Below are 221,917 nucleotides of genomic sequence, written 5' to 3'. Positions count from 1 at the left end.
TATCCTGAAACTCGCCTGAAGTTTGCTTCCGTCTCCCCACCCCCGTTACATTACCAATTTTAGGATCTCGAAAACGCTCATACCAATGATTTAGGATTTGAAAAATGAGACTTTTAATGTTAGATTAGATTTTCATAGATTTATTATAATTAAATAAAACATAATCATATTGAGTTTTTGTTTGTTTCTTATGACAATTATTGAAATTTTATTATATTACTGTTCAATTTAGTTGATAATTTAAATTTTATAAGTTTATTGGAATAAAGTTTCAAAAACTTTCTTGATGTAAATATAAAGAAACGCTTTGCCAAAGAAAGATTTAGAATACTCTTATAAATAATAGTCTTAATAATTATGTAGATAAAATATTATTGTAGAATAATAATAATACGTTCTAAATACCTATAATATATTATAAACAAATTTTCAAAACTGTCACTCTAAGTCCAATTGTATTATAGACACTGAAAAATAAATTATCATTCCATTAGAGTTGATCAGTATTACGGAGTCTGAAAAACAGAAATTAACATTTAGAAAACAACTATGAGTTCCCATACTTTTCGATTTAACGGAATCAATTTACTTTAAATTACTTATATCGACCTCAGCCATTGATAAGTTTAAATATGAGGACTCCTTTAAAATTATTAGGTACATATTGCAGTTTGTAAGAAATTACAGTTGTAATTATTAAGATCGGAAATAGATTATAAATTACTAACTATAAAGAAAAGATATAAAAGAACAAAAAATAGCTCAGTCCACAATGTCCACATCCACATGTATAAAATTTAAAATCGACTAAAGTTAATGAAGAATTACAATTGTAATTATTATTAAGAGTTAAATATAGATTATAAACTACAAATTTAATAATTACTTAATAATTAATTACGCTAGAAATCTGTATCACGCACAAAGATTGGGAAATTTTTATTCATAATTCGTCTCGTTTTACATTGAAACTCAAGTGCAATGTTGAATGTAATAATGAAAAAGTAATTACAATAATTTAATTATTTTTTCATTATCACAGGGCATTACAATCAAGAAATAAAGTTTCAAAAATTAAAATTTTTGAGGTTAAAACGTCATTACTTATTAATTATTGTTTAATATTTATTTATTTTTTCATTAGAGATATTAATACTTTTTTATTATTTTATTTTTTATTCAATATTGCATTAGAGATGAGCCGCCAAAAATGTGCATATCAAAAACTCGCATATCTTATTAGTATTCGAAATAATAATAAAAAAAATGTATAAAACAGACATACATTTACATACGTAAGTATACGTCTCAATGATTCTGTCCCATTATCAACAATAAAACAAATTGTGTAAAACTATTTTTTTTTTATTATCCCTACCTGTACTATCTAATTTTACATAGGTTACTCACGATGTATACATTCAGTGTGTTAGTGACATCTTAACGAAAACTTTCTAGGGATGATTCAGCTTATTATTCTGTGTTAATATCAAGTGGAATTTTCCATCGCAAAAGTATAGAATTGAAAATAAGTAATCTGAAAAAACAATAAACAAAAAAATCATGAGTACGCCTTAAAATACCACTTGATATTAACTCAGAATCATGGTGTGTATTATCCCCTTCAGTATTCGTTACGATTTCACTAACACCCTGTATTTACCGCTGTAAATATCTCAGGGTAAGCAAGAGCTTGAGATGGTCAGAAGACATATGGCGATTTTGCTCCATACGCAATATGTATAGTCCAAATACAAGAATTAGATGCTGCTTCCAGTATACACCACCTAATTTTATTTTATTTTTTACTCACAGCACACACGGTACAGCACTTGCACAGAGCATCGTTGTCATCGACACGTCACTTTAATTCGCACTTTAGGTGACACTTACTACACAAAACACTGCACTGAACACTGCTCTTAACACTGTTACTTCACTTCCACTAAGTACCTATTTCATTTTCTTATCCGCCGGGTTAGTTGCCTCGTGCTACCCTGGCACTTTGACAACGGTAAATTGGTCCTGTTTTGGTAGTCGATTTGGGTCCGCTGTCGTATTATAAAGACGGATTATGATTATAAACGAAATTACTATACTAACACAATTCTTATGTAGGTAGGTACTTACAAAATAATGAAAAATATTACACCTAATGATGCTGTATTTAGAAGGCTGGCAGTCACGCTTAATTAAAACACAAGCATTTTTTATCTGTCCAATTTCATATTGTATAAGTAGTCAGTTATTAAGCATTGAAAACTAATTTTCCGAAATGACGCAAATTGTTACATACAATCTTCCAACCATTGTCATACACTAGCGTTTGATCGAAATATATTTTCACTAACCATTGCTGCTTTACAACAAAGTTTAGTAATCTAATATCATAAAAAACGAGCAGTGTATAGTAAATAAACGGTAAAGTCAGATTAGAAACGTCAAAACTTGGAATCATAGTACGTTCAATGATTTGAAATTGGAATCTCTCAGTCGCGCGCACGCAGCGCTCACCGAACGACGTTCGAAGTCCGCGTTTTCGCGCCAAAACGCGTCAAACTTTCCGTCTGTCAAGTTTTCTTTTTAAACCCATAGACAAATTATTTACAGCCAGTGTTTAAAAAACTATTTCATTTTACGTTTCAAGTATTTTTTTTTCGAAGTTTAAATGAGAATGTAATCTTTCTGTGAACTGTATGGTGTGCAAATGTTTTTGTTATACGATATGGCGCAATAGCCATAAGTGATAAGTCACATAAGGTAGGTTAATGCTTTACTTTGACTTATTTTGTAAGCAATTTAGATAAAACTTCGCTTTATTCTAACTACGTAGCAACTTGCATTCCTAGGTTTTCTTCTACCGTCATTTTTTACCTTGTGAGCGAGTGGCACAAATCGATAGGTCATAGTGTTCGGTTAGACTTATGATAAGTTATGTAGGTACCTACTTAGGTATACAATTGCGGTTTTTAAATATACGCACCTCGGACACTTCATACAAAACCTCGTGTTACACAGACACTACACATTGACGTTAGGTATTGTACACATTGTATTTTTGTATTGAATAATACATAGTAATAAAATCACTATGAGGCCGCAGGTTCGAATCCAGCACAGGGCTAAACCAATGTTTGTCGAATTTGATTTCGAATTCATGTTTGGATCATAAATGATTATCACGTCCTCAGCGGTGAAGGAAATCGTGAGGAAACCCACATTCCCGAGAAATGCATTTTCGGAGGTATTTGACCTAACCTGTATTGGGCTGGTTTTCCCTTCGCGGGTTGGAAGGTCAGACAGTAGCTTCTGTAAAAAACCGGACCTGTCAAATTTTCAGGTTAGGTAAGCGGACTCTGTGGAAAACGGGAAAATGCTAGGGAGATGATGAGCTCGGTGAACGCGTGACAAACATCGTAATGTCACTAGCTTGGGCTCTATACAACTGAATTCGACTTTATGAGTTTGAATTAATGTTTAGGTCAAAGATTTCAAAAAAAAAAAAATTCAAAAATATTTATTTTTCAAAATTGGCTTACAAAGTTAGCGCTTTTTGAACGTCAAACATAATTAAATTACATAATGGCCCCGATTCCTGCAGACATCTCTTAATTTTACTTTAAGTTATACCTGTCATTTTCTTATCCGCCGAAAAGGAAAGGGACGGATGATTGACAGCTCTTAATTTTAGGAAGAATGAGTAAATAAATGAATAACCCGGGCGAATTTTTAGACGGTTGTTTTAGATTTGTGCTTAAAATTGACGTGTGTTCCATAAATTTTATGCTTGTCGATTACCCGTCCCTTTCCTTTTCGGCGGATAAGAAAATGACAGATATAACTTAAAATAAAATTAGATGGTGTTTACAGGAATTAGCACCATTATGTAACTAGCTGTAAAACTACTACCACATCGGAATCTGTAACGCTGAGGGAAAGACGTGGCCAGAAAACCTCCCAGCACAGGGCCCTAGTCCTACTGTTTCATGTTTTCCTTTGTTTTCTTTTTTTTTTAATCCAGTTTGTATTACATAATTTATATACCATTGTATTGGTATTCCAATTACAGTCGGTGGAAGGAAAGTGAAAAATAAAGAGTTTATGTGACTTTATCACAGAAACAGTGTTTCATGAGCTCCCTGACAGAAGCAGGCCTGTCCACATACGAATAAAATATGATTAGATTATTTTAGATTTGGTTTCCAGGATTTATGGCAATAGGCTCGCTCCTATTACATGGGACTTAAAAATAGCTGGCGAGGAGCGACTATACTATACACTTCTGCCTACCCCTTTGAGGATACACGCGTAATAAATACAAACTCTCATTCAGTTCTCGCATAAGCCTTATTCAGGCTTTTAGATAAGCGTCTTATTCTTTGCAAATAAATATGTAAAAAGTGTTTTGAACAAATACATTTAAAAAAAAAAACTACTTTTTCGCCCAAGTCGTACTGTATTCATATGCCACTAAACACCTCTGCCCACACCTTCGGGGTTACACGCGTGATTATATGTTATGTCCTTACGGTGTTGAAGTAACCAATTGGCTACTTGACAGTTTTCGGATAAAAAAAGGAAAAAATATTATTTTAGAAATTACAATTGCTTATTTTGTACCTCTTAAAATATTTTATTTTCTCGAAAAAACTTTATACTTTTTTTGTGGCATGTGTGACAACTTGTGACGAAAATGTGTGACATGGTAACGAAAACTTTGAGGGATGATGCAGACCATGTTTCTGAGTTGATATCAAGTGGAATTTTCCGTCGCAAAAGTACTTGGAAAGGAACTGACAGTATTTTAAAAAAACACAAAAAAAATCATGAATTTTCGGACACGAATTTCCATTTCCATATGAACTCAGAATCATAGTCTGAATTATCCCCTTCAGTATTCGTTACGATGTCACTAACATCCTGTATAATAGAAAAAAACATATTTTTCTTCAATTATTTTAAATTTCGTGCAGAAACTGTTGGTCACGTGACATTTTGCGCAGTGACGTCACACGAAGCTCAATCATGGCCGTCCGTGTTTCGGGTCTTGTAATAGACACAGATAAAAATCGCATCATCATCATCATCAGCCGTACGACGCCCACTGCTGGGCATAGGCCTCCCCAAGGATCTCCACGACGATCGGTCCTGCGCTGCCCGCATCCAGCGGCTTCCCGCGACCTTCACCAGATCGTCGGTCCACCTTGTAGCGGGCCTACCCACTGAGCGTCGTCCGACACCTCGCAAAAAAAATCGCATATTTTGTAAAAATAAAATATTAAAAAAATATCCTAATAAAAGTAAACTATTGTATAATGAGGAGCTCGGTGGCGCAGCGGTAAACGCGCTCGGTCTGCGATTGTTGAAATAAAGCAATTTTCGCAATGGCCGGTCATAGGATGGGTGACCGCAAAAAAAAGTTTTCATCTCGAGCTCCTCCGAGCTTCGGAGGGCACGTTAAGCCATTGGTCCCGGCTGCATTAGCAGTCTTTAATAACCATCAATCCGCACTGGGCCCGCGTGATGGTTTAAGGCCCGTTCTCCCTATCCATCCGTAGAGAAGGCCCGTGCCCCAGCAGTGGGGACGTTAATGGGCTGATGATGATGATGATAAACAACCATATCTGACATACTCGTAATTCATATTTTATTGTTACAACTGTCAGGTTACCAATTATCACATCACCCCTGCCTCTGTGGCAGCAACACAGGACCACTAATTGGTGAGGTGACAACGAATGATGTTCTATTGTTTGCCAAACACACACACAAACATGTCGCCTTGTATGTTTGTTTGAGAGTATGGTAACGATGGTCAATTGTATCAGTTCTTCTAAGGTATGAGTGGGGTGAATGACCGACCTCATCAACCTTGGTGTCAGGGTAATGGGAGATTTTCTTTTTAAAATTAAAAAAAATTCGCGCAACGCACGGCGTAAGTAGTTGTCGTGCCGCGAGGGCTGCTTTGTTAGTTTTTTTTTTTATAATTATGATGATGCGATCCAGCCGATTTCGGCTACGGCGACTGCTTCAACTCCGACGTTCATGTGCTCGCATGTGGCTTATGTAGCCAATCTTATTGGAAAAGATCCTCGCACATAGTGGGCATGTGAGAACACCATTTTATAATTATAAGTTTGAGGTCGATCGCAAAGAAATGAACGCTTAATGAATTTTAACAAGATTAAAGGTTTGAGATATTAACAAGTGAAGAAATAGGAAATGTTTATATAATAGTTATCGCCGTTTGCGGCAAATCTACAATCATCATCATCAATTTAAGAGCCACGCTCTTGTCGGTGCAGCATTTTCCATGCTACTTTTTAGGGAAAAATAGGGCAGTGGCTTCCCTCTTGCCTTCCACCCCACAGTACTCTGTCTGACGCAAGTGGGATGGCGCCCAGAGTAGTCTATTACAAAGCCATACTAGGATTCCTGTCCTCCGCCTCTGAATAGTACTGACAGTTACTGCGCTCTCTGTCAGATTCCAGGTTACAGTCCCTGTAACTTGCCCCTTCCGTCCTGCATTGCCGTACCGAAGGCTCCCATCTTCGCCTCTGCAACCGTTGAGGTCTTCATCCGTATCCCTGGGCAAGGGTTCTACGTTAATCTACAGTAAGTCACGTCAAAAAAAGCTAAGCTTCTTCTTCTTCTTATCGTGTGGGTTGTGAGGTGGAATACCAGCCTCATCAACCCTGGTGTCAGGGTTACTATTGAGCCGCCAAAGGCCCCTGACATGGCTCATGTAACGATTGCTCACTTACATCAGTAAGTAGTAACCGGGACCAACGGCTTAACGTGCTTTCCGAAGCACGGATCGTCTTACTTTCGGACAATCAGGTGATCAGCCTGTAATGCCCTAACCAAACTAGGCATCACAAAGTGATTTTTGTGATATTTCCCCACCGGGATTCGAACCCGGGGCCTCCGGATCGTGAGTCCAACGCTCAACCACTGGACCACAGAGGCCGTTCGCTAAGAAAGCTAAGCTAATTCAACAGGAACAATCAGTAAGTATGTAAACATAAGGTAAACAACGAATTATCTCTCTGTTATAACTGCATGTGTATTTTACCTGTCGTCTGTCGTCAATTTTCCATTGACCAACTTTCCTCTAAGTATTTTTCTCATCATTATGTTAACAGACTTGTATCGTTGCATGCTGCAGTGTAGTGAGATTGCATACCATCATTATTACTGTTTAAATCAAATCAAATACACTACAATACAATACAAGTTATCTCAGGACGTCCACCACCACCTTATGATCATTCTAATGAACATCCCCCTATGCTTTTTGTAATTGTTTTGTGAAAAAAATTAAGCAATGTTATTGTCTTGTCTTTGTGCGTGGCGTCCTTTTATAGTAAACAATTTCTATTCTTATTCTATTCTATTCAAATTCAAATTCAAATTCAAAAATATCCTTATTCAGTAGGTAACATAGTTACACTTTGAATCGTCAATTTTACATAACGAACGTCTCATCCGCCTAAAACTACTGCAGCTGCTCACAACCTGTATAGCCGGGGAAAAGAAGCTGCAAGAAAAACCTCGGCACAGGCCTAGACGTTCTTTAAAAAAATAAAAATAAACATAAAACATAAAATATTGGTATACAATTGAGTAATTTAGCTGCCTAATATCAGTTCTCAGACAGTTAATCCCATGCATTCATATCTTCTAAATAATCACTAACTTTATAATAACCTTTTTTGTAAAGGTTTTGTTTAACTGCTGTCTTAAAACAGTTGAAAGGCAAATACTTTATTGCACCAAAATGAAAAGAAATAATCAGAAACGACTCTTAACTAGGTACATGGCAAATGGCGACCTTAAAGCGATTTCTTCCAGACAACCATAATGCGAGGAAAAATGTGAAAATTGAAAGATTTTTATTGCACAGAACTCAATTTTCACAATCAGACAACACATGAATACAGTACGACTTGAGCGAAAACGAGTAAAAAGTAGAGTTTTAAGAATTTGTAAATATTAATTTAATGTGTGTATATTTTAATGTTGTAAATGTACATATGTGAGACGTAGATTTTACCTAAATAAACTTTTTTATTATTTTATTTTTTTAAATATATTTTTAACATAGCATTACGCGTGTATCCTCAAAGGGGAAGGCAGAGGTGTGTAGAACATACACCCGATCCGCTCCTCGCCAGCTATGTTTAAGCCCCATGTAATGGGAGGCGACCCTATTACCACTGGGCACAGATCCTGGAAATTTCGTGATATGGGCGATAGGCTGATCCCTTATCACCATAAGGTTTATCATATCCAGCTTACGACATCGTATCAACAGTGGCTGCAAGTTGTCTTTGATTTCTTGTGGCTCTGCCCACCCCATTAGGGATTACGGGCGTGAGTTTATGTATGTATGTACTTCCAGGCTACGTTCATCAAAAACAATATAGATGGCGTTGACCAGCTTTACATACATACATACATACATAAACTCACGCCCGTAATCCCTAATGGGGTGGGCAGAGCCACAAGAAATCAAAGACAACTTGCAGCCACTGTTGATACGATGTCGTAAGCTGGATATGATAAACCTTATGGTGATAAGGGATCAGCCTATCGCCCATAACATTAGTCCATCATGTTAGAGGACACAATCCCTCTGTTGTACAGCTTTAACGTGATAATTAATTAATTTCTCATTATTCGGGCATTTAATTATTCCAAAATACGATGTAATGGCAGACGCAAAAATAATTGTTGCTTGATTTTTGGATAACAAATATATTATAGAATACAATGACTGATTGAACCTCTGAAACACATTTCTCGGGTATATGGTTTTCCTCACGAGCTGAGCATCTGATAATCATCCAAGATCTAAACGTGAATTTGAAAATATTTGGTTTAGGTCCGTACCCATATACTTATAAGAAATATGTTTTGGATGTAAGTGACCTAACCTGTATTAGGCTGGTTTTCCCTTCGCGGGTTGGGAGGTCAGACAGGCAGTTGCTTCTGTAAAAACCGGACCTGTCAAATCTTCAGGTTAGGTTAGGTCAGGTTAGTCCCTGTTATACTAATCCCTGTGAATCCATCGGGATTACGCTATGAAGATGATGATGAGGTAATGGTGACTTATGTAGTTTATTGTATGTACCGTGTTTGTTTTTTCGCGTTAGCTAAACAAATAAACTATTACACATGATTTTATCAACACCGTTAACTATTTATTATTTTTGTCTGCTACAAAACAAACGTAGAGCCATCAGTATGTTTAATAGATAAGTATTTTTTTCCACTGTCGTACTTTTATAGAGTGATACACGCGCTTACCAGGATAGGCAACCTACCTATCATTTCTCAAAAAAAGAATTCCGGATTTTTAGAATTCGAACGAACGAAAAATATAGACAGTCTCATCCGCCTAAAACTATAGCAGCTTCCCGACCCGTATAGCCGAGGAAAAGCACCAGCAAGAGCAACCTCGACACGGGGCCTTAGACGTTCTTGAAAAAATGTGATACAATTAGGTACAGCAATTTCTCTGCTTGTTCCCAGCTTATAAAACACCAGCCCAGCCCAGCTTATGATACAGCGCTGGGTTACACTGTAATGTTGTATGTAGGTACCTATCTTTATAAATAATTTTAAAGTGTATATAAAGTGTATACAGTGATAATCACCTTAAAATTGTCTTAAGATGCCTCTACGTGTGTGGACACGCCTTCCAAAAGTCCAAAATTCAGAGTCCCGAGATATGGAAACGACATCATCATCATCATCATCAGCCCATAAACGTCCCCACTGCTGGGGCACGGGCCTTCCCTATGGATGGATAGGGAGATCGGGCCTTAAACCATCACGCGGGCCCAGTGCGGATTGATGGTTATTAACGACTGCTAATGCAGCCGGGACCAACGGCTTAACGTGTCTTCCGAAGCACGGAGGAGCTCGAGATGAAAACTTTTTTTGTGGTCACCCATCCTAAAACCGGCCTTTGCGAAAGTTGCTTAACTTCAACAATCGCAGATCGAGTGCGTTTACCGCTGCGCTCCTCGCTCGGAAACGACATACCTAATAATAAATAAATAAAGCAAAAGTTCAACTTCTCTTTATTTTTTTCCATGTAAGCTCTTATTGGTCTTCCTCTTTTACCTGAGGCTGTCTCTTCCAGGATGTTAAATGTAAGCACAGTCATGAGCAATAGGTATCATATACCTACCCACTTTAGAACCCTGTCGCACTATCACATTTCACATTTAATGAGACTTACAGTTTAATTTGGCAAAAAAGTTGATGTGACATGGTTCAAAGTATATACATATTAGAACTCGTGACCGTACAATAGCTATAGCTACTAAAATATTTACAAACCAACACACTGGAAGGTTTAAATACAAATCTACAACGATAGGTTGTTTTTGACGTGATGTTTGCAGTGAACTTGTACAAGCGTCTCGCTCGGATGCTATCAATTAGACGTGACCTTGTCGACGCAAAAAGCGGCTTTTTATTCATAAAACGTGATGGGAACAACGTTTGATGATCGGTACTTCGCATTGTTTTGAGGTTAGATTGATTGGCTTTACGTTTAATAAAAAAATAGTAGCTAAATCAGTGTTGCTATTTTTTTGTTAGTATTAAATTATAATAACATTATTCAAATTAGATTCGTGTGTGGCGTGATCATCATTTGCCTAGCCGTGAGTTAGTTTCCCGGGGTCCGCTTACCTAACCTGAAAATTTGACAGGTCCAGTTTTTGGTTGGTGCGTGAGTGGCTAGATGTTGAAAAAGAATAGTTATGTGAGAATACGACCACAGCATATTTAACTTATTGGATGCTTTATGACAGATTCTTTTTTGACGTGACTGTCTGTCGGTAGATATGCCGCAGATGGCATTAACTACTAGGCCGGACAAATGGGGAGCGCTAAGGGATTGAATGAAAGAGGCGAATATTAGGTTCTTAACACATACCTATAGTATGATACTTTTCTAATATGAGAAGGTTTTTGTATGATCCACAAACGATGGCTAAATATTTAGGTACAGTCATTAGCAATATACTTAATGTACCCACTTTAGGACTCTGTCGCACTAACATATTTGACATTTAATGAGACTTACAGTCCAATTTGTCAAAAAAGTTAATGTGACATGGTACCAAAGTGTATACATATTAATGCTCGTGACCGTACCTAAAACATTATTGCGTAAAAAAAAACTCGATTTGTTTAAGTGTGTGTATGATTTTTTTATGACTGAGGTAAATAACACGTCAATCATTTTTTTTTCCCAAAAAGTTGCAAATAACTACAAGACTCGAATTTATAATGAACTAACAAAAATATGTATAATTTGATGAATGTTAATTTTAGTTTTTAATTTTAAAGTCATCATAAACTTAATTAAACCATTGTCAAGGTGAATTGTTACATTGTTATGTTTTAAAACAAAATAATTGTTTAAGTTGGTAATTCTTTTTATAATTTACGACGAATTTAAAAGAGATAATTTTAATTCAATCAAATTTAGTCAAATATATTCCATCAATCAATCAATTTGAATCAATCTCAAAATCAATCAATTTTTTTTTTTTTTTCAATCTTTATGTAGGCAGTTTTTTTACCATGATGGCGTAATGATCTTGACTATTAACACGTTGACTGTCTATGAACCACATATGGGGCAATAAATTTTAAACTCATACGTGCATGTCCCATATGTGGGGCACTAGGGAAAATGGGCAAATCCGACGGGACGCTGAACAGATTGATTTTTTCTTGCCATAGTGTGTCTATGTACATACATTCCAATGTGTTTATCGAAAAATAACATTTCATTTAAGAGATCGATATCTAATTTTCATACACAGGAAACGTGTTAAGATAACACGAGAAGAGACACGAAGAGACCCTTGCCCAGCAGTGGGATTAACATAACAGCGCAACATATCACGCCTGTATCCCCAAAGGGATAGGCAGAGCTGTATAGTTTATACACTCACTATGTTTAAGTCCCATAGGGGCCTTATTATCATTAACCGGGCTCATATTATGGAAACCACGTGATAGATCCAAATATGAGGAGCTCGGTGGCGCAGCGGTAAACGCGCTCGGTCTGCGATTGTTGAAGTTAAGCAACTTTCGCAAAGGCCAGTCATAGGATGGGTGACCACAAAAAAATAGTTTTCATCTCGAGCTCCTCCGTGCTTCGGAAGCACGTTAAGCCGTTGGTCCCGGCTGCATTAGCAGTCATTAATAACCACCAATCCGCACTGGGCCCGCATGGTGGTTTAAGGCCCGATCTCCCTATCCATCCATAGGGAAGGCCCGTCCCCAGCAGTGGGGACGTTAATGGGCTGATGATAATCCAAATATAAAGTAAAACTTATAAAGTCGAATTCAGTGGTTTAGAGCCCCAGCCGGGATTCGAATCTGTAATACTATGTATGTCACGCGTTCTCCGAGGGCTCGCGGATTAAGAAGGAAAGAACGAAAAAATAACTTTTTATAAAAAACATCTTTGTCTTCTTCTTTGCGAGTCGATGGCGATCGATACTAAATTTTTGCTGACCAATAATTGGCCACGCTTACGGCATTGTCAGTGGCTTTGTAAAGGTAACAGTCTGCGGACGGTTTAGTCGGTAACGCAGACTGGCCGATCCTTTCACCACGATGGCGATCCAATGTGATCAGTCCTCATCAGGACCAAAATCTTTGTGACACTGTCCTTTGTTTGGTAAGGACTTTTCAGGCTTGAATCACCTGATTGTCCGAAAAAAGTAAGATGTTTTCGTGCTTCGGAGGGCACGTTAAGCCGTTGGTCCCGGCTATTAGCCGTAAAAATAACACCTCCACCAACCCGCATTGGAGCAGCGTGGTGGAGTATGCTCCATACCCCCTCCGGTTGATTGGGGTGAGGCCTGTGCCCAGCAGGGGGACGTATATAGGCTGTTTATGTTATGTATGTTATATAGAAAAAACGGCGTAGACAGACAGACTATGTCCGTCAAAGACGACAAAGAAGGGATGAAACTTTTTTATTTATTTTGACAATCGTCCTTTTGCGAGATTTGTGTTACATAACATGGTTATTTTTTATTTCATTTTATTGTTTATTGCGTACTTTACAGCTAACATAATTCTTGATTAAAACACACAATAACGGGTTCTTACCGCGTTTAAAGCAGGGATATGAGACTCCCGATATTTCGACACTGTTGCAAGTGCCATGACCAGGGGTACGTTTTCATTCGTTTCGAGCGCATAATTAGCCTAGACTCGATGTGGGCAGGTAGATAAAGTCAGGTCTGCCAGCCCTAATCCTCAGTCAAGGTCGTCAGAACAAGTTATGAAAAACAATAGCCAAGCTATTGTTTACCAGCTAACATCGACGCCATTTTAATGAATGAACGCACATTTTACATAATACATAATATTAATTTCGACTTTTCGGTCTGAGACGAAAGGAAACATTTTTGTATTCGTTATTTGGGTAGGTAACAAAGTTTTTGTGCAAAAAAATGCTTGACTACCGAACCGTTTATTCAAAACGATACTTTAAACAGTTTAGGCAGGGATGGATTTGGGATATGGAGACCCTGAGCACAGAATATAGAACAATACCTACTCTGCATAAACTACGTCTACGTCCCACTGCTGGGCACGGGCCTCCCCTCAATCAACTGGAGGGGGTATGTAACTCCACCACGCTGCTCCAATGCGGGTTGGCGGAGGTGTTATTTTTACGGCTAATAGCCAGGACCAACGGCTTAACGTGCCCTCCGAAGCACGGAATCATCTTCAGTAGTGATCATAAAGTGCTTTTTAGTGATGTTCCCACTGGACTCGAACCCGGAACGGTGAGATTGTGCGCCCAACGCTCAACCACTAGACCACGGAGGCCGCAACTCACTATCTTACTTAGATATCAAATAAACACTGAAAGCATACTACGTATATAGAACGGCAACTCCGCTCCCCACCCGCAGCTGAGCTAGGTTTACCTTCTCCCTCGGTCTTACTTTAGTCTTCAATCGTATGGGCCTCAGAAGTCACACACACAGATGCGCCTGTAACATAACGTCAATGTGTCATCATCATAGGCCACAGCATCTATCGTAGATGATTCTTGCAGCACTTGTGAGTCTACGGGTTCCCGCAGCGCCGCCTTTTTTTTTGACGTGACTTATTGTAGATTTGCCGCAGATGGCATTAACTACTTGGCTGGACAAATGGGGAGCGCTGAAGGCTCTCACCCGGTACAACGTTTAAGACAACAGGCCTGAGGGTGCCCAGTTGGGCGCCAGTCGTCTGAGAGGAAAAATATTTGAAAGAATTAATCGACCCTAGTGGGCCGATAGCGATAAGCGCTGAATGAGGGAAATCGTCGACCACGCCGGCGGGGTCGGTATCGGGGCCCTGAAGTGTTTGGTGTCGCGAGCTGATTGGCTGCTTCTATAGCTACAGTAATCGAGGCGTCGGGATCGTATATTACGTCCTTCGGACGCCGATACTTTTCAGTACCGTCCCTAAGCGGAATGTAATGTAGCAGCGCCGCCGATGGCTATAGAGCCCTATAGCAGCGCGGCATTTCTTGCCATATCGTACGCGCACAAAACGCGACACCTCAGGCGGTGGCAAAGCACGACGAAGGCTAAAAACTGAAGATTGTAGTGTATGTATAAAACGAGGTTTTTTGTTTGAAGTGTCCGGGGTGTGCTGAAAGTGTAGATCCGTCACAGCTGATCAGCGACCTACCAACCTCGGCACTCCGGCGCACCACGGTTGGGCAACAACCACATCGTAACAGCAAAACGAGGAACATGAAATGAATTGAAATTTTCAGCAGCCCGTGAAGTTTGATTGTTGTCGCGAAATCTGAAAGAGGTTGTTTCAAAAATTATGTTATTAGTAGAGCTACTTAAAACGCAATAATATTCAGGGTGTCATTGACACGTGGTCTAGTAACGGCCTGCGCGGTCCAGTGGTTGAGCGGTGGGCTCACGGTCCAGAGGCCCCGGATTCGAATCCCGGTGGGGACATATCACAAAAATAACTTCGTGATCCCTAGTTTGATTAGGACATTACAGGCTGATCACCTGATTGTCCGGAAGTAAGATGATCCGTACTTCGAAAGGCATGGTACTACTCACTGATGTATGTAGTCGTTACATGAGCCATGTCAGAGGCCTTTGGCAGTTCAGTAATAACCCTGACACCAGGGTTGATGATGTTGGTATTCCAGCTCACAACCCACACGATGAGAAGTGACACGTTATGAAAAAAAAACCTATCCTCTTGTCCAACCAAGAAACAAATCAGTTTTATTAATTTATTTCGGGCTAAAAGTTACTACTTGTCAAACTTGTTATCGTGTGGGTTGTGAGGTGGAATACGAGCGTCATCAACCCTGGTGTCAAGGAACCGTGGTGTCATTATGTGTCACTACAAAACATAAGCTTACGACTATGTCCCAATTTGGGTAGTCAGAGGTACACCTTTTGCAAGATGAACAGACCCTCGCCGAGCCGAGCTTTCTGATAGACGAATAAATGGTGAACCGTATCGCCGTCTATAATGGTCGAGCCAACTGTGTTAGTGAAAACTGCACTTAACCCCTTCACGGGCAGAGACCATGGATCATTGATGGTTCGTAATAGATAGTATGACACCTTGGAATCGGAACGTCATTAGATGTTCTGTCCTTGAAAGTGTTAAGCTACATCATCATGAATTTAAGAGCCACGCTCTCGGTGTAGCATTTTCCATACCAGTCTATCAAAGGCCAATTCCTTGACTTCCCTATAAGACACGACGTTAACCTTTTCTTTAATCTGTTCCATGTAAGCTCTTCTTGGTCTTCCCCTTCCTCTCTTTCCTTCTATGATGTTTTTAATAAATTCGTTAGTGTTAAGCTAAATAGGATAAAAATCAAATAGTTTATTAGCCAGTAAAATATTTCGCATGCAAATACAAATACTCGTGCGCACACAACTGCGTATGTAATCTCTTACATAACGAGGGACCTTGACTTTGCCGTGGTTGTGGAAAATTGCTCAGTTCCGCGCACTGTGATTACCGCTTGTCACGTGGACGCTTTTTTATCATTGTAGGTGGATATGAGGGCCTTAGCCATTGAGGCAGCCAATCACCTCGCGACACCAAACACTTCAGCACCCCAATACTGATCCCGCCGGCGTGGTCGACGATTTCCCTCAATCAGCGCTTATCGCTATCGACCACTAAAGTCGATTAATTCTTTCAAATATTTTTCCACTCAGACGACGCCCTGAGCCGAGGTTCACGCCCAACTGGGCACCCTCAGGCCTGTTGTCTTAAACGTTGTACCGGGTGAGAGCCTTCAACGCTCCCCATTAGTCCGGCCAAGTAGTTAATGCCATCTGCGGCAAATCTACAATAAGTCTACAATAAAAAAAAGGTATGACAGCCATGGTAGCCTAGTTGGTAGAACGCTTGGCTCTCGCATAGACGTAGCAGGTTCGAATCCAGCACAGGCCTAAACCAATGATTGTCGAATCTGTTTTCAATTGTTCCCTCACGATGTTTTTTCCTTCACCGCTGAGCACGTGATAATAATTTATGATTTATATCTGTCTGGTAAGGCTTTTTTATATTATACGCTATTATGTACATGCATAATATCTACAGCAGGTGTTTGACGTTTTTCTTTAAAAAACAAAACTACTTCACTTCGCCTTCTTCACAAATTCAAATTCAAAAATATCTTTAAGTATAGTACTCCTACTATGGAGAGCGGACCGTAACAAACCCTACATTTTTAATAATAATAATTTCACAAAAAATGACACATAATTGCCTCCTACACAAAACACTCCAGGATTAGGTGAGGCAACTCTATTTTTTTAGAAAGCTTATTCCAATTCAAAAATATCTTTTTTCAGTAGATAACATAGTTACACTTTGAATCGACAAATTTTACATAGCAAACGTCTCATCCGCCTAAAACTACTGCAGCTTCTCACAACCTGTATAGCCGGGGAAAAGAAGCTGCAAGGAAAACCTCGGCACAGGGCCCTAGACGTTCTTTTTTAAAAAATAAACATAAAATATTTTTATACAATTGAGTAATTTAGCTGCCTAATACTTATCAGTTCTCAAATTAAAAACGATGTCTCTCGTGAATGGAACTCGTAGTGTTGCCAGGGTACTGTTATTGAAAGGCCGGGCTAGACATTAAGTGTTGCTATACACGAAATCATAACAAACCGGGTATACAAGCGGACTGTTATGGGAAACTAACGATGTGTTATTTCGCACAGGAAATCTTGTGTATACGGTTAACTTGAAGTTTTTAACCGACAACAAAAAAGAAGGAGCTTATGTAAATTCGAATTGAAAAATATCTTTATTCAGTGGGTAACATAGTTACACTTTGAATACGTCTCATATCTCATAGTAAACCTGAAATCATATTCTATACCTAAATGCCTGGAAGAAATTACAACCTTAGCTACGAGTATAAGGCCACAATACAATACAAGTACAAATACAATGCAAATTTCATGAAAATCGGCACAGATCAAAATCAGTTTAGAATTTATTGCTGTAGTATTTTTGCCTACCTGTTAGGTACTTTCCCACGTCCCAAATAACAGCTGTACCGATTTGGATGAAAATTAACTAACGTAGATCGATCGTCACCCAGGGACAAACAGTTTAATTTCCAGGAAGAACCTATTTAAAACCAGTAAAATATAAATTGAACATCGCCGGGAGTCGAACCCGCGACCTTTGCAAAGAAGACACGTCCCATAAAACAGAGGCAGTATGTAGTGGTCTCTCCGTACAAGGATGTCATAAAAGTGCAGGAAACCGCGCGCGTGCGCCGCTGTGTCATGCGCCATCGCATACTGCAGGGCTGGCAACATAACACGAGCTCACGACTCGATTAGGGTAGGCAGAGGTACATCCATCGCAATATATACTAAGTACTCATAATTTATAATCTTTTTTTTTACTCAAACCTGTCAGAGCTTTCTGTTAGACCTGTAGGTATCCTCAAAGGGGTAGGCAGTGGTACATTAAACCTCTCCACTCCACTCCTACACGTACTTATAATAGGGGACGAAACTATTGCCAATAATCGGGCACAAATCCGTCAATACTTATCAATTATAACATAACATAACATAACATAACAAATACTTTATTGTACATACAGGAAAAAAAAATCCCAATAAGCCAATAAATTTATAAATCCAAACATGAATTCTTCTTCTATCGTGTGGGTTGTGAGTACTTGTGAGGTGGATTACCCCATCAACCCTGGTGTCAGAGTTACTATTGAGCCGCCAGAGGCCCCTGACATGGCTCATGTAACGACTACTTACTTGCATCAGTAAGTAGTAACCGGGACCAAAAGCTTAACGTGCCTTCCGAAGCACGGATCGTCTTATTTTCGAACAATCAGGTGATCAGCCTGTAATGTCCTAACTAAACTAGGGATCACAAAGTGATTTTATGTGATATGTCCCCGCCGGGATTTGAACCCGGGACCTCCGGATCGTGAGTAGAACGCTCAAACCATTGGACGACGGAGGCCGTCAACATGAATTTAAAATCGTAAAGTCAAGTGGGGGAGTCTCATATCCCCATTTAAACGCGGTAAGAACCCGTTATTATGTGTTTTAATTTCGTAAAGTCAAATTCAGGTATTCATAGATAGTAAGAATAAAAATTGAGAAGCTCGGTGGCGCAGCGGTAAACGCGCTCGGTCTGCGATTGTTGAAGTTAAGCAACTTTCGCAAAGGCCGTTCATAGGATGGATGACCACAAAAAAAAAGTTTTCATCTCGAGCTCCTCCGTGCTTCGGAAGGAACGTTAAGCCGTTGGTCCCGGCTGGTTTAAGGCCCGATCTCCCTATCCATCCATAGGGAAGGCCCGTGCCCCAGCAGTGGGGACGTTAATGGGCTGATGATGATAAAGAATAAAAAATATTACTTTTCAAACTGTTCACCCCTACTGCTTCACACTCCACTTGCGTCCACAAATCGGCGGTTGTCCATCTCTGTCACACTCATAGTAAACATATCTTTCATCTCGCTCGCACCTAGGTAACTGTGGTCGGACAGTTAGTCGACGATCAATGCACTAATCGCTTCATGTTTGCGATTAGATTAAAAACAATAGGTGCGGTAGTTAGTAGGGATAGCTGGCGATAAGGAGGTGGTAGGTTTAAAGCTACGTTATACAATTTGTTTTACAATTTTTTGTGTCTTGCTTGTTTTTGATCACATGTCACCAGATCTGTCAACAGTGGCTGCCACTCATCATCACTAATTTAAGAGCCACGCTCTTGTCGGTGTAGCATTCTCCATGCTACTTCTTTAGGGAAAGCAGGGAAGTGGTTTCCCTATTGCCTTCCGCCCCGCAGTATTCTGTCTGACGCAAGCGTGATGGCGCCCAGAGTACTTAGGCCTCCTGTCCTCCGCCTCTGATTAGTACTGACAGTTCCTGCTGTCAGGTTCCAGGTTACAGTCCCTTCCGTCCTGCATTGTTTCTTATATATCAGTCAGATTCAAGCGGAATTTGTCGAAAAAAATAAAAAGTCGGGAATATCTCGAAAACAGTGACACTTTTACTGAGGTCATTTTTTTTTATCGAGTAGGGCACACCTCAATCTTCCTTACATTTCAGTCTGTCGTGCTCTTTACGGGACACCCTGTATATTTAAAATTATTATTACATATAATTACCATTTCTGTGGTTTTGATTGTGATACTGAATAATACTTTTATTTATATTTAAAGAATAGACTTGTTTTATTAGTAAGTATGTAACTTTAAAAAAATAAGTATTTTGTTAGTATTCTTTTTTGTTGACTATACCTATGAAGTACCTACTTATAATTTGGGACGAAGCAAGACTTCAATAGCGATATGGGACAAACTAAGAATTTTTTGGAATGTGGGACAAAACTTCAGGACGAACGAGGAATAAATCTGCCAATTAGACATTGCCATTTTGATTGATTTTCCTCGCCTTATGTTTGTCTGGAAGAAATCTCTTTAAGCGATTAGGCCGCCATTTACCACGTACTTAGTTAAGAGTTTTTTGTAATTATTTATTTTTATTTTAGTGCAATAAAGTATATTTTTATTAGACTCTATACGACTAGAAAAAAATACCATTTTCTAATTTGCCCTAATTTTAATAAATTAATTTACAACGACAATTGCACGTGGTCCGTGCGTGCCTCGGAAAGTACGTGAAACTAATTTCCAAGTTATTCTCCATTGCGCGTGACCTTGTGTACCCATCACCAACAAAACCTTGCATCGACATTGAACCAAATTATATCGGCTAAGTGTTAAACAGCTACAGTTACCAATGGTTCCGTACATTTATTTTTTAAGTACTTAGAGAATAAGACGGTTTACGGTTTTAGTAAGAGAAGTAAAATGATTCGTACTTTTTTTTTACTTCGGATGGCACGTTAAGCCGTTGGTCCCGGATATTCGCCGCCAAAAATGCTTCCACCAACCCCCAGTGGAGCAACGTGGTGGAGTATGCTCCATAGTTCCTCCGGTTGCTTGAGGGGAGGCCTGTATATGTTATGTATGTTTATAGTCTACATATCTGCTGTTGAAAGTGGAGTTAAAACATAGAATTATTTTCCGGCAAGTCTTAGCGATTGGTTGGTGTAACAGAAAGCTCGGTGAAGCGTGGGTACTTTGTTCATCTTGCAAGTAATGTATCTCTGATTACTAATTGAGATCCACCACGCTGCTCCACTGCGGGTTGTGGAGGTTTTTAGGCTAGTAGCCCGGGACCAACGGCTTAGCGTGCCTTCCGAAGCACGGAATCATCTTACTCTTCGGACAATCCGGTGATTCAAGCCTGCAATGTCTTTACCAAACAAAGGACAGTCTCACGAAGTGATTTCGACAATGTCCCCATCGGAAATCGAACCCGGAACTCCAGATCGTGAGCCCAACGCTCTAACCAATAGACCAGAGGCTGTTAGCTGGGTCGCTGTGAAGTAGACTATAAAACTACATCCTAAATTATATAATTTAGGTGGTCTATACAGGGTGTTAGTGACACCGTAACGAAATTTTTGAGGGATGTATCAGACCGGTCATGATTCTGAGTTGATATCAAGTGGAATTTTCCGTCGCAAAATTATAGAATTGAAAATAATATAATGAAACAAAATAAAAAAAAACATGAATTTTGCGACGGAAAATTCCATTTGATATTAACTCAGAATCATGGTCTGAATCATCCCCCTTAGTATTCGTTACGATGTCACTAACACCCTGTATTATTCTTAGCTATGAAATAAAAATCCCTTTGGCCAGGGAACCCTAAAAATTAGGTACTACAGATCGCCATGCACCTGATAATGATATAATTGCAGGTCACTGCGCAGAACAATCGATTGTCCTCAAATAATAATGATTGTTATTATAGATTCAAAGACACGCCAATCAAGCTTTTTTTTCTCAGTGGCTAACGGATCTATTAGGATTGGAAAACGTTTAACGTTTACAATGCTATAATTATGAACGAAAGAAATCTGACCACGAGCTCAACCTAATTCAGACACCAATAACCTATCTTGTACTTTATTTCTAATGCTAAATGAATTCAATTATGTACTTTTCAAACAATAAATATTTAGATATTATTATATTAGTTATTGGCCTCGATTCCTGCAGACACCTCCTTATTTTATTTTAAGTTATACTCGTCATTTTCTTATCCACCGAAAATATTTTTTTTTATGATTTTATATTTTAGATTTGATATATTTTCTTCAATAAAAGCGGTTAAAAATAAATGATAAAGAAAAATGGGTTGATTATTTAATCATCTTAGACTGGCTTCTATTTCTAGATGAGCATCTCCCTAGCGTGATCCCGTTTTTACATGGTCCGCTTACCTAACCTGAAGATTTGACAGGTCCGGTTTTTTTACAGAAGCGACTGTCTGACTTTCCAACCCGCGAAGGGAAAACCTGCCCAATACAGGTTAGGTCAGACCTTCGAAAATGCATTTCTCGGGAATGTGGGTGTTTATGTTTTCCTTCACCGCTGAGCACGTGCTAATCATATATGATCCAAACATGAATTCGAAAACAAATTCGACAATTCGGCTTAGGCCTGTGCTGGATTCGAACCTTGCACCTCAAAGTGAAAGGCAAGCGTTCTACCAACTAGGCTACTACGGCTGCGCATTTTATAAATTTATCTTTGACCACTTTGACCCAGTCAATCTAATCATACAATTAAAATGTACAACACGTGTTATTTCAATGCTAAGGCTTGTGCAATGTCAAATAGCTTTAGTTGTAAGGTTTTCCCCATGTTTTTCCAACTAAGAGTAATTTTCTTCATAACTTGGCGATTACTCGAACGACTAATCACATATAACCACACTATTTATCTAATTGGTTTATATGTCGTGACCTTAGAATGATCTTAGAATTGATCATTTCATGATGTGCTCGATCATTTCATGAAATGGCCATATTTCATGAAATAGAATATCACACGTTGGCCACATAATTGATGTAGTTTGGCAAATCAATGAACACAAAACGTTTAACGATATGAGCGACTAAATGCATGATTACTTCATGATATGGCCAAACGTTGGCAATCATATCGTAAAATTAGTAACATTATCCACCGGTAGAGGCGCTGGTGTCGATTATATTTAAAACTTATTATAATCGATAAATCCATATAATTGTCTAATTTTCCATATCGAATGTACATAATTTTGAACCTAAGAAATTAATCGACTATTCGCATTTTTATTACACCACATAGCATGGACACCGCCTACATTAACGATATGGCCAAACGTTGATTGAAATATCATTAAACATTGACGTTTCAACGATATGGTTAACTAAAGTTGGCTATTTCATGAAATGGTCGAACACATCATGAAATAATCAATTCTACGATCTAGCCACGACATATATATGGGTGGTAGTGACATCGTAACGAATACTCAGGGGGATGATTCAGACCATGATTCTGAGTTAATATCAAGTGGAATTTTCCGTCAAATAAGAATCATGGTCTGAATCATCCCTCAAAGTTTTGATTACGATATCACTAACACCCTGTATACCTACACTGCCTACCCCTTAGGGAATACAGGTGTGATACTGTGTACTTATCTTTGTTGTTATCATCTTCTGGTACCAAAAGTACAATACCCGCATATTTGCCATAAAGTCAAGGTTAACATCGCAAACTTTCAAGGGCGCGATGACTTCACAGAATAGATAATGAAAATTTAAAGCTAATCTAAACCTTGTTAGTTACTCGAACATGTAGTGTTTTCCGGCTGTTTTTCACTCTTATCTTAATTGAAAATGCGTGATAAATATACATATTTGTGCGAAAAACAATGTCGATACTCTAATGAACGCATACTCGCTTGGCGTCGTTAGGGCGCTTACAGACCGACGATCCGCATAACCCGGCATATGTATATGTGTGTCGTAGATTTTACCTAAATAAACTTTTTTATTATTATTATTTGTATGTCGTTTCCATGTCTCGGGCCTACGGAGTCCCGGACTTTTGGAAGGCGTGCGTGGGGCCGAAGCCAACACGTAGAGGCCCCTTAAGACAGTTTAATCTAAATGTGGTGTGACACCAACCGGCGATTATCCCTGTATGCACTATGGGAGTGCACCCAAAGACAATCCCCGGTTCGTGTAGGACTATTGCAGATTATGGGAACAAAGGGAACTGGGCTATTGGGTTGGGGGTTAGTGGACCGGATACTGGGGCTATGGGGGACTATGGCGCCTGCTCGACCAATGTTGGTAAACATGGATAAAATGAGATTATTATTCTTATTTTTGTACATAATTTTACTAAGTATTTTACTATTTCCCACCGGCGGTGCTTAGCAGTTTAGGAAAACATCGTGCGGAAAAAATAAGATGATCCGTGCTTCAGTAGGCACGTTAAGCCGTTACTACTTACTGATGTAAGTAAGTAGTCGTTACATGAGCCGTGTCAGGGGTCTTTGGTGGCTCAATAGTAACCCTGACACCAGGGTTGATGAGTTTGGTAATTCACCTCACAACCCACACGATAGAAGAAGACGAATTTTAGCTGGAGTGTATGGAGAACTGTCAAAATTTAGGAATACTGAATAATGCTGCCGCCTTCATTTGAACTTCTAGTTTTTATCCCACTCAGTCATCTACGGGGCCGTCCATTAAGCATGTGATGTTTTTTTGGCATTTTTACCCCCCCCCTGGTGATACATGGTGAGGTTCAAGACTCCCTCTCCCCCTGCCCTATCCTATATCGCGTGTATTTTCAGTGCCTACCAAAATAATTGCACGAAACGCCGCTTTTCGGTTCAGTATCGCGCGTTTGCCGAAAAAATAAACACTCGTGATATATTACTACACCCCCCTCTCCCCTTATGATATTTCGTGATTTTTTCATGGACCCCTTCCCCCCCTCTCGAGTCTCGCATGATTAATGGACGGCCCCTACCCTAAAACAGCAGTACCACCATTCCAAAAAGATCTTACTTCCATTTTTAGAAATAAGTTTGTAATTACAATGTTCACTTCTACTGTTATACTAATACTTATATCTAAAATAAATGATTTCTATTCTATTACTATTACAGTTATAATTGTCTATGCTTGTATGAGTGCTTGTACGAAGTTGTATGAACGCACAAACCGCGTGTATGATCGGAGAAAGACCGTCGTTATGCCACGGGGAAACTATGAATTATGGATTTAATCAAGTGGGCTGTTTCTTACTGCGAAAAGTGGGGCTTGTGCTCAACCGTGGAACGGCTGATCAATAATAAATGCTACCCGTGGCAGGAATTGATTGATTAATAGTATTAGGGAAATTGTGTTAAGTAGCTGTTTGGTATTGAAAGAATGATCAGGGGCTCTAAAATGGCCACATTTTTGCAATTCATCTAAAAAAGCAATATTGCTATTGCTTCGATGTGGCTTTTTAACCCCCCAATGGCAAGCGCTGAGAGCGCTCACCCGGTTGATGAACTACAGAACAATATACTAATTATAAAATTAAAAAAGATTTTTTAATTTTAACAGCCTCCGTGGTCTAGTGGTAAGAGCTTTAGGCTCATGATCTGGAGGTCCGGGTACGATTCCCGATGGGGACATTGTCGAAATCACTTTGTGAGACTGTCCTTTGTTTGGTAAGGACTTTTCAGGCTTGAATCACCTGATTATCCGAAAAAGTAAGTTGAAATATAGTAAATTAAAAAAAGTTTATAATTTTTATCTACTTTATAGCATAAAGAAAAGGTTTTACAATTTCCAAGACATTACGTCTATAGCCATAGCCGTGATCCCAACTGTGAGAGGGTTTGTTTGTGTTTCTGTGAAAGAGGGTGTGTTAGTCATATTATGAATGAAGGGTCAATGACCCGTGGGTGGTCGATGTCCATGAAAGTGCGACATAATTCTAGCCACTTTTCAAACAGTCTGTCACTCCCACAGTGACAGTAACATCACAACATGCTATGCTCCAATTCCTTCGCTTTTCTACGAGGTCGCGTGCGGCGGTTCAAGGCAGCAGCTAATAGAATTACTGATAATACACTAAGCCGATTGTAATGACGTTTGTGACAGATTAGCTTAGGTGAGGTTGGTTAGATGGGGGGGGGATCTGGGGTAGGCGATGATATTCAAAGTAAAAAATAAAATGATTATTAATGTTATCGACAGCACTATGGTCCGAACCAGTTGCAAACGAGAACCTACCTATTATTAATTATGTTCATAGGAAACAAACTTATTTATTTTATAAATATTAATAGTTTGTAGGGTATTTGGAAATTTAAAATTATTATTGTACCTTTACTTTTATTATGTATGGACTTGTCATTGTTCCGTGTGAAGGAAATCTAGCTCTGTCTAAAAATTGTATATAAAAATTGTGTGACGAAGTAAAAGACGATTATAGTGAAAAGTGCTCATTTTATTAAAGTACCGATGCGACCACTAGACGTGCGCAAAGATCCCTGTGCCTAAATCACAATTAAGCAGTGATCAGGATATGTAGTGCCATTTGCGAGATTTGTCATAATATGGATTTACCTCCCAAATCTTGAATCTCGAATTTTAACACATTATTCGAATATTTATTTTTATTTTCTGAATTATTTTCATAACTTGTATATTACGTTGACCAAATTGGAGATGTCCTTGGAAAAGGTTTAGTACGATCTACTCTGAACCGGCGTGCGTGTATGAAGCGATTGATGAATGTGGAGGAAGCAAGAGAAGTGTGTCAGGATCGAAGCAAATGGAATTCTATAGTCTCTGCTTACCCCGGTGGGAAATAGACGTGAGTTTATGTATTTATGTATGTATACTATGTATTCGTATTGTGTTTTGTTTATAATGTTTCATCCCGTAATTTTTATTTATTTATATTTCTTTCATCCCAAAATAAAATTGTCATGTCCCTAGCGTTACGAGTTTCCCGTTTTCTAATGGTACTAATGGACCTGACCTAACCTTCGACATACTTATTGTCTTCACATATTAAAAATAATACAATTATGAATATATGCCGAAACGGTTCCACCTCAGCATAATGCCATAGCCTAGACTATGACGCTGATTTTCAGTTGGAACCGGTAAGAAGGTTAGGTAGGTCCCAGGTTCAAATCCCGGTGGGGACATATCACGAAAATCACTTTGTGATCCCTAGTTTGGTAAGGACATTACAGGCTGATCACCTGATTGTCCGAAAGTAAGATGATCCGTGCTTCGGAGGGCACGTTAAGCCGTTGGTCCCGGCTATTAGCCGTAAAAACACTTCCACCAACCCGCATTGAAATTAAATTTACAAGAGCTTAATATATATTTTTCATGCTTTCCAAAAGTTGCAATATACATAATAATATAAAGACTCAAACGTATAAAAGCCGTTTTCATTACCTAGTAACATGACCGGATCTACCTATGGGCTGATTGGGGTGCAGCCCAGGGCCCCGGGGTTACAAGGGGCCCCCAGATCCCGCTTAAAAGTAGACCATAATTTGAAAAAAAAAATGTCTGTTAAAATATTTTTTGCTATTAGTTGAGTATTAATATAGGCCCCCAAGTAGTTTCAGCCCAGGGCCCCACAAATTCACGATCCGGCCATGCCTAGTAAGTTGTCTATGTAGAACTAGCCTGATTATATACAGTGATATGTCGGTGAAATAATATTGGTCTCTCTACAATCATACACTGCGAATCGCGAAGTGTGACCATGTAATATGTTGACGGGGATATTATGCGGTTTTATGCTAAATGTGTGTTATCAACGAGTGCGAGCTACGGTGGCAGTGCTTTTGAAATTGTCAGGATAAAGGCAACGTCAACGCAATATTGTAATTTGACATTTACGCATACAAAAGTAAGTGCGCAATGTCGACAAAATGTCAAATATCAATATAGCTTCTTTAGGTGAACGGCCTCCGTGGTCCAGTGGTTTGAGCGTTGGGCTCACGATCCGGAGGACCCGGGTTCAAATCCCTGTGGGCACATATCAAAAATCCCTTTGTGAGTTAGTTTGGTTAGATCCTTATAGGCTGATGACCTGATTGTCCGAAAGTAAGACGATCCATGCTTGGGAAGGCACGTTAAGCTGTTGGTCCCGGTTATTACTTACTGGTATAAGTACGTAGTCGTTACATGAACCATGTCAGGGGCCTTTGGCGACTCAATAGTAAGACAGTATCCCTGACACCAGGGCTGATGGGGTTGGTAACCCACACGATAGAAGAAATAGAATTGCGTCAATGTGACCTTTTTAGAACCCTTATTTAATTTAAATACGGAAGATGTTTTTTGTACGATTCGGGTTCTAAACCACTGAGTGACTTTAATGGGTTTGAATGAGTGTTTGGAGGATAATATGGTTACCAGGATTTATGCCCGATTAATTGCAATAGCCGTTGATCCCGGCTGCATTAGCAGTCATTAATAACCACCAATCCGCACTGGGCCCGCGTGGCGGTTTCTCTCCCGATCTCCCTATCCATCAATAGGGAAGGCCCGTGCCCCAGCAGTGGGGACGTTAATGGGCTGGTGATGATGAATTGCAATAGGTTAGCTCCCCATCCGCTTCTTTTCCCCGGCTGTACAGGTTGTGAGAAGCTGCAGTGGCTTTAGGCGGATGAAACGTTCGTTATGTAAAAAATGACGATTCAAAGTGTAACTATGTTACCTGCTGAATAAATATACAGGGTGTTAGTGACATCGTAACGAAAACTTTGAGGGGTGATTGAGGCCATGATTCTGAGTTGATATCAAGTGAATTTTTCCGTCGCAAAAGTATGGAACTGAAAATAATCTAAAAAAAAAAAACAAAAAAATTCATGAATATTCAGACCGGAAATTCCACTTGATATCAACTCAGAATCATGGTCTGAACCACCCCCCTCAGTATTCGTTACGGTGTCACTAACACCCATACCTATTTGTATGGCTACTTTATGTACTTGTGCGGGGTGTAAGTGACATCGTAACGAATACTGAAGGGGATGGTTCAGCTGATTATTCTGAGTTAATATCAAGTGGAATTTTCCATCGCAAAAGTATATAACTGAAAATAATAAAAACTTGATATTAACTCGGAATCATGGTCTGAATCATCCCCCTGATTATTTGTTACGATGTCACTAACACCCTGTATTTTTGAATTTGAATTACAGTATGGGACTTAAACATAGCTGGCGTAGATTAGGTGTATATTCTATGTATACACCAATGCGTACCCATTCGGGGATACAACATAGCATGTTATATTAACATTACCCTCAGGCCTGTTGTCTTAAACGTTGTACCGGGTGAGAGCCTTCAGCGCTCCCCGTTTGTCCGGCCAAGTAGTTAATGCCATCTGCGGCAAATCTACAATAAGTCACGTCTAAAAATAATATGTTAACATGGTAAATGGTAACGGTGGATAATTTTTTAAACTATGACCAGTATGGTGACCATAAAACCAACAAAAATACGGACATTAAACTGAGCAATATGATGTACCCACTTTAGGACTCTGTCGCACTAACATATTTGACATTTAGTGAGACTTACAGTTCAATTTGTCAAAAAAGTTAATGTGACATGGTACCAAACTGTATACATATTAATGCTCGTGACCGTACAGTAGATTCACGGTCAAGAGTATTTTATTGCACTTTCCAATAACGAACTAAACTTGTTAGCATAAAAACCACATTACTTTGACTACTTAAGCCCGTGTTTTAGTCTGTGGTTTGTAATTGTATTGTAAAGAACATTTTTAATAACATGAAGAACCGTTTAAATCTACATAAGTATTATGTTATGTACAATGTCACAGTGACTTGACTTTGAGACTTGAGGAGCATGGCATAAAGTATAATAAAGAATAATACTACGTATAGAACGGCAACTCTCCGCTCCCCACCAGCGTCTGAGCTAGGTTCACCTCACCCCCTCGAACATAGTTTAGACTTGAATCGTGAAGGCTGCGCGCGGACCGTTGTTTTTATTTTTAATCAGTTTACTTTATATGTAAGCTCTTCTTGGTCTTCCCCTTCCTCTCTTTTCTTCTTGTTCATGGAACTGATTAAAGAAAAGGTTAACGTCGTGTCTTATAGGGAAGTCAAGGAATTGGCCTTTGATAGACTGGAATGGAAAATGCTACACCGACAAGAGCGTGGCTCTTAAATTGATGATGATGATGTAAACATATAAAAATATGTTCTAATTTTAATTACTTACTGAAAAATATGACAATGGCCAACCTTATCAAGTTCTATACGCATACACACACATCACACCCGAAATCCCTAATGGGGTGGGCTATAGCCATAGAATAAGGAATACTACGAATAGAACGGCAACTCTCCGCTCCCCACCAGCGGCTGAGCTAGATTTACCATACCCCTCACCAGTCTTAAAAAAATAAATAATTGTTGCTTGTATTTGGAACAGATACGTATATAATATGTTGCTACCTATATTGCTTCTATTTAAACAGAATAAAAATAGGTGGAAGATGTGTTATGCCTGAGTGTAATAACAAGGGTTAAAAGATGCATAATGTATGTTATCCATGAAATTAGAAGGTTAAACGAAGGCAAATCTGTACAGCGCCATCTATATATTTTTGGGGAACGTACCCTGAAAATTCCCTCATTATACTACATTGTATCAATAATGCTTCTTTCATCATAATGTACTATAAACAGCGACTTCCAATATTGAAAACCGTATATTACCTACGTATTGAGAAATGTTGTTCCAAGTTTAAATTCACAACAGTCGGCCTCACTGTCGGCGCGTGCGCCGGAATGCTGCTATCTTGAGCGTTATCATTATCATTTACTTTGTTGTTACTAAATAATTGATATTAAGTAAGTAGGTATTTGTTTTATTGATTGTTTTATTGTGTATTTAGCCGTGAGCCGTATTAGCCCAGTGGGTAGCACGCTTGCCACTCACGAGCGTTTTAACTATAAGGCCTCAAACTGGATGACAGCGGCAGCGGCGCGGGGAGCGGCGCGGCGGCCGCTGTTCCGTTCTCGATGCCAGCCGGGCAGATCGCGCGGTGTTGCGGCGGTATAGGGTTGTGTCTCAAATGAACGCGATGTCGAAACGACGACAACACATTTTCGATTGTAGTTCTTTTATTTCGTACGATTTATTATGGGCAAAAGAAGACCTATAATGAACAAAGGATGCAAAAAGGCGAGTTTCAACAAAATTACCACGACCAAAGATAACATCCAGACAAATTCTATGATTATACACGAATGACTGTGGAGACTTTTGATTATATTTTGGAAGCTATAAATTCCGATTTAGAATCTAGTTACAATCAAAAGCTTCTATTATTATTATTGCGTATGGCAGACAAAAATAAAATATCCTGCATGGATCATATACCCAGCTAAAGCTCCCCTAACCAAGCTTCTATAGGTATTCTTTCTATATTCAAATCGTTTTTTATTTCTTCCCATAACTGATTAATGATTCTAATACTTTAGGTACTTAATTACAAAATTAAATTAGGACTAGAAAAAGTTGTTACTTTGTTGTTAAGTTGTTACTTCAATGATTAAAAAGTATCTGTTATAGATAAAACAGTTTTTTTTTATTCGAGGAACAGACGTGAAGAAGATATCTATTTTATCTGCATACAATTCGTAAGTAGTAAACAACGTATGTACTAATAGATATAAGTAAAAATCTTTCAGCAGCCGTAGTGTGGTAGGCGCGACAACATATATATCGCGGGCTATATCCGAGAGAAACGGCGTACGCTGTCTTCTGCCAGTGCGAGTCAATTAGACACTGGAATGCATTTCCATCCCCTTGCTTGAGCAGCGCCCCGCTTTGGTCTTGTGAGCAGTTATGAGCTTCAAACCGATGTACACACTGAACTTAATACAAAGAAAACTTAGGTGATCAACCGCGATTAAAGAATTAGCCAAGCAATAGTAGGTCAAGAGTACTATAGCATACTCGAGCATGTATGTAGATTTGATGCGAGTGGAACAAGCCAATGTGAGTCAGGATTACTCAGGATCGTAGTAAGGAGAATTCTGTGGTATCTATCTACCCCAATAAGAAATCTTTAAATATACTCCGCACACATGTTGGCCGAAGTAAAGATAACCTGTCCAGGTGGGGTTTTATCAACGGATCGGACCTGGGCTGCGTGTGTGGTGTTACGCCACAGACTATGCCTCATCTAACATCTTGCCCCGCGTGCCCTGATACCTGTACGCGAGAGGAGCTGATGAATGCCACCGAAAATGCTGTCCGCATAGCAAAATACTGGGTTGAAAACATCTGAATGCCATCGAAACGACAAGAAGAAGAAGAATAAGAAATAGGCGTAATCTTATGTATGTATGTGTAAACAAGACTACCGCGTGTCCAGTTAATTCGTCCAGTTTATTTTTTATAGATAAACATCATAATGTCTATCAATACACACACACAGGCACACGCACACGCACCCGCACACGCACACGCACACGCACACGCACACGCACACACACACACACACACACACACACACACACACACACACACACGAGCATACCGTACTGGTTAGTTTTTAATTATTATTATTATTATTTTTTATTTATTTTTTTGCTATTCTGTTTTTAGTTCTTATCCTTTATTTTTTTTTAATGTATTATTTCTCTTTTGAGTTGTTATGTAACATGTGTAACATACTACGTGCTATAATGCACTTAATTAATTAGTATAGCACTTTACATAGTTCAGAGGGGGGGAGCCTGGTGAACTGTAATACGGGTTTCGAGCCCAGTACAGACACCAGCTCTCTCAAAGGTATTCTTTTAAAACATTTTGTACCCATTAGTTATTAACTGATCCTTTGTAGAGAGAGGAATAAATAAATAAATAAAAAAATAAATAGTTGAAGGCAGCATTTGTCGCGTCGCGCAGCTATACTACGGCGTAATAAAATATAATAAAACTAATCCCTCCATTTAGGTCAATCACTCCTTATCTACGAGCTACTAATTAAAACCAACAGGTGACTTACGACACTACTCATATCGCGATAACTAGTGATGTTACAACGTGAAAACTCTTTGTCGATTAGTACTTGATCCTCGAATCCTGATTGCGAATAAAAAATATGAATTTGAATTTTAGAATTTGAATAGATTTTTTTTTGTTTTGTATTATATTAATTAGTTACTGAGTTATATTAGTTAGTTATTCTAGTGCATTAACTGTTTAATATTTAAAACCCATGTTTACTGCTCGAGTCTCGTTACATTGAAACATACAATTTAATAGGCCAGATTTTTATCCTATTATAATCTCCTTTTAAGTAGGTAATTGTATAATCTCAACACTTCGCGATCCAAATTTTATAACTCGATAAAATAGTGCCACAGAATATCACTAAAAGATAGCTGAGTAAACAGTGTTGTGTGACATCAGTGTTTAATTAATTATTAGTCACTTCGCAGTGTGACTGAAATTCCGGTTTTGACGTAGCATTTCAGTGTTGTAAGTGACGGTATTCATTGTTAAATTAAAAGTTGTATGGCGTCAAAATGTCACAGTTTAACGTGTATACCTTTTGAATGAGAAAGGTTAGATTAAAGTAGATTAGATTTTTTAGTTTAGGTATCAAATAGTACTTGATCAGGTACTAGACGTGTATATGAACGTTAAGTAATCGGGTCCGCCATTTTGACGCTAATAAGTCAAGGGACAAATTGCGAAAAAAATTTTTTTTTGCAGGAGTGGAGTAACGATAATTTAATACTAACTAATATTAGTGGTAGGATTTTGTCACTTTAGAATATAGTCCTTCAAAAAATATATATTGTGTTTGCTTGTTTCAGATCGCTTGGTGCAAAGTGAATAAAAAAGTAAAAAGTGAAAAAATATGTGTCACAAATGAGTAAAGTGTATATAAACGAAATTTTTGTGTAAAATAAAAATAATTATTGTTGAAATTAGCATCAAAACGGAAAAGCGTTAACAAAATAAAAACCTTTGTGCAATAATTTCCTTAAAACTTACTTAAAACCAAAACCAAACCAAAAAATCAACCTCTAATAAAACTGTAAACGCCAAAGTGAAAAAGTGTCAGTAAAAGTAATCATTAGTGCTACTATATTTAAAACCTCTATAACGATGTCTAAGTGAAAAAAAAATCGTGTTCACCAAAGTTCATCAATCAAAGTGAAATAGATAAAGTTTCGTCAGTTTTCATCGAAGTTCATCAACATTCATCAGTGAGTCATAGTGTCTATGATGAGTTGGGAGTATGGGTGACACGATGCACAAGACTTGCGTCAGGGTCAACTCTGCTGATGACGACGAGGAGAGGGATATCATTGAAGATGATCTGCCCAAGAAGAACCCTTTTATACGGGTAAGTGTTATATATAGATACATCCTTAGATTCTCTGATATAAAAGTTTCTTAAAGGAAGCAGAATATTCTTCCTTTTTTAACCAACAATCTTTATATTTGGGTTTAGTAATAGAAATAACATTTTATTTTTATTAGGTATATTTTTATTTAGGAAGATTAACAGCTAAATAGGACAGTAAATAACGCAAGGATATACTAGCAAAAGGCCCACTTCTCGAAATAACAACTGCGCCGTAACGTTCAAAAAGCTAAGTGATTAAAACGACTATGCAATTTATTTATGTCTACATGAGAATTTGTAGGTAGTTTATTTACATAAAAAAAACTAAAGTTAATTTTGTATATTATTTAAGAATAAGTACTTAGTGTAACTTGTTTTTATTTTAAGAATCCCAATAATTGGCCATTTTGAGAATAAATCGAATCCAAACAATACGACTCAGAGTAGGTGATCATTATTTTGTGTTTGCATAACGATTACGAGCTCTAGGTACCTTTAAAAATACATAACAACTTTGCTTTTCCCTGAGAAAATTTTCCTGCCTTCTAGAAAAGTTTCACTATCCGCTTTAAAGGAAGGCAGTCTGGTCACTAATCACTAACTTTTACTCGCATACCTGCATTCCTGCAACACTAGGTACTTTGACCGACACGGAATGACCGTCTAACAACTATTACGAAGAGAAAATAGTACGTAGGTATAGTATGTACGGTCACGAGCATTAATATGTATACACTTTGGTACCAAGTCACATTATCTTTTTTGACAAATTAAACCGAAAGTCTCATTAAATGTCAAATATGATAGTGCGACAGGGTTCTAAAGTGGGTACATGATATTGCTCATGACTGTACGGTCACGAGCATTAATATGTATACACTTTGGTACCATGTCACATTAACTTTTTTGACAAATTGAACTGTAAGTCTCACTAAATGTCAAAATATATGTTAGTGCGACAGAGTCCTAAAATGGGTACATTATATTGCTCATGACTGTACACACCATCTAATTTTATTTTAAGTTATACCTGTCTTGTTCTTATCCACCAAAAAGAAAAGAAACGGACAGTCGACAAGCATAAAATTTATGGAACACACGTCAATTCTACGCAGAAATTTGAAAACCCCTACCAAAATTTTATATTGGGTAATAACCCGACAGAATTAAGTTAACAGCACACGTCGAACGAGTTACATATTATTATAAAATTAAGCCTCACAAATTAATATAATGATCCAGATTTCTACAGCCAGTTCCTAATTTTATTTTAAGTTATACCCGTCATAAACCTAGCTCAGACACTGTTTAGGAGCGGAGAGTTGCCGTTCTGTACATACGTAGTATTATTCCTTTTTCTATGGCTCTGCCCACCCCATTAGGGCTTACGGGTGTGAGTTTATTACGTATCTCAGTTAAGGAGAAGTAAATATATAACTACTTCTTAACTTTTATAATGACTATACATGAGACTGAGAAATCATTACGCAAAATACACTTAGCTATTCTATTCTAAACAATGTTTTAATTAATTACGTTTAATAATTACTTATAGCAAGTAGTTACATTCATATTAAGATTGTGTTCTGCATCCATACTTCTTCTTTTATCGTGTGAGTTGTAAGGTGCAGTACCAACCTCATCAACCCTGGTGTCAGGGTTATTATTGAGCCTCCAAAGTCCCCTGACATGACTCATGTAACGACTGCGTACTTACATCAGTAAGTAGTAACCGGGACCAACGGCTTAACGTACCTCCCGAAGCACGGATTGTCTTACTTTCGGACAATCAGGTGATCGCCTTGCAATTTCCTAATCAAATTAGGGATCACAAAGTGATTTTTTGTGATATGTCCCCACCGGGATTCGAACCCGGGGCCTCCAGATCCTTTAGCGGACCCTGTGAAAAACCCTTTTGTTTTCGGAGATGATGGTAAGAATGACCAAGAGAATTTATACTCGGTGCATTCAGTACACGTGATAAAAGCGGTTCTAGAAGTGCCTCGAGCGATATCATAATGAGTGTGTCGTCTTGGTATCGTACTAATTGCATTTTAATCTGATACGCAATTAAAGCCGAGATTCTTAACGCGTACAGTCATGAGCAATATAATGTACCCACTTTAGGACACTGGCCCCGATTCCTGCAGACACCGCCTAATTTTATTTTAAGTTATATCCGTCATTTTCATATCCGTCGAAAAGGAAAGGGACGGATGATTCACAGCTCTTAATTTTAGGAAGAATGAGTAAATGAACGTGTCAGGTTATTGACTGATGTAAAATTTTTAGACGGTTGGTTTAGATTTGTGCTTAAAATTGACGTGTGTTCCATAAATTTTATGCTTGTCGATTACCCGTCCCTTTCCTTTTCGGCGGATAAGAAAATGACAGATATAACTTAAAATAAAATTAGATGGTATTTACAGGAATTAGCACCATTGTCACACTAACATATTTGACATTTAGTGAGACTTACAGTTCAATTTGTCAAAAAAGTTAATGTGACATGGTACCAAAGTGTATACATATTAATGCTCGTGACCGGACACATTTCTGACACGCTACGCAAACGTACATACGGATTAGGGAATGCATTCAGAAATCAGAATCATTTATTCAACGCAATTATCATGGATAAACTTGTTGAACGTCAATGTAACATTTTTGAATTTACGTCATTTCGCAAGGTGTTATGGCTGAGGAGAAGAAATGACAAGAAACTGCAACAGCAACACATCTTTTAAATCAATGAGGGGTATACATTACAAGTTTTTTAATAACTAGAAGAACACATTCCATTCCAGACATTTATATCATTTAGGTAGTCATTAATCCCTAATAACATCATAGAATAAGGAATAATACTACGTATAGAACGGCAACTCTCCGCTCCCCGCCAGCGGCTTACCTAGGTTTACCCCACCCCCCCTCGGTCTTACTTTAGTCTTCAATCGTATGGCGTCAGACGTGACATACAGATGCACGTGTACGATAACGTCAATATGTACCTAGTGTCTGTGTAAAATAAGGGTTTTTGTGTGAATAAAAAGGTCTTGGTCTTGTGAGAGAAGGCGCAGGTCGTGTCGTATCGGGAGGTGAAGGTTTTGGCGGGAAGAAGAGAGGAATGGCGATTACTCCGCCGACAAGAGCGCAGCTCTTAAATAGAGAGAGAGAAAAAGGTCTAACCTAAAGCTATTAGGTATAACTAAGACTTTCTTCCTAAGTCGAGTTTCGCAAAACATCAGACAATAATAATAAATATCAGCCGCAAATTCTCAGTGCGGCGCGGGCGCACATTGTGTGCCGTGTCAACAAAAACTAAGAAAGTGGGTCGATACCCGCCATCACAATCTCGGCCGAGATCGGTTAAATAATGAACAACGTGAACTTATATACTTACATGCATAAGACCACGCCTATTTCCTACTGGGGTAAGCAGAGACGACGGAATTTCACTTACTACGACCCTAAATCCACTTTCGTTTCTTCCACTCTCGCCAAAGTCGTCATGCTCGCCCGCCGGTTTAGAGTAATTACAAACAAAATATAATTGGTACAAAACGCAGCCTTATTCCGAAGGAAGCAATTTCTTCAAAGCAACCATCGGGAGACAACTCTATGCCTTATAAAGTGAAAATTAAATTGAAAAAATCGAGATGCGGGTTCACGTCCCGTCCGAGTCAGATTTGCTCTAACCTTCCTTCTATTAAATACTTCTGAACAACATAACATAAGCTCACAACTATATCCCAATTGGGGTAGGCAGAGGTACATCCATCACAAGATGAATTATTAACTACCCACACCTCACCGAGCTTTCTGTTAGACCAACGTTATAGGAGGTGAGCCGTATCGCCGTCTATAATGGTCGAGCCAACTGTGTTAGTGAAAATCTGCAATTAATATAAATTAATAACTCATTGGTTCAAGTCCGGTACCAAATATTTCTAAAACTATATTATATCAAGGCAAGCGTGCTTACTAATCTAAAGCATTAATCAACTTAATTAAATTCTTTCCTTTTCCCATGATTTGGAGTGCGTAGGCGTCACTTTTAAGTGGGAAGTATTACTCATAGGAGTTATGTTGTAATACGACAAAGCGAAGTAAATTGTCCCCTAGGAATAAGGTGAAAATCTACACGACTTGCATCCGTCCGATCATGTCCTATGCAGGGGTAGTTTTCGCTCACGCAAGTCCCTCTCAAATCCACCGTCTAAAAAAAATGTGATACAACTTTAATTTTGTCTCTTTTACTTTTTTACACCTACTCAACAGCTGATCGGATTTTGATTTCATTTCTTTTCAGTCCACCTCTTAACACATCGAAATGACGTAGATTCGAAAATGTTAAATTGACCTTCAATAAGTGTTATGATAATTACGTTAAATAAATGATTCTGATTTCTGATTCTATAAGGAACTTTTCGCAGTTTAAGGTAGGAAGCTAAAAATTGGTAAGTACATTAGGAAAGAACAATTATAACAATTATAAACAATTGTTTGTAAAAACAAGCAGTCTATGTTGCGCGAGCAACTTCGTTGGGTGTCGCAGTTGATTATACTTGTCTTTAGTATAAGATGTACTAGTATAATAAGTGGGATTAATGTCGGGACAAACCCTTTTAGGGTTTTCCGATGTTAACTATAAATAAAATAAAATAAATAAAACGAGTGAAGCCGCGGATAAAAACTAGTAAGGAATAAAAACTTCGTGTAGAACTGCAACTCTCCGCTCTCCACTAGCGACTGAGATAGGTTTACTTCAAACCCCCCCCCCCCCCCCCCACCCCGCCCATCAGTCTTACTTTAGTCTTCAATCGTATGACGCCAGACGTCACACACACAGCTGCGCGTGTACGATAACGTCAATGTGTGGTGTCTGTGTGTTTAATTATAGGCTCACAAGGGTCTTAGTGTTATGAAAAATGACACAATTTAGTGAAAGTGCAACATTTGGGAAGTTAGCGTTATTTGGTGAACCAGCCATTGTTTCTGTATAGTAATTGTAACGAAACTGTATGAGAAACTTTCTATTACAATAGGACTGCGATAGGTATGTAGCCTTCGACTAGTTGGAGTATAAAATATAAAAATAAAATTTAGCTTTGTCAATAATGGAAAAGCAAAGGGAACTATGCCCATGCAGCCATGTCTTTTGTTTTTTTTTCTTGATGTTGATTAATGAAATGATGAAAGATGATGACGATGAATAATGAAACCTAAGCCCCCACCCTCGGAGTAGACTCCTACTCCGAACCCCAAACAAATTAACTCAAAAGTCCGCATAAACTTTCGAGTTAAGAAGCGGCTTGTTGGCACAAAGCGAAAATAGATAAGTACTTTTTGTTTATTGAATATTCCGATATAATAATCACTATCGCGTATGTTTTCCGACTCGATGCGATCATTAACTACGAAACACCACTTCGTATAATTATTTAGATTATTCAATAAAGAAAACAACCGTCCCGTTCCCGCCAAAAAGACAGAATACGCAGTAACAGTTTATTTTCTTTTTTTTTATATTTGCTCCTTAACAGTTTCTTCTTGACAGGTAGTTGTCACTTTGACATAAGGTGTTTTTTAATACACGCTCAGGCAACGTAACGAATACTGAGGGGTATGTTTCAGCTCATGATTCTGAGTTAATATCAAGTGGAATTTTCCGTTGCAAAATTCATGATTTTTTGTCGATGTCACTCACACTCTGTATAGAATCTCTATTTGGTCAAAATATTGTCACCATTGCAAAGAGTATCTCCTGCGATTCATCATTGCGTAACTTCTTACTCATTGTATAATTATAATACTAATTTTATCTAATTGTCCTATTGTATTCTTTGAAATGATAACAGGCAGTAGATTAACAATAGCATGAAAATTAAGACTTTAATGAATTAATATTTCTTTGCTTTATAAATATTCATAGATAATTGAAATCCACATTCCCAAGAAATGCGTTTCGGAGGTATGTGACCTAACCTGTATTGGGCTGGTTTTCCCTTCGCGGTTTGAAAGGTCAGACAGGCAGTCGCTTCTGTAAAAACCGGACCTGTCTAATCTTTAGGTTAAGTAAGGAGATGATGATGAATTGATATTGGTGCTAATTCCTGTAAATACCATCTAATTTTATTTTAGGTTATATCTGTCATTTTCTTATCCGCCGAAAAGGAAAGGGACGGGTAATCGACAAGCATAAAATTTATGGAACACACGTCAATTTTAAGCACAAATCTAAAACAACCGTCTAAAAATTCGCCCGGGTTATTCATTTATTTACTCATTCTTCCTAAAATTAAGAGCTGTCAATCATCCGTCCCTTTCCTTTTCGGCGGATAAGAAAATGACAGGTATAACTTAAAGTAAAATTAAGAGATGTCTGCAGGAATCGGGGCCATCATGTGGTTTCCAAGATTTGTGCCCGGTTAATGGCAATAGATTCGCCCTCTATTACATAGCACTTAAACATAGCTGGCGATAAGTGGGTGTATACGTATATATTTTACACTTCTACCTACCCTTTTGGGGATACAAGCATGATGTTATAGATTATACTGAACTGTGAGTGAATAAAAAACATAGATCGCGTTCACCTGCTTATTTATAAGAGCTTGTCGTCTGTTTCTCTCGTGCGGGTTGTGAGGTCGATAACCAACCTCATCAACCCTGGTGTCAGGGTTATTATTGAGCCGCTAAAGCTCCCTGACATGGCTCATGTAACGACTACGCACTTAGTAAGTATTAACCGGGACCAACGGGTTTAACGTGCCAAACCACGGATTAATTTAATTTCTACCTTTGTTTTTTATGGAAATTGACGCGGGGCGGAAATTATCTATATTCTAATCCTGGATCTTTATCTTTTATCTGTATTCTTTATTCTATGACTAAATCATAAAATACACTGGCCTAAAAGTAACTACTACTGTTTTAAAATTATAATAACTTTGTAAGTACATAAGATAAACTTTCGAAATAAAAAGGCTCATGTAGTTAATGCCACTGCGGCAAATCTACAATAAGTCACGTCAAAAAAAAAACAGAAATAAAAAGGACTCGAAAACGAGTTTTTGTATATATTTTAAAAAGAAAGCTGGTAAAATTATTAAAAAAAAAACATTATAGTGTAGTAAATTAAAAAAGAAAAGTGTAGTAATTATTAATTACTTAGTTTTGCAGGCTAGTGTAAGTTAAGTATATGTAAGTATTTTACAAGTCGACCTAAGCCAGGAAATAAAATCCAGCGCGCTTAAGATTACTAAACATACTTCACCGGAGCAAGTTAATTGCAATGGTGTGGCATGCGACTGGGTCCCGCTTATTTATTCTGTGACCCCAATACGTTGCGCAAGCGTCGCAACGCCGACATAAAACTTGCTTCTAAGCTATCCTACTGCTTCAACTTAACTTTTTAACATTTGAGAGATAGACAAATACTTTATACTTACGACCACGATGTTAGCTAGCGAAATCAAAAATGACCAACTCAGTTTTTTTTTTTTACTTATTTGCCACAGATGACATTAACTACTACACCCGGTACGTGAGAGCCTTCAGCGCTCCCCATTTGTCCGGCCAAATAATATCTACAATAAGTCGCATTAAAAAACAAAATTTTAATATAAAATAAGCCATGTTAGTTACGTGTCTTTAGAAGACATTGACAATCTCTTTGAGGTGTCTTTAGTATTGCCAATATGGTCGGATTGAGCACCATTGTATGCAAAGTTGACCACCCACTGTCATGGAGTATGAAACACGCCTTTGAAGATTAATACTTGATTGAGCTCCCTACTTTGAGAAATTGGAATAAATTACCTTCTTCAATAAATAACATAACATAACCATGTGCACCCGAATGGGCACCAATGTATTTTATTTCATTTTTATTAATAATAATTAATTTAATTTAAATTTAATGTAATAAAGAACTTTTTATTTAATTTTATTTATTAGGACATTGATAATTTTATTTGATTTTATATAATTTTCATTTAATTTTAATTTTAATAATGGAATCTTATCTAATGTACTTATAATTATGGATATTATAATCTAAAATAAATAATTTGAATTGAATTAAATAACAATTTTTGCACGCACAGGAAATACAAATACAAAACAAAAGAGAAATAGAAAAAGTACTAACGTCGTTACTTATTAGCCTTTGAAAGAATTGGCCTTTGATAGATAAGAATGGAGAATGCTACACCTACAAGAGCGTGGCTCTTATATTAGTCTTCTCTTCATTGCGAGTCGATGGCGATCGAAACTAAATTTTTGCTGACCAATAATTGGCCACGCTTACGGCATTGTCAGTGGCTTCGTACAGGTAATAGATGTTATAATAAGAGCTGGCTCTGGTGATTTCGAATTTTTTGGCCCTGAAAAGGGCCTTTGTTTTTTCCCTGCATAGGGTCTTTTGTTTGGTCCTGATGACGACCGATCACATTGGATCGCCACCGTGGTGAAAGGATCGGCCAGTCTGCGTTACCGACTAAACCGTCCGCAGGCTGACTGACTGTCTTATATTAGTGATGTTATGTTTATATTACATCTGGGGGCTTAAAATACACAAAAAAATAAAACAATAGCAATAGTTAAAACTTATTTTCTATTGTATTGATACATTTCATTACATTGTGAGGTTCAATCTGCTTTTTCATTATTTATTAAGTAAAATGCGGTCAACGCCGCTGGTGGTACAATTACCAAGACAAATATTGTAATATTAATTAGTAAACCATATTGTATCACTGTTGGTTGATCCAAATAAATAAAAAAAATGGCCACATAGAAGCAATTCATCTAAGAAAGCAATGTTGCAATTTGACATTTGCGACATTTAAAAGTAAGTGCGCAATGCAAATAAATGTCAAATAGCAATATTGCTTTCTTAGATGAATTGCTTCGATGTGGCCATTTTAACCCCCAGGTGTCGCTACTGTTGAGTGTTCTTAAATTTTGACAGTCATTTGAGTAAAAAAAACATATTGTTTTCGTTATATTGAACAGTGCTAAGTGCACTAAAGCTTCATAAAACAGTCGCCGAGCACGCGACCTCGCCTCGACCTCTCTCAGTGGGAGCCTACCATTTACCAGCTGAATGCTGATACGCACCAGCTATGCGGTGGTTTGGAATCTTTATCTAGGATCTATATTGAAATATATACAGCCTCCTTGGTTTAGTTAGGACATTACAGGCTGATCACCTGATTGTCCGAAAGAAAGATGATCCGTGCTTCGGTAGGCACGTCAAGCCGTTGGTTCCGGTTACTTCTTACTGATGTAAGTTAGCAGTCGTTACATGAGCCATGTCAGGGGCCTTTGGCGGCTCAGTAGTAACTCTGACACCAGGGTTGATGGGGTTGGTAATTCACCTCACAACCCACACGATAGAAGAAGATTGAAATATAGGTGTTGATTCAAGTACACACTATCTAATTTTATTTTAAGTTATACCTGTCATTTTCTTATACGCTGAAAAGGAAAGGGACGGGCACGAAATTGATGGAACACACTTCAATTTTGTGCCCGTCCCTTTCCTTTTCAAAAATTCCCTCTTCGTCCCTTTCAAAAATTATTAAAATCAAAACTTAAAATTAAAATCAAAAATTCATTAATATTGAGTTGAAAATAAATATAATAATAAAATCCATTTAGAAGCCCCTTTCCGGCACTGGCACAGAGTACGTACATGTGACTACCCCAATTGGGATATTAGCTATTAGCTTATGTGTGTATGAGTAATAAATAAGTACATTGCCTCACTCATATTCCTGTGCTCGTACCTACAGCAAGCATTCGGTTTTCGAGAGGTAACTTATGGTATGTGGAAGTCCTTGACTGTATCACGTGCGCCACTGGAAGCGACTAGCGAGTATATAGGCTGTAAATGAAATCGTAACAAATACTGAGGGGGATGATTCGGCTCATGATTCTCAGTTGATATCAAGTGGAATTTTTCATCGCAAAAGTATAAAACTGATCTGAAAAGGCTGAAAAAAAAAATACTCTACATGAATTTTCCGACAGACAATTCCACTTGGTATCAACTCAGAATCATCAACCAGTTTTCATTGCGGTGTCACTAACACTCATACGTGCCCTTACTTGTAGGTCATACATGGTGTAAGTGACATCGTAACGAATACTGAGGGGGATGATTTGACATCAAGTGGAATTTTTCGTTGCATAAGTATGTAACTGAAAATTATAAAAACACTAGAAACATGAATTTTCGGACAGAGATTTTCATCCCCCAGTTTTCGTTGCGGTGTCACTCACACCCATACGTACGGTCACGAGCATTAATATGTATATGTCTTGGCCAGATCATAGAATTGACCATTTCATGAAATGATCGACCATTTCATGAAATGGTCGTATTTCATGAAATGGCCAACTTCAACTGACCATATCGTTTAAACGTCAGCGTTTAATGATATTTCCATCCACGTTTGGCCATATCATTAATGTAGGGTGTCCATGATAAGTGGTGTAATAAAAACGCGAAATAAGGTAGGAAATAATGTATTACTCTAGTACAAAGTACAAAAATGTTTAAAAGTCAAATAAAAATTAAAAAGTCATTTTCGATTAACGGAGTGTTGATGTAGTTGACATATACGCCGTAACTGCATCTCGCTTTGAAGTCGTCGTCATATTTTTTGACACTATTTCATGCCATTGGTCATCATTCAGTATACTTTTCGTGTGTAAGATAAACATACTGACGGCGTAGGGGTGGCCCAAGGGCCACCCCCGCCGCACCCTAACCTACCGTTATGCCTTGTAAAAATTATAAAAAAAGGATTATGATAATTTAAATTATGACAAAAACATTTATGCGTTTTAATAGAATCCCGTTTCAAGTAGTTAATGCCATCTGCGGCAAATCTACAATAAGTCACGTCAAAAAAAGAAACTTTACGGACAGTAGGATCGTCTATATTTTTCTTTTTTAAAATTAATATCTCTTCATTCGCAGTTTTAATTATATCATATTTTGAAATCCAATAATAGTCCATTGATTTACGTAGCGTGGTCACTCGACCTTCATTATTTGCCATATAACCTAAAAATAAAAATAAAGTTGCTGTCTACTGTTAATACGAGTTTTTCTTTTCACCTTAGTGTCAAAACATTGCTTCAATGCACTTTTATCTTGTATTTGCTCATTATTATTCGTATTATTCGCGTTCACACAAGAATAATTATTGTCCGCCGCCATTATGCAAAACATAAACAAAGCGACACCAGCGCCACTACCGGTGGATAATGTTACTATTTTACGATATGATCGCTAACGTTTGGCCATATCATGAAGTAATCATGCATTTAGTTGGTCATATCGTTAAACGTTTTGTGTTCATTGATCTGGCCAAGACACATCATGATGTGGCCAACGAATGTTGTTCTATTTCATGAAATACGACCATTTCATGAAATGGTCGATCATTTCATGAAATGATCAATTCTATGATATGGCCACGATATACACTTTGGTACCATGTCACATTAACTTTTTTGACAAATTGAACTGTAAGTCTCACCAAATGTCAAAAATATGTTAGTGCGACAGAGTCCTAAAGTGGGTACATTATATTGCTCATGACTGTACTCATAAAATCTTGGAGGCTGTTGTAGGAGTGTTAACTCTCCGGCTAATTGAGGGGAGGCTCATGCCTAACAGTGGAACGTAGGCTTTTTATGTGTTATGAGGCGTCGGCTTAGCGACGATACATAGATCGAAATAATTTCGCATGGACAGGAGGAGGACCCGGTGGTGTGATGGTTAACAGGCTCGTCCAGGGTTGACAAGAGCTAAAGGTTCAAGTGCGGCCAAGTCACTTCTTTTTCGATTCGAATTTTCTGTTATAATGATGTTATGTAATAGAGGTCGGGCCAATTGTCTTATTCTATACTTGGTTGGCTACTTTTTTATCCACTCAATCTTGTAAACAACATAATGCGAAAATCGCTGGTCGCTATAACGCCGGTACTGAACCAAACACAACCGCGCGAGTGACGATAGAGGCCAACGACCCGCTGTCAATCGTTGCGCAAACGCAGATTGACATTTATCCACCGATCAATCAACCGCGGAGGCTGTAGATCGCATGCTGTGATAAGTTTTTGGAGGTCTTGAAAAACTGTTGTTTTATGACTGGATTTGTTGTGTCTACCCCGATAATAATATGCCGCAATGTTAGGGAATTCTTCTATCGTGTAGGTTGTTAGGTGGATGACTAACCTCAACAACCCTGGTGTCAGCGTTATTATTGAGCATTCAAATGCCCCTGACATGGCTCATGTAACGATTATGTACATCTTTAAGTAGTAACCAGGACCTACTTACTTATGGACAATCTCATGGCAACCGTGTGACGCCTTTCCGCGTGAGTACGAGCGAGACAGACAATCTGCGCGCGCTCCCTTATTCTTTAGCGGCTTTTTTGACTAAAGTAAGACCCAGAGGGAATGGGGTAAAATCTAGACGCCCGATACGAATTGATGCGTGCGGAGAGTTACCTTTCTTTGCAAAGTTTTATTCTTTATCCTATATTCTATACCCTCGTTCAATAATTAAACAATTATTGTACCTAATTCATCAGATAAGAATGGAACAAAAATACAAGAGCTACCGGCGTTGCCACCGATAACGCCTGGTAAATTATTAATGGCAAATGCACGCTACTACACTTTTGCTTTACTAATTGCTGCAGGCGCTTTGTTATCTTGTTTTGTTAGCTGTGTAAGATCTTATAATCTGAAACCCATAATAACTAATGGGGTAGGCAGAACCATACATAATTTGAATATAACTTGGAGCCACGTTTAGTAATGCGACCATAACACTAGATTAAGTTTATTGAAAAGATTTCAAGTAAGTTTATAATTTGATGTTTCTTTATTACTGTGGCGTTCTATATTCATTCTTTTTCTTTTTTTCTGTATTTACATCTACAACACGTCCGTATGATAACTAGCAAAGAATGTACCAAGTTTTTCCTAACATCCACTCGGCAAACAAAAAACTTACCAGTCTTGAACTTTTTCTCCCTGCTCCACCCTAAACGCAACAAAGCGTGAAGAGGCAACAAGTACAATGGTTCCTACCCACCACCGTTAGCAAGGTGCGCGGTCACTCGCTCCCGGTACTTCCGCGTCGCCTCGGCTTAAGGCGAAGTGCTTTCAACTTAACCTCATCTAACAAACAAACATACATACATAAATCCCGCTAAATATCATTGTGAATATATGTCTGTGGCCTGGAATAGAGGTGGTTGGAGTCGCTTCGAAGGCTTAAATTACCCTGGAGACCATTATCATGAAAGGTGCATATAATTAATGCGTTTTGGAGGTATGTGACCTAACCAGTATTGGGCTGGTTTTTCCTTCGGGATAGGTGGTCAGACTGACCGGACCTGTAAAATCTTCAGGTAAGGTACCCTGTGAAACGGGATAGCGCTAAATTTTTTTTTCCATATAGTCTTAAGTAGGAACATGTATTTATTTAATGACTAATGAGTAACTTAGAAGTTTACTACGATCTACTCTGAACCGGCGTGCGTATATGAAGCGATTAATGAATTTGGAGGAAGCAAGAGAAGTGTGTCAGGATCGAAGCAAATGGAATTCTTTAGTCTCTGCTTACCCCGGTGGGAAACAGGCGTGAGTTTATGTATGTATGTATAACTTAATTTTTACCTAAATTACGCTAAAGAGATTGTGATTATATTTTTTGCCAACGTAAAAATATAATCCTACCAAAATTTTATATTTTACAGTGGCAGATTAGTAGTGATCGATCAATCTAAAAACCAACGATTCTAAATTGGGAAGCTTTTGTAGATTGCCCAGAAGCATAAGCAAAATAAGATGCGCATTGAAGTGAAAAAGAAAATCTACTTTATCAGCATTATGTAAGTATATTTCCATTTAACAACCTATCAACGAGCAAATACGCTTCATTAACCGCGATACCCGCAGGAGATACTTCAAACTTCAAGCATCATTGGAGAAACGCAAAGCTTCCCCTTAAACCGAACAGTATGTATAATTTTCTTCGGCCGCGTGTACCCAACCGGCGCGAACGCATTCTCCCGCGGCCCCTGCGCGAAGCAGACGCGCGTTCCAAACTCGAATTTTTAAATTACGAACGTTCTTTTTAGAAACATTTAAGTGTCAAAAGTGAGGAAAGGTTTGATGTTCTTTTGTGACAGTGTTTTGTGGATTTTTGTTTAAAAATAACTAGTGTATTTTTTTTTAAAGTTAGGTTTGGAATAAGTTTCTATTTGGTGGTATTGTGTTGTGTCAATTCTGATGGATTGGATTTCTTTTTGTTGGTTGCTATAAAAGGGGTCACACCTAGTATATAAATTTGAATAAGAATAGATGTTAGAAGATTTGATTCATGATTGCGTACGATAACACTTAGTCGTCTATGCAATAGATATTGAAAGTACATACGCTCACAACTATATCCCAATTGGGGTAGTCAGAGGTATCCGCCGCAAGATTGACTGTGTGGGTACTGGGATCGGTGAATCTTCACCGATCTTTCTAACGGCTTCCGTAATCTAGTGGTTTGAGCGATAGGCTCACGATCCGGAGGTCCCGTGTTCAAATCCCTTTGGGGACATATTTTATCACAAAAATCACTGTGATCCCTAGTTCCAAAATGTTATATTGGCCAATAACCCGACAGAATTAAGTTGATTGAACACGTCAAACGAATTTCATATGAGCAAGATGCCTATTTTATTCGCCTGAGTTATACTGTAATTTTAAAATTGACAGTTGTCAAATCATCCGTCCCTTTCCTTATCGGCGAATAAGAATATGTCAGGTATAACTTAAAATAAAATTAGGTGTCTGCAGGAATCGGGGCTAATGTTGTAAAAACCTGAGAAGCCTAAAACACTGACCCACAAATTGTTATTAAGCAAGATAACAAAATAAAAATAAAAAGCTCTCGTTATAACCAGGCTTTCATTTTGAGTGCACATTTTGTTTTTATTTGTGTTACCGAGTAATAACATACTTTCCAAATGCGGGTTTGAGTTTGACGCGCAAAATTGCAGACAGGTTATCGTCGTGTTTTGTACATCTTCAATATTCGATCTTTAGTTTCTTGAAACTGCATCTTTTCTTCAACCACATTTCGCGCTTTATAAATAAGTAGGTACCTATAAACAGTGCTTCTAGCTTCCTAAAGTCTCTCGATCATCGCATTTCCGAATACTTAAATGCAAATTTTCATGTTCATCAATTATAGATGACTAACTATGATTAACGGCTTTGCGGCCTCCGTAGTTGAGCGTTGGGCTCACGATCCGGAGGTCCCGGGTTCGAATTGTGGTGGGGACAAATCACAAAAATCACTTAGTAATTCCTAGTTTGGTTAGGACATTACAAGCTGATCACCTGACCCTCCGTCTCTGAATAGTACTGACAGTTACTGCTGCCCTCTGTCAGGTTCCATGTGACTTGCCCCTTCCGTCCTGCATTGCCGTACCGATGGCGCTCCGCCTCGGCAACCGTTGAAGTCTTCACCCGTATCCCTGGGGGGTTCTACGTTATATCCCGTAGGTCTGGGTTCCTATCCGGACTCAGTCGCCATCTCAATCTGACCTACTGAAGTAAGAGGCGCTCACCCCCGCGGCAAGGACGCGGCAAACAAGAATTGCCCCAGTGGCGGGCAGAGAAGATGACTCTGTCCCCCCTGGGGCCGGGTTGATGGTTTTGTATGGAACCAAAACCATAGGCGTTTTTTACATTACAGTAAAATAATCTAAGAAAAGCATAGAAAAGAAATCCATTCTCATCACTTAGTCACGGACGGCTCACCTCCTATCACATTGGTCACAGAAAGCTCGGTGAGGTGTAGGTACTTAGTTCATCTTGTGATGGCTATACCTCTGCCTACCCCAGTTGGGATATAGTCGTGAGCTTGTACTATCATTTAGTGCTACTTAATAGTTTAATCCACATTATATTATTCGTACGGACCGAATAACAGTGTAAATGTGAGTGTAGTGATACTGTCCTGTGTGATGTGACCAGACCAGACAAGGCGCTTGATACATCGACTGGAAATATGATGAAAATGGCTTCTGTTTTAATGGTAAGTTATTAATAATTATACAGGGTGTTAGTGACATGGTAACGACAACTGATGGAGATGATTCAATCCATGATTCTGAGGTAATAAATCATCATCATCATCATCAGTCCATTAACGTCCCCACTGCTGGGGCACGGGCCTTCCCTATGGATGGATAGGGAGATCGGGCCTTAAACCATCACGCGGACCCAGTGCGGATTGATGGTTATTAACGACTGCTAATGCAGCCGGGACCAACGGCTTAACGTGCCTTCCGAAGCACGGAGGAGCTCGACATGAAAACATTTTTTTTTGTGGTCACCCATCCTATGACCGGCCTTTGCGAAAGTTGCTTAACTTCAACAATCGCAGACCGAGCGCGTTTACCGCTGCGCCACCGAGCTCCTCAATAATAAATATCAAGTGGTATTTTCCGTCACAAAATTCATGTATTTTTTTTAATTATTTTTAATTCTATACTTTTGCATTGGAAAATTCGACTTGATATTAACTGAGAATAATGAGCTGAATCATCCCTCTGAGTATTTGTTACGATGTCACTAACACTCATACAAGATCGTACAGGTAGCCATATAAATAGATAAGGTGTTAGTGACATCGTAACAAATACTGAGGGCGATGATTCAGCATTGAAACGTCGTATTTTAAAAATCATGAAAGGAACCCTTCATTGAAAAGCTCCTGACTGCCTCCAACCACCCCGAACACTACCTATAAACTATATCTTTACTACTCTAACACGTTTTGGAGTTTAAACAATACAATGGCTATTACACAATAGAAGAATATTGATGGAACATAAATAAACAGTTTTACGATGGAAAATATAACTCATAGAAGACACCTGCTTTCTCTCCGTTTATATAACTCAAAGGGAAGAGGAAGATTGTTATTAACATGGTAGAAGAAAACCAGGTATGCTCAAAAGCATCTCTAAAATTTGGAAAACAGGACAAGACGCGTGAAAACCCCGGATGTTAGAGTCCGACAGCCGGACATGTCAACAATATCTTTTAACATATTCAATGTGATATAAAACACTTGAAAATGTCATAAATCACATTTTTTTATTCATTCATTATTTTTAAAAAACAGAATCATATAACAATTTGTTTCAAATTGTTTATATAAGTCAGCTTTTTTAATTCTTGAAATAACAAAACAAAACCTTATTAAAATATTAAACAAACACATATACTCGTAAATATAAGTAATTGGTTGTGAATATACTTGGTTCGTCGGTTGATCGTGGTGTGCGTGCGAGCATAGTGCGTGTCTCGCGGGCGGGCCAAATATTTTTATTTATTTATTTTTTAAAACTCGGTTTGCAGATGAAACCTTCCCCGGGCGCTCCCCGGATGCCCTCTAAACTAGGACAAATCCGGGGAAACCCGGACGGATGGCAACCCTATACAGACTACACTTCGGGGATTGTGCCCGCGATCTACACGAGCTCATTCCACCATCCCTTTTATCTTCGGACTTCCAGACGTAGGTACGGCCGGGTTCCATCCCTATTTGGTGGATATCCCAATTATTCGCACTAAGCGCTTCGCATCATTCATTATGCGCATTGCTAGGAAATGGAATTCTTTACCGTCTTCTGTATTTCTGAATGCATACCGCCCTTGTGCTATCAAGGCCTGTATACTTAGATTTGAAAACATCCACCATTATTGACTTCCGATCGAAGATAAACATCTCCGCGGTAAAAAGTCCAAACAGTTAGAACTATGATAGAGAGAATGTAATATTGACTACACTATTTGTAAACAAGTTGCTCTGGACATTCTACTGTGTTTTCTGTTTAGAATTATGCTTACTTCTTCTCTCGCGTGGGTTCTGATGTCAGGGTTATTACTGAGCCAAAGGCCTCTGACGTGACTCATGTAACGACTACGTACATAAGTAAGTAGTAACCGGGACCAATGGCTTAACGTGCCTTCTGAAGCACAGATCAACTAACTTTCGGACAATCAGGTGATCAGCCTGTAATGTCCTAACCAAACTAGGGAACACAAAGTGATTTTTGTGATATGCCCCACCGGGATTCGAACCCGGGACCTCCCGATCGTCAGCACAGCGCTCAACCACTGGACCACGAAGGCCGTTATTATGTTTACTTAAAGTATGACAATTATATACCGTGTAACATCTCGGACAAGAAAATGACAATCGTGCCGTGCGAAACAGACAATCCGCGCGGCGGCATTTTTGGGAAATGTCCCCACGGGGTATCAAACGCGAGACCCGTGGGTCGTGAGCCCAACTCTTAATTACTGAACTACAGCGGCCCTTGGCCTTCCTACTATATGCATCATCATCATCATCACCAACCCATTAACGTCCCCACTGCTGGAGCACGGGCCTTCCCTATGGATGGATAGGGAGATCGGGCCTTAAACCACCACGCGGACCCAGTGCGGATTGGTGGTTATTAACGACTGCTAATGCAGCCGGGACCAACGGCTTAACGTGCCTTCCAAAGCACGGAGGAGCTCGAGATGAAAACTTTTTTGTGGTCACCCATCCTATGACCGGCCTTTGCGAAAGTTGCTTAACTACAACAATCGCAGACCGAGCGCGTTTATCGCTGCGCCACCGAGCTCCTCAACTATATGCATAAAGCCATCAATCAAGCGTCTCAATCAGCAGGTGAAGGTACTTAAAACCACATTTAGATTTACATAAGAACTGCAACATTTATTTATAGAAGCACCCTTCTTGACACTTGTATAAAACATGATCTCCCTGTATCATAAATAAAGTTGATCCGTCCCCGCGGCACGGGTAATGCGTAAAAACAAACATAACAACAACATAAGACGACTATATCCTAATGGTAGTCAGAGGTACGGTCACGGGTACAAATATGTATACTTTGAAACCATGTCACATTAACATTTTCGACAAATTAAACCGCACGCCGGTTCAGAGTACATCGTACCATATCTCTCTACTTAAGAGCTGCGCTCTTGTCGGTGGAGTAATCGCCATTCCTCTCTTCTTCCCGCCAAAACCTTCACCTCCCGATTCGACACGACCTGCACCTTCTCTTTTATTTCGTACCATAGAATAAGGAATAATACTACGTATAGAACGGCAACTCTCCGCTCCCCACCAGCGGCTGAGCTAGGTTTACCTCACCCCACACCCCCTCATCACAGGCTGATCACCTGATTGTCCAAAAAATAATATGACCCGTGCTTCGGAAGGCACGTTAAGCCGTTGGTCCTAGGTAGTCGTTACACGAGCCATGCCAGAGGCCTTTGGCGGCTCAATAATAACCCCAGGACACCAGGGTTGATTAGGTTGGTAATTCACCTCACGGCCCACACGATAGAAGAAGAAGACCTAAAAATTAATCTGTTCCATGTAAGCAGAACAAGCCATAAGCCGCTCTACGTGTCCAAAAAAACCTATAAAAGAAAATAATATATCTACTCAGCCTGTATCCACCCGGGGAAAATAATATCCATAAAATACTCCCTCCATACCTAAGGCTGCATCCGTGTAGCTCAGTGTGTGACAGCGCGTCGCGTGTCGATGCTCACTTGTTTCCTGTCTATAAATATAAACAGCGACTCTTGCGCACGCGGGGAGGAGACGACACGTTACGACGTTTATTGGTGGGTATTTTGCATCAAAGTATAGATCTTTATGGGGCTAAGCGACAATACTTTTCTTATTTAAAGGCTAAGGTAAATTATCGTAGATTTGTTGTAAATGGCATTATAAGTACTTGGCCGGACAAATGGGGAGCGGTGCAGGCTTTTCCCTAGTACAAGATTTTAAACAACAGACTTGGTTCAGACAATGGACTTAGAAGGTGCCCAGTTGGGTGCGAACTTCGGCTCAGGGCGTCATTTGAGCGAATAACATTCGAAAGAATTAATCGACGCTAGATAAGTGCTGAGCAAGGGAAATCGTCGACCATGTCGGTGGGCGGTATCGGGGTTCTGAAGTATTTATTGTCGCGAACTGATTGGCCACCTCTATGGCTAGAGTAATCGGGTCAGAGGACCGGATATCACCCAGGTATGACAGACGTTCTTCTGATTATTTATTTATTTATTTATTTATTATGTAATCGTTAACAATTTTTAGATTAACCATCTCTATGGCTACAGATCACCAGGTGGACAATGATAGAGTACTATATAAATATTACGTTCAGTCTTCTTCCTCTATGGTGTGGGTTGTGAGGTGAATTACCAACCTCAGCAACCCTGGTGCAAGGGTTATTATTGAGCCGCCAAAGACCCCTGATACGGCTCATGTAACGACTACTTACATCAGTAAGTACCTACCTAGTAACCGGGACCAACGGCTTAACGTGCCTTACGAAGCACGCATCATCTTACTTTTGAAGGTGATCAGCCTGTAATGTTCTAACCAAACTAGGGATAACAAAGTTATTTTTGTGGTATGTCCTCACCGGGATTCGAACCCGGGACCTCCGGATCGTGAGCCCAACGCTCAACCACTAGACCACGGAGGCGGCGTTAATACGTTGTGTTCATATGTAATCCTCTGGAGTCTACCGATGACAAGGTACATATTATGACATCAATATATGTATAAACAATAAAAGTTAACTATTGTTGTGAAAGGCGACAAATATGTCGTCATAGCTACAGGAAGACAGAGTTACGTAATATGTTCGACCACTACACGACACTACATAACCACACTAATAGTGTGTGTACAGTCATGAGCAATATCAAGTACCCCCTTTAGAACCCTGTCGCACTATCATATTTGACATTTAATGAGGATTACGGTTTAATTTGTCAAAAAAGTTAATGTGACATGGTTGCAAAGTGTATACATATTAGTACTCGTAACCGTACTTTGTTACATAGAGCGAGGAGTCGGTGTATAAGCATCGATACTGGCCAATAAGAAACACGGAATAACGTCCTCCGTGGTCCAGTGGTTAAGCGTTGGGCTCACGATCCGGAGGCCCCGGGTTCGAATCCCGGTGGGGACATGTCACAAAAATCACTTTGTGATTACTAGTTTGCTTAGGACATTACAGGCTGATCACCTGATTGTCCGATAGTAAGATGATCCGTGCTTCGGAAGGCACGTTAAGCCGTCCCGGTCACTACTTACTGTAAATATGTAGTCGATACATGAGTCATGACAGGGGCCTTTGGCGGCTCAATAATAACCCTGACACTAGGGTTAATGAGGTTCATCATCCACCTCTCAACCCACACGATAAGAAGCAGTTCCCATTTCAAAATTCACATATTTTACTCTCAATAAGTCTACGGTCACGAGCATTAATATGTATACACTTTGGTACCATGTCACATTAACTTTTTTGACAAATTGAACTGTAAGTCTCACTAAATGTCAAATATGTTAGTGCGACAGAGTCCTAAAGTGGGTACATTATATTGCTCATGACTGTACAGAGTGTGTGACATCGAACGACAACTTTGATGGGTGATTCAGACCATGATTCTGAGTTGATATCAAGCGTACGTCGCAAAAGTACGGAACTGAAAATAATTAAAAAGAAAAACACTAAAATTTTCATGGAATTTTCCGTCGCAAAATTTATGTTTTATTTTTTAAATTATTTTAAATTCTATACGTTTGCGATGGAATTCAGAATAATGAGCTGAATCATCCCCCTCAGTATTCGTTACGATGAAAAAAAAACTCAATTTTACACTCAATAATTATGTTACAATTGTCTCTATATATTTCTCTGTCCTATAAAGGTCAGTGCCCTTCAGCAATTGCATAACCCAGAAGCTGTCCTATCGATATATTGTAACTTGTTCCCGTCAATTAATACCTCCATCTGTTATTAGGAAAACTTGCGATTCTGGTCCGAAGGTTTTCTAATTATAACTTAAGCCAGCTTCATGTTTCCGCTTGTTTCATGCTCTGTGGGAAAATAAAGATGGGATTATTTCTTTATTTTTTAACATACTTAAGAATCCTCCGTGGTCTAGTGGTTAGAGCGTTAGGCTCACGATCTGGAGATCCAGGTTCGATTCCCGATGGGGACATTGCAACCAGGAGTTTATGAATGTTGTCGTTATCTTTAATTGTCACCGCCCCTTCGGAAGCTTACTTCCAAAATTACTTTTAAGGTGAAATATAAGGAATATCTTCTTAATATTCAGAAAAACGTTGGTAACTGAACTTTATACTTATTTCATAATTATGTTATACACATCTACTTGTCATATATTGTTAATGAATCTCTCTCGTTATCTGTTTATCTGTGGCTTTTTTTTTACACATCTGTTTATTTGTCGTATCTATTATGTATACTTTAACCCCTTGGCATACTATCTACCTTTGACTAATACTTTCATATTTTTCGTAATCCCTTAATTCATATATTTTCTTCATAATTATATTTGTTTATTTTCTTATTTATTGTAAGTAAATCCCGACACTTTTTGTTGGCACGATAGTTCAAAGTATTTATAAGCGTAACTTAGGTACTGGCAGAATATCAGTGTTGCTAAGAGTGGTATTTCTACTATTCTTCGCAACAACATGCTGAGTCAGTCCCTTTTCCCTGGCAGTGTATTTTTGATTTGTATACTTATCTTTATCTTCTCTACTATTGTACTGCACTGTTTTGGGAATAAAGTTATTCTATTCTATTCTATTGTGGTATCAATTACGTATTTATATGTGCTAATGTGTCATAACATGTACTGTTGATTATCATGTTGATAACCTATAATAAATAAATAAATAAATCCCATTGTGAGACTGTCCTTTGTTTGGTAAGGACTTTACAGGCTTGAATCACCTGGTTGTCTGAAAAAATATGTTTCCATGCTTCGGAGGGCACCTTAAGCCATTTTTCCCGGCAGTAGAGCAGCGTGGTGGAATATGCTCCATAGTTGGTAGAAAGCTTGCCTCTTACTTTGAGGTCGCAGGTTCAATCCCAGCATAGGCAACTAATAATTTTCGAATTCATGCGTGGTCATAAATGATCAACACGTGCTCAGCGATGAAGGAAAACATCGTGACGAAACCCACATTCCCGAGAAATACATTTCGGAGGTAGGTATGTGACCTAACCTGTAAGGGAAAACCCTTCGCGGGTTGGAAAGTCAGACAGGCAGTAGCTTCCGTAAAAACCGAACTTGTCAAATCTTCAGGTTAGGTAAGCGGACCCTGTGAAAAACGGGATGATGCTAGGGCGGAGGTTCCCAAAGTTAATCCCATGCAATCATATCTTCTAAATAATCACTAACCTTATAATAACCTTTTTTGCAAAGTTTCTGTTTAACTACTGTCTTAAAACAGTTGAAAGGCAAATTCTGAATGTCAATGGGAATCTTATTGTAAAAACGTATACATTGCCCCTTAAAAGATTTAGTGATCTTATGTAATCGACTGAGTTTTAAAGCAAGTTTATTTTTATTCCGGGAGAGATGATGATGATTTGATTACAATACAAGGAATAAAAATAAAATTGTTGTTGAAAATTCTAGATTAAGTAAATTTAATTCATCTTTTTTGGGGTTATGTATACGTTTTTACAATAAAATACCAGATAATATTTTAAATTTGTCAGAGAACAAATTTAAAGCTCACGTGAAGCTTACTTAATGTAAAAAAGCCTATTATAAGATTAATGATTACCTAAATGATAAAAATGTCTGGTATTGAATGTGTTCCTCTAGTTATTAAATAACTTGTAATGTACCCTCATTGATTTAAAAGATGTGTTGCTGTTGCAGTTTCTTGTCATTTCTTCTCCTCAGCCATAACACCTTGCGAAATGACGTAAATTCAAAAATGTTACATTGACCTTCAACAAGTTTATCCATGATAATTACGTTGAATAAATGATTCTGATTCTGATTCTGATTTCTGAGTGAATGCAAGTCTGAGCGAAGGATGCCGTGCGGGCGAAGCCTTATAACATTGCGATGCGAGTCACGTCGCCCGCATGATGCGATGTCGACAACCTGTCGATGTCCATCTTTATAGCTCTGTTTGTTTCGTCTGCGGCATTTATTGATGGATGGCCTTTAAGGCCGGTCAGATACATTCGGAATTCCGAATCGGAATTTCGATTCGAAATACTGTTTCACACACACATACGTTTATTTCCGTTCGGAATAACAAGGCTCAGTTACATACATAGGCCATCATACGGAATTCCCAATCAGATTAAATTTCGAACGGAAAAAAACTGTAAGTATGTGGTTGATTCATAGATGTTGTATGGATTTAATGCGTTCGATATTACGAATCGATATTTCGAATCGAAATTCCGAAACGGAATTCCGAATGTATGTGACCGGCCTAAAGGTTTTTGTAGTCGATTTGTAGGTACTTGATAGATTGCTCAGGTTTTTGTTTTGGTATAGTCGACGCAAAAATAACTTTAAAACGATCCCTTATATAAGTAATGTTCCGTCATGATGAGGTAGACGAAATTACTTAGTTAGCTTTTTTAACACTATGGGATGATAAACTAAGAGCAGTAGTAGCCCAGTTGGAAGAACGCTTGACTCTCACTGTTAGGTCGCAGGTTCGATCCCAGCACAGGCCTAAACCAATGATTGTCGAATTTGTTTTCGAATTCATATTGGGATCATAAATGATTATCACGTGCCCAGCGGTGAAGGAAAACATCTCGAGGAAACCCGCATTCCCGAGAAATGCATTTTCGGAGGTATGTGACCTAACCTAACTTAACCTGTATTGGTCTGGTTTTCCCTTCGCGGGTTAAAAGGTCAGACAGTCGCGTGTGTAAAAAACCGGACCTGTAGGTAAGCGGACCCTGTAAAAAACGGGATATTGCTAGGGAGAAGATGATAATTATTATTGTAACGAACCTAACCTACCCAACATTATTATGTTTAATAATTGATTATAATATTATTTTAAATTATGGAATACTTAATAGAAGCCTGGCTCAACCGGTTCTCGCCTAAGCTGAACTGAACACAAACAGAGAGTCAAGTCATTGGTTACTCAATGACCCAGATTAGTACGGTTGAGCTTCCGTTGACTCTGAGTCTGGCTCATGACGGAATTTTACTCGTTTGATTACGACGAGCCTGAAGCGAATGGGTTAAATAAGTTGTTTACATTAACACGGCAAAGGCTATCCACCGTCCAAGTAGTTCGAATCCATAATCAAGAAACCACTTTTTGAACCTTTTTGGCGGGAACAGGACAGTTGCTTTCTTCATTGAATAATCTAAATATTTAATACGAAGTGGTGTTTTGTAGTTAATAATCGCATTAAGTTAGTCGGAAAACATTCGCGATTATTAATAAACAGAACAGTGTACCTATCTATTTTCGCTTCGTGCCAACAAGCAACAAATATTTTTCCTCTCAGACGACGCCCTGAGCCGAGGTTCGCGCCCAACTGGGCACCCTCAGGCCTGTTGTCTTAAACGTTGTACCGGGTGAGAGCCTTCAGCGCTCCCTATTTGTCCGGACAAGTAGTTGATGCCGTCCGCGGCAAATCTACAATAAGTCACGTCAAATAAAAGCGGTCTGATCACCCGGTTCTCTGAAAGTAAGATGATCCATGCTTCAGAAGGCACGTTATGCTTTTAGCCCCGGTTACGTACTACTTACTGATGTAAGTATGTAGTCGTTACATGACCCATGGTAGGGGCTTTGGTGGGTCAATAATAACCCTGACACCAGGGTTGATGAGGTCGGTTATTGAACTCCTCACAACCCATGCGAGAAAAGAAGATCCAAGTAGTCAGTTTTGCTTAAAACTTTATATTTCTCTAGGATAAATGTTCCATTTCATAATCATAAAATCATAAACAGCATATATCAACCGAAGGAGGTACGGAGCATACTCCACCACGCTGCTCCATTGCGGGTTGGTAAAGGTGTTTTTATGGCTAATAGCCGGGACCAACGGCTTAACGTGCCTTCCGAGCCACGGAATCCTTTTCTTTTTCAGACAATCAGGTTATTCAAGCCTGAAAGTCCTTAGCAAAGGACGGTCTCACAAAGTGATTTCGACTATGTCCCCATCGGGAATCGAACCCGGACCTCCAGGTCGTGAGCCTAACGCTCTAACTACTAGACCACAGGCTTCACTTCATGCCATATTTTTTTGTTTGACGTAACTTTTTAGATTTATTGGATAAAAAATTCTCACGACCATTCAAGCTTCGACCTCTAAATACACCATAACATGATCTGAAAGTAATATTACCAGAAAGGCTTACTCAAAACTGGGTTAACACCCGATCTTAATAGAGGTCAAGTTAAAAAAACACCCAATGGGTCAATGACCGCTTGTTAACGACCAAGCGACGGATGTTATATTATTACTATTACACCCAGGGTTTATTATTTATTATTATTACTCACAGAGGATATAATAAATATTATTACACTGACCCAAATCCCACAGGTACCGTAATCAGAGGCTTTCGTTTCCTGACGAGTGCGTTCGGAAACTGTCTCGAGTGTAGGTAATTATTATCGGTTCAATTTTTATTACAAAAATTAATTATTATTTAATATTTTCTTTTTTTAAACAAAAGAAATGAATTTGGAATAGCTATCGGTCTAAAATACAGATTTTCAAACTCAGAAATATTTTTGTATAGGTTTCTATTACTTCAAAAGATAGTACTGTTAGTACGTAGTATTATTCTGTACTACCTGTTACTCGAGACTTCGTCTACGTGAAACCCTACTTTTAAAACTATAGAAGCTTTACTAACTTTGCCACACCTTTTTAGCCCTTAGGGGTTGAAGTTTGTAAAATCCCGTCTTAGCGGCCTCCGTGGTCCAGTGGTTGAGCGTTAGGCTCACGATCCGAAGGTCCCCGGTTGGAACCCGGTGGGGAAATATCACAAAAATTACTTTGTGATCCCTAGTTTGGTGAGAACATTACAGGCTGATCACCTGATTGTCCGAAAGTAAGATGATCCGTGCTTCGGAAGGCACGTTAAGCCGTTGGTCCCGGTTACTACTTACTGATGTAAGTAAGTTGTCGTTACATGAGTCATGTCAGAGGCCTTTATTTTTTTTACCTTGTCTAAATCTTATTGTACTGTTTTCTAGCAAATAAACTATAAATTCAATCTTAAATAGATAATATTAAGTCACAATAACTGTAAGCATAATCGGAACGCACTCCAAACTAGTTTGGCAGTAAAATTATACAGTTACACAAATCAACTCGTGAACGGAATTCATTAAAACTACCTCCGACATACATTATATAATTTCCTATACGTTTGACTATTTTATTTAATGCTTTACGACCTGGATTTGCTTAAATATTAGATTATTCACTTCATTACTTAACTGTTGCTGTTGTCTGTTACTTAACTATATTCAATATCTCCTATAATTAAAGGTTGCCTGGAAGAGATTGCTACTTAGCAATAAGGCCGCCTATTGTACTCATTTTATTTCTCTTTTGTTTTGTATTTTGTTTTTTTCCTGTTAGTGCAATAAAGTATTTGTTGTGTTATGTTGAGTGGATTTCTTACGTGCGTTCGATCTTGGACACCCGACCTGGACCCGACCTCTTAACCAAAAAAAAAAAAACATAACGTAACATATTCTCACGAAAAAAAAGGTTGATAAAAAGGGTAAAGGTTTAGTACAATCTACGAACCAGCGTGCGTGTAAGAAACGATTGATGAATGTGGAGGAAGCAAGCGAAGCGTGTCAGGATCGAAGCAAATGGAATTCCATTGCCTCTGCTTACCCCGGTGGGAAATTGGCGTGTTTATCTCACGACTATATCACAAAAGCGTAGTCGAGAGGTACATCCATCGCAACATGAACTAAGTACCCCACCTCACCGAGCTTTCTGTTAGACCAACGTGATAGATGGGTAGCTAATTAAATGAAAAAAAAGACATAAATATGTCTCTGTCAAATGCCCCCTCCGGTTGATTGAGGGGAGGCCTGTGCCCAGCAGTGGGACGTGTATAGGCAGTTTATTATGTCTCTGTCAGTTGTCATACGCCTTACCTTGTCATCTCTAGCAGCTAGGTATATAGGTAAGAAAAGCTGAAAAAGTCCAATCAGTTTCTTACAAAAGTTTCTTACAAAATTAATTTATTACATTAACATTTTTGACCTCCTGTAAAGCTAACATGCGCGACGCGATAAAATATCGATCAATTAAAAAAAAATTGTCGAAATGGATTTTTTGTTTGTTTTTTCCCCTCACACCACCACGTATTATGTGATTTTGTTCGTATTTTGTCAGAACGACGTAACTTATTTGGGTTCACACATTAGCATCAATCGACAAAACGACATAATTACATCGTCAGAATCGATAAAATGATCGTGACTGCGCAGGTTAGCCCTCCTAGATACATGTCGTTTCTGTAATAGACCAAAAACACCTACAAAAATATAAATTTTATAATTATGACAACTAATGGTCCATAATTTCACGACTGTTTACAAATAATTCGCTGGGCTCAGTGACTGAAATTTTGCTCTTTGATTGTACCTACGATACATCTCTGCCAACCCTTCCGGTTATACAGGCGTGATGGTATGTTATAGAATGCAATATATTGTAGAATGCACTTCAAAGTTACAAGACAGAAACGAAACGCAGATAAATGTTTCGTTCTCGGATGATGTGCGGTTAGCCGCCTGCGCACGCTGTATTGAACACTATAGATCTGAGGTCAGCTTACACAATCAGCTGTTCATTTCCTTGGTTCGCCGCAAACTTGTGTTTTTACATTACTATCTAAACTTAAACATCAAAATAATCAATTGAATTGTAAATTATTTGAATTTGACGATGTAATTTTATAATTGTCTCTGTTTACCCCGGTGGGAAATAGGCGTGAGTTTATATATGTGTATGTACGTAATTTTATTATTCAATGAAAAATAATAATTATTATATTAATTATTATTTTTTTGTAATTTTATTAGTCATCATCTCATCTTCCTAGCGTTATATCACTCTCACAAGAGTTCGCTAACCTAACCTGAAGATTTGACAGGTCCGGTTTTTTATAGATGTGACTGCCTGTCTGACCTTCCAACCAGCGAAGGCCAAATACTTACACAAGTCACATACCTCCAAAACATATTCCTCGGGAATGTGGGTTTCCTCACGATAATTATTTATGATCCAAACATGATTTCGAAAACAAAAATCATTGGTTTAAGCCCGTACTGGGAATCGATTCCACTCATTTAATCATAAAATTAAGAAATCGGTAAGGTAAACTTAACTTACGTTCTTTAAAAGTCACTGCGCAGACGAATAGCTGTATTTGGGCAACTTTTGATCGAAATCTTATAAAATTACTTCATTTAAATAATTATTTGCACATAATTACAGTGTAGCATAAAATGACGCCTTTTCAAAGTCACAGCGCGCGGGAGAGAGACTAACTTTTACCGGCCGCATTCGAACGTTGAGCCAAACAGACCGAAACGGGTTTTGATGTCAAACCGAATACTTACTATGATGTCTATCATGGTCTCAGAACAATAACTAAACATCATAGTATAAGAAAAACAGGGGGTTAAAATGGCCACATCGAAGCAATTCATCTAAGAAAGCAATATTGCGATTTGACATTTGCTCATAAAAAAGTAAGTGAAATACTGACTAATGTATTTAATTACAATTACTTGTCACATATTAAAACTGTAAGAAAATCTTTTATTAAAAGTTCAAAATTTCCTTGCAATGTTAATTAAAAACTAGTAATTTATTTTTTACGAAATGGCAACACAGGGTGGAATGACGTCAGCTGGGGTAACCTTGAAATATTAGCTGTCACTTTGAGCATACGTGGTTTTCTTATACCATGATGTCTTATTATTGTTATTATTTTTCCGATTCCTGCAGACGCCATCTTAAACCTAAAATCTTAGAAAACCTAATCTGCAAAAAGTGTAATTCTGGCATTCTGCAGGCTAGCACGCTAACTGCGTGAGTAGAGCGAGTAAATGACAAAGCGCGAGTTGTCAAATTTGACAGACGAGTTGAGCGTTTAGGTATATAGCATAGGCTTGCTGGTCGGTCGTCTAAAATAAAAACATTATTTTGACCATTTTAGACACGCAGATTTTAGGCAAGCGTTGAATAGAAAGTCTATAAGACTATGGTCAACTGGCTGTCGCCATTTTTTGCCCTAGTGTAGGGACACAAAAGTTTTATGAAAGTGAGTGAATCAATTCGTCATTCGAACAAAAAAAAACCCAAGTTTTTCTTATAATTTCGTACTAAGGAATATAAATGTGTATATCATGCATAATATAATAAGTATATCAGTTTTGTATTCTACTTATAGACGGCGATACGGCTCACCTATCACGTTGGTCTAACAGAAAGCTCAGTGAGGTGTGGGTACTTACTTCATCTTGCGATGGATGTACCTTTGACCTGTCCCAATACGCTAGTTTCCAACTAGTCAAATCAGCTACTTTTTACTAAACTTAAAAACATGAAATTACTACGGAATTTGTATGAAAAAAGCACACTAGTGACTTCATAGAAAAACGTGATAAAATGTCGGACTTATAATTACGTTTTTCTTGATTTAAATTCAACAGTAAGTTAAATAGAAAAAAGAAAATGTTTTTCGTTAGTATTAGATCCGTCTTTATTTAGTTAATAGAATTTCATAATTTATCTTGGACCTAGTACGGTCACGAGTACTAATATGTATACACTTTGGAACCATGTCACATTAACTTTTTTGACAAATTAAACCGTTAGTCTCATTAAATGTCAAAATATAATAATAATAAAATAATTGTTTATTGTCATAGTAAAGATCGACACTGTTGTGTTCAATAAATGAGAAGTCACTTTTAGTAATTTTAAATTGGGTTTATTTGAGACTGACACTGTTACATGGTAAAAAATGAAGATCAAAGAGAATGTGTGTTGCCACAGTAAAATTATGTGTGTATCTAACACAATTGGGGCGGGCATGAACCCTTTACACTATAGATGACTAACTTAGTATTTTAAGCTAACTTAAAAATAGAAAACAACTATCCTTAGAATAGTAAAAATGCAAAATTATCACTTTGTACTATGAATTAATAAACAAGTTATACAAGTAAAATTTATATCAGTTCGTATCACAACCTAAACACTAGTTATATGAAGTAAAATGAGATTGTGCCAACTTGAAATAGGCTACTAATTGTCTAATTGACCTATGAATACTAAAATAGGTATAGGTAAGTTATAAAAGGTAAAGTGACAGCAACAATGTGAGAAAAGTTAATCATATAGTACTAGTTTGAGATAGGTACTAATTATTGACATGTATATGGATACATAACTAACTTTATACAAGCAAAAGATAGGTGTATGAACACTATGTTTCACATTGTATATATACTTTACATAAGTTAAAGAGAAGATGTATGAACACCAGGTGGGTAGTGAAACCACTAAATAAGATAGGTACATAATACTCTTGGCATCGTAGTCAAGCAAGCTTGAAACTACACATCATAAATGAAGTCCTACGAGCAAACTTAAACTAAACTTAAAATTAATTAGCGTACTAGTTTAAGTACATCATGTTAGTTTTCTGTAGGCAGAATAACAATCTTTGACACAGCCCTAGTGTGATATTTATGATCAGCAGTTACAATTTGTACTGTACGTACTTTGTTGTCATCACCAATATAAACCTTAGAAATCCTGCCAAGAGGCCATTGAAGAGGCGGGGTGGATGGGTGTTTTAGCAAAACTACCATGTTTTCTTTAATGTTATTTACCTCATATTGCCATTTGTGCCTCTGATGAAGACTTGACAAGTAGTCATGCGACCAGGCCCGCCAAAAATGCTGTCGAGCTTGCTCACAGGACCGCCAAAACTTAAGTCTGTTGATAGGGATCTCAGTGAGATCTGGACATGGGTACGATGTAAGAGGACAACCTATTATAAAATGGCCTGGTGTTAGGCAGGAAAAATCTGAAGGATCCTGAGACATGGGGGTGATGGGCCGAGAATTGAGAACGGCCTCAATCTCTGTAAATATGGTGGAAAGCTGCTCGTAAGTATAAGTTTTTAATCCAACAATACGCTTCATATGATATTTTGCTGACTTTACCGCAGCTTCCCACAAGCCACCATGGTTGGGACTGTAGTCAGGTATGAAATGGAATTGAATGCCTTTATTGGCAGTGAAGTTACTTACTGAATTTTGAAAATCACTACTATTTGCAAGTTTATAAAGGTCATTAAGCTTATTATGAGCACCTTTGAATGTTTTTGCATTATCTGAATAGATATCTGAAGGTAAGCCTCTGCGAGCTATGAAGCGCTTAAGGGCTGCGAGAAAGGCCTCAGTGGTCATGTCTGACACAACTTCTAAGTGTACAGCCTTTGTTGTGAAACAAACAATCACAAGAACATAGCCTTTAGACACTATGCTTCGCCTTACTGTTGATTGCTTCACTTCAAATGGGCCGCAATAGTCCAGGCCCACCTTCTCAAAGACCCTGGCAGGATTTACTCTGTCCTTGGGCAGAGAGCCCATGAGCTGCTTAGCTCCTTCAGCTTTTAACCTACAACAGATTACACATTTATGTATTACACTTTTAATTTCACGTGTACCATTAATAATATTATATTTTTGATTTAGGCTGTTCAAAGTCAGTTTTAAACCACCGTGCAATAAACTTAAATGCTCATTTACAATAATGAGTTTTGTGTAGTGGCATTTTTTGGGCAAAATGATGGGAAACCTCTTTGCATAGGGTATAGCAGCTTGATGTAGTCTTCCGCCCACTCTCAACAAATTGTTTTCATCAATGAAAGGGTATAATGACTTTAAGTTTGATGCAATAACTTGGTTGTTTTTAATGGCATTAATTTCTTTAGAAAAGTAATGTTTTTGTATACACTTTATAATTGTGAGATGTGCGTTTTGCAATTCCTTTACAGACAGGCTTCCCATTTGTGTGTGCCGCTTTCTACACATATTTATGAACCTTAATACATAGGCCATTACATGTTGCATTTTATGCAAACTTGAAAGTTTTGTAAAAAAGGGTAATAATTCCTTATTATCCTGTATTACCGCTAAATTAATTTCTGTGTCCTCTGATGATCCCGGATGGATGCTCAATGGTGCCTCAATGCTGGACAAGTAGAAGTTGTATTCATTTGTGTTACATAAGTAATCTGGACCGTGCCACCATAATGTATTTTTAGCTAAATCTTGAGGAATGCAGCCACGTGATAAAACATCCGCTGGGTTAAGCAAACTAGGCGTGTAATGCCAGCTCGCTGATTGTGTTAATCTATTTATTTCATGTACTCTATTTCCTATGTAAGCAGGCAGTTTTATGGAGTTGGACTTTAACCAACTCAGTACAATTTGTGAGTCGCAAAATAGATTAAATGTTGTAACATTACTAAATAACAAACCAATTTTAGTAACAAGCTTAGCCAGCATTAATGCACCATTCAACTCCAGCTTAGGGATAGTAAGTTTTGAATTTAAGGGGGCAAGCCTTGATTTTGAAGTCAACAAATGAACATGCACAGTATTATTAATTCTGAGCTTTATATAAATGCAACAACAATAAGCACCCGAAGAGGCATCACAGTAACCAATTATTTGTGTTTCATCAGAGTCAGCTAAGTACAAATTGCGTGGTATTATTATATCAGGCATATTTATGAGACTGGAATAGAAATTTTGCCAAACCTCGACCTGGTCCGCAGGTAGTGGAGTGTCCCACTCCAGGTTGCAACGCCAAATCTGCTGCAGTATTAGCTTGGCACAAACAACAATAGGACCAGTGAAACCCAACGGATCAAACATTCTGCTGATAGAACTTAAGACAGTACGCTTAGTGGGTTTGTCAGATGTAGTTACATTCTTACCACTCATTTTGAATACATCCTCTTTAGCATCATAAGATAATCCTAATGTTTTAACTGTCAAATGGTCCTCATTCAAATCCCTTGGATCAAATCCATACTTACTTTTCGGAATGTCTGATAAAAGATTGATATCATTGGAGCACCATTTGTGCAAGTCAAAACTACCTAGCTGTAATAAACCTACCAGCTCCTTGATCAGTCGAGAAGCCTCCTGAAATGTATCTGCACCACACAAAAAATCATCACAGTATGAACCCTGTAATACAGCTTGACTGGCCGACTTATAAGTGGATTGATGAATGTTTGCAAGCTCTATTAAACACCTAGTGGCAAGGTAGGCGGAACTAGTTAACCCGTAAGTTACTGTTTGTAACTGTAAGCACTGTAGTGGTTCATTTGAATCATCACGCCATATGATGTTCTGTAGAGGCCTGTGATCAGGATGAATCATAATTTGCCTATACATATGACGAATGTCACACATAATAACATATTTGTATGTACGAAATGCAATTAAAATATCATACAATTGTTTTTGGACCACTGGGCCATTGCACAATATATCATTTAAACTGGGACCATTCTTTGTGTGAGCCGTACCATCGAACACAACACGCAATTTGTTGGTTATTTTATCTAATCTCAAAACACCATGATGGGGTATAAAGTTTAATGGCAGATCATTTGGATCGCAACTGCTTGTATCTATGACTTTAGCATGACCTAAAGCCAGATATTCTTGAATAAAGTCGCGGTATAATGCATAATATTCAGGTTCCTTAACAAAACGTTTTTCTAAATTAAGAAAGCGTTGCAATGCAATTGCAAATGAATCTGCTGTATTAATAATGCTTGGATCAGTTTTGAGTGGTAATTTGACTTCAAAACGGTCATTGGATAACGTCATAGACTCTTTAAACAATTGTTCACTATGCTCGTGTTCAGGCTTTGACTCTAGATAAATTTCAGGAACCTTCTCAACTTCCCATAATCTTTGGACTTGTGTATCTAGGTTTGATTCGACCGTTACTGTATGCATAGATACATATGATGTATTGGAAATACTACCGTTGTTGTGTTTTGGAAAATTGCATGAGACGATGTATCCAAAACGAGTGTTGAGTAGTATCGGATCCGATGGGCCCCACTCGATCTTGCCATCCTTCACCGCTCGAAAGAAGACGTTTACATCCAGGAGTAGGGACACCTCACCTGGAACATTGAAATCATTGTCTGCTAGTAAAACATTTTTTGGCAGAATGAAATTATGCAAGTTGAATTTACTCTGTGGTAGTGATGTAGTAATCTTGTTGACCACAGAACATGCAACCTGTAACTGGAAGTTCTCAGTCATGGAATGCAGTGAAATGTTGACTGCTGTATTAACTGAATTAACATTATTATTCAGTGTAATTATGTCCTTTTGCTGTATAAATGTTGGCAAGCCTAGTTTATTAGCAAGACTTGCAGTGCAAAAGGAGGTTTGGCTGCCTGTGTCCAGCATGGCTCTGACTACATGCTTGTTATTGTGGACATCAGATACTAAAACTTTAATTGTTGGTAGCAAAAGGTTAGATTCTGAATTTTTAGAACAATGCATGGCTACCTGAGGCTGAGGCTGTGACTGCTCTTCAACCTGCTTGTTTTGTTGCTCTCCAATGTGTAACAGTGTGTTATGATTGGTAGATTTACATGTGGTACATTTAAAATGATATCTACATTTTTTTGTATGAAAACCCAAACAAATTTTACATAGATTATTCTCATTGACATACTCTATTCGCTTTGCAATTGACATGAGATTAAATTTTGGACACTTAAATAGCCTATGAGACTGGGAGCAAAGTTTACAACTGTTTGTTTCATGCGCAGTGACCGTTGACAGATTTACAATCTTACCAGCCTTGCTAGGTCTCTCTGTTGAGCTTGCTTCAAGGACAGACGCTCGTTTATCTACAAAATCTAATAAGTCTGTAACATTAGGTACAGTAGCATCATTTTTGTCAGCATGAAACAACCTCACGGTGAAGCTATCTAATTTTCTTAAAAGAATGCAGGATAGAATAGCATCCCACGCGTTCACTGGCTGCTTAAGATTCTTTAAAGATGTAATTTGTTGTCTTACTTTAGCGGTGAGTTCCCTTAGCTGTTGAGCTGTTCCTCTCTGCACAGCAGGCAGATCGAGTAAGTTGCAGACATGGTTATGTATCAGCAAAGCTTCATTGTCGTACCGTTTCTTCAACAAACTTACAGCATCAGTGTAGGAGACTCCAACGATCGGTAAACTATCTATCAGTTGTAGAGGCTCGCCCCGTACATATTTCTTGAGGAAACATAATTTCTGGACATCTGACAGCCGGTTATCATGATGTACAACGGCCTCAAACATTTCCATGAATGGTTTATAAAGAGAGATGTCCCTTCCATCAAAAACTGGTATCTCCAATGACGTTAGATGAGCCGCAGAATGGTTAGCCTCAGTAGTTTTCGCCTGGCCACATTTGGTCACAGAGTTGGATAGCAGACGTTGTATGGTAACTTCTAATTTAGTGTAGCGTGATTCCATCTCTTCATCATCTGCATCGACTTCTACATCAAGAAGTTGCATGTCAATGGAAAGCGATTGGTATTTTTCATATGCCGCGCAAATTGATTTTTGCCTGATCTGCAAGTCCTCTGTCGTTATTGATTCTAACGGGGTGTCCGTGAAGAATTTTTCAGCTCTTGTTATGGTGGCCTTGCACTGGCCACGTGCTATATTGAGACGCTTTACCTGTTCCGCCATTCTATCGTCACGTTCTTCTTCGTCGTACCACTCCGTCGAAGTATTTGATTCCGAAGAAATGTTAGACATGCAGTGTTATTGCTGCACTGTACTGTTGCGATACAAGTAATATTATTTAGAGGACTGACCAGGCAAATCCGTCGGGCAATATCAATAAAAAAGAAGCGTTTGTTTTTATTCACTGCATTACGTTGCTATTTTTTTTGAATGAATGAATGAAGAAAAATTTCAATCCTTTTATGTCATTGTCTGTGGTAAGAACTTATTATGCTTTACATCGCCGGTTGTGCACGATTGATCCGATGAGTTTGGTGGGCGTGCGCTGATGTGACCCGACATGCAGTGTACTGCGTTGAAATGTCAGGACTTGGTCACGTGATCGGAATGGCTTCGTGGCTTCTGTAAAATGTCCTCCGCGCGACGAAACTGCTACATGATGTTTTTACACAAGTTCACTACCACTTTGTCGAAATAACACTTTCTTGAGATGTAGACTGTTTTTCGGCACCATTTTGTTGTGTTCAATAAATGAGAAGTCACTTTTAGTAATTTTAAATTGGGTTTATTTGAGACTGACACTGTTACATGGTAAAAAATGAAGATCAAAGAGAATGTGTGTTGCCACAGTAAAATTATGTGTGTATCTAACAACACAACATTGGGTACTACAGCTAGGACACACAAATGCTACAGAAGTATAACCCTGCTACCTGAACTAGGAGACCTGTATCTCAGGAAGCAGTGTTCAGCAATTACATCTTTTATAACATCGGTTTATTCAGACCATTGTTAAACTGAATTTATTTGACAATAAACTGTGCTTAAATAAGAACAAATAAACATGCATTTTGTATGTTAATTGGGTTTGTGTGTATGTGTATATATTAGTGTGTGTGTGTGTTTGTGTGTATCTGTGTGAGTGTTTGCGTTACTCACGTTATATTACTTGCGTTATATGATAGAGCGACAGGGTTCTAAAGTGGGTATAGGTATGATATTGCTCATGACTGTACACGACCCAATTGAAATATAGTCGTGAGCTTATGAACTTATGTATGTTTAATACCTATTTAATTTAGTCGGAATGTTTAAACAATGTATCAGATAATGTGCTCAGCTATAAATATTGTCAAATCACGCACTCTGACGTCATAATAACTACACTACACTCTCTAGAAGTAGAGAGTGAATGATCGTCACTCGATGAACGTTGTGGTCCAGTGGTTGAGCGCTGGGCTCACGATTCAGAAGTCTTGGGTTTGAATCCCAGTGGGGACATATCACAAATATCACTTTTCTGAGCCCTGGTGTGTTTAGGAAATTGCAGGCTGATCACCCGATTGTTCGAAAGTAAGATGATCCCTGCTTCGGAAGGCAAGTTAAACTGTTAGTCCCGGTTGCTACTTACGTAGTCGTTACATGAGTCATGTCAGGGGCCTTTGGCGGCTCAATAGTAACCTTGATACCAGGGTTGATGAGGCTGGTTATCTACCTCATAACCGAGACGGTTACAGCTCGCGTCAGACAGAGTACTGCGGGGCGGAAGGCAAGAGGGAAACCACTGCCCTATTTTTCCCTAAAAAGTAGCATGAAGAATGCCACCGACAAGAGCGTGGCTCTTAAATTAGTGATGATGAACCGAGACGGTAGAAGAAGAATGATTCCTGGATTTCGTTGGAATAACAATTCATAATATGTGACATGTGTCTTTTCAGGCTTGAATCACCTGATTGTCCGAAAAAGTAAGATGATTCCGTGCTTCGGAAGGCACGTTAAGCCGTTGGTCCCGGCTATTAGCCGTAAAAACACCTCCACCAACCCGCAGTGGAGCAGTGTGGTGATTGATTGAGGGGAGGCCTGTGCCCAGCAGTGGGACGTATATAGGTTGTTTATGTTGTGTTATTTTAATATGTGATATCGACCTAATATTTCGACCCTCAAAAGTGTATCGAATCGAATTGCGAAATCAAATCGGCACCAACACGCAAGCCACGACCAATTAATTGGAATAATAACTTCGTACATAGAATTCTTCAATAATAAGCGGTTTCGTAACAGATTTTCGAAGTATGTGGGAGGCGTGTTGACAAAACCTGTTCTTGTTGAAATTTACTGAAAGTGAAACTCCCGTTGGTGTTTTGTAAGTGCGCGTCCGATATGGAATTCATTTTTAATAAGGATGAGAGATATTACTCGTTGCTATAAGCTTTAGTAACGACATAACCACCGAGTCTAACCAAAGACAGAGAGACAAAACGGGTGAACAGAACTATTTACCGGAAGATTTTCATTCATTCATCACCAGCCCATTAACGTCCCCACTGCTGGGGCACGGGCCTTCCCTATGGATGGATAGGGAGATCGGGCCTTAAACCACCACGCGGGCCCAGTGCGGATTGGTGGTTATTAACGACTGCTAATGCAGCCGGGACCAACGGCTTAACGTGCCTTCCGAAGCACGGAGGAGCTCGAGATGAAAACTTTTTTTTTGTGGTCACCCATCCTATGACCGGCCTTTGCGAAAGTTGCTTAACTTCAACAATCGCAGACCGAGCGCGTTTACCGCTGCGCCACCGAGCTCCTCGGCTTACCGGAAGATACCCTGCAGCTACAACAAATAAACATAGCATCGAACCTGTATCCACAAAGGGGTAGGCAGCAGTGTATAGTATATGTTTAAGTTCCATGTATAGGGAGCGAACCAAATGCTATTTACCGCATTTTTTTGCTCGGTTGCTGTTGGCTCTTTTAACAAAATGATTATTACAAATAATCGATTACAAATATCAGAAGCTACTCTTTTGTTCTGCATAATCATACCTCAGTTCTGACGGGCTTATTTATAATTACGGCAATTAGACAAACTAAAAAACACTGATTGAAGCTCAATTAACGAAATTGCTTAATTTATTGGGTAAATCAAAAGAAGTACTTAAGAGAGAGAAGTATGTTACGATCGAAGCAAAGGGAATTACCATGACATTATTCATATTATTGTTTCATACTTACAATGCTCCTAAATGATTATCACGTACTCAGCGGTGAAGGAAAACATCAGGAGGAAACTCACATTCCCGAGAAACGCATTTTCGAATGAGACCTAACCTGTATCGGGCTGGTTTTCCCTTCGCGGGTTGGAAGGTCAGACAGGCAGTCGCTTCTGCAAAAAACCGGACTTGTCAAATCTTCAAGTTAGGTATAATGCTAGGGAGATGAAATCATTGTATATGTAAGACAATTATCTTTATGTCAATAGCTCTGAAGTAGACACATGTTTTTACGCTTATTAAGTTACTACCTACCAGGAAAACAGAATTAAATGGCTCAGTTCTAAATGTTAAAGAGAGTGTGAAATTCGCTAACATTTTGTATATTTTATATGTTTTACATTCATTTTAGTTGTTTTATTTATAAGTAGGTATATTTATATTTTTACTTTTTAGTTCAGTTTTAAAGTTTTTAAATTAAACTTTAAAATAGTTTTTATATTACAAAGTATATCATTCCATAGAGGTTGCTTGAATTATCTATGGAAATTGTTTTGTTGTTAATCTATTTTATGTACTTATTTAAATCTGTTTTAAAACACAACTGTTTGTTTCGAAAATAAACTAAAATAAAATAAAGTATTTAATGCAGATAAATCTATCTATTCAAATCGTTAACATTCTTTCGTTTTCACAGGGTCCGTTTACCTAACCTGAAGATTTGACAGGTCCGCTTTTTTTTACACAAGCGACTGCCTATCTGACCTTCCAACCCGCGAAGGGAAAACCAGCCCAATACAGGTTAGGTCACACACCTCCGAAAATGCATTTCTCGGGAATGTGGGTTTCCTCATGATATTTTCCTTCACCGCAGAGCACGTGATAATCATTTATGATCCAAACATGAAACGAAAACAAATTCGACAATCATTGGTTTAGGCCTGTGCTGGTTTCGAACCTGCAACCTCAAAGTGAAAGGCAAGCGATCTACCGACTGGGCTACCACTGCTTCATATACAATGATTTGAAAACTGTATTTATTATCAATAGTATTTACTATGACATTATGTCACATTATGTTTAGTAATTTGAACATAAACACAACATTTAATTCTCATGTTTTCAATTCCAAGCGACATACGCTTAATTATTCGTCATTAGAAAGTAGTGAAATGACCACACTAGGTTCTATGTACCTATGTGTTTGTGTAATGTATGAGTGTGTGTATAGACCACGCTTTTACTACGCTTATTAAAGGGATTGTGTTCATTTGTGCGAAAGTTTATGGCCAGTTATAGAGGAGAAGTTATGGCATACTCTTTGATCAGGACGGCTTTTTGGCGGGACACGGGAACGGGACAGTTGCTTTCTTCATTGAATAGTCTAAATAATTAATACGAAGTGGTGTTTTGTGGTTAATGATCGCATTAAGTTAGTCAGAAGACATTCGCGAGTGTTATTATATTGGAGTATTCAATGAACAAAGTGTATCTGCCTATTTTCGCTTCGTGCCAAGAAGCCGCTTCATAACTCGAAAGTTTATGCGGACTTTTGAGTTAATTCGTTTGGGGTTCGGAGTAGGAGTCTACTCCGAGGGTGGGGGCTTAGGTTTCATCATCATCACCTTTCATCATTTCATTAATCATCAAGAAAAAAAATTCGTAAGACATGGCTGTATGGGCATAGTCCCTTTGCCTTACCCTTCGGGGAAAACCAAAACAAAAAAAAAACTCTTTGATCATAGTATAATACTCTTTTGTTTTAATTTTGTCATAGGTTAAAGAACTACTAATGAATAAGAATGAACATGGTGTGAAGTGTGAACAACTCAAAATTACCTAAGTATATGAACAGTGCACATAATGTTTTTATTTTAATAGCACAGAGTCTGTTGCTGATAATTGATTTGTTAATAGTTTAAGTTTTTTGTATTATTTTTTAGGGGTCTAGCTGAAAATGGCGTCGTATTGTCCCGCATGTGGGTCGATACGACATTAGCCAAGCTTGTATCATTTTTTTAATTTTAAGTCTTTCATTTCATATATGTTCAAAAAATATATTTTTTTTCTATTATAATCGTTTGTAATACACATACATAGATAAACTCACGCCTATTTCCCACCGGGGTAAACAGAGACTATAGAATTCCATTTGCTTAGATCTTCACTTCTCTTGCTTCCTCCACATTCGTTCGTTTTCATTCGTTTGTAATATTTAAAATACTTATACGAAAACTGTCAAGTAGGCAATACTGAAACTGACGTCTGCCAGTTTTAGTACTTAAGTATATGAAAGAAAGGTAGTAACTATAGGTAGACCGTCTAAATCAGACTTCGCCTGCGCGGTGCAGGGGCGCGGGGGTATGGCGACAGCGGGGACCGTGAGAGGTGCGGAGGCGGGCGCGCTAAGCGTGACACACATCCATACCCCCGCGTCCCTGCACCTCGCAGGCGCAATCTGATTTAGACGGTCTACCTATAGTAAAATTTTCTGCCTAACATTATTAAGTATAGTATTGAGCTCAGAGTAACACCGACCTACCGCCATTGTTCTCATTGCACAAACATTTCGACAACTCCCATTGTTAACTTCGGCAAAAGCGGATAACGCAAACACACAATAGATAAATGAATTAAACCTAATTCTGTTTAGTGTAAAAGGCTATTAAGTACAAAATGGTATAATATGAAACAAAGCACAAACTTGACAAAACGCTATGTAAGTACTTAGTAATTTTTCGTTCTTTTACGACAAGACATAACAACGTAACATAAGCTCACGACTATATCCCAATTGGGGTAGTCAGAGGTATACTCATCGCAAGATGAACTAAGTACCCACATCTCACTGAGCTTTCTGTTAGACCAACGTGATAGGTGAGCCGTGTCGCCGTCTATAATGGTCGAGCCAACTGTGCATTCGTTTGGTACATTTCCTCCTCTTCCTTCTCGGATTCCGTCCGGTACGGTCGTGTGCAGTGTGGCTTCGTGCTTACCGCCGTTTTAAATTTCTAAATTAGATAAAAGTTAATTGAACATCAATAAGTGTGAGCAAGAATACCACTCCGAAGAAAGAAACGGCTGGCTGATTGTGCGACGGTCCCTCAATTGACCGAGACTGAGCTACGTGAGATTGGTGAGACGACTAGCTGCGCCTACTTGGTCAGAGCGAGACCGAGCTACGTTAGAATCCTGAGACAACTAACTGCGCTCGCGCCGGTCATTAACATAGTTACGCATATAGCTCCGCCCACTTCATCGTGAGCGAGACAAACCTATACGGATTATCTGCCTTTGCCGCCGACCCTTATCCAATATTTTTCTTCGTTCAAGAGACCCGCCCATTGTTGTAAGATCATTTGCCGTCGGTGCATTATTTAAATAGGCCTACTTTAAGATGTCACTTCAACGCACGCCTCCTCCTAGGTCGCCACAGGTGGATATAAATAGATCTCCTATTGCTCACTATTCCTCGGATCCTCAGCTAAATAAATCAATAGATTTAGGAGATGGAATTCCAGCGATAAGTGAATTTGTTTCCCATCGTAATAAGCGGCCAAGAAACGAAGTTTCGTCACCATCTGAATTTACCGTATTTAAGGAGGAGATGAGGGAATTAGTCAGCAAGCTCCTCAGTGATCAAACTAAGGAACTTTCATCAATAACTAGCAAATTACACGAATTAACGGAATCGAACGCTAAAATTGACTCAGCTGTTTCGATCTTAACTGCACAAAATGAGGAGTATCGCTCCAAAATCACACTACTTGAACAGCAGGCTAAAATGGACCGTGAGTATATCTGCATTCTGGAGAACAAGGTTGAGGACCTCCAAAGAAACTCACGCAGGACATGCATTGAAATAAAAAACGTCCCTAAAAAAATCCATGAAACAAGAGAGGACTTGATTCAAATGGTTGTGAATATAACCAATACTATTCAATTGCCTACGAGTGACCGTGACATACACGATATATTCCGCCTGAAATCCAAAAGTGATGAGGAGAAGAGGTCCACGATTATTGTGGATTTGAGATCTTCTATTTTGCGATCCGACTTCCTGAAGAAAGTGAAAGATTTTAATATTAAAAATAAATCACGACTGCAGGCGAAACACCTAGGTTTTACCAGTAATGAAGACACGCCTATCTTCATATCCGAACAACTCACCACAAAGGGAGCACGGCTGTTCTTCCTTGCTCGAGATCTAAAAAAGACTCGAAAAGTCAAATACTGCTGGACCTCATTAGGAAAAGTACTGGTCCGTAAAGACGACACCTCACGCATAATCCATATTCAAAGCGAAGCACAAGTGCAACATCTTATGCAGGAATTGTGACTAAATTCCCGCATCTACTGCCGGGTCTCATATTTGTTTAAACAGTGTAACTTTAATTCCTTATCTATAATTTCTAAGAAAATGTTGTTCCATTATTATACTGAACTTATTTGTAAAACACACTCACCACACGCTCACTCATATAATAAACCAATATACATAACTTACATAATCATACACCTAAACTCACATGCCACTATTCAAATAATAAACAAACACACACACTTACACTACCCATATCAACACATATCATTACTCTTACCTGTCATTCACAAACACTTACCTACTGCACCAATAATTACATACTATTCACGATCACCTATTACTAAACCTGACTTATCACTATACCTACAACTGAACTACCTAAATAAAAACCAAAAGTGTTCTAATCAAATATATTATAATGGATAGTTTTGACACGCTACAAGAAATAGATCAGATTAAAACCTCAGTATCATTTAAGTGTAATATACAAGAGTTAAGTACAAAAATGGAAACTTCTTCATTTAACTTAACTATTTCTACCCAAAACATACGAAGTGTATATAAAAACCTTAATGACTTACAACTCACTCTGTCGCAACTAAAGTATGAAACCGATATTTTAATTCTAACTGAGAGTGGGCTAAACTCTAATAAAAACATACCACAAATTTTGAATTACGTATCTTTCCACACAAAACAACATATAAATAAATGTGACGGTGTAGTTGTTTACACTAAAAATAAATACTTGGCAAAATTTAGAGAACTTAACCTATGTAATTCTTCTGGGATTGAGATTCAAATTTTGAACCATGTAATTATAGGCATATACCGTTCCCCATCGTTTTTAAACGCAGGTAATTTCATTGCCTCTCTCAACTCTCACCTAGAAAATATCAATCCTAGTAAGAACATTTTGATTCTGGGTGACATTAACATAGATTTAATCATAGCTCCTGATGAGAAAGCTCATGAGAGGTTAAATAGATTAAATTACCTAAACATGCTGTCAATACATGGACTTTTACCGGCGCATACCTTACCCACGAGAGAGGACGGCTGCCTTGACCACGTCATCATGAGACTAGACAGTAAAAACAACTCAGCTACTGTTGCAGTCTTAAGCACAACGGTTACAGACCATAACCTGGTCATTTTATTTATCGCCCACAGGTATCATCAAACAACACCTCAGAAGTGCAAAACTATAACTAACTACGAGAATGCTTATAAGAGTTTAATCAATATCGACACTTCATGCTTTAATATTTTTAAAGACCCGGATACTTATGCCTATGCACTAATACAAATGGTCAAGACAGCCATCCACACTAACTCACGGAGTGTTACTGCCACGAATAGTAAAAGAGTCATAAAACCATGGATGACTATGGGAGCCCTGCGTTGTATAAGACTCCGGGATAAAATGTATCTGAAATTAAAAATTCACCCTCATAACCTTATCTTAAAAATCACATACAAACGTTTTCGCACCTTTTGTAGTAACCTTATTAATAAAATAAAAAGGCAATATTATAAAAACAAAATCAAAACCTCGATTAAAAACCCCAGAGCTCTATGGTCAAACATAAACGAAGTTACGCAATATAAACCACCCAAAAGCCCTAACGTTGGTCTACTAAGTATTAAATGCTGTCCTGAAACTTCTATAAACTACGTAAATAATTATTTTCTTAGCATTGGCCAAACACTTGCTGAAAAAATCTCAAATAGCTTTGTATCTTCCGGAAATAGTAACTTAGACTACTATAGGCACCCATCTTCATTTGTTTTGCTAGACACCAACCATATGGAAGTAGACATTACACTGTCATCCCTGGATTCAGCGAGCGCACCGGGGTGGGATGAAATTCCTACCTTATTTTTAAAACACTCTAGGGATCTGCTGGTTCCTCTGATTAGTCGCCTTGCCAATCTATGTTTCAGCACCGGGATATTCCCATATGTTCTTAAGCGATCTATTGTTACCCCTGTATATAAGAGTGGAGACAGAAACGATGTTAATAACTATCGACCGATCTCTGTGCTGACCTCCATTTCTAAAGTCATTGAGAAATTAATGAACACTAGAATAGTAAACTACTTGATTAAATACAATATCTTATCATCGTCTCAATATGGTTTTAGAAAGGGATTGTCAACGAATGATGCTGTTACCGAGCTTACAACAGTTATCACTAGGGAAGTTGACCAAGGTAACAAATGTTTAACGGTCTTTCTTGACCTCAGGAAAGCTTTTGATACCGTTTCTGTCGCCATTCTTATACGCAGACTGGAGGCTATTGGTTTTCGTGGCCGGGCCCTCTGCCTACTCAGTAGTTACCTTCAAAACAGAAAACAAGGGGTAAAAATTGGCAACCTGCATAGTGAAGAAGAAAGGGTAACGTTTGGGGTCCCACAGGGCAGTGTTCTCGGTCCGACGCTGTTTTTGATATATATAAATGATCTATGTAACCTTCGAAGCGTCGGAGGGAGGATACTGTCCTATGCAGACGACACGGCTATCATTTTCACTGGTAAATCCTGGGATGCGGTTAGGGTGGCGACGGAGGGAGGACTGGCAAGGGTTAGTTCATGGCTTAACGAGAATCTCCTCACACTTAATACTCTAAAAACTAATTACGTATGCTTTGCCCCGTACGATAACTCACAGCCACCTCCTGGCTTTGAAATTAAAATTCACTCCTGTTCATACCCTAATTCTAACACTATATGTCACTGCCCAACTATACAAAAGGTCGGATGCGTTAAGTACCTCGGAGTTATGGTAGACCAGAGACTAAGCTGGTATCCACACCTAGAAATGACCATCAGTAGGGTAAGAAAGCTCATATGGGTTTTCAAATCACTGAGACACGTTTTGAGTAGGGAATTAATAAACAAAATCTACATTGCTCTGGCCCAATCGGTTATAATATACTGTATCACAGTGTGGGGGGGAGCGACTAAGACAAACCTTTTAGATCTAGAACGTGCACAAAGATCCTTGATTAAAGTCATGTATTTTAGGCCCTACAGGTTTCCTACTAAAATCCTCTACGATACATCCAAATTGCTCTCCGTTAGGAAACTTTATATATTAAACGTTATTCTGAAATATCACAAAACGTTACCTCTTGATCATAACAAACTTCAGAAACGACGCTGTGATCTCGTTGCGCCTTCCTGTCGTACACGATCGGCCTTTGCCAGGCGGCAATATATAGCTCAAGTCCCTTATGTTTACAATAAAATAAATCGTGCATTAAATATATACCCCATGCACACATTCAGATGTAAGGAAACAGTAACTGAGTGGTTAAGTACTCTTACGTACGATGAAGTGGAAGACATCTTTGTGAGACTGACCTAATAGGTGCCCACCCTGTACGTGGTCTTGTACCGAACCCAAGGAAGTAAAAACCGTAGGGCGTACAGGGTTGACGTAAATATAAGTCTGTTAACAACGGGTAGTGATAGACACACACCCACAGACACACACACACACACACACACACACACACGCACACACACACACACACACACACACACACACACACACGCACACACACACACACACACACATATATACACCAACACACACACACACACACACACACACACACAGAGAGAGAGAGAGAGAGAGAGACACACACATGTATTATGTTTAATTTACCTAAGTTTTACTTTAAGACAATATAGTGTAAATCAAATTGTACTACTGGCTGCGTTGGAAGAGCGAGGCATTCCCATCACAAGTGTCATCTGACTACTTTTAGGGAAGCCCCTGTAACTTGTTTGTTATAGATTTACAGAAATAAAACCCTTTTTATTTATTTATTTATTTACATTTCACATAATACTTATTTCTAAATCTCCAATTTTGAAGACAATAGACAGAAATCGTAACTGTTGCAAATCATTTCACTGTATTAGGGTGCATCCACACGATTAAAGGTGGACGTCATTGATTCTATAGATCCGCATTTTTTTTTTTGACGTGACTTATTGTAGATTTGCCGCAGATGGCATTAACTACTTGGCCGGACAAATGGGGAGCGCTGAAGGCTCTCACCCGGTACAACGTTTAAGACAACGTTTAAGGCCTGAGGGTGCCCAGTTGGGCGCGAACCTCGGCTCAGGGCGTCGTCTGAGAGGAAAAATATTTGAAAGAATTAATCGACCCTAGTGGGTCGATTGCGATAGGCGCTTAATGAGGGAAATCGTCGACCACGCCGGTAGGTCGGTATCGGGGTCCTGAAGTGTTTGGTGTCGCGAGCTGATTGGCTGCCTCTATGGCTAGAGTAATCGGGTCGTCGGGATCGTATATTACGTCCTTCGGACGCCGATACTTTTCAGTCCCTAAGCGGAATGTACTCGGAAGTAGATCCGCATTAACAATAACTGACATTACGTGGTTTCCAGGATTTGTGCCTGGTTCATGTCAATATCCGTGTGACGTCACATTTCACAAAATAAACAAAAACTATCTGTCACGTTTCAAGTGATACTGCTTTTTTTTTTATGGCTTCGCTACGCATTTAGCCAAATACAAGGAGTTAAAGTTAGGGAAACGTGGATGTGGTAAGGAAATACGGTAATAAAATGAAGGGAAACAGGATTGGAATTTGGAATATTCTAGCTAGGTATATACAAGTGATACTGTTTGACAGTTTCTTTGTTTGTTGAACTGTGACGTCACTGGGCAAATGGTCACCTGACAAACCTTTTTTTTTTTTTGACGTGACTTATTGTAGATTTGCCGCAGATGGCATTAACTACTTGGCCGGGCGTGACAAACCGTTTGCGCGCTATATTTGAAAAAAAAATGAAGAAATATGTGTTTTTTCTATTAAGTACCTTATAGTACAAGCTTCATCACTAATTTAAGAGCCACGCTCTTGTCGGTGTAGTCCATGCTACTTTTTATTAAAAACTTATTCGAGAGCAATTGTAATTTTTAAAATACTTATCCAAAAACTATCAAGTGACAAGTGGCCAGTTGTGCGTTGTGGTACCACCTTTACAGTCATCAGTTCTAAAGCTGCAATTAGTTACGTTTGGAGCTGCGCTTTGTAATTAAATAAGACATGGCGCGTTAAATTACTCAATGAAACTAATTGTTATAGGCATAGAAACTTAGCTATATAGGCCAATTTTAACGCGTTTTAAGCACTCTAACCCGGCGAACATGCATGAAGTTGCGGCACGCTGGAGGGTGAGGATATGGTATCCCGACGTGCCGGCAGAGTAGGGGAGTGATTGGTGATAACGATGATAAATTAGAAGCAAGCAGGAATGTATACAGTTTATTAAAAACACTTCGGTCACTGCGGTCTTAATACAGGCACAAGTTGTATAAGCCATTGTCAAAATTAACGCTTGTCTCTAATAACTGCTTTCCCACGTGTATAAAAATATTTAATAAATTACCGGATACTTTCAAAGACTGCAAACTCAATAAGTTTCGCGTAGCAGTTAAACTCTGGCTTGCAGATAGATGCTTTTACAGCGTAAAAGAATATTTAGATTACAAATAACAGGTTTTAAGTGTATAATTGAAAGCATGTATTAAGTGTGTAGATTATTTGTAAAATTGATATTATTATTTGTTATTGTTTTTAAATAATCTCTGTGTATGCCTGAAAAGGCAGTATTTGGTGATACTCAATGAAAAATAACAGCTGTTTGTAACCTAAATACAATGCACAGAATAAATTTCATTTCATTTCATTTCTTCACAAACAGGACAGGAATATACATAGTTCACAATATACACACTTCCCAAACAATCAAGAATTAGAGGGCACGGCCCTAAACAGTATTGTATGGGACATACCTAATAGTCTACCATTTATGGTCAGTCACATCTCTAGCGCGAGCAAGCCAACGCGTCTCAATGTTTGGATCTTGTAATTTAATTAATATCCTAAGTAATACAGTTCATTCAATTGTTTGTGTGGGGTTTTATTAAAATTACCAGCGCTCCCTACAAGTATAATACACTTATGTTGTTTTAATGAAGGTCGGGGATGCAGTGAGTCAAAAGAGTGTAAAATGAAAGGAAATGCGGAATGGTATGAGAATTTCGTAATTTTAAATGATGACGGTCAGAACGAAAGGCCAGTATGTGCAGAGTTTGTACTCTGCTACAAAGTCTTCGATGACAGTAGAGGAAGCGAAAGAGGTGTGTCAGGTGCGTAGATAGTGGAATTCCGTGGTCTCTGCCTAACCCAAAGGGAAATAGGCGTGATCTTACGAATGTATGTATGTAAACCCACGTCCATAATCCCTTATGGGGTGGGCAGAGCCACAAGTAATCAACAATAACTTTTAGCCACTGTTGTTGCGAAGTCCTAGATATAATGGACCTTATGGTGAGGGATGAGAGCCCTCAGCGCTCCCCATTTGTCCGGCCAAGTGGTTAATGCTATTTGCGGCAAATCTACAATAAGTCACGTCAAAAAAAAGTTGCAAGGGATCAGCCTATCGCTCATAACAAATTGTCCATTATGTTGAAAACACAATCCTTCTGTCGGATTTTACGACATGCCCGCGAAGACAAGCAGCTGAATGTGTTCTGGTTTTTTCTATTTCCCACCGGAGTAAGCAGAGACTGTTGAATTTGTACAATGCTTTTGATGATTTAAGATAATAATATGTTGGAGGATGTAACATTGCTTTGGCAAACCCATTATCGAAAAAGGCCAAAGCACTTTATAAATTGATCTCAATATAGGTGTAAACTTAAGATAAGTAATGTAATTTGTTTTTAGTACTCATTTTTGTTGCCTTATAGAGCGACATAGTTTCTGTTTGTGACTAAGCTCCTAAATAAACATTAAAATAAAACTGTTGAATTCCATTTGTTCCGATCCTGACAGGTATGTATTTTGCTTCCTCCACTTTCATCAATTGTTACATGCTCGCGCGCCGGTTCAGAGAAGGTTTTTTAACCAGGTTCATAACTGACTATTCTCAAAACCCAAACCAACCTAATCCAAGCGAGGTCGACCAATCGGAAGCGTCACGATCCGATTCGCCGCGATATCGAATCTTGCGCAAGTTGTGACGTAACACCGCCGGTTAACATTGGAACGAATCAGGTGGAAAGACTGTTTACTTCCTTCTCGCTTTGTATTGGGATCATACTCCACTGATGAGAGCCTACAACGCGCCACATAAGTCCGGCCAAGTAGTTGCCATACGAGGCTAATCGACAACGCAACAAAATCAAAATTAAGTATTAATTTATTTTTGATTTACAAACATTAGATTTAAACTTTAGTCGGTTAAAAAAGTCACGATAAAAATAAAAATATAGATAATCGACTACAAACAGTCTATAATATACCCCGCCATGGGTGAAAAGTAATTTCGAGAACGTCCCAATCGGAAATTGAATCTGGACCTCGGGATTGTGAGCCGAATGATTCAACCACTAGACCAATAACCACATCATTAGCGACTAGATTGATGCGTTAAGGATTTAGGAACCCATTCAGGATGTACCCATCGATGCCTAATGATTATACACAGACGATATTTATTACTACAAACACGCGATTTAAGAAATCAAATATATAATTTTCCGTAATTCAAGGATGCCACAGAGTACGGAGCAAAATCTCCCTTGACGCGGCTAGAGGCGGCGCTTTTATCTAATCCCTTTGGTACTTAGAAACCACGTGGATTTACTCTTATACTATATAACATACCCAAGTAAGGTAGCGCCTTTTGTTTTTGTCAATATGTTTCTCCTCTTCCTTTTTGACGCGAACAGCGAAGGATTGGGACTGCCTGCCTTTGTCTGTTTTTCCAACTCGTTATCATCTGGGAGTCTTCAAGGCTAGAGTGAATAGGCATTAGGCTACTTGACAATATAGTCAAATGAGACACTTTTTACGAAACGTCAAAACGATAGTTCTCTATGGAGTATGTGTGGGAACACTGTCCTGTGACGTCATCAATAAAAACGGTGAAACATCATACTCATTGTTACTTAATTCATAAATAAAATTCAAATAAGAAAAATAAGATAAGATTGATTAAAACACATAATAACGGGTTCTTACCGCGTTTAAATGGGGATATGAGACTCCCGATATTTCGACACTGTTGCAAGTGCCATGATCACGGGATGACTGATGAGATTGGAGTGGAGTAGGTAGATCCATAATTTTCTACGGGCAGACATATCTGTCTACCCTCTTTCTTTGCCGCTTGTTTATGTTTTTGATATCGGAATGTTCAGAACCATCTGAACTCGCACCAAACTCACTACGACAAACCGCACTCACTGTGTCCTCACGTTAAAACAATGTAAGATAACATTGATATTTGGTCATCTTAGACAGGCTTCTATTTCTAGTTTAGCATTTTATAATTTATCTTTAACCCAATCAAATACGCAATTGCTAGGTAAGCGTGATCCATCCTAGACCACATTGTCACTTACCATCAGGTGAGATTGTGGTCAAGCGTAAGCCTGAAGTTTAAAAAAAAAAATTATAAATGAGCTGCACGAGCAATAAGGCTTTTTGTAATTATTTCTTTTTATTTTGGTGCAATAAAGTGTATTTGTATTTGTATTGTAAGGCCGACTGTTGTGCATTTATTATATATTTCCTAGTTTTCTGTGCCATGTGCTTTGTGCTCAATATAGTACATTTAACTTATAAGCTCCAATGCAGTAAACGTGAGAGAAGCGAGGTGGTTTGCTGCAAAAGTCAAATACTTAGTTACGTCTAAAATTTTGTGGTTTCATAATTAAGTTACCTTGAAAAAAGTGCTGCATGACCAATTTCTTGTATATTTTTTTCCGATTTTCTGTACCATGTGTCTTTGTGCTCAATAAAGTATAAGTATCTATCTTACCTTGAGAACCAAACCAGAGTTGGATTCCCTGTCGAGTCAATAAATTGTGTGAGATATCGATTATGTTTTACGTGCACCGAACTAACGTTAACAGTTACTACTTTCTGATGTAAGTATGTAGTCGTCACTTGAGCCATGTCAGGGGCCCTTGGCGGATCAATAATAACCCTGACACCAGGGTTGATGAGGTTGTTAATCCGTAGCGGACCCAACTAGTTGGCCACCTAGTTCCGCTCACATGCAACAGATGGCGCCACATTCAATAATGCAGTTTTCAAGCAGTCGTGAAACGCGGTATCGAAGTTTACACAGCAAGACGCATATATACAAGTTCCAACACAACACTGTTGGATCGTCGATACCTAGTCACACTACCAACTTGTGGCTAGCGGGGTACTATGCTCAGTTCGGTACCCCGAAAACATCCTTTGGCGGCAGCACATCCTTGCCGCTAAAAATCCGCCACACAACCCATACCTACGATTGAAGAAGATCAACGAAATGAAATGAAATTTATTCGCTCTAGAGTGGTACAAAAGATCTTAAAGTCCATCACTCAACCATACAGCGTGCGAATATTATATAACGTGTTGAAATATGCTCCATCCTTTTTAAACGCAAAGCCTGTGTGCTAAGCCAGTGATACATTGCCGCCTCTAACAGAGTCCAAGCCTAATCTGATTCTGTAGTCTGCGGATAAAATGCATCAATTGTTGAAATTACTATTGTGTGAATAAATTGCACAGATGAGCCTTGAAGCTGGTTAGTTAACGGGTGATCGCGTTTGAGGATGTTACAACATTAGATTGCGAAACTTTATTGTGTGAGTTTTGGCTGACGTTCTAAGCATCTATATCCAATTTGGAATAAGAGGAAAGGACAAGAAGGTTACCAAGGTCGAGGTGAAAATGATATCCCATCAAAAACATAAATGTTAAAAGAGAGCCAAGTTCAATATTTACGATATACCTATGCCTTGGGTGCTGACTTCAACGACAAAAGAAGTAAGATCTAAATGGGTGCCAAGTTCAATGGCCAGTCCTAAAATGTATTTATAACAATATAAAATATAATTTCTTCTTATACCTTAAGATAATATATTCTCAAATTCAAATTTCAAAAATATCTTTATTCAGTAGGTAACATAGTTACACTTTGAATCATCAATTTTTACATAACGAACGTCTCATCCGCCTAAAACTACTGCAGCTTCTCACAACCTGTATAGCCGGGGAAAAGAAGCTGCAAGAAAAACCTCGGCACAGGGCCCTAGACGTTCTTTAAAAAAAATAAAAAATATTGGTATACAATTGAGTAATTTAGCTGCCTAATATTAATATCATATTGTAACCTAAGGTCAGACTTGGCTAGTTTTTATATACATGGAGCTGGCGAGCATTTCTGCCTGTTATCCCATGTATGTGTTCCGTTATAAAACCCATCTTGCTTCATTAACTCATGTTTTTGGCCATAACATAACACAATACGATCTCATCTCACGATATAGAAACACGCAAACTATACATTATAACATAGAATTATATTGTTAAGTCCAGCCGGAGGCCTTCGAACGGCATTAGAATCTCTGGTAACCAGTAATGTGCAGTCACTCGAATGTTCCCGCCAGGAAAAAGGCACAAAACTTATATATTTAAAGAGCTTTATTATCTATATCTAACTCCTTTAGGCAGATAAGACCAGAGAACTTTATTGTTTCGGTTTTCCCTGAAAGGCAAGGCAAAGGGAACTATGCCCATACAGCCATGTCTTATGTATTTTTCTTTTTCTTGATGATGATTAATGAAAGGCGATGACGATGAATGATATTCTTAATGGTTAAGTACATGAGATCGTTTGGAGAGGTTACACCGACCTTCCGATCACCGGAATCAACGTCCGAACACTTAATTTCTTTTTCAGTAATACACTAGTTTCCAACTAGTCAATTCAGTTACTGTTTAATAATTTAGATTACTAAGGAAATTGTATGAAAAAGCCAAAAAGCACACTGTGACGTCATAGAAAAGTGATAAAATGTCGGACTTATTATTACGTTTTTCTTGATTAAAATTCTTATATAAGTTAAATAGAAAAAAAGAATATGTTTTGCGTTAGTTTCAGATCTGTCTTTATTTAGTGATCAGAATATCATAATTAATTTATCTTGCACCTATTTAGTACACGACCCATTTTTTGCTGTGGGCAAAAATTATAAGTACTTAAGTAGCTAAGCGGGAAAAACTAATGGGGTTAAAAATAAGTAATAAAAATCAATCTGTTAAAGACCCTAATTGTTTAAAACAAGCTGTTTTCTAATAATACATTAAAATAATAGGCTGTTTAAACAACGTGCAATAATGATCAATTGACAGCTGTCTTGTGAAATGTCACTGAAATGTCAAACTGACGTGTGCTTTCCCGCCAAATGACACGGTGCGTTTACGGAGTATGTTATCAAGGCCCATTTGCCAGCCAGTTCCATGGGTTAATGTATGGCATGTGTGTATGACTAGTTGTAGCCGTATGACTGGTATGACACAACTTGTACGTAAGAGCTGTAATTGGAAGATAATTTGCTTTTTTCCTGAGCCTTAAGTCAAGCAACCCTTTCTGACTTTACTACAAATTATTTATAAACTATTTTTAACAAACATGACATAAACAGCCCTATATACAGCCCACTGATGGGCAAAGGTCTCCACTCAATCGTACTCCACCACGCTACTCCACTGGAGGAGTTAAATTGTTTGAGGGAATTTCCAGGCTTCGTTCCCAAAAAATAATAAAGATGGCGCCGTCGAGAATGAACGTGATTACATATTTTTTCATTATTCCGATACATAATGGCAGAAACATATAAAAAATGTTGAATATTATTTGGATCACATTATGTACCTATTAGATTTATGATTCTACCTACAAACTTTGTTAACCTAACTAACTGCAAAAAATGTTATATGTATTCCCTAAAGATCAGAAAAAACAAAACAAAAAAAAAACAAAGAAAGAAATAGACTAAAATAAAAAAAAATAAAGAAAAAACTTAGAAAACTTATTTTCAATCAAAACTGTCTTTTTCCAACTGAAACCTGCTTTTCTTTTTCGTAACTCATCCTTCAGACGGGATACACTCCACGTTGCTCCACATTTTATAGCAATTTATCACGCATTTTAGCTGGACACTATGGGGAACTGTCAAAATGTACGAACACTCAACAGTGCTGCCACCTACATTCAAGCTTCTAATTTTTATCCTCATTCAAGTCGTACAACTTAAAACATTTTGCATGTTCATTATGACTATATGAAATAGTGGATGTGGGTTAACTGTGTGTCAATAGTGTTTATTCATGTGAATAGTTTGCAAATAAATGAGACATTCGCCCGGGTTATTAATTCATTTACTCATTCTTCCTAAAATTAAGAGCTGTCAATCATCCGTCCCTTTCCTTTTCGGCGGATAAGAAAATGACAGATATAACTTAAAATAAAATTAGATGGTATTACAGGAATTAGCACCAGTGTTATACTTTCGCATTCATAATATTTATTAGTCTCTGCATTTTAATTTATAATCCGATTTCAACAGTAGATATTATGAAAGTGATTAAATATTAAAGATTTTACGTAAAATTATAATTATTTACAAGGTAATCTAGTTTTTATTTCAAACTAACCATTCTATAATCAAGGCCCATCCGACATTTAAATATTATTTGCACCAGTTTAAGTCATAAATATAAATTAAATTACGCAATAAATCTTATTCTTAATTCATCATGGCTGACAGACTCGAAATAATAATATAATAACAGTTAATAATAATTTAGTTACTATTTAGTTCAGATAGTTATTCAGAGGCGGAGGACAGGAGTCCTAGTACGGCTTTGAAATAGACTACTCTGGGCGCCATCACACTTGCGTCAGACAGAGTACTGCGGGGCGGAAGGCAAGAGGGAAACCACTGCCCTATTTTTCCCTAAAAAGTAGCATGGAAAATGTTACATCGACAAGAGCGTGGCTCTTAAATTAATGATGATGAATAATAATCTAAGCAAAAAATATTTCGGCTAGTAGCGAATAAAATATGTAGAGAAGTTATGATCTTCTAATAAGCCGCCCGACTCCGACCCCGCCGGCGTGGTCGACGACTTCCACGCTATCGACCCACTAGGGTCGATTAATTCTTTCAAATATAATCCTCTCAGATGGCTCCCTGAGCCGAGGTTCGCGCCCAAGTGGGCACACTTAGGCCTGTTGTCCTGAATTTTGTACCAGATGAGCGCCTCTTAATAATACACGAAGAATTTATTAAAAACATCATAGAAGGGAAGCTACAGGGAAAGAGAGGAAGGGGAAGACCAAGAAGAGTTTACATGGAACAAACTACAAGCGAACGTCGTGTCTTATAAGTGAAAGAATTGGCCTTTGATAGACAAGAATGGAGGATGCTACACCGACAAGAGCGTGACTCTTAAATAAATGATGGTGATGGGCAGTCCTTGGCGTTCTCCAAGGAGTTATTGCTATTTTGCCGCTAATACAATAAGTCACGTAGAAAAAAGCAGAAACCCTGATGAAGCTGTATACCACTACTGCATATTCCACGATTGGCGGAAGTCCAGCCACGGCCCGAGGCGCTGCATCCATCGGAATTCATTACAATATCCATTAGAACCGGGAACTGATCTCGTATACTTTACGTCAGGTTTAATTACTGCGGTTCACTACACCGGCAGGGTTGGCAAAGGTTTAAAAACAGAAATTTAAAAAACAATGTCTAATGACAAATAATAATAATATGTATGTATGTATGTAATATGTTCAGAGGCGGAGGACAGGAGTCCTAGTATGGCTTTGTAATTGACTACTCTGGGCGCCATCCCACTTGCGTCAGACAGAGTACTGCGGGGCGGAAGGCAAGAGGGAAACCACTGCCCTATTTTTCCCTAAAAAAAGTAGCATGGAGAATGCTAAACCGACAAGAGCGTGGCTCTTAAATTGATGATGATGATGTCTAATGAAGGACTTTCCAGGCTATGGTCATCAAAACCAACATGGTGTTGTTCAGTTTAAACGTGATAATTACATATTTTCTCATTACTCGGGTACATAATATTCCAAAATACAATGAAATGGCAGAAGCATAATATAAAAATATTTGGAGCACATTATGTATAGAATTATGTTGCTACCTGTATTGATTCTCTTTATTTTGATCAGAATAATAATGGGTAGAAGATGTAATTGTGCCTGGGCGTTACTAACTTAACTTAGAAATGACTAGTACTAGTCGTAGATGCACTCCTGCGCAGCCCTAATTGCAAATGCGCGGACGCAGCGCCGGGTATCGACCGCTAGGGCAACCTAACGGTGCTGGCTTCCCTACTCACAATGTACCATTCTCTAGGTAGAGTCTGGGATATTGTACTTAAGAGAATTCTAGTAGGATTATTCTTTATCAGCTTAGGGTCATGATCTGGAGGTCGCGGGTTCGGAACCCGGTGGGGTCATATCACAAAAATCCATTGTGATCCATAGTTTGTTTAGAATATTAGAGGCTGATCACCGTGATAATTGTTCGAAAGTAAGATCCGTGCTTCGGAAGGCACGTTAAACCGGTGGTCCCGGTTACCACTTACCGATGTCGGGCCTATGGTGGCTCAATAATAAACCTTGTAAACGACACACGAACATTTTTATATGGATTTTATATTTTTTATAAATTATATACAATCTCCTTAGTTCATAAGAATTTCTAAGTTTTATTCTTCTATATGGTTTGTCTTTTGTCTTTTTTTATCTTAAATTTTCGCTCTAACGGTCGTTGATTTTAAGTTATTTTAATTTTCGTTTTTTATTTATATCCAAAATACAATGAAATGGCAGAAGAATATATATTAATAATTGTTACTTAATATTTGGATCACATTATGTATAGAATTATGTTGTTGTTTTCCTTCATATTAATTTCAGTTTTTCTTTTTTATTTCCGCCCACTCGCTGCCGGCCATTTACAACCCTGACATGAAGGTTGATGAGGTTGATCATCCACCTCACAACCCACACGATAGAAGACCGGCGAATTCAGAAATGGATCCTTAGATTATTCGGACATGTAGAAAGAATGAATGATAGTCATCATCATCAATTTATGAGCCACGCTCTTGTCGGTGTAGCATTTTCCATTCCAGTCTATCAAAGGCCAATTCCTTGACTTCCCTATAAGACACGACGTTAACCTTTTCTTTAATCTGTTCCATGTAAGCTCTTCTTGGTATTCACCTTCCTCTCTTTCCTTCTAGCTTTCCTTCTATGATGTTGAGGCAAAGTGATTGGACACCTAATAAGACACGACGAATTTATTAAAAACATCATAAAGAAGGAATGATAGTAGACCTACAAACAAGATTTTTGTTTTGTAGATTCTAAAATCTATACTTTATATGCCTTGTCAATAAATTCTCCTAACTCTTGCGATGTGGACTAGCTACTAAAGGAGGTGCTCCACCGAACATTCGGTCATAAACACGAGTCACCTATAACTGTCTGTAATCAAAATTCTTCGGATCACTTGCGAAAGGACGCGTGCGTAAAATGCGCGTTGAATTTTGAATGTTTTTTATTAAATTTACAACTGGGTAGTTTCCTAGATCAAAAATAAATTATGAAATTCTGATGACTAAATAAAGACAGATTTAAAGGTGACAAAAAACATTTTGTTTTTTCAATTTAACTTGCAATTCAGCACGGTAATGTGGCTAGTGTTGTGGGCACCTTTGCTCTGGGAACAGTGAGGGGCGGGTTATTTAATGACTAGTTTTTATATTTGTATCCCAAGGGAAACACACCAAAAAGACTTTATTCATTTAAAAAACAAATGATTAAATACGTTTTACTCTCGCTTTTTACTTGACTTTGGTTCGTATCCTCAGGCAACATCGAAGCAATTTATCTAAAAAAGCAATATTGCTATTTGACATTTGTTTGCATTACGCACTTAATTTTATATGCGCAAATGTCAAATTGCAATATTGCTTTTTTAGGTGAATTGCTTCGATGTGGCCATTTTAACCCGTCTGTTGTCTAAAATTATATACCGGGTGAAAGCCCTCAGCGCTCCCCATTTGACCGGCCAAGTAGTTAATGCCATTTGCAGCAAATCTCTCAATAATAAGTCACGTAATAAAGTGGTCAAACGCGAATTTTGTTTCCAATGAAAACATTTAACACAAAAATCAAGTAAAAGTAGAAAAGTTAATTCCAAACACAAAGAGTTTACGTGACCGCTACCTCGTGGTTTTTATTTATTCACAAAACTTTTACTACTTTCCTTCGATTGTGTGTGAACAGAATACTTTTAAATAAGTATAAAATTCTGGGCAACACTAAACTATTGGCTAAACATCATCATTAGTTTAATGCCCACGCTCTTGTCGGTGTAGCATTCTCCATTCTTGTCTATCAAAGGCCAATTCTTTCACATCCTTATAAGACTTAATTACTGCAATGCGTTTTGTAGTTTCCGAGAAATGCATACAAACATATTGGCCCCGATTCCTGCAGACACCGTCTAATTTTATTTTAAGTTATATCTGTCATTTTCATATCCGTCGAAAAGGAAAGGGACGGATGATTCACAGCTCTTAATTTTAGGAAGAATGAGTAAATGAACGTGTCGGGTTATTGACAGATGTAAAATTTTTAGACGGTTGGTTTAGATTTGTGCTTAAAATTGACGTGTGTTCCATAAATTTTATGCTTGTCGATTACCCGTCCCTTTCCTTTTCGGCGGATAAGAAAATGACAGATATAACTTAAAATAAAATTAGATGGTATTTACAGGAATTAGCACCATTACTTACATAAATAAACTTATGAAATTTAGCACACGTATTTAGAAGCCCACATAAACTAATATATATGAATGTTTCCAACAATATTACACACATACGGCTCAAATTGATAACCTCCTCTACCCTCTAGTTACTAGAGTCTAGTATACTATAGTTCTAATATCAAGGAGGTAAACTTGAGCTTAGAATCGTATAATTCCTAATTTACTCGGCAATTAAACAGAAAACGTCTAATGCCTAGGCATAGTTAGTACTTAGGCGTAATGACTAGACCAGTCCTAGGCTATTAGCAACCAACGTGTATTTGGAATGCTAGGGTATTTTCTACTGTTTTCACTTAGAAACGTAAATGTAGGGTGACGTGAGTGCTTGAATGTCAATGTAACTTAACATAATCACGACCATTTCGGACCCACGATATCCCTGACGATACCCCTGGTGGTATCGTGGGTCTTTTAAAATTAAACGATACCCCTGTCAAAATGACCGTAGTGTTGTAGTGTTGCGGTGTGGAATGCGGAAATGCATTTATCTCATGTATGTAAATGACTAATGTACTATCACCATTAGACTATACATACATACATACATAAACTCACGCCTATTTCCCACCGGGGTAAGCAGAGACTATAGAATTCCATTTGCTTCGATCCTGACACACTTCTCTTGCTTCCTCCACATTCATCAATCGCTTCATACACGCACGCCGGTTCAGAGTAGATCGTATTGAACCTTTTCTAAGGACATCTCCAATTTGATCATCGTAAGTCCTTATCGGTCTTCCTCTGCCAGCCCTACCATCAACTTTCGCTTAATATACCGCTTTTGCAATTCTATTATCCACCATTTGACTATATGTGGGACTTTCTAGGCTATTTTCCTCAAAAACAACATAAATGGTGCTGTGAAGATTTTCCTTCATTTAACCTTCTAATTTCATGGATAAACAGACATAATGATTGATGATGATTGATGGATTGTGTCCTCTAACATGATGGACTAATGTTATGGGCGATAGGCTGATCCCTTATCACCATAAGGTTCATCATATCCATCTTTGGACTTCGTATCAACAGTGGCTGCAAGTTGTCTTTGATTACTTGTGGCTCTGCCCACCCCATTAGGGATTACGGGCGTGAGTTTATGTATGTATGTATGTAACAGACATAATGCACCTTTTATCTTTGTTTCTGAGTATAAATGATGATCCTTTTTATTACACCCAGGCACAATTTTCTTTATGTTTCTACCTATAAGGAAGCTGTACGGTCACGAGCATTAATTTGTATACACTTTGGTACCATGTCACATTAACTTTTTTGACAAATTGAACTGTAAGTCTCACTAAATGTCAAATATGTTAGTGCGACAGAGTCCTAAAGTGGGTACCTTATATTGCTCATGACTGTACTTATAGGTAGAAACATAATTCTATACATAATGTGATCCAAATATGAAGCACCAATTATTTTTTTAATAATTAGAAAATAAGTAAATAACACGTTAAATCTGTACAGCGCCATCTGTACTGTTTTTGGGGAACGTTGACTGGAAACTCCCTCATTGGTGCAGACGTTCAGTACCGGGGTTCGAACCGGCACTCTCCGTTTGAGAAGCAAGCCAGTGTACCACAGAACCACAGCGACTACGGTAGTAAATATCTCGTAATATAAGTATCATGTACTCAAAATAAAGAGATCATATTTTACTACACTTTTGAGGAGCTCGGTGGCGCAGCGGTTAACGCGCTCGGTCTGCGATTGTTGAAGTTAAGCAACTTTCGCAAAGGCCGGTCATAGGATGGGTGACCACAGAAAAAAAAATCATCTCGAGCTCCTCCGTGCTTCGGAAGGCACGATAAGCTGTTGGTCCCGGCTGCATTAGCAGTCGTTAATAACCATAAATCCGCACTGGGCCCGCGTGGTGGTTTAAGGCCCGATCTCCCTATCCATCCATAGGGAAGGCGCGTGCTCCAGCAGTGGGGACGTTAATGGGCTGGATGATGATGATGATTTTACTACACACTTACTAAAGAGTAGTATTTCATTCCGAGTATTGCTGTCGACGAGTTAATAGTTCCGAATAAGGTCACTGGTTCGATTTCGACGTCTCTTTAAGTATTGCTTCAGGTTACGAATAATTTCGACTTGGTAATACGAGCAGTCAATAACAGGGTTACCAGTGATCAAAGTGCAGAAATATTTTTTATACTTTCTACCACAGAACAGATAAGGGGGGTTAAAAAGGCCGCATCGAAGCAATTCATCTAAAACAGCAATATTGCAATTTGACATTTGCGCATGTAAAAGTAAGTGCGCAATGCACACAAATATCAAATAGCAATATTGCCTTTTCAGATGAATTGCTTCGATGCGGCCTTTTTAACCCCCGAGGTCGATTTTTCGTCTTTCGACCTAGTCACGATCATTATTTTTTTTGGTGTGATTTATTGTAGATTTGCCGCAGATGGCATTAACTACTGACCGAACAAATGGGAAGCGCTGAGGGCTCTCACCCGGTACAAAATTTAAGACAACCGGCCTGAGGGTGCCCAGTTGAGTGCGAACCTCGGCTCAAGGCGTCGTCTGAGAGGAAGAATAATTGAAGGAACTAATCGACCCCATGAGGAAAATCGTCGACCACTCCGACGGGGTCGGTATCGGATTTCAAGACCATTTAAGACTAAAGCAAGACCCACTTCACAACCTACACGATAGAAGAAGTTACACAGTGAACGTGTTAAAGGAAGAATCGCAGCGGTAACATCAATTTCCTACAAATAGCGGATATTATATCACTAAACAAACTACTAATACCTAAGTATTTACTTCCTAAGCCACTTAAAGGTAGCCTAAAGGAAAACAAGTCCGACTTTTCCCGGACATTTGAAAGTGGAACGCGTCCGGAAACCTTTACGGCAGCCCTACACTGCGCATACGTCGAAACCAGTATTCCGTTAACGGGATTGGTCGCCACGCGCCACTGGCTGGAGCATTTGAAAAAAGAACGCAAGTGCGATCGTTACTTCGTAATTATAGGTTCCGTATGTTGAGGTGTTGATTTATATGTAAGGTGAGATTGCATTTAAATATGAAAGGCGGTAATAATGTCAGTTTTATGTCGTCATAAAAATACCAGAACGTAATAATATCGTCTACTTACTTATAGTGAAAACCCTTTTTTATTGTAATAAAACCTCGCAAAAGACACGTTAGTTTTTTGTCTATTGGCTTTTGAAAGAAATCGAGGTTTTGTTAAAAAAAAACACATTTTGATGTAACTCACATTTAGAGGTCCGGGTTGGATTCCCGATGGGGACATTGTCGAAATCACTTTGTGAGACTGTTCTTTGTTTGACTGACTTTGCAGGCTTGAATCAGCTGCAGAGCAATGTATATTGATATACAACTACCGTGCTTCGGAGGGCACGTTAAGCTGTTGGTCTCGGCTATTAGTCGTAAAAACACCGCCACCAATCCGCAGTGGAGCAGTGTGGTGGAGTATGCTCCATAACCCCTCCGGTTGATTGAGGGGAGGCCTGTGCCCATCAGTGGGATGGATATAGGCTGTTTATGTAAGTTATGCGTTATGCTCCCGTACAACATATTCAAGATGTTATACAGTCAGGATCGCAAGTGGAATTCCGAGGTCTCTGCCTACCCCAACGGGAAATAGGCATGACCTATTGTACGAATGATAAAGGGGGTTTAAAATGCTACATCAAAGCTATTCACCCTAAAAACGCAATTTTGCTATTTGACATAATTTGTTTGCATTGCGCACTTACTTTTATATGAGCAAATGTCAAATTGCAATATTGCTTTTTAGGTGAATTGGTTTTGTTGTGGCCTTTTTAACCCCCCAGGATCCCTAAAAAGCATTAAAAAAATAAATAAACAGCCAGTCATCGTTTATCCCATACGCTTCGGTGATTGTTCATTTTTTTAATTTAGATAACGTTATACCTACTGCTTACTTAAAGAAATAATTATCTTATTAACCTGGCCAGATTTAAGGGCCTTTCTCTTACAAATTAGAGTGCTGCAAACAATTTAGTTGGTTTTAACCTCGTATTTAGTTTTCGTCTTCTAATAGGGTTTTTATACGCTTGCATTCAGCAAAGAACCAAAATAAATTTTAAGTTATACTTACACTGATGTTCACTGGAGGAGCTCGGTGGCGCAGCGGTAAACGCGCTCGGTCTGCGATTGTTGAAGTTAAGCAACTTTCGCAAAGGCCGGTCATAGGATGGGTGACCATAAAAAAGTTTTCATCTCGAGCTCCTCCGTGCTTCGGAAGGCACGTTAAGCCGTTGGTCCCGGCTGCATCAGCAGTCGTTAATAACCATCGATCCGCACTGGGCCCGCGTGATTGTTTAAGGCCCGATCTTCCTATCCATCCATAGGGAAGGCCCGTGCCCCAGCAGTGGGGACGTTAATGGGCTGGTGATGATGATGACACTGATGTTCATTCCAGGGGGGTTAAAAACCACATCGATGCAATTCATCTAAAAAAAGCAATATTGCTATTTGACATTTGTTTGCATTGCGCACTTAGTTTTATATGCGCCAATGTCAAATTGCAATATTCCTTTTTTTAGATGAATTGCGTCGATGTGGCCTTTTTGACCCCCCAGTACAGTCATGAGCAATATAATGTACCCACTTTAGGACTCTGTCGCACTAACATATTTGACTTTTAGTGAGACTTACAGTTCAATTTCTCAAAAAAGTTAATGTGACATGGTACCAAAGTGTATACATGTTAATGCTCGTGACTGTACGTACAGTACAGTACATGTTCGGTTAGCTCAGTAGTGAGGATTGTCAGTGAGTTTTGATTATTAAAAGACAGTTCTGGAGACAATTAATGTTTACTAAAGTAGATTAAATGTTGAATGTTAAAGCTAAAATGTTTCGAATGCACCCGGTCGCGCCGATACCAAAACATGCACTAATTATAAAATATAAATTACCGCGATGCGTCGGCAATGTGCTGATGACCCATAACGTGTTTGCGTTAGATGCGTGTTTGGTGTATTACACCGAACAGTACACACCATAAAAAAATGACGGGTACAACTTAAAATTAGGAGGTGTCTGCAGGAATCGGGGACATTTCTTTAATGTTTGTGTGTGTGAAATAAATAAATTGTTTTAATTAATAACTATTAATTAAAACAATTTATTATATGGTAGCATTTATTATATGGTAGCATAGAGTAAGGAATACGTATAGAACGGCAACTCTGTGCTTCGGAGGGCACGTTAAGCCGTTGGTCCCGGCTATTAGCCGTAAAAACACCTCCACCAACCCGCATTGGAGCAGCGTGGTGGAGTATGCTCCATACCCTCCGGTTGATTGAGGGGAGGCCTGTGCCCAGCAGTGGGACGTATATAGGCAGTTTATGTAATAAAGCAAGAGGCCTATTTTCCTTTGTTGGTTAAACATTCCTTTTGCTACAATTGTCTTTAATTTTCTCCCACCTTTAGTATCATCACAAACCGGACACTTCATACAGCCTCGTTTTACACAGACACCACACATTGACGTTATCGTACACGCGCATCTGTGTGTGACGTCTGACACCATACGATTCAAGACTATTTTTGAGGGGGGTGAGGTAAACCTAGCTCAGCCGCTGGTGGGGAGCGGAGAGTTGCCGTTCTATACGTATTCCTTACTCTATGCTACCATGTAATGACTATAATCTTCACCACATGCTAAAGACCAGCAAAAAGGTATCATTTTGGACCGTAAACCGCAATTAGACACCTAACCGCGTAACTGAGGGTAATATTACAATAAAGGACTTTCCAGGCTACATTAAAAACAGTATAGATGGCGCTGTATAGATTTCACGTTATGACTACCTTACTTGTTTCTCATTGCTGGGGTGCACAATTATTCAAAAATATAGTAGCACATATTGATATTCGGATTGATATACAATTGTGTTGCTACCTATATTGCTTCTCTTTATTTCGATCAGAATAATAATGGGTGGAAATCGTGATTTTTTTTTCGTCAGTGTGTCCTCCGGCATGGGGCCAGGCCAGAGTCTTTCTACGAAAATTTATGAAACATGTGGAAGATAATTATGTTGTGCCTGGGTGACTAGGATCATCATTTATGGCCAAAAACAAAGATGCATATGATAATATAATTGCAAAAGCGGTATATAAAGCGAAAGTTGATAGTAGGGATGGCAGAGGAAGACCGAGAAGGACTTACAATGACCAAATTGGAGATGTTCTTAGAAAAGGTTTAATACGATCTACTCTGAACCGGCGTGCGTGAATGAAGCGATTCATGAATGTGGAAGTAAATGGAATTCTATAGTCTCTGCTTACTCCGGTGGGAAATAGGCGTGAGTTTATGTATGTATGTATGTATGTAAAGTATCATAACCTTGGTCATAACTGAACTACACCGATTTTGCACAATAATGGTGTCGATTCGAGAAACCACAAACTTTTTTTTAACTTGTTCATCCGCTTGGGGAAAGGCAAAGGCAAAACCGTGCAGCCATGCCACAAACTTAATTTGACAGGACTAAAACTAACTCCATCTCTTTCTCGCACATATCGTAAGTGAAGGACAGCATGTGTCCGCCCGAATAGGCACCAATCGGCTTTATATTGAATATTGCACACCACAAGTACCTATTAAAAGATATTTTTAAAACCGAAACGTGTCAATTGCCACAGCAAGTCCTCAAGTTAAATTTTATCACAACATCAACTTAATAACACTTGTGTAATAATGTAAGGGCCCATTTACATTGAGTCAGTAACTAACGCCAGAAAGGCGTTTTTTTTTCGTTTTTTTTTACTTATTGTAGATTTGCCGCAGATGGCATTAACTACTTGGCCGGACAAATGGGGAGTGCTGAAGGCTCTCACCCGGGTTAATGAGTTAGTGCTGGCGCCGCGATCGGTAGATAACTGGCCTAAATGATTAACTGCTAATCTTAAAATATAAGCCAGACTAAAACGATCAATGATCTATGTCATTTTTCATTTTGGCTTATTACCGTAACAATATTAGATCACGACTATATCCCAATTGTGGTAGTCAGGTACATCCATCATAAGATGAACTAAGTACCCACACCTCACTGAGCTTTCTGTTAGACCAACGTGATAGGTGGTGAGCCGTATCGCCGTCTATAATAATAGAGCACGAAAGCCCGTTAAGCCGTTGGTCCCGGTTACTACTTACTGATGTAAGTATGTAGTCGTTACGTGAGCCATGTCAGGGGCCCTTGGCGGCTCAATAATAACCCTGACACCAGGGTTGATGAGGTTGGTAATCCACCTCACAACCCACACGATAGAAGAAGAAGATGATAAAGCGAACTGTGTTAGTGTGTTTTGGCTTATTTACGTATTTCAATTAAGAATTAACAATGAGTACGACGTCGTCATTTTGTGATTTTTACCGACTTCAAAAAAGGAGGAGGTTCTCAATTCGACCGTATATTTTTTTTTTTTTTTTTTTTTTTTTTATGTTTGTTCGGGCATATCTTCGTCGTATATGAACCGATTTTGATAATTCTTTTTTTGTTTGAAAGGAGATATACCCAAGGGGGTCCCATGTCAAGGAAGTCAGGATCTGATGATGGAAGACCAGAGAAATCGAGGGGAATTTTCAAAAATCGTAGGAGCGACTAGTGCGTTTGTAAAGTCATATTGATCGGATCGATCTTTAGGCTTCGGGAAAACTTCCCGACCTTCGAAAACTGGTCAGCATCAGGGAGATACCCTATGGCCTGGCAAAACTATACAACCTGGAGCAATTTTTCTTTCACGAAACGTATTTAAATCTTGATCAAATTCAATCGCCGGTGCAAAAAAACAAAATGGCGGAAAAAAAAGATGGCCGCCATACAAAATTTTGTCGATTTTGGAAGAAGCCCGTTTGGGTAAAAATAATGTATGGGGCGCTTACTCAAAACGTCATGTAGAGTACGGAAATACTTTCTGGTCACCAAAAACTGCTCCGCATCAGAGAGATACTCTACGGCCTGGCAAAACTATCGCACGTGAACCAATATTTCTTTCAGAGCACTTATTTAAATCTTGGTCAAATTCCATAGCGCGTAAAAAAAAACAAAATGGCGGAAAAACAAGATGGCCGCCATACACAATTTTGTTTTTTCAGAAAATGTCTCGGGATATAAAATATATATCGGGGTTGTGATCGGATCGTCATGTTAAGTATGGAAATACTTCCCGATTTTCGAAAACTGCTCCGCATCAGGGTGACACCCTACGGCCTGGCGAAACTATCACACCTGAACCAATTTTTCTTTCACGAAACCTATTTAAATCTTGGTCGAATTTAATGGCCGGTGAAAAAAATACAAAATGGCGAAAAAACAAGATGGCCGCCATACAAAATTTTGTTTTTCCAGAAAATGTCTTGGGGGTAAAAATGATGTATAGGTGTGTGATCGGAACGTCATCTTTGAAAACTGCTCCCAATCAGGGAGACATCCTACGGTCTGGCAAACCTATTGCACCTGGATTTTGTTTGTTTCCACGACACCCATTTAAATCTTGGTCAAATTCTGTCGCCGGTGAAAAAAAACAAAATGGCGGAAAAACAAGATGGCCGCCATACGAAGAGGGACAGTTTCGAATAAACAGGACACGCGAGCTGCTTTAGCAGCGAGCGAACCACGCGAAATCTACTGTATCTATATGTATGCGTGAGTGTGTATGATAGCAGCTTCCACTGACAACCACATGTGTGTATGTACACATACACATGTGTGTGTGTGTGTGTGTGCGTGTGTCTGTGTGTGTGCGTGTATCTGTGTGTGTGCGTGTGTACGTGCGCGTGTGCTCGTGTGCGTTAGCGCGTGTGTGAGTGTGTGTGTGTAAACATGTTCATCAATAATAATTGTGATCACTACTAATAATATATAGGGTGTTAGTGACATCGTAACGAATACTCAGAGGGATGATTCAGACCATGATTCTGAGTTAATATCAAGTGGAATTTTCCGTCGCAAAATTCATGTTATTTTTTTAGTTTTTTTTAATTATTTTCAATTCTATACTTTTGTGATGGAAAATTCCACTTGATATTAACTCAGAATAATCAGCTGAATCATCCCTCTCAGTATTCGTTACGATGTCACTTACACCCCATACAAGTACATACAGTAGCCATACAAGTAGGTATGGGTGTTAGTGACACTGTAACGAATACTGAAGAGGATGATTCAGACCATGATTCTGAGTCGATATCAAGTGGAATTTCCTGTCGGAGAAGTCTTGAAAATTTTAGAGCTTATTTAAATTATTTTCCGTTCCATACTTTTGCGACGGAAAATTCCACTTGATATCAACTCAGAATTATGGCCTGAATCATCCCTCAAAGTTTTCGTTACGATGTCACTAACACCCTGTATTATATTATTATATATGAATATAAATCAGAAAATCTGTCTGTCTGCATCCTTGCTCGGTCTAACCATCACTTAAAATCGTAAAATAAAATAAAATTTTTAACAAAAAAAAAACCGACTTCAAACGCAAAACTAAAAAGCAATAAATAAATTTACTTCGCACAAAGTAATTAGTACGTATTTTCAATTAGTTAATTAATTTATAATTCTGAAGTCGGTGCCAAGTAAATGCTACAACAACCCTACTACAATATCAAATTACTATGTACACACAATATTGTTTAATACCTATATCAAAGCAATTACAAAACAATGTCAAACAAAAAATTACAAAACAATCAGTATTGAAAAATATATGAATCGGTACTTCGTTGTAGCATTTCCTTGGCACCGGCTTCAGAATTATAAATTAATTAACTAATTGAAAATACGTACTAATTACTTTGTGCGAAGTAAATTTATTTATTGCTTTTTAGTTTTGCGTTTGAAGTCGGTTTTTTTTTTGTTAAAAATTTTTATATATTCTTATACAAACGTCGTACAAGTCAGCTGTTTTGACATTTCGCAAAAAGTATCTCATTTAAATAGTTTTTTGACCTGTCAGTCGGTCTACTCATTTACGAGTATACTGTTCACGATCTGGACGCTAACTATGCTCCTCACTGGGGTCCGTCAATCACTAGCCCAATGTAAATGGGCCCTAACAGCTGTTGAACATCCGCCATCTTGGATCGCGAGTAATTTGATAATTTCCCGCGCAAATCGTCGCTGTCAACGCGCCATTGCGCCATTTGTCAAAATTATGACAGCGTTCATAGAGTTTTTTTTTCTTTTGTAAAATTCCCGAGAAGGAGCAGACACAGCCGTACAGCCTGGTTATATGAAATTTTTATTCATGTAATTTCCTGAACGCCTAAGCCATTTCTTATCTTCTTGTCTTTGTTTTCGAAGGCCGAAGCCATTTCTTCTGTTTGTTTCCTTCGTCTTCAGAGTGTGTTGCATTCTGAAGATTGTTTTTTTTTTTAAGTTGCATATTGGAAGCGAAGCTGCGGTACCAGGGCATGTCGCGACAGGTTAGGTTAGGCCGGTAACAACGGTGGTCTAATGATTCCGTGTTTCAAAAGGCTTAAAGCCGTTGGTCCCGGGCCCAATAATAGCCCAAACACCTCCACCAACCCGCAGTGCAGCAACAGATATTGTGTGTTGTTATAATTTTTTTTTTTATCTTGTCACGTCCATCAGATCCCGTGCATCCAATACACAATGCAAGTCGAATTTATTTTTACTATTCCCGGTATTGCCGATCATAGATTCCCACACACTTCAATATTCTGGAAAGTTTCCAGATCTTGAGTCACTGTGGCCCAGTGGTTCACCGGCTTGCTCCTCAAACGGGGAACGCCGGTTCGAACCTCGGTACCGAACTTGCATCATTGCAGTTTTCACTAACACAGTTGGCTCGGCCATTATGGACGGCGTTACGGCTCACCACTAGGGTTTGCTCCCGGAAATTCTCGGTACTGAAAATACCGAGAATTCCCGGGAAATGCAAAAATCTTTAGTACCGGGAAATCTAAACTATGTCCCGGTAATTCCCGGTACTGTACAAACACTTATACTGCCACGAAATTTTAATTTTTAAAACCACGCGTGAGGCGCGCTAACGCACGCAACCAAGATAGAAGTACGTGCACGAGTCGTACGTACTCTAGAGTAATCGGTAATATTCGGCAGTTTTCGGTTAGCTCGCTGGCATCTTCTGGCCGCTCGGCCCGTTCCGCCATGCCAGTGCCGCCCCAATCTTGGTAGAGCAACGATGTAGTGAGTGTTTTGTTTAAAAGTAATAGACTGGTGAGTACTTTAATATACCCTTGTTTATTTATCGTGAACTAGGTAGTTTGTTTATATTGTAGGTTATATTTTGTGCATAATACGAGGGTTGTTCCGGAAATTGTTAGCCACACCTTAAATATAATCTCTTTTTTCCTGAAACTATTTTGAATTAACGGCTAATTTCAACACTAATCTCCTTGCTGAAAATCATTGGCCACTAAGAAGTCGTTATTTTTTTAAACATTTTTTTAAATTGGCTGTCATGCTTCTTTTGTTTACAACAATGGGCGTCTTGCGGGAAGCTTTTCGTGCTATGATTTTGTACGATTATAAACGAGGGTTAACATTTAAGGAATCACAGGAAAATTTACAGGCTGCTTTCGGGGAGTCTGCCCCTGCGTTAGCAACGATTACTTATTGGTATCGTGAATTTAAACGTGGTCAAGAGAGCTTGAACGATGACCCCAGACCCGGCCGACCATCAACTGCAGTAACTCATGAAAACGTTATTCGAGTAGAGTGGCTAATCCAGGAAAATAGAAATATTACACATAGAGAGATTCGGGCTGAACTGAAGATCGGATACCGGGCAGTTTCCACCATCTTGCATGAACACTTGAAAGTCAGGAAGGTTGCTAAGTCAGGAATACCTCATTATCTCACCGATGAGCAAAAGTCCCGACGTGTAGATTGGTGCAAATTTATGCTGGAAAAATTCGAAGGAGGAACTTCGCAAAACGTTTCCTATATTCTTACATCTCACGAATCTTGGATCTAGTGGTACGATCCTCTCACAAAACAGCAATCCACGCAATGGGTGTTTGAAGAGGACGAGTTGCCTACGAAAGTGGTTCGCGGTCGGAGCGTGAATAAAAAAATGATAACGGCTTTTTTTCGAAGCAGTGGGCCAGTTGCTGTTATTCCACTAGAAGATCGTAGAACAGTTACAATTGAATGGTATTGCAACGTTTGTCTGCCACAGGCTTTCGAGGAGTTGAATAATGAACGCCCAAGTACCGGCGTCCGTGGTATTCTATTTCACCAGGACAATGCGCCCGCTCACACAGCTGCAAGAACTGTTGACTATTTGTCAACTTGGGGGGTACAAATGTTACCACATCCTCCGTACAGTCCCGACCTAGTTCCGTGCGATTTTTTTTTATGTCCTACGGTGAAAAAAATGCTTCGTGGGCGAAGATTCGAAACAGCAGACGAAGCCGTGGAAGAATTTTGACAGCAATTTTTCGACCTTCCGCAAGATGCGTTTTTCAAATGTTTTGAAAGCTGGTTTAGCCGAATGCACAAGTGTATAGGGGTTGGAGGGGAATATTTTGAAAAAATATAAATATTTCTTTACCATATCTTGGCAAATTTTTATTTTACTAAAAATTTTCGGAACAACCCTCGTAAATAATCTTATGCTTTGAATCATTCAATAAAATAAACACAGTGTGTTCACGGCTAGTTTCCTTTGGCTTTTGCATTGTTTCTTGTTATTTTTTAATGTAGAAGTAATGTGTGCGTGATCTCAATTACCAAATTTAAAGCTAAGTATATTTAGTATTTACTAGTAAGTATATTTAGTAGTAAGTTAATTAAATATTTTAAAAAGCGTTTTGGTGTTTAATTTCGTCATACTCATAAAATAATTACGAATTTAATTTTTTTCAGTAGGTACCGAAGTTTCGAAACTTCCCGATAATTCCCGGTACTGGATAGGCTCCAGTACCGGGAATTCGAAAATCCAGTTCAGTTCCGGTACTGCAAACCCTACTCACCACCTATCACGTTGGTCTAATAGAAAGCTCGGTGAGATGTGGGTACTTAGTTCATCTTGCGATGGATGTTATACCTCTGGCTAAGACTGAATAACCCGGGCGAATATTATAGTCAGCTTGGTGATATACAACCCGTGTGACGGCCAATATAAAATTGACTTGTGTTCCATAAATTTTATGCTTGTCGATTACCCGTCTCTTTCCTTTTCGGCGTATTAGAAAATGACAGGTATAACTTTAAAATTACTTTTACTGTCAGTACTATTCAAAGTCGGAGGACAGGAGTCCTAGTATGGCTTTGTAATAGACTACTCTCGGCGCCATCTCACTTGCGTCAGACAGAGTACTGCGGGGCGGAAGGGAAGAGGGGAACCACTGCCCTATTTTTCCCTAAAAAGTAGCATGAAGAATGTTACACCGACAAGATGTTGATGATGAACTTTAAAAAACTAAGATCGTATGTATTGGAATCAGCAACATTCTTGAGTAAACTGCGATAATTTCCGATAGACCTGCACAAATAAACTATAAGCGATAATAAGTCATTATATATCAATACATTTACGCTCCATATACCGACAGACAGATAGATACATGAATTATGTATGTATTTCATTAGTATTTTGAAATTCATAGCGCGCCGCGTCATACCTCGCTTGGTTCCGCCGCTTCACTGGTCTTATTTGCATAAAGTATAAGAAATATGTGATAATTTCTATACTGCATTCAAAAGATAATCAATATTTCGTACAAAAAATGGTTAAGAGCTGAATAAGGTCATAGAATAGATACTAGTTAGTACAGAACGGTAACTCTCCGCCCCGATCCCGACGACCCGATTACTCTAGCCATAGAGGCAGCCAATAAGCTCGCGACACCAAACACTTCAGGACCCCGATACCGACCCCGCCGGCGTGGTCGACGACTTCCCTCAATCAGCGCTTATCGCTATCGACCCACTAGGATTAATTCTTTCAAATATTTTTTCCTCTCAGACGACGCTCTGAGCCGAGGTTCGCGCCCAACTGGGCACCCTCAGGCCTGTTGTCTTGAAACGTTGCACCGGGTGAGAGCCTTCAGCACTCCCTATTTGTCCGGCCAAGTAGTTAATGCCACCTGCGGCAAATCTACAATAAGTCACGTCAAAAAAGACATGGTTCGCATTTTACCTGTTTCTACTTCACCTAATGTGAAGTGATGATGGTTCATTGGCTTCCTAAGAACCGAACAATGTTCATTTAGTGGACAATATGAACAATGCACAAATTGTTGCAATTTCCGATCGCCATGTGGGGTAGACGACGAACAATAATATTTACATCGATAAAACCTGAGAGCCTATTGGACGCAGAGGCATAGCAAAAATAATAATACGGGTATAAAACTTTTGATTCTTCTTCTTCTGTCGTGTGGATAGTCAGGTGGATTACCAATCCCATTAACCCTGGTGTCAGGGTTGATGGGGTCTCCTCGTCTGAGAAGAGGAATATTTGAAAGAATTAATCGACCCTAGTGGGTGGATAGCGATAAGCGCTGAAATCGTCGACCACGCCGGCGGGGTCGGCATCGGGGTTCTGAAGTGTTTGGTGTCGCGAGCTGATTGGCCACCTCTATGGCTAGAGTAATCGGGGTCAGAACATGAATGAACGTACATTGTTTGGGGTTTACGCGGTTCTTCTTCTATCGTGTGGGTTGTGAGGTGAATTACCACCCCTGGCATGTTTACTATTGAGCCGCCAAAGGCCCTTGACATGGCTCATGTAACGATTACTCACTTACATCGTAAGTGGTAACCGGAACCATCTTCCATAGTGCATACACAGATAATCGCCGTTTGGTGTCACACCACATTAAGATTAAATTGTCTTAAGTGGCCTCTACATGTTGGCTTCGGCCCCAAGCACGCCTGCCAAAAGTCCGACACTCCATAAACCCGTTTGGACATATCATGAAGTAATCATGCATTTAGTTGCTCATGTCGTTAAACGTTTTGTATTTATCATCCATCTGGCCAAACTACATCATGATATTTTATTCCCTTGCATTTGAAAACGGAATTCAATTTCATGTAAAATAGTTGAACTTAAATCATAAGGAAACAGCTATGCAATCAGAGCACTAATAGGATGCATGGTTGCGCCGGCGCAGCGACGGTGCACTTTGCATATAGCGGTGCAAGTTCGATGCACTAGATGATTTTGTGCTTGCATAATAATCTGAAGTTAAAACCGAGACTCGAAAAGCCGTTGGAAGAAAGCTTTGCTCTCAATGTGAGGTCGCAGGTTCGAATCATGTCACTTATAAATAATAAGTTCACGACTACATCGAAGTATTGCGGGTCGAATCCTGGCTCGAGTTTTAAACCGTTGAATTCGACTTTATGAATTTGAATTCATATTTAGATTATAGATAACTAGCGAGCTAGGCTTCGCTCGGGTGCAATGCTGAGGAAAAAATGAAATAATTTACGACATCACATTAAATACCTCAAAAATAACAGTATTTCTCCACTATTTAATGGTTGTTATTATACATATAAACCTTCCTCTTGAATCACTCTATCCATTAAAAAAAACCGCATCAAAATCTGTTGCGTAGTTTTAAAGATTTAAGCGTACATAGGGATAAGCGACTTTGTTTTATACTGTGTAGTGATTGGTATCACGTACTTTCCAGGACTTATGTCCGGTTAATGGCAGTAGGCTCGCCCCTATTACATGGGACTTAAACATAGCTGGCCAGGAGTGGCTGTATACTATACTGCCTACCCCGTTGAGGATACAGGCGTGATGCTATGTTATGTTTCCAAACAATTTCTCCGAGGAGTGCCTGTATCATATACCTAATACTCGTATAACGGTTGTATCAACAACATTCCAAGACCTAACTAAGGCTTAGCTTTCGACTTTCCTTTCCTTGGGCAATAAATACGATGTTGACATAAGACCCTTTACGGGTTTCTAATAAGTAAATAAGATAACATAAACAGCCTATGTACAGTCATGTACCTACTTTAGAACTATGTCGCACTATCATATTTGACATTTAATGACATGGTTTACTTCGTCAAAAAAGTTAATGTGACAAGGTTTCAAAGTATATACATATTAGTACTCGTGACCGTACGCCCCACTGCTGTGCACAGGCCTCCCCTCAATCAACCGGAGGGGATATGGAGGTAGCTGCCACACCAAGACATTTCTATCTGGACCGCTACATCGATTAACCCTCCGTCATAGAATAAGGAATAATAGAAGTACTACGTATAGAACGGCAACTCTCCGCTCCCCGCCAGCGGCTGAGCTAGGTTTACCTCACCCCCCCTCGAACATAGTTTATACTTGAATCGTATGACGTCAGACGTCACACACACAGATGCGCGTGTACGATAACGTCAATGTGTGGTGTCTGTGTAAAACGAGGTTTTTTGTATGAAGTATCCGGGGTGTGCCTCCGTTCCGTGGAAAGTTTTATAACACGCGTTGCCGCATATGATATGATCGTTTTGTGCATGTTCGCGTAAGGAGCCAATATGGCGATCCCCGATTCGTGACGTCACATGAACTTCGGCAAGCCGATTGAACGAATGATTTCAGTACTTTTGACATTTATTTGACATTTGTTTAGAGTTTTTAAGCCTATGTTTTCGATTTATTTTTTTGTTTGATTTACGGCTGAACTGCAGATTATACAAGAATGGCCGTCATCTCAGATATTAATTTGTCACAGACATGTTAGTGAAAGCCTAACGGCGCACGCGCCGCGCATTCCAGCCGCGCACACACTGTCACTTGCGCGCGCACGTGGTTTGTCATTCTAATGTTTGGATGGCGAATACGTTAATTGAGATAAGCTGTGAAACAAATGTGATGAGGTTTGAATTCTGGATAGGTATAAAGATCAACATAACATAAGCTCACGACTATATCCCAATTGGGGTAGTCAGAGATACATCAGTCATAAGATGAACTAAGTAGCCACACCTCACCGAGCTTTCTGTTAGACCAACGTGATAGGTGGTGAGCCGTATCGCCGTCTATAATGGTCGAGCCAACTGTGTACAAAATTTTCCTGTACCCAAAGGTTGCCTGGAAGAAATTGCTGCATGCGCAATAAGGCAGTCTGTTGTGCCTTTCTGTATCTGTTGTGCTTATCTCTGTATCTCGTGTCCATTGTGTTCTACAAAGTATTTTATCTATAAAGAAAAAAAATATAGAAAATATTTTATTTGTCTTGCCAGTCTTCTTCTTCTTATCCTGTGGGTTGTGTGGTGGAATACCAGCCTCATGAACCCTGGTGTCTGGTGGCTGTGTTAATGATTGTGCCGCCAAAGGCCCCTAGCTATAGGCTATTCCGCCATTTTGAAGAGGTCATAACCATTTATGCAACTTTTTCGGGATGTTAAGCACGTAATAATTTTCGTCAACAAGCAAGTACATGACCTGGATTCGAACCTGCGACCTTCGCATTACAAGGCGACTGAGCTATCACGTCTAAATATAGTAGAGCCCTACATAATTGTTACGTTTAATATTATAATTATATTCCTCGCACGATGTGTTATAAGGACACCTTTTTAATATTATCATTACATAATAACTATACGTGACCAGTGATCAGCCGTTCCCGGGGATTCCCATTTTCCCATTCCCATTTTGGGAACATTTATTGGTACGAAATGTGTTCCTCTAGTTATTAAATAACTTGTAAAGTAATCATTGATTTAAAAGCCATGTCAGGGGCCTTTGGCGGCTCAATAGTAACCCTGACACCAAGGTTGATGAGGTTGGTACTCCACCCCACACGATAGAAAAACAAGATTGATTTAAAACATGTGTTGCTGTTGCAGTTTCTTGTCATTTCTTCTCCTCGGCCATAACACCTTGCGAAATGACGTAAATTCAAAAATGTTACATTGACCTTCAACAAGTTTATCCATGATAATAACGTTGAATAAATGATTACTGATACGTAAGTTTTACGCATTTATACTGCCGGACCCTCAATCAGCCCTTATCGCTATCGACCCACTAGGGTCGATTAATTCTTTCAAATATTTTTCCTCTCAGACGACGCCCTGAGCCGAGGTTCGCGCCCAACTGGGCACGGTCAGGCCTGTTGTCTTAAACGTTGTACCGGGTGAGAACTTTAACACGCTCGTCTCGGCTTGACAAGAACTGGGGAGTTAAAAAGGCCACATCAAAGCAATTCATCTAAAAAAACAATATACCTATTTGACATTTGCGTGCAATGCGCACTTACTTTTACACGCGCAAATTGCTTTGATAGGGCCTTTTTAACCGGCGGCGCGGCGCGGCGCGACACCAAACACTTCAGGACCCCGATACCGACCCCGCCGACGTGGTCGACGATTTCCCTCATTCAGCGCTTATCGCTATCGACCCACTAAGGTCGATTAATTCTTTCAAATATTTTTCCTCTCAGACGACGCCCTGAGCCGAGGTTCGCGCCCAACTGGGCACCCTCAGGCCTGTTGTCTTATACGTTGTACTGGGTGAGAGCCTTCAGCGCTACCCATTTGTCCGGCCAAGTAGTTAATGCCATCCGCGGCAAATCTACAATAAGTCACGTCAAAAAAAAACTGCCGGAAACTTTCCCACTTTGGGAACTTTTCCGGGAACAGCACATAACTGTACGTGGCGCCTTTTATAATTGTTTAGTATTTTAATGAAGTAGCCATGGGAATATGTTTCATTACATTATGTTATAATCCGTGATGGAATTCTATAATCTCTGCTTACCCCGGTGGGAAATAGGCGTGAGTTTATGTATGTGTATAATCCGTGGTAACCCTGTTCGGAGTACGCGTGACTTACATAACAGAATCACGGGTTCCATTCCCGGCTCTTGCCCTGTGACTTGGACTTTATGAGTTTGAATTAACACGTGGATAGACCCCATACAAAATTATTTATTTATTTTGTCATTTATTGCAAACTTTACAGCATAAAACTACAATATTAACAACTTAAGATTACATACTTATACAGCCAATTAAAAAGTTTGACAAATCAAAATACATACACACACTTTAGGACTCTGTCGCACTAACATATTTGACATTTAATGAGACTTAACAGTTCAATTTGTCAAAAAAGTTAATGTGACATAGTACCAAAGTGTATACATATTAATGCTCGTGACCGTACTAATACCTCTGCGTAGCCTTTTGATATAGGATTGATGCTGCTGTTGTGTTATACTGTTGTTAGATTATGTTGTTGTTACATATTATGTTATGTTGTTGATATGCCATGCTGTTGTTATGCTATGCTATTGTTATGTTGGTTAAACTGTAATATTCAAACATTTTTTCCATTGTTGCAGGGCTCGGACCCGCGCGTCGCGACATGCCGTGGGCGTCTGCAGACGCGGCGCTGCCAGCTCAACCAGGAGATCAACAAGGAGCTGCGCCTGCGCGCCGGAGCAGAGAACCTCTTCAAGGTTAGTGGATTTTTTTTGACGTGATTTATTGTAGATTTGTCGCAAATGACATTAACCCTTTAGGAAATAGAAGCACTGCCCCATCCGCTGTGAATCTGTGAGTGTTGTGACGTCAGGATCACCTGCTGGTCTACCCGCAACATAGTACCTCATTAGAATGGTCGCAGTACTACAACTTTCTCCGAAGGTGGCAACTGGTAGCCAGTGGTCAGCCACACACGTAATGCAACTTTCATTATTATTCAAATTATATCAGGCATGTTAGCAAACTCTACAATAAAATGTAAATATTAGTAACATACCCAGTTTTAATCAGTAAATGTTAAGTACCACAAATATCACTCTTATTACGGAAACCAAATATTAAATATTACTACAAATTATAAGTAATAAGAAATATTAATACAAAAGAATACAGCAACTAGTCTTTCAGTTTTTTGCTTCAATCGACAATAATCGTCTTCACTTGTTTTTTTTCTTTGTAGTCCCAGACGGAACACCCGCCAAAAACGTTTTTCTCTTAAAAAGAGACGTGACGTTCCTTTTTTGAAATTGTCAACAGGCACGACAGGTTTACATTTGCTCTTACCGGGTGAGAGCACTCAACGGTCCCTATTTGTCCGGCCAAGTAGTTAATTCCTTGCAAATCTACAATATGTCACGAACAAAAAACCTGATTGACTTAAGCTGATTCCTTTCTTTATAAACGTTCCTACAGCACAAGTAAATACCTTAATGATACTGATGTTACTATTTGAAAAGCTTCCTTCCCTCTTTTAAACTTCTATTTTGTTGTGCCCGAAAGGGTCTATGATGTGAAACTCATTTTGTAACCTGCACACTATCATATAATGACGTCACGGTGTCCTTTTTTCTTACAAATTCCATAGTAATTTCGTTTTGACGTTTAGAAAAAAGTAACTGATTTGACTAGAAAACTTTTTTTGACTGAAATCTAGCACATTTGTAAAAAGTACATAGGTACCAAGTTTGATTAGGATATTACAAATTGATCACCTGACTGTCCAAAAGTAAGATTATCCGTGCTTCGGAAGCCACGTTAAGCCGTTGGTCCCGGTTATTACTTACCGATGTAAGTAAGTAGTTGTTACATGAGTAATGTCAGGGGCCTTTGGCGGCTCAATAATAACCCTGACACCAGGGTTGGGTTGGTAATTCACCTTACAACCCACACGAAAGGAGAAGAGAAACTACATCTACTTAGGTTGTCATCAAAATCGTCATGAGAAGGCTTTGATAGTGTAAATAAAAGATCAAAAAACTTATAAAAAAACATGCAACAGTCAACTTCCCTTTGCCAACACAAAGAAAAGAACAATTTCATGGTACAATTGTTTAGAACAAAGATGTTGAGAATCCGTAAACATTTGTAAAAATGATGGAACAAATCGTTACGTAAACATGTTTTTATTAAAAATATTTTGTTGACGCGTGTTTCGTGTATGCTACTGCACTTTGAACTAAGTAATAACAAGTAAATAGGAGGTTTAAGTTTAATTGTCTAAGTTTTATTTTTGAGGAGCTCGGTGGCGCAGCGGTAAACGCGCTCGGTCTGCGATTGTTGAAGTTAAGCAGCTTTCGCAAAGGCCGGTCATAGGATGGGTGCGACCACAAAAAAAAGTTCATCTCGAGCTCCTCCGTGCTTCGGAAAGCACGTTAAGCCGTTGGTCCCGGCTGCAATAGCAATCGTTAATAACCACCAATCCGCACTGGGCCCGCGTGGTGGTTTAAGGCCCGATCTCCCTATCCATCCATAGGGAAAGGCCCGTGCCCCAGCAGTGGGGACGTTAATGGGCTGGTGATGTGTGTCTAAGTTTTACGAAAATCACGTAAATTTAAGGCAGAAATGTACAGAATTAAGTTGGCAAGACAACACGTGAAACGGGTTGCATTTTTTTATTATTATTTAGTCATTCATCAAGTTAAATGACCTATCACTTAAAATTAAATTAGGAGATGTCTGCAGGAATCAGAGCCAATGATGTGTTGGTGATCTTCTTCTATCGTGTGGGTTGTGAAGTGGATTACAAACCCCATCTACCCTAGTGTCAGGATTACTATTAAGCCGCTAAAGGCCCCTGACATGGCTTATGTAACAACTACTTACTTACATCAGTAAGTAGTAACCGGGACCAACAGCTTAACGTGCCTTCCGAAGCACGGGTCATCTTACTTTCGGACAATCAGGTGATCAGCCTGTAATGTCCTAACCAAACTAGGGATCACAAATTGATTTTTGTGATATGTCCCCACCGGGATTTGAACCTGGGACCTCCGGATCGTGAGTCCAACGCTCAAACCACTGGACCACGCAGGCCTTTAAGCCGTTTTGGCGATGAAAGCGCCATTTTCGGCATTTGTTAAAAATCAGAATTATTTATTCAACGTACTTACTTCCTTAATTATAATAGACTAGCGACCCGCCCCGGCTTCGCTCGGGTGCAATGCTGCGGAAAAAAATCAAATTATTTACGACATCACATTAAAAACCTCAAAAATAACAGTATTTCTCCACTATTTAATGGATATTATCTATACTTATAATAAATCTGTAGAGAGGTCAATTTTGTACATTAAATATTTTTTCAAAATAACTATCAGGGGGTGATAAGTGGTCGATACTGATGCCAAAAATGCAATCAGTAAAATTTTTGTCTGTCTGTCTGTCTGTCTGTCTGTCTGTCTGTCTGTCTGTCTGTCTGTCTGTCTGTCTGTATGTTCCTTATAGAAACAAAAACTACTGGACGGATTTTAATGAAACTTGGTACAATTATTCTTCACACTCCTGGACAGGTTATAGTATACTTTTCATCACGCTACAATCAATAGGAGCAGAGTAGTGAAGGGAAATTCTTTTGTATGAAAAATCTAAACCACTCAAGTTAGACGTTTGAAATTTGGCATGCAGGTACCTTAGATACCGTAGAGGTGCACTAAGAAAGGGATTCCCGAAAATCCTACGGGAACGGGAATTAGCGGGAAAATCCTTTTGGAAGAAAAATCTAAACCACTCAAGTTAGACGTTTGAAATTTGGCATGCAGGTACCTTAGATACCGTAGAGGTGCACTAAGAAAGGAATTCCCGAAATTCCTACGAGAACGGGAATTAGCAAGAAAATCCTTTTGTATGAAAAATCTAAACCACTCAAGTTAGACGTTTGAAATTTGTCATGCAGGTACCTTAGGTACCGTAGAGGTGCATTAAGAAAGGAATTCCCGAAATTCCCACGAGAACGGGAATTAGCGGGAAAATCCTTTTGTATGAAAAATCTAAACCATTCAAGTTAGATGTTTGAAATTTGTCATGCAGGTACCTTAGATACCGTAGAGGTGTACTAAGAAAGGAATTCCCGAAATTCCCACGGGAACGGGAATTAGCGGGAAAATCCTTTTGTATGAAAAATCAAAACCACTCAAGTTAGACGTTTGAAATTTGTCATGCAGGTACCATAGGTACCGTAGAGGTGCACTAAGAAAGGAATTCCCAAAATTCTCACGGGAACGGGAATTAGCGGGAAAATCCTTTTGTATGAAAAATCTAAACCATTCAAGTTAGATGTTTGAAATTTGTCATGCAGGTACCTTAGATACCGTAGAGGTGTACTAAGAAAGGAATTCCCGAAATTCCCACGGGAACGGGAATTAGCGGGAAAATCCTTTTGTATGAAAAATCTAAACCACTCAAGTTAGACGTTTGAAATTTGGCATGCAGATACCTTAAGTACCGTAGAGGTGCACTAAGAAAGGAATTCCCGAAATTCTCACGAGAACGGGAATTAGCAAGAAAATCCTTTTGTATGAAAAATCTAAACCACTCAAGTTAGACGTTTGAAATTTGTCATGCAGGTACCTTAGGTACCGTAGAGGTGCATTAAGAAAGGAATTCCCGAAATTCCCACGAGAACGGGAATTAGCGGGAAAATCCTTTTGTATGAAAAATCTAAACCATTCAAGTTAGATGTTTGAAATTTGTCATGCAGGTACCTTAGATACCGTAGAGGTGTACTAAGAAAGGAATTCCCGAAAATCCTACGGGAACGGGAATTAGCGGGAAAATCCTTTTGTATGAAAAATCTAAACCACTCAAGTTAGACGTTTAAAATTTAGCATGCAGGTACCTTAGATACCGTAGAGGTGTACTAAGAAAGGAATTTCCGAAATTCTTACGGGAACGGGAATTAGCGGGAAAATCCTTTTGGAAGAAAAATCTAAACCACTCAAGTTAGACGTTTGAAATTTGGCATGCAGATACCTTAAGTACCGTAGAGGTGCACTAAGAAAGGAATTCCCGAAATTCCCACGAGAACGGGAATTAGCAAGAAAATCCTTTTGTATGAAAAATCTAAACCACTCAAGTTAGACGTTTGAAATTTGTCATGCAGGTACCTTAGGTACCGTAGAGGTGCATTAAGAAAGGAATTCCCGAAATTCCCACGAGAACGGGAATTAGCGGGAAAATCCTTTTGTATGAAAAATCAAAACCACTCAAGTTAGACGTTTGAAATTTGGCATGCAGGTACCATAGGTACCGTAGAGGTGCACTAAGAAAGGAATTCCCAAAATTCTCACGGGAACGGGAATTAGCGGGGAAATCCTTTTGTATGAAAAATCTAAACCATTCAAGTTAGATGTTTGAAATTTGTCATGCAGGTACCTTAGATACCGTAGAGGTGTACTAAGAAAGGAATTCCCGAAATTCCCACGGGAACGGGAATTAGCGGGAAAATCCTTTTGTATGAAAAATCTAAACCACTCAAGTTAGACAATTGAAATTTGGCATGCAGGTACCTTAGATACCGTAGAGGTGCACTAAGAAAGGAATTCCCGAAAATCCTTTTGTATGAAAAATCTAAACCACTCAAGTTAGACGTTTGAAATATGGCATGCAGGTACTTTAGTAAACTTAAAGCTTAGTTGCAACAGGATATTACAAAATTCCCACGGGAACGGTAGTTAGCGGGAAAAAACATTTGTATGAAAAAATCAAATCTTAATAAAAGGAGAAACTGACTGACTCAGTGACTGACATATCAACGCATAGCCTGAACGGCTAAACGTAGGCATTTGAAATTTGGAAGGGACATAGCTTAGGTACCGTAGAGGTGCACTAAGAAAGGAATTCCCGGAATTCCCACGGGAACGGAAATTAGCGGGAAAATCTTTTTGTATGAAAAATCTAAACCGCTTAAGTTAGACGCTTGAAATTTGGCATGCAGGTACCTTAGTTAACTTAAAGCTTAGTTGCAACAGGATATTGCAAAATTGCCACAGAAACGGGAGTTAGTGGGAAAAAAACATTTGTATGAAAAAATCGAAACCGCGTAAGATAGATATTTTCAATTCAATTCAATTAAATTATTTATTGCATTCCATGTAGTACAATGGGGTGTTACATAGGCATAGGAACTAAAACATGGACCCTGTAGGGCACAGCAACGTTGAAGGGAAGAGAGGAAGTGTGTATTAAAATTAAAACTCAATGAACAATCAATTAAAAAAAAACAATTCAATCAATTGATTCAATCTAGCATGCATGCATACCTTAGTAAATATAAAGTTTATTTTTGGCTGTATTTTGAAAAATGGGAGTTATTGGGAAAAAAAAAATGTACTTATGAAAAAATCTAAACTGCATAAGTATGCACTCCCACACACACAAAGATCTCTCTCTTATATAACACGCCACGCGGACGAAGTCGCGGGCAAAAGCTAGTTATACATATAAACCTTCCTCTTGAATCACTCTATCTATTAAAAAACCGCATCAAAATCCGTTGCGTAATTTTAAAGATTTAAGCGTAGATACATAGGGAAAGAAAAAGCGACTTTGTTTTATACTATGTAGTGATAAACTTGTTCAATTTTGCATTCTTTGAATGAAATGACGTTATTTCGCAAGGTGTTATGGCTGAAGAGACGATATAAAGGTTTGAGCGCCTCTGGAGTTATTAGGTATCCAAATATGACAAAGGACTTGTCCAATAATGGCTCGTGCTCACCTAGTATATGAAGGGGGGATGCACCTTGTGCCATAATAGGACATAAACAGTGTTACTACAAAACACAAACTAAAAATAAACTAGGTTTTTAAATAGTATTTCGCGCCACGAAAGAAGTCGGCGGATTTTAATGAAACTAACTTGACAAGTCATAATAGTTCTATGCAGAATCTGCGACAGTAGCGCCGCGGCCTTCGGGACTTCTTTCGTATACGGATTATACATATTTTAAACATAGTTTATCTTTTAGTCTTTGTTTTATAGTAACAGTGAAAGATTTCAAAAAACTGCACACGCCTTTACATTCGAAATGACTCGACCAAAAAAGCTGTTAAAGATTCAGTATCCGCACGTTCATAATTCCAAGTCATTGTGTGGTTAACGGGAGGTTCCCATCAATTTCTACTCCCGTCGGACAAGGTCGAGAGGTCACTGAGGGGGTCACGGTCTGGTGCTCCGAATCCGAAGAAGACAATTTGTGTTTTTTTATAAGTATTTTGAGGTCGTCGGACCCGCGAGGCCTTTGGTGTCGAATGTGTGAACAAGATTTTATTATAGGTTCACAATTGCGAAGACTCTCAAAGGGAAAACCGGAACCCTTATGGAACACTTTGTCGTCCATTCGCCTGACCGGATGAGAGCCGTCAGCGCTCCCCATTTGTCCGGCCAATTAGTTAATGCCATCTGCGGCAAATCTACAATAAGTCACGTCAAAAAAAAGAAAACCATTCGTCTGACATTTCGCTGGGGAATCAAATATCTTCGATAATAGGCTAGTTTCCAATAGTCAAATCAGTTACTTTTTACTAAACGTCAAAACACGAAATTACTATGGAATTTGTATGAAAAAGCACACTGTGACGTCACAGAAAAACGTGATAAAATGTCGGACTTATTATTAGGTTTTTCTTGATTACAATTCATCTCTCTCTCTCTCCTTAGCATTTATTATTCCCATCTGATGGTGGGGTCTGCCTTCTTTGTACTTCTCTTCCACTTCACGCTATCATTACATTCTTGATTACAATTCATAAATAAGTTAAATAAAAAAAAAAGATTTTCGTTAGTTTAAGATTTGTCTTTATTTAGTATAATCAGAATTTCATAATTTATCTTTCGATCCAATTTATGACAGTTTGTACGGAACACTCGGTGCGCGAGTCGAACTCGCACTTCACCGGCTTTAGGTTTTGATTTTTTTTTAATTAATCTAAAAAAAAAAAGTTTATTTAAGTAAAATCTACGACACACATATACATCGCTCGCTCCATTACTATATTTTCTCCAAAAACATTAGTTTAACAGTTTATAAATTTTCTTCTTAGGTGACTTGTGAAGTGGATTACCAACCTCATCAACTCTGGTGTCAGAGTTAATATTGGGCCGCCAAAGGCCCCTGATAAGGCTCATGTAACGACTACGTCCTTACATCAGTAAGTAGTAACCAGGACCAATGGCTTAAAATGCCATCCAAAGCAGGAATCATCATACTTTCGGACAATAGGGTGATCAGCCTGCCATGTCCTAGCTAAACCAGGGCTCATAAAGTGAATTTTGTGATATGTCTCCGCCGGGATTCGAATCCGGGACCTCCGGATCGCGAGCCCAACGCTCAACCACTAGACTACGGAAGTATATTAATGAAACTAACCAATACTCCACATTCGCAGGCGACGACAAACCGCAAACTCCGCGAGACGGTAGCACTCGAGCTGAGCTTCGTCAACTCCAACCTGCAGCTGCTGAAGGAGCAGCTGGCTGAGCTCAACTCCTCCGTCGAGCTCTACCAAAGTGACAGGTAAGCATCACACGCACAATACAATGTAATGTAATGCAATGCAATGTAATGCAATGTAATGTAATGCAATGTAATGCAATGTAATGCAATGTAATGCAATGTAATGCAATTTAATGCAATGTAATGCAATGTAATGCACTGTAATACAATGTAATGCAACGTAATGCAATGCAAAAGGCTATTGGCGATGTTATAATTTAAAGCTCTGACAGGAAACCTGATGAAACTAAGCAAAATTATGAATGGCTAGCTTTTACGCACGGCTAAGCTCGCGTTATATTCGGGGTAACACGGTTACCCTTTCCAATTTAGCTTCCTACCTTGAAAAATGCGAAAAGTCCAATAAAAAATATATATTTTTAAAACATGATTTTTTTGTACCAATTTTTATCTTTCTACGTTGAAAAACTGCGGTATGCTCCATACAAACTTCCACTCCCCATTTTAGGGTAGTGGGGGATTAGAAAGAGACAAAATATAGCCTATGACACTCTCCATCTCTTCAACTATCTCCACTTAAAAATCACGTCAATTCGTCGCTCCGTTTTGCTCCATTACACATAGACTTTCTCATTTATAATATTAGTATGGATTTATGCTTGATCGGCATTATTTACTTAATAAGTACCTCAAAAATGTTATGACACCTGCTCTCATACAAGGCAATGAAAGGCAATAATATTACGAAATATTAAAACAGTACAGTTATTTGCAATTTTAACGATTTAAAAATAATTATACGTATAGATACAGTAATAAATAACAGTAATACAAAAATATTACGATTATACGACCTCCGTGGTTCAGTGGTTGAGCGTTGGGCTCACGAACCGGAGGTTCTGGGTCCGATTCCCGGTGGGCACATATCACAAAAGTTACTTTGTAGTCCCTAGTATGGTTAGGACATTACGGGCTGATCACCTGATTGTCCGGAAGTAAGATGATTCCTAGTACTGATGTAAGTAGGTAATTGTTACATGAGCCATGTCAAGGACCTTTCGCGACTCAATAGGAACCCTGACACCGGGGTTGATGAGGTTGGTACTCCACCTCACAACCCACATGATAGAAGGGGGGTGCTTATGATATGATATACTTTGCATCGACCACAGTAATTTATTTTAATTTTCGACTAGAGCCTCTATCTATCACGTTAGGATTCATCATGCTAGGGAAATGATACAAGGTAATAAGGGACTTTCCAATCGGCGTGCCCCAAAAACAGGATAGATGGCGTTGTTAAGTTTTTTCTTCGTTTAAACTTCTAATTTCATGCATAACAGACATAATTATGCATCTTTTATCTTTGTTTGTGGGTATAAATGATGACCCTTTTTATTACACCTATATACAATTACAACTTTCACCCATTGTTATTCTGATTAAAATAAAGAGAAGCAATATAGGTAGCAACATACAGAACCAAGCTGACATTGTACTGTTCGCGGATGACACTTCTCTTATATTTAAAATCGATAGAAAGTTAGAGGAACTTGACGAAGCAAACAGCGCTGTGTCGCAGGTTCTAAGCTGGTTTACAGTAAATAATCTAGTTCTAAATGCTAAGAAAACGAAGTGTATTAAATTTGTTCTACCAAACGTAAAGAAAGCAAATAATAACATTAAAATTAACGACGAGAAACTAGATTTTGTTGAACACACCGTTTTCTTAGGAATTACTGTAGATTCAAAACTTCAATGGGGCCCACATATTGTATCACTAGCGGGCAAGCTAAGTTCAGCAGCATATGCCGTCAGAAGAATCCGACAACTCACAGATGTACCCACTGCTAGACTTGTCTACTTCAGCTACTTCCACAGCATAATGTCTTACGGTATTTTATTGTGGGGTCGAGCCGCTGATGTAGAAACTATTTTCATTATTCAAAAAAGGGCAGTTCGCGCTATTTATAATCTGCGTTGTCGGGACTCTTTAAGGGAGCTGTTTAAAGAAATAAATATACTGACGGTCGCAAGTCAATATATTTATGAAAACATTATGTATGTGCGTAAAAATGTATCTCTCCTTCCGAGAAACTGTGAAAGGCATACTTACAATACAAGGAATAAAAATAAAATTGTTGTTCAAAATTCTAGATTAAGTAAATTAAATTCATCTTTTTTGGGGTTATGTATACGTTTTTACAATAAAATACCAGATAATATTTTAAATTTGTCAGAGAACAAATTTAAAGCTCACGTGAAGCTTACTTTATGTAAAAAAGCCTATTATAAGATTAATGATTACCTAAATGATAAAAATGTCTGGTATTAAATGTGTTCCTCTAGTTATTAAATAACTTGTAATGTACCCTCATTGATTTAAAAGATGTGTTGCTGTTGCAGTTTCTTGTCATTTCTTCTCCTCAGCCATAACACCTTGCGAAATGACGTAAATTCAAAAATGTTACATTGACCTTCAACAAGTTTATCCATGATAATTACGTTGAATAAATGATTCTGATTCTGATTCTGACATAATTCTATACATAATGTGATTCAAATATCAAGCAACAATTAGTATTATGTATGCTTCTGCCATTACATTACATTTTTTAATAATTATGTACCCCAGCATAGAAGCACATGCTCCCAGAACAGCATGTGCTTCTATGCTGTTCTGGGAGCATATAAAAAACATAGAACACGTTCAGCTGCTTCTCTTCCCGGGCATGTCGTAAAAACCGACAGAGGGATTGTGTCCTCTAACATGATGGACTAATGTTATGGGCGACAGGCTGATCCCTTATCACCATAAGGTTCATCATATCCATCTTTGGACTTCGTATCAACAGTGGCTGCAAGTTGTCTTTGATTACTTGTGGCTCTGCCCACCCCATTAGGGATTACGGGCGTGAGTTTATGTATGTAAGGTATGTACCCCAGCAATGAGAAAATAGGTAATTATCACGTTAAAAGTGAACAACGCCATCTGTCGTGCGTTTGGGGAACGTCGATTGGAAAGTCCCACATTTAAAGTGTCGCTCGATTTTTTTTTTAACACTTTCAAGGACAGAACGTCTAATGACGTTCCGACTCCAAGGTGTAATAAAGTAATATTGATTGATTGATTGATTGAAAGGGTTAAATATTACTCGTCATCTAGTCTAGCCACTGACAACTTTCGTTCGGAAACTCAGACGCATCAGCCCTTATTAGGGAGCAATAAAGATTAACATTCTTAAGGAAATTTTTGACATTTTGAATAATTCCTGCAGCTACTCAAGTGCAGATGGGGCGTAGACATTTATTGCGAAACGTTGACTGGATTGGTGGTTTTATTTAATAATGGAACGGCCTCTGTGGTCCAGTGGTTCAGCGTTGTGCTCACGATCCGGAGGTCCCGAGTTCGAATCCCGGTGAGGACATATCACAAAAATCACTTTGTGATCTCTAGTTTAGTTAGGACATTACAGGCTGATCACCTGATTGTCCAAAAAGTAAGATGATACGTGCTTCGGAAGGCACGTTAAGCCGTTGGTCCCGGTTATTTATTACTTACTGATGTAAGTACCAGGGGCCTATAGCGGCTCAGTAAACCTGACACCAGGGTTGATGGGGTTGGTAATCCGCCTCACAACCCACACGATAGAGGAAGACCAATTTTTTTATTGCTCGGGTACATAATTATTCAACAATACAATGTAATGGTAGACACATAATATTTGGATTAGATTTGGTATAGAATTATGTTGCTAAGTATCTATAATTGCTGCTCTTTATTTTGATCAGAATAATAATAGGTGGAAGATGTGTTGTGCCTGGGTGTAATAACAAGGGTCATCATTTATACCTATTAGAGTTCGTAATGTTTATTTTATTATTATTAGATTCATCATCATCAGCCGTATGACGCCCACTGCTGGGCATAGGCCTCCCCCAAGGATCTCCACGACGATCGGTCCTGCGCTGCCCGCATCCAGCGGCTTCCCGCGACCTTCACCAGATCGTCGGTCCACCTTGTAGCGGGCCTACCCACTGAGCGTCGTCCGACACGTGGTCGCCACTCCAGAACCTTTCCGCCCCATCGGCCATCGGTTCTCCTCGCTATGTGTCCTGCCCACTGCCACTTCAGCTTTGCAATTCTCCGAGCTATGTCGGTGGCTTTAGTTCTCCTGCGGATCTCCTCATTTCTGATTCGATCCAGCAGGGAAATACCGAGCATAGCTCTCTCCATTGCCCGCTGAGCGACACCGAGCCTCCTCACGAGACCCATAGTAAGCGGCCACGTCTCACTGCCGTAGGTCATCACTGGCAACACGCACTGGTCAAAGACTTTCGTCTTGAGACACTGAGGTATTCTGGACGAGAAGATATTCCGCAGCTTCCCGAACGCTGCCCATCCGAGTTGGATCCGACGAGAGATCTCTTTCTCGAAGTTGGACTTACCTAACTGGATTATTTGTCCTAGGTAAATGTACTGGTCTACAACTTCGAGTGTAACGTTCCCAACCTGAACTGGAGTGGGTGCGACATGGTCGTTGGACATAATTTTTGTCTTTGCCATGTTCATGCTAAGACCCACTCGTTGGGATGCGTTACTGAGATGCTCGAGCATGGTGTTCAGGTCTTCCAGGGTCTCAGCCATTAGGACTATATCATCGGCAAATCGAAGGTGCGTCAGGTACTCGCCGTTGATGTTGATGCCAAATCCTTTCCAGTCCAGAAGCTTAAAAATATCCTCCAATGCAGCAGTGAACAGTTTCGGAGAGATGACATCTCCCTGTCTCACTCCTCGCTGCAGTTGGATCGGATTAGAGCTCTGGTTCTGTACTCGAACTGACATAGTGGCATTTTGGTAGAGGTCCCTTAGCACTTCGATGTACCTATGGTCCACTTGGCACCTCTGAAGAGACTGCAACACAGCCCAGGTCTCGATCGAATCAAAGGCTTTCTCATAGTCCACAAACGCCAAGCAAAGTGGCAGATTATACTCTTCGGTCTTCTGTATAACCTGCCGCAGCGTATGGATGTGGTCTATGGTGCTAAAGCCTTTTCGGAAACCGGCTTGTTCGGGAGGCTGGAAGTCGTCAAACCTGCAAGCGAGACGATTCGTAATGACCCTCGAAAACAACTTGTAGACATGGCTCAGAAGCGAGATAGGTCTGTAGTTCTTCAGTAGGGCTTTATCACCTTTCTTGAAGAACAAGATCACCTCGCTTCCGCTCCATGCCCTCGGCGTTTTGCCCTGAAATATGACGGAATTGAAGAGCCTTTGGAGGACTTTAAGTATTGGCGTTCCGCCCGCTCTCAATAGTTCTGCTGTGATTCCGTCATCTCCTGCCGCTTTGTTGTTTTTGAGTTGTTTGAGGGCCATCCTAATCTCGTACAGGCTGACGTCCGGGATATCTTCAGTGTAGTGTCGGGTAAGCTTGGCTCGAGGGTCTCGAGCCATGCTTTCGCCTGATGTTTTCGTGGAATATAGCTGTCTATAGAAACTCTCAATCTCCCTCAGGATTTCGGGAGTCGACGAAATGATTCTGCCGTCCTCAGTTTTCAGTCTCGCTAGTTGACTTTGCCCAATAGACAGATCTTTTGCGAACACCTTGGAGCCCTTGTTCCGCTCTATAGCCTCTTTAATACGTTTAGTATTAAATTGGCGAAGGTCGCTCGTCAAAGACTTCGAGATCTGTCTATTAAGTTGTCTATAACGTAAGACATCCGCTGAGTCCTGCAGCCTCATTTCGTGTCTCTTATCCATGAGTTCGAGTGTGTGTGCGGAGAGTTTCTGCGTTTTGGTACGGCGGGTTCTAAAGTGTTTAGAACCTACCGTACGGACAGCATCCACCATCAGGTCGTTTATATCGTCCACGTCTGCGCAGTTCTCAAGGTACTCGAAGCGGTTTTGAAGCTCGAGCTGAAAGCGCTCGGGGTTTTGGATCTGGGCTGGCGCCGGTCGGAGCGTGGATTTTATCAGTCGCGATCTTTCTAGCTTGATATTGATATTCAATGTGCCTCTTACCATGCGGTGATCGCTTCCCGTCTTAACGGCATTGATCACAGAGACATCATTGAATATGTGCTTTTTCGTCGACATGATAAAATCGATCTCATTTTTATACCTGCCACTGGGACTCATCCAGGTCCATTTGCGGGTCGCGGGCTTCCTGAAGAAGGAGTTCATCATATAGAGGTTCTCCTTCTCCATAAAGTCCGCAAGCATCCCGCCTCTGGTGTTCCGGACCCCAAATCCAAATTGCCCCACTCTCAGCTCGTTACCGCAACGTTTCCCCAACTGTGCATTAAAGTCCCCCATCACAATCGTGTAGTGGCTTTTATGGCTATGCATGGCTTTAGAAATCTCCTCATACATAGTCTCCACTTCGTCATCATGGTGTCCCGAGGTCGGAGCGTATACCTGGATGACAGTCAGCGAATATCGCGATGATATTCTGAGTACCAGGTACGCTACCCTGCTCGAAACACTACCGATGGTCAACACGTTGTTGACTAGGGACTTGTGGACGATAAACCCGACACCACCCATGGACAGTTGCTCGCCCTCCCGGAAGTACAGCAAGTTACCGGAGCCCAGAGTTATCGTGTCCTCGCCCTTTCTTCGGACTTCAGACAACCCGATGACATCCCAGTGTAACTTGCTGATAGATTCTTCCAACTCGGTAAGCTTCTCGTCGGTCCTCAGTGTGCACGTGTTGTATGTTGCCAGGTACAGTCGTCGTTGGTGGTAGCCGAATCCAGCCCGGAGATTCTTCGCACCCCCTGCCCCGCCGTTACCGTAGCCGCTACCGTAGCCACGGACAACGGGGCTGCCGGGGACTGGGGGCCGTTTTTTATGTGTTGAGGTCATATTGGGGGGGGTTTGGACCATAAGCCCACCGCGCTGGTCCAGTGCGTGTTGGTGGGTCGCCAGAGCCTCTTTCGTTGAATAGCAGGATGTACCGCGTGCAGGCGAGGTTGGCTTGGGCTCCGAAAGGTGTCGTTTGGAGCCCCTTACATCCCTACATTATTAGATTATATAATTTAATTTCATTATATTCATCGCCTTTCAAAAAAGCGGGAAAACGTTCCCGTTCGAAAATAAAGAAATGAAAAATAAAAACAAAAGAAATAATATGCCAGTTCCAATTAAAAGTAATAAAGTCGTGACACAGATTCACGATTTTATTTTTTTCTTATTTCTTTTGTTTTTATTTTTGATTTCTTCTTTTTCAAACGGGAACGTTTTCCCGTCTTTTTGAAAGGCGATGGCGGGAATTTTGTTCGGTAGCGGCAATCAGAGCTATGAAGAGTTAGACAATTAACATTGTTTATGAAAATATAACATTATTCAAAGGAATTGTTGGATTGTTTCATTACGACGAGCACCTCCCGACCCGAGAGCAGTAGTATTTAGGTACTCAAAAACAAAAATAAAAGATACATAATGTCTATTATCCATGAAAATCGGAAGTTAATGAGTGCAACTCTGTACAGCGCCATCTATATTTTGGGGTAGGTACAGTCATGAGCAATATAATGTACCCACTTTAGGACTCTGTCGCACTAACATATTTGACATTTAGTGAGACTTACAGTTCAATTTGTCAAAAAAGTTAATGTGACATGGTACCAAAGTGTATACATATTAATGCTCGTGACCGTACGTAGCCAGGAAAGTCCTTCATTACAAAATTGTTTATTATTGAGACAGCAAGCAGTATTTAGTATTTAATTTTATACCGTAAACCTTTTACTATTGAAAAAAAACCGCTATAAATCTTTCTCTTCAACTTGAGCAAACTCGCAACGCTGTACGGTCACGAGCATTAATATGTATACACTTTGTTACCATGTCACATTAACTTTTTTGACAAATTGAACTGTAAGTCTCACTAAATGTTAAATATGTTAGTGCGACAGAGTCCTAAAGTAGGTACATTATATTGCTCATGACTACTTATAATTGACCCGATTCCCGCAGACACATGCTAAATTTACTTTAAGTTATACCTGTCATTTTCTTATCCGCCGAAAAGGAAAGGGACGGATGATTGACAAATGCATTCTAAAATGAGTAACCATCTATCATCCTCATCTTCATATAGGTGAAAATCAAAATGTGCCAAGTTTGATGGCGAACTTTCATATTATTTTTTCGTGAAAAATTAGGTTCGGACATGAAAAAGGATAGTTCTAGCTACGAGGAACAAGTTACCTCGAATCAGAATCAGAATTTCATAATTTTTCCTTGACCTAGGAAAGTACCCAATTATATTTGGCTAATTTGTGCTAAGTCCCACGCAGGTCTTGAAATATACCGGCTGATATAGGTGAATATCAAAATGTCAAGTTTGGTGGCGAACTTTCATATTATTTTTTCGTGAAAAATTGGGTTCCGACATGAACAAGGATAGTTCTAGCTACGAGGTAACTTGTTCCTCGAATAGAATATTTTTTTTTAAACAAGTTATTTTCCTATCCAGTGCATTTCTCGTTGCATATCTGTGTGGCAGTATAGGTAACGACGTGCTTAGGGTAAATGTGGCTATTACGGTCATTACAAGCCATCGGGCGTGCATGCGCGGGAGTCGCTCCCGGCCACTTTTGTTTTTTAGTCAAATTGTTTTTGTTTTTTTAGCACTTTTTAAGTCAAATTGTATGAGAGTCGAGGGAAATTTCTTGATTATTTATATAATTATTTATTATAAAAGATGATTCGATGGGATATTGTTCTATCGTGTGGGTTGTGGGGTGAATTACCAACCTCATCAACGGGTAAAAACTGAAGTCCGACAAACTGTTATCCGATAAAATTTAACATCGGGTCATCAGCACTAATTTAAGAGCCACGCTCTTGTCGGTGTAGCATTCTCCACGCTACCTTTTTAGGGAAAAATAGGGCAGTGGTTTCCGTCTTGCCTTCCGCCCCGCAGTACTGTCTGACGCGAGTGGGATGGCGCCCAGAGTAGTATATTTCAAAGCCGTACTTGGACTCCTGTCTTCCGCCTCTGAATAGTACTGACAGTTACTGCTGCCCACTGTCAAAGTTACTCAGGGTCCAGATGTTAGTAAACTTAAAAAAAACTAACTAACCATAAAATTCGTAACAAAATTCAGTCAAACCGCTAAATAAAAAACAAACAAGTTTTTAAGCTCAATAAATCTAAAACCAGTCATTAAAATGCTTACATTTAGTATTACGTTTTCGTTTTTGAATCGTGACGTAATTTATTAAAATTACATTTAAATTTCGTCTAGCTGATTACATAACCATTTACCTTATTTGACAACTTTTTAATGAGATTTTTTTAAGTAAGTACTTTTACTTTATGTTATATTTTATTAACCGACTTCTAAAAAGGAGAAGGTTCTCAATTCGTCTGTATATATTATATTTTTTTATGTACGTATGTTCACCGATTTTTCCGTCAATTACAGACGGTTTTTTTTTTGTTCGAGACACAACCCGCGCATGTTATCCTATCGGGATAGGCAGACGCACGAGTTGCTGAAAGACAACTCGAACCTTAATATTCTTCTTCTGTGGGTTGCCAGATCAATGACCGAGCCCATCAACCCTGGTGTCAGGGTTAGTATTGAGCCGCCAAAAGCCCCTGACAGGACCGACTGCTTAACGTACCCTCTGAAGATCATCTTACCTTCGGACAATCGGGTAATCAGGCTGCAATATTTTTGTAAAACCCACAAGGAACCCTTTTTTGAAATCAATGTACAAACTGTCAGGACGTCCACCACCCCCTTATGATCATTTCGACGAACATCCGTCTTGCTTTTTTGTAATTATTTTGTGAAAATTTGATATGATGTTATTGCCTTGTTTATGTGTGTGGCGCCTTTTTATAATAAACTAGCTTTTGCCCGCGACTTCGTCCGCGTGGAAAGATTTTTCCCGCTAATTTCCGTTTCCATGGGAATTTCGGGAATTCCTTTCTTAGTGCACCTCTACGGTAAGTAAGCTATGTCCCTTCTAAATTTCAAGTGCCTACGTTTAGCCGTTTAGGCTGTGCGTTGATATGTCAGTGAGTCAGTTTCTCCTTTTATATACACTTCTCATCAAAAAAATCGAAACACTTCCGTTTTCATTGTTTCTGTCCGAATTTAACACAAAAAAGAATTCATACGATGAAAAAAAATACATAAATGTATAGCTGGCAGTTTGGCCATTACAGTAATAAGCGAAAATTCTAAATTCAAAATTAGAATTTCATTTGTTTATCTTATAAACGAAATGAATCACTGTTTTGAGACAAATGTGTGTTTAGGGTTGGAGTACATTTAGCGTTTAAAAACTAAAAATTGGCGCCTATCCTTAAACTTTTTGTTTTTTATTTCAATACTGTGACTTTGGGACGTCTGAAAAAAGGTTTTTTTTCTAAAACGTATGGATACTTCGCCCACAGAAGCCGCCCAAGTTGTGGCATTGCTGGATTCTGGCCTTAGTCAGCGTGTTGTGGCTGCAAGACTGCATCTAAGCCTGTCATCTGTTCATAGAGTCTATAAACGTTATCGGGAGACTGGTTTGTTCACGCGCCGTTCAGGATCTGGCAGGAATCGGGTCACTTCTGAGCGAGATGATCGATTTATTGTAACAACTTCTTTAAGAAATCGACGCCTTAACGCTTTTCAACTGCAGCAGCGGCTTCGTGTTGTACGAAGGGTGGCTGTAAGTGACTCTACAATTAGAAGAAGGTTGAAGGATCGTGGACTGGTACCGCATAAGCCAGCAAATGGGCCGAAATTAACTGCAGACCATCGAAGAGCGCGCCTTAACTTTGCACGTGAGCACCTAAATTGGTCATACCTACAGTGGAGCAAAGTTCTCTTTTCTGATGAGTGTAAAATTATGCTGTATGGTAACGACGGAAGGAACAAGGTCTACAGAAGAGACGGAGAACGCTATGCACAATGCTGCATTGAAGAAAAGGTCAGCTATGGTGGCGGTTCGTGGACGGTTTGGGGAGGAATCAGCGCCGACGGTAAGACAGAGCTTGCTTTCGTGTCTGGGCCACGTCTGCCTGCACTAAACTGTCATCGGTACGTCGAAGAGTGTCTCGAGCCTCATGTGATGCCCTATGCACATTTTATTGGCAACGGCTTCATATTCATGCACGACAATGCTAGGGCTCACACCGCGGGCGTCGTACGAGATTATCTTAACGAAGTCGATATCTCTATTATGGAATGGCCAGCAAGAAGCCCGGACATGAATCCCATTGAACATCTGTGGGATGAATTAAAGAGACGAATTCGAGCAAGAGATCCTGCCCCAGAAACACTTAGCCAGCTGCAAGATGCAATCCAAGAGGAATGGGACAATATACCACAGCATGTGATCGTGACTCTCATCCGATCGATGAAGAACCGTATGGAAGCAGTAATTAGAGCTCGGGGAGGGAATACAAGTTATTAAATAAACGTTTTTTAGCTTTTTTTTCATTTACGTGTGTTGTTTTATCCATTTCCTTTATACTCCATACGGAATAAAAATGACTCATTTAACAAAATACGAAACCTATGAAAAATTCATTTAAATTTAGAACATTAACATTAAGATTTGATAAGCTCATATTACTCACTATTAAACGACATTTAACATTTATTCCTAAATGTACACATTTTTCTGATAATCCTGACAAAACGTAAACTTGCAAGGTGTTTCGATTTTTTTGATGAGAAGTGTATTTAGACTATTTTAATTCTAAAATACTTAAGTATTTAGTTCTTAGAACATTATAATACTTATCTCTACATCAAATGCTTCTCAGTATTAAAAACATATAATATATACACATACATGTTGTAAGTACATATTATATAGATACTTATCTAGACACGCGGTCGCGTGTCAGCCAAGTTCAAGGAACAGAACTGGCGAGCCGCACCGTGTGTAATATTACACGAACCATTTGGAGGCACTTTTGACCCTCTCATAAATCAAAAACTATTTCACATAAACGTATCAAATTTGGCTTATATATTGAGACTAACGAGATACATATGTGTTCTAAATTTCATAAGCTTATCTCTCTGATCTGACTGATGATATGATCTCACTTCTTTTGTCGTTGAAGTCAACAACCAAAGCATTTATCATTGTATTGAACTTGGCTGTCATTTCACATTTATGTTTTTGATTGGATACTTATTTAGTTGAAGTCATTAGCCTCAGGCAAGTCGTATGATCATCCATTTATGGGAGGTATAAAACAATTAAAATGACGAAACTTTACTCCATCCACCCACATTGGTAATTAAATTACATATGTTGTACCTACCTACTGCCTTATTAGGTGGAGATGCCTAATTTATATTGCCAGTAAAAGTTTAAGATACGACTTGGTATGCTGTGATAAAATTCTTGACGGACAAATATGGACAGTATCCAGTATAAACGCCACGCTCTTGTCGGTGTAGCATTCTCCATTCTTGTCTATCAAAGGCCAATTCTTTGACTTCCTTACAAGCCACGATGTTCGCCTTCACTTTAATTTGTACCATGTGAGCTCTTCTTGGTCTTCGCCTTTCTCTCTTTCCCACTATCTTCCCTTCTATGATGGGTGTGGTGTGATAAACGTTCATAGTGAACTTTTAATAACGGAACGGAAGGCGATTGGGGCAACCACCGTTCTACACGCCCTATCTATGGAGTAATGAAGGCGATTACTCCACCGACAAGAGCGCTGCTCTTAAATAATAAAAAAAAGATATGATTAAAAAAAATGCAAATGCCGTTTTATTGAATATATTACAGTATGGTAAATTCATTATAATGATTTCAATCATTCATTCTGTTTTAGTTTTTACAATAGTTACTTATGCTGTTTCCGCTATTTGTAATTTGTTATAAACTTTCCTCATTAGTCGAAATGTAGCGTTAATTGTATATAGACAGGGATGGACTTGGGTTATGTCAATCAACCAATTAATCAATAATTCTTTATTGCACAAGGACATAAGTACCTAAGGCCATGTACAAACGAATAAAGTACCTAAACACAATAGGCGGCCTTATTGCTAAACAGCAATTTCTGCCAGGCAACCTTAGGGTGATAGAACTTTATGAATTGGAGCGCGGGATGGTGCATTACAAACTAAAAATAATAATAGATAAAATAACCATTAAATATAATATAATACCAACGTATATTTGATATATACACATACACACATACATACTCACACATAACCCATACAATATAATACGTATAAAGGAGAATAAAATAAATAAATAAATCCAAAGTTATGCCTGGAGAAACGCCTTCAATCTTGCTCTGAAAGAGTCCAGAGAAGAAGTTATATATTCTTCTCTTCTCTCGTGAGGGTTGTGAGGTGGATTACCAACCCCATCAACCCTGGTGTCAGGGTTACTATTGAGCCGCCAAAGGCCCCTGACGTGGCTCATGTAACTCGGAAATACAGGCGTGATGTTCATAATAATAATTAAAAAAAATAATAAAAAAAAGCGTTCATGTGTTAAGTCAAAAGAGAAGTCATAATCAAGATCACGAACCTCAAAGAACGAAATCCCTCCCGTTGATTCTAAGTCTAATTAATCCGCTCTCATAGTAATTTAATTAATCCGCTGTAAAAAACCGCCGTTTCCGCCATTGTTGTGTTTTCCCGCGCGCCGCCATATTGCTGCGACTAGAGCGGAATGCGCAGGCGCCGAGCGCGTTCTATGAACAACAGTGCAACTTTTGTTCCTACGATTCTCGTTTATTGTTCTATTGTAGCTATTAATTATGGATGGAACAAAACAGAATTATGTGGAGATACATAGACAAATTGACCACAACATTTTGTCACACAGTTGGCAGCATTGATGTACTTATTTAGAAGATATGAATGCATGGGATTAACTGTCTGAGAACTGATTAGCTAAATTACTCAATTGTATAAAAATATTTTATGTTTATTTTTTTAAAGAACGTCTAGGGCTCTGTGCCAAGGTTTTTATTGCAGCTTCTTTTCCCCGGCTATACAGGTTGTGACAAGCTGCAGTAGTTTTAGGCGGATGAGACGTTCGTTATGTAAAAATTGACGATTCAAAGTGTAACTGGGTCGTTCTTCTTTTTTATCGACAATGATCTGTCTTACGTTCTGCTTTTGATAAGTTGTTTTAGAATTTTATTTCATGTTTCCATTGTCCAAAAATATAGTTATCTTATTATACTCAAAATACAAGCAAAATACTAATCGGTTCCTCAATTAGTTATTAACGTAGCTTCATTGTTTTTCACAAAATTTTGTGACAGAGTGGTATATTGAAATGCTGTCTCCGATGAAAAGGGCCACTCTGTCACAATATTTTTTGGAATACGCCTGCAAAGAAAAGTATGTTACCAAGATAAAGAGAACCACTAAATAGTCCTTTACGGACAGATCTTTATATGATGTTTTAAAATATTTATTGCCGTTATAATTTTTAAGATGTTAAGTCCGATTAATTGGGAAAATGTCTTTTTATTGTCGATAAAAAAGAAGAACGACCCAACTATGTTAGCTACTGAATAAAGATATTTTGACTATGTTGGCATTATTTACGTATAATGTATTATAAACGGTGATACGGCTCACCACGTTGGTCTAACAGAAAGTGAGGTGTGGGTACTTAGTTCATCTTGTGGAGGATGTACCTCTGACTAGAACAATTGGACTTATGTCATCTTATAATTAGTTTCGATTTAGACTAAGTATACTTACTCTAAAATTGTAACTTATTTCTGTAATACTACGCACCCTTGTCTAGTCCTCTTAGTGCATAGAACCTTACTGGAATGACAAGATAATGCGCGCGGAGCCTTTGTGCGCGGTTTTTTGTGCTGTCAGCAGCGCATGCGCACATTCCGCTCTAAGCCGAGGAAAGAGCTGTTAGATAGGTGTATGTGTGCCATAGTTTCATATTGATGTTATATTCTTATCATGTGTTGTGTGGTGGAATACCAGCCTCATCAACCCTGGTGTCAGGGTTATTATTGAGCCTCCAAAGGCCCCTGACATGGCTCATGTAACGATTACTCACTTACATCAGTAAACAGTAACCGGAACCGACGGCTTAACGTGCCTTCCGAAGCATGGATCATCTTACTTTCGGACAATCAGGTGATCAAGCCTGTAATGTCCTAACCAAACTAGGGATCACAAAGTGTTTTTTTGTGATATGTCCCCACTGGGATTCGAACCCGGGGCTTCCGGATCGTGAGTCCAACGTTCAACCACTGGACCACGGAGGCCGTTTTGCTGTGATAAGTACTGATGAGTGATACCAGTTGTGGATTTGCCGCAGATGGCATTAACTACTTGGCCAGACAAATAGGGAGCGCTGAAGGCTCGTGTTGCTCTATGATGTAAGCTCTCCTTGCAAATGTAGCCAACGTAAAAAAAAACTTATAGATATTGTGTTTTCCAGCAAGGAGTGCGTAATGCCAATGGTCCCTCTCGGGCTGAAGGAGACCAAGGAGGTGGACTTCCGCGAGCCTTTCAAGGACTTCATCCTCGAACACTACAGCGAGGACGCTCAACAGTACGAGGACGCCATTCACGACTTCATGGATATGAGACAGGTAGCGATTTGCCGTTTCACAAAAGTAACCTATTTGACTAGGTTGCCTTGTCCAACTAGTCAAATAGGTTACAGTACTACTAGCCTGTGGGTTGTGAGGTGGATGGCCATCTCAGATTTAAAGAATTTCCGAAGCACAAATTTTACTTTCAGACAAAGAAGAATGCAGAGATTATGTAGATTTTATTTAAATAACGAGAAATTGTGTAGTAGATGATGATCCGGTCAGGGAGCATCTCTCCCGAAGCATAGAATAAGGAATAACACTACGTATAGAACGGCAACTCTCCGCTCCCCACCAGCGGCTGAGCTAGGTTTACCTCACCCCCCTCGGACATAGTTTAGTCTTCAATCGAATGGCGTCAGACGTCACACACACAGGTGCGCGTGTACGATAACGCCAATGTGTAGTGTCTGTGGAAAACGTGTTTTGTATGAGGTATCTGGGATGTGCCCGAAGTGTAAACCATTTGTTTTTGAATTTTCAGGCAATGCGCACCCCTGTGCGGTCGACGGCGGGCGTGGCTCTCCTCTTCAAGTACTACAACCAGCTGTATTACATCGAGCGCCGCTTCTTCCCGCCAGACCGCTCGCTTGGCGTCTACTTCGAGTGGTTTGACTCGCTTACAGGTCAGTCCAAGTCCAAGTCCAGCCATAGAATAAGGAATAATACTACGTATAGAACGGAAACTCTCCGCTCCCCACCAGCGTCTGAACTAGGCTTACCTCATCCCCGCACCTCGAACATAGTTTAGACTTGAATCGTATGGTGTCCAACATCACACACCAGATGCGCGTGTACGATAACGTCAATGTGTGGTGTCTGTGTAAGACGAAGTGTTTTGTATGAAGAGTCCGGGGTGTGGTCCAGCATTGGACGTTTATGGAGACACGTCTAAAATGAGACCTTACGGGACACAGCTCACACAGCACAACAGTCAACGTTCATTGGACTCTCTCTTCAAGGCAAAAATGTTCAAACTTCTCTCGTATGAGTTGTGACGTTCATTACCAACCTCATCAACCCTGGTGTCAGGGTTATTATTGACCCGCCAAAGGCTGATGTCAGGGCCTCGTGTAACGATTACTCACTTACTTACATCAGTAAGTAGTAACCGGGATCAAAGACTTAACGTCCCTTCCGAAGCTCGGACCATCTTATTTTCTGAAAATCAAGTGATCAGCCTGTAATGTCCTAATCAAACTAGGGATTACAAAGTGATTTTTGTGATATGTCCCCACCGGCATTCATGTTCAGAGGGCATTCAGAGTCCGGGTTCTCAACAACCTCCAAACAAGCTGCTCGTCAAGGCTTAAATAAATTGATGTTCCAGGAGTCCCATCGTGCCAGCGAACGGTGGCTTTCGAGAAAGCTTGCGTCCTGTTCAACATGGCTGGCATCTACACACAGATTGGCGCCAAACAGGTATTCTTTGTTTAATAAAGTACTTCGAATACCCGAAGTCAATATGTTCTTCTTCTATCGTGTGGGTTGTGAAGTGAATTACCAACCTCATCAACCCTGGTGTCAAGGTTATTATTGACTAATTATTACCTAAACGATAAAAATGTTCCTCTAGTTACCTACATTAATTCAAAAGATGTGTTGCTGTTGCCCTATCTTGTCATTTCTTTTCCTCAGACATAAATTAACACCTTGAGAAATGACGTAAATTCAGAAATGTTACACTGACCTTTAACAAGTTTATCCATGATAATTACGTCGAATAAATGATTCTGATTTCTGGTTTGAATGAGCCGTGGTAGTTAGTAGAACGCCTCTCACATTGAGGTCGCAGGTATATCCTCTCATATCCAGTACAGGCCTAAACCAATGATTGTTGAATTTGTTTTCAAATTCATGTTTGGATCATAAACGATCATCGCGTGCTCAGCGGTGAAGGAAAACATCGTGAGGAAACCCACATTACCGAGAAATGCATTTTCGGAGGTGTGTGACCTAATCAGCTGGTCTTCCCTTCGCGGGTTGGAAGGTCAGACAATAAGTCGCTTCTGTAAAAAACCGGACCTGTCAAATCTTCAGGTTAAGTAAGTGGACCCCGTGAAAAAACGGGATATCGCTAGGGATATGATGAAAAATTATGATTTCTGATGTCTTTACCGTTTGTTTGACTATTCAAAGTGTAACTATGTTACCTACGGAATAAATATACCTATTTTTGAACTCCAGGACCCCGATACCGACCCCGCCGGCGTGGTCAACGATTTCGCTCAATCAGCGCTTATCGCTATCGACCCACTAGGGTTGATTAATTCTTTCAAATATTTTTCCTCTCAGACGACGCCCTGAGCCGAGGTTCGCGCCCAACTGGGCACCCTCAGGCCTGTTGTCTTAAACGTTGTACCGGGTGAGAGCCTTCAGCGGTCCCCATTTGTCCGGCCAAGTAGTTAATTCCATCTGCGGCAAATCTACAATAAGTCACGTCAAAAAAAAATCATATATATATATACAGGGTGTTAGTGACATCGTAACGAAAACTTTGAGGGACGATTCAGACCATGATTCTCAAGTGGAATTTTCCGTCGCAAAAGTATGGATAGGAAAATAATTAAAAAAAACACAAAAAAAACATGAATTTTTTGACAGGGAATTCCACTTGATATCAACTCAGAATCATGGTCTGAATCATCCCCCTCAATATTCGTTACGGTGTCACTAACGCCCATACCTACTTGTATGGCTACCGTATGTACTTGTACGGGATGTAAGTGATATCGTAACGAATACTGAGAGGGATGATTCAGCTGATTATTCTGAGTTAATATCAAGTGGAATTTTCCATCGCAAATGTATAGAATTGAAAATAATTTTAAAAAATTAAAAAAAACATGATTTTTGCGACGGAAAAATCCATTTGATATCGACTCAGAATCATGGTCTGACTCATCCCTCAAAGTTTTCGTTACGATGTCACTAACACCCTTTATAATATTTTTTTTGACGTGACTTATTGTATATATATTTATATATATATATATTTATATATATATATATATATTTGAATTTGTTTCCAGGAGCGCAACACGTGTGCAGGCCTTGACGGCGCGGTGGACGCCCTACTGCGCGCGGCGGGAACCCTCCGGTACATACACGAGAACTTCACCAACGCGCCCTCTGTGGACCTCGCCGCCGACACCTTACTTGTACTGGGAGCTCTCATGACGGTAAGATCATTTTTAGAAGCTTACACTGCATCCAATCTAAGACCGAAAGACGGATGTGTAGTAGATAATTTCTTAGACGTATCGCTTGACGGATGGGAGCTGATATTACGCAGCCAAATTACTGAACTAATTAAAACACATAATGGCCCCGATTCTTGCAGACACCGCCTAATTTTATTTTAAGTTATATCCGTCATTTTCATATCCGTCGAAAAGGAAAGGGACGGATGATTCACAGCTCTTAATTTTAGGAAGAATGAGTGAATGAATGAATTACCCGGGCGAATCAAAAGGTACGTCCCTGGTATGCAATCCGTTTGACGTGCTGTCTACTTAACTGTGTCGGGTTATTGACGGATGTAAAATTTTTAGACGGTTGGATTAGATTTGTGCTTAAAATTGACGTGTGTTCCATAAATTTTATGCTTGTCGATTACCCGTCCCTTTCCTTTTCGGCGGATAAGAAAATGACAGATATAACTTAAAATAAAATTAGATGGTATTTACAGGAATTAGCACCAATAACTGGTTCTTACCGCGTTTAAAGCAGGGGATGCCTGCTTTAAACGCGATAAGAACCCGTACCGCGTAAACTTAAAACAACGTATAAATTACTGAACTGTATTTGAATATGAGTTTTTTTTTAAAGAACGTCTAGGGTTTTTCTTGCATCTACTTTTCCTCGACCATACAGGTGAGAAGGTGCAGTAAATAACTTAGTTTTAGGCGGATGAGACGTTTGTTATGTATAAATTAAATGTGTTGGAGGCGATGGTTGCTTGGTAAATAAAACCTCATCGAGATATTTGTTAAATGGGCTGTATTGAATTAAAAACTAGGAAAAAGAAAAACATGACTCGTCGGCAAAGTCCGTGGCATAAATCCTGTAATATTGTCATAGCAAAATATATTACAATATATAAGACTTTTGATGTTGCCAACTAAATGACAGAAATCGAGAGATAGGCAATCAGAAAAACATCAGGATGTCATTTTTCACCAGGTATAAGTCGACGATATGTGTTATTTAGGCAATTTTGTCTGGTTTTAGGCGCAAGCGCGGGAGTGCCTGTTCGAGAAGCTGCAGCTGCAGGCGCGCGAGGCGTGCGGCGGCGGCGAGCGCGAGCTGCGCGACGACCTCGACATGTGCCTCGACCTCGCGCAGGAGAGCGCGCAGCTCGCGCACGTCTACCACCAGCTCTATGACAAGGTAAACTATCACCATGCCATAAGGAATCATCCGTACGATCGTAGTCTTGCGATCGTACATGAGTAGAAATGCCAAAAAATCGTACGAGTAAGATTTAAATCGTACATCTGGCAGCCCTGTAAGGAATACAACTGCAACTCTCCGCCACCCACCAGCGGCTGACCTAGGTTTACCTCACCCCCCCTCGAACATAGTTTATACTTGGATTGTGAAGGCTATGCCTTCCTAAGCAGTACCTACCTAAGTAAGTAATGACGATTAAATTAGGTATTGTAATTGGCAGCCCTCAGCCGTCACAAAGTTGCGCGTGTTGATAATGTCAATGTGTAGTGTCAGTATCAAATTATTGATATTTCAAGGTGTGGTCAAGTTATGTAAATATTGTTCGCCATTACTTTCCAGATGCAATCGGAGGGTGTATTCAACTACGTGCCATACTCGTGGGTCTCCTTAGTCCACGTAAAGACTGAATTCTATAAAGGTAATTAATTAGATTTATCATTAAAAGTTATTATCGTTTTTTTAGGTTTTTTAGCCTTACAGGGCCTTTTTAGGCCATATTGTGTATACTTAGTAAGTCTATGTTAGCATGGTTTCAAGTTCGCCAATTTAACTTAGAACTAGATAGTTGCTCAATATTATTTTATTTAAATCGAATCCATTACAAAAAGTAATTGAGTTACGTATTTAGTAAATGAACCAATATGTTTTTCTTCTTTATTTTTGTGTTTTTTTTTAACGGTCTGCTTTCACGGCCTTTAAGCCATTGCCAGAACTAAAATGAACTGTCAAACGCAAAAATAGTGACGTGACTGAAATAGGTAGTCGATTGATTTCCCCCCGTCTGTAAATATCAATATTTACATTGAAACATATATTCTATATATTCAATAGTATTCATGTTAATTAATTATTATCTTTTACATTAAAATTTAAAACATTGTTGAGGTTTAAGGATTATTTTTTTGTGAGAAACTTAATTAGAATATTATTTATTTACATATTTCCTCGTCTTATGGTTGTCTGGAAAAAATACGCGATAAGCCATTTGCCATGTACCTGGCCAAGTCTCTTTTGTGACTATTTTCTTTTATTTTAGGGAAATAAAATATTTTTGAATTTGAATTTATTTATTCCTCAGCCCTCGCCCACGAATATTGCGCGACGGGTTTACTGAACGCACCGTCAGCGACGCGCGCCAGGGAACGACTCGCCGCCGTGTACGCGCCGGCGGGGGACCGCAGTGTTGATAATGGTGAGTCACTCGTACATCTGCTGTCTTGATGGGAATTACCACATTACATACATAGGTACATAAACTCACGCCCGTCATCCCTAATCAGCTGGGCAGAACCACAAGTAATTCAAGACAACTAGCAGCTGCTGTTGATACGAAGTTTCAAGCTGGATATAATTAACCTTATGGTCCTTAAACGGCTCAGTAACAACCGTGACACCTGGGTTGATGAAGTTTGTAATCCACATCACAACCCACACAATAGAAGAAGAAAATGATGACAAAGGATCAACATTAGTGCATCATGTTAGAAATGACACAATTCCTCTGTCGGATTTACGACATGCCCGTCAAAACAAGCATTTTAGCGTGTTCTATGTTTTATGATCGAAATTAACATAGCATAACATAAGGTGCTAATACAGACATACATAACATAACACGTTCACCGACACAAAGGTGGGTCAATGACCTTTTATTTATAAAAGTTACCCACCACCACCTATCACGTTGGTCTAATAGAAAGGTGAGGTGTGGGTGCCTACTTAGCTCACCTTTCGATAGATGTACCTCTGACCACCGCAATTGGGATATAGTCGGAAGTTTATGTTATGTTATATAGGCACTATCTATACCACTACTGTGATGCGGAATCAGAAATCAGAATCAAAAAAAATAAAATTCATTTCAGGGTCAGCAATAAATGCCACATCATTGAAGTTTGAACAAGACTTGGACATCACCGGTCTGGGCCGCGCCCACCTGGCTGAAGCACTGGCGTTGTACGAAGAGGCGCTTAGATTACAGAGGATGTGTCGGTACGTTAAGGTCTTTTTACCTTCTTTCTCTCTTTATTTAAGAGCTGCGCTCTTGTCGGTGGAGTAATCGCCATTCCTCTCTTCTTGCCGCCAAATCCTTCACCTTACCCTTCGCAAAACAACATAAAACATAAACATTCTATAACGGTCCACTGCTGGGCACAGGTCTACTCTTAATTAACCGAAGGGGTATGGAGCATACGCCACTATGCTGATCCACTTAAAAAGAGGAAGAAATAGCCAATGCCATCCAAGGCACAACTCAATAAAGTCTTGACAAACTTGCTAACTCATATCTCATGATAGAGAATAAAGAAAACCACTATCAGAGAACGTCTAACCTAAGTACGAAATACACAATCTTCTTTAACAGACTTTTATAAAAGCGACCCTGGAAAATGTATTCAGAACCCTTAGATTCCTTACTCCGATAAGAGCGTAGCTCTTGATTAGTGATGTGATGAGATTCCTTGCTGCTGCATTTCTAAAATAGCAAAGTCCGTGCTGATTTATTGAACAGGGGGTTAAAATATGGAAACAATTGGCCATATGGAAACAATTCCTTTACAATATTGAAGTTAGATATTTGCGCATATAAAAGTAAGTGCGCAATGTCAACATAGTCAAAAAGCAATATTGCTTTTTTAGCGGAATTGCTTCAATATGGCCCATTTAGCCCCTGAGGAGGTGTCGCGTATAATTTATTTATTTCATCATCATCAATTTAAGAGCCACGCTCTTGTCGGTGCAGCATTTTCCATGCTACTTTTTTAGGGAAAAATAGGGCAGTGGTTTCCCTCTTGCCTTCCGCCCCAATTATTTATTTATTATTATTAACCAGAAATCAGAATCATTTCTTCGTCATCAGAGTCATTTCCTGATGTGTTCTTCCAGAGAGCTCCGCGACAAGGAGGCGCTGTCCCGCGTGGTCCGTGCGCACCTGGAGCGCGCCAGCCACGAGCGCGCCGCTCTAAGAGACGAGCCTGACTTCGCGGACCTGGTTGACGCGCCGCCAATACAACGTGAGGATATCCAGTGCTTTGATCAATGGACTAAGCCATGTTGCAAATGTTACCCATTAATTATAGCGAGATGCCTCTAGGACTCAAGTGATGTAATAAGAATTTCAATTGCCCTGAGCAGAACCATACCTTACCAGATGATGACTCTTACAGATAAATCTAGAAGTTATTCTGGTATTTGATCTCGTCAGATGCTCTATACAACTCAAAGCAATCTAGCATTCTTATTAATTATTCATTATAATATAGATTTATAATGTTGATTAAAATATTTAGACTGACGTAGTCTCCACCACCGCACCGCTTCAAATTGCTAATACAGTATCCTGTTAAATCCACAGCATCATCAAAATTCCAACTGGCCTTGACACCACCGGACTTCGCGCAGCACAGAGTGGAAGACCTGTTCAAATCCCTCGGCCCCATCGCAGTTTTCTCAGCCAAGCGCCATTGGAGCGCCCCCCGCCTCGTCCAACTCCAGAAACACGCTGACCAACGCCGAGAAAGTTCCAGGAGACAGAGAAACGGCAGAATAGAAGACTACTCAGAACTAAACGGCAAGCGAAGCGAGAAACGCGACCGCTCAGAAGACAACAGCACTTACTACAACCAAATAATAAGAAACGATGAGAAATACACTGATGATTATGAGAAGAAGAAGCTTCATAGAGTCATGAAACAGAATGGAGTATACATCAACAGTTACAATAATAATAACAACTATGATTATCATCCCAAAATTATAGATTATTATTCTAATAAATCCGATAATGTTCATACTGAGAATGGTTATGATGTTTATAGTAATGGAAAGAAGAACAATAGAGTTAGGAAGGATCCTCTAAGAAGAGCAGCGAGTGAATATAACGTGTCAAATGCGAAAACTGATGAAGAAGGTTTTGGATTTTCAGTAAGAGGAGACGCACCAGTCATTATAGCTGCTGTTGAGCCTAATTCTTTAGGTGATGTGAGTATTACTTTTAATGTATTCTACTTGTTTACAATTTCTAGGTATTAATCTACTTAAAAATACAAAATTTATTTTACAGCGATGCTTAGTTGACCTACACGGCATAGTCAATAAAGTCAATCATCTAGAATGAACACTGCGCTTTTTTATTTACGTTCCTAATTTAGGAGCCATGTCAGTGATGTTTCCTTCCAATGTCATTTACTTTACACGATACAGCATTCACTGTTTTCTTCGGCGAAACATCATTCATATCATTCATTCATTAATTTATCATCTATTTCAGGATCAATCGGTATATTATATTCTTGATATTCTATCTTTATTTCATCTTTCTTCATTTCTTCTTCTTTCAGATCGGTGGCATGCGTGAAGGCGACTTCATCATCAGCATTGGCGAGCGTGACGTCAAGTGGAGCTCTCACGAGGAGGTGGTGCGGCTTATCCAGCAGGCTGGGGACACGTTAACCATGCGCCTTGCCACGCCTATGGATAAGAGCTGTGTTAAGGTAATTATCTAACTAAATCGCCTTAACAATGGAAGTGAATCTAAATTACACCGAGAGCTATAATGTTTTAATCAGTAAAGCAACAAGAACCAGAGAGAGATCAAAACCAGAACAAATATATAAGGGTAGAGTATTCGACTAACTGTCAGTACTATTCAGAGGATGAGGACATGAGTCCTAGTACGGCTTTGAAATAGACTACTCTGGGCGTCATCCCACTCGGGTCAGACAGAGTACTGCGGGCCAGAAGGCAAGAGGGAAACCACTGCCCTATTTTTTCCTAAAAAATAGCATGAGGAATGCTACACCGACAAGAGCGTGGTTCTTAAATTAGTGATGATGAGAGTATTCCTAAATAAATATATTACTTACTTACTATTACTTACATTCCTGCCTTTGAGTCCGTTATTGCTTTTTATAACAGGTACACTGTGGATTCCGTGTCTCCAACATTGTCAGACACACATTTTCTCAACTGCCCTTTCTTGAAACCGTACAAAAAGATAGAAGAACTAAAGAGTATCCAATATATCTTATTCCAGTCATCCCCGGACATTCCGCGGCAGACCAATTCGAACCAAGGCTCGGTATCAGCTGCCTCCACAGCCTCGAGTGGCTCCACGGCCGTCACCGCACGCTCCTCTGCCCGTCGTGCGCCGTCTTGGAACCCCTTCCGAAGACATACTTCTAGAGACAACAGCTCCCACCGTGGCTCACATACCAGCAACGTTATCTTTAGATAAACGCCATCTAGTGTTGCGAATTGGCTCTAGCTCCTTAGCGAGCAAGGTATTCTGTGTAATTCTTTTTGATAACGCGCGCTTGGGATTTTAAATAGCGCCATCTATTGAATCAATTGCAGCAGTAAACATGTATGGTGAGCTAAGTTAGTTGTTTACCGCCATCTATTATCTAGTTTCCGAGGTAACGGTGTAAAATAGGATTAACTATTAGCGCCGGTAGTCATTATATAAAATAAAAAGTAGGAACATGGGAGCGAAAAGGAAAATAAATTGTAATCAGGGGGTAATGTTACGTATAAGCAAATATCTATAACGTTTCTTTTAAATTATTTCTATATACGTATTGGAAAACTTACTCAATTAACTGTTATATATTTAGGTTCCTAAATATATAATTAGACTACGGGACCTATCTTCGGCTATGATAAACCCAAAGCTTCTCTTTCTTTTTTGTAAGTAGCATCTGGCATTACGAAAAACAAAAAATATCTTAATCAGAATATAAGTGTAAGTAGTCTTGTGTTTCGCCATCTAGTGCTAAATATTAAATTTATTTTAAATAAAATTAAACAATGCAACTTACTTACCCTTTCAAAAAACTGACAGTATCATGACGGACAGTATTATAGAAGTCCTTACGTGCAGGTGCTATAAATTGCCAATCAAAAATTTATTATATTTTTAAATCGGCGCCAAACTATTAGATAATATTCTATTCTATTTAAATCTTCAGTACCTATTCGACAACTGTCACTTCTTTATTTTATTCAAAGACGTGCACAGTTAATAATAGAAATAATAACAATATTTTAATAAAAGAAAGGAAGTATTGTATCCATTCTTGAATTATTAAACATATCAATTGTATTTTATGTTATAATTTAATAAAATAAAGATTTTATACATGCGTCTCAAAATGTACTTGTCCTTATCTACAGTATTTTAGTACTTAAATAACGTCAAATAAACATTGTTAATAATTTTGGTTGTGATCGATTAAAAAAAAGAATATTCGTGTAAAAAATAAATGTATTTTTACATTGATCGCACCCAAAAACTTTGTTTAAAAACAATTTGTTTGTATAGTAAAATAATATATTATATTATAGTCTAGAAATTAAAAATGTATATCACTGTAAAAATTACATAAGATAAATTCAATAAAGATGTATAAATTGTTATGATTATTGATTACACATATTTTTTGAGAATAAAGTTTATTTAAAGCTACAATCTTATTTTATTTACCTACTTTGATAAAAAGCTGTTTTATTTATTTATATTGGACCTACGCGTCTAGTGTACATTAAACAAAACGCCAAAAAGATGAATCTGTGATATGGTGATAATAGTTACAACACTATTGAGTTGTTATTCTATGGACAACACTAGTATACATCATTATCTATGATTATAATACAAGTAAGCAAGGTGTGTTGAGTCTCTGTTCTATATAAAATAAAACAACAAGTTCTTTCAGCATATCGTGGTTTCCTTTATATTACATGGCGCAGTCGAGAATCCCAAAAGAAGAAGGAAATCGTAAAAAGCAAAAATGGATATGCTCAAGCCTCCTCCGTCGTTAATAGTGCAAGGTGACGCTGGTGAAAATTACAAAAAATGGCGACAGAAGTTCGAATTTTATTTCTCAGCAAGTGGAGCAGAGAATAAATTAGAGGAAAAAGGTAAAATAGCACTATTATTACATAGCATTGGAGAAGAGGGAATAGAAATATATAATAATTTCGATAAAAAAGAGACATTGTCATATGCAGCCATCTTGCAAAAATATGATGAGTACTTTCTTCCAAAGAGAAATGAAACTATTTGTCGGAACATTTTCTTTAATAGGAAAATATTAGACACAGAGACTTTTGACGAATACTTAAATGCTTTAAGAACATTGAGTGCAGACTGTAACTTCAGTACGCTGCGAGATAGTCTCATAAAAGATCAAATAGTAAGAGGAATAAAGAAAAAACACATAGTAGAAAGATTATTGAAGGAATCTGAATTAGATTTGAATAAATGTGTTAGAATATGCAAAGCAGCAGAAATGACTGAAAAACAGATTGAAACTTTCGACTTAACACAGGAAGTAGCTGCAGTAAAGAAGGTACAGTATAAGAAAAATGAAAACAAAAATCAAGAGAATAATAATAAAAATTATAAAAAGAAACAATGTGGAAGATGCGGTTATGAGCATGGATTTAAATGTCCAGCCTTCAATCAACGTTGCAAGAAATGCAAGAAGTATGGGCATTATGCAAAAATGTGCAAAAATAAGGTACATGTGGTACAGCAATCAGGATCAAGTTCGGAAGATGAAGAAAATTTTGTTTTAGGTACCATTTCAGGTCTAAAGAATTTACAAGTAAATGGAGTCAACAAGGAATTATATGAATCTATACAAATAAAGGACAAAGTTATTGACTTCAAGTTGGACACAGGATCGGATTGTGACGTCTTACCACTACACTTTATGAAGAAGTTGCAACTGGAAGAAAAGATTGATAAAAATAGTAATCAGTTGTATAACTTTGATGGCTCAAAAATTAACTGCGTAGGTAAAATAAAAATAGAAGGCAAGTTAGTAAATAATAAAAAGATTGAGTTATATTTCCATGTTGTAGACAGCAAAAGCTGTGTTCCAGTATTAGGTTTTCAAACAATAAAAGATTTACAATTATTAGAAAGAAAATATTTGAGAAATATCACAAACAGTAATAATGACAAATATGAAAAGTTGATAAATAAATATAAAGAGTTGTTTGATGATAATGTTGTAGGAAACTTGAAGGGAATTGAATATAATATAAAATTAAAAGAAAATTATACAAGTAAAATTGAACCTTTACATAATGTACCTATTTCATTAAATAAGGAATTGAAAAAAGAGTTGGAAAAAATGGAAAGGTTAGGGATAATAAAAAAAATAACAGAACCAACAGAATTTGTTAGTAATATAGTAATAGTAAAAAAAACAAACGGAAATTTAAGGGTGTGTTTAGATCCTAACAATTTAAATAAAAATATTATGCGTGAACATTTTAGGTTGCCTACATTTGAGGACATTTCATGTAAAATGTCAGGTTCCAAAATATTTACCAAACTGGATGCTTCTACAGCTTTTTATCAGTGTAAGTTAACTGCTGAAAGTGCTAAGCTGTGTACTTTTGTAACACCTTTTGGTAGATATTGTTTTCAGAGGTTACCTTATGGTTTGTGTTCGGCACCTGAAGTTTTTCACAGAAGGTTCAGGGAAATTTTTGAAAATATTCCAGGATGTGATGTTTTTGTTGATGACATAATAATATATGGTAAAGATAAAAATGAACATGACAGTAGGTTAGCACAGGTTTTTGAAATTGCAGAACAAAATGGAGTAAAGTTTAATTTAAAAAAATGTGATATTGGAAAAGATTCTCTTTGTTATTTAGGACATTTGTTAACAAAGGACGGTATAAAACCTGATCCAAATAAAATAGAAGCTATTTTGAATTTAAAGAAACCAGAAAATCAAAAAGAAGTTCAACGACTACTAGGTATGATAACATATGTTGCTAAGTTTATACCATCCTTGTCACAAGTTAGTTATCCATTGAGAATTTTAATTAAAAATGATGTTGAATGGTCATGGGGTATAGATCAGGAAAATGCTTATCAAAAAATTAAGAAAATTTTGTGTTCTGAACCTGTTTTACAGTACTATGATCAGGATAAACCTGTAAAGCTATCAGTAGATGCTTCTAAAGATGCGTTAGGTGCAGTTCTTCTGCAAAATGATTTACCAATAGCTTATGCTTCTAAAGCGATGACAAATACTCAAAAGATGTATGCTCAGATTGAAAAAGAGCTATTAGCTATAGTTTTTGGTTGTACTAGATATCATCAATATATATATGGGAAACAAGTAGAGGTGGATACTGACCACAGACCCCTCGAAGCAATTTTTAAGAAAGCACTTTGTGATGTACCTTTGAGATTACAAAGAATGCGTTTGCACTTGCAAAAATATGACATTATTGTAAAGTACAAACCTGGTAAGGAGTTATTGTTGGCTGATGCGTTGTCAAGAGATTGTTTAAATAATAATGAGAATTGTAATTTGTTAGAACAAGAAATAGAGTCTCAAGTATCCATGGTATTTAGTTCATTGTCAGTAAGTGAAGGGAAGTTACTAAAATTCAAAGAGGAAACTAATAATGATAGTGAATTAATGGAATTAAAACAGTTTATTATATCAGGTTGGCCGGAAATCAAAGATATACCAAGTTATTTAAGACCTTATTATACTTTTAAAGAAAGTTTATACATAAAAGATGACTTGTTATTTAAAAATAATTGTTTGATAGTTCCAAGGTCTATGAGAACAGATATGTTGGAAAGAATTCATTATAATCATCTCGGATTGGACAAATGTAAAGCTAGGGCAAGAAGTTGTTTATTTTGGCCTTTTATGACAAGGGATGTTACAAACAAAGTATTGACTTGTAATACATGTGATATGTATAGAAAAAATAACCCTAAAGAGCCTATGATGATAAGAAAAATGCCTAATAAACCGTGGAGTCACTTAGGTTGTGATGTTTTTCACTATAAAGACAAGAATTACTTGATTGTAGTAGATTATTACAGTAAGTACTTTGAAGTTGGATATTTAAAAGATTTAAGCACAGAAACTACTATAGATTTGTTAAAGTCAGTATTTGCTAGATTTGGAATTCCTGAATTTTTTTATAGTGATGGAGCAACTAATTTTACAAGTTATAAGTTTAGAGAGTTTGCAAAGAATTGGAATTTTGTTCATATAACTAGTAGCCCTACTCATGCTCAATCCAATGGTTTGGCTGAACGTTATATTCAGACTGTAAAAAATCTATTTAGAAAAGCAGATCATGAAAGAAAAGATAAGTTTTTAGCTTTGTTAGAGTATAGAAATACGCCTATATCTCGTGAATTTAATTATAAATCACCATCTGAATTATTAATGGGAAGGAAAACTCAAGGATTGTTACCTAATTTCTATAAGCCTACTATTGAAAATAAAGAAACACAAAAAGTTTTGTATAAGAATGCAGAAAGACAAAAGTATTACTTTGATAGGAATTGTAAAAAGTTGAGTGACATTATAGAAGGACAGAAAGTTGTATTGTTAGAGAAACAAAAGCCTAACATGTATGCAAAGGTAGAATCTAAAGATGTAAGACCTAATTCATATAAGATTATTACGGAAAAGGGACAACAGTTAGAGAGAAACAGAAAATACTTAATTAATAGTAAAAATAAGGATAAGATAAATATGAAGGAGGAAAAAGATTGTATTGAAGATCAATTTAGTAATTTAAGAAGAAATAGTTTAGATAGCAGTGAGATAAATGGCCAGAGTAATAAAGTTGTTACTGAAAATGAAAATGTAGAGAATAAGAGTACAAGATCTGGAAGAAGGATTATTAAACCTGGTTATTTGTCTGACTATGTAACATAGTGTTGTTCTACTTAGAAATAGAGTTTGTTATAGGTACCTAAGTATTGTTTGACTAATTAACAGAGAGTGTAGTTTGCATCCTGTCTTTTTTAAATTCAGTATGTAAGTAGTCTTTATTTGTTTTGTTAAAAAAAGGGGGATGTGATATGGTGATAATAGTTACAACACTATTGAGTTGTTATTCTATGGACAACACTAGTATACATCATTATCTATGATTATAATACAAGTAAGCAAGGTGTGTTGAGTCTCTGTTCTATATAAAATAAAACAACAAGTTCTTTCAGCATATCGTGGTTTCCTTTAGAGTCTGTGCGGAAAGAGAACCGGCGTGGCGTAAAATGGAACTAACATTATGATTTTTACATGGCAACCCAATCCATCCATCTGTCAAATGTCAAACGTGATTTCGCATTGATACAGTTTTTTGTCGTGTTGTTTTCTTGTGATTTTTGATTAAAATCATGTCGAAAAGAGGTAAAACCTTACGCAGTTCTACAAGGGAATTAATATTTAATATTATTCAGTTTTGCCAGAGAGAGAAATCCGCGAAACACACCATTATTGACCTAAACAAAGTCACGGAACGTGTGGCAGCTATGTCCTGTAAGTATCCGTTTTATTTGAACGTTTTCTAGACTTCCTCGTAACCTCCGATCCCTGACATCTCGATATGTATACAAATTAGAAGTAATTCATTTAGATATGTGACAATATATATGAATAATTGATTGTTTTGTTGCTATCAATGTTTTTGGGTAGCAGGTACAAAGAGTGTTGATACTTTTCATTTATAATGCGTTTAGACTAACTTAAAATTTTGTTTTCAGGCTTAAGTAGAGATACAATATCTAAAATAAAAAAAGAAGGTTCCACAAATAACGGCGTGTGGTGCACACCAGGGAAAAAACGCAAAGGAAGACCAAACAAAGTCATTCTTGATGATTTTGATAAGTGCGTCATCCGTAACAAAATACGTGAATTTTATGCTGTAAGGAAGGAGGTACCGACTTTGAGGAAGCTACATCGTGTGTTAAAGGAAGACATAAACTTTTGCGGTGGAATCACTAGTCTCCGCGGGGTTTTAAAAGAACTGGGTTATAGATATAAAAAATGTGAGTCAAAACGAAAAGTTCTCATAGAGAGACATGATATCGTGGTCTGGCGCGCTAAATATTTGCGAATAATGAAACGCTTGAGGGCAACTGGAAAACCGGTTGTATATATTGATGAAACGTATATTCATACTGCACATGAAGTTAGTAAGTGTTGGCAAGGTCCCAATGAACCTGGTGTATCTAAAGCAATTTCTCTTTGTGAACGATATATTATAGTTCATGCTGGTAGCAGAGAAGGATTCATTGAAAATTGTTTACTTGCATATAAAACTAAAAGTATTTCAGCGGACTACCACCATGACATGAATCGAGATAATTTTACCAAGTGGACAAAAGAAAAACTCTTGCCAAACCTGTCTCAACCGTCTGTCATTGTGCTAGATAATGCATCCTATCATAGTACACGCATAAATAAACCTCCAAATAGCAATGACAGGAAAGAGACTTTGAAAAAATGGTTGGAAGATAATGGAATAGAATATCCAGTTGACGCGCTGAAAGCTGAACTTGTAAGTTTAGTAAAAAGGAACAAAGGAGAACCAGTATTTGAAATTGATCAACTACTTGAGGAGCATGGTCATACTGTTGTGAGGTTACCGCCATATCACTGCGACTTGAATGCTATTGAGATGATATGGAGCTTAGCAAAAAGACAAGTAGCATCAAAGAATGTGAACATATCAGCAAAAGAACTATTACCAATTATAAATGAATGCTTCAGAACTATTACCGCAGAACATTGGCGAAAAGAGTGTGATCATGTGATACATGTAGAACAAAAATATTGGGAACAAGACCGTTTAATGGAGGATATGCAAGAATTTATTATAAATGTAACAGATTCGAGCACATCAAGTTCAGAAGAAGATAATTCTTTGGATCTCTCTGGTAGTTCCAAACAAAGTTCAACCGTGTCCGGCATTCAATATTTAGAATCAGACTTTGATTATGATTCTGATCATGGAGCCAGTGAATAAATATAAAATTGTATAAATACATTTTTAGTTTTATTTTATACCTACTTTAACAAATTTACTTTAAACTGCACATTGCATCCATTCAGACATATCTTTGATATTATTTTGTGGCTTTTTCAAATTTTTATTATATACTTTATTCTCCTTAATTAAATACCTAAAAATTGACTTAACATTTATGATTATTAAAATAAATAAAAATATTATTAACTTAAAATTATATTCATCACAAAAATGAATCAATATTCTAACATCCACAAAATATCAAGATGTTACAGTCGCACTGTAATGACGAAACAGTGTTGTCAACATGACAAAAACGGTAATTAAGCACAGCTGCGCCTCTAAATCCTATGACGGTTCTCTTTCCGCACAGACTCTATATTACAGAATCTTTAAGTTCTAATCTTTTATGAAAATAATCTATTTTCGATCAATTATTCGCGAAACTAGCGCACGGTATTTTTATTTATTGATAAATCAAACAAGAAAGATCTTTCAGTTCTAATAAAGATAATCGATCGATTAACGCAACTCTAGCAGGAGGCTGTATGTCTCTCAGACTTTTGCACACATATGGCGAATTTAAAAAAAAAATGTCGGTACTGTGTACTGTCAGATTTGTTATCATTTGTTGAAATACTCCCGCGGTTATCGTGGAAATATAATAAGAGTTTACTAATTATCCTTTTAATACCATAAAAAAAAACGGTGTAACGTAGTAAATTTCATGGCAAAAATTATAGTGTCAAATTATTCATTCTAAGATTTTATTATTATGTAAGAAGTGGATTTAAACATATTTTTATTTTTCACCTTGGTTTTCGTTTAATATTCACAAGATTTTATCATGGAGCTCTCTAAGAAAGGTTCTATGAGTTCCCTTTATCTATCGCCGTTGTTGGTAAGTATGTTCAAAAGTTTAAATACAGTTTTCAAGAGTCTTGAATTTTAGGTTAGAATCATCAGCTGATATTTTTTAGTTTTAATTTTCCTCATATCCTACTGCAAGGTAAGCTGGGTATGGTTTCTGTCTAGTTATCTACAAAGTATTCTGTTTTTCTATTTGATAATTATAAACCACAAGTCGGAATTATCTATCTTTATCGTTATGAAAAGTAAACAAACTTGTTTTATTTACCATGTCTTAAAACTAAGGCTTGAAAAGTGTGGTTTGAATGACTATAATTTTAAATAAATAGTTTAAAAAATATATTTAGTAATTGGTAGAATTTATTAATTATCAATAGTCAAGGGGTCTAAAAAGAGCATTAGAAATAAGGTACAATGTAGGTTAATCGAGTCTGAAGTAAGCTGAGCCTGTATTTCAGGCAAAAAAAAATTTCTCATAATTGTAGCGAAATTTGTTGTAGAGATTTCCCAGTAAGTAACTAGAGTACATGTGTTGGGAATGACTTGCAACTCCCCTTTGGTATACATAAGATTTTAAAACATATAGGTATATAAACACATTAAAAAGAAAAAATTGAATTAAAAGAAAATGTGCTGCAAAATTGGCAAAACAACACACTCAAGGAAAAACTACATTCTCTCACTGCAACAGCTTCCACCAATTACTCTCTGTGGAAATTTACAAAAAGCTACAATAGACCCGTAGAAGCCAAGCATCCAATCAAAACAGGAGGAACCATATGAGCTCGAACAGCACAAGAAAAAGCGAATATCTTTGCCTCACATTTGTCACAAGTCTTTACAGCTAATGAAACAATGGACGGGATATTCGATAAAACAGTTGACAACATTTTAGAACAAGATCTGCAGCTTTCAACCCCTCCAAAACCGGTAACAACACGGGAGGTCTGGAATACCATCAAATATCTAAAAGACAGAAAAGCACCTGGCTTTGATCTCATTACCAAAGAAGTGCTGATACAACTACCTAAAAAAGCTGTAGTGTTTCTGACCATGCTCTTTAACGGAATTTTCAGAGTGCAATATGTCCCACAAGTGTGGAAGGTGTCACAGATACTGTGAAGTCACTTCCTACAGACCTATCAGCTTATTACCAATTTTGTCTAAAATCTTAGAAAAATTACTTTTAAGAAGAATCCAGCCAATCCTAGAAGAAAATAATTCAATACCTAATCACCAGTTTGGGTTCAGGCAAGGTCATTCTACAGTAGAACAGGTGCACAGAGTATGCGACACTATAAGAAATACCCTAGAACAAAAGGAGTACTGCTCATCTGCATTCCTGGATATTCAGCAAGCTTTTGATAAAGTCTGGCATAAGGGCCTACTCTGCAAGCTGAAAACTAATCTCCCGCATAGTTATTTCGGGATCTTCAAATCGTACTTGTCAGAAAGGCTTTTCCAAATAAAATATGATGACGCGACATCCTCTCTGTGTGAAGTTAACGCTGGGGTGCCACAGGGCTCTATCCTCGGCCCGATACTCTACACAATCTATACTGCCGACTTGCCACAGGTTGACGGTGTAACGACTGCTACGTTTGCCGACGATACAGAAATTCAACAAAGGCAACACAAAAGCTACAGAAAAGCCTTAACCAAATCACAAAGTGGCTGCAAAATTGGAGAATAAAAGCTAGTGCAACGAAATCTGTGCAATGCACCTTCACTTTACGGAAAGGCAACTGCCCGCCGGTAACCTTAGAAAATACCATGTTACCCCATTCAGAGAGTGTAAAATACCTCGGCCTCCACCTTGACCGACGATTAACCTGGAAACAACATATTAAAACAAAAAGAGAACAACTAAATATAAGATTTAAATCTCTACACTGGCTTTTAAAACGTAACAGCAAACTGTCGACTGATAACAAACTTCTCATCTATAAAATTATCCTGAAACCAGTCTTAGCTAGCCAGATTAGCTAATTATGAGTAGCTGTCTCCGCTGGAAGACACACTCTACCTGACAATACACTTATACCAAATCTGCTCATAGTAAACAAAAAAAAAATACTGATTGCAGATATAGCCAGGAGAACAAAAAAAAAAAAGAAAATGTGAGTGAGAGCAAATGAGTAAGTGTGATCTGCGTGGGTGAGCGTAGTATGTATGGAGGTGTGTGAGAGGGTGAGTGTGTGTGTGTGTGAGTGCATGTGTACGGCAATAGATTAAGTAAATACTCTATCTTTTTAGCACCCCTGACTAATCAGGTTTTTCTTTTTTTTTAATGGTTTTTAATGTTTGTAGGCCGGAGCAGTGGCAGGTTTCTCGGTAGATGTGACATTGTACCCGCTGGACACGTTGAAGACTCGTCTGCAAAGTCAGCAGGGATTCCATAAGGCTGGCGGATTCCGTGGAGTCTACAAGGGTCTGCTTATTTTGGTTCATTTTTTTTACCTTTGTTGAGTTTGCACTTGGACCCAGACTTGCCTGAAGGCATTGACGAGGCCTAAGATGCAGTGAGCTCACCAAGAAGGTGTCTGTTCACTCTGGCCTTGAAAGCACCCGTTACCCAGTTATAAATGTGATAAAATGCAGTGGTGGACAAACATCAACTCAAGATTTGAGGTTGAATAACTAAGTCTACATAAATAATTATATAGGTATTGTGTACTTTCTATCATGGTAGACAATTTAAAAAAAAACTTTACTATGCGTTCAGTTCTGTAATGTTCTATCTACTGACAGAAACCTGGCACAAACACATAAATAAAACTAACGTGAATTAAATTCTTCAGGTCTAATGACAGTTGTGGCGACGTCGATGCCCATGTCAGCATTGTTCTTCATGTCATACGAAGGCACGAAGTCAACCCTACTGCCACACGCGGCGAGCCACTGGGCGCCAGCTGTGCATATGTTCGCAGCCAGTGTTGGGGAAGTGGTAAGCAGTGTTGCCTATATCTTCTCTTCTTCTATCGTGTGCAGGGTTATTATTGAGCTGCCAAAGGCCCCTGACATGACTCATGTAACAACTACGTACTTACATCAGTAAGTAGGACTTGGAGCCATTGGCAAGAGATTATGGAACGTTTGTGGCCAAAGGATCATTACCGTCCTCAATGGACTGGCTGGTAAAGTCCCGAAGTTTAGTCTCAAATGCCCCACTACACCCCAAGTAGGTTGGCTTACCTAGTCAACAATTACACGCATAATGGGCCATCTTAGAATCTAAATGCTGAAAAAGAGCCCACTAACATAACATATATATAACTTATCGTAAATATGACGTCTTAGCTATTTTTAGTGTTAAAGTAATCAGTTATCAGTTAGCACATTGAATCTCCCGCTTTTCCTATATCCATTCCCATACATCCATTCATTCGACCAACGACCCATTTCGCTCTCGTCCGATTGCTCTCTTCAAGTGTGCGTACAGACATCATCATCAGCCCATTAACGTCCCCACTGCAGGTGCACGGGCCTTCCCTATGGATGGATACGAGTAGGGAGGGAGAACGGGCCTTAAACCATCACGCGGGCCCAGTGCGGATTGATGGTTATTAACGACTGCTAGTGCAGCCGGGACCAACAGCTTAAAGTGCCTTACACACATCATAACATAATATTGTGTCAAAAAATCATAAAAACTACATAAGTGACCATCTTCATCTTCTAAACTTCACCGTGAACAAGTAAAAAGGGGCGCCCCTCAGGAACAGCATTCCAGCCAAGGGAAGTTACACGGTGGTTAAAATGGCCACATTGAAGCGATTCATCTAAGAAAGCAATATTGCAATTTGACATTTGCGCATATAAAAGTAAGTGCGCAACTGCACACATTTGTCACATAGCAATAATATTGCTTTTTCAGATGAATTGCTTTGATGCGGCCTTTTTAACCCCCCAGAACCCCAGAACCTTTCATTTTCCTTCCTTTAAAGTGCTCACAACCCGGCAAGGCAGCCTTTTGGACTTACAGTCGTGAGCTGTCGAAATCATTAACATTTAGGTATTCTTGGTTTTAGTTCGCGTGTGTCATCCGCGTCCCAGCTGAGATAGCTAAGCAACGGAAACAAACCTACGTCGGCTCCGGAACACGCAGCGCCATCTCTATTCTACTTGAAGTAAGAATATTTAATAACAGTAACTCAAGACTATAAGTGGCGTAGTCAGATTTACATCCTTCGCCCAGAGGTACCCACACCTCACCAAGATTTCTGTTAGACCAACGTGATAGGTGAGCCGTATCGCTGTCTATAATGGTCGAGTCAACTGTTGAGTTCATGGTTGGACTTATGATCCAAATTAATTAGCAATATAATGTACCCACTTTAGGACTCTGTCGCACTAACATAATACATTTAGTGATACTTACAGTTCAATTTGTCAAAAAAATTAATGTGACATGGTACCAAAGTGTATACATATATATGCTCGTGACCGGACACCAGTCTCTCTCACAATATAAACATGTTCACTGTGGGTAGTACTATGCTAAGTTTTATTGTAATTGTGAGTGAGAATTTAACTTTTTTTATTATTTATTATTATTATTTGTATGTCGTTTCCATGTCTCGGGCCTACGGAGTCCCGGACTTTTGGAAGGCGTGGGTGGGGCCGAAGCCAACACGTAGAGGCCCCTTAAGACAGTTTAATCTAAATGTGGTGTGACACTAACCGGCGATTATCCCTGTATGCACTATGGGAGTGCACCCAAAGACAATCCCCGGTTCGTGTAGGACTATTGCAGATTATGGGAACAAAGGGAACTGGGCTATTGGGTTGGGGGTTAGTGGACAGGGATACTGGAGCTTTATTATTATTATACAAATTACCAGGCATACAAGTCGGAAGGCATGCGCAAGGGCGTGTACCGAGGGTTCCTATCGACTGTCGCACGAGACTTGCCGTTCAGCTTCATAGAGCTGCCAGTGTGGGAGCTGATGAAGGCCACGGTGAGGCAGCACAACAACGGAGAGATCACCAGCTTGCAGGTATGTTCTTCTTCAGCAGGGCTAACATGCGCAAATTGATAACATAACATAACAAATACTTTATTGCACAAACAGGAAAAAACAAAATACAAAAACAAAAGAGAAATAGAATGAGTACAATAGGCGGCCTTATTGCTAAGTAGCAATCTCTTCCAGGCAACCTTTAAGTAAACTAAGTAAGATAAGTTTGTTTTTTTGCCCTAACATGCGTGCCACGTGATTTTGTTCGTATTTTGACAGAACTACACGACTTATTTGGGTTCACGTATTAGCACCAATCGACAAAACGACATAATTATATCGTCAGAATCGATAAAATGACCGTGACAAAATTTTATCACGTTGCACACAGCCCTATTGGAGTGGTTGGCACCGACCCCACCCATGGTGCATGACTAATAAAACTGACTGAACTTTCTTCTTCTATCGTGTGGGCTGTGAGGTGAATTAGCGACCTCATCAACCCTGGTATCAGGTTTACTATTGAAGCCCCTGACATGGCTACGTACTTACATCAGTAAGCAGTAACCGTGACCAACGGCTTAACGTGCCTTCCGAAGCACGGATCATCTTACTTACGGACAATAGGGTGATCGGTCTGCAACGTCCTAACCAAACTAGGGATCACAAAGCGATTTTGTGATTATGTCCCTACCGGGATTCGAATCCTGGACCTCCGGATCGTGCATCGAAAGCTCAACCACTGGACTACAGAGGTTGAGTCTTCAGACTCTGACCATATAAGTAACTAGACGCCGTTTGCAATACAATTTAAACTGGTCTAACTCTTCAGAGCGCAGTATGCGGCTCCCTGGCCGGTGGGTTCGCCGCAGCAGCCACGACACCTCTTGACCTCGCAAAGACGCGAATAATGCTGGCCGAACACACCACATCGCCCAAGCTGCGCGTCCTAGCCGTCCTAGAGCACACCTACTGCACCCGCGGCCTTCGCGGCCTGTTCGCAGGCGTCGCGCCCAGGACGACAGCATTCATGATCGGCGGCTTCGTCTTCTTCGGAGTCTATGATGACGTCAAAGCCGTCCTGGAGAAGAAGTTTAGTTAGTGAAAGTGTTGGTAGGACCATGGTATAAGAAGACCAGGTATGCTCAATCCTATAAAAAAACTAGCACCTGCTATTCCATCCTATATCTTTAAAATGGTACCTCGACCCCAAAGCATGCGTAACGGCCGTGGTGGGGGTTTAGCCTATTACATTCGGCAAGGTATTAATACTAGGATTATTAAACACGATAACTCTTCTATTGAGCAATGGTGGCTCAGAACAAATATTAATGGTAGAAAAATAGCAATTGGCACGGCATATCGGCCAGAATGGCTAACTGTCGATGCTCTTCTGGATGTTTTATCGTGTACAATCTCCACTCTTGCGAACTTCGATAACATTATCTTATTGGGTGATTTTAACATTGATCAGTTGACCATTGCAGATAGTAAGTTTAAAAAGTTCCATACATTTTTACAAGCCGTGAATCTAACCCAAATTGTAACGGAACCCACACATTTTACAGATCATAGCGCGACTCTTGTGGATGTTATATGTACTGATATAGAACACAAGCAGGTTGAGCTGTGCTACCCTTCTGGTTTACGTGGTCACGCTATGGTTTTTGCGTCTCTGAATATAAAGAAAGATAAATACGTGCCCAGATATATTACTTACAGGCCAATTAAGGACATAGACGTTAAAGTGTTTGATAAAGACTTGCAAACTTATGACTGGTTCTCCCTGAGTCATGTTCAATCAGTTGACGACATGTTAATACTTTTTAATACTTTTGTGCTAGACATATTCGATCGCCACGCTCCTAAAAAGGTGGTCTACTTGAAAAATAAACCAATCCCGTGGCTGACCGATAACACAAATTTAATTATGGATATGAAAAACAAAGCATTACAAAAATATCGTTCCACTCATTGTGACTGTGACAAACTATATTATAAACAGTTGCAAAAACAAATGGATATTATGTTATTTAATGATAAACGTGCTTTTTTTAATCAGTCTATCAATTGTAATGCTGCAGATCCAAAGAGCCTGTGGAAGAATCTTAAAAAGAATATATTGCCCGATTCCTCAAATAAGGAAAGTCTTCCTGCGAAATTTTCTGACCCCAACGAGATAAATAAGCATTTTTTGCAACTTCCCAACTGTGAAAATATCCCCGATACAGAATTTACTTTTTTTAATTCTCATACTTTTGGTGCAGCCACCTTTTGTTTGAGGGAGGTGGATGAAGGTGATGTCACTAAGGCTATTTTGTCGATACAGTCTAATGCTCAGAGCTACGATGATATTAACATGGATATGGTGTTGATGACACTACCTTTTACTTTGCCTTTTATCACTGCCATTATAAACAAATCAATCACTTCTGGGACATTTCCATCCATATGGAAAACTGCTCTCATTACACCGATCCCCAAGAATAGTAATGCAAACGAATTTAAAGACCTTAGACCGATTAGCATCTTACCCTTTCTCTCTAAGGTGCTTGAGAAAATTGTCTTCTGGCAACTGTCAAAATTTGTTGATGATAATAACATCCTACCTAGTAACCAATCTGGTTTCCGTAAGGGTTTTGGCACCAGCACTGCACTGTTGGATGTTATAGACAATGTTTTGGCAGCACAAGAAATAGGGCAGGCTACTCTGCTTACCTTATTAGATTTCTCACGAGCTTTTGACTCAATTAGTATTCCTCTGCTCATAAGCAAAATGTCCTATTACGGATTTGAAGCTACAACAATATCTTGGTTCTCCAGTTACTTAACCAATAGATTTCAATTAGTTCAAATACGTTTAGGCAACGGGAAGACTGTCCGCTCTCAAGTAGAACCTCTGAATAGAGGGGTGCCCCAAGGATCTATACTGGGCCCTCTTCTTTTTATTATTTATACTGCCGACATAACTAAGCACATCAAATACTGCAAATATCACATCTATGCAGATGATGTACAAGTATACATACATGTTGACCCGCATGACGTATCTCCTGCTTTAAACAATTTGAATGAAGACCTTAATAGTATAAGTCAATGGTCTGCTCACAATGCTTTATTACTTAATTCAAGTAAGTCTCATTTTATGATTTTAGGTTCCAAAAATCAGGTGGATAAAACAACTCAACAGAATCCCAGAGTAGAAGTTCTCGGTACTCCCATAGAGTGTGTTGCTAGGGCGCGAAATTTGGGTGTACTTATGGACAGTAAATTACGTTTTGAAGACCATGTATTAAGTGTTGTAAAGAATTGTATGTTTCGGTTAAAAATATTATATAAAATTCGTCCTTTCCTTAATGAAGAACTACGTTTGACGTTATGTGAATCACTAATTTTATCAAAATTAAACTATTGCGACGTAGTTATCGGTCCATGTCTTTTGTCTACTTCGAAGCGCGCCCTACAACGAGTACAAAATGCATGTATTAGATTCTGCTACAAGGTTCCCCCCCGTAGTCATATTACGCCGTGGCTAAATACTAAGGGACTACTCAATATGGAATCTAGAAGAAATCTTCACTTGGCCTCGTTGGTTCTGTCTGTGATAAAAAGTAAAAAGCCTCCATACCTATTTGATAAAATCACATGGAAATCTTTCAGGTTTAACTCTAGGTACGTAAATACTTTCCTCCTTGTAACACCTTTCCACAAAACAAGAGCATTCGAGGGGAGTTTTCGCCATCAGGCCACTAAATGCTGGAATGATCTTCCTCCACCACTTCGTAAACCTTCCATGGGTTCTGTTCGTTTCAAACAAACATTAAAAGTCTTTCTGCTCAAAAAGCAAATGTTGCTCTGATGGCCTAGGACTCCAGGAATGGGTTACAATTACAATGATAAAAAAAACATATCATTAATGAACTTATTATTCTTTCGAAGTTTTTTATTTATTTATACTATACAATGAATCTGGTCTGTTTTTAGCATTAAAAAAAAAATAATAATAATAATAAAAAAAAAAAAAAAAAAAAAAAAAAAAATTACCTACATACTTCTATGTTTAAAAATAAATAAATATAGACATATATTTTGTTGTTATGCATTGTTCGTTGAATAACTATATAAGTATATAATAAATAATACATATCTATAAAAGTATGAAATATTATAAAATAAAGTATCATAATTAGCTATATATATTTAGTTTATCCAGTTTGTACGTTAAGTAAATTTTTTACATATTCAAACCAACATATTATTATATCTATGTATCTAACTGTATCTATAGCTGCTTCCCCGGGATTTGTCGAATGATGTAGGTGCGACTGAAAATCAGCGTTTGCTTCCCTTTGGGGCAAACATATGCTGAGTCGTTTTACCTTTTCAAATAAATGCGCACTATCTCACACAACACTTTTGTTATTAATTTTATTTCTTTTCTTTTGTGTAAATGTTTATAGCCTATAAGTGTTATTTCAATGTTATGTTTTTGTTTTGTGTGCTGTTTGTTTGAATAAACGTTTTCTCTCTCTCTCTCTCTCTCTCTCTCTATAACAAGCCGCCATTGCTAGCCCATTGATGACGTAAGTGTTACCATTGAATTGGTATCTCCAACATTCCAAGACGTAAATTTTATTATAGAAGAATAAATAAAATAAATGTATTTAATTACTTACTACTACTTGTCACATATTAAAACTGTAAGTAAATCTTTTAATAAAGGTACTTACAAAATTTCCTTACAAAGTAAATTAAAAACATTGGACGAGGGTAATTTATTTTTTACGAAATGGCAACCCAGGGTGGGATGACGTCAGCTGGGTTAACCTTGAACTGCTAGCTGTCAGTTTTGAGCATACCTGATTTTCTTATACAACGGGTAGGACAATAATAGCCGTAGTCTAGGGTTTCCACTGACGCGGAGATGGGCGGAGAAGAGCGGAGATGTGCGGGTTTGACCAATCACAGCGTTCGAGAGAGCGAAAAACGAAGACGCTCTGTCACTTTCTCCCTCACGGTGATTGGTCGATTCCTGCACATCTCCGCTCCCCTCCGCACAGCTCCGCGTCAATGGAAACGCAGCCTTAACTCTCCTCAGTCAAGGCGACCTCAAGGCCTTCCTCGAACTCACCTCAAAATCGGTATTCTTAACCGGCGCCTCAACCTTACCTCGAGTGTACTGCAGTAAGGCATGACGTCATTACTTTCGTATTATTATGTTGGCAGTACGATATGCTCGACTCCAGTGAGTAAAGTCCTCAAGTCGAGGACGTAAATGTCAACAAAACAAAATGCTCAGCTGAGGCCGAGTCGAGTGGAGGAAGAGTCGAGTGGAGGAAGAGTCGAGTGTACATCTTGAAATACGTTTGTAAGTGTTGAATAAGTGAGTACAAAGTGAAATTAGTATAAGTATTACTGTTGCCGAGCTATCGATAGTTTGACTATCAATACTTGACCTTGAAAATCATATATTGATTACATTATTTTTTACCCGTGCTTAATAAAAAAAAATGCATAAAGAATGCTACACCGACAAAAGCGTGTCTCTTAAATTAGTGATGATAATAACCCGTGCTTAGGGAAACTCGCAAAGAAAAAATTTAAAACGAAAAAAATTGATCCTGACGGGCCTTGAACCTGCAGCTCTTGTCAAGCCGAAATGAGCGTTTTATGACGATACATAGATCGAAAGAATTTCGCATGGACAGGAGGAGAACCCGGTGGTTTAATGGTTAACACGCTCGTCCCGGCTTGACAAGAGGTGCGAGTTCAAATCCAGTCAGTCAGATTTTTTTTTTTTTTTTTTCTTTGTCATAACTATTGATGGGCAGGGAAAGAAAAAATTGGGTGGGAAAGAAAAAATATCGGGAAAATATGGGAAAATAAAATAAACACCCGAAAAATTCCCGAATCATGGGAAAATATTTTTTATTTAATTATTTTTAATCTTATTATTATTTGTATGTCGTTTCCATGTCTCGGGTCGGGTCTGTCATGGAGTCCCGGACTTTTGGAAGGCGTGCGTGGGGCCGAAGCCAACACGTAGAGGCCCCTTAAGACAATTTACTCTAAATGTGTTGTGACACCAACCGGCGATTATCCCTGTATGCACTTTGGGAGTGCACCCAAAGACAATCCCTGGTTCGTGTAGGACTATTGCAGATTATGGGAACAAAAGGAACTGGGCTATTGGGTTGGGGGTTAGTGAACCTATATACTGGGGCTACTGCGCCTGCTCGACCAATGTTAATAACAGAGATACTTTGGGCAGGCGGTGACTCGTCACTCACTGGTTGGGCCACCTATCTAGCCGACGCGACTGGACGGCAAGACAGCAACATGGTTGTGAGCATCTCAGGGTGTCAAGAGGTGTACACCGCTTTCTGCGAGGCGGTTTACTCGCCTTACCAACTCGCGACTTATGCATCTTTCGCTTCCACCCTGCGAGCGTACCTATAGCTCTAACGCCCCACTCTGGCTGGCCAATGAAGGCAAGCCAGAGGTGAGAGTCCTGCGGCCCCCGCTAAGGTCCACTCCGGCCAACCAGTACTGTCACCATCTTTGTTGCTCTTCTTTGGACTCTCTCTAGTAGTGCAATGTCCTTCCGATAGTAAAGTCTCCATATTTGAAACCCATGTTCTAACAGCGGTCTGACGTAAGTAAGTTTTGTAAAGCCTAAGAAACAATTCCGTATCTATATGATAAAAAGCTTTTCTAATTATGTATAAAAGGGAGTTATCCTTCTTAGTGATTCCAATAATGTGTTCGTCCCACTTTAGATTATGTGTTATCGTTATGCCAAGGTCCTTTTGTTTTTTAACACACTCGAGAGGTTTTGAGTCAATGGTGTAACTCAACGTAGGGTGGTTACTGCCAACATGCAACACAGTGCATTTGTCTACGTTTAATGTGATTAGCCAATCTCGGGTCCAAGCAATTACTCTATCAAGATCATCTTGGATTATATTATGGCTAATAAGTGGATTCCCCGTTATTTTCGTGTCATCTGCAAAGAGTGATATATCAGACATGATACCATGTTTAAGATATGTAAGGTAGATACTGAATAAAATAGAGAATGTGCGATTTGACAGGAAGTCTTCAATCCACTTCACGACATTGCCTCTGATTCCAAAGGGCTCTAATTTAGCAATCAATGGTGTGACAGGAACTCGATCAAAAGCTTTTCCATAGTTCAAGTAAATAATATCTGTAGGTATTCGTGCCTCCCAATTTCTTGCACAAAACCATGTTGCTCCTCGATGATGACATTCTCTCGTGCCAACAGCATCCTATATGTCCTATAATATGTAGATATCTTTGCATGGAATTATTAAAATCGAACATTCCATTCAAAATATATTACAAAGGAGATCATCGGCTTTCCATACTTTGGCCGGCCCAAATTTGAAAGTGCCGGTCAGAGAAAAAAAATGTGTCAAACCTTTCGAGTAGATTGTTCTCAATATTTTTTAATAACACCAAACATCTATGACCATTATTTTGACATTATTTTTGGAATTTACGTTTTAGTTGAAATATGAAAAATGCCGACCAGCAAAAATATCATGTTGAGAGTATCGAGTAGATGTCTGTTAACATTTTTTTCTATAGCGCCAAACTTGTATGACCATTAGTTTGGCTTTTAGTGTATTTTAAAAATTTTGTTTCTTATTTATTTTGTATGAAAATAAAGTGCTTTGGGTAAAAATGCGGTACGGCGGATTACAAAGGACCTTTAGAACATTTAATAATCTGGCGCAAAACATTTTTGACCGTTATCTTGACTTTTTATTCGTCTCTCTTTCCGTTTTGGTTCAAATGGGAAAATGTCAGCCAGCGAAACAAAATAAGTCAAATCTTTTGGTAAACGACTTGAACGACGTATTTTTACTATACTACCAAATGTCGACTTTGGCTTTTATTGGACTTTTTAAAAAAACTTTTTTTTATACATTTTAACAATGACAACAAGCAGAGCTTTCCCAATGGCTAGTTATTAGTCAGATAAATACTTACTTTGTGTTTTTGTTTTGTGTGTTGTTAGGTGAACTTCTATATTAATACTATCTGATTTTAGATATGACGTTGGCTGTAGTTTTTGCATTCGACTCAACGTTACGGCCTAAGTTTAGGTTGAATTATGGTATTGATTCACCTTGACCGTAAATGGTTACCACCCTCCAAAGATAAGCTTGCCATCTAGTGACGAAACTCGTATATTGGCATGACGTCTGAAGTATCTGTTAGGGAAAACAGGAGTCGGGTAGGTGTACTTTGCAAGTATGCCTATCACAATATCCTGGTGCTACTCAGCCGATAACATAGTAGGTACCTCTATCACCCCACTGTTTATTCCTTGTATACACTTTTCTTTAAAAAAAGTAGTTTCTTAAGCGTGTATCACCATCAGGTAAGGTAGTGGTCAAACGCAAACCTATTTTTCAAAAGACGACCACCATATTATGCCTTTAGCAAGATAGTTCCATTATCACTAGATAAAACTTTTTTTTGATTTTTGGAAAATCGAATTAAGTTCAAAATATTGATCATAGTCGTTTAATGCCATAGTAATAAACATTCTGACGATCCTTTAAATAACGCGCCTGTTATATTTTATTTTTATACAAAATGAATCAAAACTCAAGTTTTTTTTAAATCCAACAAAAGCCAAACTAATTAATAGTCATACACGTTTTTGTCATAGTGAATAATGTTTACAGGTATCTTCTCGATAGCTTTGACATGTGTTTTTTGCTGACCGGCACTTTTCACACAGAAACTATAACGTAAAGTCCAACAAAAGTCAAAATAATGGTCATAGACGTTTGGTGCCCTAATAATAAATGGTCAAATGGATAAGTTCTAACGGGATATACAAATATTGTTTCATGGCCGGCACTTTACATTTTCACCAAAAATGTATGAAAAATACAGTTTTTTAAAATTTAATAAAACCGAAGATATTGACCCTACAGCTTTGGTGCCATAGTAATAAATGCTCATATGGATAAGATCTAACGTAATATAGCAAAATTATTTTTTGGCCGGCACTTTGACTTCTGGGCCGAAATCCGATGATCTCTTTTAAGTTTTTTAAGAGTTCATACGACACTACGACAGAAGATAAATTGGGCATAAGTAGGCATACATTATATTTAAATGGTCTTTGTTGGAAATCCTTACTTTTAATACAAATATATGCGATAAAAAATATTTTGAAATGGGAATTTTTCGGGTTTTTTCCCTCAGAATTGGGAAAATTCCCAAATCGCGGGAATTTTCCGGGTAAGAACCCAACACTAGTCATAACTAATAAGTAAGATGATCCATGCTTAGACACTTTAAGCCGTTGCGGTTACTAGGTACTTACTGATGTAAGTACGTAGTCATTACATGAATGTCAGGGTCCTTTGGCCTTTGGACTTTTATTTTCGATTTAAATTTCTCATATATCGATTGCCTGTGATTTTTGCAAGAGCTTTCGATGTGTTAGTAGTTCAAAATTATCGATAGTATACATGATTTTCAAGGTCAAACCCCCTTGGAGAACTCAAACATGACGGCGAATATTATTTCCTATTAATTATATTTGTTAAAAACACCTCCACCAACCCGCATTGGAGCAGCGTGGTGGAGTATGCTCCTTACCCCCTCCGGTTGATTGAGGGGAGGCCTGTGCCCAGCAGTGGGACTTATATAGGCTGTTTATGTATGTTATGTTTAATTATATTTGTTACGTTATGTTGTTGTGAATTTATTATTTCATAATTGTTATTCTTCCGAGAGAAATTATAAAACTATGAGATATAAATATATGGTACGAGACACACTCGCTGAAAGACGGTGATATTATTTGAATGTTAGATAACTAATTTAGATAGGTATTAGATAAAATATACAATTATTTTGTTTTAATTTGTTGTTTGATTGAAGTCTAATACTAAGGGTCTATTAATAAACTATTCTCAGCTTCGAGACTGCCCTCAAGATCATGTCAATGTGACTGATTTTATATAAAAACAGAGACTTGAGCATGATCTTGAGGGCAGTCTCAGCTGAGATTCGTTTATTAATACCACAAGAGGGTTTTCGCATTATATCCTATCCGTATCCATGAATAGTAGAAAATTACATAAGTACAAGATATCGCATGTACGCGGAGGTCCGTGTTGTCGACATAAATTCAATTCAAGAATTAAATTATTAATCGAATTATTTTATTTTTGTAATTCAAAAAATATTTTTATTCGTCAAAAACACTGCTATTTACCGCACTCGTCAAAGAGCCTGCCGCTGATTGAATTATTTTAATTATTATTATTATGTAAGTATTCAAGAACTGAATTACTACTTATAATATTAATTAACATTGTAATTCAACTATGTTACCCGTCATTTTACGTAACACGATACGATTTATATTCTCTTTGATTATTTATGCACATACTTTATGCTCGGATCAGATGTAGTCATAGATTTATTATATTTTTTTTATCCATTGATGTAGTGGAAAAACACCCTAACTTTTAAAAATAAAAAAGTCTAATTCAAACTATTTTAAAATAATACACCAATGGCAACAAAAAACTATTTAATTTTGTTTGGTTACTAAGCAACGCATGCAAGTCGCAACCAGAGAAGAATTTTTCAATTTATTTTGCTATTTTATATAATTTTACAATGCCGAAAGCTCCACCTACTAAGGACCCGCATGAAGACATAAAATACCACATCATACGCAGAGGGAGCGAACCAGGGTGCTACCAGTTACACAAGTAAGTACTATCCCACGGAATATGGGTAGTTTTCCTAGGTCAAAAAACATAAAGACAGATCTAAAGTTAACTTATTTATGTATTTTAATAAAGAAAAATGTAATAAACGTTTTTTCTGTGACACGCTTTTCTAAATTGCATAGTCATTTCGTGTTTTGACATTTCGTAAAAAGTAACTGATTTGACCAAAGACTAGGCTGCATGGGCTAAGTTCCCTTTGCCTGCCCGAATGGGCAAATAAAAAAAAACTGATTTGACTAGTTGGAAACTACCCTATTCTATATATTCTATTGTCACGTACCCTCATGGACCGTGTTGCTTATGCCATTTCCACTTTCCAGGCCCAAAGAATGTCGGCTGCGATTCCCGCTGAGCAACAAGCCGATCCACAAGTGCTCGCTGCCCCCGGTAGAAGTTATCCAGGTAAAATTAAAATTAATTTATTCGACACCCACCCACAACACCATCCACCACTCACCATCATCCACCTCACAACCCACACAGTAGAAGAGAAGCACAAAAAAAACGTGAATTTTGCGACGGAAAATTCCACTTGTCATTAACTCAGAACCATGAGCCGTAGTAGCCCAGTTGGTAGAACGCTTGCCTCTCACTTTGAGGTCGTAGGTTCGAATCCAGCACAGGCCTGAACCAATGATTGTCAGAATTGTTTTCGAATTCTGTTTGGATCATAAATTATTATCACGTGCTCAGCGCTGAAGGAAAACATCATGAGGAAAGCCACATTCCCGAGAAATGCATTTTCGGAGGTAAGTACCTATGTGACCTAAACTGTATCGGGCTGGTTGTACCTTCGCGGGTTGAGAGGTAAGACAGGCAGTCGCTTCTGTAAAAAAACCGGACCTGTCAAATCTTCAGGTTAGGTAAGCGGACCTTGTGAAAAACGGGATAATGCTAGAGAGATGATGATTAACTCAGAACCATGAGCTGAATAAGCCCCCTCAGTGTGCATTACTGTGTTACTAACACACTATATAAAAGTACATTATGCGGGCGTCGCATCTCCAACGCGTCTGAGTTCCGTCGCTTCTGTTTTTCTTGCGCTTAACAGACAATCCCCATAAATGTTTGTATGTTTGACAGGTGCCACAGCCGGGCCTCGGGTTCAGGAAGCTCGTTGTGCCCAAGAAGACCCCTAACTTGTACCCCGCCGTCATGCCCAAGACCGAGTATGAGCGGTTGAAGAAACAGGCCAAGGTGAGTACGCTACCAATAGGCTAATTTCCAACTAGTCAAATCAGTTACTTTTTACTAAACGACAAACCAGGAAATTGTATGAAAAAGCACACTGAGACGTTATAGTAAAACGTGATGAAATGTCGGACTTATTATCACGTCTTTCTTCTATTTAATGAAATAGAAAAATATTTTTAAATTCGTTCAAATCCGAGGCCGAATAAATGTCGACAGCCAACTTTGCATGACGGGAAATATTATGGGGTTTAACTGTACCTGTGTGTTTATTTTATGCATCATCATTATTTTATGCACCATACTCTTGTCATATATTTGGAGCATTGCACTCTATGGAAGTGAAACGTGGACTATGACACAGAGAGACAGAGAGAGATTGGAAGCGTTTGAGATGTGGTGTTGGCGAAGGATGGAGGGTATAAGCTGGACTGAAATGGTGTCAAATGAAAAAGTGCTGGAAAGAGTTGAAGAAAAGAGAACCATATTGAAGACTATAGAGAACCGGAGAGGAAATATGATTGGCCACCTGATACGACACGATTCATTTATAACAAACATTATAGAAGGAAAAATTGAAGGGAAGAGAGGAAGGGGTAGACCTAGGATAACATTTATGAAACAAATAAAAGAGAAGGTGCAGGTCGTGTCGTATCGGGAGGTGAAGGTTTTGGCGGGAAGAAGAGAGGAATGGCGGTTACTCCACCGACAAGAGCGCAGCTCTTAAATAGAGAGAGACTCTTGTCGATGTAGCATTCTTTCTTGTTAGGGAAAAATAGGGCAGTGGTTTCCCTCTTGCCTTCGCCCCGAAAGGCTCTCTGACGCGAGTGTGATGGCGCCCATAGTAGCCTATTTCAAAGCCGCGCTAGGACTCTCCTTTGCCTCTGAATAGTACTGAGAGTTATTGCTGCCCTACTATTCCTCTTCGCCTCTACTATTATTCTATAACCTAACCTAAAAACTTAAGTAAACAAGAACAAAATTTTAATAACAGATAGTGACAAGCGAAGAAATGATCAAAGCGATGCACGAGCAAGAAGCGGCGATACAGAAGGCGGCCAAAGAGTCTGAGGAACGGAAGGAGTTGCTCAAACAGAAGCTTCAAGAACAGCCAGGGGCGGAGGCCGCCACTGGGACCGCGGACCCCGAACTGGAAGGCCCTGACCAAGCTGCCTACACACTTACACGTGCTGAGAGTAAGTAACCTGGACTAGGTATCTCGCTCTAGCAAATGATGATTCTGAGTGACAGAATAGGATCTTCGACTTAGTAAGTATGGCAGCTCAATACTAGCTCAGCACCAGAGTTGACATAAGTGTTATTTTATTCCAATTCAAAATATCTTTATTTAGTATGTAACATATTTTATTACACTTTGAATCGTCAGTTATTACATAACGAACATATCATCCGCCTAAAACTACTGCAGCTCACAACCTGTATAGCCGGGAAAAGCTGCAAGAAAAACCTCGGCACAGGGCCCTAGACGTTCTTTTAAAACACACGAGAGAAGTTGTTTTCTAAAACTGTAAATTCTCCCTCAGTGATGAAAGCCGACAACATGCAAGGGCCACGGCTGTGCAACGGGATCATCCTAGCATCAAAGTGCCACGCCATACGCGACGCGCAGATCGTCGAGAAGGAACTCATCAAGAAGGAGCTGGAAGAAGAAACCAGACGGTTTGTTGTAGCATGTTGAGGATGTCACCATTTTGTCTTTTCCTACAAACGCTGCTTAACGGACCATATACCGAAGGCTCGACCGAAACCCTCCTATAACTACATACTCAATTCATCAGACCAGCTTTAATGTGTGCTGTGTGACCAGACCTTCAAGTCGAAGTTCGGTTTCACCAGCCTCATCAGAGACCACCATAACAACGACCCAGGATAGATATTTAGGAGTCGCCATCGCCGGATACGGTTTGCACGACATCATGATGATGATGACTTAACGGACCGTTTTGACGTTTCCAAAAATGTGTATTCAAATTCCCCTTCCAACTCGCAACGCAAAATTGACACACGCCCTCGAAATCAGTGTTGCCCTCTGGGTAAATTTTCACTGAACCCTGGCCTTTTTTGGTGAACTGCGGCACCCATATACCTTTATGTTTTCCAACTACTTAAATATTAATGTTAATGTGTGTATATTTTAATGTTGTAAATGTATATGTGTGTCGTAGATTTTACCTAAATAAACTTTATTATTATTATTATTATTACACGCTAATGATTTGTATGCATCAATGTCATATTTCCACTTGACTTCGTTTCTGTTCGTCTAAGCATGGGTTCTCATCGCGAACATTAGGAAACATTGTTCAAAAAAAATTCAATAGATGACGCTAATAGTACCGATTTGTAATTAAAGTTTCTTTAAAAGCCAATAATCGATAACTAGGCACTAAAATTATGTTTTATAATTTAAAAGTTATACTCCAACCAAAAGTTAATCAAAGATATTGGCATTTAATGGAGATTTTTATATTTTTAAATTTAGTGGTTACTCTAGCGGATTTACGTCGGAACTACGTCGAGTATGGAGCTTGTTGAGGGGTTGAACGATCTAGTTTTAATCAACGCCATCTATAACTGTGTGTAAGAAGGTCGCTTAAAGTTGCGCCATCTATCGTTAATTATTGCAACATCGATCTAGCTTTGCCACAGATAATAAAATATTACGTTTTTAAAAGTTTGTGTTTATTTGCAAAATACATTTTTATTGAATTTATTAAATGTTTAGTTGTAATTCCGTTGTAATAATTATGGGAGATACAATATCAAATTTTAAAAATAATATAACTACCTATAGATATCATTAGAAACTAAATTTTAGAACAAAAAAAACGCAACTTTCAAATAACGTATAGTACCTACCTACCTTTGAAAATGTTTTTAATGTTTGTTTTCGTTCGTTTGAATTCCGAGTCGAACGCGCCTTCTACGTTTTGTGTATTGTGATTTACAAACTGACCCTGGACTGAAATCGGACTTTGATTTGGCTTCATGAAACCTGCTTTCACGTAGCGACACAGGAACAGTGGTTATAAAAAATGCCTGCAGACAATTGTTCTTATTATAATTGTACAAATTCTTCGGAACAGAAGTCAATGTTCCGTTTTCCGTGGAATGACGTCAACCGCCTAAAAGTATGGCTTGAGAATTGCGGTAAGTAGTTAAACGTTTACTTTTATTTATTTTTAATATTAAACTGCAAAAAGTTATCAAACAAACAATTTGAAAGAATCAATGACAATCAAGACTGGAATAAAATAAAAAGAAATACCTACTTAACATGGTGGTAAAGTTATTGCCACTCCCCCTATTTGCTAGACTATTATTTTGATAATCGGTTTATCATTTGTCACCATTTAGTTTACCATAATTAATGTAATACTTAAAATCAAGCTGAGATCAACAGTTTAGAGCAGTAGAACAGTTTTTTCTGTCTGAAGAACATAATATAATTAGGTATTGTGCTCAATGTCAATTTGGAATTATTAAATTAACTTTTGTACAATTGGGTAATTTAGCATGGCATATAGATATACTAATCAAACTTGAAAATCTTAATTAGTGATTTTTAACATATTCTTACTGGGAACTCAGGGCCTCCAGATTCTGAACCAATTGCTGTAACTACTAAAGCACGAATAGTCAAAAACTTGTAAAGTACCTACTATATGCCAATACTGTATGTGATGCATTTATATTTCCAAGTGAACTGTGGAATAAAACGGACAAAAGTTAAAAAAAGTCAATCAAGTACATAATTATTTCTGAATTTTGGACTGTTTTATTGAACAGTTTATAGACCAGGGCGGTTAAAATACCCACATTGAAGCAATTCATCTAAGTAAGCAATATTGCAGTTTCACATTTGTGCATATAAAAGTAAGTGTGCGATGCAAACAAATGTCAAATAGCAATATTGCTTTCTTAGATGAATTGCTTTGATGTAGCCATTTTGACCCCCCAGATATCTACTTACACATTTACTTTTAATTTAAGTTGAAAATAAATAAAAATAAAACATTAATTTATTTCTTCTTATACAGTCTTAATAGATACCTAAGATAAATTACTATCTACCAAACCTACAGTTTTATACCAATTTCACACATCGGGACTGTGTACAGAAGCCAGGAACCCAAATGAGGTATACCTAGTATCTTGGTCTCGCTCACGCCTGACTACCTTTCAGCAGGTACCAATCTATACATACATTATGTATAGGTAGGTACCTACAAGAACTTAATAAGACATGTCAAAAGTTGCTGTATTAGTGGATTCTGCCTCTGTGTATTATTGATTAGAACATTAGGCTTATGATCTGGAGGTCCGGATACTGTTCCTGATATTATCAAAATTACTTTGTGAGATTATTCATCACAAATCAAATATTTTTAATGATCACAAACAGTTAGAACATACAAAAATTTATGCAACATACCTACTACAGTACAAATGGGAGGCCTGTTTAAGCAATTTCTTCCAGGCAACCACTACCAAGATCCAACCATTAATCTTTGTTTAGTTATGACAATGCGGACTAAGTCACTTATTTGTCCGAAAAAGTAAGAGTAAGCTTTGCTTCAGAAATTATATAGTTGGTCCGGGCTACCACCAAAACGATTACCTCCTGTTATTTGAGGGTAGAGGGTAGAGATGATCCAGCAGTGGAACATCTATAGGCTATTTATGTTTTATTGAACATTATATTCTTTTCTTGTAGGTAATATGAACATTGCCCACTTGCCTGCAGAAAATTTGCGGTCAAGGTATTTATGCATTGACCATTTCAATATCAAGTATGTACGAAATGAGACTGGTCATAGAAAAAGACTCCAGAGAAGTGCAGTTCCAGAACCATATCAGACTCAAGACCTTCAAAATCGCTCAAGCACTTCCTCACCAGGTAAGCACAATTAATTTGTCAAGTTATTACCTACAATTGGGTAGGTAGGTACTTACCTACCACCGAATTAATACAAATACAATCACATTTTTATTGTAGTTTAGGTACCTATTGCTTGAATATCTACATAATATTGGGTTTTAGTATAGTGATAGTGAGTTATTACGTGAATGATACCTACCGACCTTGAGTTTTTTGAAATGTTAGGTACCTAGCTAATTACAACTTACCTACTACTTAGATGTAGACAAGTTAATGTAGGTACCTACCTACCTAGTTAAATGTTTAAAGTAGGGGATAGGTTGTTTGTATGAAGTGTCCGGGCTGTGATGATAGTTAGGTTCGATAGGTGCCTATAGACGTCTCGATTCCGAACCATTTTCAGTAACTAAACTATAATAAAGCCGTATTAACATAAATTGTAGGGTTTAAAATAATTAAAGACGTAAAATATTATGAAAACAGAAATTTACGACTTTATTGTACCTATACCAAGATACCTACCTACTATCTATAATACCTACTTAATACCCTAATAGGTAAGTTAGGTAGCTATAGGTAGAAAAAGTAGCTTTTCGCTTTCAACTTTACGCAGACGGCGATTGTCGTAGATGCGTAGGTAATGTAACCTACCATAACGTAACCATTTGTTTAAGTCTGAAGAGGTAACAAACATATAGGCAGATTTACCTACATACCTACTACGCATCGCATCGCATCGGACCTATCATTTGCGTTTGCGCGACTCAGCCAGTAGGTAGGTACCTGCCTACCTACAATCGTAATAACACGTGACCTCGCGCAACGCAACAAGCCAGAATGGATCTTATCTTTATAATGACATAAAGTCTATAGTTGCTCGACACACGTAATTGAGACGTAGTACTACTAAAGCACGAATAGTCAAAAACTTGTAAAGTACCTACTATATGCCAATACTGTATGTGATGCATTTATATTTCCAAGTGAACTGTGGAATAAAACGGACAAAAGTTAAAAAAAGTCAATCAAGTACATAATTATTTCTGAATTTTGGACTGTTTTATTGAACAGTTTATAGACCAGGGCGGTTAAAATACCCACATTGAAGCAATTCATCTAAGTAAGCAATATTGCAGTTTCACATTTGTGCATATAAAAGTAAGTGTGCGATGCAAACAAATGTCAAATAGCAATATTGCTTTCTTAGATGAATTGCTTTGATGTAGCCATTTTGACCCCCCAGATATCTACTTACACATTTACTTTTAATTTAAGTTGAAAATAAATAAAAATAAAACATTAATTTATTTCTTCTTATACAGTCTTAATAGATACCTAAGATAAATTACTATCTACCAAACCTACAGTTTTATACCAATTTCACACATCGGGACTGTGTACAGAAGCCAGGAACCCAAATGAGGTATACCTAGTATCTTGGTCTCGCTCACGCCTGACTACCTTTCAGCAGGTACCAATCTATACATACATTATGTATAGGTAGGTACCTACAAGAACTTAATAAGACATGTCAAAAGTTGCTGTATTAGTGGATTCTGCCTCTGTGTATTATTGATTAGAACATTAGGCTTATGATCTGGAGGTCCGGATACTGTTCCTGATATTATCAAAATTACTTTGTGAGATTATTCATCACAAATCAAATATTTTTAATGATCACAAACAGTTAGAACATACAAAAATTTATGCAACATACCTACTACAGTACAAATGGGAGGCCTGTTTAAGCAATTTCTTCCAGGCAACCACTACCAAGATCCAACCATTAATCTTTGTTTAGTTATGACAATGCGGACTAAGTCACTTATTTGTCCGAAAAAGTAAGAGTAAGCTTTGCTTCAGAAATTATATAGTTGGTCCGGGCTACCACCAAAACGATTACCTCCTGTTATTTGAGGGTAGAGGGTAGAGATGATCCAGCAGTGGAACATCTATAGGCTATTTATGTTTTATTGAACATTATATTCTTTTCTTGTAGGTAATATGAACATTGCCCACTTGCCTGCAGAAAATTTGCGGTCAAGGTATTTATGCATTGACCATTTCAATATCAAGTATGTACGAAATGAGACTGGTCATAGAAAAAGACTCCAGAGAAGTGCAGTTCCAGAACCATATCAGACTCAAGACCTTCAAAATCGCTCAAGCACTTCCTCACCAGGTAAGCACAATTAATTTGTCAAGTTATTACCTACAATTGGGTAGGTAGGTACTTACCTACCACCGAATTAATACAAATACAATCACATTTTTATTGTAGTTTAGGTACCTATTGCTTGAATATCTACATAATATTGGGTTTTAGTATAGTGATAGTGAGTTATTACGTGAATGATACCTACCGACCTTGAGTTTTTTGAAATGTTAGGTACCTAGCTAATTACAACTTACCTACTACTTAGATGTAGACAAGTTAATGTAGGTACCTACCTACCTAGTTAAATGTTTAAAGTAGGGGATAGGTTGTTTGTATGAAGTGTCCGGGCTGTGATGATAGTTAGGTTCGATAGGTGCCTATAGACGTCTCGATTCCGAACCATTTTCAGTAACTAAACTATAATAAAGCCGTATTAACATAAATTGTAGGGTTTAAAATAATTAAAGACGTAAAATATTATGAAAACAGAAATTTACGACTTTATTGTACCTATACCAAGATACCTACCTACTATCTATAATACCTACTTAATACCCTAATAGGTAAGTTAGGTAGCTATAGGTAGAAAAAGTAGCTTTTCGCTTTCAACTTTACGCAGACGGCGATTGTCGTAGATGCGTAGGTAATGTAACCTACCATAACGTAACCATTTGTTTAAGTCTGAAGAGGTAACAAACATATAGGCAGATTTACCTACATACCTACTACGCATCGCATCGCATCGGACCTATCATTTGCGTTTGCGCGACTCAGCCAGTAGGTAGGTACCTGCCTACCTACAATCGTAATAACACGTGACCTCGCGCAACGCAACAAGCCAGAATGGATCTTATCTTTATAATGACATAAAGTCTATAGTTGCTCGACACACGTAATTGAGACGTAGTTGTTTACAATCTTGTACAAAACAGTGCACCGCGCTTACAGGGCTTATAGGTATATATTATAGCGGTTATTAAACTACCCAAACGCGATGCGTCGAGATTACTCGAGATCGCGGGCTCGGGCATCGAGATCGGGCAGTGTTATAATAAATAGTTCATTGGTGGGCGACCCACGATTTCGTCATACATTTTATAGGTAGGTAGGTAGGTAGGTTACATTGGTACACACGATGACCTGACGCATCGTGTGTGGCAGATGAATCGAGTTAATGTAGGTAATAAAGCCTTATCATTCCACTTACTTAAGTAGGTAGGTACCTACTATGTTTGTGGCTCTTTAACGCAAAACCTATACCGCAGCGTAGCCAGACGAGATAAAAAACGTAAACAAACGGACCATTAATGAGTTACATTGCGATAACCAGGGATTATAATCTCTGTCCTTATCACTCGTACGCGCAGTTATGGCGTCAGTTAATCAACGACAGCTGTCGTTGTGTTTCGTGGTAGGTACAGGAAAGCAATCGGTACCGCAGCTGTCAACATTTGGACCGCCATTTTATGAACAAGTTCATTTCTATTTTCTGTTTGGATTGCGTTCGAAGTGATACATATTTTTTCGTCCCCGTATTTACCTACTTAGATTTTTGTTCTTATTATTCCGTTTCTGTTACTTTTAATTTTGATTTTTGCTAGTATTGTGAGTAGTTGTTGATTTAAACACAGTATTGACAACATGATTGATAATACGATAGATAGTTTTATCATAAACACAGCTGACTCGGACTCTTCCGACGAATCATCTTTATCTCGTACAGACGACAGCGATTAAAATTCGAACTCTATGATAATTTATTCAAATATAAATGTTTTGAACCTCTGAAACTTTGTTTACATTCTATATCTCGTCTGGTTGCTTTTAACACGTCAGTAATCTAATCATTATTTTTATTTAATTTAATTTTAAGTTATATCTGTCAATATTATTTTTTATTCTATCTGTCATTATAATAATATTATAAAACAAAGCTCCCACGCCATTCGCTCGTCTGTTTGTTGGCGGCTAACTCAAAAGAAAAAAAATAATATTGACAGATATAACTTAAAATAAAGTTAGATGTGTTTACAGGAATTAGCACCAATGTCATGACTTATAAGAAGTGTTATATATTTTTTTCTTTGAGCTTCTATATTTGCAACTTTTTACCACGCACTTCGCATGTTGCCAGTTCGGCGCCTAATCGCGCACCGCGGAGAAATACTGTCACTCACGTCGCTATATTAACAGTAACTTTGCGTCCCACTTTTTGAGCGCTGATGTTCAATCTATGTCCGAATAAAATCAAGACTAGTGGGAGCTTTCATCGAAAAAGCTGCCTAATGGTTTTGAGATATAACAAAACAATGTATTGTGGAATTTTATAAGTACCTAACTATGTCTATCTTTTAGGAATCACTTATCATACACATTTTATTTAATATTTATAAAATGGCTACGTTAATACGTTAGTTACCTACCTACTTTAATGAATGTTATAATTGCCCTTTTCTTCCTTTATGTTAGGTATGTTACCTCCAACAACTTTGGTTTACATTCACCTTTTGGGGCCTTTGGCGACTCAATCATAACCCTGACACTAGGGTTGATTAGGCTGGTATTCCACCCACGACAAGAAAATAAGATTCACGACATTATTTACTTAATACAATTTTTCTTTTTAGGTTCATCAGGTACTTTTTAAGTACTGACACCGAAAAAGGTGTACAAAAATAAACGGCTTCGCGACTGCGAACTTGAAGAGCTCGTGGAGCCGCCAGCAGTAGCATACCAGTGTAACACGCCGAAGAGAAGACGGTTGTCAATTACTGAAGACACGTCAAAATGCAAAGTATTAAAAAAGAAATTAGTATTGTATCTAACAAAAACAAAATGTAACACCTTTTGAATTAAAGAAGTAGTTTAATTGAATATTTATTGTATTTTCATTCTAGTCATTAAAAAAAATCCAACTTCATTAAATTTGATAATTTTAATAATCAGGTAGGTATCTTAATTATCATAAACTAATACTATTTGTATATAATATATTTGTTGTAATGAACAATTAATTATTTATAGTTACTTTAAATGATACCTATCTATGTAATGGAAAGGGGATAGTAAAATAAAAAAGACACATTTCTATTGTTTAGTTATTTATTCAAAACCATACAAAAACTCAGTTGAATCAGAAAGGCTGGATCAGTGTTTTTCCCAGGAAAACCTAGGTAACTATTTGGTACTCAACTAAAACTCATTTAAACAGGCACATTATTGCCAGATTCACATTCGGCTGTTTGCACATCCTTTCCTTTACTACTTGGGCCACATTATCTTTCCACTTATATTATCTTGACTCAACCAGGGTACTCGCTACATTATGTTACCTACAAATGAAAATATAATAGTTATTAAAAGAGCACATTAATTTTGATCGGCAATGATATTCAGAACAAAACATTTCTACCACCCATCAGGTATTATAGGCATTAGTTTATCTATGTATCACATAAACATAAACAGCCTATATACGTCCCACTGCTGGGCACAGGCCTCCCCTCAATCAACCGGAGGGGGTATGGAGCATACTCCACCACGCTGCTCCAATGCGGGTTGGTGGAGGTGTTTTTACGGCTAATAGCCGGGACCAACGGCTTAACGTGCCCTCCGAAGCACGGAATCATCTTACTTTTTCGGACAATCAGGTGATTCAAGCCTGAAAAGTCCTTACCAAACAAAGGACAGTCTCACAAAGTGATTTCGACAATGTCCCCATCGGGAATCAAACCCGGACCTCCAGATCGTGAGCCTAACGCTTTAACCACTAGACCACGGAGGCTGTTACGTTGTGCTGTTGTGTTGTGTGTGTGTGTTGTGTTGTGTTATGTATCACAGATAATATAATAACATAACATAAGCAAGATCTTGCATCCCATTGAGGTAGTCAAAGTAACATTCATCACAAGATGAACTGAGCACACGCACCTCACAAGCTTTCTGTTGGGCTAATGATAGGCCGTATCGCTACCTATAATGGTCGAGCCAACTGTGCTAGATGTGAACTGTTTAAAATAAATTAATGCAAGTCCGGTACCAGGGTTTGAACTGGTGTTCATCGTTTGAGATGCAAACAAGTGTACCATTATGACCTATTTTATATTAGAGTAATAGTGACTATATAATAATAGTAGGTATATTGCAATGTATATACACCTTGTGTGCCAAAACTCTGCTCTGTCCGCCCTGAGAAGGAGACTTAAGGAGAGTAAGTGTGAGTTAATACTCTCTTATACCAATGAGTAGATTGGTGGAATGGAGTAGTAATAGTAGGTTCTATTTTTTACATTTAGACACATGGATGACCTATTACGCATGTAATCCGATGAGTTTGAAATTTATCTACCTTATTGAACATTTAGATATTCGAGCTCAAAGAAATGGGTTAATGGGATAATAATTTAAGCATACATACCTGGCATAGTGCGATTCTCATTTATGCAGAACAGAAGTCAAGATTAAGTTTTCACTATAATACCTACAACTCCAAAGAAAATATTTTTCTTTGAAAAGTAGTGTGGCTTTCATGAGGTAGACTTTTATCATATTCATCACTTGGTCATGGTCAGAAAATTGTTGATATGTGGTTCTAATAGCCTTTGCATGTCATTCTTCACAATGGTTATCATCGTCTTTAGAGATCTGAAATAAGTTACAGGCTTAAATTCACAACACGCTCACTGCCTAACTAGACTTATTTAACTTTTTTCAACAAACAGTATATTATGATTTGTACCATAGATAGGTGACAGCTACACAAAAAAAGTATCTACTACATACATACTTATACTCACGCCTGTAATCCCGATTAGGCTGGGCAGAGCCACGATTAAGCAGAGACTAATTTGGAAGCACTTTATACAAAGTCCTCAGGTGCTTAACCGGTGGTCCAATGTAATGATTCATCATGCTAGAAAAGACTTGTCTTTTATAAAGGTTCTCCTCAGTCGGTTTTACGAAACGCCCGGGATGATAAGGGACGATTGCGTTCTAGGTAGGACCTTAGCTATGTTTTTAATTAAGTATCTTCCAGTTTTAGTAACTAATTAGATACTTACAGGAGTTGGAGATATATTTTTGCCAATACAAAATGAAGACCACCAAACATCAGAAATAATCGTATGTCAACTAACAACTGTCACCTTGACAATGTCACAGATCATTGTCACAGATTATAATACTAACATGTCAACGTTGAGAAAAAAAAATCCGTTTGCGCCATCTATTATCTTAATTTTACTCTAACTCTAAGTAATATATTGTGCTTGCAATGACTTGCACTCAGTAAGCTGAAATTTCACTAGATGTCGCTCGATTCGTTCGATCCCATCAATAAATGACCACTAGATGCCGCTAAAAAAAGGGCGTTTTAGCGGCATCTAGTGGTCATTAATTAGAACTAAAAATAGCCCGAAGAATTGCCCGAGTTAGAACGGCACAGTTTCGTTGTATGACGTGAGGCATCTGTACGTTAGTATTATATGATCTGTGGTCTAAGTCTACGATAAAGCGCCGTGCATCTGGCTAAGTCTTCAGGAGTATGATATGATGATGGTATTTTCCGTTGGTCTCACAGGAAGAACGATGAGGTGTGGGTACTTAGTTCATCTTGCGATGGAAGTACTTCTGGTTATGTTATGTGTATTCTTTCCATCAGCTTGGACGCAATAATGGAAGAGAACCGCCAAGCGGCGGTGGCGCGGGCCGAAGCCGAAGAAGAACGGCGCTTCCAGCTGCGGCTGCAGAACCTGGCGGCACTCAAGGAGCAAATCAGCGCGCACATGACTGCCAAGGTAATACCTTCCACCTTTTACATCCACTAAAGCAACGCCTTTGGCCCTCTGTATCTGTCGTGGTAACATTTGAGTCACCAAAATGAGACCTTCGACTTATAGGTATTCTATATCACACCCCAGACACTTCATACAAAACACCTCGTTTTACACTGACACTAGATATTGACGTTATCATACATGCGCATCTGTGTGTGTGACGTCGGCTTGACGAGAGCTACCAGATCTAATCCCGTCGGAATCAAAAAAATCGTGAATAAGTTTCTCTTTTGACTTTTCTTTAAGCACACAAGCATCTGTGCTCTTCTTACCACTTATCTAGCCTGAAGTGTCCCACTGCTGGGTAAAGGAAAATTTCTTCCACGATTCTCTCTCCAGTGCTTCCTTCGACCAGCCAGAAAAGCATCCAAGTCGCCGCGCCGTCTCCGCCTGCGTCTGTCTCTACTCGGAGACAATTCTGTGGTGATCTTAGCTCACGTTAGGCATCTGACAGATCACCCAAGGGGGTCCAAGGGGGCAGGTTACCCCAATCCCACTTCAACTTCGCGCCTGCGTGAATCACGTCCACAATTTGAGTCTTAGAACGCAGCATGGTGTTTCTGACGCGATCAGTCTGACACCCAACATGCTGCGCTCCATTGCTCGCTGGCAGTCCTGCATCTGTGCTATAAAAATAAATTAATGTTTTATCCCAGATAATGGAAGCAGAACGCATCGAGGAGGAGAGCATCCGCGTGAACCAGGCCAACATAGCGATGCAGATCGACGAGGCGCAGAAACTGAAGGAGAAGCATGCCCGCCAGCTCAAGCTCAAGGAGATACTCGACCAAGGTAATCAAAATCACTTTGGTGCTGGAAACGAACGCGACTGTGTAGAACTACTGCGACTGTGTAGTAGAGTCTGGACTTTTATTAAGTACATTGTTTTAAGTTTACGCGGTTATTATCATAATTAAAACACATAATAACGGGTTCAATCGGGGTCCAATCTCATCAGTCATCCCGTGATCATGGTACTTGCAACAGTGTCGAAATATCGGGAGTCTCATATCCCTGATTTAAACGCGGTAAGAACCGAAAATAATCAATGTTATTTTAAATTGTTACTTAGCTGACTGACTTGACTTTTTGATAAATTGACTGACTTCTTAGGATCATATGTTCGAATCTCGCCTCGGGCTCTTAAACCACTGAATTTAACTTTATGAGTTTGAATATTTGTGCCCAGTTAATAGCAATACGCCCCCTGTTACATGGAACTTAAACATAGCTTAGGAGTGGGTGTATTTTTAGTATACTGCCTACAGCGCCTCATCCGCCTCAAACTACTGCAGCTTCACACAACCCGAGGAAAAGTAGCTGCTAGAAAAACCTCGGCACAGGGCCCTTGAACGTTCTTAAAAAAACATTGAATACAATATCAAAGTGACAGTCTCAACGTGATTTCGACAATAAACCTGGACCTCCGTCACACATATTTCCAGGTTTTTTTTTACGCCACTTACTGTAGATTTACCGCAAATGGCATTAACTACTTGGCCGGCACATTTCCAGGCAATGCAGAGTTGTTGTACTACAAGCAGCTCCAGAACGAGGAGGATCGTATAATGAACCTGAGGATCGACAACTTCCTCAAAGCCAAGCAGGAGAGGGACTCCAAGAACAAGGCCGAAGCAGACGCCATCAAGGCCGCCAAGCAGAAGGGGATCGACCACATTGCCAAGGCTCAGAAGGTATGGATCAGTCACAGTGAAATGACATTCACATTGACCATGTTACGAAAAATTTGACTCCAAAGGGAGCGAGCTTTCACCATTTAGTTTTTGCTTCTTGTGTACTTTATTTGCCTTTAAAAAGGTTACATAATTAGGTACATGTGTACCATACTTTTCTTTCTTAGTGAATTCCTGCTCCGTGGTTAAGGCCTTAAAGAAAATTCTATTGTGATTTCGCCATGTCGATGTTGTTTTAGATTGACATGACTTAACTGACAGACTTGACATTTTTGATTAAGGCGATTCTCACGTTCATGCGGATGCATTTTCTGTGTGTTAGACCGTGCGTGTTTTCTATACAAACGGAGATACTTACAAGCAACGGAAGAACACGCATCCACGCGCTACGCTGCATCATGCGAGGTAGTGTGAGAATCGCCTAATTGATTAGACTTTTATTCGAAAAACGGGAGACGTCTTAGGGTTCTTATAGACGTATGCAAGTTATGAACGGCAGAGGCTACTTCAGCCGTCGCCACCTGTCGACGGCTGCCGCCGAGAGTTGACAGGCGACAACTCTTGCGGACGAAACACGCCGCAAGTGCAAACGTCGCCACCTGTCGGCGGCAGCCGTCGACGCATTGACTGCTGCCGCCGACAGGTGGCGACGGCTGAAGTAGCCTCTGCCGTTCACAACTTGCAGTTCGTCTTTAAGAACCCTAAGACGTCTCCCGTTTTCCGAATAAAAGTCAAATCAATTAGGCGATTCTCACACTGCCCCGCATGATTCACAACATGCAGTTCGTCTGTAAGAACCCTTAGGGTCACGTGTTCGAACCCTGCCTCGGACTCTAAGCCACCTATCCTGATCCAGGCGGAACAAGAGCTGAAAGAAGAATTGGAGCGCATACGCAACCTGAAGATACAAGAGGACGTGGAGCGGGACTACCGGCGCAAGGAGAGGGACCTGGCCATCAAGAGGAACAAGGACATGAAGGCACTGCACGAGGCTAGAGTCCAACAGGTGAGCGACTCTTGAAGGTTATTGAGGACACATGAGTAAGTCGACATGACGTCACATTTAATTTAAAATAAAGAGAAATTAAAATCGAAAAAATGGAAAAAATCAGACTCGGACAGGACTTGAACCCGCAGGGGGTTTTTTTGACGTGACTTATTGTAGAATTGCCGCAGATGGCATTAACTACTTGGCCGGACAAATGGGGAGCGCTGAAGGCACTCACCCGGTACAACGTTTAAGACAACAGGCCTGAGGGTGCCCAGTTGGGCGCGAACCTCGGCTCAGGGCGTCGTCTGAGAGGAAAAATATTTGAAAGAATGAATCGACCCTAGTGGGTCGATAGCGATAAGCGCTGAATGAGGGAAATCGTCGACCACGTCGGCGGGGTCGGTATCGGGGTCCTGAAGTGTTTGGTGTAGCGCCGCGCCGCGCCGCCGGTTAAAAAGGCCCTTAAAATTGCCGCCGGTTAAAATTGCTTTGAGCAATTTGCGCATGTAAAAGTAAGTGCGCAATGCACACAAATGTCAAATAGCAATATTGGTTTTTAGATGAATTGCTTTGATATGGCCTTTTTAACCCCCCAGTTCTTGTCAAGCCGAGACGAGCGTGTTACCCGTTACACCACCGGATCCTCTTCCTGTCCATGCGAAATTCTTCGATCTATGTACCGTCGTGAAGCCGGAACCTGCTCGACTTAATGACAAGATATATCAATTCAATAATTTCGCATGGACAGGAGGAGTACCCGGTGGTGTAATGGTTAACACTCTCGTCCCGGCTTGACAAGAGCTGCGGGTTCAAGTCCCGTCCGAGTCAGATTTTTTCGATTAAATTTTGTCTATGTGAGTTTCCCTAAGCACGAGTACAAAGTAAACAAAAATCCTTTAATCTTGTCGTGTTTAATGGAAAACTAATGTTGTTCAACATTTTCAGATCAACGATATCCATCGCCTGATCGCGCGGGAAATCGCCAAGGACGAGCAGAGCTTCAACAACGCGGCGCGACAGAATGAGGAGTTCTTGCGCAGGGAGAAGGAGGTCTGTATGGTTGCCTTATAGCATCTCCATAAACAGCCTATATACGTCCCACTGCTGGGCACTGGCCTCCCCTCAATCAACCGGAGGGGGTATGGAGCATACTCCACCACGCTGCATCACTGCGGGTTGGTGAAGGTGTTTTTCCGGCTAATAGCCGGGACCAACGGCTTAACGTGCCCGCCGAAGCACGGAATCATCTTACTTTTTCGGACAATCAGGTGATTCAGGCCTGAAAAGTCCTTACCAAACAAAGGACAGTCTCACAAAGTGATTTCGACAATATCCCCATCGGGAATCGAACCTAGACCTCCAGATTGTGGGCCTATCCACTAGACCACGGAGGCCTTATAGCATATAATATAATAAGGAATAATAATACTACGTATAGAACGGCTACACTCCGCTCCCTGTTGTTTATTGAGAATGTTAACAAAATAGTAATATGTATAACTACTAGCGCCATCTAGTGTGGAACTGCGCTGTACAAAAGTATGTGTGTTTATATTTTTAAAAATAAAAGTCAGTCGTATGAAAGTTACCATCTTGTTTTATTAGGTTATGGGCCCAGTCCCATTTTTTCGTTAGTTATTCGGAGTATAAACGTAGAATCAGTGTGTGTAAGTGTTTAAAAATGTCGGCTAATTACTGTGCAAATGTGCCAAAGTTAAAAGGGCGAGAAAACTTCGACGATTGGGCGTTCGCTGTTGAAAATTATATGATCTTGGAAGGCGTAAATTTAAACGACGATGTCGTCCTATCAGAAATCGAAGACAAGAAAGCCAGAGCGAAGATGATTATGACTATAGATCCATCTCTTTACACTCATATCAAGAATGAACCAAAAGTTCGAGATTTGTGGAGCAAATTGAAATCGCTGTTTGACGATTCAGGTTTTACGCGTAAGATCAGCCTACTAAGAAGCTTGATATCTATTCGCTTAGAAACCTGTGACTCCATGACTAGTTACGTGTCCCAGCTCGTAGAAACCGCACAGAAACTAAAGGGTACTGGTTTCGAAATAAATGATGAGTGGATTGGCTCGCTGTTACTGGCAGGACTTCCTGAAAAATTTAGTCCCATGATAATGGCTATTGAACATTCGGGCATAAAAATTAGTGCCGATGGTATAAAAACGAAATTACTAGATATGAGTTCGGAATTTGAGGTTAAATCGGAAAGTGCATTTATTGCCCAGAAGCGCGGGAAAACAAATCCGCATAGCAATAACGGAACGCAACCAACTGTCAGTGGTGTCAGTAATAACGTCAATAACCTCAAATTGTCACAAAAAGTAATTCGTTGTTACAAATGTAAGAATATTGGACATTATAAGAACCAATGTCCTTCCATCCAAAAAACAAAAATTAATGCTTTTAGTGCAGTTTTCTTAACAAAGGAATTCAGTCAGAACGACTGGTATGTGGATTCCGGTGCGAGTACTCATTTAGTGTCAGACGAAAAAATGTTATCAAACATTTCGTATAAGCCGATAACTAAGGAAATTATAGTGGCAAACCAAACAAGTGTACAAGTTCTATGCTCTGGAGATTTACGACTAACTACGTGTGTTAAGAATACAGAGTATAAAATAGAAGTAAACAATGTTTTGTGCGTACCGAAACTAACCACGAATTTGCTGTCAGTGAGCAGAATTATTGCAAATGGAAACAGAGTAATCTTCAACAAAAGAGGATGTTACATTTACAATGCTCAGAATGAATGCATTGGTGAAGCCAGTTTGGAGAATAATGTGTACAGATTAAACATTGGGAAGTCTCAGCAAGTCTTGGCAGCCGCAGTACAGACTTCATGTACAACTTGGCATAGGCGACTAGGTCATATAAATGGCAATGACCTTAACAAGATGAAACAAGGAGCAGTTGAAGGCGTGACATACCAGGAAAAGAGTGATACCAGTAAGTTAAATTGTGTTGTGTGTTGCGAGGGGAAGCAAACAAGGCTGCCATTCCCTGTCAGTTCAAGCAAAACAAACAATGTACTGGAATTGGTCCACACTGATCTATGCGGGCCAATGGAAAACAAATCACTTGGTATGGCCAGATATTACCTGTTATTCGTTGATGACTATAGCCGGATGTGTTTTGTCTATTTTCTAAAAAGCAAAGATGAAACCTTTAAGTACTTCAAAGAATTTAAGCAGTTAGTAGAAAACCAGCAGTCCAGAAGAATCAAAGCACTTCGGTCAGATAATGGTGGAGAGTTTTGTTCTACAGAAATGGAGAATTATTTGAAGAAGAATGGCATTATTCATCAGAAAAGTACAGCTTACACACCTGAACAAAACGGGCTGTGTGAGCGATACAACAGGTCAATTGTAGAAAAGGCTAGATGTCTCCTGTTTGATGCTCAGTTTGATAAACAGTTATGGGCAGAAGCTGTAAATACAGCAGTTTACTTAAAAAATAGATCTCCAGTATCCACTCTAGACAAGAGTACTACCCCTCATGAGATATGGACAGGCAGGAAACCGAATGTAACACATTTGCGAGTGTATGGTAGCCCAGTTATGGTTCATGTACCCAAAGAGCGACGAAGAAAGTGGGATAAGAAGGCTCACAAAATGTATCTGGCTGGATACTCAGATAACATCAAAGGTTATCGTCTGTATGATCCAGAGAGACGAGAAATAACCATCGCCAGAGATGTTGTAGTCATGGAAAATATCAAGAGTGACAGTTGTACAACAAATATAATGATAGAAGAGAAACAACCACTTGAAAGCTCAGAAAAGGAAGAGACAGAAGAGGAAAATACAAGAGATCTAGATGAGACCGAGCAGACAGAGAAGAATGATGATCATACATATGTTGATAGTGGATCTTTAAGTGACTCAGAAGAAGAGTTTCACGATTTATTAACAACAGACGAAATCGAGCTAATTCCTCAAAATGTCATTCAGCCAGAAAAACGTGTTCGTCGAAAACCTGATTATTATGGTTATTCAAACATGTGTGTTGAAGATTTGACAGGCGAGGATATCACTCTAAATGATGCCATGAATGGTCCTGAGAAAGAACAGTGGAAGAAGGCAATGGAGAATGAGATGCAATCCTTCAGTGAAAATGATACATGGGAGTTAGTGGACAGACCAAGTGTAGGTACAGTGGTAAAAAACAAGTGGGTTTTTAAAAAGAAGTTTAATAGTGAAGGTGAAGTGCGTTATAGAGCAAGACTTGTAGCAAAAGGTTTTACACAAATAAAAGGAATTGACTTTAATGAAACTTTTTCACCTGTGTTACGGTATTCCACATTGAGACTGTTATTTGCCTTAAGTGTACAACTTGATCTAAAAATGAATCATTTAGATGTCCCTACTGCTTTCCTAAATGGTCATATAAATGAATGTGTATATATTGAAGTACCAGAAAATTCAAATTTTACTGATTGTGAAAACAAAGTCCTAAAGTTAAAAAGAGCCATTTATGGTTTGAAACAGTCTGCCAGAGCTTGGTATACAAGAGTGGAAAAAAGTTTGTTAAGATTAGGCTATTTAAAGTCAAACAATGAACCATGTCTTTTCACAAAATGTTTTGATAACGTAAAAGTGTTTGTAGCATTGTTTGTAGATGACTTCTTTGTATTTTACAACTGTGAAACTAATTACAAACATTTAAAGGATGTATTAGAATGTGAATTTAAAATAAAAGATTTAGGACAGATAACACAATGTCTTGGTATGAATATTAAAGTTAAAAAAGATTATATAACTGTTGATCAAGAGCAATTTGTAAACAATATATTGCATAGATTCAATATGAGTAGCTGTAAAACTTCAGATACCCCTATGGAAACAAACCTAAAGTTAGAAAAAGATAATAATAACCAGTGTAAGGATGAATATCCATATCAAAGATTGATAGGGTGTTTAATGTATTTATCTGTTCTTACGCGACCTGATATTTCATTCAGTGTTAGCTTCTTGAGTCAATATAATACATGTTTTAATGAAACTCACTGGAAACATTTGAAAAGGTTATTAAGATACTTAAAGAAAACCAAAAACTATGGTCTTGTTTTTAAAAAGGATGACTGTAATTTACATGGCTTTGTTGATGCCGACTGGGCGTCATGTACTTTAGATAGAAGGTCATATACTGGGTATAATTTTATGTTATCAGGATGTGTAATCAGTTATGAATCTAGAAAGCAAAGAACAGTAGCTTTATCGAGTACGGAGGCCGAGTATATGGCCCTATCCGAAGCATGTAAGGAAGCCATTTATATAAAAAATTTAATGAACGAAATGTGTGTATTGGATAGCAGCATACCAATAAGTTTGTATAGTGATAACCAAAGTTCTTTAAAGTTATCTGTGAACCCAGTGTTTCATAAACGTACTAAACATATTGATGTCCGCCATCATTTTGTTAGAGAATGTGTAGAAAACAATAAGGTTAAAGTTGAGTATGTACCAACTTCCGACATGCCTGCAGACTTACTAACAAAAAGCTTATGTGCTCAAAAGCACTGGAAATTTTTAAAATTATTCGGCATTTCGGAAGTATAGTTATTTTGTTATGAGAGGGTGTTGTTTATTGAGAATGTTAACAAAATAGTAATATGTATAACTACTAGCGCCATCTAGTGTGGAACTGCGCTGTACAAAAGTATGTGTGTTTATATTTTTAAAAATAAAAGTCAGTCGTATGAAAGTTACCATCTTGTTTTATTACCAGCGACTGTGCTAGGTTTACCTCAATGTTCCAATTTTCAATGTTCAATTTTCTGTTCCATACTTTTGTGACGGAAAATTCCACTTGATATCAACTCAAAATGGTGTAAATCTTCCCCCTCACTATTTGTTACGATGTCACTAACATCCTGTGTGTAGGGAATTTGGTCCCAATAGATCTAGCTTGGTCGCAGTGGCCATTCGGGCTTCATCGTTTGGCGGCGTGGGTGTGCCGCCGCCAAAGGATGTTTTCGGGGTACCGAACTGAGCATAGTACCCCGCTAGCCACAAGTTGGTAGTGTGGCTAGGGATCGACGATCCGACAGTGTTGTGTTGGAAGTTGTATAATGCTCCTTGCTGTGTAAACTTCGCTAACGCGTTTCACGACTGCTTGAAGACTGCATTATTGAATGTGGCGCCATCTGTTGTATGTGAGCGGAACTAGGTGGCCAACTAGTTGGGTCCGCCACAATCGGTTGGAGCCCTCTCTAATACAAATAATAATGAAATGTTCCAGTTGGATAATAAACGCAAAGCCCGCATCGAGCACCATCGCCAAGAGATCATGAAGCAGATCAATGACAAGGAACGGGCCAGGTAACCATGCAATACAAAATTCATTATTTCACTCAAAACAAATAATGCCCCCGATTCCTGCAGACACCTAATTTTATTTTAAGTTATACCCGTCCTTTTCTTATCCACCCAAAAGGATAGGGACGGCAGATTGACAACTTCATTTTAAAATGATAGAATAAGCCGGGTGAATTCTATACCACCTCGCTGTTATGCAACCCGTTTCACGTGTGCTGTCAACTTAATTCTGTCGGGTTATTGGCCAATATAAAATTTTGAGAGGGTTTTTTTCTGCCTATAATTGACGTGTGTTATATAAAATTTTATGCCTGATTACCAGCCCCTTTTCTATTTGATAGATAAGAAAATAACGGATATAACTTAAAATAAAATTAGATGGTGTGTACGGGAATTAGCACCATTAACATAAATAATTACGATCTGGGGCGTTAAAAAGACCACATTGAATCAATTCATCTAAAGAAGCAATATTGCAATTTGATATTTGCTCATATAAAAGTACCTAAGTGCGCAATGCAAATAACTGTCTCTCTCTTTATTTAAGAGCTGCGCTCTTGTCGGTGGAGTAATCGCCTCCATTTTCATTACTCCATAGATAGGGCGTGTAGAACGGTTGCCCCAATCGCCTTCCGTTCCGCAGTACACCGACCAATTTCTCAATCGGTTATGTTCTAGCTAGAGCCCTACCAGAATCCATTTCCTCGGCCTCCAACCAGCACTGATACCGCTGCTGCGGCATCAGGGCATCAGGGGTGCCAATCTACCAAATAAATGTCAAATAGCAATATTGTTTTTTTTTAGATGAATCGCTTCGATATGGCCTTTTTATCCAGTCAGCCAGGCGGCCTTACCATTACCATGTGTTTTACCAATTCTCCTATTTACAAGTGGACTGTGTAATGTTCCAGGGCGGAGTTGCGAGCGAAGGTCCGCAACGAAGGTGTGGCCATCAGACTCGAGCAGCAGCAGCAGGACAAGTACGAGAATATGGTCATCAAGCAGAAGGTATTCAAATTCAAAAATATCTTTATTCAGTTTACTTAGGTTTTTATTAATAAACTAATCTCAGCTGACACTGCCCTCAAGATCATTCTCAAGTCCCTGTTTTTATATGAGAACTATCACATTGACGTGATCTTGAGGGCAGTCTCGAAGCTGAGATTAGTTTATTAATACCACCCCTAGTTACAGTTTGAAAGACAGGAAAGTTTATTCAGTACAACAAACAAGTAACAATTATAAATAAGGCCCTAGCTCCTAAACTAGTATAACCAGTTTTACTGGTAAACTGTATTATACTAGTTTTTATTATATTAATAATTATTATTTATTTTATTTAATCTCCTTCTATCGTGTGAGCTTGTGAGGTGAATTATCAACCTCACCAACCCTGGTGTCAGGGTTACTATTGAGCCGCCAAAGGCTCACATGGCTCATGTAACGACTACTTGCTTAAATCAGAAAGTAGTAACCGGGACCAACGGCTTAACGTGCCTTCCGAAGCACGGATCATCTTACTTTTTGGACAGTCAGGTGATCAGCCAGTAATGTCCTAACCAAACTAGTGATTTTTGTGATATGTCCCCACCGGGGTTCGAACCCGGGACCTCCGGATCGTGAGCCCAACGCTCAAACCACTGGACCACGGAGGCCGTTATTAAGATTTTATTTAATAACCGACAGCTTATAAAACAGAACATTTAACAAAGTATTTAACAAATCAACTAAGCTACTTAAAGGTTACCCTAGATAAGTTATGCAGAAAGAAGGTACATTGTCATTATGAGCCGACTTATGCAAACCCGCGCCGCGTTTTGCTTACGTAAAGTACGTAATTTTAAAGGAAACAGTTTTTATATAATGATAATTAATTATAGACTGAAAGTTGTGTCGGTGTGAGTTTTGCGGTGAGTGTGTATGTATTGTATTGTATGTTTGTAGGTGGCGTTGATGCGACAACAGAAGATCCCAGAGAAGTATGTGACGGAGGTAGAGCAGTCGCTGTACAAACATGGATACAAGTAGTACTAGCGCACCGTAAGTTAGACGTAAGGGTGGCGTAGGCGCAGCGGGAGTGGTCACCGGGGACAGTGGCGGCCGTAGGGAGGTGCGAGGAGTGTTTCCGCACCTGGCGCCGAAATGGGTGCGGGGGGGCTGCCAATATCAACCAAGACTGGTTCACCCTGGCCGCAAGCTAACTTCATCGGGTTAGATTGATTCATTGGGAATTCCAACCATAATGGAGGAAATAAAGAACCATAAAGTCAAATACCGAGGGAGACTGGAGAACCATGTCAATCCACTTGCTACTCAACTCCTGCATGTTGGTAACAACAGCAGCAGACTCAAGAGAAAGAACATTCTTTTAACATAAGAGGACAGAAACGGGTGCCATGTAATCACAGGATTGTAAACGCCCACATATCCACACCTTAAAACACCTGCTTATGGTCGAACGACCGATCGCAAGTAGAACGAAATTGGAAAAAAAAGATAGCTCATACCGGGTAACATTTTTTACTTTACGGGGCTGAGGGGTGCCACTTTAAAGTCTAGCACCACCCAAATATTTTGCTAGGGCCGCCACTGACCGGGGAACCTTTAGGGTTGAATTCTAGAATTGGGTAGTTTCCTAGTTCAAAGATAAATTATGAAATTCTGATTGCTAAATAAAGACAGATCTAAAAGTGACATAAAACGTTTTCTTTTTTGTATATTACATAGAAAAATATAATAAGTGCGACATATTGTCACGTTTTTCTATGACGTCACAGGTTACTTTTTCATACAAATTCCATTGACGTCGAGTAAAAAGTAACTGATTTGACTAGTTGGAACAGTAGCGCCTAGTGTGAACATTAGAACATTGTATCAAATAATAACACGTTTGCATTGTAATAATTATCCACGGTTAAAATTGAAATATAATTCTTTGAATCTCAAGTGTTGTAATGTCCTAACGTGACACTATTGTTTTGATCAATAGAACCTAGTGTATTGTGTCGAAAAAATTGCAGTAACTCTGCGTAAAATACTCGGTAACTGCAAAAATACTCGTGATGAAGTTGGGATGAAGTGTGATGTGATGTTTGATTGAAATGTAATGACGTGGGACGAAGTGATATGAACTTGTTCAAATTAAAATATAATTTCAGTTAAAACTAGATTTTTATTTACTTTCATACATGATCACACGTTATAATACAATCAGCCATAACATTAAAAATTGTTAGTACACAATTCATACATACAGAAAATGGAAACAAAAAGGTTTAGAAGACATTCCCTGAATATGGCCACTTAACCTTGCATTTGTTTTTAATTAAGTTTATCAGAGCATCAAAAACCATTTGCCTATATACAACGTACGGCAGCAGTGAAGAAAAAACATGATGAAGAAACCCACATTCCCGAGAAATGTGTTTCGGAAATACGTGACCACCTAACCTTTATTCGGCTGTTTTTCCCTTCGCGGTTTGGAGGGTCAAACAGGCTGTCGGTTCTGTAAAAAACCGGACCTTTCAAATTTGCAAGTTAGGTAAGTGGACCTCGTAAGACACGGGATAATTACAACGGATGTGATACACGATGCCCCATATAGACAAACTTTATTATCTACGTGGCTTTATTATCACACTTATTTTAGACAACATAAGCTCGGTGAGGTGTGGATACTTAGTTCATCTTGCGGTGGATGTACCTCTGACTACTCCCCAATTGGTATATAGTCGTGAACTTTTGTTATTTTAGACAACATTTTGTTTTGTTGGTCTAACTGAAAGTTCGGTGAGGTGCAGTCACTGAGCCTAGCGAATTAATTGTAAACAGTGGTGAAATTATGAACCATTAGTTGTCATAATTATGAAATTTGTTTTTGTAGGTGTTTTTAGACTATTACAGAAACGACATGTAACCAGGAGATCTTAAGTGCAACCAGTTAATTTTCTTTTCAAGAAACTGATTGGACTTTTGCACCTTATCACCTCTAACTACCTCATGGTGAGGTGTGGGTACTTATTTCATCTTGCGATGTATGTAACACAATTACCTCATTGGGATAGTCGTGAACTTATGTTTAATGTTATTTTAGACACTTTCACTTTTACAGCGCAAATCCCCATTTGTCATCCCCTAACTACACTGATCACTTCATGGTCTTCTCTCCGAGTTTGACGACCTTGTCGAGGTTGTCCTTTAGGGTCCGGAGCTGCGCGAGCACGCCGGCGTCCATCAGCGAGAAGGGTATGTACGCCTGCGACTGTCGCAGCTGTTTAGGCTGCAGGGACAGCATGGTCCCGTCTGCCAACAGGATGTTGCAGTTCGCTTTCTCGTCTTGTTGCATCCTGGAAAGTTATTTGTTTCTTTTCAACATACTGTAGTTTTTAAGTGTCACTAAACTCCAATATTTTAGTACAATGGTGCTAATTCCTGTAAACACCTTCTAATTTTATTTTTAGTTATATCTGTAATTTTCTTATCCGCCGAAAAGGAAAGGGACGGGTAATCGACAAGTATAAAATTTATGGAACACACGTCAATTTTTAAGGTGATCCGTTTTCCATACAAAAGTTGATGCAGTGCTACAGGAAAACGGATAGAGGAATATTGTTATAAAACCGATAAATATTAATATTTTGGTGTATTATTTTCGCAAACTAACAAAAATTTAGGGTCCGAATACGAGAAGTACCATATTTCAGACCCTCAATTTTGATCAATTCTACATTTGTAGTGGTGCAGATTACAGTGTATTTGCTGAGCGTGTAGAGGTGTCAATGTTAGTTTGTGTGCGTGATAGTTTTTTTTTTCTCTAAAGGCTTTGACTACTTGACAAGTTTAATAGAATGTCAGTGACAATTTATAAAGAGATTTTGTATGAAGAGAATAAATATAAATAAAAAACTAAAAATACTACAATCTGAGAAAAGGAATATTGGAAAAATATTTTTGTTTTAACGCATATTATTTAAACATTTTTAAATAATGGGTAAGTACCGTGTTTTAAAAGAGGACATATATTATAATAAAAAATCAATACGTAAAATGAAATGGCTGTATGGGCATAGTTCCCTTTGCCTTACCCTTCGGGGAAAACCAAATCAAAAAAAAGTTGTTGCATTTGCCGGCCTAAATAGTAGTCATTTTTAATTAATTGTTTTTCCATCCAACATACAGATTTATTTATATTCTCTTTGCCGCGGACTTTTTGGTGGAAACGGGAACGGGAAGGTTGATTTCTTCGTTGAATAATCTAAATAATCAATACGAAGTGGTGTTTTGTGGTTAATGATCACATTAAGTTAGTCGGAAAACATTCCCGATAGTATTATTAAATCGGAATACTCAATAAACAAAGTGTACCTATCTATTTTCGCTTTGCGCCAAAAAGCCGCTTACTTCGTTTGGGGTTCGGAGTAGGAGTCTGTTCCGAGGGTGGGGGCTTAGGTTTCATCATTTCATTAATCATCATCAAGAAAAAAACACAAGACATGGCTGTATAGGCATAGTTCCCTTTGCCTTGCCCTTTGGGAAAAAAAATAAGATAAATTTTGAAATTCTTATGTATAATAAACAAGGCTTTTTAGCGGGAAACGGGAACGGGACAGTTGCTTTCTTCATTGAATAATCTAAATAATTAATACGAAGTGGTGTTTTGTGGTTAATGATCGCATTAAGTTAGTCGGAAGACATTCGCGAGTGTTATTATATTGGAGTATTCAATAAACAAAGTGTATCTGCCTATTTTCGCTTCGTGCTAGGAAGCCGCTTCATAGCTCAAAAGTTTATGCGGACTTTTGAGTTAATTCGTTTGGGGTTCGGAGTAGGAGTCTACTCCGAGGGTGGGGGCTTAGGTTTCATCATCATCATTCATCACCTTTCACCATTTCATTAATCATCAAGAAAAAAAATTCGTCAGACATGGCTGTATGAGCATAGTTCCCTTTGCCTTACCCTTCGGGGAAAACCAAACCAAAAAAAAAAAAGTATAATAAACAAACATCACAGACATCATGACAGATCTAAAACTAACGAAAATCTTTTTTCTTTTTTCTATTTGACTTATTTATGAATTTTATTCAAGAAAACGTGATAATAAGTTCGACAGCAACCAGTTCAGGTCCCTGAAACAGCCCATTTCAGGCCGCGTATATATGGAAATACTACTTCAATACGTCCCAGCCTCGTCTTTTTTTAACGTCCTCGTTAAAAAAAGACGTCCTAACCTGAACTAACTAACCTAACAATAAACACCACGCGTAAATATAAGTCCAGAAATGCGCTGCAAGTCGTCTGGACTGGGCGCGAAAACAACATAGAATTCGATTAGCTGCTAAGTGTCCCGCATGCTATCACCAGCTGTCACTGACATACGTATGAAGTCCCGCGGATTTTATTGGAACTAAATGACAAGTCATAATAATTATAATGCGGATACTGCGACATCAGCGCCGTGCTTGCGGGACGTCCTGAAGCGCTATTACATCTTTCAAACGCGATGCGACAAAGTTTGAACCGACGCAATTTAGGAAAAATCTACCTTATTATTACTGTACTGTGATCGTTATTTGTAAAATCATACAATACATATACACAATTCTTTATACACAATATAATGATTATGACATATTGTGGACTTTTCGGTAGACCTACAAAAAAGGAACAATTCAACCATACGTTGTTTTGTTATATCTCAATGGGCTCAGGCAGTGTTTTCGCCGAAAGCTCCAAGTCGGCTATATTTGTAACGATAATTATGTTTGACATTCATCATCATTTTTGACCCATTTTATACAAAAAAAAATATACTTGTATAAATTATATACCCTAAAGCACGCCCATGAATCACTCTACTCATTGGTGAAAACCGTATGAAAATCCGTTCAGTAGTTTTTTAGTTAGCCGCATGTTCACTGATGCGATTAATGCCTGTTAGAATTTTACAAAATAAAAAATACGGAAATTACGGAAGGTACTTTAGTGCAAAGTACATTATTGTATAATTATAATATTATTGGTAAAAGTGATACTTTTTGAAAATTCCGTAACAATTAGACGGGTTCGCCAAATTCAATTGTAAAAAAAAATACAAAAAGTAAAAACAATTAAAACATGCACTTGGGTTTGAACCGTGAAACTTAAGAATGGCGGCGACTGCTTTACCAAATGCGCCATTTAGAAGTTAGAAGTAAAATTCAAATTATGCATCTCTTTTAATAGCTAACCTAGTTCGCATGTGTGTGTGACAGCTTCGTGTTTGTATACAAATTGAAATGACACCAAGTTTTGATGCAATGTTTCAATATGATATCTGCAGTAAATACTTCAAAATTGTAGCTTAACTTAAAGATAATGTATGTAAGATTTCGCCACCTAACATTTCACTGGGTCAGAACTCAACACTAAACGAATAAATGGAAAAAAATACGAAAACTGCAGAAGTAACGCCATCTGCTGACGCAGCGTTACCTAGCTGACTGAAACGCATCACCTTAAGCACAAATCTAAAACAACCGTCTAAAAATTTGACATTGGCCAATAACCCGACAGAAGTATGTTGACAGCACACGTCAACGGTTTGCATACCTGCGAGATACCCTTTTGATTCGCCCGGGTTATTCATTCATTTACTCATTCTTTCTAAAATTAAGAGCAATCATCCGTCCCTTTTCTTTTCGCCGGATAAGAAAATGACAGGTATAACAAAGTAAAATAAGGAGGTGTCTCCAGGAATCGGGGCCATTGTCCACTTAATTCATGTTTTTTAAATAAAAATCAAGCTATTCATTGGGAACAAAGCATAATTTCAAGTTTATTGGACATAAAGAATGTTCTAAAAACTTAAAAAGTCATGTGTAAAAAAACCTATATTACTTTTGGTGCACATTTTAGAGAAAATGCCCATAAATTATTTTTGTTTTTTAGAGCACTTACCCATGATAAGTCTCCCTAGATTCACAAAGAGAAAATTAAATCGATTTTTTTAAATGTCTAAAGAATTTCGCATGGACAGGAGGAGGACCCGGTGGTGTAATGGTTAACACGCTCGTTCCGTTGACGAAGAGCTGCGGGTTGAAGTCCCATCAAAGTAAAAAAAAAAATTTTTTTCCGATTTAATTTCCTCTTTGTCAGTTCTATAAAATCTAAATGAACCTCACAATAAAATCAAATCAACACTAGCCTGTCCTCCTCAGTCGAGCCCCGACTTCTAGGCTTCGCGTAGTACCTAAACATTTCATCTTTGAGTAGCAAACCGATGAGCTATGGCATAGTGGAGTGGATAGACAGTGGAACTACTTACGTGGAGTATGTGGGTACCATCACGGGCGAACCTGTCATGGATACCACCATCTCCCCTTGACGCGGCTGGCGCAGGACTGTTAGTGGGGTGTGTGGTGCCACCTGTAGTCAAATGCAAAAATATAAAATCTTCTATCGTGTGGGTTGTGAGTTCAATGACTCATCAACCCTGGTGTCAGGGTTACTACTATAAGAGAGGTCCTTGCTTCCCTGCGTGTACGTCTCTTCCCGGTGCGCGGGCGGCAGGGTTCAGCCTACAGTGTTCAGTTCCGCAACGCCGAGCGGCATCAGTCCCAGACAATCCGGGCAAGCGCCAACAGTATCCTGATGATGTTTTCTTAAGGATCGAAGCTCATTGAAGTGTGGGTATTGACCCCGATACCGACCCCGCCGGCGTGGTCGACGATTTCCCTCATTCAGCGCTTATCGCTATCGACCCACTAGGGTCGATTAATTCTTTCAAATATTTTTCCTCTCAGACGACGCCCTGAGCCGAGGTTCGCGCCCAACTGGGCACCCTCAGGCCTGTTGTCTTAAACGTTGTACCGGGTGAGAGCCTTCAGCGCTCCCCATTTGTCCGGCCAAGTAGTTAATGCCATCTGCGGCAAATCTACAATAAGTCACGTCAAAAAAAAAGAAAAGGTGTGTGGGTACTTAGTTGACCTTGCGATGGCCGTACGTCTGACTACCCCGATTGGGATATAGTTGTGAGCTTATGTTATGTTATCATGTTACCTTAGGAGTGATGGCGGGGTAGGCAGTGGGCGCGTTCTTGTTGTAGGCGGGCGTGCGGTAGACGGACTTGGAGCGGCGGCGCTGCGAGGTGGCGCGCGGGGGGGGCGCCTTGCGGGCCGACGCCTCCGCCGAGCGGGAGCGGCGGGGGGCGCGGCTGCTGGCCGGGGGCGCTGCGAGGAGGGGGCGCTTGTAACTTTTGACATACAATGAATCGTAAAAATCCCATAAAACATCAGAAAAGTGTTCCACACGCTGTTAGTGACATCGTAACGAATACTGAGGGGGACGATTCAGACCATGATTCCGAGTTGATATCAAGGGGAATTTCCTATCAGAAAATTCATAAGTTTGTGAAAAATCCACTTGATTTGATAAATGATTTTCACGTGGTCAGTGAAGAAAAACATCGTGATGGAACCCACATTCCCGAGAAATTCATTTTCGGAGGTATATCAGATCTGTATTGGGCCGGTTTTCCCTTCGCGGGTTGGAAGGTCAGACAGGCAGTCTGTAAACTACCAGACCTGTCAAATCTTCAGGTTAGGTAAGCGAACCCTGTGAAAAAACGGGAGATGATGATTTGCAATAGCCAGAAGCATTAGAACCGATAATATTAATTGTATGGTCTACAACAGCACATTGCACTTTCTGCACTTTTGCCACATTTTGTAATAATTAGATCGCGTGTACTCATATCACTCTATCTTATAGCATTAATTAGGTATCAATTATATTACTCTGTACTTATGAATAAAGGGAACTATTTTAGTATCAGTGAGTTATCATTCATCTCTACAATCAGCAAGCAGTAAAGTGTGTAAAGTCATGAGCAATATAATGTACCCACTTTAGGACTCGGTCGCACTCACATATTTGACATTTAGTGAGACTTACAGTTCAATTTATCAAAAAAGTTAATGTGACATGGTACCAAAGTGTATACATAGTAATGCTCGTGCACATACATAATAGTTTGACAGCAGTAATTTGATTTGATCAGCCTTACCCATCTTCTTCTTGCCGCGGTCGCCGGAGCCGTGCGAAGAGTTCTCAGTGTTGTAGCCTGCCCCCAGAAAGCACCCGGTTAGTGGAAGTTGTGGTGAACACAGTGGTGGAAGAAGATTAGAGCCGTTCACTTGAGCGGACAGAGACCATATGGACCGTTGATGAATAACACGCCACATTGCTGGCGTCAAGCGCGGCGTTAGCATGCACCCACAGTATGGTGTCTCTCCTACATTACTTTCTTTTTAAATTTATATGAACCAAAAATTAAATGTTTATAAAAATCATTCTCTCGACAAACTGAGACCAGTTTGATGGAGAGTATATCGTTAGAATGTTTCATTACTTATAGATATGACCTTATCTATTTTATCACTGGGTACAATACTTGGTTGCTTGCTTGGTACAATTCAGTGCATTGTACTAGCTTTTACTAGCGTCAAGTAGCGTCGAACTACGCCCTGTTACGCTGGCTATGTAGAGCTTTATCATGATATTGAAATAACAAGCTAATGCTTGATTGAAATCAGATTAGGGAACGCGAAATACGAAAACATACTTTTGAAATAATCTACTTAATCACAAAGATATTACCTTCAATGATAAATAAAGATCTTAAAAGTAACTTTTCTTCTTCTATTGTGTGGGTTCAACAAGGAAAAAAAAAGCTAATATAGGCATTATAATATTAGAGTCTAATGTTTAACTAACTAATGAAGAAGAAAAGAAACCAACCCTCTTCCACCAGAAATGTTGATGTTAGAAATGATGAAAAGAACCATTTAATGAAAAACCCAAATGAATAATTTTGATGTATGAATAAAAGTTGTAAGCCAATTCTAGTAAATGGAAATTCTAAAGAATGTAGTAAAAAGAAATTTTAAAGAATTCTAATGAGTCAAGAGATATTTCTAATGAAAATGTGGAATTATTTGGAAAGGAAAATTACCATCGTCATGTGAAGCGGCCCTTGCAGAATGTCTACTCCTTCGTGTGTTTGAGATCTCTTTCAGGTACAATTCACTCTTCTGAAACATGTAGAAATTCGAGCCTTAGTTAATGTAAGTTATGCAGTGGAGCAGAGTGGTGGAGTATGCTCCATACCCCCTCTGGTTGATTGAGGGGAGGACTGTGTCCAGCAGTGTAACATATATACTCTGTTTATGTTGTTTATATTTCGTATTTTTATTGACATTTGCTGTGGGCAAAAGTACAGTAAATTATTGTTTAGTTTATATTTCGTACATTATTTTGTTATTTTTGTATTTTGTTTTTTTGTTTTTGTATTTTGTTTATTTTTGTAGATGGTGATACAGCTTACCACCTATCATCATCTTGGTGTAATACAAAGTTTGGTGAGGTGTGGGTACTACTGTGGGTGATGAATAAGCTGCAAAAGTTCAATCAGTTTTTTGCAAAGTAATAAATTAACTGGTTGGACTAAGACCTCCTGGTTACATTTTGTTTCTGTAAAAACAAATTTTATAATTATGACAACTAATTTATAGTTCATAATAATAAAAACACTTTATTGCACACAAATTCACAAAACATTTACAGGATAAACTTATTCTAAGGTGGGCAAAGGCGGCCTTATCGCTAAGAGCGATCTCTTCCAGACAACCTTCGGCAAAGGATATGGTACATAATTTCACCACTGTTTACAAATAATTCGCTGGGCTCAGTGATTGAACTTTTGCACTTTGATTGTACCTCTGACTACCCTATAGATATAGTTATGAGCTTATGTTCTGTTGTCTTTTTCTTATTAATTAAGTATTTGGTGTGAGCAAAAGTACAGGACATTATTATTAAGTTATGTAAAAAAACTATAAATGCAATCTTACCAGTTGCCCCACAGTCATCTGCATGTATTGTTTGCTGATGGATCCGACCAGGATCTTGAAGGCCAGCTCCAGATTGCGTACCTCCATCTGGGCACGGTTGTCTATCTTCTTCTTCTGGTCGGCCACTGAACAATATATTTATATGATTATAATAGGTCAAGAATGGGGCATAGGTATTCATTGTATCTACTTCGTGTACCTTCAGCACACCCTGACGAAAATACATCGTACGCAGATTTGCAAATTGAGTATAGATGCCACAAAACGAGAAAGGAATGGAAGAGTCATTGGAACAAGCGGGGAAATACGGAAAACGAGTATTCAGGAGATCGGAAAGTACTAATACAATAAATACGCTACGTTTTCTTTAGATCATAACTTGTAAAATACCACGCGCTGTGTCCATGTAAGGTAGTAATAGAGTAAATAAGTAACTCACCCAGTTTCTCCAATTTCTTCAAAGTTTCACCTCCTTCCAACACCCTCTCAGTTTTCTTACTTGGACGCTTTGTTCTGGGCATTTTTGATACTTATAAACAAGAAAACACCCAGCAAGTAATTAGAGCCGTCGCATAACAATAAAACCTCACTGTATTTACAGAATTCGTCACAATAAAATAATTCAAGCTTTTCGAAAACAAAACACCAACGAAAACCGTTTTTCAAAATGGTTTTATGATTATTTGGCACGATATTAACGCTAACAACAAAAAAAATATGTATCTTCATGATCTTCATAGAACGTTATCTCTTTCTAACAATTTGCGATAATCAGATTGTATAAAAAAAAACATTTCAATTTGGATACACGCACAAAATTATATTGAATGAACACTCAATCTTTATCGCGTCGCGATAATCAACGATTTCTTGGGATTTTTTTGGATTTTGTATTTATTGAAATCCTAAAATATGTTTTTAAATATTTTTAATGTTGGAATTCCACAACTTGACTGATTACGGCTCTTTTGATTGCCCGAGCACGGGTTGACTGTGTATGGGCGGCTATTTAATCAATAGATAGCGCTTCCAGTAATATTCTCGATCCTTGTGTACCGGTTACGGAACATAAAAATATAATGTGTTTAAATATTTAATAATTACTATTATATTCAATTAAAGTACTTTTTTAGATTTATAAAAACATAAAACGTGTTAACAAATACCTAAGAAGTGACTTCTTTGTTTAGTTATTTTTCAGAACAAATAATAAGGATTGCGTCTGACTTCGGCAGTGCATTGTTATGATGAACGAAGAATGGCGGACACTGTCATTGTTAGATATCTGTTCATATTTTTACTGATAAATGCTTGTTGTGGTGAGTTTTCATTATTTTTCCTCGCGAAGTTTACTTATAGAAGTATAACCGACGTTTTATAAAAGAATTCAGTGACTGTATTCCAGTGCAATGTCGCAAAATCGAAGTTGCTTGTATACACGAGCAAAACCTTGCTGTTTTATTGTTGTTTTTCTTTATAACAAAGTGATAAAATCTCAATTTAACGTTTCCGTTTGCTATTACTACGTAAGTGGGAGCCTATATCAAGAATTCAGGAAGTTATTAGTGAAAATCTAACTTTGAAATAGTGTGTTACATTCCTCTTGTTTGGTGTTTTTTTTTGTTCTAATGTTCACTATTGTGATGTTTCTAATGTTAACTGCATTATCATAATAGCCCATTAGGGTCTTGTTTAATTTACTACGTATATACTCGTGAATATGCGGTTTACTTGTTGACCTATTTTATGGAGTGCAGTTTGTATTGTTTTGAATACATCTACAGAGTTTAATGTCAATATTTTTTTTTTATATTTATTTATTTATAGCCTTTTTCAGATATATAAGTTACATTTTAAAGTTAATCCTTAATCTACAATAACCAATTTGTGTGCCGTTGGGTAAAGGTGTCCCCCATTTCTGTCCATTCTTTTTTGTTATCCACGAATGTGGTCCAGGTCTTAGTGTTTCCAGCCATTGACATTATTTCGCCGGCCCACCTTTTAAATTGCCTACCTCTAGGGTACCATAGTGTAACAACTTCGCTCCATTTACGTCCTCCTCTAATAGTATGTCCAGCCCACTTCCATTTGAGCTGTTTCGTTTTGTATGTGATGTCAGCTAACCCTGTTTTGTCTCTTAAGTTCTTATTACTTATTTTATCGATTCTTCTTCAAATTCAAATGTATTTATTGCATTGCTACAGGTCAAGAAGGTCTTAAACAATTTTACATACATTGACTGCAGCATACAAGTCTAGGTGTACAATCTACCTAGTACCTGGTATCTATCTGGTGTATCTTTTCTTTACAATACTTCTTTCCATGGCTCTCTGAGTTGTACTTAATCTTTGATATTGTGCTTTGGTGAGTGCCCATGTTTGGCAGCCATATGTGAAGGTTGGTAAAATACATGTGTTCAAGAGTTTTCTCTCAATGTGCATACGTGTTTGGCTGTTTTTCATAAGTTCCTTTAGGGACCAATATCTCTCAAGACCTGATTACATGTTGTTTCTGTAATAGAACAAAAACATAAATTTTATAATTATGACAACTAATGGTTCATAATTTCACCATTGTTTACAAATAATTTGCTAGGCTCAGTGACTGAACTTTTGCTCTGTGATTTTACATCATATATTTCCATAAACTACAAAAACATATATGTTTACATTGTTTATTACAGCAGGTCTACCAGGGTTGGACACATCGGACCAAGACAGCCCGAATGCCAGCACACAGCCGTCAGACAACCAGCTCGATAATGACCTGCTCACGATCGATAAGATGATGGTACACCATCCCAGGTATGATGCACAAACGAATGTTAAAATAACATATTTTTGTAACAACACTATAATAAATTTTCCCCAAAACAGACATTAAAAAAAATAAAAAGCATTTATTTCAGGCGATGCCCATAAAAAAGTTACACACAGACAACATAATTACATTACACACGGACAAAAAATAAACACACCAATTAAGAAAAACAAACAATTAAAAGAATTAAAAGGCCACGTGGATCGCATTCCAGTGCCTCCAAAAAGGGCAATCTGGCTTATCTGATAATGCCTTCAGAATGCCGTTCGGGCTACATCTCACTCTGCTATTGCATGTCTTTTTCTCTTCTCATATGAGCTGTAAGTCTATGACATGGCTCAAATATTATGTAACAACTAGGTTCAACAATTTAGTGAGTAGTAATGGGCGGCCAAGAGTGGATTTAAAGTGCAATCCGAAGTATTTCATCTTATTTTTGATCTTGTGATAATCAACTGGACATTGCAAAAATCACCTTCTGCCTCAGGAAGTAGTCTCAGGAATCAAACCCCTTCAATGTTTACAATAGTTCGAACTTTTCAGTGACATATTATGTACAATTTACAAGATAAGCTTAATATTCATTTAACATTTACTTTTACGCTGCCAGAAGAGGGAAATTTCCAAGGTAAAACCATATTTTTTTTATTATTGTAGGTATATAAGTTGTTCAGACACCAGTAGCCTGCCTTGTATTGTAATGTACTCAATTATGTCCTTTTCACACATCATCATCACTAATTTAACAGCCACACTCTTGTTATAATGATAACCACCAATCCGCACTGGGCCCGCGTGATGGTTTAAGGCCTGATCTCCCTATCCATCCATAGGGAAGGCCCGGGCCCCAACAGTGGGGACGGTAATGGGCTGGTGATGATGATGATTCTAACAATATATAACAACTTTATTACCATACAAAGATCATAAATTAAGTTCAGGGGATAAGGTAATTCTAAAATTATCCCAGCATGTTCATTCATTATAATTTACTGTCTTTTGTCATAATTTCTTTATCAGTAGCCATTTTATCAATGAAATACGATTCTGTTATGTTGTTTGAGTATTGAATTACTCGTTTATCATTATCTGTATGTTATGAATCATAGTAAAAAGTATATTATTAGCAAGAAGATTATTATAGTAAGCAGAATATTATGCATGTAATCACAGGTTACACGGAATCATTACACATAGGATGTGGTTATGTGGGACTCCCCGGTTGTCGCCACTTGGTATACCCACTAAAATCGAACGACGAATCCCCCGATTCGCCACCTGAAGGCAACTCTGTTGTCTACCTGTTTTGGGTTCCTGACGAACATAGGCGTTGTATGACGACTTCGTATTATTTTTGTCGATTTTATTAAATCTACACAGCTGCGTAGTCGCTAAGTTGGCGTCCAGTTTTCGACGTGTTTTTGTATGTCGCGCGTGTACAAAACTGTTTGCAAAAGAAATTTTCTAACATACATACATACATATATAAACTCACGCCTATTTCCCACCGAGGTAAGCAGAGACTATAGGATTCCATTTGATTCGATCCTGACACACTTCTCTTGCTTCCTCCATCCATCAATCGCTTCATACACGCGCGCCGGTTCAGAGTAGATCGTACTAAACCTTTTCTAAGGGCATCTCCAATTTGGTTAATGTAAGTCCTAGGTCTTCCTCTGCCAACCCTACCATCAACTTTCACAAAAAAGAAAAAAAATCTAAAGGCAATATAAACCTTCCAGATATAAATGCTACCAATGCGATCCGCCCGACTGCGACGAGCAGCCGTCATACTGCTACGACGCGCTGTCATGCTACAAGTCCAGCGTGCGCGCCTCGGACGGCACACTACGGCAGTCCCGTGGTTGCTCTACCAGGAGAGACCACTACCAGCTCACTTGCCGGGTGAACCAGCAACCAGGGTAAATATAGAATAAAAAATTATACTACGTAGAACGGTAACCAGGGAATGCAATCTGCAAGATCTCGCGAGATCTCCTCTAATTTTTCGAGATCAATCCCGAAGCATAATGTGACGAGATCCCGGGATTGACGGGATTGGGCGAATCTCCGTGAGTTATACTTTTTGTTTTGATTGTGCTGATTTCCAAAGAAAACTTAATTATTTAGTAATATTGAAGAAAAAGTTTTCGTTTTCTTTCGAAAAATATTTTAATTAACCTCACTATCACAAACAAGCAGTTGTCATCGTTTTCAGCCATCCTAACTTTACGTTGGATTGATATTTCTAATCCCGCGGGATCTCGAATTTGCGATCTCGAGTCGGGATTGCCCTAACGGTAACTCTTCGCCCCGCACCAATTATTATCGGGCGGCAACCTAGGTTTACCTCACCCCCTCTTGGTTTTATTTTAGTCTAAATGGCCATAAGGACTAAGGGGGAGCGCGAGCGAACTGTGTGTCGCACATTCACGGTAAACCGGCCCATGGCAAGAATGAAATTTTCGTATGGAATATTCGAGTATCTAGATTACAGGCGCCTCATCCAGCGGCGTAGTGTGGGTATCGGCCGCCCGGGGCGGAAGACAATTTTGCCGCCCTTTTATTTAGATATTTCAATTTACAAATTGCCACAGCTTTTTTTTGTTTTAAATTGAATGACGTTTATATTCGTTACGCGCGTTTTTTAAATATGAAAAATTAAATGTATATTTTTCCATCTTTCTGAGAGATTTTCTTAATATTTTTTCCGTAAGAACCTTGTACAGATTATTAGTAAACTACAAAAAAAAATCCGCCAAATCGGTCAAGGCGTTTTTATGTTATGTCGGGACAACGGAAAAAGGGTTTCATTTATATTATGAAATTTTGCCGCCCCCTAAAAAGTGCCGCCCGGGGCGGGCTGCCTCTGCCGCCCCCACTACGCTACGCTGCTGTCCTCATCATACTTTTCTTTCCAGCTTAAGGAAGCGCCACGCCGGGCACCTGAACATAACCTGTTGCAAAGGGGACCTGTGCAACGCGGGCGGGTTTCCCTCTCTCTTCGAGTCAGCAGACGTGGAGAAAGTGTCAATGCCGGCATGGAGGCTCGCGGCCGCTCTGTGTGCCTGCCTGCTGGCGCTGTGTGCGCTCGCCGCCGCCGCACTGGCGCTGCTGAGACGCAGCCACAGGTGAGACTCACTTAATGGTCGCCACTGTAAGTGACCGACATAGCAAGGGTATAACTGTCAGTGACTACAATGACAAGGGTGTGACTGTAAGTGACCGATATAACAACGGAATTACTGTAAATGACCGACATAGCAGGGGACTAACTGTAAGTGATCTACATAGAAAGAGACTGTAAGTGACAGACAGCAAGGGGTTGACTGTATGTGACCTACATAGCGAGGGGCTGACTGTAAGTCGAAAGCACACACACACGCACAGTTGGTGTTATGTTTATTTGCAATTTCCGATTCTTGTTATATTTAAAAACAGTAAAGACAACGTAAAAAGAAAAAAAAATGCCACTAAAAAAAGAAAATTAAAAAAAAAATGCTACTTAGGTTCTATGACGATCTTGTGATGCGTCACAGAACCGCTACTTCACAAGCGCACCCCTGATACCGGGCAGCAGCGGTATCAGTACTGGTTGGAGGCCGAGGAAATGGATTCTGGTAGGGCTCTAGCTAGAACATTGAGAAATTGTTCGGTGTACTGCGGAACGGAAGGCGATTGGGGCAAGCACCGTTCTACACGCCCTATCTATGGAGTATTGGCGATTACTCCACCGACAAGAGCGCAGCTCTTAAATAAAGAGAGAGAGAAAGACAACGTGTGCATCTTAATTTCAGGTTGCGCGTGTCCAGAGCGGCGCTACACAAGTTGGGTGCTGATTCCAACTACTTCTCGTCAAACATCTACAGCCCGCATGTTACCAGCGCCTATTATGAAGGTCAGTTCGATTTATTAGTATGTTTGAAGTTCGTTCTCTGCTGGGTGTGCCTCTCCACTATTTTTTTTATTATTATATGTCTTTTTCATATCTCGGGCCTATGGAGGCCCGGACTTTTGGAAGGCGTGCGTGGGGCCGAAGCCAACACGTAGAGGCCCCTTAAGACAGTTTAATCTAAATGTGGTGTGACACCAACCGGCGATTATCCCTGTATGCACTATGGGAGTGCACCCAAAGACAATCCCCGGTTCGTGTAGGACTATTGCAGATTAAGGGAACAAAGGGAACTGGGCTATTGGGTTGGGGGTTAGTGGACCGGGATACTGGAGCTATGGGGGACTATGGCGCCTGCTCGACCAATGTTGGTAAACATGGATAAATGAGCAGGCGGCGACTCGCCACTCACTGGATGGGCCACCTATCTAGCCGACTTATTATTATTATTATTAAGCCTTAAGTAACACTAATATAAATGCAATGTCCTGCAAAATTGCATAAGCAATTTGTCTGCAGGATCACAGTCTCACTCACATGGTTAAATTACAAAAAATAAGAAAGAAATAGGTATGTGCTAAATTAAATCTAATAAATATTTTTTTAACTTATTTTTAAACATTTTTGGCTCATTTTTAGTGTTCTCAGGCAAACTGTTGATGAGATAAGGTATGCGCTTACTTAGGGTCCTATCCCCATAATAATTGTACACTCTCGGAACAACCAGTTTGCCTGAGGCCATTGATCTTGAATGACATTGGGCAATAGCTTAATCTATATGGTTCCTAGTAACAGTCTTAGAGTTCGAATACAATGTGTCCCTTTTTGTCCCTCTCCGGAAACTCCATACAACAATCTCGTAAGTGCGAGCGAGACAGACATACCGCACGGGCTCCCCTTTACACCTTACGGCTTACGGCCATAAACTTAACCCCTTTAGGTCTTACTTACTAGATTAAAGTAAGACCTAGAAGGGGTGAGGTAAATCTAGCTCGGCGCCCGATACGAATTGGTGCGGGGCGGAGAATGTCCGTTCTACACATTTTTTAATTCTATGCTTGAGCGACACTGGTTAAAGAAAAAAAAACGAAAATTCAGATTTTATTAAATAATCAGTATTTTATAATTTATCTTTGATTTATCCTAAACCATAACATGTCTGAAGCATTTCCCACTCCTGTATATATATATATAAAAAATCAGCTGCCAAATAAATTAGCCAAATAAAGATTATAATACACAAAAAAAAATCAAAAATATCTTTATTCAGTAGGTAACTTAGTTACACTTTGGTGCTAATTCCTGTAAATACCATCTAATTTTATTTTAAGTTATATCTGTCATTTTCTTATCCGCCGAAAAGGAAAGGGACGGGTAATCGACAAGCATAAAATTTATGGAACACACGTCAATTTTAAACACAAATCTAAACCAACCGTCTAAAAATTTTACATCAGTCAATAACCCGATACAGTTAAGTAGACAGCACGTCAAACGGATTGCATACCAGCGACGTACCTTTTTGATTCATTCATTTACTCATTCTTCCTAAAATTAAGAGCTGTGAATCATCCGTCCCTTTCCTTTTCGACGGATATGAAAATGACGGATATAACTTAAAATAAAATTAGGCGGTGTCTGCAGGAATCGGGGCCTTTGAATCGTCAATTTTTACACAACGAACGTCTCATCCGCCTAAAACTACTGCAGCTTCCCACAACCTGTATAGCCGGGGAAAAGAAGCTGCAAAAAAAAACCTCGGCACAGGGCCCTAGACGTTCTTTAAACAATATAAACATAAAATATTTTTATACAATTGAGTAATTTAGCTGCCTAATATCAGTTCTCAGACAGTTAATCCCATGCATTCATATCTTGTAAATAATCACTAACTTTATAATAATATTTTTTGGAAATAATTATATATGTTCCTTGTGTATGTTTTATTGGATAAATAAATAATGTTGTCAGGTATAGAGGGCAGCCAGAACGGCGGCGGGCTGAAGGCGGTGGCGGCGGGCGACTCGACGCTGCGCGAGTACCTGGAGTGCTCCGTGAGCTCGGGCTCCGGCTCCGGCCTGCCGCTCATGGTGCAGCGCACGCTCGCCAAGCAGGTGTCGCTGCTGGAGTGCGTCGGGAAGGTACTACGCAATACCACACCCCGGATATTTCATACATCATCATCACCAGCCTATTAACGTCCCCACTGCTGGGGCACGGGCCTTCCCTATGGATGGATAGGGAGATCGGGCCTTAAACCATCACGCGGGCCCAGTGCGGGATTGGTGGTTATTAACGACTGCTAATGCAGCCGGAACCAACGCCTTAACGTGCCTTCTGAAGCACGGAGGAAGTCGAAATGAAAACTTTTTTTTTGTGGTCACCCATCCTATGACCGGCCTTTGCGAAAGTTGCTTAACTTAAACAATCGCAGACCGAGCGCGTTTACCGCTGCGCCACCGAGCTTCTAAACTTTATACATAACCCCTCGTTTTACACAGACCCTATTCCCGATACCGACCCTGCCGGCGTGGTCAACGACTTCCCTCAATCAGCGCTTATCGCTATCGACCCACTAGTGTCGATTAATTCTTTCAAATATTTTTCCTCTCAGCCGACGCCCTGAGCCGAAGTTCGCGCCCAACTGGGCACTCTCAGGCCTGTTGTCTTAAACGTTGTACCTGGTGAGAGCCTTCAACGCTCCCCATATGTCCGGCCAAGTAGTTAATGCCATCTGCGGCAAATCTACAATAAGCCACGTCAAAAAAAAAGGACATACATATTACCTATTAAGACCATTGTACTTCTTCTTCTTATCGTGTGGGTTGCGAGGTGGAATACTAGCCTCATCAACCCTGGTGTCAGGGTTACTATTGAGCCGCCAAAGGCCCCTGACATGGCTCATGTTACGACTACTTACTTACATCAGTAAGTAGTAACCGGGACCAACGGCTTAACGTGCCTTCCGAAGCACGGATCATCTTACTTTCGGACAATCAGGTGATCAGCCTGTAATGTCCTAACCAAACTAGGGATCACAAAGTGACTTTTGTGATATGTCCCCACCGGGATTCGAACCCGGGGCCTCGGGATCGTGAGTCCAACGCTCAACCACAGAGGCCGTTGACCATTGTACTATCTAGGAAACTAATAAACCCACTTCCCCAGGGCCGCTACGGGTCGGTATGGCGCGGCGTGTGGTACGCGGACAGCGTGGCCGTCAAGATCTTCTTCTCCCGCGACGAGGCGTCGTGGCGGCGGGAGACGGAGATCTTCTCCACCGTGCTGCTGCGGCACGAGAACATCGTCGGCTACATCGGCTCCGACATGACGAGCAGAGGGTCTTGCACGCAGGTTGGTGTCACGCGGGTCTTTAACCACAAATAACAATCAGATGGACTAAAAATTTCAAATACTGCTAAACAGTAGGACTAGGGCCCTGTGCTGGGGGGTTTTCTGGCCACGTCTTTCCCTCAGCGTTACAGATTCCGATGTGGTAGTAGTTTTACAGCTAGTTACATAATATGTAATTTAATTTTTGATGTTCAAAAAGCGCTAACTTTGTGAGTCAATTTTGAAAAATAAATATTTTTTTATTTTTTTTTATGGGAATACTTTAAATACTCTATTATCCAATTTGTTATTGAAAAATGAATGAAGGAATGAATAAACACTTCATTACACACACAAACACAGAACTGGCACAAGGAAAAACTAAAAGTGAGCAAGTCTCCAAAAAGGCGGCCTTACCGCTAAAAGCGAAAAAAACTATGGGAAGGTGTATAAAAAGCTACGCAGTTCACATCCTAGGCGCGTGTGCCCCGTCGGCTTTTGTCACGGTCATTTTATCGATTCTGATGATATAATTATGTCGTTTTGTCGATTGGTGCTAATAACCCAAACAAAATAACCAAATATATAATAAAGGGTTTCCACTGACGCGGAGATCGGCGAAGAAGAGCGGAGATGTGCGAATTTGACCAATTACAGCGTTCGAGAGAGCGAAAAACAATGACGCTCTGTCACTCTGTCCCTCACGGTTATTGGTCGATTTCTGCACATCTCCGCACAGATCCGCGTCAATGGGAACGCAGCCTAAGAGGTCGTCTTGTATTCTATTCATTGTATTCTAACGTTTAACATTTTATAATTTAAATAGTTGGCTTTTGTATTGTAATCTCTCTCATTTTAATTCATTTGTTTTGATTATGTGCTTAAATTCGTATGCCTGACGGTTATAGCAGTGGCTCCTAATTTTTCTTTTTTTTTTTCCCCTGTGTTTTGATGAATAAATAAATTTGTATTTTAGCTATGGCTGATAACCCACTTCCACCCGCTGGGCTCGCTGTACGAGCACCTGAGCCGCACCACGCTGACGCGCCACCAGATGATGACCATCTGCCTCTCCATCGTCAACGGGCTGCTGCATCTGCACACAGAGATACACGGCACACAGGTATACATCATCATCAGCCCATTAACGTCCCCACCGCTGGGGCACGGGCCTTCCCTACGGATGGATAGGGAGATCGGGCCTTAAACCATCGCGCGGGCCCAGTGCGGTATTGATGGCTATTAACGACTGCTAATGCAGCCGGGACCAACGGCTTAACGTGCCTTCCGAGATAAAAACTTTTTTTTTTGTGGTCCTATGACCGGCCTTTGCAAAAGTTGCTTAACCCAACAATCGCAGACCGAGCGCGTTTACCGCTGCGTCACCGAGCTCCACTCAACAACAGCTCAGGCCTATGTAAGATAATTATATAATAGTGTATTGCACTGCGTTGTAGGGTAAGCCAGCCATAGCGCACCGCGACATCAAGTCCAAGAACATCCTGGTGAAGGCCAACGGCGAGTGCTGCATCGCCGACTTCGGGCTCGCCGTGACGCGGCGCCACGCCGCCCAGCTGCGGCCGCAGCAGCCGCCGCAGGGGACCAAGCGGTACATGAGCCCCGAGCTGCTGGATCACAGGTAAGTGATGTAGACCGTGACTCATTCCTCCGTGCACATGCTTAATGCACTCCTTCCATCAGTACCAGGGATGTTAAAGAGCTCCGTAACGGCATCTCAAGTGCGGTTTTCACTAACACAGTTGGCTCGACCATTATAGACGGTGATACGGCTGACAAATAGGTCTGTGAGATGTTTGTTCATCTTGAGATGATGTACTGACTACCCCAATTGAGATAGAGGCGTGAGCTTCTATAATATACTTAAACATTTGTGTATACCATAAACAATCTTAATATTTTAAATCTGTCAGAAAATAAATTTAAAGCTCACTCAATGTGAAGCTTACTTTATATAAAAAAAGCTTATTATAATATTAATAATTACCTAAATGATAAAAATCTCTGGTATTGAATGTGTTCCTCTAGTTATTAAATAACTTGTAATGTACCCTCATTGATTTAAAAGATGTGTTGCTGTTGCAGTTTCTTGTTATTTCTTCTCCTCAGCCATAACACCTTGCGAAATGACGTAAATTCAAAAATGTTACATTGACGTTCAACAAGTTTATCCATGATAATTACGTTGAATAAATGATTCTGATTCTGAATCTCGTTTCTTTATAAAAAACAGTGTTTAAGACGATTGAACAATTTGTCACCGCAGTATAAACATCCAATGCCTGGAGGCGTTCCGCAAGTGCGACATCTACGCGCTGGGGCTGGTGCTGTGGGAGGTGTGCCGCCGCACGGGCCCGCAGGCGCGGGACTGGCGGCCGCCCTACCACGACCTGGTGCCCGCCGACCCCAGCTTCGACGAGATGAGGAAGATCGTCTGCGTCGACGGCGCCCGCCCCGACCCGCCCAGCGACACACATCCCGTGAGTTATAGCCTGACAGTACAAACAATCATACTATGTATATTATAGAATAGAAGCATCATCATCATCAGCCCACACATTTCTTGTTCGATGAATGCTTCGGTGAACCGTTCGTCGGTAAAGGATGGGTTCCATACAAAATTGACACGGAAGAATGATCGTTCGTTAAAAACATAATTCGAAAAATATTTCAGTCGAATAAGCATTCATCGAACTACTGACATTCGAACTAAAGTTACAGTCCCGGTTTAGTAAGTAACATTGTAAAACATTTAGATTAAGCTGTTGTTATCCAAAATAAACATAAATAAATAAATACCGCTTAAAATATTTTATTTTCTCGAAAAAGCTTTTTGTATTAGAAAACAACTTACTTTTCTTCATTAATTTCAAATTTCGCGCGGATACGGTTGGTCACGTGACCTTTTGTCCTGTGACGTCACGTTTCAACAAACAAAGAAACTGTCAAACAGTATAACATGAAACCTGACAGATATTTTTTGTTTAATTTTGTGAAATGTTTTAGTATCCTATTCACGGATATGCGCGATATTTTGGTTTGGAGAGCCAGCTTATTTTGACTGCGACAAGGATTTCGCCGAATTCGCACTCTAGTAAGTTTGATATTAGCGGGAGCCCTGACGGAGCGCGGGCGGTCACATCTTGCACGATCTTCGATAGAAGAGGTCTTATATCCCTTTAGGGTAATATACACAAAGTTGCGGCTTGCTCCTAAGCATTTGATTTCATTAAAATTCTCCATTGGTTTTTTTCCAGCGTTGAACAGAGTAACTACGGTCGACCGCAAATCTTTCGTTCGCGCCATTTTTATAATGAATGAAAAAATATAAAAAACCTGCTTAGATATTCCCAACATTCCAAATTCAAAATTTAAAAATATAAAATTACCTTCCAGCACTCTTTAGTAATAAAATAAGTTTTTATATTACGTCTCAAAACTTATGAACACACGAGGTAATTAGCAGGATAGAGATTCTGTGACACTGACTTACACCATTCTGTAACTGTACCTACCTATCCTGAGCGAATAAATGATTTCTGATAACGTAGATGTTCTGTCGACAGACCATGGTGGGTATGGCCAAGCTGATGTGTGAGTGCTGGCACGGGAACGCCTCGGTGCGCCTCCCCGCGCTGCGCATCAAGAAGACGCTGCTGAAGCTGGCACATCAGGATAACGCCATACAGCTCAATGAAGACAACGAGGTCTCCGTATAGTCACAATGCTGGTAAGCATTTTCATGGCCATGAAAATGTGAATGTATGCTTTTATGTAAAAGTCTATAGAAAATCAATTAAGAAGCTAAATGTCGTCGGACTTACACTGAAAACTACGTAAACGCCATTTTGAACACAATCTGATGTGATTATCTTTAACAAAACATCGATTTCTTTCAATTGGGTCGTGTACTAGGCTCAAGATAAATTATGCAATTCTGATTACTAAATAAAGACAGATCTAAAACTAACGAAAAACATTTTCTTTTTTCTATTTAACTTATTTATGAATTTTAATCAAGTGTAACGTAATAATAAGTACGACATTTTATCATGTTTTCTATGACGTCACATTGTGCTATTTCCTACAAATTCCATAGTAATTTCGTATTTTGACGTTCAGTAAAAAGTAACTGATTTGACTAGTTGGAATCTAGCCTATTAATTTCAATCCGAGTAACAATTGAGACTACAATTTGTTACTTCGATTGAAACTAGCGTGTCTACAGATTTTTGTTAACAGATTTTTTAAAATGGCGCTTACGAAGTTTTCAATATAAGCGACGTTATGCAGTGTGTCTACTGTAAATTGGCAGAACACTGTTCCCACCGCCATCTTGGTAATAGGACGCCATTTTGATAAAAATGCCATGGCATAAGAAAACCAGGTATGCTCAAACAGCATTGATGACGTAAGTGTTACCATTCAATTGGTATCTCCAACATTTCAAGGATGTCGAAGGAAGGTCGTTTTATTATTGAAAATTAAGCGAATTACTGACTAATGTATTTAATTACTATTATTTGTTACATAATATATAAAAATCATTAAAACTGTACGTAAATCTTTTACTAAAATTACAAAATTTCCTTGCAAAGTAAATTCAAAACATTGGTCGTGGGTAATTTATTTTTTACGAAATGGCAACACAGGGTGGGATGACGCGAGCTGGGCTAAACTTGAAATGCTAGCTGTCAGTTTTGAATATATTTGGTCTTCTTATACCATGAAAAATTCCATCGCGATAAAATGGCAATTTAGTAAAATCAACTGTAATAGACACATTATAAGAAATTAAAACCGATACTAAATAGTAATCATATTATTTATAAGATGACGTTTAATGAATATTCTTATGTTTGAATTTGTTCTTTTTAGATAACATATTATAAGATCTTGTACATTAGCATGTACACAGCTTTTTGTTAGTTGTATATACTTTTTTAATTTTATTTTGTAAGGTTTATTTTTGTAATGATTTTGGCTATTTAGTAATCACTTTAAATAGAATAGGAGGGCTACCATTAAAGCCTTCTTGAGGTTCCAAATCAATCGCGTCCCCTGGGGGTGGGTCTATATTGAAAAGCCTATGTTAAATACTCGTATGTTACGCATAAACGTATCTGCATATTTATAAATCCGCATAATTTTAATTTCTATAAATACCGCATAATGTTATTTCGCATAATAAAACACGTGACAATTAAAAAGCATAAATTTAATAAGATAAATCTTTTTCGATAAAATACATAAACTTTAATATCTTATTGCGTCCCACTGCTAGGCATAGGCCACCACTCAAATGACCGTGGGTTATGGAGCCTGCACCACGCTGCTCTACTGCGGGTTGGT

At 38.8% G+C, this 221,917-nt stretch overlaps 7 protein-coding genes and 1 long non-coding RNA gene across 13 annotated transcripts; 5 read left to right on the top strand and 3 right to left on the bottom strand.

The window, feature by feature from the left end:
• The first annotated feature begins 2,504 nt into the window (after window positions 1-2,504).
• LOC126376497 (rhophilin-2-B) lies at window positions 2,505-147,373 on the top strand. Its single transcript, XM_050023926.1, has 16 exons — window positions 2,505-2,760; window positions 33,391-33,926; window positions 114,138-114,254; window positions 121,945-122,072; window positions 137,443-137,596; window positions 138,084-138,225; window positions 138,930-139,021; window positions 140,632-140,781; window positions 141,833-141,991; window positions 142,394-142,472; window positions 143,133-143,246; window positions 143,920-144,046; window positions 144,941-145,068; window positions 145,410-146,035; window positions 146,395-146,547; window positions 147,090-147,373. The coding sequence occupies exons 2-16, from the start codon at window positions 33,819-33,821 to the stop codon at window positions 147,288-147,290; spliced, it is 2,478 nt and encodes an 825-aa protein (XP_049879883.1). The 5' UTR covers window positions 2,505-2,760; window positions 33,391-33,818; the 3' UTR covers window positions 147,291-147,373.
• On the bottom strand, window positions 65,221-71,337 carry LOC126376654 (uncharacterized). 5 transcript variants are annotated; one of them, XM_050024196.1, is made up of 3 exons: window positions 70,054-71,337; window positions 68,997-69,140; window positions 65,221-66,601 (listed from the first exon to the last, which is right to left on the bottom strand). In XM_050024196.1, exons 2-3 carry the CDS (start codon window positions 69,020-69,022, stop codon window positions 65,611-65,613), a joined length of 1,017 nt encoding a protein of 338 aa, XP_049880153.1. In that variant the 5' UTR covers window positions 69,023-69,140; window positions 70,054-71,337; the 3' UTR covers window positions 65,221-65,610. The 5 variants fall into 3 exon arrangements, with proteins under 5 accessions (XP_049880153.1, XP_049880155.1, XP_049880154.1 ...); XM_050024197.1 differs by lacking the exon at window positions 68,997-69,140; XM_050024200.1 differs by lacking the exon at window positions 68,997-69,140 and having other exon boundaries at window positions 70,180-71,337.
• Window positions 147,374-153,180: 5,807 nt separating the features above from the next.
• LOC126376582 (uncharacterized) lies at window positions 153,181-154,934 on the top strand. Its single transcript, XM_050024068.1, has 2 exons — window positions 153,181-153,384; window positions 153,609-154,934. Exons 1-2 carry the CDS (start codon window positions 153,243-153,245, stop codon window positions 154,871-154,873), a joined length of 1,407 nt encoding a protein of 468 aa, XP_049880025.1. The 5' UTR covers window positions 153,181-153,242; the 3' UTR covers window positions 154,874-154,934.
• A 565-nt stretch (window positions 154,935-155,499) lies between these two features.
• Window positions 155,500-161,861, top strand: LOC126376678 (S-adenosylmethionine mitochondrial carrier protein-like). Its single transcript, XM_050024228.1, has 6 exons — window positions 155,500-155,777; window positions 158,057-158,177; window positions 158,548-158,693; window positions 159,778-159,876; window positions 160,591-160,746; window positions 161,540-161,861. Exons 1-6 carry the CDS (start codon window positions 155,724-155,726, stop codon window positions 161,807-161,809), a joined length of 846 nt encoding a protein of 281 aa, XP_049880185.1. The 5' UTR covers window positions 155,500-155,723; the 3' UTR covers window positions 161,810-161,861.
• A 9,529-nt stretch (window positions 161,862-171,390) lies between these two features.
• LOC126376758 (cilia- and flagella-associated protein 45) lies at window positions 171,391-196,710 on the top strand. The gene is made up of 13 exons (XM_050024328.1): window positions 171,391-171,485; window positions 171,827-171,908; window positions 172,590-172,703; window positions 173,692-173,893; window positions 174,242-174,377; window positions 185,418-185,553; window positions 186,249-186,384; window positions 187,108-187,286; window positions 188,143-188,292; window positions 189,223-189,327; window positions 194,538-194,617; window positions 195,526-195,622; window positions 196,559-196,710. The coding sequence occupies exons 1-13, from the start codon at window positions 171,391-171,393 to the stop codon at window positions 196,640-196,642; spliced, it is 1,596 nt and encodes a 531-aa protein (XP_049880285.1). The 3' UTR covers window positions 196,643-196,710.
• LOC126376766 (uncharacterized) lies at window positions 182,827-185,069 on the bottom strand. Its single transcript, XR_007567746.1, has 3 exons — window positions 184,819-185,069; window positions 184,176-184,402; window positions 182,827-183,090 (listed from the first exon to the last, which is right to left on the bottom strand). It is a non-coding gene; the product is annotated as an uncharacterized LOC126376766 (long non-coding RNA).
• A 1,056-nt stretch (window positions 196,711-197,766) lies between the features above and the next one.
• On the bottom strand, window positions 197,767-207,177 carry LOC126376682 (uncharacterized). Its single transcript, XM_050024233.1, has 7 exons — window positions 206,942-207,177; window positions 206,503-206,627; window positions 205,605-205,683; window positions 204,657-204,713; window positions 203,651-203,820; window positions 202,917-203,017; window positions 197,767-198,960 (listed from the first exon to the last, which is right to left on the bottom strand). Exons 1-7 carry the CDS (start codon window positions 207,021-207,023, stop codon window positions 198,762-198,764), a joined length of 813 nt encoding a protein of 270 aa, XP_049880190.1. The 5' UTR covers window positions 207,024-207,177; the 3' UTR covers window positions 197,767-198,761.
• Window positions 207,178-207,724: 547 nt separating this feature from the next.
• LOC126376544 (activin receptor type-1) lies at window positions 207,725-221,015 on the top strand. Of its 2 annotated transcripts, none has more exons than XM_050024010.1 (11): window positions 207,725-207,821; window positions 209,186-209,306; window positions 211,065-211,244; window positions 212,244-212,453; window positions 213,120-213,220; window positions 215,186-215,355; window positions 216,383-216,568; window positions 217,524-217,670; window positions 218,005-218,186; window positions 218,832-219,045; window positions 220,132-221,015. In XM_050024010.1, the coding sequence occupies exons 1-11, from the start codon at window positions 207,761-207,763 to the stop codon at window positions 220,282-220,284; spliced, it is 1,725 nt and encodes a 574-aa protein (XP_049879967.1). In that variant the 5' UTR covers window positions 207,725-207,760; the 3' UTR covers window positions 220,285-221,015. The 2 variants fall into 2 exon arrangements, with proteins under 2 accessions (XP_049879967.1, XP_049879966.1); XM_050024009.1 differs by having other exon boundaries at window positions 207,758-207,821; window positions 215,192-215,355.
• Window positions 221,016-221,917: the final 902 nt, after the last annotated feature.

This window comes from Pectinophora gossypiella, chromosome 21 (genome assembly GCF_024362695.1).
Source record: "Pectinophora gossypiella chromosome 21, ilPecGoss1.1, whole genome shotgun sequence".
Classification (NCBI taxonomy): Eukaryota; Metazoa; Arthropoda; class Insecta; order Lepidoptera; family Gelechiidae; genus Pectinophora; species Pectinophora gossypiella.
The sequence above is the reverse complement of the archived record's forward strand: the minus strand, read 5'-3'. Positions and strand labels throughout refer to the sequence as shown.

Excerpts from the sequence above, each read along its gene's own strand:
- LOC126376497 (XM_050023926.1), top strand. The coding sequence starts at position 33,819 with ATGGGTGACACGATGCACAAGACTTGCGTCAGGGTCAACTCTGCTGAT. Across the intron at positions 143,247-143,919 it reads GGACCGCAGTGTTGATAATG|GGTCAGCAATAAATGCCACA; the intron begins GTGAGTCACTCG and ends AATTCATTTCAG. Across the intron at positions 146,548-147,089 it reads TGGATAAGAGCTGTGTTAAG|TCATCCCCGGACATTCCGCG; the intron begins GTAATTATCTAA and ends ATCTTATTCCAG.
- LOC126376654 (XM_050024196.1), bottom strand. The coding sequence starts at position 69,022 with ATGCAATTTTCCAAAACACAACAACG. Across the intron at positions 66,602-68,996 it reads TTTTCCAAAACACAACAACG|GTTAAAAGCTGAAGGAGCTA; the intron begins GTAGTATTTCCA and ends AATCTGTTGTAG.
- LOC126376582 (XM_050024068.1), top strand. The coding sequence starts at position 153,243 with ATGTCGAAAAGAGGTAAAACCTTACGCAGTTCTACAAGGGAATTAATA. Across the intron at positions 153,385-153,608 it reads ACGTGTGGCAGCTATGTCCT|GCTTAAGTAGAGATACAATA; the intron begins GTAAGTATCCGT and ends TTTTGTTTTCAG.
- LOC126376678 (XM_050024228.1), top strand. The coding sequence starts at position 155,724 with ATGGAGCTCTCTAAGAAAGGTTCTATGAGTTCCCTTTATCTATCGCCG. Across the intron at positions 155,778-158,056 it reads TTTATCTATCGCCGTTGTTG|GCCGGAGCAGTGGCAGGTTT; the intron begins GTAAGTATGTTC and ends TAATGTTTGTAG. Across the intron at positions 158,694-159,777 it reads CAGCCAGTGTTGGGGAAGTG|TTCGCGTGTGTCATCCGCGT; the intron begins GTAAGCAGTGTT and ends TCTTGGTTTTAG.
- LOC126376758 (XM_050024328.1), top strand. The coding sequence starts at position 171,391 with ATGCCGAAAGCTCCACCTACTAAGGACCCGCATGAAGACATAAAATAC. Across the intron at positions 171,486-171,826 it reads GGGTGCTACCAGTTACACAA|GCCCAAAGAATGTCGGCTGC; the intron begins GTAAGTACTATC and ends TCCACTTTCCAG. Across the intron at positions 171,909-172,589 it reads CCCCGGTAGAAGTTATCCAG|GTGCCACAGCCGGGCCTCGG; the intron begins GTAAAATTAAAA and ends TATGTTTGACAG.
- LOC126376682 (XM_050024233.1), bottom strand. The coding sequence starts at position 207,023 with ATGCCCAGAACAAAGCGTCCAAGTAAGAAAACTGAGAGGGTGTTGGAA. Across the intron at positions 204,714-205,604 it reads GGCCGCTTCACATGACGATG|GCTACAACACTGAGAACTCT; the intron begins GTAATTTTCCTT and ends TTCTGGGGGCAG. Across the intron at positions 203,821-204,656 it reads CCGCGGCAAGAAGAAGATGG|CGCCCCCGGCCAGCAGCCGC; the intron begins GTAAGGCTGATC and ends CCCTCCTCGCAG.
- LOC126376544 (XM_050024010.1), top strand. The coding sequence starts at position 207,761 with ATGGCGGACACTGTCATTGTTAGATATCTGTTCATATTTTTACTGATA. Across the intron at positions 215,356-216,382 it reads TGCTGGAGTGCGTCGGGAAG|GGCCGCTACGGGTCGGTATG; the intron begins GTACTACGCAAT and ends CCACTTCCCCAG. Across the intron at positions 219,046-220,131 it reads CGCCCAGCGACACACATCCC|ACCATGGTGGGTATGGCCAA; the intron begins GTGAGTTATAGC and ends TTCTGTCGACAG.